Raw genomic sequence first — 288,358 nt, 5'->3', positions numbered from 1 at the left:
CCCAATTTCTCGGCATTGTGCTTTTAATTTGCAAGCAGAAAATGTTTCCCCATCTACTACTATGCCCTATCGCTTACAAACCTTTCTCCTATACATAGTACACCGTGTAAAAAACAAGGCATTTCCATAAACCTAAAATTGTTAGCAATTTTGAAGGACTTTCAAGTACCATATTGCAAATACCATGCAAAGTCTGCACAGAGTGAAGTGAAATGCACACATGCACTGGGATGAATTATGAAAGTAGAATGTTGTGACAAAAGAAGCACAATTAATGTGTGCAGTATCATCACTGTTGTGAACACACAAAGTAATTGATATTTTTTTTTGCACCGCAGTGAAGACTACTCTCCTGAGAATCAACAGCATCTACACTACAGACGACATATCCGAAGAAACCAGGTTATTTTGCAAAAAAAGTAAGTATAGTACTACCTTTATATTGTAACTACTCCTCAAAGAGGCTGTGTGGGTTATTTGGTTATTTTGGGCGCCAAAGCAAACATTGATTTCTAAACCATTCTACCTACAAATATCCATTCATTGAACAAAGAATAACAGGCAGAATGGCTCACAAATCCCTGTGTGTTTGGAACTCAAATAACATACGTAATCCTTAGAAGGTTAGATTTAGAAAAGAAGTTGCTGTTGCAAGTTTATGTCATTTCGTTTATTAATAATGGTTCTCGTCACAAGTAGGCCACTTTGTACTCTCATCTGAAGCACATTGTAGTAGTATACAAACAATAAAGTAGCCTTACCAAATCATTGGAAGAGTCCAATGCACATTGACACACCATGTCAAAGAGCTTCCCCATCAGACTCATGCACACATGCACACAGCACACAGACATTGGACAACAGACCAAAGTATATCTTTTTTTTCAACAGACGCCAAAGAATGCCTACCAAAAAGCAACTATGTAGAAAGGAACGCAAAAGTAGAGCAAATAAAAATAAAAGTGCCCAATGTAAGCATCCACCTGTTGTAGAGTTTGTAGAGCATGTTGGAACAAACCAGCTAATGCAGTTGGTTAGCAAAACAAAGGAAGTCTCGACTACCGAAACTTTACCTCCTCCATCAAAATGTGTCACAAAACACAAAAATGTTGTCAAAAAAATGACTACCAGTACAGCTTACAATGCTCCTAATAATCCTGATAGTGTAAAAAGAACGCATAGTAAAAAAAGTATTTTATCAAAAATGTTTCATCACAGAGTCCTTCAGAATCTACTAAGAAGAGGACCGAAATTATCCTCACCTCTTAAAACCTATCGTAGAAAGTTAATTCTACAAGCTCTCGTGGACAGTGGAATCCTTCTCAAAAGGAAGTTGTTTATATTAGTGTTAAATAGGATGAAAGCACTAACAAAACTAAGTACTAAACTACAAAAGAAACTCAGCAATAAACGGAATGTGAAAAAAAATAATGTATTACATGTTTGCGGTGATGAATGGAGTCACACAACAACCACAGAACCATATTTTAATGAAGAAGCATACAAACAAAATCAAACAACCACAATTGCCATCCATAGCAGTGGACGAGGGTATGAGAAAATCAATACTACCATAATGGAACAAGAAACACTGCTTACAAATGTATTCCCTGAAAACTCATAATTACCTCTCGATTCAGCAGAACCACACCGTCCAGTATACAAATGGCCGTGCACATCAATGTGTACCATTCTAAACAAAGCGTTCAAATCTTTACGTCAGTTCCTCAATCAATATGTAAAAGGTAAAGAGACAAGTAAAATGAAAATCCTGCAAAATATGGATATTTGTCCAGTGCGGAAATACACAGGACTAAAAGGACATTCATTAGCCTGCATTTCTGGGCCTATTTGCAAAAGCACCTTCCATGATATCAAAAGGATATCAATACATCATTCCAATGTAAGAAATCAAAAAAGTCCAGCTTCAGAATTAGGCAACTTAAATACCACTCTTCTGCATGGTACACCCAAATACTTACAAGAAGAAATTGACCGTATTCAGAGAAAGTATTTTGGAAATGCAACAGTTTTAGAACATAGTAGCAACCTTCTATTACACACATATAGAAAAGAAATAGTAAAATTTAAAAGGTCATCGGCTGAAGTACAACACCATGTGTGTGTGTGTTGCCGCAGAACGTTTTACAAAAGGAACTTAAAAAATGTGGACATAGCATACAAAATAGAAGACACTGAAGATTCTAAATGGTTTGAATTAGCTCTCTAGCAAAACAGAAAGGTGATGGCTGGAAGGTTTTGAATTAATCATAACCACGGGCAAAGCTCTGGGCAACCCTCCAGACCATCGTTTTTCAGCCTGCCAAGCCATTACAAAAGGGGAAAAACCATATGCAAATCAGGTTTGGTCCTACCCCAAAAGGGGCAGTCCGGCCCGAACTGCTAGGTCACATCCCTTCTGCACGAGACCACAAGCATCCCCAGACATGTTTCAGCCTTGTTGGGCGTCATCAGTGAGGAGTAGCTTGGGTCTCTAGGCCCGGCAGACTCGGGACCCACGTCTGGGTATACCCGTCCCACTCGGGGTGACTTTAGCAAAACAGAAAGGTGATGGCTGGAATGTTTTGAATTAATCATAACCACGGGCAAAGCTCTGGGCAACCCTCCAGACCATCGTTTTTCAGCCTGCCAAGCCATTACAAAAGGGGAAAAACCATATGCAAATCAGGTTTGGTCCTACCCCAAAAGGGGCAGTCCGGCCCGAACTGCTAGGTCACATCCCTTCTGCACGAGACCACAAGCATCCCCAGACATGTTTCAGCCTTGTTGGGCGTCATCAGTGAGGAGTAGCTTGGGTCTCTAGGCCCGGCAGACTCGGGACCCACGTCTGGGTATACCCGTCCCACTCGGGGTGACTTTAGCAAAACAGAAAGGTGATGGCTGGAAGGTTTTGAATTAATCATAACCACGGGCAAAGCTCTGGGCAACCCTCCAGACCATCGTTTTTCAGCCTGCCAAGCCATTACAAAAGGGGAAAAACCATATGCAAATCAGGTTTGGTCCTACCCCAAAAGGGGCAGTCCGGCCCGAACTGCTAGGTCACATCCCTTCTGCACGAGACCACAAGCATCCCCAGACATGTTTCAGCCTTGTTGGGCGTCATCAGTGAGGAGTAGCTTGGGTCTCTAGGCCCGGCAGACTCGGGACCCACGTCTGGGTATACCCGTCCCACTCGGGGTGACTTTAGCAAAACAGAAAGGTGATGGCTGGAAGGTTTTGAATTAATCATAACCACGGGCAAAGCTCTGGGCAACCCTCCAGACCATCGTTTTTCAGCCTGCCAAGCCATTACAAAAGGGGAAAAACCATATGCAAATCAGGTTTGGTCCTACCCCAAAAGGGGCAGTCCGGCCCGAACTGCTAGGTCACATCCCTTCTGCACGAGACCACAAGCATCCCCAGACATGTTTCAGCCTTGTTGGGTGTCATCAGTGAGGAGTAGCTTGGGTCTCTAGGCCCGGCAGACTCGGGACCCACGTCTGGGTATACCCGTCCCACTCGGGGTGACTTTAGCAAAACAGAAAGGTGATGGCTGGAAGGTTTTGAATTAATCATAACCACGGGCAAAGCTCTGGGCAACCCTCCAGACCATCGTTTTTCAGCCTGCCAAGCCATTACAAAAGGGGAAAAACCATATGCAAATCAGGTTTGGTCCTACCCCAAAAGGGGCAGTCCGGCCCGAACTGCTAGGTCACATCCCTTCTGCACGAGACCACAAGCATCCCCAGACATGTTTCAGCCTTGTTGGGCGTCATCAGTGAGGAGTAGCTTGGGTCTCTAGGCCCGGCAGACTCGGGACCCACGTCTGGGTATACCCGTCCCACTCGGGGTGACTTTAGCAAAACAGAAAGGTGATGGCTGGAAGGTTTTGAATTAATCATAACCACGGGCAAAGCTCTGGGCAACCCTCCAGACCATCGTTTTTCAGCCTGCCAAGCCATTACAAAAGGGGAAAAACCATATGCAAATCAGGTTTGGTCCTACCCCAAAAGGGGCAGTCCGGCCCGAACTGCTAGGTCACATCCCTTCTGCACGAGACCACAAGCATCCCCAGACATGTTTCAGCCTTGTTGGGCGTCATCAGTGAGGAGTAGCTTGGGTCTCTAGGCCCGGCAGACTCGGGACCCACGTCTGGGTATACCCGTCCCACTCGGGGTGACTTTAGCAAAACAGAAAGGTGATGGCTGGAAGGTTTTGAATTAATCATAACCACGGGCAAAGCTCTGGGCAACCCTCCAGACCATCGTTTTTCAGCCTGCCAAGCCATTACAAAAGGGAAAAAACCATATGCAAATCAGGTTTGGTCCTACCCCAAAAGGGGCAGTCCGGCCCGAACTGCTAGGTCACATCCCTTCTGCACGAGACCACAAGCATCCCCAGACATGTTTCAGCCTTGTTGGGCGTCATCAGTGAGGAGTAGCTTGGGTCTCTAGGCCCGGCAGACTCGGGACCCACGTCTGGGTATACCCGTCCCACTCGGGGTGACTTTAGCAAAACAGAAAGGTGATGGCTGGAAGGTTTTGAATTAATCATAACCACGGGCAAAGCTCTGGGCAACCCTCCAGACCATCGTTTTTCAGCCTGCCAAGCCATTACAAAAGGGGAAAAACCATATGCAAATCAGGTTTGGTCCTACCCCAAAAGGGGCAGTCCGGCCCGAACTGCTAGGTCACATCCCTTCTGCACGAGACCACAAGCATCCCCAGACATGTTTCAGCCTTGTTGGGCGTCATCAGTGAGGAGTAGCTTGGGTCTCTAGGCCCGGCAGACTCGGGACCCACGTCTGGGTATACCCGTCCCACTCGGGGTGACTTTAGCAAAACAGAAAGGTGATGGCTGGAAGGTTTTGAATTAATCATAACCACGGGCAAAGCTCTGGGCAACCCTCCAGACCATCGTTTTTCAGCCTGCCAAGCCATTACAAAAGGGGAAAAACCATATGCAAATCAGGTTTGGTCCTACCCCAAAAGGGGCAGTCCGGCCCGAACTGCTAGGTCACATCCCTTCTGCACGAGACCACAAGCATCCCCAGACATGTTTCAGCCTTGTTGGGCGTCATCAGTGAGGAGTAGCTTGGGTCTCTAGGCCCGGCAGACTCGGGACCCACGTCTGGGTATACCCGTCCCACTCGGGGTGACTTTAGCAAAACAGAAAGGTGATGGCTGGAAGGTTTTGAATTAATCATAACCACGGGCAAAGCTCTGGGCAACCCTCCAGACCATCGTTTTTCAGCCTGCCAAGCCATTACAAAAGGGGAAAAACCATATGCAAATCAGGTTTGGTCCTACCCCAAAAGGGGCAGTCCGGCCCGAACTGCTAGGTCACATCCCTTCTGCACGAGACCACAAGCATCCCCAGACATGTTTCAGCCTTGTTGGGCGTCATCAGTGAGGAGTAGCTTGGGTCTCTAGGCCCGGCAGACTCGGGACCCACGTCTGGGTATACCCGTCCCACTCGGGGTGACTTTAGCAAAACAGAAAGGTGATGGCTGGAAGGTTTTGAATTAATCATAACCACGGGCAAAGCTCTGGGCAACCCTCCAGACCATCGTTTTTCAGCCTGCCAAGCCATTACAAAAGGGGAAAAACCATATGCAAATCAGGTTTGGTCCTACCCCAAAAGGGGCAGTCCGGCCCGAACTGCTAGGTCACATCCCTTCTGCACGAGACCACAAGCATCCCCAGACATGTTTCAGCCTTGTTGGGCGTCATCAGTGAGGAGTAGCTTGGGTCTCTAGGCCCGGCAGACTCGGGACCCACGTCTGGGTATACCCGTCCCACTCGGGGTGACTTTAGCAAAACAGAAAGGTGATGGCTGGAAGGTTTTGAATTAATCATAACCACGGGCAAAGCTCTGGGCAACCCTCCAGACCATCGTTTTTCAGCCTGCCAAGCCATTACAAAAGGGGAAAAACCATATGCAAATCAGGTTTGGTCCTACCCCAAAAGGGGCAGTCCGGCCCGAACTGCTAGGTCACATCCCTTCTGCACGAGACCACAAGCATCCCCAGACATGTTTCAGCCTTGTTGGGCGTCATCAGTGAGGAGTAGCTTGGGTCTCTAGGCCCGGCAGACTCGGGACCCACGTCTGGGTATACCCGTCCCACTCGGGGTGACTTTAGCAAAACAGAAAGGTGATGGCTGGAAGGTTTTGAATTAATCATAACCACGGGCAAAGCTCTGGGCAACCCTCCAGACCATCGTTTTTCAGCCTGCCAAGCCATTACAAAAGGGGAAAAACCATATGCAAATCAGGTTTGGTCCTACCCCAAAAGGGGCAGTCCGGCCCGAACTGCTAGGTCACATCCCTTCTGCACGAGACCACAAGCATCCCCAGACATGTTTCAGCCTTGTTGGGCGTCATCAGTGAGGAGTAGCTTGGGTCTCTAGGCCCGGCAGACTCGGGACCCACGTCTGGGTATACCGTCCCACTCGGGGTGACTTTAGCAAAACAGAAAGGTGATGGCTGGAAGGTTTTGAATTAATCATAACCACGGGCAAAGCTCTGGGCAACCCTCCAGACCATCGTTTTTCAGCCTGCCAAGCCATTACAAAAGGGGAAAAACCATATGCAAATCAGGTTTGGTCCTACCCCAAAAGGGGCAGTCCGGCCCGAACTGCTAGGTCACATCCCTTCTGCACGAGACCACAAGCATCCCCAGACATGTTTCAGCCTTGTTGGGCGTCATCAGTGAGGAGTAGCTTGGGTCTCTAGGCCCGGCAGACTCGGGACCCACGTCTGGGTATACCCGTCCCACTCGGGGTGACTTTAGCAAAACAGAAAGGTGATGGCTGGAAGGTTTTGAATTAATCATAACCACGGGCAAAGCTCTGGGCAACCCTCCAGACCATCGTTTTTCAGCCTGCCAAGCCATTACAAAAGGGGAAAAACCATATGCAAATCAGGTTTGGTCCTACCCCAAAAGGGGCAGTCCGGCCCGAACTGCTAGGTCACATCCCTTCTGCACGAGACCACAAGCATCCCCAGACATGTTTCAGCCTTGTTGGGCGTCATCAGTGAGGAGTAGCTTGGGTCTCTAGGCCCGGCAGACTCGGGACCCACGTCTGGGTATACCCGTCCCACTCGGGGTGACTTTAGCAAAACAGAAAGGTGATGGCTGGAAGGTTTTGAATTAATCATAACCACGGGCAAAGCTCTGGGCAACCCTCCAGACCATCGTTTTTCAGCCTGCCAAGCCATTACAAAAGGGGAAAAACCATATGCAAATCAGGTTTGGTCCTACCCCAAAAGGGGCAGTCCGGCCCGAACTGCTAGGTCACATCCCTTCTGCACGAGACCACAAGCATCCCCAGACATGTTTCAGCCTTGTTGGGCGTCATCAGTGAGGAGTAGCTTGGGTCTCTAGGCCCGGCAGACTCGGGACCCACGTCTGGGTATACCCGTCCCACTCGGGGTGACTTTAGCAAAACAGAAAGGTGATGGCTGGAAGGTTTTGAATTAATCATAACCACGGGCAAAGCTCTGGGCAACCCTCCAGACCATCGTTTTTCAGCCTGCCAAGCCATTACAAAAGGGGAAAAACCATATGCAAATCAGATTTGGTCCTACCCCAAAAGGGGCAGTCCGGCCCGAACTGCTAGGTCACATCCCTTCTGCACGAGACCACAAGCATCCCCAGACATGTTTCAGCCTTGTTGGGCGTCATCAGTGAGGAGTAGCTTGGGTCTCTAGGCCCGGCAGACTCGGGACCCACGTCTGGGTATACCCGTCCCACTCGGGGTGACTTTAGCAAAACAGAAAGGTGATGGCTGGAAGGTTTTGAATTAATCATAACCACGGGCAAAGCTCTGGGCAACCCTCCAGACCATCGTTTTTCAGCCTGCCAAGCCATTACAAAAGGGGAAAAACCATATGCAAATCAGGTTTGGTCCTACCCCAAAAGGGGCAGTCCGGCCCGAACTGCTAGGTCACATCCCTTCTGCACGAGACCACAAGCATCCCCAGACATGTTTCAGCCTTGTTGGGCGTCATCAGTGAGGAGTAGCTTGAATTAGCTCTCTACCTTTTAGCAGAAAACAAATATGAACTAACTGAACACCTAATATGTTACTGTACTACAAAATTAGACAACAACCACACTCCTCCACGTGCTAATACAAATAATTTGGAATTGTTTCCATTACCAAAAATCCTGCAACAGCTCAATTTGTATGAGAGCATAATAATTCAAACAGTTCACCCATTTCAAGCAATTATAACCCTTCATCCAAAAACAGCAAAATTACCTTCCTCTGAATTGGTGAAAGGCATTCTTGGCAAAGTAGTTTATTTGCCATTAGATCTAACGGAAAATGTACACACTCTAGGAGTGGAATTTTCAATAGAGCATTCTTTAACAGTCTTGGTAAATGGAGTACCAACAAAGGACAAACAAATTTGGCAACAATTAGTGGACTTACACAAAGTTAGACAAGCATTGCAATATCTAAAAGACAATAATGAGTACTACAAGGAAATACATATTGATGAAAGCTTAAGGGAAACAACTGAAATAATTCAAGATCCATCAGAAACTGGACAATTCTATCTTCTGGTTCCTGCTACTGTATCCACTCTTTTGGACCATTACACAATTCATCCATTGCACTCCAATGAAATCAAAGATAATGCACTAGAAAATTACCAAATGCAACAAACCAAAAGGTCACCAATGAGTGTATGGGAAAAAAGTATAGAAGCACATGCTTTCCACTGCTATTTCCTACTGGCAAAGGTGGAAGAAACGGTGATAGACCCAATCAGATTGGGGCATCAGAATAGCGTTCATTACGAATGTATTCGCAAGATCCCAGATTTAGACAAAATGTGGAATACATATTCCACTTACTCTATGAAAGTGAATTAGCAACACTATGTTACGGATTTGCACACATTCTTAAATCTGGTACCCACTTTCAATATATGTCAGCTGCGCAGTTAATACAAACAGGACAGGAAAAATATGAGGTTTTACAATCAAGTATAACAAATTTGTTTGCAAACATGCATGATACAAAGGAATACTGGTTCCAATGGCACAGAGACATGCGTTGTATGATCAGAACCCTTGGACCACCGACTTGGTTTGTTACGCTAAGTTGTGCCGAATATGCATGGGAAGATTTACATGAGTTCCTACCCATAGCAAACAGCAACAAAAACAACATAGATTTATTAACACCTGGAGAACATTGCTCTCGAGATCCAGTTAATGTGTCAAGATATTTCCATCATCGTTTCATTGCCATGATACACTTTATTTGCAATAAAACTGTTCCTCCCCTTGGAGAAGTGTGACACTTCTTTTAGAGAAAGGAATATCAAGCGAGAATAGCACCACATATTCACATGCTGTTATGGATCAAAGGTGCACCAAAATTTGGTCACGACAGTGACAGCACTGTTTTGTAGTTTATCCAAAAATATGTCACTTTTGAAATCCCTTCTCAACAGACACATAGTGAGCTGCATGGGCAGATTTTACAATTTCAAAGACACAAATGTGGCAAATATTGTCGCCGCAAATACAAAAACAAAGGTAAATACTACACCAAATGCTGCTTTGGTTTCCCTAGACCAGTTACAGAAACAGGTGAAGTAAACAACTTCATGTCTTCAGTTCGACATAGTGTTAAAGGTAAATCACCTAAGATCACGTATTACATGAAAAGAAGGGAAGAATCAAAATATATCAATGATTACAATGCAATCATTGCCCTCTTATGGAATGCAAACATAGATGTTCAGTACATTGCAGTCAATTCAACTGTTGTTGCACGGTATGTTACAGCCTACTTAACAAAAGCAGAAAAAACAAAGCTTCAAGACCTCTGGGATGACCTAGCATCAGACAAAACATTATCACATAAATTGTACAGCCTAGGCATAAAAATGCTCTCTCATAGAGAATGTGGCACCTATGAAGCAGCAGATCGTTTAACCGGTACTGCTTTGTATGGAAAATCAGACAACATAGTATGGCTCAGTCTTGGTCCTGCAAAATCTAGAAAAAGAGTGCTAAAATCATTTGAGGACATAGAAACAATTGCCAGAAATGATCCCAACAGCCAAGACATTCTAAAAAAAAATTACTGGACACATACTATCCGAACAGGAGTAGCACTCTGGAAAGCATGTGTCTATACCACATAGCTCAAAACTTTGCATACAAAAATAATGTAAAACCTGATGAAAGAAAACGTAGATATAGAGTGACCGATTGTGAAGGGAGCTTAGTTAAAATTACCAAACAAAGCTTAATTAATCATGTACAATTGTCATTAAAAACTCCTCAACAGAAATAACTATATTACATGTCTCTGTTACAACTTTTCAAACCATGGAGAAAAGAGGAAGACATACTAGATAACTATGACTGCTATGAAGATGCTTTCAAAGCAAATGAAAGCGCTATCACCGATATGAATTTTACCCAGTACAAAACAATGTTACACAATGAGCAGCAACAGGAAGAAGAACTTCAGGCCCAACTAGATAAGGACTCTTCCGACAGTAGACAACCTTCTGTAACAGGAAGTCAAGAACCACTAGGACAACCACTAATAGCAAATGAGGCTGAAGTAGCTATGGCAGAAGTATAAAACACCATGTATCAGTATCAAGAAGATACAGAAGAGTTAACTGTACAACAAGCAAAACTTAACAACGATCAGCGCACCATTTTTGAAGATGTAACAAAACAAATTGTACATGGTGTACAACACGAAAATAAAGAATGTACCTGCCAAAATTACAAACCTATACTGCTGTACGTCAGTGGTGAAGCTGGATCAGGGAAAACATTCTTAATCAAAATCATCAGCAAGTTCCTTCAACAATTGACAAACAACAAACTGTGAGCTGTTGTAACGGCCCCCACAGGTTTAGCTGCCTACAAAATAGGCGGTGTCATTTTACCCCAATTACTACTGCTTCCAGTAGAGCATCAAAATAAATTAGACTACTACAAACTTTCTGCAGAAGTTGCAATGAAATTACGCAGAGTATTGAAACAAATGAAAATGATACTAATAGATGAAGAGAGCATGGTCTCCAACCTAATGTTGGCTTTGATTCATCTCAGATTGCAAGAAGTACTAAAAAGTAACAATGAAGAACTTTTTGCAGGGAAACACATTATCGTTTTCGGAGATCTTCTACAATTGACACCAGTGAAAGGTGAACCGATTTTTAAAACCTTAGGCCACAAACTCTGCCGGAAAACTGTTGGTAGCATAGGTAATGTTAAACTTTGGCAACATTTCCAATATAGAGAATTAACTGAGAATATGCGGCAATCTGCAGATCTCACTTATGCCAACATCTTAAAAAGTATTAGAGTTGGTGTATTATCGCAAGAAGCACACGTTGTATTGAAAAACCGGCACATACATGCACTTTATGGCGACAATGCATGTGCAACTGATGTTATGGAACAAATAGCACACAAAAATGTCAATTGTATGGCCTTAATGCCAACTCTTGCAAGGTGTTTCAAATTCAATGAAACAATGTTAAATAAAGAAATGCAACCAATACTGGAAATTAGCGCCACAGATAAACTAGACGTACATGTTATGACAGTACCCATGTGTGAGCAAGCCACAACAAGACTAACAGGGTAATTCATAGAAATTCGCACAAAAGTGGCGCACGCGACTGGCGCACAGCGTGCCCGTGCGAATGTCTGCGCCAGCCGCGAAGCGCTAAAATCGATTTCCGCGCACAGCGTATTCATGGATTTTCGCATCCAAAACCAGCCGTGGCGCAGCGTGGCGCAGCGACCCTGCAGCAGCGCCAGTTACGCCCCCAAGAACGCCCTCGCGCAAAGAAAAGCCTTCAAAATCCCCAAATAATCGCAAAGGGCTGCGCTAACCCTGGACCAGTTCACAGGGCTGGCAAACAGCAAACGCCAAGCGGGGAACGTGGATTTCAGTGGTTTGCGGGAAGTTCCACACGCGAATGTCCTGTGTACGTGTGCATCAGGGGTGCGCGGGAAGTATCACACGCAAAATCAGCAGGGTACGTGTATTTCAGGGGTGCGTGGGAAGTATCACACGCCATTCCAGCAGGGTACGTGTATTACAGGGGTGCACGGGAAGTCCCACACGCGATTTCAGCAGGGTACGTGTATTTCAGGGGTGCGCGGGAAGTTCCACACGCGATTGGCCCTGTGAAAGCAGGCTACGTGTATTTCAGGGGTGCGCGGGAAGTTCCACACGCGATTGACCCTGTGCGAGCAGGGTACGTGTATTCCAGGGGTGCGCGGGAAGTTCCACACGCGATTTCAGCAGGGTACGTGTATTTCAGGGGTGCGCGGGAAGTTCCACACACGATTGGCCGCGTGCGAGCAGGGTACATGTATTTCAGGGGTGCGCGGGAAGTTCCACACACGATTTCAGCAGGGTACGTGTATTTCAGGGGTGCGCGGGAAGTTCCACATGCGATTTCAGCAGGGTATGTGTATTTCAGGGGTACGCGGGAAGTTCCACACGCGATTCCATCAGGGTACGTGTATTTCAGGGGTGTGCGGGAAGTTCCACACGCGATTGGCCCCGTGCGAGCAGGGTACGTGTATTTCAGGGGTACGCGGGAAGTTCCACACGCGATTGGCCCCGTGCGAGCAGGGTACCTGTATTCCAGGGGTGCGCGGGAAGTTCCACACGCGATTTCAGCAGGGTACGTGTATTTCAGGGGTGCGCGGGAAGTTCCACAGACGATTGGCCCCGTGCGAGCAGGGTACGTGTATTTCAGGGGTGCGCGGGAAGTTCCACACGCAATTTCAGCAGGGTACGTGTATTTCAGGGGTGCGCAGGAAGTTCCACACGCGATTTCAGCAGGGTACGTGTATTTCAGGGGTGCGCGGGAATTTCCACACGCGATTGGCCCCGTGCGAGCAGGGTACGTGTATTTCAGGAGTGCGCGGGAGGTTCCACACGCGATTTCAGCAGGGTACGTGTATTTCAGGGGTGCGCGGGAAGTTCCACACGCAATTTCAGCAGGGTACGTGTATTTCAGGGGTGCGCGGGAAGTTCCACATGCGATTCCAGCAGGGTACGTGTATTTCAAGAGTGCGCGGCAAGTACCACACACGATTGGCCCCGTGCGAGCAGGGTACGTGTATTTCAGGTGTGCGCGGGAAGTTCCACACGCGATTGGCCCCGTGCGAGCAGGGTACGTGTATTCCAGGGGTGCGCGGGAAGTTCCACACGCGATTTCAGCAGGGTACGTGTATTTCAGGGGTGCGCGGGAAGTTCCACATGCGATTTCAGCAGGGTACGTGTATTTCAGGGGTGCGCGGGAAGTTCCACACGCGATTTCAGCAGGGTACGTGTATTTCAGGGGTTCTGGGGAGTACTACACGTGAATTGGCTGTGTGGGTCCTCCCAGGTGTTCGCTCTACAACCTCCACGGCCCCTGCAGGCAGCCCACACCACGGGCGACTACCCTGCACCCCTGCTCATGTCCCGCAGGCAGCCCATCCACCATGGCCATGCCCCCCAGCCAACCCACATGTCACCTTGCACTACTGATCAACAATGCATGTCTCCCAGCACCCCCAGCCCCCAGCAGTCAGGGGCACCCTCCACCAGGCCCCCACTCCTGTCTCCCTGCATCCCGACCCCCCAGCAGTCAGAGGCAGCCTCCACCAGGCCCCCACTCATGTCTCCCACCACCCCCACCCCCCAGCAGTGCAGGGGCAGCCTCCACCAGGCCCCCACCCATGTCTACCACCACCCCCCAGCAGTGCAGGGGCAGACTCCACCAGGCCCCTACCCATGTCTCCCTGCACCTCAACCCCCCAGCAGTCAGGGGCACCCTCCACCAGGCTCCCACTCCTGTCTCCCAGCACCCCCACCCCCCAGCCACCAGGGGCAGCCTCCACCAGGCCCCCACTCATGTCTCCCACCACCCCCACCCCCCAGCAGTGCAGGGGCAGCCTCCACCAGGCCCCCACCCATGTCTACCACCACCCCCCAGCAGTGCAGGGGCAGCCACCACCAGGCCCCTACTCATGTCCCCTATTTCCCCCACCCCCCAGCAGTGCAGGGGCAGCCTCCACCAGGCCCCCACTCATGTCTCCCACCACCCCCACCCCCAGCAGTGCAGGGGCAGCCTCCACCAGGCCCCCACTCATGTCTCCCACCACCCCCACCCCCCAGCAGTGCAGGGGCAGCCTCCACCAAGCCCCACCCATGTCTCCCATCACCCCACCCCCCAGCCACCAGGGGCAGCCTCCACCAGGCCCCCACTCATGTCTCCCACCACCCCCCAGCAGTGCAGGGGCAGCCTCCACCAGGCCCCCACTCATGTCTCCCACCACCCCCACCCCCCAGCAGTGCAGGGGCAGCCTCCACCAGGCCCCCATTCATGTTCAACTCATGTCTCCCACCACCCCCACCCCCCAGCCACCAGGGGCAGCCTCCACCAGGCCCCCACTCATGTCGCCCACCACCCCCACCCCCCAGCAGTGCAGGGGCAGCCTCCACCAGGCCCCCACTCATGTCTCCCACCACCCCCACCCCCAGCAGTGCAGGGGCAGCCTCCACCATGCCCCCACCCATGTCTCCCATCACCCCCAGCCACCAGGGGCAGCCTCCACCAGGCCCCCACTCATGTCTCCCACCACCCCCACCCCCCAGCCACCAGGGGCAGCCTCCACCAGGCCCCCACTCATGTCTCCCACCACCCCCACCCCCCAGCCACCAGGGGCAGCCTCCACCAGGCCCCCACTCATGTCTCCCACCACCCCCACCCCCCAGCAGTGCAGGGGCAGCCTCCACCAGGCCCCCACTCATGTCCCCTATTACCCCCACCCCCCAGCAGTGCAGGGGCAGCCTCCACCAGGCCCCCACTCATGTCTCCCACCACCCCCACCCCCCAGCAGTGCAGGGGCAGCCTCCACCAGGCCCCCACTCATGTCCAACTCATGTCTCCCACCACCCCCACCCCCCTGCCACCAGGGGCAGCCTCCACCAGGCCCCCACTCATGTCGCCCACCACCCCCAACCCCCAGCAGTGCAGGGGCAGCCTCCACCAGGCCCCCACCCATGTCTCCCATCACCCCACCCCCCAGCCACCAGGGGCAGCCTCCACCAGGCCCCCACTCATGTCTCCCACCACCCCCACCCCCCAGCCACCAGAGGCAGCCTCCACCAGGCCCCCACTCATGTCTCCCACCACCCCCACCCCCCAGCCACCAGGGACAGCCTCCACCAGGCCCCCACTCATGTCTCCCACCACCCCCACCCCCCAGCAGTGCAGGGGCAGCCTCCACCAGCCCCCCACTCATGTCCCCTATTACCGCCACCCCCCAGCAGTGCAGGGGCAGCCTCCACCAGGCCCCCACTCATGTCTCCCACCACCCCACCCCCCAGAAGTGCAGGGGCAGCCTCCACCAGGCCCCCCCTCATGTCCAACTCATGTCTTCCACCACCCCCACCCCCCAGCCACCAGGGGCAGCCTCCACCAGGCCCCCACTCATGTCTCCCACCACCCCCACCCCCCAGCAGTGCAGGGGCAGCCTCCACCAGGCCCCCACCCATGTCTCCCATCACCCCCACCCGCTAGCCACCAGGGGCAGCCTCCACCAGGCCCCCACTCATGTCTCCCACCACCCCCACCCCCCAGCCACCAGGGGCAGCCCCCACTCATGTCTCCCACCACCCCCACCCCCCAGCCACCAGGGGCAGCCTCCACCAGGCCCCCACTCATGTCTCCCACCACCCCCACCCTCCAGCAGTGCAGGGGCAGCCTCCACCAGGCCCCCACTCATGTCCCCTATTACCCCCACCCCCCAGCAGTGCAGGGGCAGCCTCCACAGGCCCCCACCCATGTCTCCCATCACCCCAACCCCCAAGCCACCAGGGGCAGCCTCCACCAGGCCCCCACTCATGTCTCCCACCACCCCCACCCCCCAGCCACCAGAGGCAGCCTCCACCAGGCCCCCACTCATGTCTCCCAACACCCCCACCCCCCAGCCACCAGGGACAGCCTCCACCAGGCCCCCACTCATGTCTCCCACCACCCCACCCCCCAGAAGTGCAGGGGCAGCCTCCACCAGGCCCCCACTCATGTCCAACTCATGTCTTCCACCACCCCCACCCCCCAGCCACCAGGGGCAGCCTCCACCAGGCCCCCACTCATGTCTCCCACCACCCCCACCCCCCAGCAGTGCAGGGGCAGCCTCCACCAGGCCCCCACCCATGTCTCCCATCACCCCCACCCCCCAGCCACCAGGGGCAGCCTCCACCAGGCCCCCACTCATGTCTCCCACCACCCCCACCCCCCAGCCACCAGGGGCAGCCTCCACCAGGCCCCCACTCATGTCTCCGACCACCCCCACCCCCCAGCCACCAGGGGCAGCCTCCACCAGGCCCCCACTCATGTCTCCCACCACCCCACCCTCCAGCAGTGCAGGGGCAGCCTCCACCAGGCCCCCACTCATGTCCCCTATTACCCCCACCCCCCAGCAGTGCAGGGGCAGCCTCCACAGGCCCCCACCCATGTCTCCCATCACCCCCACCCCCCAGCCACCAGGGGCAGCCTCCACCAGGCCCCCACTCATGTCTCCCACCACCCCCACCCCCAGCCACCAGGGGCAGCCTCCACCAGGCCCCCACCCATGTCTCCCATCACCCCCACCCCCAGCCACCAGGGGCACCCTCCATCAGGCCTCCACTCATGTCTCCCATCACCCCCACCACCCAGCAGTGCAGGGGCAGCCCCCACCAGGCCCCCACTCATGTCCAACTCATGTCTCCCACCACCCCCACCCCCCAGCCACCAGGGGCAGCCTCCACCAGGCCCCCACTCATGTCTCCCACCACCCTCACCCCCCAGCAGTGCAGGGGCAGCCTCCACCAGGCCCCCACTCTTGTCCCCTATTACCCCCACCCCCCAGCAGTGCAGGGGCAGCCTCCACCAGGCCCCCACTCATGTCCAACTCATGTCTCCCACCACCCCCACCCCCCAGCCACCAGGGGCAGCCTCCACCAGGCCCCCACTCATGTCTCCCACCACCCTCACCCCCCAGCAGTGCAGGGGCAGCCTCCACCAGGCCCCCACTCTTGTCCCCTATTACCCCCACCCCCCAGCAGTGCAGGGGCAGCCTCCACCAGGCCCCAACCCATGTCTACCACCACCCCCACCCCCCAGCAGTGCAGGGGCAGCCTCCACAAGGCCCCTACTCATGTCCCCTATTACCCCCACCCCCCAGCAGTGCAGGGGCAGCCTCCACCAGGCCCCCACCCATGCCTCCCACCACCCCCACCCCCCAGCAGTGCAGGGGCAGCCTCCACCAGGCCCCCACCCATGTCCCCTATTACCCCCACCCCCCAGCAGTGCAGGGGCAGCCTCCACCAGGCCCCCACTCATGTCTCCCACCATCCCCACCCCCCAGCAGTGCAGGGGCAGCCTCCACTAGGCCCCCACCCATGTCTCCCATCACCCCCACCCCCCAGCCACTAGGGAAAGCCTCCACCAGGCTCCCACTCATGTCCCCCACCACCCCCACACCCCAGCAGTGCAGGGGCAGCCTCCACCAGGCCCCCACTCATGTCTCCCACCACCCCCACCCCCAGCAGTGCAGGGGCAGCCTCCACCAGGCCCCCACTCATGTCCAACTCATGTCTCCCACCACCCCCACCCCCCAGCCACCAGGGGCAGCCTCCACCAGGCCCCCACTCATGTCGCCCACCACCCCCACCCCCCAGCAGTGCAGGGGCAGCCTCCACCAGGCCCCCACTCATGTCTCCCACCACCCCCACCCCCCAGCAGTGCAGGGGCAGCCTCCACCAGGCCCCCACCCATGTCTCCCACCACCCCACCCCCTAGCCACCAGGGGCAGCCTCCACCAGGGCCCCACTCATGTCTCCCACCACCCCCACCCCCAGCCACCAGGGGAAGCCTCCACCAGGCCCCCACTCATGTCTCCCACCACCCCCACCCCCCAGCAGTGCAGGGGCAGCCCCCACCAGGCCCCCACTCATGTCCAACTCATGTCTTCCACCACCCCCACCCCCAGCCACCAGGGGCAGCCTCCACCAGGCCCCCACTCATGTCTCCCACCACCCCCACCCCCCAGCCACCAGGGGCAGCCCCCACCAGGCCCCCACTCATGTCCCCTATTACCCCCACCCCCCAGCAGTGCAGGGGCAGCCTCCACCAGGCCCCCACTCATGTCCAACTCATGTCTCCGACCACCCCCACCCCCCAGCCACCAGGGGCAGCCTCCACCAGGCCCCCACTCATGTCTCCCACCACTCCCACCCCCCAGCAGTGCAGGGGCAGCCTCCACCAGGCCCCCACTCATGTCCGCTATTACCCCCACCCCCCAGCAGTGCAGGGGCAGCCTCCACCAGGCCCCCACTCATGTCTCCCATCACCCCCTCCCCCCAGCCACCAGGGGCAGCCTCCACCAGGCCCCCACTCATGTCCCCTATTACCCCCACCCCCCAGCAGTGCAGGGGCAGTCTCCACCAGGCCCCCACTCATGTCCAACTCATGTCTCCCACCACCCCCACCCCCCAGCCACCAGGGGCAGCCTCCACCAGGCCCCCACTCATGTCTCCCACCACCCCACCCCCATCAGTGCAGGGGCAGCCTCCACCAGGCCCCCACTCATGTCCCCTATTACCCCCACCCCCCAGCAGTGCAGGGGCAGCCTCCACCAGGCCCCCACTCATGTCTCCCATCACCCACACCCCCCAACCACAAGGGGCAGCCTCCAGCAGGCCCCCACTCATGTCCCCTATTGCCCCCACCCCCCAGCAGTGCAGGGGCAGCCTCCACCAGCCCCCCACTCATGTCCAACTCATGTTCCCCTGCACCCCCACCCCCCAGCACTGTGGGGCACCTGCCAGCAGGCCCCCACTCATGTCAAACACATGTTCCCCTGCACCCCCCAGCACTGTGGGGCACCTGCCAGCAGGCCCCCACTCATGTCCAACTCATGTTCCCCAGCCAACATGTCATCACAATCTAGATCCCTGTTCCCTATGGTCAGCCTCCAAATGCAAAACACCCACCTGAGTATTGCATCCACCCACTCAGAAATGGCAATAACATGATAGAACAGCAATTGCAAGTTTGGAAATGAATACATGTCCCTCACATACACCCAATGGGTGTCAGTGAATCTCAAAACCCATATCATGAAATGCATGAAACCAATGAGATGATACTACACATTGAAGGTTGATCAAAAAATATGTATTAAAGGAAACATGAATTGAATCAAAAAAAACTAACAGAAATGGGAATGTAAAAAAAGTAAAAAGAAGCATGTCCGTGAAAAAATGCAAAACCAAAAATCAGAATCCAAAGGAATGGTGTCCAAAGTCACAGTCCACAAAAGAAAATCCAATGGGAAATTATAATTGAAAGCCATTGCTCCATGGGTACATTGTAAAAACAAAAGAAAATCCAACAGTAAACTATGTACAGGTCAACAAGCCAGGGTCCATGATCCCAACAAAAGAAATGAAACCTATCTAACAACACTACCTAATAAAAAATAACTATATACAAAAATGTGGCCCATTGTCCAAAAGGTCCAAAGAAAATGCAAAAACAAAGGAAACCTAACACTAACTACTTAACTATTTACATGGGCAGCGGGCTAGTCCAACGGCTCACTGGATGTTGTCATGGGCCAGGGCATCATCAAACTTCTGTTCAATGGCTTGGAGGCGGGCATGTTCCCTGGCCCTGAGGTCTCAAAAGGGTTAAAACAGTGTCCAGCTCCAACTCCCTGCGAAGACCCTCGAGGCACTCAGCCCGCCTCAGCGCCCTCCGCATGGAGTTCTCCGCCCTGACCATTGTGAGCCGTTCCTCCTCTGCCCGCTGCCGCTCCGCACCTATCTGCTGGCCCAACCGCTCCCACACGGAAGCCACTCCCATTCCAGGGTTCTCCTGCTCTCCGGCCGATGCCTGCACCCCTGATGTTGATGGCCCCGAGCCATGATGCCTCCCACGTCGAGCCTGCCGCTGCCTCCGACGCAACTGCCTGTGCCAGCATGACGGCATCCAGGCTGATGGAATCCACCGACGCCGTCGTACACGTGCCCTGCCCGATGATGCCGTCACATCCTCCATCTGCTGGGGTCCAGTTGCTGGTGTGTCCACCCCTGCTGGACCTCCGACTCCCGACTGTGGCAGGGATGGGATCCCCACCAAGCCGGCTGCATTGGTCGGGGCAGGTCCACAGGGGGCCCTGGTGGCATCTGGGCCGGAAGACGGCATGGAGAACGACTGGTGCATAGTCTCCACAGAGGAGGAGAGGGTCGCCAGATTGGCCGACACATGTAGGAAACCCCCGACCATGGCCGATCCCAATTGGGCCACGTCGGCACTGTGCTCAACGTGATGACGTGCATGCTCCTCCCGGGAAGCACGCACCTCATCACGAATTGCACCTGTGCGCAACGCGACACCAAACAGGACCTTCTCCATACGGCCAGGGGTCCCCTCGTCCGCAGGTGGAGGGGAGTCAGATGACATGGACATCCCCCCTACCTGCGGACGGGCCTGGGATGGGGCATCCCTGCTGGTGCATGGTGGTGCAGTCACAGTGTCAGGGACAGTGACATGCACAGGCCCCTCCACGGCGACCTGTGCTGTGTCCTGCCCCTGCCCCTGGACTGCAACACTTGCACCAGCAGGGATGCCCCCACCAGGCCCCATGTGCGCCTCAGTAGCGGCCTCCTCCTCCTCTGTGGAAACCACCAACCTGGATGGCTCCACCCCGTCTTCCGCTGTTGCAAGCCCCTGTGGGGGCTCACCCACCCCTTCTGCTGCAGCCGTGGGGGCATCCCCGCCGCTTTGCTCCACAGAGCCGTCTCCGCCCTCTTCTTCACATGGCGCTGTGTAGAGGGAGACATAGAACACAAGCATCAGGGTACTGTACAATGGTCCCCTAGACAGGAAGCAATAGCAGATGAGTGGCACTGTCAAAGATCACTTCCATCATGTCCCTCCACAACACATGGCTCAGTGCAGGTAAAACACATGCGGTAACAGGCATGGCGCATGCTATGGACATTAGCATACATGTCCAAGTGATTCTTGAAACATACACTGTTGTTTTGGAACTCACATGCATCATGGGCCATGCCTATCACATGCACACACTTCACCCTAGTTTCATCCATCTGGCCTTGTACACCACAGACACAGTGGATACAAGGATGACTAGGCTGCATCAGTGAACCTGAACATTGCGACAGACATGTGTCATGCATCCCTGCCATTCACAAGTCACAGACACGCAGGTCAGACACACAGACATGGACATGGACAGCATACATGTACATGGCATCAGCACCCATCCCTCACCCCCACCCATGTCCAGGAACAGAGACTGGCATGCTTTCATGTGGCCATACCGCATAGGGAAACCCATGTTGCATTTGAACACATGCACCAACCGTGTGGTTCACACATTACTGGTCTCACATGCATGACGTCCCTGCACACACACATGCATACATGGCCTTTGTCACACATAAAGGCAAGTATCAGACAACCAGCACACTGCAACATGCCCTGTCTAACACAGCAATGCTTGGCCACTTACCGCTCAACTCCAGACGGGTCTGCCTCTCAAGGATCTGGGCGTGGAGCGCTGGGCCTACGCATTCCAGGACCCTCATCTGGATGGTACTCATGTGGCCCCGGCCCCCCTCCACGAGGCGCCGGGCCTTCAAGAGGGTCCTGGACCTGCAGTCATCCCAGCGCTACTTGACATGTTGGTAGTCGCGGACTGCCACCCCCTCCGCGTTGATGGCAATCACGATGTCCGTCCAGATCCGAGTCCGTCCTTCCTTGTTGGCGCGCTTACTTCCGAAGAGGAAGTGACGTGACGCGCACGGTTGTTTCCCTCATTACACGTGATGACAGAGCACACGTGGATTTCCAACAATCGCGTGTGAAACTTCCCGCGCACCCCGAAACACACGTACCCAGGCTAATCGCGTGTGGAACTTCCCGCGCACCCCGAAACACACGTACCCAGGCTAATCGCGTGTGGAACTTCCCGCGCACCCCAAAGTACACATACCCAGGCCAATCGCGGGTACGCTCACTTCCCTCCGATTACACGCGATGACACTCGGACGTGCAGTTTTACCACGTGTGCTCTGTCATCACGTGTTATGAGGGAAACACCCGCGGGCGTCACGTCACAGACGCGCTCACGCACTAAGGGCCTTTGGTCCAATGAAATCGCATATGCGTGCTGACGTGCATACGCGCTAAGGGCCTTTCCTCGATTTACACGCAGACGTGCAGGATTTTCACGTGCCAAATCACTCCGTATCAAGCTGGCCACGCGTAAGCACACGGAAGACCACGCTCCTGCCCACAAGGCCGAATTACTGCCCCCCAGAGCCCTGAGCACGCTCCCACCTGCCATCTGCTGCTGCCTGACTGCCTGCTGCCCACGTGCCCTGCCATTTGCTGCCTGCACATCAGCCAGAGGTGCTGTTGCTGTGACCACCCCTGCTGGAACTGAAGACTCCCGACTGCGATTCCATCGCTCCACAGCCCAGCCCCAGGACCCAGTTGCCCACCCACTCCTGCCTCTGGGGTTGTCATGTCGGGCACTGCAACATCTGGCACCACTGACAACCCCCGGCCAGAGAGGCAGAGGGGCACCAGCTTCAGTGCCAGGGAAGTTGGTGTCCTGGTGGAGCAAGTCCTGGGGCAGTATGATGCCCTCTACGGAAGGGTGCGCGCCGACAAGGAAGGACGGACTCGGATCTGGACCGACATCGTGACTGCCATCAACGCGGAGGGGGTGGCAGTCCGCGACTTCCAACATGTCAAGAAGCGCTGGGAGGACTTCAGGTCCAGGACCCTGAGCAAGGCCCGGCGCCTCTTGAAGGCAGCGGATGCTAAGGGGCGCCGGGGCCACTTGTCGGAAGATCAGATGAGGGTCCTGGAACGCATATCCCCAGCGCTCCACGTCCAGGTCCTTGAGAGGCAGACCCGTCTGGAGTCGAGCGGTAAGTGTACATGCATCATGATTGTAAGCTGTGCCAGTAGTGTGCCGGTTGCACATCTGTTTGTATGGGGCCGAGTATGGGTGGGGGTGTACAGGACCGTGAGGCTAATACATGCGAGTGCTGTCTTGTGTGAGACATGGATGGTGCTTGTGTGTGTCGGCTTGCATGTCAAATGCAGTTGCGTGGGCACACATGTTTGGATGAATGTGTATGTAAGTGGGCATGTTCGTGATGTCACGCAAGTATGTTGTTCTCTGCTGCATGTATCAGCACTGTGTACATGTGCATGTGTGTGTATTTGACAAGGGTGCAACAGTGATGCAACATGGATGCATGTGACAGCGGGATGTGGAAGCCTGATTGGCAGATGTGACATGGATGCCCATCGAAACACTGCGACAGTTGGCTGAGGTGTACACATGCATGCAAGTGTGGTGGTGTGCGTGCATGTGTAGTGCACTCCCTGTGTTGCATGTGATGTCTGGCTCACCTTTGCCTGCTCATGCTGTTGTATGTGTATGGATGGTGCTGGCAGTTGCAATGTGGCTGTGGTATGGCTCATGTGTGCAAGTTGAAATTACATGTGTGTTGCCCATTGTGATGCCATGTATGAGGTTTGCCAATGCCACTCATGTGCAACTGTCATGTGTGTATGTGTCCATTGTACAGTGCCCTGATGCCTGTGTTCTATTTCTCCCTGTCTGCAGCGTCAACTGATGAAGAGGGCGGAGAAGGTGCTGTGGAGCACAGCGGCGGGGATCGCACCACCAGCCGGAGACGCAAGGCCCGGCTCCCCTCCCAGGTTGTGATCTCGTTGGGGAGTGAGGAGTCCGGTGCCGCATCCCAGGCCGCAGCTGCCGGGGGGAGGTCCAAGAGGCGGAGGTCGGAGTTGGACTCCTCGGCAGCAGAAGGGGCAGCTGGGACCCCACAGGGTCCAACGGGGGAAGATGGCACAGAGTCATCCAGGTTGGTGGGGGGTTTGGTGGAGGAGGAGGCCGTGCAAGCAACAGAGACGGGGTCTGGAGGTGGGGATTCCACTGGTGCTAGTGGTGCAGTGCAGGACCAGGGACAGGAGGCAGCACAGGTCGCCGCAGAGGTGCCTGTGTGCAATCCTGTCCCTGATCCTGTCACTGCATCATCTTGCACCAGCAGGGATGCCTACGTCCAGACCCGTTTTCAGGCAGGGGATGAGCTCACGACAACTGGCCTTCCTCTGCCTGCGGATGTGGCTATCCGGGTCTGGGTTGAGCCTGTCCTGACTGGTGTGGCGTTGCGTCAACGGGCCATGCGAGGTGACCTGCAGTCTTTTCATGAGGAGACTGCACGTCATCTCAAATGGCTCGTTGACCGTGTCGGCTTACTGGGACAGGGCACCCAGGCCGGATTCCTCCGTTTGATGGGGCTTGCTACGACCCCCTCCTCAACTGAACCCCCTATGCGCCAGTCGTCCTGCGTGCCATCTTCCCACCCATCAGTCACCTAGGTGCCCTGTGTAGCTGCCTCTGACGGTGCGGCCAGGCTGGTGGAGGAGGCATCCCTGCCACAGTCGGGAGTCGGACGTCCAGCAGGGGTGGCCACATCAACGACTGCACCCCAGCCAGCGGAGGATGTGCAGGCAGCAGGAGGCAGTGCACATGCAGAGGCGCAGCAGCAGCAGCAGCAACGTGGTGGGAGCCATGATGGCTCGGGGCCTTCCACATCGGAGGGGCAGGCATTGGCCGGAGGGCAGGAGGACCCAGGACGGGAAGTGTCTTCCGTGTTGCAGCGGTTGGGCCACGCCATAGATGCAGAGCGGCAGCGGGCGGAAGAGGCATGGCTCACGATGGTCAGGGCGGAGAACTCCATGCAGAGGGCCCTGAGGCGTGCCGAGTGCCTCGAGGCAATCCGCAGGGAGTTTGGGGGGAACATGTGGACGGCCCTGCAGACCCTCGGGGCCATGGAGGAGGAGCACCTCCGGGACATTGAGCAGGAGTTCGATGATGCCCTGGCCCGGAAGATCCCGAAGTGAGCCGTCGGACTAGCCCGCTGCCCTTGTAAATAGTTATAATAATAATAATAATAATAATAATTAGGCTTTTATATAGCGCTACAAACCCTCAGGTATCCGAGCGCTGCTTATTATTACCCACGGTGTGTGGTGCTCATTTATCGACCTCGGAAGGATGAAAGGCTGAGTTTGGCCCTGCCGGGATTCGAACCTGCGTTAACAGGCTCTGCACGGGTGTCAAAGCGAGCGCTCTACTCGCTGTGCCACTTGACCGGCTATATAGTTAGTGTTAGGTTTCCTTTGGTTTAGCATTTTTTTTGGACCTTTTGGACAATGGGCCACATTTTTGTATATAGTTATTTTTTTTAGGTAGTGTTATTAGATAGGTTTCATTTATTCGGTTGGGATCATGGACCCTGGATTGTTTATCTGTACATAGTTGACTTTTGGATTTTCAATTATGATTTTGCCATGGAGCAATGGTTTTCGATTTTAATTTTCCATTTGATTTACTTTTGTGGACTGTGACTTTGGACACCTTTCCTTTGCATTATGATTTGTGGTTTAGCATTATTTCACGGACCTGCTGTTTCTTTTTTTTTAATTTCTATTATTGTTTGTTTATTTTTGATTCAATTTATGTTGTTTTTAATACATATTTTTTCTTCAAAGTTCAATGTGTATTATCATCTCATTGGTTTCATGCATATCATGATATGGGTTTTGACATTCAATGACACCCATTGGGTGTATGTGAGGGACATGTGTTCATTTCCAAACTTGCAATTGGGCTTCTATCATGTTTTTGCCATTTCTAAGTGGGTGGATGCAATACTCGGGTGGGTGTTTGCCATTTGGAGGCTGACCATAAGGGCCAGGGATCTACATTGTGGTGACATGTTGGCTGGGAAACATGGGTGGGGGCCTGGTGGAGGCTGCCGCTGCACTGCTGGGGGGTGGGGGTGGTGGTAGACATGGGTGGGGGGCTGGTGGAGGCTGCCCCTGGTGGCTGGGGGGTGGGGGTGATGGGAGACATGAGTGGGGGCCTGGTGGAGGCTGCCCTGGTGGCTAGGGGGTGGGGGCGGTGGGAGACATGAGTGGGGGCCTGGTGGAGGCTGCCCCTGCACTGCTGGGGGGTGGGGATGGTGGTAGACATGGGTGGGGGCCTGGTGGAGGCTGCCCCTGGTGGCTGGGGGGTGGGGGTGGTGGTAGACATGGGTGGGGGCCTGGTGGAGGCTGCCCCTGGTGGCTGGGGGGTGGTGGTGGTGGGAGACATGAGTTGGACATGGGTGGGGGCCTGGTGGAGGCTGCCCCTGCACTGCTGGGGGGTTGGGGAGGTGGGAGACATAAGTGGGGGCCTGGTGGAGGCTGCCCCTGCACTGCTGGGGGGTTTGGGTGGTGGGAGACATGAGTGGGGGCCTGGTGGAGGCTGCCCCTGCACTGCTGGGGGGTGGGGGTGGTGGTAGACATGGGTGGGGGCCTGGTGGAGGCTGCCCCTGGTGGCTGGGGGGTGGGGGTGATAGGGGACATGAGTGGGTGCCTGGTGGAGGCTGCCCCTGGTGGCTGGGGGGTGGGGGTGGTGGAAGACATGAGTGGGGGCCTGGTGGAGGCTGCCCCTGCACTGCTGGGGGGTGGGGGTGGTGGTAGACATGAGTGGGGGCCTGGTGGAGGCTGCCCCTGGTGGCTGGGGGGTGGGGGTAATAGGGGACATGAGTGGGTGCCTGGTGGAGGCTGCCCCTGGTGGCTGGGGGGTGTGGGTGATAGGGGACATGAGTGGGGGCCTGGTGGAGGCTGCCCCTGGTGGCTGGGGGGTGGGGGTGGTGGTAGACATGGGTGGGGGCCTGGTGGAGGCTGTCCCTGGTGGCTGGGGGTCTGGGTGGTGGTAGACATGGGTGGGGGCCTGGTGGAGGCTGCCCCTGGTGGCTGGGGGGTGGGGGTGGTGGGAGACATGAGTTGGACATGGGTGGGGGCCTGGTGGTGGCTGCCCCTGCACTGCTGGGGGGTGGGGGTGATAGGGGACATGAGAGGGGGCCTGGTGGAGGCTGCCTCTGGTGGCTGGGGGGTGGGGGTGATAGGGGACATGAGTGGGGGCCTGTTGGAGGCTGCCCCTGGTGGCTGGGGGGTGGGGGTGGTGGGAGACATGAGTTGGACATGGGTGGGGGCCTGGTGGAGGCTGCCCCTGCACTGCTGGGGGGTGGGGGTGATAGGGGACATGGGTGGGGGCCTGGTGGAGGCTGCCCCTGGTGGCTGGGGGGTGGGGGTGATAGGGGACATGAGTGGGGGCCTGGTGGAGGCTGCCCCTGGTGGCTGGGGGGTGGGGGTGGTGGTAGACATGGGTGGGGGCCTGGTGGAGGCTGCCCCTGGTGGCTGGGGGGTGGGGGTGGTGGGAGACATGAGTTGGACATGGGTGGGGGCCTGGTGGTGGCTGCCCCTGCACTGCTGGGGGGTTGGGGTGATAGGGGACATGAGGGGGCCTGGTGGAGGCTGCCCCTGGTGGCTGGGGGGTGGGGGTGATAGGGGACATGAGAGGGGTCCTGGTGGAGGCTGCCCCTGGTGGCTGGGGGGTGGGGGTGATAGGGGACATGAGTGGGGGCCTGGTGGAGGCTGCCCCTGGTGGCTGGGGGGTGGGGGTGGTGGTAGACATGAGTGGGGGCCTGGAGGAGGCTGCCCGTGCACTGCTGGGGGGTGGGGGTGGTGGTAGACATGAGTGGGGGCCTGGTGGAGGCTGCCCCTGGTGGCTGGGGGGTGGGGGTGGTGGTAGACATGGGTGGGGGCCTGGTGGAGGCTGCCCCTGCGCTGCTGGGGGGTGCTGGTGATAGGGGACATGGGTGGGGGCCTGGTGGAGGCTGCCCCTGGTGGCTGGGGGTGGGGGTGATAGGGGACATGAGTGGGGGCCTGGTGGAGGCTGCCCCTGGTGGCTGGGGTGTGGGGGTGGTGGTAGACATGAGTGGGGGCCTGGTGGAGGCTGCCCCTGGTGGCTGGGGGATGGGGGTGGTGGTAGACATGAGTGGGGGCCTGGTGGAGGCTGCCCCTGCACTGCTGGGGGGTGGGGGTGGTGGTAGACATGAGTGGGGGCCTGGTGGAGGCTGCCCCTGGTGGCTGGGCGGTGGGGGTGGTGGTAGACATGAGTGGAAGCCTGGTGGAGGCTGCCCCTGCACTGCTGGGGGGTGGGGGTGATAGGGGACATGAGTGGGGGCCTGGTGGAGGCTGCCCGTGGTGGCTGGGGGGTGGGGGTGATAGGGGACATGAGTGGGGGCCTGGTGGAGGCTGCCCCTGGTGGCTGGGGGGTGGTGGTGGTGGGAGACATGTGTGGGGGCCTGGTGGAGGCTGCCCTTTGTGGCTGGGGGGTGGGGGTGGTGGTAGACATGGGTAGGGGCCTGGTGGAGGCTGCCCCTGGTGGCTGGGGGGTGGGGTGATGGGAGACATGAGTGGGGGCCTGGTGGAGGCTGCCCCAGGTGGCTGGGGGGTGGGGGTGATAGGGGACATGCGTGGGGGCCTGGTGGAGGCTGCCCCTGGTGGCTGGGGGGTGGGGGTGGTGGGAGACATGAGTTGGACATGGGTGGGGGCCCGGTGGAGGCTGCCCCTGCACTGCTGGGGGGTGGGGGTGATAGGGGACATGGGTGGGGCCCTGGTGGAGGCTGCCCCTGGTGGCTGGGGGGTGGGGGTGATAGGGGACATGGGTGGGGGCCTGGTGGAGGCTGCCCCTGCACTGCTGGGGGGTGGAGGTGGTGGTAGACATGGGTGGGGGCCTGGTGGAGGCTGCCCCTGGTGGCTGGGGGTGGGGGTGATAGGGGACATGAGTGGGGGCCTGGTGGAGGCTGCCCCTGGTGGCTGGGGTGTGGGGGTGGTGGTAGACATGAGTGGGGGCCTGGTGGAGGCTGCCCCTGGTGGCTGGGGGATGGGGGTGGTGGTAGACATGAGTGGGGGCCTGGTGGAGGCTGCCCCTGCACTGCTGGGGGGTGGGGGTGGTGGTAGACATGAGTGGGCGCCTGGTGGAGGCTGCCCCTGGTGGCTGGGCAGTGGGGGTGGTGGTAGACATGAGTGGAAGCCTGGCGGAGGCTGCCCCTGCACTGCTGGGGGGTGGGGGTGATAGGGGACATGAGTGGGGGCCTGGTGGAGGCTGCCCGTGGTGGCTGGGGGGTGGGGGTGATAGGGGATATGAGTGGGGGCCTGGTGAAGGCTGCCCATGGTTGCTGGGGGGTGGTGGTGGTGGGAGACATGTGTGGGGGCCTGGTGGAGGCTGCCCCTGGTGGCTGGGGGGTGGGGGTGGTGGTAGACATGGGTGGGGGCCTGGTGGAGGCTGCCCCTGGTGGCTGGGGGTGGGGGTGATAGGGGACATGAGTGGGGGCCTGGTGAAGGCTGCCCCTGGTGGCTGGGGGGTGGGGGTGGTGGTAGACATGAGTGGAAGCCTGGCGGAGGCTGCCCCTGCACTGCTGGGGGGTGGGGGTGATAGGGGACATGAGTGGGGGCCTGGTGGAGGCTGCCCGTGGTGGCTGGGGGGTGGGGGTGATAGGGGATATGAGTGGGGGCCTGGTGAAGGCTGCCCATGGTTGCTGGGGGGTGGTGGTGGTGGGAGACATGTGTGGGGGCCTGGTGGAGGCTGCCCCTGGTGGCTGGGGGGTGGGGGTGGTGGTAGACATGGGTGGGGGCCTGGTGGAGGCTGCCCCTGGTGGCTGGGGGTGGGGGTGATAGGGGACATGAGTGGGGGCCTGGTGAAGGCTGCCCCTGGTGGCTGGGGGGTGGGGGTGATAGGGGACATGAGTGGGGGCCTGGTGGAGGCTGCCCCTGGTGGCTGGGGGGTGGGGGTGATAGGGGACATGAGTGGGGGCCTGGTGGAGGCTGCCCCTGGTGGCTGTGGGGTGGGGGTGATAGGGGACATGGGTGGGGGCCTGGTGGAGGCTGCCCCTGTACTGCTGGGGGGTGGGGGTGATAGGGGACATGAGTGGGGGCCTGGTGGAGGCTTCCCCTGGTGGCTGGGGGGTGGAGGTGATAGGGGACATGAGTGGGGGCCTGGTGGTGGCTGCCCCTGGTGGCTGAGGGGTGGGGGTGATAGGGGACATGAGTGGGGGCCTGGTGGAGCCTGCCCCTGGTGGCTGTGGGTGGGGGTGATAGGGGACATGGGTGGGGGCCTGGTGGAGGCTGCCCCTGGTGGCTGGGGGGTGGGGGTGATAGGGGACATGAGTGGGGGCCTGGTGGAGGCTGCCCCTGCACTGCTGGGGGGTGGGGGTGCAGGGGGACATGAGTGGGGGCCTGGTGGAGGCTGCCCCTGCACTGCTGGGGGGTGGGGGTGGTGGTAGACATGGGTGGGGGCCTGGTGGAGGGTGCCCCTGGTGGCTGGGGGCTGGGGGTGCAGGGAGACATGTGTTGGTGATCAGTAGTGCAAGGTGACATGTGGGTTGGCTGGGGGGCATGGCCATGGTGGATGGGTTGCCTGTGGGACATGAGCAGGGGTGCAGGGTAGTCCCCTGTGGTGTGGGCTGCCTGCAGGGGCCGTGGAGGGTGTAGAGGGAACACCTGGGAGGACCCACACGGCCAAGTCACATATAGCATTCCCCGGCACCACCTAAATACACGTACCCTGCTGAAATTGCGTGTGAATCTTCCCGTGCACCTCGGAATACACGTACCCAGGCCAATCGCGTGTGGAACTTCCCGCGCACCCCGAAACACACGTACCCAGGCTAATCGCGTGTGGAACTTCCCGCGCACCCCGTAGTACACGTACCCAGGCTAATCGCGTGAGGGACTTCCCGCGCACCCCGAAGTACACGTACCCAGGCCAATCGCATGTGGAACTTCCCGCGCACCCCGAAGTACACGTACCCAGGCTAATCACGTGTGGAACTTCCCGCGCACCCCGAATCACACGTACCCAGGCTAATCGCGTGTGGGACTTCCCGCGCACCCCGAAGTACACGTACCCAGGCCAATCGCTTGTGGAACTTCCTGTGCACCCCGAAGTACACGTACCCAGGCCAATCGCGTGTGGGAATTCCCGTGCACCCAGGTACACACGCGCACGCTATTTTTCACACAGCGGGTGTCCGTGTTTGTCGGTACCCCTTTGCACCTCATTTGTCCTAGAGGGCCACTGTATGGACCATTCATCATGGCTGTATATGGGTGCTTTTTGTTGTCGCACATTTTGGCGCACATTTTTTTCAGGCGCAGGGACGCTACCGCCTGCTTTCTTGTGGCGTACTTGTTTGGCCCTGTGCGCGTCTTTGACCGTGCGCTGGTTTGCCCTATTCGATTCCATGAATACGGGTTGTAGGCGAGCGTGTGGGTGTTCCGCGCAGTTGCCCCCTGTACTTACCCCGTGACGCCCATATTTTCACGCCTTGTTCCCCATTCCGAGTGTTACGCCCCGTGTTCCGCCTACTTTTGTGATGTGCGCCGCGCTACATGCGATTTCGCAGTGGCCGTGGCACACGCTGTTGGATGACCTGTGCGCCGGCGTGCGCGGCGCACATTTTCAGCGCACATCCAATGTTTTTCTCGCGCACGGACTTCCATGAATCGATGTGCGCTGGTTTCTCTGCGATTTTCGCACTTGCACTGCGATTTTCGCACTTGCACTGCGATTCGCACATTTTGGCACCTCTGCGCGGGAATTTTCGGCGCACATTAATTCCATGAATCGACCCCTAAATAGTTTAGAAAATTCAATCTCCAACCCAGCTGGGTTGGAAAAAATATTGAAATTATCCTTAAATTGTAGAGTAATGCTTAAACGTAAACTTGACGTAGAGCAAGGGCTAGTTAATGGAGCACTGGGCACAGTTGTTGGCTTTCAATCATACCCACGTGATAGTAACATTCAGTTTGTCAATATTCGCTTTGATAAAGTTTCAGAAGTGAAAAGGATAGGGCGCTCAATTGCTCAATTCCTTCTCTTCAAAGACATGTATGTACGTAGAGAGCAATTTTCTCTAACTCTTGCATACGCAGTTACCATTCATAAATCCCAAGGTCTTACCCTAGACAAAGCATTGATAGATATAGGAAACCCAGTCTTTAAGGAAGGCATGAGCTACGTAGCATTATCACGCTTACGTACACTTGACTGTCTATTGCTAATTAACTTTGATGCAAGTAAAGTCAAAGCTGATATTCCTTGCATTCTAGAATACAATTGATTGCGTTCACTGTACACCCCTCATCTGAAACAATACCCTGTTCCAGATAAAGTAAAACATGGTAAAAGAAAACTAAATGAAACAGACATGCAACAGAATCCAACAGCAAATGCCAGAAAGAAAAGAAAAGAAGGTAAAGTTTCATCAATTACCGCAAACATAGAAGAACCTATTAGGGAATGTAAACCAGGGACTTCGGCAAAGAAGCAACAGAAATTCTGAAAAATGCACTTAGATACAGAACTTACTGGACCATTCAAATTTGCAAATGAAAGTGGGGTAAATTGCTATGCAAATGTAGTAATGCATATTCTATTTCAATTGTCACCAATTGTTAACAATATTTACCTGCACAGTACAGACCAATTGTGTTTGCAAATGTTAGTGCTGCATAGAAATGCAACAAGCAATCCTACCAACACATACAGTGTTCATGGAGTAAGGCATCAATTGGACGACTGTGCTGGAATGGTGAGATTCACTATGAACTCACAAGAAGATCCACAAGAATTTACAATGCAATTAATATTAGTATTGGAAAACAAAAGCATACCTGTAAATGAAATCTTCCAGATTTCGTACATGTGGAAATATACATGCACTCTCTGTAGCAAAGTGATACAGGAAGAAATGCCAAATGAGCGATTTGTGAATGTTTCATACCAAATTGTGAGAGCATTCCATTTCAGCAACTTGTAAAAAATGCAAACCATGGCAGATTATGTACTATTTGCAATTCAGACAATCGCTCTACCTTACTGATACAATCACATAACGCCTACATAATACTTATGCTTCTACGTTATAATGCAGAATGCATCAAAAACAACTGCAAACTGACTGGATTCACACACGGTAAAGTGTCACTTGGAAAGAGAACCTTTACAACAGTAGATATAATCTACCATGCAGGAGCAACAACCAATGTAGGTCACTACACTGGATACATTAAAAAGAATTGTGGATGGTTCGAATGTAATGATACCACCATTACTCTAAAGCAGAGATTGCCAGCTAAACTTACAAATGCGTATTTAATGTTCTTAAAGCCAAAATTTACGAAATAATGTGTACTTCAAGATTTAGAAAAAAAATGATGTGAAAGACTACAAACAGTTAGAATACGCCAACAGGTATCAAACTACCCAAGAGGATGTAAGAATGACACAAATAAATGAATATCACAGATCGTTGGGAAGAAATGCACAGGTAGAATATGCCTACAGGTATCTAACTGTTGGCAAAAATTGTCAGGAAGGCAACAAACATAACATTCATCAGAAAGATGAAGGAACCACTCAAAGGAAACAAGGAAGTAGGTAGTACCATAGAAAATGAAGGTTTTTTTTAATCCAACAAGGATTTTTTTTTTCCCAGACCCAAGGATTAGAAAAGCAAACACAGAAACTGAGAGCAATGCACAGTTCACTGGTTTGTAAACTAAAGGGTAAAAAAAAGGTAACCTGTATATTAAGCAATGTAGTAAATTTTCAAAAAATGCAAAGACTAACATACCTGTTTCTTTTATCATAGAAATGGAAAAAGGGATACTTCCGCCAAGTACGATAACCATTTACAAATTGTATGTGGATTCTGAACAAAGTAAGGAGTAAGTATATTGGCAGTCATTTTCTACACATGCAAATCTACACCTCTAATCTATGGTACTAATATGCTGCAGTGCCTGTAGGCTTGCCCTTGCACCTCGGTGTGTAACCTACCATCTACGCCTTACAACCAAGGTACAAGGAGTATAGGTCATAGTCACACCCATCGCTGCATATCAAAACCATGGTCCTTGTAAATTAGCTAGTTATAAATTTACTTTTTGGACCATCGTCTGCAGCCATGCAGGCAAGACACTAGGGTGTCCACACAACTAGCGCATTAGACCACACCCATATTCACTTGTAACTCCACTGCTTAGGACTTCATTCTTGGGTGCATGGCCTTTGGGCATGCAGTCAAGAGTCTGGGTCCTGGCTAGAAACACCACAGCATATTGGAACCATTGTGCCTTGTCATTTTACTATGTACAAACTTGGTTTTGGAGCATTGCCTTTGGCCATGCTCCCAAAATGCTACGCCCTCCCCACAACCACCTTAATGATGTTGCATAGTGCAAGTGTACCAATAGCTGTCATATGGTGCAGTAGTTTGTAGCCACAGGCTACAGAGGTGAGTTTGAGGCCATAGCATTATGAATGTATGGGTATACAGTATTTAAAATGCATAGTTACTTACAACTGCAGTGCTTATTACTTTGTTCAAATACTCTGCATCCTGGCCACTACTACCACACCATATGACATCCATTGCGGCATATAAGTACACTAGGAACAAATGTACTTTTGGGGGCATGGCCTTTGGCCATGCACCCATGATTGCAGCCCCTCCCCACAGCCGCCAGAGTGATGCACTACCACACCATATCGTACCCATTGTGCCTTGTAAGTACACAACATATAACTGTGCTGTTGGGTGCATGGCCTACGGCCATGCACTCATGACTGCAGACTCTCCCCACAACCACCGCAGTGATGTGTGGTAGTGGGGGTTTTTCTATAGGTGTGGTATCCTTCAGTGCTTCTGGCCAGAGGCTTCACTCCTAGCTGTATGTCCATAGATCTTACATGGGATGGGTGTGCAGTGGCTTTCAGGTCTAGTACTTATAGCTTTGATCTTGGGTGCATGGCCTTTGGCCATGCACCCAAGACTGCACGCACTCCCCACAACTTGCCAATCGAAACGCAATTCTATGGGTGTATCCATGGGTGTGACATGCTGCCGACGGCCATGCATCCAAGACTGTAGGCCCTGGCCACAACCACTGTAGCATGTGACACCCATGGTGGCGTACTAAAGAATATAATAATAGCCATCGAGAAAAGTAATGTAATCACAGCATGTTGTCAATTTCAATGTTGGCTACCACTACGCGTGTGCTTTCAACAGTTAGAAGTTTCCTGTCCACTGCATGGACTGAAATTCTGCCCTTATTGGACCCTTCATTTTCTGTGTGTACAAGGTGGGCATAGGAAATACATCATGAAGAGATTATAACTGTGCTATTGGGTGCATGGCCTTTGGCCATGCACCCAAGAGTGCAGGGTCTCTCCACAACCACCTCAGTGATGTGTGCAGAGTCTCTCCACAACCACCTCAGTGATGTGTGGTAGTGGGGGGTTTTCTATAGGTGTGGTATCCTTCAGTGCTTCTGGCCAGAGGCTTCACTCCTACCTGTATGTCCATACATCTTACATGGGATGGGTGTGCAGTGGCTTTCACGTTTAGTACTTATAACTTTGTTCTTGGCTGCACTTTGGCCATGCACCCAAGACTGCACGCACTCAAAACGCAATACTACAGGTGTATCCATGGGTGTAACATGCAGCAGTGGTTGTGGCCAGGGCCTACAGTCTTGGAAGTAAGGCCTTCGGCCGACGTCCATGCATCCAAGACTCTAGGCCCTGGCCACAACTACTGTAGCATGTGACACCCATGGCAGCGTACTAATGAATATAGTAATAGCCATCGGGAAAAGTAATGCAATGTTGGCTACCACTACGCGTGTGCTTTCAACAGTTAGAAGTTTCCTGTCCACTGCATGGGCTAAAGTGCTATCGTTATTACACCCCTCATTTTCTGTGCGTACAAGCTGTCCATGGAAAGTACACCATGAAGACCGACCCCAAGAACGAATGCATTGATCACCCATGTCTTACTGTCTGAACCTTTCCTAACGGTCTGTGACACAGCAAAAAAAAGAGTTTTATAAATAGAGCATATGTACGCTGGCTGTTGCTCCGCTTTCGGTGGATCCAAGATGTCGGGCCCATCCAAACAATCTGACGCAGAATACGTCTCGCAGCAGCTAATGGGCACGGGCGCGGTCATGACGCCAACCCCTTAGCTGATCGGCATCTTGTCTGTGGACCGAACAGGAAAGTGTGCCCGCGAAGCACAGATATCACTAATTTTTTTAGACCTACTTTTTCATAATTTTAAAGAAAAGTACTGCACGGAAGGTCAACAAATTTACAAAAGCACGCTTTCTGGACCAAGCCCCTGTATCTGCCACATATTTTGTAAAAATCCATCCAGCGGTTTGAACTGTAGCCGTGCGCAAAGTTTTTCCCCATATCAGTCTATGGAAAAAAAGACGTTTTGGGACCCCCCTATAACTTTTACCCCCCTGGACCAAACATCTCCAAACTTTGCAAGACAAATCAGAGTGGCCCATATACTTTCTTTGCAAAGTTTAGTGAGGATTCGTCCAGGGGGAGCGAAGTTATAAGCCCCCCAAAAGGTGCTCTTCCTATGGAAACAGCAACTTAACCATAACTACACGGTCACTACCGCATATTAATATATATATTTAAAAAAAAAGATTTTATAGCTGCATGTACCAAAGATACATGCAGCAATGACTGGGGGAGTGGGTAAGCCGAGTGTGCGAAATGAGCCAGTAGAACGTCAACATTCTTCAACGCCGCAATGCATCTTTACTTCTAATACGCAAGCCAATGGTATCACGCGCTGCGGTTCCATGCTTACACGTTATACGCATCAACAAATGATCAAATCACAGATTGCGAAGTATTGACACAAGTACACCCATACCGTTTGACATAACCCGCTCCTACGATAATAGCCAATGGTACGTCAAACTCCTCTGTCCCACTGCAACTCTTCGCTCATAATGCATCAGCCAATCATAACATGTGCTGCGGCTCCACCCTTACATGTGACTTTTACACACATCCATGAGCTATCCAATCACACGTTGCAACGTATTGACGCAAGTAAACCCATGTCATTTGACATTACCTGCGCATGCAAAATAAGCTAATGGGATGTCGAACTCCTGTAACACAGCTATGCCTCTTCACACATGATGCATCCTTCCAACCATAACACAGCTGCGGCTCTGCGCCAAAACGTGACTTTTATACACATCTACGAACTATCCAATCACAAGTTGCGCTGTATCGATGCAGCTACGTCCACACCACATGACGACATCCGCACATACCAGACTGTCCAATCAGATGGCGCAGCAGTCTGTAGCCGTGAAAAATCACCACACCCAGAAAAAATAACTTTACATTAATCAATGCTTTCTGTACTTGCTAGTGAAACTATTTCCCAGTAACTGCAATCACTTAATCCCTAAACCCTTCATCCTTTCATCCTTTTCACCCAGTTTTCCAAAAATCTATTTTTCCTTTGTCTTTTGAATTGTTCAGTTCATTGGCCCTCATTACGACCCTGGCGGAAATCGAAAAACGATGGCGGAAATGCAATACCGCCATCGAATAGCGCTCGGTGCGATTATGACCCGTCACCGTAAAGTACGATGCCATTAGCGACACCGTAGTGAACGCCAACGCTAACTGCACCAAGTACGCGCACGCGCGCCATGCCAAACCGTAATTACCACCATGGCGCAACGGTACGCGAATTCCGACCCTAGCGGACATGTACCTAACGCCATCAAGCATGGCGGAAAGTACCATTCCGCCATGGTGAGAAGTACGGCATCGCGAATCAACCGTAAACGGCCCTACTGAGTGCCTGTACACCACTCCCTGGCCACATTGCACAACTCCTCGTAGGTGCAATGAAGTCACACAATGCAACCAGTGAAATGTACAAGTCACCCATGCATGCCAACTAACAAATGAATCCAGGGGCTCCAAGTGCCTTGTGAGTGGGCATCCATATCTGCCATGGCACCATTGCCGCACTGATGCAGCACAGGCATGTGAAGGTCCAAGTACAGCAACATGAGCAGAAAAATGAGACAAACAAAAACAGAATAGAAATTTACTGCACCACAAAACCACCAAGGGCCATACAGCCATTAGGTCATGACTCCAAAATACATTCCAGTATTGTGGGCTGCATCCGCAATAAATGACCAGCTTCTGCTTGTGTGACGCCCTGTTCCATCATGGTACACAGGGGCTACATTCACGTCCAAAAAGGCAACACGGAAGCGCCTAGAACCGCAGGGCCGTCCCATTAGGTAGGCACTAGTCCAGCAGAAAGGACGATATGTTGCTCCTAGCCACTAGCACTGCGTAAGGGCATGTGGCCCATTGGCGATCGTCCCATAAGATCGTAATGGTGCTCCACTGATTGACACGAAGCAGCAGGTGTCGGGAGTAAAAGCCATCTGCAGGAGTGGCGTACAGATGGCAGCGGCAAAAGGGGAGGAGATACCTGTCACCCAAATGAAATGAAAAAGAATAGTATGGCCATCAGAACTACATTTGTATAACTCACTTCAATGATCACACTAAATCTACAGCCATATGCATGCTAGCCCACTCAAAAGGATTATACCCACCCAAAAATCACTTGCGAATCACAACCATGAAAATCGAGGTGAAAACACCATTACAAACGAGTGTTTGTGTGCATGCGTCTGTGAAGACAGAATCCATTAGATGGGATTAGTAACGTGCATAGACACAAGTGCCTGAAGGGGCGTCGAGACAGGGAGGGTTCAACAAGGGCAGAAAGACGATGGTCCCACTATGGCAGCTCTGCATGACATAGCGCAGGGGAGGTGGATAGATTCCAAAAAGCCCTGTACATGGCAAACTCTCCATCAAATCATCTGTCCATGCATCCATGCATCCATACATCATTCCCTCATCCCGGTATGAAAACGCCTGATTATTTACTCACATCACATTTGAAACTTCCATGGAGTCTGTGCGTAATGCAGTCTGCAAAATCCACTGTTCTCCAGCCCGGAATTCTAGTGTTGTGAAGTAACATGTATTTGGGAACGTCCTGCCTTTTTGTCCACTACGCTATTGCGCATCCCATACTATTCATATCAATCATAGCATTCTCGCCATGGCCCCTGTCCCAAGGACATTAAACAATAGAACGTTATATTTGCAGTCAGACCTGTGGGCGTCTCCTCGCCGCTAGCTGAAAACCGAAAGCGCTGTCCTTCGAATTCCACATTTGCAACATCACGTCGAAAAGGCATCTGTGACCGCTTGAAATCACAAAATCATCCATGTAGTGCGGCAGTGTGTGAAAATGGCAACTGGCTTCACTCACAAATGGGACGCCCCGCCCGTCGGTGAACCTCGGTACGGTGCTCGCCCAAAGGGGATTGCAGCTGGCACAGGTGGAATGAATCACCACAGGTGGAGGCTATACAGCCTGAAAACACATAAATTGCACACCCAACCCCCTCCCACAACCACACCCACTCCAAAATGCTACCGGCAGGACTAGCGATGTTGGCCCTGGGGGACCTGATAGCACTGCAAGTACTCCAACTTCAAGAAGAAGACGAACACCAACTACTACAACAACCGGCCGCACAGAGGAGACGCAGGAGGAGGAGGAGGGCAAGGCAGGGCCAGCAAGGCCCGCCAGCACAGCCACTGCCACCACGCAGGCAGCCCGCAATCCCACGCCTCCGAGCACATCCGTTCAACCTCACGGATGAGCAGATCCACACCCTCTACCGTTTGGACCGGGACACCATAACCGCCATTGTGGACATGACACAGGCTGACCTTGTCAGCATGATAGATAGCCCAACCGCCATCCCACCCCTACTGAAGGTGGTGTCTGTACTCCACTTCCTGGCCACAGGCACCTACCAGCACACAGTCGGACAGTTGCATGGCATTTCACAGCCACTGTTCTCACGGACACTATTGCAAGTGCTCGATGCCCTCCTGAAGCACGCAGACGACTACATCTCTCTACCACGCTCGGAGCAGGAAATTACGAACACAAAAGTGGGATTCCATGCACTTGGCGGCATACCGGGTTGCATTGGTGCCATCGACTGCACCCATGTGGAATTGGTCGTCCCACATGCCATGGAGGCCCAGTACCGCAACCGAAAACAATTTCATTCTCTTAATGTACAAATGGTGTGTGACTCCAACAGGATCATTACACATTGTTGTGCCCGATTTCCTGGATCAACCCATGATTCTATGGTCTTGAGGAACTCTACAATACCACGCTACATGGAGCGACACGCAGGGAACAGATCCTGGCTACTCGGTGAGTCTCATTTCATGCATGATAATGTGGGGTATGTGATGCGGCAATGACCTGGCAGGAAGGGGGGGGGGGCGTACGTAGCAATGTCATTCCACAAACATCCTTTATTGTCCACATACAGGTGATGCCGGGTATCCACTGAAGAGATGGCTCCTTACACCACTCCGGAACCCACAGAACCAGCATGAGGAGGACTACAACCATGCCCACTCACGTACCCGTGTAGTCATAGAACAGGCATTCGGCCTACTGAAGACTCGTTTCCGCTGCCTCAGCAGGTCTGGCGGGGCACTCCTGTACCGCCATGAGAAGGTTGCAAAGATGGTCATGGCATGTGTCATGCTACACAACATGTGCGTACGTAGAAATGTGCCCATGCCCCCTGACGCAGAACTGCAAGCACCTGAAGATGGTCATGATGAGGGTGGGGATGTGGCAGCACCTCAAGGAGTCCGCGAGGCACAGGAGGGCCGTGACATTCGTCAGATTCTCATAGATTCATGCTTCTAGCACTCACGCCTGGTGGCTGATACATGGACACGGGACTTGTGGCACTGTGTGTGTCTGGAACATGCACAATATGGACTGTACGCCTATAAAGGCCTCGTACACAAAGATCAATGTCCACACATCTCATTGGATGATCGTGCATTGTTTATAGCATATGTGAAATTATGTTACACACCCCATCGACCCGCCACCCAAGTGAGCCCAACACACCCCCTCCACCCTCCTACCTCCCCCCCGAACACCAGTGTCCAAAGATGCTCATTGTCAGTGGGCAGACGCTATTGCAAGCCCCCTCTCCGGGTATCAGGGGCACCCCTGCCTGTGGAGCGCAGGTTCCTCCCAGATCTACGTTGGGGGCTGCCCTGGACGGAACTTGCAACGGATGATGTCTCTGCCTGCTCACGTCCATGCATGTCCCTAAGGGTTTGTGAGAGCTCAGTGAGCACACGGCGCACAGCGGCAAGTTCAGCACATACGTCTTTGGACGTCGCATGCAGTTCCCCCCTCAGGCTCTCGGTGCTTCTCTCCATTTGTACTCTCAGGCTCTCGGTGCTTCTCTCCATTTCTGCCCTAAGCGTCTCAGTTGCTGTTTCTATGGCTGCCTTAGTACCCCCACATTCATCAGCATGGTCCTTGAGGAGCGTGGCCAGTTGCTGCTGTTGCACGATCACCTGGTCAAGGGACTGTTGCCTCTGCTGTGCCATGGCCATTTGCGGTGGTGTCACAGAGGGGCTGGTCACCTCATGTTGCCTTGCCACAGGGCTTGTGGGGGATGGCCAGTCGTCGTCTTGTGGGTGCCCCTGCGTGGTATCCTCATGGTGTACGGGATGAAACAAACAGGGGGATTGAGACAGGTCATGGATGGATCTTACTTCGACATCCCCGTCTTCTGTGTCGGAGCATGCTGCCATTAATGGAGTGTCACCTATGGTGCTGCTGCCACCAGAGGCAGTGCCTTCTGTGGCATCCATTGGGGGGACCTGTGGTGGTGCTGTTGTGGGCATGCTGGCTGCTGGGGTGCCTGTTGATGTTCCCTCCTGTGTGCTGCCACTTGATTTGTGCTGCTGCCGTGTCTTGATCCGTGCAGCTGAGGTGGAGGGTCTTTGGCCGTTGGTCTTGGCCCTCTTTGCAGGTGTGCTGGTAGGGGTGTCCTGGAGCTCGTCGTTTGAATCAGACCCTGTGGTGGAGTAAAGGAGGGCGAGCGTTATTCATAGGTCTGTTGAAATTGGAATGGCAATGTATCACATGCATTGGGGTGGTACCTGAGGGTGATTTGGGTCGGGGCCTTGGAGGTGGTTTCATTTTTGTGTGGATTGAGGATGCAGTTGTTTTGCAGCCTGCAGTTAGGGTGTGCCTGCTGCACGTGTAGAGGGTGTTTTTAGGGTTTTTAATTATTTATGTATTTAATGTGAGTTTTAAAGTGCGCTGTCAGGCCAATGTATGTGGACGTTCTCCTGGACATGTGTTACTGTTGCACTATGTGGACACATGGTACTTCACATGATTGGACATTGTGGATTTGGCATTGTATTAGTTGGCCCACCTACCGGATTCTTCGGATGTCTGCACTCCTTTCTCCATCCCTCCGACTCCCTCTATACTCTCCATTCCAATGGTGGAGGCACAGATTTCTTCCCAGGGGGTCAACTTGATGGGTGATTCCGATCCTCCCCCGGTAGCTGTGGCAATGTTGCGATTGGCGGATAGTATGCTCCGTACGCGTATCCGCAGGTCGTCCCATCGCTTTCTGCATTGCTGTGGGTTGCGGGGTGCGGTCCCCACCGCACTTACCCGCTGTGCCACCAGGGCCCATATGGCCTTCTTGTTCGCAAGTGCCGTCCTGGTCATTTGCGTGGAGAAGACGACGGCAGCATTCTCCTGGAGGGTCTGTTCCCAGGCTTTGAAATGGAACATCTGAAGGCCCACGGCGTAGAGTTTTATTGCAGAAGGTGCACAGTAGCAACTCTGTCTCTTTTCTGGAGCAGTGCTCCTTCACTTTAAAGAAGCACCAATTGTCTACAGTTTCTTTAATTCCTGTGTGCTTCTTCCTTGGTGGGGAAGGACTGTCGACCCAAATGATGATGTCATACTCACTGCTTCTACTGTCATGGTCGAACATGTTGGAATGTCCAACCGGGGAGGAAAATATAAAAGAATAAAAATGACAACACGAAAAAGACAATGGCTCTCATTACGACCCTGGCGGAAAGTGACTGACCTGACCGCCATAGCGTAAATAGCGTTTCATCCACCAGTGCATCAACAACTCCAATTGCAAATGAAGCCTCTACACAAGCAGTGGTATCCAGTACACAAATTCCTCTCTTACCGATACCAATCTAACCATCATGAAAGTCATGTGTACAAAATGCTGCGACTGGGTAGTTAAGGAATATGCCACATTTAGTGAATGGCAGAATTGAATTGTACAACACCAGATTATCTGCCATGTTTCGTTTATTTTTTAAGTGGCAATTTATTTGTCGCCCCTTTTTTTAAAAACTTCAACAGTGGTATCATAACCAAGTTCGCATACAGCAGGTGCACAGCCTCATAATTTATTAAATATAAGAAAATAGAACTAGCAGGGCAGATCAGGGAAAAAAACTGTTTTATAATTTAATAATACAATCACATATATAAAACCAATATTAAATCAAATACATTCAGAATACAAATTTCCAATATAAAACCTATTTATAGGCTAGAACTCAATTTGGAGCATAGAAAGAAGGCAAAAAGAATGATACATCATATTTCACAATCATAAATCACTTTTACATTCGATGTCTCTATTTTCACTCTGTTCTTCCACAGAGATAGCTCATCTCGACATGTTTCAGTTCTAAATGTCTTTATACAGAACTTTCGTCAGGGAAAAATAGTGTGCATCCAATTCCTATTGTGCATCCAGTCTGAGTCAGATTAAAACCACAAACAATACACGGCCTGTCCAGATTTAAAAAGAAAAGAATGTCAGAGCACTTATAAGCTAACGTTGCTAGAATAAGTCTCAAAACATTCACCAGTGAACTCGAAACTCATCACCTAGAGTCACAAAATTACCACGGGGGTTCATGCGGGGGTGAACAATCCTAGAAGTGAATTGTAGTAGGGCACAATATTCTCCCCACTCAGTGGTTGCTACAAATTAAGCACAAAGTCTAAATTAACCACTCGCAAAATGAATAAAATGGCACGCTCACGGCATAAAATTAGGAAAGCCAGGTAAGGGGTGTAAAGACAAACCCACCTGTATCTCATATCAATAATTCTTGTAGTGTAGCAGAGTAGACAGTTTATTCTCCTGCTCCTTCACCGGGAAATGGTGTCACAATGCTTGGTTACCAAGGCAGTCAAACGACATGTGTCCTTGCCCACAAATAGTGCTGTCGTCTCTAAGGTAAAGTAGAAATGGTTCACATTACTCTATAATCAAAGAAACCCCAAACGGGGGACTTCAGAGAAAAGGCACAATGCCGTATTTGCTTCGACTGACTCAGAGTTATCAACAGAGCCCTGAACACTAAATGGCAGACTCGCTCTCTAGGATCCTAACAGAGGCGATGGTAATAAACAACTTTAACGTGTAATGATTAAATACACAGCCTGCCAGGGGTCAATTGCCAGGCAATAGTCAATATGCCGCTGTGGGTAACGCCAGTCCTCCTATGCAGCCCACCAGAGAGAGAGAGAGGAAGTGTCCCTAAGTAAATACACATAAATATTTCTCCACATATCACGCCAAACACTCTGGTAGCTAAATATACACTTATATATGCCATGCGATTACATCCCCAAGCAGGGTGAGGCAAACACCAAACAAATGATCCCCCGAGTACCTTAGTACAGTATACAGATTCTGCAAGTCACCATAGCCCGCCCTCGCTCTCAACTACGGGTCCACTACAAGGATGTAAACACCAAATTAGCAGATTACCTAGAAACGTATTCTCCTATGACCATACTCGGAATCCACTGCTTCGCTTCCGCGTCTCACGCTGGGTCTCAAAAATCACTCGCGTACTTCAAAAAGAAGACGGATTAACTTTAAAGGTAGACGCTGTACCTACAATGCGTCTAAGTTGCTATGGATACACGTCAACGGGTGTCTGCATCAACTACGATTCCAAGTTAGCATACGTACTCAGAAGTCCTCTGCGCCATATTGGAATGGAGCTTGGCACCCATAATATACGGGCATGATAGTCCTTTCACATGTGATACCTAGCATCCACGTCGGGGTCAGTAGGTGTGGAATGTTAAAACGCTAATGGCCCCAAACTGTCTCCAAAACGGAGGTGGAGACCGCCCGAGCAAGAACGTGGCAAAATTGAAGTAAACAATACTTTTAAGAGTCCGGTACCTCAATGGCAAAGTTGTACTGGGGTTAACCCCACTCAGTAGGGTACACACTAGGAATTAGTAGACTGTTCCATCCCGACAGATTCTAAGATCATTACAAACAACTGGCCCACACACAGTGTGTGGCAGCAAGTAGATGCATGGTGTGACAAACATGAAATATAGGCAATTAAGGCGGTTATCACATCTGTTGAGGGCAGAGCTTGTCCATGTTCCATTACTCGTCACCTGTCTCACTTCTTACAAGTTTGTTATATTACCCTCTACTTCCTATCCCCAAGGAAGGAAAAAAGGGGGGAGGAAAGGGGGAAAAAAGGAACGAAGAAAGGCGAGGGTAAGAAAACGATCATTTCTCCACCGTGTTTTCAGAGTGGGGACCAACAAAACACCCAATCTCTACACTCTAATCGGGGTCTGGTCAACTTTAAGTGTCCAAGGGTAGTACATTACCTACTTCTAAACATCAGTTTTTATGGAATCGTTCAGTCCTCTTTGGTCACTCCTCATTCTAAAAATCATCTCTTGTTCAAGTTAATAGTCCAAGTAAAATCTTCGTGCCCGTGTTTCATCTAGATGAAGTGTTGTACCATCGGTGCATTTTCTGTCTTGTTCTTTAAGCAACTTCTATGCTCCATTATTCTTGTTTTAATTTTTCTTGCTGTTTTCCCTACATAGGGCAACCCACATTTACATTGAATTAGATATATTACATGGTCCGTGTTACAATTTGTCATGGTTTTCTGTTGCCAAGGTTTACCAGTCCCAACGTACACCTCCGTAGTTTTGTTGGTCAGTTTACAAACACTGCATGAACCACACGGGTAGTGACCCACAATTGGATTGAGTCCCCATATGGTAGTAATGCTGGGCTGTTCACTCCTTACTGGTTTCAGTTTGCTATTGCTCACTCTATTTCCAATGGATGTACTTTTCTTGAAGGCGAACAACGGTAGTGGCATCGGTGTTTCTTTAGTTTCAAAAACTCTCCAGTTCTTCTGTATGATAGTTTCTATTTTCATACTGAGGTTGGAAAAAGTATTCACACAGACCATTCTGTCTTCTTGTGCTTTTTTAGGTTTTTCTTCCAGTAATGCTTCTCGGTTGTTATTATAGGCCCGCTTGGCTGCTTTTCTCACTAATTTCTTTGGATAGAACTTCCGCCTCTGTTTGGTATGTCTCTGTATTGGAGCTGTTCCTCTTCAGGTGCAAAAACTGCCCAAAAGAGAGATTATCCCGCAAATGTTTCACATGATGACTGGAATATTGTAGAAGGGAATTCCGATCTGTAGGTTTATGAAACGCTCTCACCTTAAGTACTCCTTGGTGATGAAAGATGGTGAGGTCCAGGAAATTGGTGGTGTATTGATCAGCTGTCATGGTAAATTGTAGATGTCTGTTGAGGCTATTCAGCCACCTAAAAAAGGATTGGACTGTTTCTAGACTCCCCATCCAGACAACCAGGATATCGTCTATATATCGAGTCCATTTTGTAATGTGTTGCAGATATGGATTGGTGGCATTGTAAATGTAGGATTTTTCAAATGCTTCCACATACAGATTAGCCACACTGGGTGCCATCGTTGCCCCCTTTGCGGTACCCTCTATTTGCTGAAAAAACTTTCCATTGAGCTCAAAATAGTTCTTGGTCAAGGCTAATTCAATACACCACATGAGGAATAACATTGGAACTGGATCGGTATCTTCTCGAGTGAGTAGGATCTCTTCAATAGTTTCCAGAGTGGCCTGCTGTGGGATGTTAGTGTACAGAGAAACAGTACAGTTTAGTAGGGTCTCTTTCCAGAGGAACATAATGTCTGGTGTTCGCCAGCTGTCTCTCACATTCATTAATATAGTCGCTCTTGTTGAGCATCACTATCGCTCTCCCTTTATCTGCCTTCTTCACCACTATTTGAGGATTAGAAGCCAACGATTGAATCGCCTCACGTTCCAGTTTACTCAGGTTCAGAAAACATTTAGTTTGTTGTTTTTCTAGAAGGCCAACCTCCGCTAGCACTTTTCTTTCAAAAACCTTTGATTCTGGAGAGTGGCTGCTGCTTGGTGGGAAAAAAGTAGAGGGGTTACACAGTCCCCTGGCATTGGGGATCTTGTCTGTAGCTCCGTATTCTACTGAATCAAAGAACTCTCTCAGATGGCTCTTTCTGAGAAATGTATTGAACTCTACACGAAATTCAAAAGGGTTGTGTTGTTTAGAAATTACAAAACCAAGACTTTTATTCAATACTTGTTCTTCTATCCTGGTGACTTGGTAGTCCGAAAGGTTAACTAGAAGTGATTCCCGCTCCTGAGAAGTTTGGATCTGTCGTCCCAGTTGCTCCGATTCTGGCCTTGGTATAAAAAAGGCAGAGAACTTGCTCTTCGTCCCCTGTTTCCTCTTCGTTTATTATATTGGCCTCTACCTCGTGCTGGTATTTATGGTGCTGCAACTGATGCCCCTTGTCCTGCGTCATGCGGGTCACAACTATCATTGCTCGTGCTGTATGATGTATTGCGGAAGCGTACTTGCCTGTTGTTCTTAGAGGGACCTTGTTGTTGTAATGATCTATTTTGATATTTTGCATCCACATACGGAAAAGCCCGTTCATGTGTGAACCGGGCTAGGTCTTTTTTCATCCTCTGAATTCGCTCTTGCGTATTGATAATTTTGAAGTCTTTAATCTCTTTCTCGATTTCCTCTATTCTCTTTTTATAATTATCCAAGGAGAGAAGTTGTTTCATATTATCTTCTATTTTTTTCAGATCTATTTCAATTTTATCAGAGGTTTCTTTTGCCGTATCTATTACTAAGATCAACCAATCACGCCCACACCGATTGACAATGTAGCTCCACTGTACTCGAAATTTATCATTATCCAGAAAAAGACGTGGTTCGTAACCAGCCTCATAACACTTCCCAGAGTCAGTGATAAAAATCCTGTGTTGACGATGCCTCGAATGGGTAGCCAAAGGAGATGCCACAGTTAAGGAACGGGAGAGATTCTACTGCATGTGAAGAATCATTATACATTCTAGAAAGGTCGCTAAGAAAGCTTTCCATACATCTCCTGCTTCCATCTACAGCAGTACCACTATCTTTTGAATATAGGTTTACCTTTCATAGGAGTTGACTGTACAACATCTAGTGCAAATCCACTGGGATGATGATAACAATGTAACTAAAATAAAATTAAAAAAGAGCACATTACAAATATGAACTTGCACAACACTAGCAATCGAACTACCTCCCAAAACACTACAAACACCTACAAGTACTGCATACATCAAAATACATTCAAAGTACAAGAACTACAATCAAATAACCTTCAACCTTAATAACAAATACAAAAGCTGCATGTCCACATGTTTTAAACTTAAAAAATACATTAAAAAATACTTGCCACTGAAATACAGCAAATGAAGAAAAAAATAATGAACACCATCTGATACCAATGGTCACTACAACTAACACATACAACACTGCAAATAAACCTTCACATTTGTAAATAAAGATTAACACTTACGTTCACACCAGCCACACTCCTGCCATGTGCACAGTCAGAGTTCAGGAATCAAAAGGATAAAACTGCAGAAAAAGGTGGCTTTTATACTTTCCAAAACAAACACCAAAAAAGAGGACTATGGGCCTCATTACACGGTAGGCGGTAGGGATTTAACGTTACCGGTAAAGGAATACCGGTAACGTTAAATCCCCATGCTAATTATGACCCGGCTCACGACTATTAGTGGCACCGCTAAGTACGGTGCCACTAATAGCGGGCAGTCCGCGTGCGCGCGACCCTCCATCCCGTAAATAACGCTATTCCACTAATAGCACAGCATCACAAGTCGAGCGGACATGCCAATAGCGGCATGGTAAAGCCCCCAAAACCCCTTACCGCCATGGCGCTAATACCGCCATCGCGAACCACCTGTTAGGAGAACTGAGCAGTGTTCCCAACTGCCACAGGTGGACACAATCAGCACAGGTGGAGGCAATGGAGACTGTGGCAGCCCAAAAGGAGCACACCACACCCCTCCCCACACCCCCTCCCACACCAAGATGGTTCCAATACTTGCAGCATTACATGGGCTGGAGGACATGATTGCAGCGCAGCAGCAACAACAACAGGCAGCACAGAGGAGACGCAGGAGGAGGAGGGGGAGGGCAAGACAGCCACAGCAAGCACCACCACGGCACCTAATCATACCACAGAGGCACCCACCAATCCCTAGGATCAGAGCCAGTCCATTCAATCTAGAGCAGATGCACACCCTGTACCGTCTGGACCGGGATACCATCACCAGCATCGTGGACATGATACACAACGACATTGTGAGCCTCATAGACATCAGAACTGCCATCCCCCCTCTACTCAAGGTGGTGACTGTGCTCCACTTCCTGGCCACAGGTACCTACCAGCATACAGTGGGCCAGATGCATGGCACCTCACAACCAGTATTCTCACGCACGCTGAACCAGGTACTCGATGCCCTCCTGAAGCATGCACCTGAACACATATTCATGCCACGGACTGCCCAGGAGATTGCAAACACCAAAGTTGGCTTCTATTCACTGGCAGACATCCCAAGTTGCATCGGGGCCATCGACTGTACCCATGTGGAATTGGTTGTACCACATCACAATGAAGTAGTCTACCGAAATAGGAAGCGATTCCACTCCATCAATGTCCAAATGGTATGTGATGCCAACAAGGTAATCACACATTGTTGTGCCCATTTCCCTGGATCAACCCATGATTCCATGGTCCTGCAGAACTCAACTATCCCACGCTACATGGAGTGACAAGCCGGACAACGTTTGTGGCTACTTGGTGAGTTGCAGGACAAGCACATGTCAGTGTGATGGGGGGGGGGGGGGATACATACTCCAACTGGGTGTCCAACTGGGTGTGATTGGGGTGAGAGAGATACATACTCGAAATGGGTGTAGCTTGTCGTCCGTCGGCCGAATGCACATACGGATGTACGCCAATGTCCATCTGGGAAGCCCGCAACGTACTTCAGTTGAACGGACATGAAAGTATGAGCTACACAACATAGATGACAATCCAGGTCTACAAACCTTATACATCCATCCACATCCACATTGCACAACATTCCAAGCCACCAAATACACAAATGTCATACATGCCGTCAAGATAGTCATACAGAATTAGTCCAGCACAACAACAATAATCCAATGTGCTCTTGAAAGCATGCAAAGGGATCACCCCTAGCCATAGCATAGCACCACACACCTACAGCACCACTAAAGTGATGCCTCTCAGAATGAGAACATCAATGTTGGAATGGCATCACACCAGCAGTGTGGTACCAAATCTGCCTGGGCCCAGGGACACCTGAGACCTGGCCTCACCCAGGACATGTCAATTACTGTTGGAGGCATTCATGGGGCATGTCTACTTGCATGGTAGAGCTCACCTTTGCACATTGCAGTCACACAGACCATCTGTATGTATGCTGTTAATTGTGTACTTCAATCACAATGCAAAGTCCATTTGTGTGATATGAACAGGCCGCTCTTGAGTTGAACAGTAACAGGACCCCATTCGTCCCCCCATACAGGTGATGCCGGCTATCCCCTGAAGAGGTGGCTCCTCACCCCTGTACGGAACTCACAGAACAGGCACGAAGAGAAATACAATCCTGCACATACCCGTACCCGCATTGTGATCGAGCAGACTTTTGGCCTTTTGAAGACACGGTTTAGGTGCATTAGCTTGTCTGGTGGCGCTCTGTTGTATGGCCATGAGAAGGTGGCCAAGATCACCATGGCATGTGTCATGCTGCACAATATGTGTATCAGATGGAATGTGCCATTGCCCCCTGACGTTGAAATAGAAGCACCTGATGAGGATGATGATGGTGATGAGGACGGAGGTGAAGGGTATGCAGGTCATGCAAGAGGGGATGGCCAGGAGGGACGTGCTGTGAGACAGCATCTGATCAACCAAATATTCTGAGTAACATGGTTTCGTACTGTCACATGGTGCACTGGTGTCTGTTTGGAAGCGCACAATGGACCATGGCGTCAATAAAGTACACATACACAATGAAGAAATACAAGTCTGTGTTTTGTTCAAACACCAGTGTATTAAGGAACGTAAAGTAGAAAATGCGCATGCCCCCAAACATCCCACCACCCTTCCGCTCCCCCCCACAACAGTCCCATAACACCCTTTCCCCCACCCCCCACAACAGTCCCATAACACCCTTCCCCCACCCTCCAAAACAGTTCCACATGTGTCTTGCACAATGTTTCCCTCCAGCCATGTACGCAGAGGCTTCACCATGCACTCCCTATTGGCCATTGCCAACACCAGCATTGGGAGGCTGACTAGAGGTGCGCCTGGTGGTGCGTGAGGAGTGGCGGAGGGGGCTTGTCTGCCTCGAACTGGCAGATGAGGATGTGGCAGACTGTCCTGGTGGTGGTGGTGGTGGGAATTGGTGGTCCAATGCGTCCGCTATCCGTGTGAGGACCTCCCTGACTCGGATTATCTCCCCACACAGCCTGTCTGTACATGCCTCCATCCCCTCCCTGGAGTGCCTTGCTGTCTCCGTGATGTCTGCCCTGAGACGGGCAGCCTCCTCAACATGCTGCCCAACCAGCACAGTTATTTCTTGTTGCTGCTGGCTGATGCTGGCCAGGTCGAGGGCAGTGTTGGGTCCTGGTGGTGTGGCTGCTGTGGCCTGTGATGGGACCAGGTCAACAGATGAAGCCATCGGGGGGCTACTAAAAGCTCCCATGTTCTCATCGCCAGTGACATTGGACCCAGGTGTGTGCTGAGGTGATGGCTCAAGGGTTCCTGGGGGGGTTGGGGTGTGCATCTCCATGTGGAAGTCGGTGGGGTCCTCCACATCTGATAGTGGGGCAGTGGCTGCCGCCTCTCCTGCTGAACTGGCTGGAGCTGAGGGTGGGCCCTCTGTGGCCGGGATCGGTGGTGGTGGGTTAACCTCCGGAGGTGGGGCAGTTGTTGGTGGTGTGGCAACTTGTGGCTTGGAAGTGGCGCTCCAACGATGTTTCGCACTCTGCTTCTGGACCCTTCTGCCTTTGCCACTTGAGGTTGTGGGGGTGTCCTCTGCGTCCAAAGCCCTTTGTTTCTTATGCGCAGGGGGTACTAGTGATGCATTGCCAGCATCCTCACTTTCTGTATGTGAGCCTGTCGGGGACAAGAAGGGGGATGTCATTGGTTACGGTTCAATGTACTTAATGCAGTATACATCAATGATGCAGTTGTGGGCATTTGGACTACATTGTAAAGGATGCAGGTGATGTGTCAGTGCAGTGGCTCATCCATGCATGGTTGTGTGTGGAACTTGTCTCTGGTGATGTGTGCCTGTGTGTGTGTGGTTGGGTCTGACACTGACATGGGCAGGGTGTGATGCATGTGTGGATGTTTGCCCATCCATGAGGTGATTTTGGGCTCACATGTGAGGGGACCAGTAGATTCACATTGCATGCTTTAATGTGTACACTCACCTCCATCTGAAGTGGTTGCCACGCCATGCTCCATCGTGCCGACTCCCTCTATGCATTCCACGGCAATGAGGTTGGCGCATGTCTCCTCCCATTCTTTAAGTTTTATGGGCGAGCCAGATCCACCTGCTGTGGCAATTTGGTGGGTTTCGGCAAGGATGCTTCTCACCCGGAGTCTCAGGTCATCCCACCTCTTTCGGCACTCACGCACATTGCGGGTGGTGGTGCCCACAGCACTGACTTTTAATGCAACCTCAGCCCAGATTGCCTTTTTATTTCATGAGAGTCTCCCGCCCCATGTCGCAGGCAAAGACCACGGCGGCATTGTCAGCTAGGGTCTGGGTCAGCATGATTAGCTCCTCTGAGGAGACTTTTTCTTTCCGCTGCCAGTCTGTGGTTTTTTTCAATGCCTTGGGCATGTTGAGGGTGTCCCTGATGATTTCCAACTGCAAGCTACTCCAAACAGGTCCAGGGGGCAGAGGATGGCAATGGATTGTGTTTTAAAAGATGGCCGCCGTGCTCTTTCCCGTTCCTGTGCGATGGCGCTATTTCCTGTTCTGCAATTTAACAGTCACCGCTAATAGCGGTGACCACTATTTGCATGCAGCGTGAGGGCGGAGGTGCTATCTGCACTTTCGTCGAAGGCGGTAAGAGACTTTTTGGGGTCTTTAGCGGCATGGCGGTAGGGTCATTACCGGCATAGCGCTATGCGAGTCCGCATACTCGTAATGGTACGCTATTAGCGCCCTCTTGCGAGGGCGGACACGTTAAGAGCGCCATGCCGGTAATTTGAGATTTTTAGCGCACAACGTGTAATGAGGCCATATATACCACACAAATGCAAAAGTAACAACAACCAATAACAAAGAATTAAACTGACACAAACTTATTTTACCCCACCTGGTATCTTTCATAGCCGCGGCTATTCAATGAGGCTTCAGATCTTGATTTGTACCCACAGCTACATGCACATTTTTCTGCAAGCCCAAAATCAAACTAAATTGGCCTGGAGGGGGGCGCTGTTGCGCACGGAACGAAATGGCGGCGTCTGTGTAAGCTCCGGCGGTGTCCTGGGACATAAAGCCTGCTTACAACATTTATACACTCCGGTTCGGCACAAATTTTAAGGAAAATATGCTTCACTGAATCAAGACTACCCATACAAAATTTGGGAAAGAAAGGAACAGCGGTTCGCAAGATCGGGACTCTGTGGCTGAACGGGGCACGACGTGGCGCACTCGCCCGAGATTGAGAGGAGGAGCCTGGCGCTGGGGCTGCTGGAGCGGAGGCGGTGACCCATGCATGGAGATCTCCCAGCGCGGTGGGGAGTGTCGTGGGTGCTTCGCTCCTCGTAGAGCGCCCCGCTGACCCCCCGCCGCCCACAACAAAGTGGCATCCCCTCGCAAGAAGAGAATATCTGAGCGCTGCCCGGCCCACAGCAGAGAAGGTAGGCCGCACGGCCATTGCCGCGTATCCCCACAACTGCCGCTGGGTTCGCGGGTGGAGCCGCGGAGCAGCTGACGAGCGAGGAGGGCGGGCGGGTGACTGTCGATCTGCTGGCGCTCGTCTTAAGAGACTGATGATTGAGAGCCGGAGCGGAGCCGGCTGGAGGTCGCTCCCCCGCATTTAAAGTGTGAATATAAGCAATAACACAGCGGCGCAGGCCGGCACCATACGATACCCTCCAGCTTGTAAACACAGAGACAGCAGAGGGTCCCATTCAAAGCGAATGCACAGGCACCCACACGGAGATAAACGTTGACACGGAGGCACAAATAACAGAGACAGCAGAAAATCTCGCTGAAGCGGGTGCACACGCAACCACACGGGAGGAAAACATCCAATAAGAGGCACAAATAACATTGCCTGCCCTACCACAGAGGCGACACTGTACTATACAGAACCCAACAGGAAAGCCATGGACAACACGGAGTGAAGCCATTGCAACCCACTGTGGGGGGTGGGAAAGGACACCCACACCGAACTGTGCTCAAACAAATCCCCCGGTTGGCCGGTAATACCCGGACCCTAACAGAAAACTGCACAAGTAATATCGAGACACCAACCAAACCCATACTAAGTGAACATAATAACACGGTATATAGAGGAGACATACCCTGGGCTCATTACATCAGTGATCCTCCAGCAGAGGGCACCAACATAATTCTCAGACCAGGGACAATGCCCAAAAGCTTTGGCCCGAAAAGGAACAAAGGTACAATTGAGAAATACACAACCACAATGCCAAAAGGCTGTGAGCCCGAGGGAGAGGAGGCAATGCTAACACAGGTTGAACAGACCCCTACCGCCTCCATGATGGACCCACAAGCGGTGTTCCAGGCTATGCAACAGGGATTTGCGACGCTAACAGACAAGCTGGACGGAATCACGGCAAGTGTTGCAAGCATCAAAACACAACTTGACAAAACAACGGCTCGTTAAGGGTTTAACGGCGCGCCTGATTACCATTTTAACACCTGCTTTTAGTAGGTGTTAAAATGCAAGGTGCTAACCCGCCTTGGTGCTAATTACGGCACTGTAATTTACGGTGCCGTAATTAGCGCCTTCCCCACTCCCATTATGCCCTATGGGGCAAAAATGGGAATGGGGAAAGGTAAATGGGGAATGGGGATTTACCGCCCCACTCACCTTGGAATGGGGCGGTAAATCCGCCATCAACCATGGTGTAAACGGAGTTTACACCATGGTGGTAAAGTAGGGAACTTACCGCCTGGGTTGTCATGAGGCACAATGTATATAAGATGCCACCCTACCCAAAATGTCGGATAGCCGCAGCTACCACACGCCCACAAACACACAATGCAGCACTTGCTCGAATATATCCGTGACTGCAACAGGGGGTGGGGTGAGGATCTACCTGCAAATAGCAATGCTGCATGTTGGGCGGCTGTTGGATAGCTGAGAATAATAACAACAGCACCATAGACGAATTAGAATGTGAAACACACACACATCATACATACGCTGCTCATACAAACTGCTAGAAATTCAAACTAGGAATAATTTTCTTGGAAACAGACAAATACTGCAGATGGTTTGAAAACTGTGTGGCTGATTGGAGACAGTTGGCTGTTTTAGTTGCTGACTTTCTGTGAGAAACGAAATATCAACGTGGACTTAGGTTTGAGAGATTTTACAATTAAATGGTTTGGATTGCGGAAGTCTGAGAAGTACAGGGTACCCAGGCATCATACTAATTAATTGTGGAGGAAATAATTTGGCGAATGTACAAGGGGTGTCCCTTATTTTTATGATAAAACAAGACATGGGAAAATGAATAAAACTATTTCCTCACACCATCTTTATATTGTCCAATATCAGTCAGAGGCAAAAATGGAGATGGACTACCAGATTAAATGGTAAAATTTCGAAATCACAGAGAAATGTTAATAAAGCAGTTTTAGCAATCACAACAGACCACAACCAATTATGGATTGCGAAAAACATCATACAGTTCTACATGACCAATTTCTATAGACATGATGGAGTACCCCTAACCAATGAAGGAAATGCAGTGTTCTTTCATAAGAACAAAACAGTAGTTCTAATGTGCTAAAGTTCTACACTCAGTATACTCCCAAACAGTCCTTTTAAGGACTACCTACCATATAAAGTTACACAAATACAATAAATAATAATAATGTTTTTTAATAACCACGCTTCAGTTCATTGACTTTATCATAACCGCAGTTACAAAAAGTCAGTTAAACAGGGACTGACTTCAAGTTTTAAACTACAATCTGACCTAAATGATCAATACAGAACAACACTACTCATGAACTTATATAAAATAACTGAGAAATAAGAAACCATATAACAAAACATAACAGTAAACTAGACAGGCAAACATTGCACACCACACAATATATAATATCATAAGTGAGAATAAACCTAAAATCGATTGTATGGCGCCTCTAAAACTAGACTACAATTACTCCTTGTTATATTAATTTTGTTAAACTAGTTTCTTCTATTCTTTCTCCAAAATCTCACATGCTCAAAAGTCTGAAAACACACATACAAAATAAAAAAGACTCTCTAATAGCTACCAGGCCACAGTGATTTTTCACCCCCAACGTCACTATACCTAAACAAAGTACCCTCCAAAAAATATAACTACGGCTATCTGTAGTCCTTTGTAGCCTTGGATTTAGTCGTGAATATCGACAAAATGGCTGAAAAATGTAAATTCTTTCCTACCCCCCTGCACCTCACCAAGTGCCCCTCATCTGTGACAGCTCCCCCCACGCCTCAGATGGCCTCCTCACCTCCCCTGCCCTCTCCCTTTCCCCCATATCACACGCTGATTCTGTGATGCAGGTTGCTATGAGATGTTGGCTATTCGCGGATATAGCCGAGGCTACGGGAAGGTTTGTGTTGCACACTCGGTCCCAGTACCCTCTCCAACTCCCACATTTCATTCAGTGCCCTCTAGCCATCCCCCACCTCTACCCTGACATCATTTGCATGTTTTTCGACCTGAAAGTAGCTTTTAACTGCGTTTTATTTTCCCATAACCTCTGCTATAGACACGAATATCTCTCATCTCGAGAGAAAAACAAGATAGCGGTCGTTTCATTCCTGAAAACCCTGATCCTGCAATGTACCATGGGAGATATAACTATAACTTTTGGGGAAGGGGGCACCCCCTTCTCTGTCAAAATGTAAAATACCGTTGGCACGGAATAACGCCAAACCACACATGGATCGTGAGTCAACGCGTTTTGCCAAAGTTGTTTCATACGTGGTCCAAATCCGTCCAGCAGTTTGGGCTGTGTACTTTGGCAAAAATTTACCTTTTTTGTCTATGGGAAAATGAATGGGAAGTAGGCCGCACTTGTGGAGAAGAAAAAATATCTCACGTTTAATAACTTTTTTATTTTTTAACAAATCTTTACGAAACTTTGCAATCTCAGGGTGGAGGGGTGCAGACTTTGAATCACTTTCAAAATTGCAGCCAAATCCATTACTCGAATCAAATTTATTAACTATAGAAATTTGTGGGGTTCCTATGTGTCTCCGTCTCACCTTAACTCACCTTAACTATACGGCGGCAACCGCCACCCTATAATTTTTATTTTTTTAAAACGTATCCATATTTTTACTATTATGGAGTTGAAATTAAAGACACTTAACTGCAAGATACAATTTGTATAAATTAAGATGATTTATCTGTGGTTATATTTTCATTTTGTCCTGGTATTATCACCTTCGTATATCTAACCAGATCACACAGTGGACCTGAAACAAAAAAGCATAGTATATTTACAGGAGGCTTGGCCTATGATTGAACCCTGTTTTGGACATGGCATGATCTATTATAAACGTGAAATTAAATCAGGATATGAGAACTCTAATGGGGTGTTATTTACCATAGTCACAAAAGATGTTGCTGGTTTCCATTCATTCTGCTCGTAATTTCATCTTAATCATTAGAATGGCAAAGGTAAATATATTTATGAGACCATTATATTCATCAATGTCTATATTCTTCCTGGTATCAGTATTTTGAAAGACAACATTTTGTGATGAATCTTAAGAAGTCAGCTGCTATGAGTTTTCATTATAAATGGATGCTGGAATAGGAGAAGATGAATGCAGTGAATAAATATATTATTTATGACTTTGTGTTGATAATAAATTAAGGTGTAGTACACATAAGAGAATGGTAAAATCAGGATTTATTTAAGATGTTCATTACATCTCACAAATGTCAAGCACAAAATACCATTCATTTTAGAAACCATACTATAATTAAATTAATCATAAATTAAGGCATTAATGGCCTATTTAATAAAATAAATATTTTGGAGTGATGATTTGAATTGGAGAGCATTAACGATTAACAAAGAAAATAACTACAGAAGTGTATGACTGGAAATGTGAATTGGTAGATGAGACAAAATGAAAGATCTGAAATGCTGAAACAGATTTGGTATCAAAACTACACTGAAGATGAATAATTGGCATCTAAGTGAATAAATAAATAGAGTGATAAAAAAAAACAATGTCAATGGAAACATACCAGTAGAATTGCTATGCAATGATTTCCATGTAAATGCTTAGTTTAAACATGATATTAGGATTCAGATATTAAAACCTGGTTTTGGCCAGAATATTACATAACATACATTTATAACAGCATATAATAGTGCTGTATTTGAGGGCTATGAAATGGGGGGGGGTTCATCCAGTGTCATATCTGTGAACTACCAGAGAAAAGGATAACATTATTTTTTTTAAATGTATGTTGGATTGGATTTCTTCCACTGTTGATATGAAGGAGCCTGGCAAGTGATTTCCCATCTTTTCGTACATTTAGATTCAGTAAAGAATATATAGGGCCTCATTCCAAGTGTGCCGGTCCAGAAGCAAGTGTGCCGTAAACTCACTGGCACTGTTGTTTCCGGACTGCCACAAAATGAGTCTGCCTGCAGGGGCCGTAGCACCCGGCAGATTTGATCCTGCTGGGCACATCGGCCCTGCTAGACAAAGTCATCAGGGAAGCACTGGCACCATTAGCAACAGTGTCGGTGCTTCTGTCTCCCCACTCCAATGGAGTCCATTGGGACTCCACAGGAATGAGGAGTTACCGAATCGGCCGCCTGACTTCCCGGTGCCTCCAGGACATTACAAGTCCCGGCAGAGTGGGAAGTCAGGCGGCCGATTAAGTGTTTCCGGGTTGGCGGCAACCCGCCGGTAGCACCAGCAGGTTACCACCGACCTCAGAATAAGGCCGATATAATCAAAAATCCATATTTTCGTAGAGTTACAAATATGAGGTTGAATAGTGCAGACTCTCAAATGAAGGGATATGAGAATATGGATTGCTGAGAGTATTTTATAAAGGAAAGTCAAGGAAATGTTAAACAAGTTGAGCTTTTATGCTACACATATTTGTTTAATATATGGTTTTGTATATACTTTGTAATTGCATGGCTTCATCAAATCCGATAACATTTTAATAAACAAACAAACAGCCATTCTTTCTCGCTCCAGGTTTTAATGTGCCATTTTTCATAGCCTTGTGGGTTTGTTTACTTGTATGGTATGGTAAAATATAAATAGGCATGAACTATGCAGTAATCAGGGTTCGAAAAGAAAAAAAAAATTGAGGCACATATTCAAAATGAAATAGTCTGTTTCTTTGTTTTTTGCACTGTGCCAAATAACAACCGTATTAGTGTCAAAGTGCTGATCCGTGTCCATGACAAATTGTGCCCCAACCTGCAGGAATAAGACCTTACTCTGCTGTGAACGAGATCAAGAGCAAGAAAGAAGTAAGGGGCGGAGGACGATGGAAGGAGGCTTCAGATGCAGGGAGGGTTTCAGAAAAGAGAACATGATTTGTATTAGTGAGGATGCATGTCAGTGCTCTATGTATGGACTGATTCCCCCAAAATACCAGTCTAGACATGGAATAACTATTAACATGCTTGCTTAGTCAAAGATTCCCAGTAAAGAAAAAGTCCTACCACAGTAAGAAAATGCTAGACTGGCTACCACAAAATGCAAGTCTAGCCAGGTGATAACCTTCAGCATGCTTGCTTTATCAAAGATGCCCAGAAGAAAATGTCATGCCACAACAGGAAATGGCAAGACTGGCTGCCGCAAAATGTCATTCTAGATTCGTAATAACACTTAACATGCTTACTTTATAATAAATGCTCTGTAAAATACATGTCATGCCACAGTAATGGCAAGACACGCTGCCCCATAATGCCAGTCATACCACGTCATAGAACATACCAATCTACGATAGATGACTGGTAAGCAGTGACTTTGTTGTTGTGCCCCTGCACCTGCCAAAGAAATTCACTCACTCATGAGCACACATTACTTAATCATAATTATTGAAAGAAAAACCTTACATGCATGCAGCCCCGATCTAGGCTCTGCTCCACTCCAATGCCTCCATGAAAGCCCTCCGGCTCTGGTGAAGCATAAACAGGATCCAGGAATCCAAGCGTGCTTCCTAGTTCCTGCACATGCGCACAGGAGCCAGAGCACTTCTGACGCACAGCCCTCACACAGAAAAGCATTCAGTTCCCCAGCCTACATCCCCAATGGGCCAGACAATGCTGGGCAATGAAACTGCCATAGATAAACAAAATTTCCCTTTGACAGTTTAAGCCAATTCAGGAGTGTTCCGTCGGCTGCAATAAGCAAAAGTTAAGAGAGCGCCCACTGGGCCAGTGCGGCTCCTCTATGATGGGCTATTAAGGAAGGCGCAGGTTCTCAAACCCTTTGTTTGGCGCTAGTGGTGAGATGTTCTCGCACATATCATCACTTGTGCCAAAAATAACTTTTGACCTGCTCTAATTTGCACACATGTTTCTATGCACTTCAAAGTGCATCCCCAATCAAAAAATCTAATTTTCCTTGAAATGCACAGTCACTTTTCCCTGAGCCTATCTGGAAAAAGTGTTAGGGAATGTGAAATGCATGACAGGGTCATTGCCAGTGTTGTCAAGCATTGTCTTTTAAATTGAAGGGCAGATGTAGGAACTGCTGCGGTCCCACTTGCATTTCTATTCCTCAAACAAGGATAGGCATGCTTTTGTGTAACATTACACATTGTCGGACTGTGAATGAGCCCCCAGCACCCATGTGGGTGCAGGAAGCCTATCACATGTTAGTGTAAGTTTGACAATAAAGTATGCAGAGTGGCTAGACATACAACATGTGTTACTCATGATGGCCATTGTAGCAAAAAGGTTTGGGTGGTTTGTAAATAGTTAAAGATATGTAACACTTACATCAGTAATACGATTATTGTGTAGGGAGGGAGAGGTGCGTTATGTGTAACTGTCTCTCCCTTCTGTCCTCAAGGGTTCCATCCGGACTGTTCCACTTTGGTGAGCTTGGGAGCTGGGAATTCCAACTCTCCCATAGAGATTGTAAGTTAGAAAAGACGCTGTTAAACTCGGAGCATCGCCTTTTACATGACGGTCTTCTGAATCTGTTAACTGTTGAACTATACCTAGCTTATACTGTTACATGTTCCTGTTGATCCCCTGTGACTCTCTGCAGGAGTCCTTCATTGCGTTTCTATTGCATCACAGATTCCAAGGAAGTTTAGGCTAGAGATAGAGTAGTGCTGTTTGCATGACTGGGTCGAAAATGTTCTTGGGCAATCATGGCAGATGTGTAGGTTTAACATACCCTCAGTTAAGTTCCTGAATAGTAATACTGTAACTTTCAAGCCGACTCCAGAAGGTGGCTAGTACAAGATTGGGACATGTAAGATGTTGAACATTGTTGATAACAGAAAGCAGGGTTTTTAATGTATATATTGATATATTTATATATGTATGTATTTATTTAATATATTTATATAGCACCAAATCCTTCGGGCATCAAGATGCACACAAACACAAAGACCTCATGAGACAGGACAACACAATTCATAAAAGAAGGCAAGGTAACGGTGTCAAGAAAATATTCAAACAAGAACTTTTTTTAATAGTTTCCGAAAAAGAAGGTAACATTCTTCCAGTCGCAACTTGGTGGGGAGAGCATTCCATGCTTAGGCTGCAAGAAATGGAAAAGAACTTGCATAGCCTCATGTTCTTTTATATTTTGGAACATGCAAGAACACACAAGAACTGGAACAAAGTGATCTTGAAGGGGCGTACAATCTTGTACATTCTTTCAGATAAATGGGCACAATCCCATTGATACATTTGTTTGGCAAAGAAAGAGCTTTGAATCTTACTCTAGCTGATACTGCTAACCAGTGAAGCTTCCTTCCTGTGGCCGAGACATACTCTGTTTTAGGGAGTTCACAGATAATGTGAACTGCCTTGTTCTGTCGCACTTGGAGTCTATCGAGGCAGCCTTTATTCACTCCACTCAGCAGAGCCTTACAATAGTCTAGGCACAGGATTATGATATCCTTAACCAACGTCTCTCGATTTTTCAATGACACAATATGTTGGTGTCTCAGTACTCTTAAATGGTGGTGTAAGTTGCCAATGACCCCGTCCAACTGTGCCTCTGAGCCCATGGATGCCTCCAATTGAATCCCTAAGGTCTTGACCTTATCCATAACTCCTATGCGATTCCCTTTGATGTTCATGTATTTGTATTCTGAACTTATTTAGCTCTAGCTTGTGGAGACCCAAAGATCATCAACTCGGTCTTATTACTATTTAAACACATTCAACTATTTGGCATCCAATGTTTTATGCTATCATAGATGTGATTGAGTCTGGCAGAGTCGGTACTGTAACAGTCACTCAACTACATCAGGGGTTGAGTATGAGGGCGTGGCCTGCGCGCATGCTGTGAAGACAGGCTCCTGCAGAGCTCCGTCTGTGATCCTTCCATATGACAAAAATACCGCGGTAACGGGTCGGTTCTCCAGGACCAGACCGGACAGAACGGAAGGGGAACTGCTTCCCGACACTCTCCCTGACTCCCGGCCCGAATCGGAGAAGCAAAGCCAGAAAACGGGAAGCCAAAACTCGAGCCCCCGGGGACCCGCAAGATGGCGGCGCCCGTTCCGCGCCAAGACTAGAGCTGCGACCAAGTGTGACATACTCAAGGGCGAGACGCACGCTGATACCGAGGCCACCGGGGCTAACTGATCTCGCTCCGGCTCCGCCTCTACCCTGGGGACTGCAGATAAGTCTGGGATTCCACCCCCCGGGCCTACGGAGCGATCGAGGAGGAAGCGGAGAACGCCGTCCGAACCGGGAAGAGTGCAGCAGGTGAGGGATAGGGAGCGGACCCTGCCTGATAGACCCGTGGTTCCTTCATCGAAGCTCCTAGAAAAGGAGCGGACATTCAGCCCCTGACAACGGAGGGCCAGGAAACACCGAACCCCGCAGGCAACCCAGCGACGACATAGATGGTGGACTCCTCCCGCCCCTCCAAATCCCAAACAAGCTTCTGAGAGAACGCCATCTTGGATTTGAAATTCACACGCCGACAGCCTGCAGACGGGCCCTAAGGAGGCTCCTACCTAGACGCAGTGACAAAGGCGGGCCGAGACCCAGAAACCGGAGGGCACCAACGGCCCGAACAGCAACAGCACCCCACCCAAACTGCTCTTGATCCGAGAGAGGAGTGTTCGCGAAACATCAGCCGAAAAGAAGGGGCTACTAGGACGATCTACACAGTGCACGGAAACGAACGCGCAGCCCCCCCAAAAATGTCTCCCCCCAAGGGCAAGCTGAAACTGGTCACCATGGACTCCTTCACGACAGCTAGACCCCAAAGACAGTCGCAACAAGACCCAGAACCTGTCGAGGAACTGCCCCAACAAGGAGAGGATTTCAAACATGCGCAAGCCCTCCTAGCAATAGCGGCCCTCCGCACATCACTCGAAGGGAGACTGGAAGAGGTGAAATCGGACATTCAGCTTATGCGTCAAGACGCCCGCAACCTAACGGAAAGGGTCACAGTGGCAGAGACCACCCTCCAGGAAAACGTAGAGGACACCCGAGTCCTGAAGAGGACGGTCCAGGACCTGGAACAGAAAGTGATCAGGCTGGAGGCCCGCTCCTAGGAGGCCGAAGGGCGGGCCCACCGAAACAATATCCGGATACTTGGGGTCCCTGAGGACTCGGAGGGCGCAGACCCGACAGACTTCATCGAAACGCTGTTGCTACAGGAAATTGGACCGGGTAATCTCTCCCAAGGGTTCTCTGTGGAAAGGGCCCACAGATCCCTCCAGAAACGTCCTCCACCCGGATCCCATCCATGCCCAATTATAGCTAAGATCTTAAATTTCCGAGATCGAGAAACCATATTGAGATACTCCAGAGAAGGAGGGGAGATAAAGAGGAATGATGCAACAATAGTTATATACCCCGACTATACCCCGGCAGTGCAACGAGCAAGAAACTCCTTTATCCCGATAAAAGCCCGCCTAAGGAAGCTTAACTTAAAGTACATGCTGCTCTATCCATCACGCCTCAAGGTTCTCTATAATGGAAAAGCGATATTTCTAGATACTCCGACCACGGCCAATATGTGGCTTGAACATAACAACCTGGCAGATGATGGAACAGGACCTTCAAAGTCAGACCGGGGCTGATGGGGAATCTGCCAGAAAGAGGAGGAAACGGGTACTCCCCACATAACAACCGACCCCAACCAAGCACCATTCAATGCAAGCCTTCAGTAAAGTAAGCTATACAAGTAAGCTATATCGGACGAGAGCTCAATGGACCAAACGAGTGAAGTTAGGCAACACACCCCACTGAAAATTGTGTGAGCAGCTTGCCCACACACAACCCGATCCGGAAGGCCAGGAGTGGCCTAGAAGGCTCGGGACCCCCTGAGCGTTGCAGTTGGGAGCAACTGCTAGGGACTGTTCATCTTGTTTCGTTTGTTTTTCCCCATTCAAGGCGATGGGAGTTACTCAAGTTACTGAATCTCCTACGAGTGAAATGAGCGTTGCTGGAGGAGGTGGTCGGGAAGGAAGACGGCATGGACCAGGGGACGCCGTGGAAGTCGCTGGTAGGTGCCGGACTGCTTTATTGACAACTCGATTGATTCGACATGGCATCTAATACTAAAATAAAGATATTGACTTGGAATGTGAGGGGCCTGGGAACCTACTTACGCCGGAACAGAATCAAGTCTTACTTGAACAGGAAAAGAGTGCAGATAGCGCTGTTGCAGGAGATGCACTGCACGGCGGGCTCCCTGGCCAGACTGGGGGAACACTGGGGGGGACTGGGCGTGGGCACTACCTACTCTAAATTCGCAAGAGGTGTATACACTTGGATCCATCCCCAACTCCCTTTCCACCTAACCAGGTCTGAGACAGACCCCGAGGGCAGGTTTGTAATTCTCTGGGCCGCTTGGAACAGGAGGAAATATGCATAGTGAACTCTTACCTCCCCAATACTAACATCCCAGCATACTTGAACTCCATGTATGCTAAAATCGCACCTTACAGACAGGGTATTTTCTTATGGGGGGGACTTTAATTGTGTCCATGATGCGAGCCTCGACAGGTCCCAGCCCCACCCGAAAGGGCCCTCAGCGGCAACCACAGCCTTGTCCTTATTGACAGATAGGTTGAGCCTGGCTGACGTCTGGAGAGAGCGCCATCCTGATTCTCTGGGGTACTCATACTTCTCCTCCCCTCACGATCTTCACACGAGGTTAGACTACATCTTCGTAGACAAAGAACACCTTTCACAAATAGAAGAGGCGCAATATTTGGGAAGGACCATATCATACCACTCACCGCTCTTAATAGATTGGAATCAAACCGGCCCCAGACCCCCCATCCCCATGTGGAGAATGCCGATAGACGCCTTAAGTGACCCGGTGTTCAGGGAAGAACTCCATGAATTTATAGATAGTTTTATTGAGAGGAATACGGGAACCGTTGCCCGCCTGAGCACGATGTGGGATGCTCTCAAAGTAGTGGCAAGGGGGGAAATCATCGCGAAAGCAGGGGGCATCAGGAAACAACTGAGGGGTGAATTAGATCAGTCGGAGCGACAGATTGAGCAGCTCGAATCCACCCCGGTGAATACTCACCAAAGAGAAGAGAACCTTAAGGAACTTAGAGTTAAATGTGCCCAGGCTTGGGAAAGGCTAGCCAAGTTTGATTATGCCACCAAAACAAACAGAACGCACAGGGAAGCCGATAGACCTAGCAGAATGCTGGCCTGGTTGTGTAGGAAAGAACACCCCAAGCATATGATTACCATGATACAGACTGAAGCAGGTAAGGTAGTACAGACACAGCAAGACATAAACGAAACCTTTAAGGGCTTCTACGAACACCTTTACTCTCACAGAGATCAGGTTCCCCGAGACCAAATCATAGACACCCTGGAGGAAATAGGGTTCCACAAATTGACCCCTGAACAGGCTGAAGCCCTTGACGCAGATATCACAGCGGAGGATATAGCAGAGGCAATCAAGTCACTGACCAATGCTAAGACCCCCGGGAGTGACGGACCGCCCACTGAATTGTATAAGGCATATGAGACCTCCCTAACACCCTTGTTACATGAGGTCTTCCAGGAGGCACATGAGAGAGGGATACTTCCTGACAGCATGAGGGAAACCTTGTTAATTCCAATCCTTAAGCCAAATAAGCCCGCCGACAAATGTGACTCCTACCACCCAATAGCCATGCTTAACTGCGATGTGAAAATTTTGACCACGGTATTAGCAGACAGACTGGCTAAAATTATAGGGGACGTGGTACATGGGGATCAGTGTGGCTTCATACCGAGCCGGAACACGACCATGAATCTACGTAGAGTGCAACAGGTTATTGCCCAGACAGAGGTCAATACGGAGACATATGCGCTGCTGTCCCTGGATGCCATTAAGGCATTCGATTCTATATTTTGGGAGTGGCTAGTGGAGGTTCTTCTGAGTTTCGGCTTTGGCCCAGGGTTCATTAGATGGATCAAGATACTTTATAACAGACCTACGGCCAGAGTAAAAACAGGGAAACACATATCTGAAGCCTGGGACATACGTAGGGGCACTAGGCAGGGGTGCCTGCTCTCCCCCATGATTTACGTACTGGGACTGGAGCCCATTGCCATATACTTCCGAAAACAATTCTTTGATGCCGGGATACGGCTGGGGGGTATTGACCATATTATTTCTCTTTACGCAGACGACGTGCTATTGTACGTCAGAGACCCACAAAATAACGTGCCCACGATGTTAGACGTCCTAGAAAACTTTGCAAGGTTCTCTGGCATACAATTTAGTAGGGCAAAGTCCTGCCTCTTCCCTCTGGCAGGCCTCAAGGGGAAAGACACAGCAGAACTTCCAGCGGTAGGAATACACTGGGAGCTGACCTCATTTAAGTATTTAGGTATACACATAATGCATACCCCCACATTAATGCATGAACACAACACGATGACTGCGATCCCAGCCCTGAGAAAATCCATGCAATTTTGGGCGAAACTCCCCCTATCCATGATGGGAAGAGCTGCCATAATTAAAAAGATTGTCCTTCCCAGATTCTTGTACGGGTTCCAGAACATACACTTTTACATTAATGCGCCTTTTTTCCGCCTCCTAGAAAGCATAACCCGGGACTTCTTGAGGGGATCAGGGAGACGCAAGATAGCATTATCCACCCTGATGCTACCGTACACCCAAGGAGGAATCCAACTCCCGAACTTCGAAAAGTACTACCTTGCTGCACAGCTTAGTTTTGTCACTAAATGGCTAGCAGATGAACCCACATCCGAGACCCCCCTCCTGCAGACCCTAGTATCCCCGTTGCATATGAAAGAACTCATCTGGGCCCCCTCCCACCTGATGCGAAAAGTCCCTTCCATGGCTATCCTGGGGCAAAAAGTATGGCGCAGGGCAGTAATCCTTGCCTGCTCTAAGCCCTACTACTCCCCGGACATACCGCTACTCTCGGACCTATGTGGCTCCGTCTCAGATTTGCACCACCTCAGACACTGGGAAAGAAGCGGGATATACTCGTGGGGGGACCTGTTTGCGGATGGGGCCTTTAAAGACTTTGAAACACTTCAGGAAGTAGATGGAGTCCATACGGGCCAATTCCTGTGGTATCAGAAGATGAGAACCACAGCAAGAACCAAATGGTCGTCATGGCCGGAAGAACCGGAGCCAAACCCCCTGATCACACTACTTTATGCTCTGGGCGAGGGCTGGAAGCCGGTGTCCCAGATATATGCCCACCTGAGCGACGTCCCCAATCCACGGGGCCCCGCTTTGAGAGACAAATGGGAAGCAGACATGGGCCGGGAACTGTCAGATGGAGAATGGGAAAGGGCCTTGACATTTCCCAAGTCTGTCTCCAGGAACCACAGATTCAGACAAATACAACTCAACCTGCTACACCGAACATATCTAACTCCGTCCAGGCTGGCAAAAATCAAGAATACGTTGCCCTCTAACTGCACATGGTGTGGACAGAGCAATGCAGACTTGATCCACGTATTCTGGAAGTGCATTAGGACACAATCCCTGTGGACCTCCGTACAACAGACAAGCGACAATCTGGGAGTGACTAGATACAAATGGACCCCGGAGGAGTGCCTGCTCGGAACATACACCAGACCGGCCAAACTCAAGCACCTCACCAGATTAATGGACATTATGTGTATACTGGCAAAGAGGACCATGGCAATGTCTTGAAAGAAAACGGCTGGGCCCCAATAGAAAAGCTGGCACTCTGAACTGAAACTCTGGGTATGAGCAGAAACAACGGCTTGGGAGGACAGTGTGGCCAGATCCACAGATGACTCCAGTATGACCCTTGAGGCCTGGAAAGAACTCACAGACTCCCTGTTTTACCCCTCTGATGATAAGCCCCCATGAACTGGCACAAACCCACTGAAACAGAACCACGATCTGAATTGACAAGACCTGTGGCCACTACGCTATCACCCCACGGGGCTTTCACGGACATGGGCCCCTCCTTTTCCCTCCCTCCAGACCATCAGGATCCCCCCCCCCTCCTCCACCAAGCAACTTCACCTTAACAGTAAACACTGGGAGATAGTTGAATGTTATAATGTTAATATGTTAAATGTTTAAAGTATTATTCCGAAATGCTCATTATCCTGGAAATGCGGACACGCCTAGTGTCCTGTAAATGTACTAAATAACAAATGCCAATAAACAAATTTGAAAATAAATCAGGGGTTGAGTATCATCTGCATAGTTGGTGAAGTGGATTCCCATAGATGTTAGAAGGCCACACAGGGGTCTGATATACAGATTAAACAATGTCGGGGACAAGCAAGCTCCCTGCGGGACTACACAATATATTAAATCATCTGCCGAGCTGGCGTCACCCCCAACATATAAATAAACTATCATATCATAGCTACCTTGCCATCAGGTATTCACGCGGGTGGGGTTTCTTGGTATGTATATAACCAACTGAGAATTCTTGTTGTTAACCATTTCTATGATTTCTTGCAGCATTGGTTTGGCAGTGCGCGTGTTTCCCGCTCTTTTGTGCGATCAACTCCTTTGTCCACAGAGGTGTATCGTAAAGAAGAGTCCCTCTTAGAGGAAGCCTGACTCTTTGTATTCAGGAGTACTGGAGTACTGGAGATTGGTTGCTGTTTCATTTACTACACTTCCTTGCTGGGTCGCTAACTCATCGCCCGAGCTGTCAAGTGTGGTGAGTAACAGAGTATCAGCAAACCTGACCCGCTTCTCTCCAGAACCTCCAACATATGTGTCAGTTCCATGATGTACTCTGAAACCGGATTGCTTTGGATGGAAAATACCTGTGCCTTCCAAGTGCTGCTGAAGCTCGACAGTAGCTACTTTATCTACGATCTTCAAAAGGAATCAAGTGTCTGTAATGGGGCGTAGGTTACTTGGGTCTCTTGGATTCAACCTAGGCTTTTCTATCAAAGGAGTCACAACCACTTGCTTAATGGACTCAGGTGCAGAGCTGGAAATAAAGGATGCGTTCACAAAGTAAACTTAAAAAAGGGTAAATATTTCAGCATTACTCAAGATAAATTTAGATGGAATAATGTCAACCGAACAGGAGGTAGGGCACATGTTCTTAAGAAGGCTCTTCATCTCTTCCTTAGCTATATGTGTAAAAGAGAAACCTGGGTTCTCTCTCACTTTCAGTGATTCAGTTTCTAGTGGGGTCTTATTTTTCATACTGCTACCAATTTTAGCATGTGCTCTATTCATTTTATTTGAGAATGTCTTCTGCAGATGGAACAAACGGCAGCGATTGTCAAGAGGGATTCTCAAGCATTTTGTAAATCTCAAATAACTTTTTTGTTTGGTTTCCTGCCTTTTCGATCTGATTATTATAAAAATCTGTTTTGCTTCATACATTTGATGTTTGTCAACTTTGAGCAGAGTTTTCCATGCTGCATTATTCTTGTTTGTTTTGTTTCTTTGCCGAGTTCGTTCAGCCTGCCGTTTATTTGTTTTAGACCAGTGAGAGTGCAGTTAAACCACAGAGACTGGCATTTATTATCATTCACAGTCTTGAGTTTCAATGGGGCTACATTATAAAGTTGACATTTTAACTGGGAGCTGTAAACTTCCACCAGTACTTCAATGGTGTCTTGATTTGAAGTGTTATTCATAATAGAATCTAGACGTTGCTCTAGCGTTTTAGGTTTTATCTTATGCAGATTCCTGTTATTATCTATTTAGGCAGACTGTGTACTTTCTGAGGTTTTTCAGGATAAGTGATATAGCATTCCACAAAAGAATGCTTGTGATCTTTAGTGCAAGTGCATGAATTGTAACAGTTGAGACCAAACTAGGCAGGGTGGGACGAGAAACAGTGGTGGGGCATGGGGGTGCGGGGACAGGACAGACAACTAACTGGTCCTAGTACATTTAGGTAATGCATACATATGCATACATACAGATGGAGGTGCGGGGACTGGGGTTTGGGGAGAACAAAATGAGTCCGGTCTAGAAGAGCCCCGGGTTAAGTGCAGAGAGGTTGCCCCCTCATGGAACATAAACTGAACGTGCAGTAATGCTGGACAAAGTGCAGCGGCCGGAGGCAAGTACAAAAGACTGGCGGGGGAGCTTGGGAACTGTAGGCTCTGGAGGTGAACCAGGCAACCAGTCAGCAAAAACTGAACAGAGATGGGGGAGAGAAGGCGGGTCAAGAGAAAAGAAAGGAGGTTAGCAAGGGATAGGCCAGAGAAGGAGGAAGAGAAAACGAAGGCTTTGAGGAGTTTCCAGACCTTAAGATGGACCAGATCAAGAAAGAGAGAGGCAGGGAGGCTGTTTCAGTGGGAGGCACCTGCAGAGGATAAAGATCTACCCCCAAATCTCTGTTAGCTATTAGCTATTAGCTATTTATTCCATGTTTATCGTTACTGAAAACTTTGTTAAGGTACCATTCATTATTTTACTATCCACAATTACCAGATTAACAATGTTCTACTTCTATAGTGTATTCTGCCACCATTGCCTATGTGTAATGATTAGGTTCCTATATTACCAACACCACTCAAATATTATGTTTTGTTGAGATGAGTACATTATTTAAAACATTAGGTAGTTCATGATAGATCTCTTGATCACCCCTGACATCGTGTTACTAAATTATAAACACAACCCCTTTCAGAGACTTTTTATCACAATTTGGGGGTAATTCATGGAATCAAGCGCAGTAGTAGCGCACGCAGCTGGCGCACATAGTGCGCGTGCGGCAGCTTGCGCCAGCCACCTGCGCCAAAACCCATTTTGACGCGCAGCGTATTCATGGATTTTTACATCCATAACCAGCCGAGGCTCAGAGTGGCACAGCGACCCTGCAGCAGCTCCAGTTACGCCCCCAACCCCGCGCGCCAAAAACATCGCACAAATCCGCTACATGGCGCAAACCAGTATACAGCCCCCCAACCACAAAAACACACAAAAAACACTACACAGCCCTCTCGTGCCAGCGAAATCACATGTAAAACTCCCGGCGCACCCCTCGGAATACGTGTACCCCTCTTGAGCCAGCAAAATCGCATGTAAAACTCCCCGCGCACCCCTCGGAATACACGTACCCCGCTCGCACCAGCGAAATCGCATGTAAAACTCACTGTGCACCCCGGAATAGGCGTACCCCGCTTGCGCCAGGCCAATCGCATGTAAAACTCCCCGCGCACCCCTCCGAATACATGTACCCGCTCGCGCCAGGTAAATTCCCCCCTGTGGTGTGGGCTGCCTGTGGGGCATGGGGAGGGTGGATAGGCTGCCTGCGGGGCATGGACTGGGGTGATGGGCTGCCTGCGGGGCATGCCCAGGGGTGATGGGCTGTCTGCGGGGCATGGACTGGGGTGATGGGCTGCCTGCAGGGCATGCCCAGGGTTGATGGGCTGTCTGCGGGGCATGCCGAGGGGTGATAGGCTGCCTGCGCGGCATGGACTGGGTGATGGGCTACCTGCGTGTATTACGGGGGTGCGCGGGGAGTTTTATATGCGATTGGCCGGCGCGAGCGGGGTACGTGTATTCCGGGGGTGCGTGGGGAGTTTTACACGCGATTGGCCTGGCGCGAGTGGGGTACGTGTATTCCGGGGGTGCGCAGGGAGTTTTACACGTGATTGACCTGGCGCGAGCGTGGTATATGTATTCCGGAGGTGCGCATGGAGTTTTACACGCGATTGGCCTGGCGCGAGCGGGGTACGCGTATTCCGGGGGTGCATGGGGAGTGTTACACGCGATAGGCCTGGCGCGAGTGGGGTACGTGTATTCCGGGGGTGCGCATGGAGTTTTACATGCGATTGGCCTACACGCGATTGGCCTGGTGTGAGGGGGGTATGCGTATTCTGGGGGTGTGTGGGGAGTTTTACACGCGATTGGCCTGGTGTGAGCTGGGTACATGTATTCCGGGGGTGCGCGTGGAGTTTTATATGTGATTGGCCTGGCACAAGCGGGATACGCCTATTACGGGGGTGCACAGGGATTTTTACACGCGATTGGCCTGGCACGAGCAGGGTACGCGCATTCCGGGGGTGTACAGGGAGTTTTACACGTATTTTGGCAGTGTGGGCCCTGCCGGGTGTGCCCCTCCCCCCTCCTCATCCCCCACAGGCATCCCACACCACAGGGGACCACCCTACAACCCAGACCATGCCCCGCAGGCAGCCCATCACCCCAGACCATGACCCGCAGGCAGCCCATGACCCCAGATCATGACCCGCAGGCAGCCCATCACCCCAGACCATGCCCACAGGCAGCCCATCACCCCTGGGCATGCCCCGCAGGCAGCCCATCACCCCAGACCATGACCCACAGACAGCCCATCACCCCAGACCATAACCCACAGGCAGCCCATCACCCCAGACCATGACCCACAGGCAGCCCATCACCCCAGACCATGACCCGCAGGCAGCCCATCACCCCAGATCATGACCCGCAGGCAGCCCAAAACCTCAGACCGTGACACACAGGCAGCCCATCCACCTTCCCCATGCCCCCAAGACAGCCCATGACCCCTGGGCATGCCCCGCAGGCAGCCCATCCACCCCCCATGCCCCTCAGGCAGCCCATGACCCATGGGTATGCCCCGCAGGCAGCCCATCCACCCTCCCCATGCCCCGCAGGCAGCCCATGACCCCTGGGCATGCCCCGCAGGCAGCCCATGACCCCAGACCATGACCTGCAGTCAGCCCATCATCCCCAACACATGTCCCCCCCCACCACCAGTGAGGACACCTGCCAGCAGGCCCGACTCATGTCCCCCACCCCACCCCATTGAGGGCACCTGCCAGCAGGCCTCGACTCATGTCCCCCACCCAACACGTCATCACAATCCAGACCTATGGGCCTTATGGCCACCCAAATACCACCCCACGCCACCCCAGTCCAAACACCCAACCAAGCATTCCATCCACTCCACATTGAAATCCCCATGTCATTGGAACAGACTTCCAATGCCTAAGCTACATTCTGAAAATGTGTTGCAATAACCTATGTAGGGATGTACTACTTGACAAACCATGTATCGTTGTACTACCTACCTATGTCTATTTCTATGCCATATTTATTGTTTGATATATTATCACTGTATGCAACTTATGTAACCATTTCCTTAAGAAATGCGCCCGGTAGCCTCCGGGCCTGGTCTGCGCTATACAAATAAAATAAATACAAATACAAATACAAATTCATGATAGATCCCAAATAACCAGCATGCCATGAATACACGTCCATCAGACCCACACAATGGCGACACATGGCTGAGAAAACCCACATTGTGACATGCACGAAACCAATGAGAGAAGACCACACAAATGGATTAAAAAATAAAAATGTATCATATACAAAACTGAATGAATGAAACAAAATCACACAAGAAAATAAATAATAAATAAGTCTGGATGTCCAAAATAAAGGGAAAAAAAATGAATGCTGAAATCAATAAAATCCAAAGAAAAATGTCTCCAAAGCGTCCGTCCATTGAACAAAATCCAAAGTAAAAAAACATTCCTCCATGGTAAAAATAAAATAGTAAAAGCAGGTCCATAACTGTATACAAATTAAAAATCAAGGGTCCATGAGCCCAACAATCCAAAGGAAACCTAAAAAAAAACCTAGCTAATGAATAACTATTTACAAAAAGGCGGGGCATAGCCCATGCGTCCCAAAGGAAAAAAAAAGAAAGGAAACCTACAACTACATAACTTTTTACAAAGGCGGCGGGCTAGTCCGACGGCTCACTCATTGATTTCCTGGGTCAGGCCATCCTCGAACTCCACTTCAACGTCCCGGAGGCGGGCCTGTTCCCTGGTCTTGAGGTCTCGCAGGGATGCAGCAATGCCCTCCTCCAACTCCCTGCAAGTTGCCTCGAGGCACTCAGCCCGCCTCAACGCCCAGCGCATGGAGTTCTCCGCCCTGATCACTGTGAGCGTGCCTCCTCCGTCCGCCACCACTCCGCATCTATTTGCTGGCCCAACCACTGCCACATGAAAGACACTCCCAATCCTGAGTCCTCCTGCCCTCCGGCCGATGCCTGCCCCTGTGATGTTGATGCCCGAGCCATGATCGCTCCTACTCTGAGCCTGCTGCTGCCGTACATGTGCCCTGCCTGTTGATGCCTGCACGTTCTCCTCTTGCTGGGGTTCAGTTGGTGGGGTGGCCACCCCTGCTGGACCTCCGACTCCCGACTGTGGCAGGGATGTGTCCTCCAACAGCCTGGCCACTGGCTCAAGGGCAGCTCCACAGGGGGCCCAGGTGATACTTGGGTGGGAAGATAGCCCGGAGGATGACTGGCGCATAGGGAGTTCAGTTGAGGAGGGGGTCACAAGAAGATCTACGACACGGATGAACCCAGCGCCGGCGACCTATACTAGTAGGGTGACGCGGTCAATGAGGTATTCAAAATGACGTGCATTGTCCTCACGAGAACCCTGCATGTCATCCCGAATACCACGTTGGCGCAACACCATCCCAACTAGGACAGGCTCAACACAGTCACCGATTGCAACGTCCGCGGGGAGAGGAAGGCCAGTTGTTGTATGCACATCCCCTCACTGAAAATGGGTCTGGACGAAGGCATCCCTGCTGGTGGGGGATGATGCAGCCACAGGATCGGGGACATGATTACACACAGGCACCTCCGCGGCCCTGTGCTGCCTCCTGTCCCTTCCCCTGGACTGCACCACTAGCACCAGTAGAATCCCCCCTCCAGGCCCTGTGCATGGGCCTTCCATGGCCTCCTCATCAACCGAACCCCCCACCAACCTGGATGACTCCGTGCCATCTTCCTCCATAGGCCCCTGTGGGGGCTCAGCTGCCCCTACTGCTGCCGAGGAGTCCACCTCCAACCTCCGCCTCTTGGACCTTCCCTCGGCAGCTGCGGCCATGGACACGGCACCAGAATCCTCACTCCCGGAAGAGATGTCTATGTGGGAGGAGAGCTGGGCCTTGCGTCTCCGGCTGGCAGTGGGATCCCTGCCTCTGTGCTCCACAGCACCATCTCCGCCCTCTTCATCAGTCGATGCTGCAGACAGGGAGAGACAGAACACAGGCATCAGGGCACTGTACAATGGTCGGATACACACATGACAGTTGCACATGAGTGGCAATGTCAAACTTCACAGATGGCATCACACTCCCCAACACTCATATCATTTGAACCCACACCCATGCACAAATTAACAGGAATCGTGCAGCAAGCAGCAGCATCCATACACACACAACAGCATGAACATCCGAAGGTTGGCATGACGTCACAAGCAACATGGGGAGTGCCGAACACATGCACACACGCCAACAGACAGACATGCATCTGTACATCTCCACTACCTGTCACAGTGCAATCATCAGCAACTATGTCACATCTGCCAAACGGATTCCTACATGTCTGTGTCCCATGCATCTATGGTGTATCACAGTCGCACACATCTCAAACACACACATGCACATGTATGCCGTGCACGTACATGAAGGTTGAACCAGCATCCATGTGTCACATCCCAAGCATGCCATAGTACATACACAGAAATGCTAACATGTGTGCATCTCCACATGCAGTTGTGTATCATGCTTTGGAACACATACACCATTGATGTGCATCACACATGACAGGACTCACATGCAGCATGGTTTTGTCCCTGCACATACACATCCGTGCATGGCCCTTTTCAGACATATGTCCAAGCTGCACACTCCTGGCACACCTCAACATGCACTGCGTCCAATAAGTATGCATGGACACTTACCGCTCGACTCCGGACGGGTCTGCCGCTCGAGGACCTGGAGGTGAAGTGCTGGGTTAATGCGTTCCAGGACCCTCATGTCGTCGGTGGTAAGGTGGACCCGGCGCCTCACTGCATCCGCTGCTTCCAAAAGGTGCCCGGCCTTCCAGAGGGTCCTGGACGTGAAGTCCTCCCAGCGCTTATGGACGTGTGGGAGGTCGTGGGTTGCCACCCCCTCCACGTTGATGGCAACCATGATGTCCATCCAGATCCTCTCCCGTCCGTCCTTGTCTTCCGAAGAGGGCATCATAATGCACCAGGACTTGCTCCAATAGGATGCCAACTTCTCCTGCAGTGAAGCAGGCAGCCCTCTGCCTCTCTGGCTGGGGGTTGCCAGTGGTCTCCGATGGTGTTTGCCCCAACATGGCAACCCCGAGGCAGGTGTGGGTGGGCAACTGGGTTCTGGTGCTTAGCTGTGGAGCGATGGAACTGCAGTCGGGAGTCTTCTGTTCCAGCAGGGGTGGTCACGGCAACTGGACCCCTGCAGATGGCTGATGTGCAGGCACCAAATAGCAGGACATGTGGCCACCAGGCAGGCAGGCAGCAGCAGATGGCTGGTGGGAGTAGGGTCGGGGCACTGGGGGGCAGGAAAATGGTATTCTGGGCAGGAGCGTGGTCTTTCGTGTGTTGTCGCGTGGCCAGCTTGATACGGAGTGATTTGGCATGTGAAAAAACAGCACGTCAGCGTGTAATTCGAGGAAAGGCCCTTAGTGCGTAAGCGCGTATGTGACGTAACACGCGCAGGCATTTCCTTCGCCGGGTGCATAGTGATTCAGCATGTGAAAAAACAGCACGTCCGCATGTTAATGCATGTAATTCGGGGCAATGGTCTAAGCGCGTAAGTGACGTGACACGCGCGGGCGTTTCCCTCAGCATGGGTTAAAGGTGAGCAGGTCCCGGCAGTTCGCTGTACGTGCCTTTCGTGGAGACCGGTGCGTGTGTTGCTACTTCTTGTTGTTTCACGCGCCATCACTACTTCACAGCGGATCAAGGACGTAACTCTTCTTTTGGCAGGGGTCTTGCCTATGCGTGTTTTTCATTTCCACACTAGACAGACGGTGAGTCTTGCACGCTATTTTTCCCAATGCGGGTCCCGATGTGTATCGCGTACCCATTTTTGAGGTCGCAGTAGCCTGCGTGTCCCACGTGTATGTGTTTTTCGTGTCCCTGGGTGCCACCGCGTAATGCAGGAGGTTAATTACACATACGTGGGCTACTGGGGTAACGTGCACAGTTTTACTGCAGTTTTGGGGTGCCTGAGCATTGCGTGACCCGTCACTTCATCACCGGGGTCACATACAGCCTTGCAGGCACACAGGGGTGCTATTAACATCTAGTATCCCACCCCCTTCACCATAATTGCCCAGGACAATTGTCGTGTACACCTCCCATTGGCACTACTACATCTGTGCCGGTACTACTACATCTGTGCCATGGTTGGGAGGCCACGAAAGGTGAGAGGCGCCTCAGCTGGGCATCTTCCTTGTGGCGGGTATGGTCAGGGATGTGGCTGGGGTGACCAGGGAGTAGGGGGACTCCAGGGTGTCCAGGGTGGCTGCAGAGAGGGAAGAGGATGTTCCGCCACGTGCTGGTGCAGTCATGCCACCATCCCCTGTGGTTCCGGCAGTCCGTGTCATCGACTGCCATGAGCCCAAGGGTAGTTGTAGCTGCAGGTGTAGCTGTGGCCACCACCCAGGATCAGGGTCTGCCAGTGCATGCTGCGTTGGCACCTCAAGCGTCCCAGGATGATTTCCAGGAGGCCAGGAGGCCAGGAGGCACACAGTAAGTGCACGCAGGGCTGCCCTGACCGAGGCACATTTCCTTGGGGCAGAATTGTCATCTGATGCACCGAGCAGCTGGGTGTTGCCAACTGCATGGGCAGATGCAGCTAATACAACCCTAATCACAGGCTGTGAGTCTGCCATCCAGGACAGTCTCGGTCAATGACCTTGGCACAGCGGATGTTGCTGCACATGGTCCAGTCAAAGGCACCCAGCAGCCATTGACACAATTCAGGGCTTCCGTCCTTGTTCCACCTGCCACTCCCTCTGTTCAATCCACCAGCACCACTGCCCCTAATGATCAGGGCAGCATTTGCCAGTCAGTGTCGGGATCACTGCCCAAGAGGAGGAAGGTTGCACCTGCAACAGAGGCTGGGACCCCAGATGTGGCTCCGGCACGTCGAGGAAAAATCCTTTCTGCAAGCAGGAACTGGACTTCCTTGTGGACTATGTGTGGGGACACGACCGTGATATGCTAGTGGGCCCAAATTGTCACACTATGGCTGCCCAGCGTCTTTACCACTGGAAGCATGTTGCAGAGTGTGTCAGTGCATTCGGACATAGAGTGCGCACAGCTCAGGAGTGCAAAAAGTATTGGGATGACCTCTAACGCTGTGCTAAGCTAAAGCGTGCCTCCAATTATTCCATGACTCGGGTGACTGGCAGTGGGCCCCCACCTGAGGAGGAAGATCTCACTTTCCATGAGTTAATCGCTGCGGAGGTCATACCGGCAGAATTATACAAAGGAGTGGGAGAGATGCTGCACTTTGATGCCCCGTCCAGTGAGTGTTGTCGCGTGTTTGTCCAGCCCATGAGTGGTTTGCTTGTGTGATGTGTTTTGCTTGACTGCCACTACATACTATGTGTACATGGTTCTCATGTGCGAGTCATGCAATGCTTCACTGGTGTGTGCCTGCTGTGCAGCATGCTGGACATTTAGAGCAGACGGGGACTGTCCTTATCACCACACTTGCACCCTACTCATATGTTAGTCACCCGGCTGCCCCTCCGGTCCATGTTCCAGCTCACTGGCCCTTCTGCATGTAGCCTGGTGTGTCTTGCCCTTACTTGCCCTTACACTGCCTTCATGTTTATTGATTGACATCATAATGTACTTGTTGATGTAGATAGTCGGTAACGTACACATGTTCTGCACTGCACCAACCCACTTCTGAGCCATGTTACACTGTTCTACATGCCTACTCACTGCTGCAATGTCAAAGTGACCTGGCATGTATGGTCAGATTGTCATCCCTTCACTTTCATGAAAGGCACAGGTACAGGTGCATCCTGTGACACATGTACTCAGTATTGGAACACCCTAGTGGGTGTTTAGCAAAGTTGATTGGTCAATCCGTGGCCTATACTAATTGGTATAGGCCGCAGATTGATTATAGCCTGCCTATCGGGTTGTAATGACTGTGGAGCTGATTTCACGTGTGTATGTGTACACTTTCACATACATGGAAGCAAGCAGCATTGTAGCTGCTTGCTTAGCTGTATAGGTTGCTGTTAATAATCACCATACGGGTGTATATGGACACTGGTGTTCTTAAACACTTTCACATGTACATATGCAAGCAGCTTCAACGTTGTGTAGTGCAACATTGCAGCTACTCACTCACGTGTGTGTGAAGGTGTTCATTTACCATGGGTTCTCTCCAGCTTTTTTGTTGAATGACTAAAATGTAGTTGATTAACGTTAATGCTGCTGCAATTTCAGCATTGCGCCCGTTATGTTCAACTGGCACAATCCTGAAGGTGCACTGTGGTGCAGTATGTGTATGCCCAGGCCCACTTAGCTAATCTGGTGGTGCCTGGCCGTGATGATTTGACACACTGAATAATGTTTTAGGGGACAGTCAATGCACAATGTGCTGAATCATACCCTGAGGGGTGTTCTGGAGGCTTCATGGCCAGCAGCTCGGACCGTACTGGGCGTTATGGTCCCTCATGCCTGGTTTCAGGCCCTCGCTTTGCTCGGGACATTCACTATGTCTACATGGCCCATGACGCCCGGTACGGGCCGAGCTGCAGATGGATGAAGATATATTGGTGATGATGGTTTAGTGATGCATGTGTACATGCATATTATGTGTGTCATGGTGTGTTTAGAATCACTTGCAGCTGTGTCCATTTTGCAGTTCAGACATGCTTATGATATGTGCCATCTCTTTGTTGCCATCTGTAATTTCTGCCTGTGACATGTGCCTGACAGAGGTGGTGTGTGATGGAGGTCATATACTACATTCTGTACATGTGTAGGCTTTGCTATTTACACACATCCATTTCTGCTTTTGGGATGTGTTTGCATATCAATGCCACTGGATTCATGCTGGAATTTCATTTGTGTGTGACATGTCTGCTTCATGTGTTGGCTGTCGATGTGATGTCTTTGTGTGTGTGTGTTATATGCAATGGAGCCAGAGGATGGTGATGTCAGTCCAGACACGGGGTTGCTATTAGATCAGCAACCCGGCATAAGTGGGGGTCGTGGGGTGGTAGGCCACAAAAACTCACTTGTGCTTCAGGCCATCGTGTCCAGGGCTGGCAATGAGTCTTGCCCGGATGATCACTCTGACAACAATGTTGAGTTGGATGCGCATCATGTCCATTCATCGACGGTGAGTGATTCTGATGTGGATAATCTTCTGTCCGCAACACCTGCACTGAGGAGCCACATGGTGTTGGAACCTCCGCCTGTGGTGGATCGCGACGCACGGTCACATTCTACACACGTTGATGATGTGCCTGGGGCATCACGTCAACGGAGGGATGTAGTCCTGCAGCCGCGGGCGGTGCCAACCCAGCGAGGACCATGGCTCTTTGGGCCCTAGGGGTGTCAAGCCCGGCAACAAGGTGGCCATGCGCCACCGGGGTATACTGAGTGGGAGCAATCCATGTGTGCCAATTCAGAACGACAGGGGGCAGCAATTGATAAGATCGCTCAGAGCATGGAACGTGTGGCCCAATTTGTGCTTCCCGCCTGCTAGGTAGGTGGAGCTCCAGCAGCGGGCAGCACAGTCCACGGCCCGCTCACTCAGGCTGGTCATGGCAGCCTCAGACAGGGCACGCCGGGCTGAAATGGTGTCTCTGCGTCAAGCACTTGCTGCTCACGCAGAGGCACACAGGGAGGCCCTGAGGGATGACCATCAATCTCTCAGATCTACTCTGGGTATGCTCAACATGACCCAGCGGCAGCGGACAGAGGAGAGGTTGGAGCAGCTTGAGAATACCATCTCGGCTGAGCTACGTGCATGCCGGGAGGTGCTCCAGATGTCATGCCAGGCCATGCAGGAAGAACTCAGTGTTACACGTTCTAACTTGCAAGCATAAGCACGCTTATCACTTGAGGTGCTGCATGCTGACCTACGTGTCATCGCCACACAGGACCAGGCTTTCCAGTCCCGCAGACTTGCTGCTGCCATTGAGGGGCAAGCTGCACATAGGCGTGGTCAGGGTACTGTGCCACGTCCCCCTTTTGAGTCAAAGGGTGAGCAGGACGACGACTTATCTCCCACACAGGTCGGGCCGTGTAGGCATTGAACCCATGGAGGTTTTTTTTTTATCTCACCATCATCGCATGTGGATACCCCCCCGGATCGAAAGTGGCCAATTTTCATTTTATTAGTTTAATTAGTTAAATTAGTTTAATATTTTTTGTCTATTGTGCATTCATGTGACAGTGTAGTGCTTTGTGGCTTTTGAAAGCATCCACTGCCTGTTCCAGCTGGGCCAAAGCATGTCTGCAATCAATTTTGTTGAGTACATAATTGAACTGTCCATTTGTTGATGTTGATTGTGATGTATGTTCATTTCTTGCCTGTATACGTGCTTGATGCACTTCATGCTGTAGACGGTAGCCTGCACCCTTTAGCTGTCAAAGTCACACTGATGGTGGGAGGGGGCCGGGTGGTGACAATGTCAAGTTGGTACGTGTTGAGTTCAGCCCCTGGGGATTGTGGCAGAGGAGGATGCATTAGGAATGTGACCCAAGAGGCACAACTCACAGTACAGTCCTCAACTGAGATGTCCGCCTATACTACTACTATGCTCCGTTCCGTTTGGACGGCACGTTGTGTCTGTCTTCCCTCTTGGACTTTGATGCTGCCTGACGGTGCAGTTTTCCTACTGGACTATAGCTCTTTTACTTGTTTTTCACACTCTGGTGCCTTTAGTCCCTGTTCTTCTTCCCGCTACTGTCCTTGTTGCAGATCTGTCCGCCCGTCTCTCGGGCAATTATTTCCACCTACTCTTACACTGCCTCAGTTTGCCTCAGTACACTTTTGTTCAACAGCATCTCTCTGTCGCTCCTGTCTTTCATCTATTACATCAATGCCTTTATGTTGGCTGTTGGCTTTTACCAATGCTATTCAACTGTTGTGGCTCTTAACTTGCTGTCAGCTGTTACCGGCTATCTCGCATTCTCTGTGCCTTTCCAGACTTGTGCTGTCTCTGCCTTTCTTTGGTCACGCTATCAAGGATTGATTGGGTTTCAGCTCAACCATCCAGTTGTGCCAGCCTCCTTGGTTATTATCTACTCAAGTTCCACCTCTACCTGTAAGGGTACAGAACCTGGGGTTGTGTGGGAGGAGGTTAGATGTAAGTCTCAGACATGGCCCAGTAACAAGCAGCATGAAGACACACACACAGAAAACTGTCCAGCCTTATTAAAGGCTTTAATGCCCTTTCTACAGGAAAAGGAGCCTCCAGACTACCTTTCCCAGCAGACACCGGGCCAAGAAGTACAAAACCCTGGCCAGGTTGGGATCCAGGAGCTCCGAGTAAGGTGAGCAGCACGAGGGGCCACGCCCCAGCTGACCTTCCTCCAGGCCCCTCGCACATGCAACCTAAGTAGCGCCAGTGCTGGGGAGCTTAGCCAGGCGTTGGGGAAGATGCGCACAGTACAGCTAAGCCGCGTTGAGGAGCAAAGGCCAAGAAGCTTTCCAAGTTGTCAGGAGCACGTGCAGGGGGCGTCGCCCATATCCTTGAGTCCCCCCTGCTCCATAGAAGCTAAGTTATTAGCGCAGTAGCGTTCCTAGCCACAAACTAATACAGCGCAAGGGGGGCACCCAGCGATGCACAAACTCGAGTGCAGTGCATATCATTTGCATATCATTTGCATATGCAATTTGCCACGTGCGCTACCTATAGTAATCCGCGGCTGGCTGAAGGCCCATTCTATCATGTGTGATTCTTAACATATGATCTTAACACATGGTCTTCCGTTTACCGCTGTGCCACGGGCGGCTGCCTTACCGCATTAACAGTGTATGAACCATCACGGGGACAAGCAAAAGTATACGAATGAAGCAGCAGGCAAGAGTGCTTGTTTGGGGAGGAGTCACTAAGTTAGAGGCATGAATGGTGTTATGTGTGTGTGGGGAAAACACACACAGAATAGTAACTCACACTCTCTTTGCAGCATTGAACTGCTCCCGTTACCGGACCTGAGAGTGCACAGGCAGGAGGCCAGCACTCACCCCAGAGATAAGTGTCTCTTTGGCTCACCTTTGTGCCATTTTGTGCAATGTGCATGAAGAATATGGTTTCTCTGATTGAGTATGTGTAATTGTCAATTGTTGTATTTTGACTTTTGCCTACTTTCCCTTGCCCATCCACCACCCCTCTCCTGACCCTCTTTCCGGTTATCCTAAATAACGATGCCCATCTAACCAACGGATCCGTAACCCTCTTTCCCCGCCGGGTTCTCGGAGGCCTGTGTAAGTTTTATCTTGCAGGTGCCCAGACCACAGCGCGGGTGGTTGGTTCATGCCACTCCTGCGCCTGGAGACCGGAGCTGTAACACTACCCATCAGTTGTGGCATCCTCATTGATTTTTGTGTACTGAAATTGCTACCCATCTGGTTGAACCATTGTTCCAGTGTGCTACCTTGGTGGTTATTCTATCATTGTGCTTGGCCATGTGCTTGGTCATAGTCAGCAACTTCAAGTCATCTACTGGAGACTCTTCAAGGGTTTTTTGGTATCTACAGGCTTTTTCCCTGGTTTGAGGGTTTGGCTCCTTGGAGTTCTCTGCGATTTGGTATTTTTGCCAGTCAAGGTGGCTTCTGAGGGGACTGGACCCTATTTACACGAAAGGAAGAACAAGGAAACCAAGGGGAGGGGGGATCCTGAAGCCAGGCAGACAATAAGGAAGTATCCAACGGACCCGAGACACAGTTCTTCTGAGGCTCATGGTGATGAGTAAATGAGGGAGGGGCTTTTGTTGTCGGACAGTACGCTTGGGCTACAGTGTTTGGGCACTCTCTGACATTGTCATTGTGGGGTACTATGTACATGATGTGTTCTGTTGGTTAATGGATGTTCCTATGTTGGGTTTACTTTTCAGGTGTCAGGGGATTGTTGTGGTTTGACATACTGGGGTGTACACATGGGCAATGTTCACATATGATGTGTACAGGACACTGAGGGTCATTGATTTCACATGCATGTATTGAGTGCATGTCCCTACTGACATACACACTTACACAATGCTCCACCACACATACCAACACCCTTCCTTGCCCACACATGCACACAGATTGCCTTCTCTGGCATGCTGTGTCCCTGCAGCGCATGATCACTTACCATTTGGGGATTGTGTACATGCGTCACTGGGTTATTTTTGGTGATTGGCCTTTTTATATGATGCTCAAGGTGTATCCCCAACACAATGGCTGCTCACTGTGCTGTGTGCTGAGCGGTGTTTTGCAGGAGACACACAAAGCACACAGGTTTGGGATTTGCATATTTGGATTGGCCAATGTGCATGCCAACAGGCATTCTGTCTTTTGTTGATGGTACCGCTGGTGGCATGCATTTGTGTATGACTTAGTATGTGTGGGAGGTTGTTGGTCAGTCATTTCATCAGATTCCATGTCAGGTGTGATTGTCTCAGGCCTCTTTCCATTTATCATGTGTCACTTCGTATCTAATTGGTCATGTGTTGTGCTTTTGGTTTGCTCTTTTGATGTTGCATGCCATGTCATGGTGTGACCGACAAGGGTGATGGGGTTTGGGGGGGCTTGGATGACATACCAGTGATTGTCATGGCCTGTTTATGCACCTTGCATGTGTTCCTTTTGGTCACACAGGATTGGTTATGTTTAAGTAGCTAGGGAGGCACACAATGTAGCAGTTCCGTGGCAACATTCTCAGGGTGGTAAGGTTGTGATAGTTGAGTGTCTCTTTGTCATCATCGATTGTCACCTGGTATGTGTCAGGCCTGTGTGCACTCCGGAGTTTAGGTGAAAAATGTGGCCACAAGCTGGATCCGGGCTGCCTCGCCACGTGCCCTTTCCCCTGCCATGTGCAGCACCTGTGCCTGTGGTTGGGGGTGTGGGGGCACCACCATGTCCGCCAGTACACCCTGACGTGTTGCAACATTGTGCAGGACACATGCTGCCACAATGATCCTGCACACTAGTGGGGGTGCATATAGTAGCTGCCCGCCAGAGCAGTCAAGGGAGCGGAAGGATGACTTGAGCACTCCAAATGTGCGCTCCACTATGCCCCTGGTTGCAGTATGGGCAGCGTTGTATCGTTCCTGGGGTGGTGTGGTGGGGTTCTGTATTGACGTCATCATGTGGTTGCTCAGAGGGTAGGCACTGTCCCCTGGGGAGGTGATGATGTTTGTAATTAGTTGGGTTTGTGTATTTGTCTGTGTGTGACATGCATGCATGCGCACAGACAGTTGTACTCACCAATGAGCCATGTGTCGCCATGCTTCCCAGCTCCCAGGTCTCCGCTCAGGGTGGACAGTCTGTATATGATACTATCATGGTTAGACCCAGGATGGTTTACATAGACAGCAGTGATGATTCCATGGGCATCGCATACAACCTGTACGTTGATTGAATGCTAGTGCTTGCGGTTGCAGTAGATGTGCTCAGTGGCCCTAGGTGGACGTAGGGCCACATGGGTGCAATCTATGGCACCAAGCACTTTGGGGAAGTGTGCCACCTTGTAAAAGTCCTGGACCACGTCCTGCCTTTCTGCGGGTGTTCTGGGCATGTATATGTGCCTGCGGACTGAGGGGCGTGTAGTCATGATTGTCAACACGTGGTGTAGGCAGCGTGACTGTGTGGGCTGTGAGACACCCCCAACTATGGCAGCTATCCGCTGAAATGACCCAGTGGCCAAAAAATGCAGGACATTGAACACCTTTTATAAGAGGCTCAGTGCTTGGGAGCACAAGGTGGGTGATGTGAGGTCATCCTCCTGCTCAGTGACCAGGTCTAGGATGATACGAGGTGGAAACCTATACCTGCCATAGACCTCATCATCAAGCATCCCAAAAAGTCTGGTCCTGGGCAATAAAATGCAGTGCTCGGCTACTCTCCTCCTCCTGCGGTGTCCCACGATCAGTGCTGCGAGAAATGGGACATTCATCGTAGCTGTATATGCGTGCTTGTTGTTTGCACGCACTTTTATACTGCGCGGGGACGCTTCTGCCTGCCTTCGTCGTATGGCGGACGTGTTTATGCCTGTGTGTGTCTTTTGGCGTGCACTGGTTTCCCATATTCGATTCCATGAATACGTGTTGTTCGCATGTTTGTGGCTGTTCCGTGTATTTCCCAGTTACGCCCTCATTTTCACGCGTTGTTCCCCATTCCACGTGTTCCACCCCCTTTTTGGTGTGTGCGCTACACATGGTGCGCTTTCGCTTTGTGCATCGCACATAGCGTTCGGGATGTCCCTGTGACTTGAGCGCCCATGTGTGCATCGTGCAATTTTGGCGCACATCTTGGGAAAAACACATGCAGGGCCTTCCATGAACCGCACGCATGCACATGCGCTAGTTTTTCACGCTTGCGCCAGCGTGTGCCACAAATTTCTGTGCATATTTATTCCATGAATCGGAACCTAAATGTCATATGTGATGTCATCGTAATGTCATCAATTACATTTGTGATGTCATCTTTGATGTCCTGGGTGTTAGTCTTAGCAGTGCACGGAGGTGGCGTGAGTTGTGGTTGCTCAGCATACCATAACTGGGATTTCAAGTTTTTTTTCACTTTAGCTTTTAACTATAATGTCCCCTTAACAATGTTTTTTCACTGAATTTCATGGGTTTTTGTTAGTGCAACTTAACCATAACGTCCCTTTAACAAGGTTTTTTCAGTGAATTTCATAGGTTTTTACTAGTGCTCCTTTAATCTGCTACAAGTTCCATATATTATACGCCCCTACCCAATAAGTCAGATATGCAGTTACGGGCAGACTGTTCGCGGACGTCAAGCGGCATTTACAAGGCTGAGAATCATTGGGGAGACCCAAAAAAGATGTACCCATCTACCAACAAACAGATGTACATAAAATCACAACTAACGTTTACAACATGCAAATATGCCTTTTTGTACAAACACCCACATTAGAAAATACTATTTTTTTTATTTAGCAAACATTACAATGGAATGCACCTATCACAAACCATAACTGTATCTCCTCACTACAACTCTGCATAAAGATTGACAAACACCAGGTGCTTATTGGAGAACATATTCTCACTAAATAGTAAGTGCATTGTATTTATTTCTCTATTCTATTATTAGCTTTCATTACATAAAACGTGTTATAAGACATAAGCACTTTTATTCTCTCACAGAAATGGCAAGCACACTAGAATGGTGAGAAGAGAACATCCCAAAAGAAGAAATGTGCGACGATAACATTTCCAATGGTATACAATAGATATTTTGCTGTAAACAAATAATGGATTTTGTACACACCTGACTAAAATAATAAGTTTTATTTTTCTTACAGTACATAGTTTTCATGAAGATACTACGCCCCAGTTTAATTATACCCAATCCCCAGAATCACAAACAGAATCAAATCATGAACTTGTCCAACAAATTAGATGAACTTAGTAATGATTTCAAAGAACGTTTACAGTATGTGAAAAATCATGTGACTAAAAATGTTCCTTATCACTGTCCTTCTTGCTCCTGTTCCCTTTATCCCCAGCAATCATGCCCAGCAAATTCTGAATATTTTAATGAAAGACACTTTGATGAATTCCCATTCCTATACCACATCCCTTTCTTGAATAAATATATTTTTGTACTATAAATGTTTTGTTTATTGTTGTGTGATATTTCCTATTTTTCTTAAACTCCCATTATGAGTCCGCGGACACTATGACTGTCTGGGATGTCTACACTAAAAATCGAGGTGCCCCCGGACAGGCGCGATGTCCGGACATGTCCGTTTTGTGTGACACACTTTTAATTAATCCGCGCACACCTGGTCTGTTCTACGGACACCCAGTGCATGCGCCCTGTGATTCGCGTCCGAAGGGTATCCGCAGATGGCCGTCAGGACCGCAGATGGCCGCGGCCATCATCATGTGACCGCACCCGCGCGGCGTGATGGTGTTGTCCACGAACGGTGTCCGTGGCCGTGGACAGTTTAAAAGTGCATCTCCCACCAATCAAGGGTGTTTCAAGTTGAAACTTTACCCTTAAACAGCTCCCATACCCATTCTTGATTTATCTGGCAACAGTAGGACTGTCCACGAATGGTTCCTCTAAAGGGACCCACCCATTACTTTTCCTCATTCTCAATCTGACAATCCAGGGGAGAGCATCTTGCAGCACCTGTTTTGCAGAACTTTCTTTGGGGACAGAAGATGCTGTTCTATCTATTTTATCTATGTCCTGCCACGCAGTTGTTCTAATATGCAATTTTTTGATAAGGTAAATCCTATCATATCTTTTAGAAGGAGCCAACTAATAGGGTGCCTATACTTCAGAAATCAAAATGGAGTTATTATGTTTTCGTTGCAGATACACCAATTAATTAGGGAATCTGTGTGCCCTAAAAACAGATAGAACAGCATCTGCTGCATGGAACAGGGAAAGCTACTGAGAGTCCCAAGTAAGTTTGTGAACTCTGATAGTCTGATTTTAAGAAATATATGCTGAACAAATATAATTTCTTGGTGTGACTGATTTTGTGACTGAAGGTAGATTGTTTTACTTGTTCCTTTACCTGCAGCTGTAGATACTTGAGAAGATAACGGTCCACCCCTGCCATATATACCTTTCCGTTTCATCATGGGGAGTCAATTGATGTCCGTCCTGATGAAGGCCTAGTCAAATTGACGGGTGGTTATGATAGAACCTTCCCCACAAGAGTCCGAAACACACGTCTGTCGACACTGTTTTGTTAATACGCAGTACATTAAAGAAAAGATATGCAGGTCTGAGACGGAACACATGACCTTTCAAAGTTTTTTTAGATTGTCATGTGCCTGCCACTGTCACTTGGCCAGAAGAAAATATTGTAGTAGAATATGAATATTGTTATTCGCCTGTGGAATGGCATTTAGGTCAGTCCAGACTAGTGTCTATGTAATAAGTGAAGTTAGTTTGTTTTTAAGTGTAATATTTCTGTTTTAAGCTGTTTCTGAGTCACTTTTACTAACCCCATCACCCATTTCTGTAAACAGTAGCCAACCAAGAGTGCACTTGAAACTGTCTTTTGGTTCTATTGAGTGTTTTAATATTTCTTATATAATAACAACATGTATTTTTGTACTGTAAGCCATTGAGCACAGTACTGTTTATGCAGGTAGAACTTTTCTGAATGGAGTGTGACTGAGTGAGAAGGATGATAGATGTCTGATCAGAGTCACGTAAAAAAGATCTGTGTCTCACACAGGTGTCCTTTTTTCAAGATACTTTCACCATTGCTTCATTGCCATGCTGCATTTTATCTGCAATAAAACTACCCCTCCGCTCAGAGAAGTGCATCAATTCTGTTGGAAAAAAGAATATCAATTCAGAGGAGCATCACACATCCACATTCTTTTGTGGATAAAAGATGCACCGAAATCTGGTCATGATATTGATGGCACTGTTTTACAGTTAATTGAAAAATACATTACCTGCAACACCCATTCAGAAACCACAGACAATGTTATGAAAAAACATAAGAGTGGGAAATACTGTCAACGTAGATATAAAAAAAGGCAAATATTATACCAAATGTCGCTTTTTCTTCCTTAGACCAGTTTGCAAAAAAGGACAAGTAAATAGCTTGATGTCTTCTGTTAACACAGTGTAAAAAGGAAATCCCCTAAACACATATACAACAGTAAAAGGGAGGAAGCATCCAAGTACATCAATGATTACAGTGCAATCATTGCCCTCTTGTGAACTGCAAACATAGACACCCAACACATTGCCAACAATTCCACAGCAGTTGAAAGATATGTCACAGCCTATCTCACCAAAGCTGAGAAAACAGAGCTAAAAGACCTCTCGGAGGACATATCATCTGACAAAAGAGTGTCACAAAAATTGTACAACTTCGGTATAAAAATGTTCTCCCATAGACAATGTGGGTGCTACGAAGCTGCAGACCGTTTAAGCGGTACAACCTTATATGGCAAATCTGAACACATTGTTTTGCTAAACCTTGGTCCAGCTTCATCCTGAAAAAGAGTACTAAAATCCTACCAAGAGATAGAAACAATATCCGAAAATGATCCCAACAGCCAGGACATTTAAAAAAAAAACTATTTAATTGAGACATACTACCCAAACAGAAGTAGTGCTTTGGAAAACATGTGCTTGTACGACATTGCCCAAAACTACACCTACAATGACACACCAGATGAGACTACTGGCAAATAGTCAGTCTCAACTTGTCAAGAAAGCCTAGTAAAACCTACCAAACCCAGCCTAATTAATCATATGAAGTTATTATTAAATCTCCACAACATAGAGAACAGTATTATATGGCCCTACTACAACTTTTTAAACCTTGGAAAAAAGAAGAGACATTATCAGCTGACTATGACTCATTTGAAACTGCATGCAAAGCAAAAGAAAGCAGTATAAAAATGTCAATGTCAAACAATACAAAGGAATGTTGGACAATGAATGCAAACAAGAGGATGAAATTGAAGCTCAATTAGATAAAGACATTCCTGAGGGTAGTTAACCTTCCCTTACAGGAAACCAAGAACCACTTGGAGAACCATTCATTCTAAATGAAGTAGAAATACCCATGACTGAGGTAGAAAATACAGTGTGCCAATATAAACAATCTGAAGAAGACTTCTCATTGCTCAAATCACAGCTAAATGATGAACAACTCACCATTTATCCAGAAGTCACTAAACAAATTGATCATGGTTTTAAATATGAAACTAAAACATGTAGCTGTACAAAACATAAACCTCTGTTGCTGTATGTAAGTGGTAAAGGTGGTTCTGATAAACCATTCTTAATTAAAATAATCAGCAATTTCTACAAGCCTTAATAAACAACAACCTTTGGACTGTTGTAACATCCCCCAGAGGTTTAGCTGCCTACAACATAGGAGGTGTAACATTACACTGACTACACCTCCTTCCAGTAGAACATGAACATAAATTATAATACTACCAATTATCAGCAGAGGCTGCTACTGAAGTACGCAGAATTCTGAAATAAAGGAAAGTGTTCCTAATAGATGAGGTAAGCATTGTTTCCAACTTCATGTTGGCTTTAACTCACCTCAGAAAGCAGGAAAGCAGGAAATCCTAAAAACCTACTAGGAATAACTGGTTGGAGGAAGACATGTTATGGGATGGGATATGTGATTTCATCTTTGATTTCCTGGGTGTTAGCCATAGCAGTGCATGGTGGTGGTGCAAGTTATGGTTGCTGAGCTTACCATAACTCTCAAATTTCTGAGGTTTTTTCGGTTTTACTTTTGTCATTGAATTTCATAGGTTTTTATCAGTGCAACTTAACCATAACGTCCCTTTAACAAAAAATGTTCACTGAATATATATATATATATTCAAGGATACCAGTTGTGGTGTACTCAGTGTTCTCATACAACATGTAATTAGTGATGTCATCAATGATGTCATCTATGATATCATCTGTGATGTCATCATTGTGGTCATAGGCTGCACAACAGGTGGTGCGAAGTTAAGGTGTATTCAGCTGAATTTCAGGGGTTTTGTTGTGTTAAGTACTCTCTTTATGTCCCTGCAACTAAAGTGTTTTCATTGAATGTCAACTTTTTTTTTTACAATGTATTACTCACCTTATCGTCCCTCCAACCAACATTTGTTCCTTTAATTTCAAGGGTTATGTTATTCCATTGATATTCTCTGCACATGGCCAGCGGCCACAGCCTATGGCCATGTCCACTTTATATTTTTAAACACTACTAGACCACTAGCCAAGGGATTTGGCCATGGCCAAACACTACCAGACCACTAGCCATGCCTTCGGTCATGCTCACTATTCATTTCATTTTAAAAACAAGTGCTTGTGTTCTTGTGAGTTAGCATCTGCACTGGGAACATGACAACCTGAGCACAATCCTGTTGGCCAAATACTGGAGCAAGCTTGCCAACCTCAAAAAAACCCCAAGGCAGTGCATCCGCCAGCTGAAAAATTGTACGCTGTCTACCAACATGTGTCCTTTACTTGTGTCCTCAAAAGTAGCCACAATCAGGGGGAAATTACTGCACAAGTGTCCAGGATTGCAAACTCTCTTGCCACATCATGTACAAATGCTCATGACTTACTTGCCATCTCATAATTTCCCCGCCTCACCCCCATGTCTGGCTTACAACAGTACTCTGCTTTATAAAGATAGCTTGAAAAGTACACATACCATCATATCACTGAAATATGTACATCCTTGAACAACTATGTTAGGCATTGCATGTACAATTGTGGCATTATTTCCCCATATTGACTGGGAGACTACAAATACCAGAATGCATTCAGCAAAAGACAAACAATTTTCTCTGAGTGTAAAACTTTCAAGGACTGACAGTCCTTGCTTTTAGGCAGTGTGCAGTGAGATTACATTATTTGCTGAGGAACACACAATTTGCTTAAGTATCATTGCACAAGCCCCTTGTTTTATGGAAGGTATTTTGGTATCTGTTGTGATACATTGTACAACCTCAACACACCACATTGAAGCAGCACAGAAAAGGAAAAAAATGACCAGCTGCAAGAATAACATATGTCCAGGTACTTTTGCCCCTACAGCGAAATTCAAAAGCTATCACCCATGAATATACACACAGTAATTGAACATGTATCTTAAAGTTAAATATACAAATGTAGTTCAATAGACCTTCTCCTTAGAAGAAAGTGTGCAAGACCAAATAGCATTGGACTGAGAGAGGGAATTTTCCAATAAATATGCTGGCAAAGTACAAAAGGTGCTCACATTTTAAACCCAGACATCTGTTGTGAAATATTCCCTTGAAAACAAAATCCCAATAATAAACAAGTGATGGGAAGATGACCACCTGAGTAACATCCTGGTTGCCAAATACCTGAACAAGCTTTCCAACCCCAAACAAAAGCAAGGGTATGCGTACACCCTCTGAAAAAATGTTACACAGTCTTTATAATGAACATTTTATAACAAATAATTATACTATATAATGAAACTTATATAATGACAAAAAACAATGAAAACATATGTGGGGGTGGGGTAATGGGTTAAATCTTGTGGGGAAACAGTTGAGGTGGGGTTTTAGCTGTGGCAAACAAGGGTTTTTGGGGGGCACCTAAAAAAAGAAAAATGTGTTATATTTTTTCATTCTATATTTTTTGTTTGTAGTCATTTGTTATTAAATGATTTGTAATAAAGACATGTAACGTCCACCCACATGTGTCCTTTAACTGTGCCCTGAAAAGCAACCAGAATCTGAGTAAAATAATTGCACCAGTGTCCAGGATTGTCAAATCTCTTGCCACACAGTGGTCAAATACTCATGACTTACTTGCCCTCTCCTCATTTCTCCTCCTCACCACATGTCTAGCTGTCAACAATACTCTGCTTTATAAAGATTACTTGAAATGTACACATACCATAGTGTCACTCAAACATATAAATCCTTAAAGAACTATGTTAGGCACAAAGTGTACAATTGTGGCATTATTCCCCCCATCTTGACTGGGAGACTACAAATACCAGAATGCATTCAGCAAAAGACAAACAATTGTCACTGAGTGTAAAACTTTCAAGGACTGACAGTAGCACGGTTTATAAGAGTAATGTGGATGCAGTGTGTTATGAGATATTTAAAACAAGGAAAACACACAGCATTTGGGGCTGTGGACAGTCTCCCATCCATGCAGTAACCCAAACTGACTCTGCTTAGCTTCAAATCATGGAAGGATCAGTCACCCTTACGCCACGCTGCTCTAAGTGGTCTTGTAATATCAGCTCATTTGTTAGGAAACATAGAATGAGGGAGATGGCCCCTTGCTTGCATTGAAGCTGGCAGTGTCGGTCCCAGATACTGCTTGGATGGTAAACCCACTTTAGCTGAAAAATATTGTGTTTTTTTATTATGTATAAAGGATTGCAGGCTTTGAGAACTCACAATGTTTTTAGTCAATGTGCAGAGGGATTACATTATTTGACGAAGATCACATACTTTGGTTAAGCAGTGTGCTACAAGCTCCTTGTTTTATGGGTTGTCTCTTGGAGACTTTTGTGATAAATCGCACAACCCCAACTGACCTCATGTAGGCAGCACGGAAAAGGGAAGAAAAAGACCAGCTGAAGAATAACTTAGGCCCAGGCACTTTTTCCCCCAAAGCGAAAATCAAAAGCTAGCACCCATGAATATAAGCTTTGTAAGTGAACATATATTTTAAAGTGAAATATACAAATACAGTTCAATTGACCCTCTCCTTAGAAGAAAGTGCACCAGACAAAATAGCATTGGACCTTTGAAAAAAGTAATGAACACCACAAAAATAATGTGAGAGTGGAAGTCTTCCAATAAATATGCTGGCAGAGTTTGAAGGGTGCTCACCTTTTAAACCCAGCAATCAGTCATGATATATTCCCTGGAAAACAAATCCCAATATGAAAAACGTTCTTGTGGTCTTGCGAGTAACTGTCTGCATTGGGAACATGCTGACAAGAGAATCACTATACCCTGTGTTAGGGAGAATTCTCACTTATGGCTAATTTCCCTTACCTATAGAGTCACCCAGCGGCTTTGCTGGATCTGAAGGGTTTATTTCTTTTTTACCTGCTAAGAGTGAGACTCTTTTTCCCACTCTTAGGCATCTTTGCTATGTGTGTTCTAGGCTATTTTTGTGTTTAATGCCTATGGGATCTTTTCTCTCACCCATAGGAACCATCTTTATGCACATGTGTTACAAAGCACCCTCAGTGCAGTGACATAGGGGTGTCGTAGCGACCCCCAAACATAGACTCCATACCCTGGGACTGACTACTGTCTCCCAGGGCATGTAAAGTCCCCATTGACGTTACTAGTCAATCTCTATGAACTAAACCAGTACAAGGCATATTAATATGGAAGTACTGGAAGGGGTTAATAGTTTTTCCCCTATGTTCATTTTTCAGAGGGTACCTTAAAGTCCCCCTCTACAAAGTTTCTGGCTGGTGGCAGTGGTTACTTTTATATTCGACCGCAAATATTTCCCTATGGGATTTTCCCATTGTTCGAGGCTACCACTTTTACTGACAGCCTCTAACATACCGCCGGTTTATTTTATTATTTACTTTACTCCGGTAGGTTTTATTTACCAGAACTTTGATATAAATTATTTCTCGTGTCTTACTCTAAACTCCTAACCCAGGTCGGGGATCCTTTGTTCGCTCTTTTGGCGGGCTTCTGCTAAGAAGCCCTCCTTTCGGCACCTCTGAGTCTGGGGTGGGTCTGTTGTTTGGGAGGGGGAGTAGAACCCCTGGACAGAGTTGCCGCAGCAACTCAGGTCGCACTCTAACCTGATAGGCTGGAGGGTCTCCCGCCAAGAAGACCACTCCACTGTGTGAGTGACAGCTAGGCTGTATGAGTGGGTCTCTTTCTGCATAAAAGCAGGGTCCTGAGGACTGGAAGAGCAAGATGTCGCCACTGGAACTATGGAACCGAAGGGGGGAGAACCAACAGACATCTTCAGCATCTACACCACTGGTGAAGCCCCGCCGGATCATCTCACCACTTTTCTTCCACACGACGAGAGGAGATCTTGAGCGAAAGAGCTTCCTTCCCTTGAGCTGGTGGGATCAACCAGTTCACCTATCGCTTCCTCGGACCTGCCTTGGATGAAACGACAGTGCCCAGCACTTGGAGACCGGATAGCAGGTCGTCTACATTATAACATGCCTGTGTGGACTCCTCTACGTAGGCAAAACTATGAGACCAGTCAAAACCAGAATTTGCGAGCATCGCTCATGTATCAAAAACAAGGTACCAGACAAGCCCCTCGTGGAACACTACACCAAGAAGAACCACACACACATGGACTTGAACTGGCTTGTCATACAAAAAGTGACCAGCAACAAAAGGGGCGGAGACATTGACAGCACCCTGACCAATCTAGAACAGAAGTGGGTCCATAAACTGTGGACCGTCAAAGAAGGGCTGAACATCACCCTTGAGTGGATGCACTTCATTTGAATATCATACTGTATAATGTAACTTTTACTGTGAACCTCACAGACTGGGTATAGTGCCCTAGCCCACGGATAAAAATGTACGTGCCACTCATGTACTTGAGTACTATCATGTTGTGCACCGCATCACACTAAGAATATGATGAGCACTTACAACATTGCACCGCTCATATGAATGTCCAATTACCACTGTATCACTCTTGTTAATGTCCGATTCCAATGACATCCATGCTCTAAACACCATGGACTAATTTTGTTCATTGCCTTGCCAGGAGAATGTCACAACCCACGTATATATATGTTACATGCCACTCAAGTACTTTCATGTTGTGTATCGCATCACACTATGCTCATGATGAGCACTCGGAACATTGTACCGCTCATGTGAATGTTTGATTTCAACTGTATCACCCATGTGAATGTCCATTTTCAAGTGCATGTATACCTTCAAGACCATGGACTCACTTTGTTCATAGCCTTGCCGTGTTATGTCCAGGTGCCACCTGTGGAGTATCTACACAACTATGATGTTGTCCACTTTTTTCATTTGTGCTTGGCACACACCGGTCCCCTACAGACAAGGTGGCCTTCCCACTTGCCTGTCTCCCTACACAACACTGTGTGTGGAGAGCACTGGGGCGGCACATGCATGCTACCCACTCACAGAGCTCCCCCGATCTCTAGGATGTCTTGTTCCCATACTCACTACATGCCATCAGGCACCAGTATGGGTCTGCCCATCCTCAAAGCTCCTAAAATGGCCGCACATATAAATACACCTGTTACCATGACAACGGCCTTTTCCTGCCAACGCATAGACTTTCACCGAGTGCCGGACGCTCCCGCTGGGTAGCACACATCTGCAAAACCAGACAGCGGTAAGCTGCGCACAAACACCTCGCAGGCTACCACACGGCACGTATTTTCACTCACGAGCATTTGCATTCCATTTCTCCGCCTCTGCAGAATGTAATGTTTTCACTCATGTATTTCAGAGGCTACCATATGGCACGGTTTTTCACTCGCGAGCACTTGCATTCCATCTCTCCGCCTCTGCAAAACGTAATGATTTCACTCATGTATTTCACTACCCAGCTCCCATTCAGTCACGCTGCCACGCAGAGGTCACCGACGGGCCATGCCACTACTCTGCATTTCTCCTCGCTCACTAGTGCGAGCCAGACACAAGGTTCTCTCCCTCGTGTCTCTTCAAGCATTATCGTACCTCAGACCTATGCCACCCACGAGGCCTTATCACCCAGCCTGAATTCACTTCACGTTGACACGTTTAATCCACCACTTCATTCAGGACTGTTGACTCCATAATTATAGGGTTGTTGTGCTGTGAGGCACATTTGTTAAGTATCGGCAGGATGAGAGGGAGTAATTTGTCCCTAGTGATGTCCTTTTTGTTTCTTGTGGGAATATTGGTGCCAAGTTAGGTTTGGGTCGAGGGTTGTTAGCTGGTATGTTAAAGATGATGATATGGTGGTCGGACCAAGCGCAGGCAGAATTGGAGCTTATTGACGTGTTGCAGCTTAAGTCAGCAATCCAATCAAGCGTTCTGCCCTTGTTATGAGTGGGTTCGAGAATGTGATGTGAAAAACCTAAGTTAGAGATGTTACTAGCAACCTCATCGCCCTTGGGGTCAGATTGGCCAAGGTTAAGGTCGCCCAGTAGTAAGACTTGGGAGTTAAGTTTGGTGTTGTCAGTAAGGATGGATATAATATCATCCGACAAGGAGGTGAGAGGTCGTGGAGTTCTGTAGATGAGGTGTAGTGATGCAGTGTTAGTAGGTGATAGGGAGAGTTTGACTGATAGAGATTCGGCAGAGCTGAGTTGAGTGTTGGGAATGAGTCTCATGTTAATGTTGTCTCTGTGTATAAACACAACGCCAACACCTTTGGAGAGGATGGAATGACGGTCATTTCTGATGATGGAGTATCCGTCTGGGATAGCTAGGGCCAAAAGCGGGCCTGAAGCAGCATGTAACCAAGTTTCCGTGATGGCAATGAAGTCAAGGTTTTGGGAAGTGATGAGGTCTGCGATATCAAGAGCGTGGGCCAGAAGAGATCTAGCATTGATGAGGGCTCACTTTGCGACTTTGTTAGGAAGGGCCACAGGGTGGTCAGGTTGAACCTGTGTAGATGAGCGGGTTGGTAGTGTGGTGTTGGTGTGTGTTACGATGGGTGTTAGGGAGAATTCTCTGTTTAGGCTGAATTTCCTAACCTAGTGAGTCCCCCAGCAGCTTTGCTGGATTTCTGGAGTTTGTTTTTTTCCATCCTGCCAAGAGTGAGACTCTTTTTCTCCCACTCTTGTACATGAATGTGTGTAATTCCTGTGAATGCCAATGTGTTCTATGGGCTATGGGGTCTTTTACCCCATAGGGTCTCATATGTTTTTCCATGTGTGTTACACCGCACCCTCCGTGCCGTAGCACTGGGGCGTCCTAGCGGACCTCCATCATAGACTCCGTACCCGGGGACTGACTACTGTCTCCCCGGGCATGTAAAGTCACCATTGGCTTTACTAGACCTAAATTTACTAACAGAACTAGTACAAACCATCCTATTGTGGACGTACTAGTAGGGGTAATTCGATTACTCCTGGGTCTGTTATTCGAGGGGGCACTGTCCCGTCCACCCTCGTCGAGTTTTGGCTGGTGGCAGTGGAAACTACTTGTTATATTCGACCCCGAATATAACTCTATGGGATTCTTCTCATTGTTGGAGGGTAATACTTTTTCTCGTTAATCTCTAACATACCACCGGTTTATTTATCTTAAATAAATCTATCGGTTGGTATTTTCTGCCAGAACTCGGTTTTTAAAATGGCGTCTGTGTCCGTCTCTGTGACTCCTAAACCAAAGGTTGAGCCCTTTGTTCCACTTTTGGCGGTCCTCCACACAGAGGCCCTCCGAAGTGGTGCCATTCTGTCTGGGTACCACAGGGGGTGTAGGAGGAGGATTAGGCACCCTGGACTGAGTTGCCTTGCCAACTCAAGTCGCACTCTGGTGTGATTGGCCCAAGTGGTGAGCCACCCTGCTCACCACTTAGCGTGTTTTGAGTGACAGCTAGGCTGAATGAATGGGTTTTTTTTGCATAAAAGCATGGCTTTTGGGACTGGATCTTCAGAAGTCGCCACAGGACCTAAGAATCCGACGAGGGTGAAGCTGAGCCGACCTGCATGACGACACCTCTGGTGGAGCCCTGCTGAATCGACTCATCACCGCCCGACGACAGAGGAGATCTCCCCGCCGGAGAGTCTCTTCCCCTGACTGGTGGGAACAAACAGTCCCCTTTGCTTTTTCTTCGTTCCAGGACATAGTGGTCGAATTGCCCGTGCAGAGCACCCCGGCAACCGGATAGACACTACCCCTGCACCGCGACCAAAAGGTGGTGCCTTGTGACGGAGCACTCCGCGGCTGGTCTCTTCCCTGGTGGTGCAACGATCTTCCACTTTCCTTCAATGACGAGATCATCTCTTCTCTTGGCAAAGATCCGACGTGCATCCACCACCAGGAACAACTGCCCCCGTCGGAGCTGTCTCTCCACAAACAAGGTACCGTGTCCGCCTGGCTTCCCTTGTGTCGGTTAGTGTGAGGTGTCTGAATCCTCGCCTCTCCATTGGGTCGCCTCCAAGCTTTCTCATCTTTCTGTTCTGAACTAGTCCAACCTTTTCGATAACAATTTGCAACAAAGACTGGAAGTGCATTTCCACTGTGATACTTTTTGGGACATATCGCCTTGCTTCTCTCGGAGTGGGCCTGGCCTCTGAACTTTGGGATCTACAGTAGACCCTGCCTTACTTGCCTTGCATTTGTTCATAAAAGTGTTGGTACCGAGTGATTTCATACCCTGCCTTTTCTCTCCCGTCCTAACGAATACCAGAGTGACATCTAGGTTAAAGCATTCACCTCTGTCTGCAAATAAGTGGTGCCGTTGAACCTAGACTTGTCGAACTATTGTTAGGGGGATTGATTTTTTTCTTATAGTAATTGTGCTTGAAGTGTTTACCGTATTAGTGCCCGAGTGTTTTTCATAGATGTGTTTTTATAAATAAATAACTATTTATATTTACACCGAAGCCTTGTTCCGTGTTTGCTTGTTCTACTGTGTGAATTACCCTATTTTGTATACTCCACATACTGCCTAACTCTTCTTTAGGGAAGTCTGACTGCTGAGCCACAGCTACCAAGTGAATCTGTGTGGTACAGACTGATACCAAGTGGATTTACTGCCAAACACCTGTAGTCCTAAATCTTTTGCAGTGGTCCCAGAGGGAACTGCACAGGTTTCCGCCTAACACTGGTGTACAGCGGTGGGATTTGTATCGAGTATACAGTTTAGAGCGCTTTTCAACACTTAAGGATAACTAACCACAAAGCTTAGCACTAAAAAGCAACTTTCAAAAATATGTCTACTATGGAAGTTTACAGTCAAGAATCCTTGTCAGGTGAAAATACTGAGAGTTTACGATCCCTCTGTAGACAAGAGAGTCTTTCTGTAAAAGGCAAGAAAGTGGAACTGATAGTGAGATTGCTGGAAAACCAAAGTCTGGGTACTGGTTCAGAGGAGCCAACTTCTCCAGCGAATGTAGAAAAAAGTAATGGTATTGATCTGAATCAAAGTCTTGATAATGAGTCAGAAGAGGAAAGTGAACCTAATGAAGTTAGCCACTCTGAGCCTCTGTCTGCCTTACCTACTGTACCTACGGGGCCCATACCAAATCCCACATGTAAGCCTGCTTATTTTTAACTTGAAAAAATGAAGCTCAAATTAGAATACAAACGGTTCTTGGCTCAGTGTGAAAGAAACCAAGAGCTTGAGTTCAGACGGATGAATGCCCAAGCAGAGCAGAAGCAAGCTGAGTTAAGACTCAGAGAAATAGAACTTAATCACGAGTTAGAGATGAAAAAGTTGTCTGTGGAAAATGCTTCTCTCTCCTCTGGTTCCTCTAGAAGCTCCAGTCCCAAAAGACCCCGGATGCCGAAGGAATTAGTGGGTATGTATGAACCGAGATTGGATGTTTTGGATTGGTTAAAACTGTTTGAGTACAATCATGGGCTCCAGGACCTCACCCGGAATGATCTACTTCCCTGGTTGTTCTCTAGGCTCCCCCCTGTTGCGACTGATGTGGTAATGGAGTTGGGGGAGGCGGATAAGAAGGATTACGAAAGTGTGAAACTAGCTTTGATAGCTAGACCCCTTCCCAGTATCTTAAGAGGTTTAGAACCCTCAAAAAGCATGATGGTACCCCTTGGGCTACCTGGGTGAGTGAAGGGTTGAAAACCTTAGAGGGATGGATTAAGGGTTACAAAGTGAACACTTATGAGGGTATGAAGAATCTTTTTATGTTGGAGTCTATTTATGATGCCTGTTCTCCTGAGCTCAGACAGCACTTGGCTGATTCGAAGGAATTGGATTCCAGGAAGCTAGCTAAGGCTGCTGACTTGTGGGTTGCCAACAGGGCTACTCATAAGGATTCTGGGGCAACTCAGAAAAAGGATGAGGGAAAACAGCCTAAGAAAGACTCAAAAGAGAATTTGAATAACTCAAATTCCAAAGAGGGCCCCAAACAAAACCAGAAGGGTAAGCCACAACGAAAACCGCAGCAGAATAGTGTGTCTTCTGGTGCCAAACCGGAAGGGGGCCAGAACAAGCCACCATTCCAGAAAGCATTCGGTAAAAGCTTCGTTTGTGGCTCGACTGACCATGTGAAAGGAGATCCCAGATGTAAGGGTAAACCTTCAGGGGTCCAGCTTGTCTCCTTAGCCTTCGCTCCAGAGGAGGAAGTCCAAATGGCAAGTGGAAACTTTCTATTGCTAGCTGATGAACCCATTGGAGTCTCAACCAGCGTTTCTTTAGTGTCTCTGGGGTTGTGGGAACAACAGAATTTAAACGTCTATAATTCTATCCCCGGTAATACTAAAGAGTATTATAAGGACAGTGTCCAGATGAATGGTCAGGAGACTCCTGCCATTAGGGACACTGGGGCCAGCATAACTGTGGAGGATAAATCGTTTTTTCAGACTGAGGATGTTGCTAAGGCACCCAAACGCCTCACCAAGTTAGTTGGAGGACCTGTGCAGATGCTTCCCCAATTACCAGTTCTCATCCAGTGTAACGACATGACTGTGAAGATCCCTGTCAGATCCCTGTCAGCATACAGAGTGAGGTACCAGGACGCGTTCTGTTGGGTAACGATTTAAAAACTCTCAGAGTTGTATCGCATACAGCCAGACCTCCTAGTAAAGGGTTACAGGAGCTAATCAGACCTGCAAGAGAGAGGACCATGCGCGGTACTCTCCAGGAGATGATGAAGAAAGAAATCACTCCTGCTCCACTGGAATTGTCGGCCGCTGTCTCGAAGAAATCAGAAGCAAAAGGGAGACCTAAGACTTCTATCCCAAAACCAGCCGCCCGCATTCCAGTGCAGCCAACAAGGACTTCCCCGCGGTTGTCCAAAGTTACACCCGTAACTCCACCTCCAGTTGAGGCTGAGAGGGAGGTACAACCCTGTGTGGTAGAATTAGACTCTGACGAAGAGCTAATGGAAGGCCAGGAACTCATTGGAGATCTGGTTCCTGTTGACCATCCTGAGCTGCAGTCTTTACTGGCAGAAGGTGGACCCAGCAGGGCAGACTTCAGTAAGGGACAGAGAGAATGTCCAACTCTGGAAGGTCTTCGCCACCAGGCAGAAGCTCAGGCTGAAGGGCAAGAGCCTGGGAAATACAGGTTGCACTGGGAAGATGGCCTCTTCTACAGTGAACCGACCGAGTCTGCACCTGGACACTACAAACGACTTGTAGTACCCCAAGAGAACAGACCACAGTTCTTGCAGTTAGCCCACGAGATTCCTTTGGCTGGTCACTTGAATTTCAAGAAGACTAAGGAAAGGCTCTCACTCTACTTTTATTGGCCGAAGATGGGGGCCAAAGTAGAAAAACACTGCAGGAGCTGCCACACCTGCCAGATCTCTGGTAAGGTTGGCTCCAAGAATGTGGCACCTTTAGTGCCTCTCCCAGTCGTGGGAGTCCCATTTGAGAGAGTAGGGATTGACATTGTTGGTCCCTTTGATCCTCAAACCTCCTCAGGCAACAGGTTTATACTTGTTGTAGTAGACCATGCTACTAGGTATCCTGAGGCCATTCCTATGAGGACTGTTACAGCTCCGGCTGTGGCTAAGGCCCTCCTTGGTATTTTTACTAGGGTCGGGTTTCCTAAGGAAGTAATCCCTGACAGGGGTCAAACTTTATGTCCCACTACATGAAAGCCATGTGGAAAACCTGTGGAGTTACTTACAAGTTCTCAACAGCTTACCACCCACAAACCAATGGGTTGGTAGAACGGTTCAACCGAACCATGAAGAGCATGATAGGTGCTTTAGAGGAACCCCTTAAACGTAAGTGGGCTCTCTACTGCCATGCCTTCTATTTGCTTATAGAGAAGTCCCTCAGGAGGGAGTAGGTTACTCTCCCTTCGAACTTCTCTATGGTCATCCTGTCAGAGGTCCATTGGCCCTGATTAAGGAGGGGTTAGAGAGTGCTCCTTCCCCCAAGCCAGTCAGAGTGACTGACTACGTGATAGGTCTCCGGAGGAGAATGTCGCACATGATGACAGAAGCAAGCGATAACTTGAAAGCTGGACAAGCATTGGTCAAGCACTGGCACGATCAAAAGGCTAACATGGTTGAGTTCGCTCAAGACCAGCTCATTCTCGTTATGATCCCAACAAGGCAGAGGGCCTTGTAAGACAAATGGATGGGACCCTTCAGAGTTGTGGGTAAACTCGGAGAGGTCAACTATCTGGTGGACTTGGGCAATCCCAAGGAGGCTCCGACAGTCTTCCACACCAACCGACTCAAAGCGTATTTCTCAAGACCTGATGTAGGAGCGTTGCTTCTAGCATCATCCGAGGAAGAAGAAGAGAGTGAAGCTCTTGCGGATCTCCTCAGAGGCTTACCTTTAGAGGAAAAAATTGAAGGAGTAAATCTCTCTTCAAATCTGACACCCGAGCAACAAGAACAGTGCAAATCTATGTTGAATCATTTTTCCTCCCTGTTCTCGCTTTCGCCAGGCTTGACCCCTTGGGGCCAGCATGACATACTCACTGGTGACTTTCTGCCAGTCAAAAGCAGAGGATACCGAATGTCAGAAAATATACGAACCCACATCAAAGGTGAGGTCAGCAAGATGCTCGATCTCGGGGTAATAGAACCCTCTACTAGTCCATGGTCTAGCCCAGTTGTGTAAGTACCAAAGGCCGGCTCTAAAGAACTTAGATTCTGCGTGGATTATAGAGCTCTTAATGCAGTCACCAAGACTGATGCCCACCCTTTGCCAAGAACAGATGAGTTGGTGGAAAAACTTGGCGCAGCCAAATTCCTCAGCACATTTGACTTGACGTCAGGCTATTGGCAAATAGCCTTGAAACACCATGCCAAGGAGAAAACTACATTTTCTACCCCCGTTGGCTTATACCAGTTTAAGGTAATGCCTTTTGGATTGAAGAATGCACCTGCTACATTTCAAAGGATGGTAAACCAGGTTATGAATGGGATGGAGGACTTCCGCATGGCATACTTGGATGACATAGCAGTGTTCAGAAATTCCTGGGAAGAGCATGTAACCCACCTGAGAGATGTTTTGCAGGCTCTTGGACTAGCCAATCTGACCATAAAGGCGAGTAAATGCCAAATTGGACAGAGTAAGGTAGTTTATCTTTGACATGAGGTAGGAGGTGGAGAAATAAGGCCTTTGCTCAGTAAGATTGAAGCTGTGCAAAATCGGACAACACCTACTACTCAGACCCAGGTGAGAGCCTTCCTAGGCCTCACTGGGTATTACAGGAATTTCATCGAGAACTATGGGACCATAGCTTCTCCACTGAATGTCATCTCCTCGCCCAAATTTCCTAAAAAGGTTAGATGGAACGTGGAGTGCAATCAGGCTTTTGAAAACCTTTGCCAAGTCCCAGTACTCAGAGCTCCTGATTAATGCCAAACTTTCATTGTGCAGACAGGTGCTTCAAATGTAGGAATAGGTGCCGTACTCAGTCAACTGGATGGGAAAGGTAGGGAGCACCCCGTTTGCTTCATCAGCCGCAAGCTGAAGGATCCTGAAACAGGGTGGGCAACAATCGAAAGAGAGTGCTTTGCTATCGTGTGGGCTCTGAAGAAGTTTAGGCCATACTTGTATGGTTCTACTTTTGTCATTCAGACTGACCACCAATCCTTGAGATGGTTAATGCAAATGAAAGGGGAAAACCCAAAACTACTGAGATGGTCGATCTGCCTGCAAGGGTTTGATTTCACCATTGAGCACAGGTCAGGGTGTCACCACCAAAATGCTGATGGTCTCTCTAGGATGTATGTCATCGACTAGAGGTATGAGATTCATCCAGGAGTGGATTAAATCCTCCTGTCCCTTAGTCTTGGGGGGGGGGAGTGTTAGGGAGAATTCTCTGTTTAGGCTGAATTTCCTAACCTAGTGAGTCCCCCAGCAGCTTTGCTGGATTTCTGGAGTTTGTTTTTTTCCATCCTGCCAAGAGTGACACTCTTTTTCTCCCACTCTTGGACATGAATGTGTGTAATTCCTGTGAATGTCAATGTGTTCTATGGGCTATGGGGTCTTTTACCCCATAGGGTCTCATATGTTTTTCTATGTGTGTTACACCGCACCCTCCGTGCCGTAGCACTGGGGCGTCCTAGCGGACCTCCATCATAGACTCCGTACCGGGGGACTGACTACTGTCTCCCCGGGCATGTAAAGTCACCATTGGCTTTACTATACCTAAATTTACTAACAGAACTAGTACAAACCATCCTATTGTGGATGTACTAGTAGGGGTAATTCGATTACTCCTGGGTCTGTTATTCGAGGGGACACTGTCCCGTCCCCCCTCGTCGAGTTTTGGCTGGTGGCAGTGGAAACTACTTGTTATATTCGACCCCGAATATAACTCTATGGGATTCTTCCCATTGTTGGAGGTTAATACTTTTTCTCGTTAATCTCTAACATACCACCGGTTTATTTATCTTAAATAAATCTATCAGTTGGTATTTTCTGCCAGAACTCGGTTTTTAAAATGGCGTCTGTGTCCGTCTCTGTGACTCCTAAACCAAAGGTTGAGCCCTTTGTTCCACTTTTGGCGGTCCTCTACACAGAGGCCCTCCAAAGTGTGCCATTCTGTCTGGGTACCACAGAGGGTGTGGGAGGGGGTTTAGGCACCCTGGACTGAGTTGCCTTGCCAACTCAAGTCGCGCTCTGGTGTGATTGGCCCAAGTGGTGAGCCACCCCGCTCACCACTTAGCGTGTTTGAGTGATAGCTAGGCTGAATGAATGGGTTTTTTTTTGCATAAAAGCAGGGCTTTTGGGACTGGATCTTCAGAAGTCGCCACAGGACCTAAGAATCCGACGAGGGTAAAGCTGAGCCGACCTGCACGACGACACCTCCGGTGGAGCCCTGCTGAATCGACTCACCACCGCCCGACGACAGATGAGATCTCCCCGCCGGAGAGTCTCTTCCCCTGACTGGTGGGAACAACCAGTCCTCTTTGCTTTTTCTTCGTTCCAGGACGTAGTGGTCGAATTGCCCATGCAGAGCACCCCGGCAACCGGATAGCCACTACCTCTGTACCGCGACCAAAACGTGGTGCCTTGTGACGGAGCACTCCGCGGCTGGTCTCTTCTCTGGTGGTGCAACGATCTTCCACTTTCCTTCGACGATGAGATCATCTCTTCTCTTGGCAAAGACCCGACGTGCATCCACCACCAGGAACAACTGCCCCCGCCGGAGCTGTCTCTCCACAAACAAGGTACCGTGTCCGCCTGGCTTTCCTTGTGTCGGTTAGTGTGAGGTGTCTGAATCCTCGCCTCTCCATTGGGTCGCCTCCAAGCTTTCTCATCTTTCTGTTCTGAACTAGTCCAACCTTTTCGATAACAATTTGCAACAAAGACTGGAAGTGCATTTCCACTGTGATACTTTTTGGGACATATCGCCTTGCCTCTCTCGGAGTGGCCCTGGCCTCTGTACTTTGCGATCTACAGTAGACCCTGCCTTACTTGCCTTGCATTTGTTCGTAAAAGTGTTGGTACCGAGTGATTTCATACCCTGCCTTTTCTCTCCCGTCCTAACGAATACCAGAGTGACATCTAGGTTAAAGCATTCACCTCTGTCTGCAAATAAGTTGTGCCGTTGAACCTAGACTTGTCGAACTATTGTTAGGGGGATTGTTTTTTTTCTTATAGTAATTGTGCTTGAAGTGTTTACCGTATTAGTGCCCGAGTGTTTTTCGTAGATGTGTTTTTATAAATAAATAACTATATATCTTTACACCGAAGCCTTGTTCCGTGTTTGCTTGTTCTACTGTGTGAATTGCCCTATTTTGTATACTCCACATACTGCCTAACTCTACTTGAGGGAAGTCTGACTGCTCAGCCACAGCTACCAAGTGAATCTGTGTGGTACAGACTTCTACCAAGTGGGTTTACTGCCAAACACCTGTAGTCCTAAATCTTTTGCAGTGGTCCAAGAGGGAACTGCACAGGTTTCCGCCTAACAATGGGCGCACGGTGTGCGAGGCAATCTAGATCTAAGTCTAAGATTCCTAAGTTGGAGTGAGCAAGGTTGATTAGGTGTGGGTTTGGTGGCAAAGTGTTGAAGCCACAAGGCGGGTGCATTTAGTGGAGTGATCGATGTGAGAGTTAGTCATGTTTTTATGAATGGGCATGATGGATGTGGTAGGGTGGTGAACCAGTGGTGTGGTGCCATGGACCATTATAGAGGATGGTGTGCAGAGGTGGGGAGAGAGGGTCTCGAGTGTGGAGATGTGTGGTAGACTGTGTGAGCCGGCTAGCAGTGTGAAAGTGACAGGGTGTGCAAGAAGGAGGCAGGCAAGGAGACGCAGTGGCATATCAAGACACAGGAGCACTGTAATTAGGTTCGACAATATGTAGACTGATAAAGGTGCGAATAGGAGCGTGGTCATGGGCAGTGTTGCTATGGGGGTTATACAGGTAGAGGAAAGTGGTCCTCGAACATGCATAAATGTAACTCACCAATAGCTGAACAGGAACGGGCATTGCTCGACCTCGAATCCGCAGATAAGAGGCAGCTGCTCCAGATAATAGTTCAGCTCAAGCTGTGTGTTTCCAATCAAGGATACACTCAGAACCGAGCCTCCTCAACTTGAGGATCTCTTTTAGGCAATATAACCCTCTGCTGAAGTAACAGACAGAGTGATGTATTGCTCAAAAGAGCGGAGATACCCACACCGCTATGACAAGGCTGTAAGGAAAGAAAGGAACAAGTTAAATGAACCAACAAAATGAAACTTAACAACCCTGTTCTAGATGTTATCTACATGTAATGCCCAGGGATGGAAGATTAAAGGAATGTTTCTCAGAATAACCACCAGCTAAGGGAAAGTACACACAAAAGAATATGGTTACCCAGGCCTCCCTAAGGTAAATGCAGAGGAAATTGGACACCTAAATGGCAGGAATGGTACCAGAAGAAGAGGAAGCAACAATAGGAGAAAATAACAAACAGGATGGTTAGTACAGGGAAGTACCCCGGATGGTGAAGGCATGCGTCCCCAACCAGCACGATCCTCCCCGCAATGAGAGACAATAAAGGACTCTCCCAAATCGGGAATAAAGCCAGGACAGAGTGCGGGTGAGCTTAAATGGGAGTTTATCGATTAGAATAGGGCATGCAAAGAACTCTGCAAAACTCCGAGAGCGCTCTGTCTGACAATAGCAAAGACAGGCGTATATATTTACAAAAAAAACGTCATAAGAACCTACACACTATAGGGGGCACAAGTTCAATGGGATTGGGTGGCGACGACTAACTATAGGTGCTGCTGCGATGTGGTTGGCTTTGGCTGGAAGACGTCACTGGTCAGCCTCGCGGGTTGGGCTGGGCCTGGCAGGTTGGCTGGGTTCATCCGGGCGGTGTTGTTGTGCTATCGTGGCCAGTGTCAGAGATGAATGTCCTTTCCTGACTTATTTGCCCTAGGCCATGCACACCGCAGTCATTCAGTCATTGCAATATTATCTTCTTTAGTAAATCTTCCAATAGGTTATTCTACAGGTTAATGCAACACAGGAGGAATGTACCTTGTGAGGGGTCTGGAGGTAATACATCAGGACATGGTTACCAATGTCCTGTTGACCGGGGCTATAGGTCGAGGGGCTAAGCTTCAGGGCCTGGGACGGGCGGTACAGGTCTTTCTGCCTTGTTAGAAGTTGTTATGGATGTTCCGCTGTGTGTTGTCAAATTGTTGGGTGTCCTGATCGCACAGGGCCATAAGTCTAAGATGATCTGGTGGGCTATGGGGTTTACGAGGGGGCGCCGTTAGAAGTGTGTGTTCAGGCAGAGGTTTACTGCTGTGCTGGAAATAGTGCAGGTGGCGGGCCGTGGCCTTGGGTGCTGCAGAGGGGGCTACAAATCTTTGAAGCGGCTCCAGTCTGGTTGGGGGAGGCGGAGTAGCGCAGCACGGGCCTCTGCTCTCATGTCTTGGCAGCCTTCGCAGGGTGGGAGGGGGAACGATCTTGCATGCATTTCACAAAGGTATCTCCCTCGTGTGTTGCCGATTTTGGGTAAAAACATCACAAACATTTGAACACTCTATAATACTTATTCAAATCATTTTGAAACATGCATTTAAACTTTGCTGGATGTATTTCGACTATACCCAGTCTGAGCACCTTATTCATACACTATGTTTTAACAACTACAGTATTTAGTTATATGCATATACATTTGCAGTAAGTGAGGTAGTATTAGGGTTGGTGGGGTACATAGAAAGTAACTCACCACTGTACGTGGCAGAGGTGGCATGTGAGGGGCTTAGACATACACGTGTGACGAGTGCATTCTCGCACACTCTTCACATGTGTCCTTGGTATGGTTACATTCGTTTTCTTGTGTACTCTAGCAGCATCAGTTCAGTTGTGGTGCGGGACCGCGGGGCGTGGGGCTTTCAGTGATACTTATGGAGAATAATCCCCTGGAAATGCTTTTAACATTTGCACACCTCTGCAGGGGTGTGGGTCCTTCACGGCTGGTGTCATGTACGATAATTACACAATTTCACAGATTTCTTTAGTAAGAGTGGTTGTATGGAGAGGATACATGTATTAACAGTGGTTTCTTACATTCATATTTGGGTACCTGTCTGCTTTCAGCAGATGACCATTCTACAGATCTTCCCATCGCCCAGGCCTTGCTGACCGGGTCATTGTGGGAGCAGCGATACACTGCGGAAGGTGAACTGTTACAATGTAAATGTATTACGCGAGATCATGCCCGTCTTGTTGGTGGGAACGGGCTTGCAGCGGATCTACGATGGTGCTGCGGAGACAGGGAGGACTGAAACTATCTGAAGGTGGGGGCCGCGCTGCAGCGCGCTGAGCTCACACCATCTTTAGCAGACAGAAAATGGTTTCTGAGGCCTAGCTAAATTTAATACGTGCGGGCAATGTCTTCAGCAGGTGAGCCATCCACCACCTGGGCCCTGGTGGTAGGAGGGAACGCCCGATGAGCCATGGCCCTCACCCGGGGTGGAGATGTAGGCAAGGGGGGGGTCTTTTGGACCACTCCTCCCCTACATTTCCCCCCTTTCATTACTTAAGTAACGAATACTTTAACTCCTCCAACCTTCTACACTCCTCTTCGTCCATCACTGCCTCGTCCCATGCAGGTGTGCCTTTTATGGGCATCCATGCTCTGCACACCCCCCGTAAGCTTTCCCCTCTTCTGGCATATTCATCTGGGGTGCAAGTCAGGTAGATACATCCGCCATCTCCCGCCAAGTCTACCCACACCTCCTGGTACCATTCTAATACACGGGGCTCTCTAATGGTGGTGTGCCATGCTTTATCTATGATATCTTTGTCGTGATAGATAGGCACTAGCTGATATCTTGGTGTGTCATCTGTTCCTGTTTGGACCTGTACTTCCTGCATGTTTTGTATTGTCCCACGGGTGTTGCCCATTGTCACCATCATCATTGCACCATTTGGTACTGCGTTAGCACAAACTCGAAGACCCACCTGGCACAGGCAAAAAATTAAAAGGAGGAACACCACAGCTGGCATCAAAAACTTCACAGTTGTTCCAAGCCATGAGGGGACCCAGGAGAAGATGTTATCGAACCATGTACTGTCTTCTGCTCCGCCTTCCATTCTCATTTTTTCTCCTAGGTTGTGGACTGCTTCGATCACATGGGACAGGGAGCCATTTTCTGCGTCTTCGGAAGGTACGAAAGTGCAGCAGGCACTTCCGATTTTTCGGCAAACACCTCCATCCATCGCCGTCAACAGGTCCAGGACATACCTGTTTTGCATGGTCATCAGTCGTAAAGCCCTTAGTTCCACTTTGATTACGTTAAACCCTTCTTCAGTGTCGTTCGCCAGCTGAATCAGTTCCCAGCGTGTTATCTGGAGCCATTTTGCATTTGCTCTTGCTTGGACACTTGAGACCAGTGAGGCAAAGAATGTTTCTGCTGAGCTGAATAATCGATATTTATCTGGGATCTGGGCCAATAGTTCTGATGATTCCTTTGATATGTAGTTTGATGCACGTCTGTTACGGGTGAGCACTTCTCCCTTGCTTCCGGAAGATAGGACGTACATTTGCGACTCCGCAGTTGGCTGGGCTCCACTCTGTTGCGGGCGTTCCTGTGTCTTTTTGCTCCCGTCGATGTGGCTCTCCGGTATTACCATTAGGGCTGAGTGTAGAGTGGCCATTGAGCAGCTGCCACTCCATGACGGGGGGAGGTGTAGGTATGCCTGGTTGCCGCATACCCAGTATGTGTCCAGAAGGGCCGCTGTCCCTTTTCTCAGATCTGGGATGGTGAGGGTCTTGTTACAGTTCTTGTTTGTTCCCATGGAGGTCTTCCCCTCCCCTTTAAAACACAGTTCATAGTCTATTTCGCTCTGTAGTTTGAACGGTTTTTCGATGGCGGTTACCCAAGTTAGTTTTGAAATGTGTTCTTTCCATACTGGTGTGCATGTTTCTTCTATCCACTGCAATTTCTCTGGTGCCACACCTCTCAGTGCTTCCGCTTTGCACATTACTTCTTCATCCTTCCACTTGTTATCAGAAAAAAGTGTCCCTTGTATTACAAAAAATGGTTCTTTCAAGCATACTACCCCTGCCGTTTTCGGATAGCATGTTTTCTCGTTCTGCAGCATTTGAAAAGTAACTTTGTGTGCCTGGAAGGTGTTCTTAATCCTGCATAACGTGAGATGAAGGAGACATTGGGCATCTATAATTGGCAACTCTTTGGGTAACAATACTTTGGGTGTACCTGAAGCGTGAGGGATGAGGGAGCAGACATAACAGCTCTCGTTTGTTGTTTGTTTAGCTGTGGCACTCATATCTGCATACCACTTATTTGTTTGGTGGGGGTGTCGTGGGTCTTCCATCTTATCTAGACCTAACCCATAGTACTCATCATATTTCCTCCTCCCTGCTTCCCTCTTTCGTCTGTTGTTCTTGTTCCTCATGTACTTCCCAACTTCCTGGGCGAAGGATAAAATAGACCCCCCTTTCTCATTCCCGCCCCCCGTGGCCCATTCATCGTATAAAATCTCGTGTGCTGCTATCATCTTTTCCTTTTCGTCCCTGAGTTTATTTTGCAGGTTGTTTTTTAAGACGGGGGCAGGTTGACTGGTGGGGGTATCATACAACCACGATATTGCAGACGGATTTCGGTCATTTAAGCTGCGAGCATTATACCTATACATCACTGGTGGGGACACTGTGTTGTTTTGCATTCCACCCTGTGGCTCTTTCTTTTCTGATATGGCAGCATTGGATGGTGTGGTGTGGTAACCCCATACAAGTTTAGTTCCATCCCATACCAGAAAATCACCTTCTCTCGTATTGACACTTGTAGTTACATTGGTCCCAGTGGTGCTGTTGATCCCAGTGCTGTTAATCCCTCCCCCCTCGTTCATCTCGATAGAGATGAACGCGACAAACCAATATGTAACCAGGCCAAACATTAGCATAAAAAACATCGTAATGCACACAGATAATCCGCACTCATACGAATATCTACATCTCTCATTTAATAATTCTCTCATTCTGCTAATTCTATCCATTGCAGGTTGCCTGTTAGATGCCATGGTAGTTCCTGTTTGAGATATAAAAGTGCATTAAGTGCATGCATGTAAACATTTTGTTGGCACCATTAGGGCCGTTATATGTTGACGGGAAATGGAAGCGGGTAGGGTTGTAGGGAGGGGAATTCACAGACAAGGGTGTTAAAAAGTTATAATTTGATTATTTCATCAATCACATATTAGGATAAGACACAACAAAAAAAAAACAAATAAACAAGAGAATGCCACAATACTTCATCAGTCACTTTCCCATTCGTGTTCATTGCTGACACACACACACACAAGTCGATGTTCAGACATTTTGTTCAGTTAAATTGGTTGCTGTTGTCTGTGCCTCCTCATCTGCCTCCTCTTGCACATTATTATAAGCTCTTCGCACATCTGTCAAGTGTATCCAGTACCGCAAGCCCTTCACTTTTACAGCTGTGGGCGTGCAGAACACTACCTTGTATGGGCCGTGGAACCGTGGTGCATTCGTTCGACGCACAAAACTCCTGACATAGATTAGTTCACCTGGCATTAGCTGTAGCTGCTGCTCAGGATCTGTGACAGACCCTGTTATGTTTCCTCCTCTCAAGTGAAGGGTGGGGAGAGCTGCCGTGATATTACGCGTGCTGCCCTCGTAAGTTTCTTCAAATAGTCCGTGAATTCTTCTCCTAATATCGCGGCGCTTCTGTGTGCATCTGAGTGTTCGCGCAGCGGGGAGTGTGCTGTGTGCATTCGTCTCCCAGTCACGATTTCGTGCGGGGACAAATGGTGATCTTTACTTGGCTGATTTCTCAATTCAAATAGCGCAAGGGGCAGACAGTAGATCCAGTTCTTTTTCAATGAAAAGCAGAGTTTAGATAGTCTGCCCTTTAGCAGTCCGTTCATCTTTTCCACTACGCCATTACTTTGAGGATGATAAATCGAACACAATTTGTGTTTTATTCCCAATAATGCAGTTACTTCCTTGAAAAGTTCATTTACAAAATGAGTGCCATTGTCTGAGCGAATCACGTCACAAATTCCCCAGCGCGGGAATATTTCCCTCACTAGGAACTTGGCGGCGCTTTTGGCATCAGGCCGTGCACATGGTCCAGCTTCCACCCACCTTGAGAATGGGCACACAACCACGATCATGTACCGTGCGCCATTACACCTTTCCCCCATGTCTGCGTAATCTATATGCAGTTCTCTGAATGGGCCAATGGGTTTAGGAATTGTTCCCCGGAGCGTGCGTAATGTCATTCCTGAATTGTATATTTGGCATGTTGTACATTCCATTGCTAATCGAGACATGTGCTCCTGGAGACAGGGCACGAACCATTCTTCCTGTATTTCTGCTGCGATGTGCTGTTTGGTATTATGTGCAGGGAAGTGTAGCTGGTGAAATGCAATTTCAAGTAACTGTATTGGCATTACCACTTTCCCTGAGTTATTTTGCCGCCACAGCAGGTCTGTTCCCGACTTGCTGCACCCCCATTTTGTCCACATCAATTTTTCCTCTGCACTAGCTCCTTCCTGTAGTTCTAGTATTTGTGATATGGGCATCATGTTGTACCCTTCTGGGGGCTCTTCGTTTCTCTTATGCTGAAGCATGTACTCACCTGCATCATATTTCTGAAAATAGGAAGCCTCCTTGGCGGCAGCGTCCGCTGCCGCGTTCCCCAAAGACACAACGTCTGTGTTGAATGTATGTGCTTGGCACTTTACTATTGCTACTGCAGTAGGATTTTGTAGGGCCTCAATTAACTCTTTCAACAATTCCGCATGCTGTACTGGTGTTCCGTCTGCCCGTCGAAATCCCCTCCGCCCCCATCTCGCTAGACCTCCATGTACTGTCGTCGTCATGTAAGCTGAGTCTGTATATATTGTCACTGCACAACCCTTTGCAGCATGTAGTGCTTCTATGAGCGCAATCAGTTCTGCTGCTTGTGCGGAGTAATGTGATGGGAGGCGGTATTGTACTAGTGTTTCATACTCACCGTCTTCTAACCTCACTACTGCCATGCCAACGTGTTTTTCTCCCGTGTCCACGTCAATTGATGCAGACCCGTCCACAAAGTACACCTCCCCTTCGCTTACAGCGTTCTCACACACCACTGTGTCCTCCCCTCTTTCTCCTGTGTAGGTTGCGCAATCGTGGTCCTGCATGTCCTCTAGTGTGCACGCTTCTGTAATGAATGTGGCGGGGTTCACTGTCTTGCATCTCACCACATGGATATTGGCGCTAGACAATATAATCTCGTAGGCTGTCGCCCGCTGTGTTGTCAGTGTGCTCTTTGACCTCTCAAGTATTGCAAATAATGAATGTTCCACAAACAATGTCACAGGGCAACCCATTACTATTGTGGCACTTTTCTCAATCGCGAACGCGGCTGCAGCGAGTGATTGCTCGCACGCGAAATGGCCTTGCATCACGGCATCCAAAGTACCACTATAGTAAGCCAATGGCTTGTGTCCTAGGGACGTCTTTTGTGTCAGTACAGCTGTCATGAGTGTTCCCTTGCAGTGTGAAAATAGGTAAAATTTGCGTCCATAATCAGGGTTTGCTAGCACTGTAGCGCTTGAAATTAGATCTAGCCATATTAAGTGCTATTTGTCCACACATGTCTTTTATCCTCGAGAGCTCATCTTTTGCTATTGAGAGTCTTGACTGTAAATCATCTGTGAGTTTCTCTATGTCCACCCTTTGTGAACTCGTCTGGCCTCGCTCTCTCGTACTTTCATATGGTGGGGGTGCCGTGGGCCGGTGCGGTGTAGTAGTTGTCGGGGAGGCACATATAAGGGGGGTCACTGTATCCTTCTGCGGGCACAGGCTTGTTTATTATCGGGTACAAACTTATTACCTCTACTGGTGGCGCTACACTTGACAATTCTTTGACATCTTTCTGTATCATTAGTGGTTTGTCTGTGGTGGACGGGAGATCAGGATTTAATGCTGGTGTTTTAGGCGGTGGTATCTCTTCAAATAACCTCCAAAGATCTAATACTTCCCTCCTATTTTGCAACTGCTTCCCCTTGTACTTCACACAAATGCATGTGGCCACCATATCCAGAACACTTTTATCAAATGACCCTCCCTCGGGCCATATCTGGGGTAACCCCTCTCCCTTCAACTCGGTTATCCATTGGTCGTGATATTTCTTAATCCGCTCCGCGTACCCTGGGAGATTCTTACAAATATGTGATAGGGGTGTTTCAGCCCCCATCTCTGCGCCCTCCTAGTGCTTGTGTGTCTCTGTGTATCTGCAACTACACTGTAAATGTATTATCAATATTATTTTTCGTTTTCTAGTTCACATTCAATATTGGGCTCCTTTGGGCTCTCCCCCCCTGCCTGCACAATACAAAACTGGCTGTACACAGTTTCTACTCTATTCTCTTTGGGGGGCACATACAAGAGCAACCCATCATTTGTTTTGACAATATCAACCCGGAAATCAAAAAGGTACCCACTCACTTCACTGTATCAACGTTGTCTTCAAAAAGTTCTATCCGGTCACACTTACCATGACCATTTAACTACTATACATGTATAACCGTTTTACACATTCACAACATCAAATTGTCTTCTGACACATACGAGGTGCACACACCTCTTGGTACCACTCAATTCACCATTCGAGCTGCCCTCCCTTTCCTCCCTAGCCGGCTGTCCCTGTCCGTCTTATTTGGATATATGGATGCGTATATATATGTATATATATTAGCCTGCTCTCCCCCCTTCTAGTAGGACTCTTTTTCTCTTACTTTCTCCCTAAGTTTGTGCTAATCTCACCTTTTATTCTCCTTCTACCCCTAAAGAAAAGAAAAGAAAGAAGTAATAGCGGTCACTAATATATTCTCAGTGCCCCCTTTTGCTGAACACTGTTATCTTATATTCCACTTCCTCATATATTCCCAGTACTAGTCAATATAGCACTATGCGGCGCAGCCTTCCACCCCCTTTCGGAGCTAGGTTCCCGTCACTTTTATCTCTTATTCACCTCGTAATCCTAATGGCCATATGCAAAGAAAAAGCAAGGAAATTTTAAGATGATCCTTAGTAGATCTATGTACCCCCTCTTCGTTACCTGTCCTACACTTCTTTCCCCGCTCCCTTTACAATCGCTCGCACTCAATACTCACGTGCCCGTCTTGAACCGATAGTCTCCGAAACTGGGTCCGTCCAGGCAGTGTCGCCGTCAGCTCAACAGTCAGCCCCGGCTCCGGCGAGCGGTACTCAAAGGGGATTTTTCAACTGGGATCCCGTACCCTCTCTCTATTGAGTGCGCACTTCTTAGTGTACCGGTCGCCGTTGGCGGGCAGCCTCCCGGAGCCGGCTCACCGTGCGTATCCCTTTTCGACCGGAGATTCTCGTGCCAAAAGGGGACGGTAATGTTAGGTCGGGGAAAAAGTAATAATAATAATGATCACGCTTTCGGGGTCACCACTGAAGGCATGCGTCCCCAACCAGCACGATCCTCCCCGCAATGAGAGACAATAAAGGACTCTCCCAAATCGGGAATAAAGCCAGGACAGAGTGCGGGTGAGCTTAAATGGGAGTTTATCGATTAGAATAGGGCATGCAAAGAACTCTGCAAAACTCCGAGAGCGCTCTGTCTGACAATAGCAAAGACAGGCGTATATATTTACAAAAAAAACGTCATAAGAACCTACACACTATAGGGGGCACAAGTTCAATGGGATTGGGTGGCGACGACTAACTATAGGTGCTGCTGCGATGTGGTTGGCTTTGGCTGGAAGACGTCACTGGTCAGCCTCGCGGGTTGGGCTGGGCCTGGCAGGTTGGCTGGGTTCATCCGGGCGGTGTTGTTGTGCCATCGTGGCCAGTGTCAGAGATGAATGTCCTTTCCTGACTTATTTGTCCTAGGCCATGCACACCGCAGCCATTGCAATATTATCTTCTTTAGTAAATCTTCCAATAGGTTATTCTACAGGTTAGTGCAACACAGGAGGAATGTACCTTGTGAGGGGTCTGGAGGTAATACGTCAGGACATGGTTACCAATGTCCTGTTGACCGGGGCTATAGGTCGAGGGGCTAAGCTTCAGGGCCTGGGACGGGCGGTACAGGTCTTTCTGCCTTGTTAGAAGTTGTTATGGATGTTCCGCTGTGTGTTGTCAAAGTGTTGGGTGTCCTGATCGCACAGGGCCATAAGTCTAAGATGATCTGGTGGGCTATGGGGTTTACGAGGGGGCGCCGTTAGAAGTGTGTGTTCAGGCAGAGGTTTACTGCTGTGCTGTAAATAGTGCAGGTGGCGGGCCGTGGCCTTGGGTGCTGCAGAGGGGGCTACAAATCTTTGAAGCGGCTCCAGTCTGGTTGGGGGAGGCGGAGTAGCGCAGCGCGGGCCTCTGCTCTCATGTCTTGGCAGCCTTCGCAAGGTGGGAAGGGGAACGGCCTTGCATGCATTTCACAAAGGTATCTCCCTCGTGTGTTGCCGATTTTGGGTAAAAACATCACAAACATTTGAACACTCTATAATACTTATTCAAATCATTTTGAAACATGCATTTAAACTTTGCTGGATGTATTTCGACTATACCCAGTCTGAGCACCTTATTCATACACTATGTTTTAACAACTACAGTATTTAGGTATATGCATATACATTTGCAGTAAGTGAGGTAGTATTAGGGTTGGTGGGGTACATCGAAAGTAACTCACCACTGTACGTGGCGGAGGTGGCATGTGAGGGGCTTAGACATACACGTGTGACGAGTGCATTCTCGCACACTCTTCACATGTGTCCTTGGTATGGTTACATTCGTTTTCTTGTGTACTCTAGCAGCATCAGTTCAGTTGTGGTGCGGGACCGCGGGGCGTGGGGCTTTCAGTGATACTTATGGAGAATAATCCCCTGGAAATGCTTTTAACATTTGCACACCTCTGCAGGGGTGTGGGTCCTTCACGGCTGGTGTCATGTACGATAATTACACAATTTCACAGATTTCTTTACTAAGAGTGGTTGTATGGAGAGGATACATGTATTAACAGTGGTTTCTTACATTCATATTTGGGTACCTGTCTGCTTTCAGCAGATGACCATTCTACAGATCTTCCCATCGCCCAGGCCTTGCTGACCGGGTCATTGTGGGAGCAGCGATACACTGCGGAAGGTGAACTGTTACAATGTAAATGTATTACGCGAGATCATGCCCGTCTTGTTGGTGGGAACGGGCTTGCAGCGGATCTACCATGGTGCTGCGGAGACAGGGAGGACTGAAACTATCTGAAGGTGGGGGCCGCGCTCCAGCGCGCTGAGCTCACACCATCTTTAGCAGACAGAAAATGGTTTCTGAGGCCTAGCTAAATTTAATACGTGCAGGCAATGTCTTCAGCAGGTGAGCCATCCACCACCTGGGCCCTGGTGGTAGGAGGGAACGCCCGATGAGCCATGGCCCTCACCCGGGGTGGAGATGTAAGCAAGGGGGGGGGTCTTTTGGACCACTCCTCCCCTACATTTCCCCCCTTTCATTACTTAAGTAACGAATACTTTAACTCCTCCAACCTTCTACACTCCACTTCGTCCATCACTGCCTCGTCACATGCAGGTGTCAGGTTTCGTGGTATTTGGATGAATGAGGTGAAATGAGGATATGATTAACATAAAGTATGGTTTGGGCCTTAACTTTCTGTGCAGAGTGTGGAGAGCTTCCCAAGTCAAAATGGAGAATTCCAAAAGGATCAGTGATTGGCCAGAAGTAAAAGAAAGGCATTGTTGGAACATTCTAAACCGCCTTTCATTGTCAGAAGCCCAGCTGGAAGGTCTTATGTTTGAAGCTCTTAAGTTTTCAGAAAACTTTAGTTAGGCCCTTGTGCCTAATATTAGTTATTTGGACCAGGAAAGTGTTGGAGATTTTAAAAAGAAACTTAGAAAACGTTCCGGTGAAAGAAAGAAGCAAGCTAAGTGATTTCATTATCTTTTATGGAATTTTATGATTATCAAGCAGGAGTTAAATATCAAAACTATTAATTAACTTGTTCCTGTTTTTCTTAGTTTTTGTTTATATAGAAGTTCTTTTTGTTCTTTCAAGAATTTATTTTTGAACTTCTAGAACTGTATTTAAATTAATTGAACTGCGTCACATTTTTTTTGCACCTGGCAAATTGGAGTGTGGAGGTCTGTTATTCACTTTAGCGTCGTGTGTTTTTTCGGCCGTATAGAAGTTTATTGAGTACTGTACCTTTTGTCGGTAACAGTGCTTTTCTTAGCGTCGGACTAGCGTTAGAAATCTTACACTGTCTGCGCAAGTGACAGTGTGGTAGCCACGCGACTCCGAGGCGTTATGTTTAATTTACTAACATTCTAACCTGGCGCGTGATCTTCACGGGGCTGCCTCTTCAAGGATTAGTCTCCGGAACTGAGGAATTTCTCCTTTCCTGTTTGAGCAATTCATATTAAGAAGAGTGGAAGACTATTCCTTTACGCATGCGCCCAAGCCAGTTTCATTTTTGAACTCAATTCCTTGTTCATGTGCGCTTCCATTTTAGAAGGAGTAAACAATATCTTCACGCATGCGCATATTCTGGTAAAAGGAACGCTTCTTTTACGAGCGATCTTCTTTGCAAGCAAAAGATCCAATTAATGAACACTTTTACACATTCAGAAAACAAACAATTTTAAATTGAATAGTTAGAGTGTCATTCTTGGAATTTGTGTTGAAGCTAGACACCAATACAAACTACATGTATAATATTTCCAGCGGGTTGTTTGGGCAAAAGACAGTTGAACTGCTTGAAGACAAGCTCCTTAAACTGAGAGAGATTAGCAGTTTTTTGCAAAACCGAATTGAAGAAATCAGTAAGAGCATCTAAGACTCTATTTTTATGTTTTCTTCAGTAGAATTCATACACGTCCTCTACGTTATTCACAGAGGATAATCAGGTATGGTGGCGTGTTTATTTTACTTAAATTTATAAAGAGAAGTCAGAGCCAAGGAATTCAAAGGTTAGTGACTAAAGTGAATTGTTGTTATTTTCACCAACAGGTTGGCAGATAAAGAAGCTGAGCAAAACCTGAAGTTTATTATTTTGTCCCATTTTCCCCCTTTCCCTTGGGGGTGCTCTCAACTGAACTGTTTGATACCAGTTAAGAGGTTAGCATCCAAAGGGGACTGCGGGGGTTCAGCAGCTTCCGGGGACAACATCAGATTTGAGAAAGCCTGACAGTATGAAAGGCCAGAAAAAATAGTCCTCCTAAGCTGTCATGAACCCCGAGTTCTCAATGGAAGCGTTAAGTGTTTTAGTGAGGGAATTACAGGAGGAATTAAAGGTGGCATATCAAGAGAATAAAAAATTAGGACAACGAGTAGATGAGTTAAGTGAAAAGGTGGCACAGACGCAGGGAATTGGGAGAGAAGAATTTCCCCCTGAATTGGTAAGGGCTGGTGAGGAGAGAGGTGTGGGTAGAGGTGATGGGGCAGAGGGAGGTTTTAGGGCATTAGTTATGCCAGTACCTTTGGCAGCTCCAGAGCGTTACTATGGAGATTCAAGTAAATATCAGACATTTGTAACCCAATGTGAGTTGCACTTTCTTAGTAGGCCCGAACTATTTCCTTCTGATGCTTCCAGAGTTACTTTTATGATGTCTTATTTATCTGGAGAGGCTTCTACTTGGGCAGGTTTATTGGTCAGGCAAAAGAGTTCATCTTTAAAAAATGTTTCTCTTTTTATGGAAGAATTTAAGAAAATGTTTGATAAAAGACAAATGTCCTTAGAAGTTGATGGGGAATTATTAGATTTGCGTCAAGGAAACAGAGACTTGGTCACATATATCACACAGTTTAGGTCTCTGGTTTTAGAATCCCAGTGGCCAGCAGAGAAGAGGTCTTCTCTTTTTTATAGAGGTCTCAAGGAGGAATTGAAGGATGCCTTGTCCAGTGTAGCCCAACGCCCTTCTTCTTGTGAGGAATTGATTGATTTAGTAGTTCAATTGGACTATCGTATAAGTGAAAGAAAAGCAGAAAGGCGTCGTTGTACTCAGGGGGAGGTGAGGTCAGTCACTAGAGGAGATCGTTCAAGGCTTGAGGTGGGTAGTAAAGAAGTGAAACCAAGGTTAAATGATCAACAAAGTAGAATAAAAGGTCCTTTATCAAAGGAGGAAAAGACTAGGAGGCGCGAGAATAATTTGTGTTTATATTGTGGTAGGGGCGGTCATTTTTTAGGAAATTGTCCCTTTACACCCAAAAAATTTTCATCAGCCGGAGGAAAAGGACAGCAAGTTGCAAATACAGTTCAGTCAGCGGTTCCACACATAACTGTAAATGTATCCTTGTATTTGAAGGAGGAAAGGAAAGGGTATGGACCGGTAGTGATTGATTCAGGAGCCACCGGGAACTTTATGGATTGGGGAGTAGCTAAGGCATTGGGAATACCACTTGTGAGGAAGGAAGTTGTGGAACAGGTTCGGGCTGTAGATGGAACTTCTCTTTCATCAGGTCCTATAACTCATGAAACTGGTGTTTTGGTTATGGAATTACTTGGAGGTCATAGAGAAGAAATTTCATTTGATTTAATTGATACACCAATTTTGAAAATAATTTTAGGCATGCCATGGCTAACCTTGCATAATCCTCAAATTGATTGGAGTAGGCGAGTGGTAGAATTACAGTCTAGTTTCTGTTTAGAAAATTGCCTTTTGAAAGGTAATCCTGGGAGGGAAGAAACACAAGGTTTGGTTTCCTTTTTTCTTACTGATGCAGGTATTACATGACATAATATAGGAGCGGTGTTAGGACATCTTCCGGAGTGTTATCAAGGGTACAAGGAGGTTTTTGATGAAAAGGAGGCAGGAGAATTACCTCCACATAGGAGTTTTGACTGTAAAATTGATTTGGAGCCCGGGGCGGTTTTACCAAGTAGTCGAGTGTATGCATTAACTGAAAAGGAGAATGATTATCTTAAAGAGTACCTTGCAGAAAATTTGGCTAAGGGTTTTATTCGTCATTCTCAATCTCCAGCCGCATCTCCATTATTTTTTGTACCAAAACCAGATGGGTCTCTCAGAACATGCATTGATTATAGAGCTGTGAATAGGATTACGATCAAAAACAAGTATCCTCTCCCTCTAATTTCGGAAATCTTGAATCAGGTCCAGGGAGCCACAATTTTTTCCAAACTAGATTTACGTGGTGCCTATCATCTGGTGAGAGTCCAGGAGGGTGATGAGTGGAAAACGGCATTCAAAACCCGATTTGGGCTTTATGAGTACTTGGTAATGCCTTTCGGTTTATGTAATGCACCAGCTGCCTTTCAATTCTTTATGGATGAAATTTTAAGAGATTTTTTAGACATATTCGTAGTAGTATATATTGATGATATTTTGATTTATTCTCAGGATTTAGAGTCTCATAAAATTCATGTGGGAAAGGTTCTACAAAGACTCAGAGAGAATCATTTGTTTGCTAAATTAGAAAAATCCCAGTTTCATACTAATTCTGTGGAATTTTTAGGATACATTGTTTCTCCCAAGGGATTGGAGATGAATCCAAACAAAGTTCAAGCCATCACGGATTGGCCAGCACCAACGAAAGTAAAAGAAATTCAAAGCTTTTTAGGTTTTGCAAATTTTTACAGAAGATTTATTGAAGGATTTTCTCGGTTGATTACTCCCATAACAAAACTCTTAAAGAAAGGTGCCAAATTTGTGTGGTCGACAGAGGCAGAGGAGGCATTTCAAGAATGAAAGAAAAGGTTCAGTTCGGCCCCTATTTTAATTCATCCAGATCCATCTCAGCCTTTTTATGTAGAAGCGGATGCATCGAATCTTGCCATGGGGGCTGTTCTTTCTCAGAGACATCGAGAGACAGGACAACTTCATCCAGTGGCTTACTATTCTAAAAAAATTTCTATGGCAGAACAAAATTATACCATCTCAGATCGAGAATTATTGGCAATCAAGTTCGCTTTTGAAGAGTGGAGGCATTTTTTAAAGGGAGCAAGATAAAGAATAATTCTTCCAAAAGAACATGAGTAATACTGTGACTGTGTTAACAGACCATAGAAATCTGCTTTTTTTGAAATCAGCTAAGACTCTCACACCAAGGCAGTTAAGATGGTCATTGTTCTTTGCTGATTATGATTTTGTAGTGACATTTAAGCCAGGTAGGCTTAATGGAAAGGCTGATGCTTTATCACGTCAATTTCCTGGAAGTGAGATGGAATCAGAAAAGGAGATGATATCCATTATCGATCCATGCTGTTTTATTTCTGCCGAAATACAGAAAATTGAGGATGTTAAGGAAGAAGTTCGAAAGTCCATGTCAATTGCACAAATGGAGGAATGGGTTCGAAAGGATCCGGTTCGAAAAATTGAAAAAGGATTGCCGTTTTTTGAAAATAAACTTTACTTACCTATTTTGGAATTGCGAGAGAGAGTAATAAGAGACTGTCATGAATCTATGCTGTCCGGACACCCAGGTTTTAGAAAGACGCTGGAATTGGTCAGGAGAAGCTTCTGGTGGGAAAAAATGCGTCAGGACATCTTAAATTTTGTAAAAACCTGTGCTATTTGCGCTCAAATGAAGAATCAAACCGGAAAACCAGTCGGGTTGTTGGAGCCGTTGCCTATTCCACCTCGTCCTTGGCATACAATCTCCCTGGACTTCATTACAGATCTTCCTTGTGACAAGGGTTGTACATCTATTCTAGTTGTGGTGGACCTCTTGTCAAAAGAGGCTCACTTTGTTCCAATGGAGGGAGAGGTTACTGCAGACGTTTTGGCCAAAGTCTTTTTGCGAGAAATAGTTAGACTGCATGGTCTTCCTAATCAAATTATCTCAGATAGAGGTCCTCAATTCATTTCTAGATTTTGGAGGGTTTTTTGTAAGGATTTGGGTGTGGAAGTCAGTTTATCATCAGGTTATCATCCCGAGACCAATGGACAAGTAGAAAGGGTAAATCAAGAACTGGAGAAATATCTGAGGTGTTATCTACAGGCAGGGGAAGAATGGGTGGATTTGATTTGGCTTGCCGAATTTGCTTATAATAATTGTGCTAAAGATTCAACTAACATGTCTCCGTTTTACCTTGGAAGAGGTTTTCACCCACGGTTTTTAAGTTTTGAAATTACTGAAGAGTCAGAGAATCATGGAGTTGAGGTTCGATTAAAAACTATGAGAAAGAATTTGGAAAGAGCAAAAAGGGTACTTTTCGATAGTAAACAGAAGTACAAAAGATTTGCAGATCAAAAAAGGAGGTTGGGTCCTAAATATGAGGTTGGTGACTTGGTTTGGCTTTCGACTAGACATTTGAGAATTAAGGGCAAAAACAAATTTACTCCACGTTTTGTAGGTCCATTTAAAGTAGAAAAGGTGATCAATCCAGTGTCAGTACGGTTAAAATTACCTACTTCCTTGAAAATTCATCCCACCTTTCACATTAGTGTAATAAAACCTGTTATTCAGGGGACTAGAGTTGTACATCCACCTTCACCAGTTCAGTTAGAGAATTCATCTGAAGAGTTTGTAGTGAAAAGAATTGTAGATTCCAGGAGGTTAAGAGGGAAATTACAATATTTAATAGACTGGGAAGGTTTCGGACCTGAGGAACGTACATGGGAGGATGAGGTGAATGTGCATGCACCACAATTAGTCGCAAAATTTCATAGAAAGTATCCTTCTAAAGTTGGCCCTGGGACAGGGCATTAAGGGGGGGGTACTGTCAGGTTTCGTGGGATTTGGATGAATGAGGTGAAATGAGGATATGATTAACATAAAGTATGGTTTGGGCCTTAAATTTCTGTGCAGAGTGTGGAGAGCTTCCCAAGTCAAAATGGAGAATTCCAAAAGGATCAGTGATTGGCCAGAAGTAAAAGAAAGGCATTGTTGGAACATTCTAAACCGCCTTTCATTGTCAGAAGCCCAGCTGGAAGGTCTTATGTTTGAAGCTCTTAAGTTTTAGAAAACTTTAGTTAGGCCCTTGTGCCTAATATTAGTTATTTGGACCAGGAAAGTGTTGGAGATTTTAAAAAGAAACTTAGAAAACGTTCCGGTGAAAGAAAGAAGCAAGCTAAGTGATTTCATTATCTTTTATGGAATTTTATGATTATCAAGCAGGAGTTAAATATCAAAACTATTAATTAACTTGTTCCTGTTTTTCTTAGTTTTTGTTTATATAGTAGTTCTTTTTGTTCTTTCAAGAATTTATTTTTGAACTTCTAGAACTGTATTTAAATTAATTGAACTGCGTCACATTTTTTTTGCACCTGGCAAATTGGAGTGTGGAGGTCTGTTATTCACTTTAGCGTCGTGTGTTTTTTCGGCCGTATAGAAGTTTATTGAGTACTGTACCTTTTGTCGGTAACAGTGCTTTTCTTAGCGTCGGACTAGCGTTAGAAATCTTACACTGTCTGCGCAAGTGACAGTGTGGTAGCCACGCGACTCCGAGGCGTTATGTTTAATTTACTAACATTCTAACCTGGCGCGTGATCTTCACGGGGCTGCCTCTTCAAGGATTAGTCTCCGGAACTGAGGAATTTCTCCTTTCCTGTTTGAGCAATTCATATTAAAAAGAGTGGAAGACTATTCCTTTACGCATGCGCCCAAGCCAGTTTCATTTTTGAACTCAATTCCTTGTTCATGTGCGCTTCCATTTTAGAAGGAGTAAACAATATCTTCACGCATGCGCATATTCTGGTAAAAGGAACGCTTCTTTTACGAGCGATCTTCTTTGCAAGCAAAAGATCCAATTAATGAACACTTTTACACATTCAGAAAACAAACAATTTTAAATTGAATAGTTAGAGTGTCATTCTTGGAATTTGTGTTGAAGCTAGACACCAATACAAACTACATGTATAATATTTCCAGCGGGTTGTTTGGGCAAAAGACAGTTGAACTGCTTGAAGACAAGCTCCTTAAACTGAGAGAGATTAGCAGTTTTTTGCAAAACCGAATTGAAGAAATCAGTAAGAGCATCTAAGACTCTATTTTTATGTTTTCTTCAGTAGAATTCATACACGTCCTCTACGTTATTCACAGAGGATAATCAGGTATGGTGGCGTGTTTATTTTACTTAAATTTATAAAGAGAAGTCAGAGCCAAGGAATTCAAAGGTTAGTGACTAAAGTGAATTGTTGTTATTTTCACCAACAGGTTGGCAGATAAAGAAGCTGAGCAAAACCTGAAGTTTATTATTTTGTCCCATTTTCCCCCTTTCCCTTGGGGGTGCTCTCAACTGAACTGTTTGATACCAGTTAAGAGGTTAGCATCCAAAGGGGACTGCGGGGGTTCAGCAGCTTCCGGGGACAACATCAGATTTGAGAAAGCCTGACAGTAGGTGTGCCTTTTATGGGCATCCATGCTCTGCACACCCCCCGTAAGCTTTCCCCTCTTCTGGCATATTCATCTGGGGTGCAAGTCAGGTAGATACATCCGCCATCTCCCGCCAAGTCTACCCACACCTCCTGGTACCATTCTAATACACGGGGCTCTCTAATGGTGGTGTGCCATGCTTTATCTATGATATCTTTGTCGTGATAGATAGGCACTAGCTGATATCTTGGTGTGTCATCTGTTCCTGTTTGGACCTGTACTTCCTGCATGTTTTGTACTGTCCCACGGTTGTTGCCCATTGTCACCATCATCATTGCACCATTTGGTACTGCGTTAGCACAAACTCGAAGACCCACCTGGCAGAGGCAAAAAATTAAAAGGAGGAACACCACAGCTGGCATCAAAAACTTCACAGTTGTTCCAAGCCATGAGGGGACCCAGGAGAAGATGTTATCGAACCATGTACTGTCTTCTGCTCCGCCTTCCATTCTCATTTTTTCTCATAGGTTGTGGACTGCTTCGATCACATGGGACAGGGAGCCATTTTCTGCGTCTTCGGAAGGTACGAAAGTGCAGCAGGCACTTCCGATTTTTCGGCAAACACCTCCATCCATCGCCGTCAACAGGTCCAGGACATACCTGTTTTGCATGGTCATCAGTCGTAAAGCCCTTAGTTCCACTTTGATTACGTTAAACCCTTCTTCAGTGTCGTTCGCCAGCTGAATCAGTTCCCAGCGTGTTATCTGGAGCCATTTTGCATTTGCTCTTGCTTGGACACTTGAGACCAGTGAGGCAAAGAATGTTTCTGCTGAGCTGAATAATCGATATTTATCTGGGATCTGGGCCAATAGTTCTGATGATTCCTTTGATATGTAGTTTGATGCACGTCTGTTACGGGTGAGCACTTCTCCCTTGCTTCCGGAAGATAGGACGTACATTTGCGACTCCGCAGTTGGCTGGGCTGCACTCTGTTGCGGGCGTTCCTGTGTCTTTTTGCTCCCGTCGATGTGGCTCTCCAGTATTACCATTAGGGCTGAGTGTAGAGTGGCCATTGAGCAGCTGCCACTCCATGACGGGGGGAGGTGTAGGTATGCCTGGTTGCCGCATACCCAGTACGTGTCCATAAGGGCCGCTGTCCCTTTTCTCAGATCTGGGATGGTGAGGGTCTTGTTACAGTTCTTGTTTGTTCCCATGGAGGTCTTCCCCTCCCCTTTAAAACACAGTTCATAGTCTATTTCGCTCTGTAGTTTGAACGGTTTTTCGATGGCGGTTACCCAAGTTAGTTTTGAAATGTGTTCTTTCCATACTGGTGTGCATGTTTCTTCTATCCACTGCAATTTCTCTGGTGCCACACCTCTCAGTGCTTCCGCTTTGCACATTACTTCTTCATCCTTCCACTTGTTATCAGAAAAAAGTGTCCCTTGTATTACAAAAAATGGTTCTTTCAAGCATACTACCCCTGCCGTTTTCGGATAGCATGTTTTCTCGTTCTGCAGCATTTGAAAAGTAACTTTGTGTGCCTGGAAGGTGTTCTTAATCCTGCATAACGTGAGATGAAGGAGACATTGGGCATCTATAATTGGCAACTCTTTGGGTAACAATACTTTGGGTGTACCTGAAGCGTGAGGGATGAGGGAGCAGACATAACAGCTCTCGTTTGTTGTTTGTTTAGCTGTGGCACTCATATCTGCATACCACTTATTTGTTTGGTGGGGGTGTCGTGGGTCTTCCATCTTATCTAGACCTAACCCATAGTACTCATCATATTTCCTCCTCCCTGCTTCCCTCTTTCGTCTGTTGTTCTTGTTCCTCATGTACTTCCCAACTTCCTGGGCGAAGGATAAAATAGACCCCCCTTTCTCATTCCCGCCCCCCGTGGCCCATTCATCGTATAAAATCTCGTGTGCTGCTATCATCTTTTCCTTTTCGTCCCTGAGTTTATTTTGCAGGTTGTTTTTTAAGACGGGGGCAGGTTGACTGATGGGGGTATCATACAACCACGATATTGCAGACGGATTTCGGTCATTTAAGCTGCGAGCATTATACCTATACATCACTGGTGGGGACACTGTGTTGTTTTGCATTCCACCCTGTGGCTCTTTCTTTTCTGATATGGCAGCATTGGATGGTGTGGTGTGGTAACCCCATACAAGTTTAGTTCCATCCCATACCAGAAAATCACCTTCTCTCGTATTGACACTTGTAGTTACATTGGTCCCAGTGGTGCTGTTGATCCCAGTGCTGTTAATCCCTCCCCCCTCGTTCATCTCGATAGAGATGAACGCGACAAACCAATATGTAACCAGGCCAAACATTAGCATAAAAAACATCGTAATGCACACAGATAATCCGCACTCATACGAATATCTACATCTCTCATTTAATAATTCTCTCATTCTGCTAATTCTATCCGTTGCAGGCTGCCTGTTAGATGCCATGGTAGTTCCTGTTTGAGATATAAAAGTGCATTAAGTGCATGCATGTAAACATTTTGTTGGCACCATTAGGGCCGTTATATGTTGACGGGAAATGGAAGCGGGTAGGGTTGTAGGGAGGGGAATTCACAGACAAGGGTGTTAACAAGTTATGATTTGATTATTTCATCAATCACATAATAGGATAAGACACAACAAAAAAAAAACAAATAAACAAGAGAATGACACAATACTTCATCAGTCACTTTCCCATTCGTGTTCATTGCTGACACACACACACACAAGTCGATGTTCAGACATTTTGTTCAGTTAAATTGGTTGCTGTTGTCTGTGCCTCCTCATCTGCCTCCTCTTGCACATTATTATAAGCTCTTCGCACATCTGTCAAGTGTATCCAGTACCGCAAGCCCTTCACTTTTACAGCTGTGGGCGTGCAGAACACTACCTTGTATGGGCCGTGGAACCGTGGTGCATTCCATCGACGCACAAAACTCCTGACATAGATAAGTTCGCCTGGCATTAGCTGTAGCTGCTGCTCAGGATCTGTGACAGACCCTGTTATGTTTCCCTCCTCTCTAGTGAAGGGTGGGGAGAGCTGCCGTGATATTACGCGTGCTGCCCTCGTAAGTTTCTTCAAATAGTCCGTGAATTCTTCTCCTAATATCGCGGCGCTTCTGTGTGCATCTGAGTGTTCGCGCAGCGGGGAGTGTGCTGTGTGCATTCGTCTCCCAGTCACGATTTCGTGCGGGGACAAATGGTGATCTTTACTTGGCTGATTTCTCAATTCAAATAGCGCAAGGGGCAGACAGTAGATCCAGTTCTTTTTCAATGAAAAGCAGAGTTTAGATAGTCTGCCCTTTAGCAGTCCGTTCATCTTTTCCACTACGCCATTACTTTGAGGATGATAAATCGAACACAATTTGTGTTTTATTCCCAATAATGCAGTTACTTCCTTGAAAAGTTCATTTACAAAATAAGTGCCATTGTCTGAGCGAATCACGTCACAAATTCCCCAGCGCGGGAATATTTCCCTCACTAGGAACTTGGCGGCGCTTTTGGCATCAGGCCGTGCACATGGTCCAGCTTCCACCCACCTTGAGAATGGGCACACAACCACGATCATGTACCGTGCTCCATTACACCTTTCCCCCATGTATGCGTAATCTATATGCAGTTCTCTGAATGGGCCAATGGGTTTAGGAATTGTTCCCCGGAGCGTGCGTAATGTCATTCCTGAATTGTATATTTGGCATGTTGTACATTCCATTGCTAATCGAGACACATGCTCCTGGAGACAGGGCACGAACCATTCTTCCTGTATTTCTGCTGCGATGTGCTGTTTGGTATTATGTGCAGGGAAGTGTAGCTGGTGAAATGCAATTTCAAGTAACTGTATTGGCATTACCACTTTCCCTGAGTTATTTTGCCGCCACAGCAGGTCTGTTCCCGACTTGCTGCACCCCCGTTTTGTCCACATCAATTTTTCCTCTGCACTAGCTCCTTCCTGTAGTTCTAGTATTTGTGATATGGGCATCATGTTGTACCCTTCTGGGGGCTCTTCGTTTCTCTTATGCTGAAGCATGTACTCACCTGCATCATATTTCTGAAAATAGGAAGCCTCCTTGGCGGCAGCGTCCGCTGCCGCGTTCCCCAAAGACACAACTTCTGTGTTGGATGTATGTGCTTGGCACTTTACTATTGCTACTGCAGTAGGATTTTGTAGGTCCTCAATTAACTCTTTCAACAATTCCGCATGCTGTACTGGTGTTCCGTCTGCCCGTCGAAATCCCCTCCGCCCCCATCTCGCTAGACCTCCATGTACTGTCGTCGTCATGTAAGCTGAGTCTGTATATATTGTCACTGCACAACCCTTTGCAGCATGTAGTGCTTCTATGAGCGCAATCAGTTCTGCTGCTTGTGCGGAGTAATGTGATGGGAGGCGGTATTGTACTAGTGTTTCATACTCACCGTCTTCTAACCTCACTACTGCCATGCCAACGTGTTTTTCTCCCGTGTCCACGTCAATTGATGCAGACCCGTCCACAAAGTACACCTCCCCTTCGCTTAGAGCGTTCTCACACACCACTGTGTCCTCCCCTCTTTCTCCTGTGTAGGTTGCGCAATCGTGGTCCTGCATGTCCTCTAGTGTGCACGCTTCTGTAATGAATGTGGCGGGGTTCACTGTCTTGCATCTCACCACATGGATATTGGCGCTAGACAATATAATCTCGTAGGCTGTCGCCCGCTGTGCTGTCAGTGTGCTCTTTGACCTCTCAAGTATTGCAAATAATGAATGTTCCACAAACAATGTCACAGGGCAACCCATTACTATTGTGGCACTTTTCTCAATCGCGAACGCGGCTGCAGCGAGTGATTGCTCGCACGCGAAATGGCCTTGCATCACGGCATCCAAAGTACCACTATAGTAAGCCAATGGCTTGTGTCCTAGGGACGTCTTTTGTGTCAGTACAGCTGTCATGAGTGTTCCCTTGCAGTGTGAAAATAGGTAAAATTTGCGTCCATAATCAGGGTTTGCTAGCACTGGAGCGCTTGAAATTAGATCTAGCCGTATTAAGTGCTATTTGTCCACACATGTCTTTTATCCTCAAGAGCTCATCTTTTGCTATTGAGAGTCTTGACTGTAAATCATCTGTGAGTTTCTCTATGTCCACCCTTTGTGAACTCGTCTGGCCTCGCTCTCTCGTACTTTCATATGGTGGGGGTGCCGTGGGCCGGTGCGGTGTAGTAGTTGTCGGGGGAGGCACATATAAGGGGGGTCACTGTATCCTTCTGTGGGCACAGGCTTGTTTATTATCGGGTACAAACTTATTACCTCTACTGGTGGCGCTACACTTGACAATTCTTTGACATCTTTCTGTATCATTAGTGGATTGTCTGTGGTGGACGGGAGATCAGGATTTAATGCTGGTGTTTTAGGCGGTGGTATCTCTTCAAATAACCTCCAAAGATCTAATACTTCCCTCCTATTTTGCAACTGCTTCCCCTTGTACTTCAAACAAATGCATGTGGCCACCATATCCAGAACACTTTTATCAAATGACCCTCCCTCGGGCCATATCTGGGGTAACCCCTCTCCCTTCAACTCGGTTATCCATTGGTCGTGATATTTCTTAATCCGCTCCGCGTACCCTGGGAGATTCTTACAAATATGTGATAGGGGTGTTTCAGCCCCCATCTCTGCGCCCTCCTAGTGCTTGTGTGTCTCTGTGTATCTGCAACTACACTGTAAATGTATTATCAATATTATTTTTCGTTTTCTAGTTCACATTCAATATTGGGCTCCTTTGGGCTCTCCCCCCCTGCCTGCACAATACAAAACTGGCTGTACACAGTTTCTACTCTATTCTCTTTGGGGGGCACATACAAGAGCAACCCATCATTTGTTTGACAATATCAACCCGGAAATCAAAAAGGTACCCACTCACTTCACTGTATCAACGTTGTCTTCAAAAAGTTCTATCCGGTCACACTTACCATGACCATTTAACTACTATACATGTATAACCGTTTTACACATTCACAACATCAAATTGTCTTCTGACACATACGAGGTGCACACACCTCTTGGTACCACTCAATTCACCATTCGAGCTGCCCTCCCTTTCCTCCCTAGCCGGCTGTCCCTGTCCGTCTTATTTGGATATATGGATGCGTATATATATGTATATATATTAGCCTGCTCTCCCCCCTTCTAGTAGGACTCTTTTTCTCTTACTTTCTCCCTAAGTTTGTGCTAATCTCACCTTTTATTCTCCTTCTACCCCTAAAGAAAAGAAAAGAAAGAAGTAATAGCGGTCACTAATATATTCTCAGTGCCCCCTTTTGCTGAACACTGTTATCTTCTATTCCACTTCCTCATATATTCCCAGTACTAGTCAATATAGCACTATGCGGCGCAGCCTTCCACCCCCTTTCGGAGCTAGGTTCCCGTCACTTTTATCTCTTATTCACCTCGTAATCCTAATGGCCATATGCAAAGAAAAAGCAAGGAAATTTTAAGATGATCCTTAGTAGATCTATGTACCCCCTCTTCGTTACCTGTCCTACACTTCTTTCCCCGCTCCCTTTACAATCGCTCGCACTCAATACTCACGTGCCCGTCTTGAACCGATAGTCTCCGAAACTGGGTCCGTCCAGGCAGTGTCGCCGTCAGCTCAACAGTCAGCCCCGGCTCCGGCGAGCGGTACTCAAAGGGGATTTTTCAACCGGGATCCCGTACCCTTTCTCTATTGAGTGCGCACTTCTTAGTGTACCGGTCGCCGTTGGCGGGCAGCCTCCCGGAGCCGGCTCACCGTGCGTATCCCTTTTCGACCGGAGATTCTCGTGCCAAAAGGGGACGGTAATGTTAGGTCGGGGAAAAATAATAATAATAATGATCACGCTTTCGGGGTCACCACTGCAGGCATGTGTCCCCAACCAGTACGATCCTCCCCGCAATGAGAGACAATAAAGGACTCTCCCAAATCGGGAATAAAGCCAGGACAGAGTGCGGGTGAGCTTAAATGGGAGTTTATCGATTAGAATAGGGCATGCAAAGAACTCTGCAAAACTCCGAGAGCGCTCTGTCTGACAATAGCAAAGACAGGCGTATATATTTACAAAAAAAACGTCATAAGAACCTACACACTATAGGGGGCACAAGTTCAATGGGATTGGGTGGCGATGACTAACTATAGGTGCTGCTGCGATGTGGTTGGCTTTGGCTAGAAGACGTCACTGGTCAGCCTCGCGGGTTAGGCTGGGCCTGGCAGGTTGGCTGGGTTCATCCGGGCGGTATTGTTGTGCCATCGTGGCCAGTGTCAGAGATGAATGTCCTTTCCTGACTTATTTGCCCTAGGCCATGCACACCGCAGTCATTCAGTCATTGCAATATTATCTTCTTTAGTAAATCTTCCAATAGGTTATTCTACAGGTTAATGCAACACAGGAGGAATGTACCTTGTGAGGGGTCTGGAGGTAATACGTCAGGACATGGTTACCAATGTCCTGTTGACCGGGGCTATAGGTCGAGGGGCTAAGCTTCAGGGCCTGGGACGGGCGGTACAGGTCTTTCTGCCTTGTTAGAAGTTGTTATGGATGTTCCGCTGTGTGTTGTCAAAGTGTTGGGTGTCCTGATCGCACAGGGCCATAAGTCTAAGATGATCTGGTGGGCTATGGGGTTTACGAGGGGGCGCCGTTAGAAGTGTGTGTTCAGGCAGAGGTTTACTGCTGTGCTGTAAATAGTGCAGGTGGCGGGCCGTGGCCTTGGGTGCTGCAGAGGGGGCTACAAATCTTTGAAGCGGCTCCAGTCTGGTTGGGGGAGGCGGAGTAGCGCAGCGCGGGCCTCTGCTCTCATGTCTTGGCAGCCTTCGCAGGGTGGGAGGGGGAACGGCCTTGCATGCATTTCACAAAGGTATCTCCCTCGTGTGTTGCCGATTTTGGGTAAAAACATCACAAACATTTGAACACTCTATAATACTTATTCAAATCATTTTGAAACATGCATTTAAACTTAGCTGAATGTATTTCGACTATACCCAGTCTGAGCACCTTATTCATACACTGGGCCTCATTACGACCCAGGCGGATTTCGCGGTGCTAAATGCACCGCGAAGCACGGCGGAAAGCCGTCGATAGCGCCATGGGGGTTGGCGGATTTACCGCCCCATTCCGACCTTGGCGGAGCGGTAAATCCCCAATCCCCATTCTGCCCTTCCCCATTCCCATTCTTGCCCCATAGGGTATAATGGGAGTGGGGAAGGAGTTAATTACGCCACCGTAGAATACGGTGGCGTAATTAACGACAAGGTCCCTTACCGCCATGGATTTTTCCGCCTGCAAAAAGCAGGCGGAAAAATCTCCATGGCGGTAAGGAATCTCGTAATCTGGCGGAGAGGTACGCCATGCATTACGCTGGCGTAATACCCTCTCCGCCAGGGTCGTAATGAGGCCCACTATGTTTTAACAACTACAGTATTTAGTTATATGCATATACATTTGCAGTAAGTGAGGTAGTATTAGGGTTGGTGGGGTACATAGAAAGTAACTCACCACTGTACGTGGCGGAGGTGGCATGTGAGGGGCTTAGACATACACGTGTGACGAGTGCATTCTCGCACACTCTTCACATGTGTCCTTAGTATGGTTACATTCGTTTTCTTGTGTACTCTAGCAGCATCAGTTCAGTTGTGGTGCGGGACCGCGGGGCGTGGGGCTTTCAGTGATACTTATGTAGAATAATCCCCTGGAAATGCTTTTAACATTTGCACACCTCTGCAGGGGTGTGGGTCCTTCACGGCTGGTGTCATGTACGATAATTACACAATTTCACAGATTTCTTTAGTAAGAGTGGTTGTATGGAGAGGATACATGTATTAACAGTGGTTTCTTACATTCATATTTGGGTACCTGTCTGCTTTCAGCAGATGACCATTCTACAGATCTTCCCATCGCCCAGGCCTTGCTGACCGGGTCATTGTGGGAGCAGCGATACACTGCGGAAGGTGAACTGTTACAATGTAAATGTATTACGCGAGATCATGCCCGTCTTGTTGGTGGGAACGGGCTTGCAGCGGATCTACCATGGTGCTGCGGAGACAGGGAGGACTGAAACTATCTGAAGGTGGGGGCCGCGCTGCAGCGCGCTGAGCTCACACCATCTTTAGCAGACAGAAAATGGTTTCTGAGGCCTAGCTAAATTTAATACGTGCGGGCAATGTCTTCAGCAGATGAGCCATCCACCACCTGGGCCCTGGTGGTAGGAGGGAACGCCCGATGAGCCATGGCCCTCACCCGGGGTGGAGATGTAGGCAAGGGGGGGGTCTTTTGGACCACTCCTCCCCTACAATGGCAACGGCACGCAACTAGAGCCGGGGTGGTGCACCAAGCAGGATAGCGTCCAATGTGCACTAGGTTTCCAGAGAGGTGAACACACAAGCAGTTCCACAATTGAAATGGTCCCTATGAATATCAAAATCCTCTTGAGCAAAGGTGGGAGATCCAGGAGGTGATTAACACAATTAACACTGTCCTAGTTTCCTTTAGATATGAGACAAGAAAAATAGGGCAAGAGAAACAGGAGTGGACAAGGCTCACCTGGGTTTTAGACAGTGTTCAGCAGCAGGGAGCGGGCTATCCCCGTCTGTTAGGACTCCAGCTAGCACGATTGGTATTGAGGTATTCTGTTACTTGGACACACCATGGGAGACTGCAGCGGATGGATCCCCAGAAAAGGGGAGATGGGATCCGAGGGTTGCTGCAGGAGTAAGAGAAAATCCGGTAAGGAGACCGGTTCCGGTTCACCAAATTCGAGGAAAAGACGAGTAGAATTGTCCAAAGGAATTCCAAGGTTCGATACACAAAAAACCATTAATCCGATAAAGTAGGTAAGAAAATGCCAATTAGAAGCAGCGTCTTCACACGCGAGGAACGTTATAACTGTTTTGCCGTTGGGCGGACCCTGACCTACCGCGATCACCTGTTTTGACACGTGACATGGTACGGAGCCACGCGAAGCGACCCCCGCGTCTCCACCGCAACCTCCAGCGCTGAAGAAACAAAAGTGTGCTCTGCCTGCCGAAATCAGAACAAGCATTGCGGGAGTGGGATCGAGATGTTCCAGTAAAAGTGCTACGGCAAAATGTTCTTGACAAGCAATATCACGGCAGTACAACAATTGTAAGCAACAGAAAATTAGCGGTGAAATTCACACTATAGGTGTAATACAATACGTGGTTCAAAGTTTTGGTGTTTGAGAGCTAACAACAGATGAAGACAGAGGTACAGTAGTGTAACAGTGAGGTGGTAGGCATGCACCTTAGGACACGGCAATAAGTGAGATACGTTTGCGATGCAACCGTTACAAACAATAGATATCATTGGTGACTGGTGGGGGGACGGAGATAGATACATTACGGGCCTAGTATGCTCCGAGGCTTAATTATGCAGAGAGCGCTCAATTACTTGGAGGGAGCCACATTAAAATACTAGTCAATATTCGATGCTCATTCAGACTCTTGCCAGACTAATGGAAGAAAACGAAATGTTCAGCCAGAATGTTACTTGGTAGTGGGCGTTTGTAGTCCCGACAGCAAGTGCACGTCTAGGGAGTTTGTAAGGAGTGGATTCAGCAGGGGGAGTGATGGTTGTTGCTGGAGTTCCGCGGAGCAGCGTCCGGCGCCATGGCACAGGTGCGGACAAGGGCAGACAGGAAGTGGCCTTCAATGGAGTGGGCCTTCGATGGAGTGGGCCTTCGATGGAGTAGGCCTTCGATGGAGTGGGATTTAGGGGAGGTGGGCCGGCTTCCGCCTCCGGCTTGCCTCTCTCCCTATGGCTGTGCGGCTGAAGTTGTTGCTAGGCAACCCGTGTAAACAAATGTCGCTTGTGAGTGGCGTCGCCCATTTTATGAGCAGCTGTGTTGCTGCTTCGGCGGCTCCTCATGGCGCTGGGTGAAATCAATGGGTGACGTTGGAGATAGGGTGCAGGGGGCGCTTGCAGGTCTGCTGCCGTGTTGCAATATGTTGCCAATTGCATTCACGAGTCATCAGGCAGGTGACTCACTTAGTCTATCTGCTCCTGCAGCACTGCGGCTTCGCTGGTAAGTCGGAGGAGGGCTCAGCTGCTGCTGTAGCAGGGCTCCAGCCCAGGATGAGAGTGAAAGCCCAGGAAATAGCCCAAGAAATAGCTATCTATTTTTGGGAAGGGGCCACCCCCTATTACATCAAATATTTAAATAACTACTGCACGGAATAACCCCAAACCACAAAAAGCACTCCTTTGAACTCTTTGTGCCCAAGTCCTTTCAGACAAGGTCCAAATCCATCCAGTGGTTTGGGCTGTGCGCTTTTGCAGAAATGTATCTTGTTTTTGTCTATGGAAAAAAGAATGGGAACTAGGGAGCAAGATTGGAAAAAAACATTTTGTTGTCTTCTTAAGAGTTTCAATTTTTTTAACCAATTTTATAAAATTTTGCAGTCGGGGGATGGCGGGGGGGCTGGGCGGAGATAGTGGTTAGCCCTAATCACGTTTCAAATTTTGGGCAAGTCCTTTACCCGAATCAAACGTTATTAACAATAGAATTTTAAGAGAATACTATGCGAGTCCGACTCTCCTTTACTATAGTGCGGCTATTGCTGCCCTATAACATTTATATATATATATATATATATATGATTTTTATAAAGTTTTGAAACTTTTACGCAATTAAAATGCAAACGGTTCAGATTCTTTAATTTGTTTATATTTTTTTATTCCTGTATTTTTTTGACATAGTTATAAACGTTCTAAATTGCATTCAAATATAGTATTATAATTTTAATTGTTATGCAACTTTTGATAGTTGCATATGGTTCTGCACTTTAATTTCAAGCCCCAAAGGCCTTTCCCATCTTGCAGAAAACTGAACTTCCAAAATGACTGAGTAAACAAAATGGCTTTCAATTCCAACAGCTCGAGCTAATTCACTCTCTACCCCTTACTTCTGATGCGTCACCTTGGGCTGTATTGACCGCCTGATATTGCCCCTATCCCTATGAAACTTCTGTTGTGCTTTGTTGGTGCTTTGTTGTTTAGTGAACTGTGCACTCACATACAAATAACTGCAAATGTAAGATGACATTAAAAAATAAATGAAATATACATCTCTCTGACATTTCTCTCAACCTACACCATCCAACCATTTTAAAAAGTTGTAGAGGTTTGGTAAAAGTCTCGTCATAGTGCATATCAGCCTTGGCCCTCGCTTTTGTTTCTTGTACTATTTTCATGTCAGTGAAAACACTTCAGTTAAGACGGTATAAGTCAGTCAATTAGTTCACTTTATTTCGACAATCTTCATAAAAGTACATAAAAACATATATCACAATAATGATGTTGTATTTATAAAATACAAAAAGAATTAAAAAACACAATATAATTGCATTCAATCATAATAACAAATATTGGTTAAAAACAGACGTGACTTCAACAATCCATAAATACTGTAAAATAAAGGAAAGCCGAAGAAGGGCTACAATATAAAAAAAATGTTCAGCTATATACAGCAAGTGCTTCGCTTGCAGGAGCATATCATTACCTATATTTGATTAAATTAGATTTTCTCGTCCAGGTTCAAACGAGTTATCTAGAAACTGCAAAGATGGAATCCGTGGAAGGAAGTGCCTTGCAACTGTGCAAAGCTAATGGAACAGTGTTGATATGTTTGTTCTTTAACAATGGTTTCAAGTATCCTCGTCTTATATCGGTATACCCAGAAGAGTGGAATAAAAAGTGTTTGATTCATGGAACTCTGCAAAGTGTATAATTGCAGTGCAAAGTCAGTGCAAAGACATTTTTTCAGTACAAAAAATTCCATAATCAGGCCCCAAATAGTCACACCTAAGATGGTCCTTGGTAGAGTGGCAGAGCAGTCAGGCCTATTTTGAGAGGAAGATGTGAACTGTAGGTAAGTATACCGAATCTTAGCTAGATAGGCACAACAAAGAAGCACTTACACATATAGTTATATAAACAGTATATATTCAGGGCTGGACTGGCCCACCGGGACACCGGGACATCCCCCGGTAGGCCTCAGGGCATAGGGCCTCTTTAGGTCTTAGCGGAACTGCGGAAGGATACATAAATAAACAAAAGAACATCCAGCCTGAACCGGCCTGGGTGGCTTGCATGAAATTGGCTACGCATTTCTTTTCTTCCTAGGGTTGAGGATGGGCCGGCTTGCGCCTGCGCATTTGAGGACAGAGCACCGCGCATGTCGGGTCTGCGGCCCTGGTTTGTGTTCACTCGAATTCATGTTGCATCACATGGTGTGCTGCACACATTGCGCAGGGGCAGGGCTGCGCACAGATGGCAGGCGGGAGACCTCATGTCTCAGTGCACTGCTCTGACTGAGATTGCTCTCTGAATCTGACAATAGCGACTGGCATGGCGAGTGGAGCAGGGCAGTATTGTACTCAGGTCAGTGCATTATTAAATAGATAAATTGCTTGGGTGCCGGTGGGCGGCAGTGTTGGAGCTCGAGCCTCGGAATGGCTGCACACGGTGGAGAGGAGTGGGATTGTGATTGTAATATATTTATTATATTCACACCAGAATCTCTTTAAATACGTAAGACGTGTACACTAGAACACTTAGAATCACTTAGCAATACACTTCAAAGGGCACTTTCACGTTTGTGTTTGTTCGTGGTTACATTTGTAGCAACGTTAGAAAGGGAAAAGACAATGGGCCTCATTACACGGTAGGCGGTAAGGTAAATCCTTACCGCCTTACTACGAGGTCCCTTTGCGGGTTGGGGAATTTAACACCTGCTTTTTGCAATTTGCGGTACCGTAATTAGCGCCTTCCCCATTCCCATAGAGCCCTATGGGGCAAAAATGGGAATGGGGAAGGGCAATGGTGGAAGGGGGAATTACCACCCCGCCAACCTTGGAATGGGGCGGTAATTCCCCTTTCCACCAAGGCGGTGCCGGTATTTTACCGGCATGAACCATGCCGCTAATAGCGCCATGGTTCACCGCCTTCCGTCTAATGAGGCCCATTGTTATCGTATTATCGGTTATTGCGCACTCATGCAATTTTAAACGGTTTAGAGGGTAATATATTTACTCTGCAAACACATATAGTAAAGTCACTTAAAGTGAGGAAAATAGTTAGTGTGACATAAGCTTAGTTCAAGGTTCTAGAGATGGTTTCTTCGCCTAGCAGTTCTTTTAAGTCCGGAAAAAAACCCTAGCTAGAGGCACTACGGAGAGGTTTTGAAGTCTTGACAATGAACGAATTACAAAGAGTTCCTTTCTTCCAGTGTCTAGAGTTATTGAAGCAGCAAGTTAACAATTAACAAAAGAGACCTTAAATCGGACTCGATAATGGGACACAGGCCACGCCTTGGGTCAGAGGTAAGAGGGGGTTGCCCTAGACACCTCTATGTGCAATTCAACGCTCTGGAGTGACTTCTTGGAATCAAGTAAGCAATACCCTTTTCCCCACAGTACCTTAAGTTTGAAAAAAATGTTTGTGCTGCATGCTCCACGATGTTGCAGCTCTGGACCTGACTACAGATTATTTGGTCTGGTGACTGAAGGCAGGACAATGGACGGATCTCTCAGCAACAGTCTTGAGGGAGGACCTTTGGCACAACATTCAGCAATGTCTTGGTTCACTCTGTGGTTTTGGCACCTTTTCTGCAGCACCACCAAAGGACACAGATCACCTGGTCAATCTTATTTGCTTCCTGCAGTCCCACACTCTGGTGAGGGGGTCTGGGCAAGTTGGTTCGGATCTCTGGAGTGTCTTTATGGGTTCAGCAAAGATTTGGACGGATTCAGCTTTTCCACGATGATGCACTGGAAATGGAGAGCAGGTCTCCTAGTATTGGAGTTCTGCAGCTCTGGAAGCTCCTGGACCTCGGTAGATGGCTTGTTTAAAGGGACGTCTTGGGATTGGTTGTTTCCACCAGCCAAAGGGAAGGAGCCATCCTATTCAGAGCTCCTCTGTCACATAGAAAATGGGATCAGTACAGCAGTGGTCGCTTCACAGTGTTGCAAAGGGTCTGCAAGCATCTCTGGTTGTCTTCTTCTTTAGTTACTTCTGTTTCCAGTGCTCGACTTGCTTTTCACTCCAGAAGCCCCACCTTTTATACAGTTCCAGCACACACTCCTCTGCAATCTGCGGTACAGAAAATACACAATTGTTGGTAGAACACGCCCACTGCTTCCAGCTATAACTAGGTGATTGGCTATGTGACTAGAAAATCACAGGAGCAGAGAGAAGGTGGATACTAGGTATACATGTGGCACTCCACTGAAGGTGGTGTGTGCCAATCTCTGAGACTATAGAGTTTTGGGAGAGATACTAAGTATCTCTCTATCGTTAAGAACTGTAGTTACTTAAGGATACAGATAAATAATCTTAAAGGAGGACCCTAAGAGTCCCCAGCACCACTGCCGGTATGGAGCTGTGTGCTGCCGTAGTAAAAGCACAGATGCCTTTAAGAACTATAGAGCAGACAGAGCCCATAGCACAGGTAGAATACAAAGAACAGAGTTCCAAAAGACAAAACCCACAAGAATGAATGAGAGGAAAAAAGCTCCACTCATTCAGCATTGAAAGAAAAAGGTCCAGAAGTTCAGCAAAAAGTACTGGGGGTCTTACTAGGAGAGGGCATGAGGCATAACAATTATAAATCTCCATCACAGGGATGGCATAGGTGTTGAGGAGGAGAGAATCCTTGAAGAGATGGGTCTTGAGTTCTTTTCTGAGTTGTAGGAGCGTGGGGGCAAGTGTGATGCTGACGGGAAGGTGGTTCCATATTCTTGGGGCGTAAGCAGGGAAGGCTTATTTTCTGATCCTTTCTTTTTGCAGCGGCAGATTTCAAATGTGCATGTGTCCTGGCTTCTGGTGGCGTGCTGTCCAGCGGAGATGCTGAGATTCTCCACAAGGTAGCTGGGTGACTTGAGGGCGACTGCCTTATAGATTTATAGATGTTGCAGCAAGACTTGAAGGTGATTTGTGCATGCAGTGAGAGCCAGTGAAGGTCGATGAGGGCCGGGGTGATGTGGTCTTATCTGCGTAGACCCTTGATGAATTGTGCGCTGGCATGTAGGACACTTTTCAGGGGCACAAGGGAGGAAGACGGGAGGCCTTCGAGTAGGGCATTGCCCCCACCCAGGTGGGATAGAAACAGTGCTTGAACAGTGAATCTAAAGCTGTCTGGAGGGAGGAAGGGGTTGACTTTCCACAGGAGGGAGAGCTGATACCAAGCTGTCTGAGTTTTCTTAGCTATGTGTGTCTTTAAGAAGATGCTTTTGTCAATGTGGAACCCAATGGCTTGGTGCAGGAGGTGAGTTTGGGTGTGAAGCCCTCATGGTTCATGATTGATAGCCAGGTCTGTATGTCTGGGTATTCAGTGTTGTTGGTGAGGAGTAGGAATTTGGTCTTGGAGGGGTTAAGCTTCAAGTATGCACTGGACATCCAAGATTGGATCAGCGAGAGGCATGTTTTGTCCCTGTGGATGTCACTGATGGAGTCAATCTTGAGGTATAGCTGTGTGTCATCGGTGTATTGGTGGATGTGGATGTTGTGTGTGGCTTGAATGGCCTCCAGTGGCTGCATGTATAGATTGAAGATCACTGGGGAGAGGATGGAACCCTATGGGACTCCATAGGTGGTGGTTAGCATTGGCATTCTAGAGGAGTCCATCTGAACAAACTGCGGGTGGTTTGCGAGATAGGACTTGAACCAGCCTAGGACACCATATCTCTTTGGAACTCACTCCCAGTTTGGCTGCTTGAGGTTACGGACCACTTTGGTTTCCGTAAGGCTATGAAATCCTACTTATTTTAAATTCCAGCATTCTTCCTTGTCAGCGCCTTAAACTGGTACCTCGCACATAGAGCCTAGATGCCTGCAGGCCTCAGTTTGCAATCTATGAATGCAAATACAATACAAGGTTGCCGATCCCCTTGCACTAATGTCGGTTGTCCGTGAGCGCCTAGTGGTCTACTGTGTCGAAAGCAGCTTACAGGGTGAGCAGAACGAGGATGGAGGGGTGGCCATCATCAAGGATGTTGAGGATGTCATCGACAACTTGTATGGTTGCCATCTCCGTGTAAAAACAAAGAGGTGATGGCTGGAAGGTTTAGAATTAATTTTAACCACTGGCATTGCTCTGGGCAACCCTCCAGACCATCGTTCTTCACCTGCCAAGCCATTACAGAAGGGGAAAGACCATATGCAAATCAGACTTGGTCCCACCCCAAAAGGGGCAATCCAGCCCGAACTGCTTGGTCACATCCCTTCTGCACGAGACCACAAGCATCCCCAAACATGTTTCAGCCTTGTTGGGCCTCATCAGAGAGGAGTAGCTTGGTCTCTAGGCCCAGCAGGCACGGGACCCACGTCTGGGCATACCCGTCCCACTTGGGGTGACATAGCAAAAACAAAGAGGTGATGGCTGGAAGGTTTAGAATTAATCTTAACCACTGGCATTGCTCTGGGCAACCCTCCAGACCATCGTTCTTCACCTGCCAAGCCATTACAGAAGGGGAAAGACCATATGCAAATCAGACTTGGTCCCACCCCAAAAGGGGCAGTCCAGCCCGAACTGCTTGGTCACATCCCTTCTGCACGAGACCACAAGCATCCCCAAACATGTTTCGGCCTTGTTGGGCCGCATCAGTGAGGAGTAGCTTGGGTCTCTAGGCCAAGCAGGCACGGGACCCACGTCTGGGCATACCTGTCTCACTCGGGGTGACATAGCAAAAACAAAAAGGTGATGGCTGGAAGGTTTAGAATTAATCTTAACCACTGGCATTGCTCTGGGCAACCCTCCAGACCATTGTTCTTCACCTGCCAAGCCATTACAGAAGGGGAAAGACCATATGCAAATCAGACTTGGTCCCACCCCAAAAGGGGCAGTCCAGCCCGAACTGCTTGGTCACATCCCTTCTGCACGAGACCACAAGCATCCCCAAACATGTTTCGGCCTTGTTGGGCCTCATCAGTGAGGAGTAGCTTGGGTCTCTAGGCCCAGAAGGCACGGGACCCACGTCTGGGCATACCCGTCCCGTGTCTCCCGTCTCCGTGTTGCATCTGGGTCTGTACCCGGTTTGGTAGGTTTGGAGGAGATTGTTGGTGTCGATTTGTTACTGCAGTTGCGCAGCTACCGCTTTCTCAATGATCTTACCTAGAAAGGGAAGATGGGTGATGGGGTGATAGTTACCTAAGTTGTCAGGATCCAGTGTGTTTTTTTTTGTAGAGGGAAGATTTGTACTGTCTTTAGGGCCGATGGAAATGTGCTTTGAGCTAGGGAGCTGTGGATGATCTGCAGGAAGGGAAGCAGAGCTTCTGCGAGGAAGGGTCTTGAGGCTGGTTGCTGGGATGATGTCTGTATACGATGTGGCTTTGGCGGTGGCCAGGGTTTCTACCAGGTGCTCTGTAGAGAGTCTCTTGAATGTTGTCTAGGGGGTTTTCCTGAGGACAGACGTCAGGTGGGTCTGTGGATGCAGAGCTGGTGTCTATGTGCTGGCGAATCTTGCTGATTTTGTCGATGAAGGTGTTGATGGCGTTGCATTTTTCGATGGAGTGTGGTATGGCAGGGTTGAGTAACGGGTTGACACAGTGCTTGAATCCTTTCAAGAGGGATCTGCTTTTGTTGTCTGCTTCTGCTATAATGATCTGATAGTAGGAGGCCTTGGCTGTGTTGATTAGTTGTCAGCAGGTTGCTCGGAGTTCCATGAAGAGCCTCCATACTGTGGCACATGTAGAATTGTATAAATGGAGTTGGGGTGGTCAGGAAGGGTCCCCATGATTACGAGGGGTTCATGATGCACATGCTGCATTGATGACTGGGGGTGGCGGCAAATTAGGTGCAATGTTACAATGTCATATGTATCAAGCATAGTTAATTATGGATGGGATTGGTTACTTTTAGTGTTACTGTTTGTCTAGAATTGATACATATTAGAGTTGCACATGATTAGAAAGATACAATGTTAAAGTAAACATGTAACATACACACGCTTTAAACACAGGGTGCTCTGAGGTGCATGGAAACTTAGAGACAGGGAGGGTTTCTGTCATGCCCCCGGGGAGGTGGCGAGTATGGAATAGATGGAGACATAGCCTCCATTGATTGTCCCTCTATGTTCCTTTTCCTCATTTCACTTATCGGTTTAGTTGTTTGCAACATGGCCGCCGCCAAGTGTTTTTCTTTCACTTCGTTCCCGGCGGCGGACGCGTTGCAATGTATCTGGATTTCTCCTTTGTTGCCATCACTCTGTGGTTATTTCACTTAGCGGTGCTCCGCTCTTGTTCCCCCCTCTCTCTTCTGCTTTGCATTCTCTTTTCGCTCCTTTCCTGCTCTCCCCGCTGCTCTCTCTCTCAGCCTGGACTTATCTTGTATTCTGTTTCCCATTTCTTACTCTCCCTGCTTACCTGCTCTTCCTCCGCGATCCTTCAGACTCGCTCCTCGGCCCTGGGACCCCTGGGTAGTATAGTTCTATCGCATGTCTCAATGCTGGAAACACTGTCCAAGATCCAAAAGCCCAGATATTGTGTTTCAGTAAACTAAATCAGAAGTCCCTAGTGAGAGTGTTTTTTCTGTCTGCCGGAGTGAGTTCAAAATGGCAAAGTGTCAGCTAACCACAGTCATTAATAGGATGTGGGATTTGATGGTTGCAGCTCCTTCCCATTAGCAGAGGCGTTGCTAGGGGTGACTGAGGGGTCTATAGCCCCGGTTCTTTTGGTTGTAGCCCCGGATAACAACTCAGGGGCTACAACCAAGAGGCTGGCTAGCCCTGAGTCCCAACAGTCCGACATTAGCTTAGCCCCTGATCATTTCCAGACCTAGCAATCGCCCTGCCCATTTGCGAGAGTATATTCAGGAAGAGTGACTCCCACTCAGCGTTGTGTCTGTGAAATATGGTTTGGTGGTGATTGATCGCAGCAAACTGTCCGAAGAAAAACTGCCCACATGCGATCAATTATCAGAGGATCTAACCGCAAACCAAATGCCCCCAACCCTCCCTCTCCTACTTACATGTTTGCTCACTGCCAGGTCCCCTTCACCCCTGCAGCACCAGATCCATCCCTCTAAAGTAGGTCAGATCCGCTCCATATGTTCAGTATGTGTTGTTCATTTTCAATCGATCGAATGGTACTGGCCGAATCTGGTCAAATGTACCAAATTCGATCTATTAAAAATGTACAAGTATGGAATTGTTCGTTTTTAACTGAAATATAAGAGGCATACAAGTTTGGTTGACTTATCGACAGGTAGTGACATTTTTTAGGCATTCTTTAGGGCCGAAACTGTCTACTCAAATCAGTAGATTGCTGGATGTTAGCATGCACCCACTGAACTCACTGGATTTAGAGGGCTAGTTGACTTCACCTGAATTAGATGAAACTACTGGATTATATAAATCTTGCACCTCGTTGAGTGCACATCAAGTTACCTACAACATAATCAAACCTAGAAAGGCTGTCAGTATTGTTGCGGGTGTCAAATCATATTCAAAATCATTACCTTTGAATATTTCTGGTAAAAAAGGAGATGAAGAAAATGCATGTTATTCTATTTGTGTGAAATTGGAATGGTTGCAGTTTAAGGTACCTTGAAGAAAAAAGTGCCATATGGTGAGCAACCAAGTAGATTGTATCGGATTAGGCGGAATATCAGATGTTTGAATTTGAAATGAGATACACACTGAGCAAAGTTATCTATTGCCCAGAATCATTTCTTTAGTTATGAAGCGGTGAGTGCAAATGAAGTAATGTTAATGGTACACTTGATGAATAATTCCACAGAACGATTAATTTATGTTTGTAATAATGGTGTGGGAAGTAATTCAGACAGGTTTAGCGTAATATCAGAAAGTTAAGAATGTCCACCATTCCCCATTGCAATGCAATGGGGAACAACAGGTTTTCTGCCCACCTTCTGAGGGTTGAAAACTGGTGGAAAGCCTGTATCATGAAAACTTGAAATAACTACTTTTGCATTTTAAATCAGACCAATTATGTGCCCATGAATAATAACGGATTATGATAAATGTTCTTATAAGGTAAGCACTTTGTATTAGTTGTACCTTTCCATTGGTTTATGAATTGATGTACTGATATTTTTTTTATTTAATTTCTATTTATTTAACGGTGTAGGCTTTTTTTGGCCAACTAACAGTGGACATTAACAAGCAGTGCCAAAGCCAATAGTTTTGCAATTAATTACTGTTCTTTGCAGTTTGCATTTATAGGCACCATGGTGCAAAGGAGTATGCAATAAGGGGCGTGGGTGTGCAGGAGACTGAGTAGGAAGGAGAACAGAGCAAGGGAGGAAGTGCTGTAGAGAGGGTACCATCGACTTTGAGCAAGAGTAAATATGAGCAAAAAAGGTTGAAAGTGAGAGGGTAAGAAATAAAGCAAGGGTGTGAAAGGAAGGATGACACAGGGTTAGGTGGGTGGGATGTAGAGAGAGTTTGGTGGATGGGGCTCTAGAGAGTGGGGTTAGGATTGGTGGTTGGGGAAATATAGAGCATGTGTAGGGTGGGTGGATGGGGTCGAGAGTGTTGTAGGGTAGGTGAGGTAGAGGTAGTGGAGCTAGGGTAGGTAGCTTGAGTTGGAGCAAGTGAGGGTAGTGTGGTGGGGTAAAGAGAGTGGTGGTAGTGTGGGTGGGGGTAGAGAGAGTGGTGGTAGTGTTGGTGGATGTAGAGAGTGTGGATGCAGGGTGGGTGGGGGTAGAGAGAGTGGAGGTTGGCAGAGAGAGTGGAGGTAGGTTGGGTGGGAAGCAGATAGAGTGGAGGTAGGGTGGGTGGGAGGTAGAGAGAGTGGAGGTAGGGTGGGTGGGGTAGAGAGAGTGGCAGTCAGTAGAGATAATGGAAGTAGGTTGGGTGGATGGGGCAGAAAACATGGAAGCAGGGTGGTTGAGTGGAGGTAGAGAGAGTGCAGGTATGATGGGTGGTGGTAGAGAGTGCAGGAAGGGTAGATGGGTTAAAGATTGTGGAGGTAGGGTTGGTGGGTGTTGGTAGAGAGAGTGGAGGGAGAGTTGGTGGGGGTAGCATGAGTGGAGGTGAGTGGGTGTGGGTAGTGAAGGTTGGGTAGGGTGTATGAATGGGGTAAAGAGGATGTGGGTAGCATGAGTGGTTGGGGTAGAGAGGGAGAGAGTTGGGTGAGAGCGTGGAGGTAGGGATGGGTGAGTGTGTGGGTGATGGTAGTTGGTTGGGGCAAAAAACATGAAGAACAAAGTAACCTTGGGATGACTCGCCAAAAGTTACCCAAAATAGCCCAAACAAAACCCAACCAGCATATGTAATGGAGATGGGGTGGGTAGGTGTTGAAAGGCAGCCTCCAGAAGACATAAAAACAGATCTAGCATCAAAGGTAAAGCAACAATAGCCCAATAGTCCATGACAAATAGCTTAAAATAGCCCAATATGAAATCACTGAGCAGCTGGAAAATGGAAAGCCCAGCACCCAACGTGCTTCCTACAAAGATGGTGATTGGAGCAAATAGTGTTAGGGATCTTCTCATTGGGTAGTACGGAAGAGGGGTTTGGAAAAAGAGATGGAGTGATTTGGCAGTTTCATGACATGGCATTTCCCGTTGATGTTGGGCCTCATTACAAGTCTGGTGCCAGACTACGACCTTGCCGGTAGCACCGGACCCTGCAGGGATGGTTTTCACAGAAGCACCAGAACCGTTAGCAATAGTGCTGGTGCTTCTGTGTGCCCATACCAATAGAGCCCTATGGGACCCAACCGGAATGGGAGCTTACAGTTCCTGTTGCCTGACATCCTGGGCCACTGGGACTTGTATTATCCCGTGGCATCAGGATATCGGGCTGCAGAAACAGTGTTATGAGATCGGCAGCAACCCGCCGGTAGAACGTGCGGGTTACCACTGACCTCGTAGTGGGGCCCATTCTCAGTTCAGAACCCCCATTCCCTCTCTCTTCTAGAACAATGGTTTGCAAAAGCCACAGAGATTCGCCAAAAACAATGCATGGACCACTGTGTAGTTTGGTGGACTGCTTCCTCTGCTCTGCTTTTTTTCAAATTAACCAAATGCATTGCAAAACGTGTCATTTTTCGTTTTTTTTATGTAATCAAAAACTTCAATTGTATTTCACAAGCCGGCAGTGTTGTTACTTCTTGTAGTCTGTGCATGATGGTTGCATACGGGCGAACCCCCATGTTCCAAATGGACACATATTTAGCCTAATGTGCTCAGGCAATGCATAGAAATGGCTTCCTGTGCACTGCCTGCAAGGGACAATATTGACCATACATCACAGTTAGATGAGCCCGAGGCTCTAAGCACTTGATGGAGTGAGCATCAACGCGTGGAAATCACTTTCAAAGTCGTCACGCTCCCGTGAAGGACATCCTGGAAAGACAGCAAGGAAGGAAGGAAGGAGAGAAATAACCGTACAGTATTGTTACCTTGAGCATCCTATAAAATACACCCTGCCTTGGATGTGGCAGGCAAAGCAAAGCTGTGTCCTGAAATGTGTTGCGCGAGGCAAGGCAGATTCCTTTCTATCGAGGAAAGGCAATCTACGACACAAATATCCCCTAATCAGTTCCGTTTGGTGAATTCCTCATCCTAAATGACAGTTAATAGCTCTGCAATAGGCTGTTAATAAATAAAGGCCCTGGGCTGAACATTAGCTGCAAGCCAGGGTCATCCCAGACAGGAAGCGTGATAAATACATCGCGCCTAACCTCATTGCGCTAAAACTAAGGCATTTTATAATGATCAAGCACACAGCGGCACCCGTGTTTGCAAGGCCTCCCAGGCTGTCGTTTGAATTTCAGACAGGTGGGGCTATTTTTCTTCATTTTACCTGGGGACAGGTGTTAATGGAAGGCCTCGCGGAAGATCCACAAATGTCTTTTTGCACTTATGGCCGACGGGGCGTTACCTATTTTTCTCCATCAAGGAAAAAGTTTGCAAGCAGATGCGTCTCACATCATTAGTTATAGTTTATATTTCGGGAAAAGTTAGCATGCCGTTGAATGCAATGCTTCTCTACAATCTGCAAAAGAGCTAGCAGTTGGGTGTTAAATGGAAGAGCTTTATTAAGGATTATTGACCACTGGGCGATTACTCATTGGTGAATTTTAATGAAAGAAAGTATGACATTGAAAAGAACTCATTATGTCAAGCTCCATTTTGCACACTGAGAGGACAAGTGAACATACCAACAGAGAAAACGAGCCTCAAGTGATGGCACTGAATCACCATGGAGACAGGAAACGCTCTGATCTCTGCCTTGGATGTTTGGTTTTTACTGTCCGTTTGACCTTGTGTGGTGAAATAGAGGAAGGTGGGGTGTCTTTAAGCATCCATCTGCTCCCCTGACGAACTTTTTACTCTGTTAAAGTGGAAAAACTGAGGGATTGACTGATATGATATGGCATTTATAATGCGCCTGTACACAAGTGTTTCTAAGCGCGATAAGACAGGAGGGGGAAACAAAGGGATGAAAAAACACCGATCTTACTAGGCCTTGTGTTTTTCAGATCGTGCAAGTGCGTTGAAGACGGACGGGGAGAAGTGCTTGGGGGGAGCGGAAGGGGGAAGTGCAGGTAAATCAATAAGTGCAGCCAGCAGGTGGTTCATGAGTGCAGAGAGAAGGGACTGCAGGTTTTCAGGAACAGACCCTTAGGTGCTGGGGGAGCCTAAAGGCAGTGCGAGGGCAACTGGACATGCAGAAGTCTGGGCCCGAGTTCAGTGGGTATCCAGGTGACCAGTGCACGGAGCAGTCAGGTGCATCATCAGGGGAGAGGAAGAGAGAACGCAGAAGCAAAAGGAAAGGGCTTGAGTTGCTTCCGGAAGTGATTCTGCTCAAGTTTGAGAGAGGCAGGAAGGCTGTTCCAGAGGGAGGCCACAGCCAAGGAGAGAGATCTGCCCCCAACTCTCTGCTTGCAGAAGCTTCTGACCCTCTGAGAGTTGGAGGTGGATGAGCAGAGAGGCTGAGAAGGAAGATATTTTGGAAGAGAAAGTTGGAGGGAGAGCTGTCCCAGGCCCCAGAAAGCCTTGTGAACGATGCAGAGGGTCTTGAACGTGATCCTTGCAGCCACTGGGAGATTTCAGTGCTGGAAAGATATGATCCCTGGGCTTGAGGCCAACAACAAGTCTTGCAGTCCTGTTATGGATAAGTTGTAAAGGTTGTGGTGTGGAGGCAGGCAGATTTAGAGAGTGGCTGTTGCAGTAGTTCAGCCTAGAGATTACCAAAGCTCTGGAGACGGTGAGCTTCTGGGGTAAAGTGAGAAAAGGAAGAATATCTCATTGAGGAGGTGCAGCTGGTAGTTAGACTTCTTAGAGACATCAGCAATGTGAGGAGAGAAGGAGAGGGTGGAGTTGAAGATGACACCAAGGTTCTAATCCCAACAGGAAGGAGCAGGAAGAGTGGGTGGCCAGAGAGAGGGAGCAGGTGTCCCAATGAGGAGGATCTCAGTCTTACTGGCATTAAGGCACAGATCGTTGGCAGCACACCATTCCTGAATTGCAGCTAAACATTCTGGTATGAGAGAAGGAGCAGAGGTGGCTAAGGGGAGCGTGAAAGAGAGCTGAATGTTGGAGCAGAAAGTAGTGATGCGGTGGGCGAGAGGTGCAGGTATTGGTTGAACAGCCAGGGAGAGAGGTGAGACCCCTGGGGAACACCACATGTAGAGAGAGCGATAGAAGAGATGAAAGACCCCAGTTGGACCTGAGATGGTCGGTCCGTGAGAAATGAGGTCAACCAGGCCAGCGTGGGATCGATAATACCCAGGTTATCACAGAGGTTTTTGAGCAGAATGGCATGGTTGACCATGTCAAAAGCAGAGGATAGGTCATGGAGAATGAGGACAGAAAGGAGATTAGAGTAAAGATTGGAGAGCAGGTCTTCATGGGTATTCACCTCAGCAATTTCCGTGCTTCTGGCAGCTATGAATCCAGACTAGCGGTCGTGGAGGCAACCAACAGATTCAGTATGCAGATTAAGCTGGGAGATGGCCAGCTTTTCCAAGAGTTTGCCCAAAAAAGGAGTGATGAAGATAGGGCAATAGTTAGCCAGGGAGGAATGATCGGCTGAAGGCTTCTTCAGAAGGGGATGCACAAGGGAGTGCTTAAGAGGGAGGGGAAAGTTGCAGTGGCAAAGGAGCGATTGTTGAAATTGGTCAAGGCCGGAACATAGGTGTCGATGTGGTCCTTGATGGTTCTGGATCAGCAGGGGAGAACTTGCTTTGACAAGACTTTCATAGATCAGACTTATCTTGAAACATTGTCAGGGGTGAACAGGGGAAAGGAGGAGAAAGGAGGAGGATAGACAGGATCAGACAGGCCAAGAGTGATAGAGGAGGAGGAAGAAGAGGTAGAGAAAGAGAGGGTGGACAGGATGTCCTGAGTTTTAGTGATTAAATGAGAAGCCAGGGCCGTGCAGAGGGACTGGGAGGGAACAGGAGAGGTAGAGACTTCAGCAGGACTGGCCAGCTATTTGCAAATTGCGAAAAGTTTGTCCGAGTTGTTAGATGCCGCAGAGATGTGTGCTTGGATGTAGGCTCTCTTCTTAGAGAGGACAGAGAGTCTGTATTGCCTTTGGAGCAGGCGGCAGGCCAGTTTGGTGGGAGGGTGAGCCCGATGCCCTCCACTTTCAGTCTGCCGCACTACACTTGCATTTATGGGCCGCGATGTCAGAGTCATGGCAAGAGTTGCACTTGAATTTGGGCTTCAAGCAATCCTCATGACAGTATCAAGGAGATCCAGAGTGTTAAAGATAGAGATATGAAAGTTAGAGAGGTCTGTGTGAAGGTGTAAGTCATCCAAAGGCGCAGGAGGAAGAGAGAAAGTAGCAGCGAAAGCTTCAACTGACACACGCTTCTTGGGTCAGATGACCGAGAAGGTAGGTGGCAGTACTGTAGTCAACTTGGCCTGAGCTTTGTAGAGAAAGATAGAGAAGTGGGAAGAAAGGAGAGAGTGATCGCTCCAAGAGAGAGGAGTGATGAGAGGGTTAGAGAGGGGGATGTCTAAGGAGATCAGAACATCCAGAGTGTGCCCTGCAGAGTGAGTCAGGCCAGAGGGTAGAATAGAGAGAGAGAGAGAGTCTCAGATGATGTGAAAGAGTCCCAAAGAAGGGCTGGTAGCATCCAGGTGGATGTTCAGGTCTTTGAGGAGAGGTTGAGAGCAAGAGGCAAGGAGGGAGGAGGAAAGGTAAGTCCACTCAGAGAGGAACAGGGCGACCTGGCCAGGTGGCCTGTAGATAGAGTCCTACATTGAGATGATAGATGCAGGGATCCACTCAGGGAAAATCAAGGCTACACCCGCACTGGGACAGTTGTTTCTGGGTTCAGAGAGGATCTTGTAGCCATCGGAAAGGACAGTGTCAAAACCCGTGACTGAGCTGGCAGTGAACCAAGTCTCGGTGAGACCGAGTACATCCAAATCAAGCTCTTCCAGGAGACAGCAGATGTCAGAGGAATGTTTGACAGCGGAATGTGAGTTGAGAGTAGCAATGTGGAGCAGGTTGCCCAAGGATTGCCAGAGGAGGAAGGAAGAGAAGGCAGGGTAGTTAGAGAGGAAGAAGAAAGTGCCAGAGGGGTGGCAGAGGAGGGCGTTAACAGGGTAGTCAGAGAAGCAGCAGGAAGTGCCTGTGAGGTGGCTGAGGAAGGAGCGGCAGAGGTGCCTGAGAGGGATAACGAGGGATAGCAGGAGAGGAAAGTATGTTGATAAGGCATCTATCAAAAAGGAGGAGTTTGGCCTGAGGGCCCTGGACCAAGACGGTGCCATTTAAGTATACATTAATGATTGTCGTGAACCCGGACAACAGGTCCTTAAAGATGAGGAAACAGTATCTGAGATGGATAGGGATGCAGATCTGACTCAAAAATAAATAATCAGACCGACTCAAGAAGTTGGCATAAGGTAAAACTGTTTTAATAACAAGTCTTTAATACAGGGAGTACAACAGACATCGACGGACACTGCACAGACTTATCTCAACATAATTCATAAAAAACATTGCCTTTATACTAAGTATTCTTCATGTGTGATGTCAGGATATGTGGCAAAATAAGAAAACCTACTAGGGGTTGTGGTTGGTCAATGGGGAACATCTACATATACTTTCTATGGGCTACAGGGATGTGATTGGATCGCTAAGGTCAGGGAGCAACGAAGCCCATCCCCAATGCAAGTGATCCATGTCATGAAAATATACACCATACTATTAGATTATCAAACTATAGGGCTCCTTAATACGTGGCCCTCTACAATTGGTTGGCACACGTGTACCCTTCTGGAAGATTTCACACGCTAGAAGGACGCAACTGGGACTCCAAGTGCTCTGGGGTTTGGCCTGGTCATGCCTCCCCACCCAATTAGCCCAACATCCATCTTCACCCCTGTGGTCTGCCATTCAATTAAACGCTTTGAACTTGGCTTTGCAGAGGCTCACTGCACCTGGGATTAAAAGGGAGTGAAGCATGGTCTTATCTTCTGGTCTCGGTGTAACTTGGCCCAAAGTCTATTCTCATCCGATCATGTGACTGGAGATCACGATTTTGAGCTCTTTGTTGTATTTTAATACCATTAAATGAAGAAATCTTGCCACCCTCAATGGTTTTCATTACACCTCAAATGGAAGCGGAGCTTGCTTCTTACGATTTTGTATCTTCTCGAATACACGGCTAGGCTCTCGGTGACCCCAACTCTTGACTCTGGGCCAGATAAGCCTTTCTCGTCTCTTCCTTCGCCGTCAGCTATTATTCTGCTGTGCCACACTTCCAATTCTTTCATTCACGGGGTCCAAGTTTGCTACAGTGCGCATGTGGAAAATCCAGATTCTATATATATCTATGTATATACATTGGTGCATGCCCGCAATCTATTCCCTACGTAGCCAGCCTTATGATTACTTTGTCTACTTGTGTTACTGCATCTGTACAATTGTATAATGGTTTTGCATTCTCTTTGGTGCCTCTCCACACATACGATCTTCCTTTGAGGGGCGAAATGTTACACACTTCTTTACTCTGCCATCATGTTCTATAAGGTCTACATCCTTACTTCATTCATATCTCTTCTGTGTGCCTCACCTCAACTTCAATTATTATTATTATTATTATTATTATTATTATTATTATTATTATTATTATTAATAATAAATTAAACTATTATTCATGTGACCTCACCAGTTCTTTTTTTCATTCATTTTCACACTTCTTCCGGAACTTCTTTTGGAAGATCATCATTTCTTCGTGGATACATATAGGGTTTTCTCAAAGAAAACCTTGTTTCAAAGACTTTTCGTGGTATTGGCACTATTACTGGTTTTGCACTTGTCGCAATCTCTGGCTGCCAACATATAGGTGAAATAGGGGCAGAACTTGTGGTAGAGGTGCTTGGCTCCTCCTCTACAATCTTAAAGGAGTGGAAGGGGGCCAGGAGGGCCTCCCACTGGGTTCCACCCTTATTGCGTGAAGAGGAAAAAGGAGAGAGAAAAGAGATCAGATCGGGGGTCCAAAGGCCTGCAGAGGGGATGAAAAAGAGCATGTTGGTAAGAGTCTGTCTGGAGGAAGCACTGGTGTAGGTGTCAGCGATAGGGAGGACTGGTTGGAGGCCAGGATGTACGTTTATAGCTTCTTCCTGCCAGGCTTAGTGAGATGGATAGGATAGTTAATAGAAAAGCAGTTAGAGAAGATAGGTGAGACAGAGAGCACCACAGGGGATGCAGGGAGGAAAGTGGGGGGAGGGAGACGGTAGCCCAAGCACGGAGGAGGGGGACAGCTTCGCGCACCGTGCCGACATTGAATCTTTAAACAAAATGTCGGGCATGTCGTGGCGCGAAAACAAGGCTGAGCTTCATGAGCGTTGCTAAGCAATGCTGTCTATTTACCTTCCCATATCCGCCAGCAGGCCGAAGTGCCGGCTATGCTGAAGGCCAGCTAAAGGCCCTGTTTGCCCCTGTATGCCATTGGGCAACAGGGCAACCCCCAGCCACTGGACCCTCTGAACTATTCACACTGTGTTTTCCAGCCAACAATCAGTACCTGTTGGACACGTGAGTACGCAGGTGTCTACACCATAATTGACTTTACTTATCTATAAATGCTAATCACACGCCATATTAGTTAGCCATTGTAATTACTGTTATTGTATTCCCACTTTGCTCTCTGCCGCCATATAGCCACAGCTCCCTGGCCATTAACCCACAGCAACACTGCTATAGTGTATCTTGATGGTTAGAAAGGCTTACCTGCAACGACCACCACTGCTGCTACCAAACCTTTAGGGCACCACGCAACTTAGTACTATGCCCCAGACCCCCTTCCTAATTTGATCCGACCTATGTCTCACTCAGCCTACCCCACGATCCACAATAGCCCTTGCCTAGTTCAATCACTTGTGCCTGCCATCGCTAATTAGTATACCAGCCTATCTGCCTAACTGACCATTTGCCTAACTCTCAAAACTAGCCTACTTGCCCAAATGTCGGACTAGCCTATTTGCTTAACTGTTGAACTAGCATATTTGCCCAAATGTCGGACTAGCCTATTCGCTTAACTGTTGAACTAGCATATTTGCCCAAATGTCGGACTAGCCTATTCGCTTAACTGTTGAACTAGCCTATTTGCCCAAATGTTGGGCTGGCCTATTTGCTTAACTGTTGAACTAGCCTATTTGCCCAAATGTCGGACTAGCCTATTCGCTTAACTGTTGAATTAGCCTATTTGCCCAAATGTCAGACTAGCCTATTCGCTTAACTGTTGAACTGGCCTATTTGCCCAAATGTCGGACTAGCCTATTCGCTTAACTGTTGAACTAGCCTATTTGCCCAAATGTCGGACTACCCTATTCGCTTAACTGTTGAACTAGCCTATTTGCCCAAATGTCGGACTAGCCTATTCGCTTAACTGTTGGACTAGCCTATTTGCCCAAATGTTGGACTAGCGTATTTGCTTAACTGCTGAACCAAATGTCAAGACTCTCCCAGGGCCACCCACCCAAGAACAAGTCAATGGGCTGTGTTCGTGCTGGTAGAGAGTTTCCCAGACCCCCCTCTTTTTTGCATAATTGTTGAACTAGCCTATTTACCCAACTGCTAGACTGGCCTATGTGCCCTCTTTTAGTGCAGGGTCAGATAAGTCCATCTCCCACTTTCACCATAGCCTCGCCTAACCATGTCAGACTGGCTAACTATCATCATGTTCCCATTCTTTCTTATCCCAAATTGTATACTCTGTTCAGGGAACCACTTTATTACTTATAAAAAGGACTTTGCCAAATCAGCCTGCCCAAAACACCACCCGATCCTATGCCGCACACCTTTTCTGCTGTCACTGCCACCTTTCCCGCTTGCTACCAACTACACACTCACCACAAAACCCAATGCCAGCATTCATGCTACCATCCAGGATGCTAATCACCCCACCCCCTCACTCTCTCTGGAGCCTACCCAGAAGCAGAACAACTTGGAAAAATACCTTGCGCTACCTATCATAGGCATGGCAAGACACTCTTGCCTAAGATCACAAACCCAATGCAGGGTTAACCGTGCCACCATCAAGGACACTAATCACCTCACCACATCACTCTCTCCGGAGCCTACCCAGAAGCACAACAACTTGGAAAAATACCTTGCTCTACCTATCATAGGCAAGGCAAGACACTCTCGCCTAAGATCACGAACACAGTGCAGGGTTAACCACCACATTTCTAATGGCACAGCACCTCCAACGGACTACCTTACCATGGCTACAACCAGTACCAAACAAAGTCCAACATCCAGACCCATGACTTCCAGGATAGCAGAAACCCCCTTGCTGAAACCACCCACCATCCTTTAAGGCGCCCTCATAAATGCCCGCTCCCTAGGAGCTCATGCCATTGAGATCCACAACCTCATCACAGAATCACAGCTTGACATACTAGAAATCATTGAATCATGGCTTCACCAAGCGTCTGGCCCTCTTCTTACCATTGCTATCCCACCAGAATATAAGATCCTTAGAACAGACAGGGCCCACTCGCATGGAGGTGGTGTTGCCATCATCGCTAAAACTAAACTCCAACTAAGATCATGCCCTATTGAAAACATAGCAGGCTATGAAATACTGCTTGCCAAACTTCCCATAAATGGAAAAACAACCATCAACATAATAGTGATCTACAGATCTCCTATCTCCAATAGTCAATCTGAAACAGATATTCCAATATTACTAGCCCTCTTCATGAAGCCTAACACCAAATGTATCATCTTGGGAGACTTGAACTTAGGATTTAACTATAGCCTTGACCATAAAGCAGAAGCACTACACGCATCCCTGAAGGATATGAGGTTTATCAACAAGTGAATGGCCCCACCCATATCAAAGGAAGAACCCTTCATTGGATCCTCTCGCTCAATACAGACATCTCCATTGATTCTATTTATACTCTAGACTGGACAGACCGCCATAACATTATGTTCAATATCAATGCCATCAAACCCCCTGCAACTAACCCTAAAATGTCCAACTTTTATGAAAACAGAAATCTTCACAAACTCACACCTGAAAACTTAGAGCCCTTGCTTTCCAAAGCATTAGACACACAGTCTATCTCCAATAACAACCCCTGCCTACTAGCAGATGCCTACCACAATTGCCTCATGTCCACCATCAATGCCGTAGCTCCCCTCACCACGAAAACTTAACGCACCGAAACAATCATGTTTCTAGTTCAATGATGATCTTGTCACACTCAGGAGAAGCAAACGTGCCCTTGAACACTCCTTCAGAAAACACCCTTCAATGGAGACTGAAATAGCCTACCAAGAGGCAAATAGAACCTATAAAACAGCCATTATCATCCATAAAGCTAATGCTCACAACACTCGGATCAGTAACGCTGCATCTGACTCAAAAGAATTATTCGGAATTTTAAAAGAATTGGAAAATCCAGCCCAAGCTACCAACTCCACTAATAGCAGTAAAGAGTGGTGTACCACCATCCAAGACAGTGTGCAGTGATAAAATCGCGGCAAAAATGTCGCCTATACAAAAAACTGCTGCAAAAATGCTGTGGTTTGACCCGGTAAATGTGTGCCCCATTATATCATTTAAGGGTAGCAGAGGTTGCGGGGGTGTCCCCCACATCCTTTACATGGATTGCGGTGGAAAAACCACAGTATTTTTGCCACAATATCTCGTAACCCTCAAGACCCTTTAGCAGCCAAGATTGACCTACTCCAAAACAAAATTACAACCAAAAAACAACTCCTAGCGGTCAAATCTGCCACGATTGATCACCCACCCACTCTCAATGAGTACACCAACCCCACATTCTACTTCACTCCTGTCTCTCAAGAACTAGGGCTCAATCCTATTTCTAAGCTTAAAGCATCTAACTGCAAAGGAGATACCGTCCCAGCAAAAATAGTCAAATCCTGCACCCACACTCTGACACCCATCATAACTAATTTCATGAACGCATCCTTTAACACCAATCTGGTTCCAGCCAGCATCAAGGAAGCCTGGGTCAAACCTCTCTTAAAAAAAAAAACAGCCTCGACCCTGCTGTGCCCACAAACTATAGACCTATAACAACAGTCCCTTTTCTTCTCAAAATTCTTGACAAAATAGCCTACAACCAAGTCCGAGTACACCTGGAACAGAACCAACTCCTTGGCACTAGACAATCTGGTTTCCGTCCTAACCACAGTATGGAAACAGCCCTCTTGAATCTTAAAATCCAAATGGAAGCCATCAGAGACTCAGGTAAACTCTGCATCCTCCTCTTCTTGGATCTATCCGCTGCATTCGATCTCGTGGATCACAATAAACTCTGCTCCACCCTAGCTAGAGACTTCAACTTCTCCACAGATGCTACCAAGTGGATTGAATCCTTCCTTGCGGAAAGAACATTGAGAGTCTCCATAGCCAAACAATTTGAAGACCCTATAGCAGTCCCTACAGGCGTCCGTCAAGGCTCATGCCTCTCGCCCACACTCTATAACGCATACACAAAGAATCTATTCTCAGCATTGGACGACATGGGTGTCATCTACACCAACTTTGCAGATGAAACTCAGATCCTTATCCTACTCCCAGGGAACTACATCCAAGATACCCTGATTATTAACAAAATCTACGCCATAATCCAAAATTGGATGGCATTAAATAGCCTATGCCCCAACAATGAGAAGACAGAGATTCTCATCGTGGGCCCCCAATTCAAAATAAGCGCTCTTCATCCAGACTACTCTGCCATCACAATAGATGGTACTACAATACTGGTACTGAAACACATAAAAACTCTAGAAATCTAATTGGATGCTAACCTCTCAATGTCTAAACACATCAACGCCCTTTCATCATCCACCTCCTAGACCTCGAAACTTATCGCACTCAGTCGCCAATTCCTGACCCCCATCAATTGCATCACACTAGCCAGGGCCTTGATATTATCAAGCCTTAATGACTGCAATGTATTACTACTCGGCACCTCCAACGCAAACCTGAATAAATTACAACTTATACAGAACAAAGCCCTTCGAGCCGCCCTCGAAATAAGAAAATCCGACCACATTTCCAAAACCAGAAGAGAGCACCATTGGCTTCCCATCAAAGCCAGAGTCATCTTCAAAACTTTGTGTACCACGTTTAAATGCTCCACAAAAAAGCGCCCATCTACTTAAACCGGTTCCATGTGATAATATCGCCGCAAAAATATCACCGTACAAAAATGTTGCCATATTTTTCTGCCGATATTACACCATGGAACCTGCGGGGGACACCCCAGCAACCCCCATACATTTTAAAAGGGAGCGGGGGACACCCCCCCAAACCCCCCCATCCATTTACCCCTTAAATTATCCACACCAAAAACATTGCCTATGGCTGTTCCCAACGACCATATATACAGCGATATTTTTGGTGGCGATAATATTACCTGATACCCTTAAACCATACCTTTGCCAGGAAAGAATTCTCCAGATCGCTAAGATCTAACAACCATTCACTCTTAGCAATACCTCCCTACAAAAACAGTAAGCAGGGGGCAGCAGCTTCCAATACCTAGCCCCCAAACATTGGAATTCACTACCGCTCACCATCAAAAATGAGGAAACACTCACAGGCTTTAAAAAACTGTTAAAAACCTGCATATTCAACTTATATCAATAACAACTGCCATCACAGTATATGTAAATAGCTCTCTACTTGTATATACTGCTCTGCATTGCATATTGCTGTGTTGTCATTATTTTACTCTGCTAATTGTCTTGGATTTGTTATTGTAACCACGCCCCATAATGGCGCACTGAATGTATGGCTTATAAGCTGTCTGTAACCTCGCCGTGATACCTAAGGGTCTGGGCATGTAATCAAATGTAATAAATAAATAAATATACCTGTTCCTGTTCCAGCATTTCCTGTTTCCGGTCAAAGCCATTTCTTCACCTGGTTGTGTAACTTCTGTGCATTTTTCACTGATTGGCTTTTGTTCTACAACTGAAACCTAAGCAGTAGAAGTTATAAAATACAAAGAAAATCTTGCATGTAATTGATGGACCGAACTATGGGAAAATCCTAATTCTACAAATAAGACCATTCTGTTGTTGTTGAAAGAGAAAAACCTTTAATATTATCAGCAGGAAACTCTTCTTCATTATTCAAACAGCAAGCTCGTCTCTAGTTATTTATCCATCAAAACCTCACCTAATATTGAGCAGTATCTAGATCTTGTATCAGATTTTAATAGTATACTTATTTAAATTACATTTGTGAATACTTCCAGTGAGGGTACGATGTTCATTCATGGCTGTTTTTTTTTCTGCAGAGTTTTTTGCTGAAAAATGTCAGCTGAAAAAAACACAACGAAAAATATGGGGGGGTCTGGGTAAGAGCATTTATGGGGTGGGGGGTGGAAGGATGGAGAATAAATAAAAGTAAAGGGATGTTTGCATGGATAACCCCCCCAAATAAAAAAATAAAAATTGTTAGGAGTTTTTTCAGCCAAAATGTTTTGGCAAAAAACTGTGAACAAAACTGTGATGAATGAACTATCGAACCCCAGTGGGAACTGTCTTGAACCCATGAAACTAGTTGCATTCAGACATATACCCATGATGTGAGCAAAATATGAATGGAAATGGAACAACCTTCCTGCCTCCCTGAAACTCGAGGAGAACCATCTTCGGTTCCGTAAGCACCTTAAAACATTCCTCTTTAATCTGCTTTCTCTCCCTCTCTCCCCTGCTGAATTCCTGGCTGAATCTGCACTGGTCAAAACTACCTGCCCACCCTGTCTGATCTGGGCACAGGCACCACCAGTTGCACACCTGCACTCCCTTCCCTGGCAACCCTGTACCAAGGGACTGTTTCTGTCTCCCTACAGTCCCACTAACAGCACTTATGTCTGCACTTACCTTGCACTTGCCACCATCTGGCTGTTTTTATTATCTTATTTATTCTACTACCCCTTGTACTGCAATTTCCCCTCTCCTTTCGCCCCTCAAACTTTTCCCCTTTCCCCCGTCCCATGCACTTGCACGATCTGAATGCTACCGGGCCTAATAGGATCATTGTCTGTCGTCCCTTTGCCCCCCCTTGCCCCATCGTGCCTTGAAACACTTGTGTATAGGTGCGTTATAAATGCCATATCATATCATATCCCTCCAGCATTGATTGTTTTTATGTCCTGCTTTTAATTATTTGCCTAAAAGATACCCAAAACGAGGCATGGTTGGGAAACAAGGGAAATGTACATTTCTCATCTGCATGAATGTAGGCTTCTGACTTCAAAAGACTCATTACATGTTTGCTGGTGTGGGAAAAATGCAGGTAAAATTGCTTGTAATTATGGCACTGGTCCTTTTCCTGCACTGGTAACCTACAGCTTGCCAGTGGGGGTCACTGATTTACCTCCAGCCATGAGCTGCAGGGAAATCAGGGTCCCACTGGCAAATAAATACCACAATTACCTCGATGGAGTACTATGGAATTCCATGCAATGGGGAGTTACTGCCCTTTCTGCAGCTTGCAATATTCTGGTAATACCGGGATATCAGGTGGTGGAAACGTTAGGGCAGCTTCCCAATATCCCTCCGGAATTACCGGCGGGATACCGGGAAGCTTGTAATGAGGGTGAATATTTTCTATGTTCCAATGCAACTTGTATTTATAAATGTTTTAAATAGGATATGTAATATTATTTTTAGGGATATTGCTGTTTAATTAAGTTTCCTATTTTAAATTCATGAATAAATAATCTGTATATAATGCTCAAGATTTTTCAAACAATGTTTTATATCTTCATGTATACTTTCATGATGCCAGTCAAAAATCAAGTTAAAACAAAACAAAACGATTATTTGGCCAAATAGCAGCTCCAAAGGTCAAAATCTAACCTCCTATTGAGGAACCTCCCTATAGGCAAATAGAAAGCATGCTAGAACGTGATTCCACTTTCTTCTTAAGGGCTCGTCCAGAACACCCATCATGTACCTCAGCATTCTGCTAAACCATTCAGCAACCAAACCATTGGTTTCAGGATGGTAATTTTAGGTCATTTTAGAGGGGTCACTCCTAGTTGCGTCTACAAGTCTACAACTTCAAAAGATTTAATCTGAGAAAGAGTAATATTGACAACAAAGACAATTGTTGAGGAAGAAACTAAGCCAAACCAAGTGAGCAGTATCTTCCTATCTGACCACCAAGAGTTCATCTGCAAGAATCCCCATCTGGCCATAAAATGTGTCCAAATTCTGCCCATCGCTTTCTGTGTGTCCTATGTCAATTTTTTTATTTAAACACGGTATGAATAATCGGTCACCCACATTCAATTTCAATGTTTGGACAAAACGTTTTGAAGTCGCCTACAATGACCATGGGTTGATGAGAGGTATTACAATTCTCTGTCCACTTGATGAGGTTGTCCTCAATTTTGCACAGCACAGTATCAAATTTGGCTTTCAAAGGATTAAAATATAAACTAATCAGTAACATTTCACTGACTAAATCCTTGAAAGTTTCTTTTATCTTTCCAGCGATGATGGAGTCAGATTTTGAAGGTAATTTGATTGATTAGCGATTTTGGGCAATTCTGATCGCAGTCATCACCCATCCAAAAGGTCTGCCCTGTAGGCCTTTTTTTGCTTAGGTTTCAAATATGTTACATCCTTTTAAAACTATATATTTCCGCAGCCAGGTCTCTGGGAGGCAAATACAATCAACCGTGTCACTAGGCTCTTGCACATTATCATCCATAAAACTTCTGCAATCACTTGTGTTCCAGGAAATTGAATGAGACCAACCTGTTGCAACTATGGCGAGTTTCCTTATATTCTATTTGCGCTTATATTGGATACCTTTGTATGCAGCACCGTGTCCCCTAATCACTGCGACTGATCAGTGTTTAGATTAATGCAAATGAAAATAACACAAAAGAGACTCTTGGTGCGCTCCAGTTTAGTTATTTCTTGTTTGACATCAGTTGGTAATTAAACAAATATATATTTTTTTCAGTTGATTATAACACATATGTCTATACAGTTTTTGATTGCACGCCATTCTGTAATTTGTATTCATACAGTTACTGGTTTCACTTGACTCTGTATTATTTTCATACATTGCACTGTTATACTTCACAATGTTAGTTGTGAGCAATCTTGGGTTTCCTTTGGATTATGATCATACAGAGTATTTTCTGCTATTCAACATCTGTCAATATAGCTTTGCCAACTTCTGCCAGTATATAAAGTAATTCCCTCTCACTTTATTCCCTCAACACGTGTTTCTCCGTCTTGTCCGGCGGTTCTTCAGGAGGGTTTTTTTCTTTTTTTATATTGTTGTCCTGCGTGGTCTGTTCATGTACTTTTAGGGAACAAGAAAAAGAATACCAAATGATTTGTATTTTTCTGAGCCCTTTATATATCTGATTGTCATTTCATTCTGTTTATAAAATTGAAAAGACCAATTTCAGATCTAATATACTTACTTATAATATGTTTGGCTTTCCATCAGAGAGTTGAAATTTGGTTACATTCTAATTTCTGTTTTTGATTTGGCCCGTTGCTTAGTTTTGCTGCTACTTGTATTTGTTTTGTCTTTCTAGCCGTTGGGCATGCAAGTATAGGTTTATTTTCTAAAGTAGAAGGAAAGACAAGGAGAAAACCCAAATGAGAGGAGGCTCAGGTAATGGGTCCTATTGTATTGTGATCTCCTATTTCTAACCAATTGTACAAAAGGAGGGATTCTGTTTGCCTACCGCTTTAGTTTTGCCTTTCTTGGAAGTCCGATCGTGGTTGCCGATACGGATTGTCCGAGATGGCCGCTTATTTATATGTGTAATTATGTCATGACGTAATGACACCATTACATGCTGCTTTGTTTACACAGATATTGCGCAATAATGTCACAATGTCTATTGCACGTATAATTGACAGTAGGGCTTATGTAAATTACGTACTGGGCCCAGTTTGTATTTATCAACTTAAGAATGAACGGAGAGTGTTCCTCATTATTCAATAAACAAAACTTAAGTCTATATGGGCTGTTCTCGTATCTATCCTTTGGCTTTTATGTGAAACTGATTAATATAATTAGTATAATGCAAAGTAACATATGTGCTGCTTGTCTCTGACGTAGCATTTATTTTTAATATCTTGTCATTTTACTACTACTAGTACAAGGGGACATGTGTAATGCTATGTGCTTTAATAATATCATTTTACCAATTGCTTATTTTTGGGAATAAATATATTATATGCTCTTTTTCAGTTGACCGATAAGCACAGTCGTATGTGTTTCTTATGTCTAATGCTTTGGATAGACAGTACCTGTAACCTGTTTCTTGTTTGTGATACAGCTAAGTGTCACAGAAATGGAGTTTTGCCTCTGTGTGGATGATAAAGATTCTTAAAACATTTTTCATGCAACATATGTTACAAATATAGCATTTAGCAACATTTTAAAGATGAGTGATCTTGAGGTTCCTTTGCAGGGCATTTTTCATAAAAAGTGTCCCATTTCTGTGTCGGAGTTCAAACCGATGTTACAGCAGTCTAGGTTCCAGATCCAGATTGCTTCTCTCTGACGTAGCATTTTTTCTCTACTGCCTCCCCTGGGTGGAGGTCGAACAATTTCAAGTCCAAAGTATCTAATCTTGTCTGTGTTTGCGCCAGCATGTTCCATTTCGAAATGTTTACCTAGAGGGTATCTTGTATCAAGATTTTTTATAGTTCTAAGATGTTCTGAAATTCTTGTTTTGAGAGCTCTAATAGTGCTGCCCACATAGAGTTTTTTACAGATGCATTCAATTGCGTAGATCACATGGTTGGAATTGCAATTGATAAAGTCTCGAATCACATGTGTTCTTCCATCAGGTAGTGTTATCGTTTTTTTTGCCATTTTCTGAGTATTTGCAGTAGTTGCACATGCCGCATTTGTAGTTACCTTTGGTTTTTTCTGTTGACCATGGTTTGTGTTTGCCTGTTTTTACTGAATCTCGTACAAAATGAGAAGGACATAGCATCTGTTTCAAATTTGTTTCCCTCTTGTATGTAATGATTGGTTGGTCTTCTATGTACTTGGTTAGATCATTGTCCAATTTCAATAGATGCCAATGTTTTTTCAATATTTTTTTGTGAAGCATGTAGCCTGTGCTGTAAAATGTTATGAAACGTATTGTGTTTTTGGATTGCTTCTTTGTGTCTTTAGTTCTGTTTTGTAGAAGTTCACTTCTCGGAAATGCTTTTACTTTCCTCGTTGCTTTGGATAATTGCGATCTATCATATCCTCTTGCTAGGAATTTACCAAAAGCTGCTTCCACATGTTTTATCATTTCCTTTTCCTCAGTACAGTTGCATTTGATCTCCATATGGTATATTGTGGATGATGTGATGTGGATGGTTCTCTTCCCATGTAATATACTGTTTCCAGATGAGGATTTGGTGTAGAGTGTGGATTGTATTTTTTGATTCTGTACATACAGCTCCAAGACTAGAAAGTGAATTTTGTCTCTGTTTTCTTCCATTGTGAGTTTATGGTTGTAGTCATTGGCATTAAGAAATGTGTGATATTCTTTCAAAAAATTTTGGTCACCTTTCCATATTGCCAGAATATCATCTATGTAACGTCCCAGAATATAATGTTGTTTCCTTCCGTGAATGCGTAATGGGTCCAGGTGTGGTTGAGTTCAAAATCCCCCCCATATATAAGTTTGCATATGGGGGGCAAATTTTGCCCCCATGGCTGTGCCTTGACATTGTTTGTATATGATGTTGTTGAAGAGGAAAACATTATTGTTTAGTACAAAGTTTAACATTTCAAGGATCATGTTGTTCTTCTCCAAAAAAGGGATTGATCTGGCTTTGAGAAAGTAGATCACTGTTTCCATTCCTTTTAGGTGAAGAATGCTCGTATATAATGCGGTGACATCAAAGGTGACCAAACTGTAGTCTTTTTCCCAATTGATATGTTCAAGTTGCTGTATGATATACTAGGTGTACATATGATGCCAAGCTGGCTGCTAATGGTTGTAGATGTTTGTCTATTTATGCAGATATAGGTTCACCTATTGAGCCTATTCCATTGATGATTGGTCTGCTTGAAGGTATTGTGCAGTATTTTTTATGTATTTTTGGGAGAAAGTATATTGTTGCAAGTATTGGAGATCTGGTTCTTACAAAGTCATACTCATCATCCGTCAGAAGATTGTTCTCGTACCAATGTGAACTCATGATGTTCCATTCTTCTTGTATTTGGGGCAAGGGGTTCTCATTTAATAATTCGTAACAAGTTGTATCGTTTAGATGTATTTCTGCCATACGTATGTAGTCAGTGGTTTTGAGGAGGACTATTTTTCCTCCTTTATCCGCCTCTTTTATTGTTATTTCATCATTGTTTCTTAGGTCACGGATTGCTTTGCTCTTTTTTGCGTTCAAGTTGAGTTTGTTCCAGTCTAATACTTTTTTAGGTACATCATTTGTCTCAAATCCTTCTGCACAGCTAGAACAAATATATCAATTGCATTTTCTATTGCCATTTTCTATTGCCATTCTATTGCCATTTGTAGTGTAAATTTAGATCTGCTTTTTAACTTAGATGGTTCAATTAGTCCAGTGTCATTGTTTAGATCTGATGCAACTGACTCCATTGTGTGGATGGCTTCTAATTATCTGATGTTAAGGAGACTAGCTGTTTGTTCTGTGTCAAATACCGTTAGTTCTGATGGTTGTGGTTTTTCTGTTTTTATCTTCTGAAAAAGACGCAAAGATTTTTTTTAGTTTAAGCAATCTGCTAAATTTAAAGAGATCTAAGTTCATCTGAAAATAGTTTCCTTGATTGCTAGAACTGAAGGATGATCCTTTGTTAAGTGCTGTGACCATTTCTTGTGGTAGTTCTAGATCTGTTAGCTTTAGAACTAGGTTCTCTTCCGTTGTGGGTTTTGTGATCTTGTTTGCATCCCCGTGTTTGTGTTTTCTCCGGGTTTGTTCCCTTCTTCCCCCTTCTGCCCCTCTTGGTTGGCCACCATTTGTGTTTCCATATTGTTGCTGGTGGTTTCTTAATTGTTGAGTGTTTTGATAAAGCGGGTAGGATCTTGCCTGTCTGTGTTGTCACATTATCTGATTCTTTTGCGCTTTCTTGTTGTGGTTCAGTTTGATCTTCATTTTTGCTTTCTGAGGAGCCTGATGTGGTTTCCGAAGGTGCTTGCTGCTCATCTGTCGCTTTCTTTGGGTTTTTTTGGGGGATTGTTCCTCTTGATTTGAATTTGTTTTGGAATGTATAGACTCTTTTGAATTTATAGTCCAATTTATCACTTTGGAATGTTTGTTGTTTTTTAATTTTTAGTTCCATCTCAAATTTCTGTAAATATTCATCCAATATTTGTTAATTTTTAAAGGTTGCTTCAGGTAGATTCATTTTTTCTATGATTTCTTTGGTTGTGTCTATTTCCTGTAATAGTTTGTAATGGGCTTTCTTTGTGTTCATTATAATCCTGTGAATCATTTCTTTCGATGTTGTGTTAAGAAGCTCTTCCCACTCTTTTAAGTACTCCACATCTTCCTCTTCAAATGCCGGAAATATACATATACGAAGTCCTCGAGGGATTCTACCCACTTTCAAATATTTATCTAAGGTGGCCATCTCCCACCATCAAGAGAGTTCTTTTTTTGATAAACACTTATGTTCCAGGATAATATCTTAAACTCATGGTAGTCATCTTGCTGTTTATTTTGATCCAGATTTTCTAAAGAGGGAAGACAGGAGTACCCAAGTATCTGGGTCAAATGCCATTGTGACATGCCTCCCACACTTTCCGTGCATTGTATGACTAAGTTGTCCATAAACTCACCCGCAAGTCCATTATTGGTCATTGTGTCATTATTTAGCGTACTCTTTTCGTAATAATCAAAACCCCTTTTTATCAACTCAACATGATTTTTTAAGACCATATCGCTTACGAACTGAGAGAAGAGTACCTTGCACATTCCAAGTGAGTTTTGTTCGAAGAGGTGTACAAATATTAGATCTTTTCTTGTAATGCTTGGTAAGTCCGTTAGGATTGCAAGTATTGAAATATTTTTTTACCTATTCAGCAGAATTGGATTTTCGTTCAGAATGAGTGATTCAAAAATTAAATTGCAACCACTGCTCGGTGTCCCCTTATTGTCCTTAGAATCCCCAACTATGCTGCCCCTCACTTTTTTCTGGATCGATTTCCTTGTACTGGTCTCAGTTCTTTTTGGAAGTTTCTCAACTTCTAAAGGTCTTGCTGTGGTTATATCTTTGCTACATGTGCCCACTACAAGATCAATCACAGGGATTGTGCGGTTATCTTCCTCTAGAACATGGAGTGACTCTTCAATACTCTGATCTTTACCCTTGTCACTGGTCTCACAGTCCTCTGCCCTTCAGCATTATTTGTATTTGAATGCAGGCTCTCAATAGATGTTTCCATCACAGTCTCGACATCAAGACATGATTTTGAGTGTAACCACCATCGTAAATTCAGTTGGTTGAATTGCTTACGCCTTAATTTGCTCCTAGAGCCACATTTGAGGAAATCAGCATTGCTGATTTCAGAGCAAGGATTGAAGGTATTTGTCGTGCCATTAAGCTTTTGAAATTGCTCATTGATAATGTCTTCCTCCTGATGTTATTAGCAAATGTAATGTCTTCTTGGGACCACTTACACATTGCTGGATGTTGTTGATACTTATGTTTTCACCGTCCATTCTTGCACAGTTATAAAATGGATCCTTCTGTTTAGAGGTTTCCTCAATGATAATGATGTCTTTGGTAATGTGCGTGTCATGTTCGGCGGACTGGTGGTCGAGAATGGAGGATTTCAAAATTCTTCGAAAGAACTTTCTTGATCCTCTGTTCTTGATTTGGAATTCACTCATGTTTTAGTTTTCTACGTGTTAATACACCCTGTTCGGGTATCGTCAGACTCCCTCCACTGTGTATATCTAAATTCACCTGTACTGAACGAGTTGAACATCATTCTGTTGCAATGTTGTCATTTTTTCCATTGATGATTTCAGACATTAATAGTGATTTGAGGTCATTCAAGCACCTGTAATTGGAGTGTACTTCCTGAACCACTGTATTATAAAATCGTATGAAAGATTGTAAGACTAAATTTAAAGCGATCAGCGCCCTATCCATTCTGTTGTTGATGTTGTTATACTCCCCATGATCACTAATTGCTGTAGGCTCGTTGGTTCGAATACATGACTTTGGGTGTGATGGAATTAAGATGGATTTCGTAAGACGTCTGACATCCGAAATCCTGGAATAGTCATTGATATTTGTATGACACGCTTCTGTCTGATCATGGTTGGTCTCCACAGATGACTGTATTGATGTGTACAGATCTTTCATAGTTAAAATCATGCCGTCTGTTGGATTAATTCCTTCTTCAACCATTATGTCCTGAAAAGACTCAAATAGTCTGGGTGATGCACTCAGCCTAAAAGGCCAGATTTTTTAGCCCCTGATTTCTTCTTCTAAACTTATGGCTACTTCCATTGTAGTCATACTTACCCTTCGTTCAACTTCACTTAGCACAAGGTAGGACATCTCTGAGGTCACAATCATATCTACCCTGACATTCCTCATAACTGAGTCTGTCATTGAATGATTGGTTGCCAATATTTGGCTGTATTTTTCTATTTCTATCTGGGTAAAAGGTAATTATCATTCCCGGCCCTTGACTTTCTGGACCAGCTCTTTCCCTTTTTATACTTAAGATAGTTTCCTTATGTAGCGGAGTGTTTTTATTGCTTCTTAGATTGTACTTCTTATTCCCCCTGATTTTCCCTGTCATATACTAAATTGTGTTTCTTACATCACCTTGTAGGTACTGAAATCCGACTGTAAAATGTTGATATTGATAATTTATTTGTATTGCGCTCGTACACAAGTGTTTCAGAGCGTGACGAGGCAAGGGAGGGGAACAACGGAGAACAAAACAACAATCTTACTAGGCCCAGTGACATTGAGAATGCGCAAGTGCATGGGAAGAGGATAGGGGGAAGGGGAAAAGTGCATGGACGGTGGAGAAGTGGAAAGTGTTGAGCAAGGGGAATATATTGATAAGTAACTTAAAAACAACCAACAGTGGTAGTGCAGCCAGTAAGTGGCAAGTGCTATGTTTAGGGCAACAGACAGGGAGTGTCTGGTAAGTGCATAAGTGGGGGAGGGGGACTGTATGGTTACAGATACAGACCCCAGTGCAAGTGATAGCCAAGAGGTAGTGCGGGTGGATGGCCGGGTGAGCAGGTACCTGGGCCCGGAAGTTAGAGGGTAGACCAGGTGCACAGTGCTGAGAGAGAGAAGATCAGCAGGGGAGAGTAGGTGCGAAGGCAGAAGCAAAGAGGAAGGTCTTGAGGTGCTTCTGGAACCAGAGATGGATCTCCTCAAGTTTCTGAGAGGCAGGGAGGCTGTTCCAGAGGGAGGCCCCAGCCGAAGACAGAGATCTACCCCCAGCTTGTTTCTTTGAAAGACAACTTACCCTGAGGGAGCTAGAGGTAGAGGAGCAAAGAGCTCGGGAGGGAAGGTATTTACGAAGGGACAGTTGAAGGTATTTTGAATCCAGGCCCGGAAAAGCCTTGTGGACAATGCAAAGAATTTTGAATGTAATCCTTGCAGCCACTGAAAGCCAGTGGAGAGATTTCTGCGCTGGAGAGATACGATCCCAGGGCTTGAGGTCAAGGACAAGTCTTGCAGTCCTGTTCTGGATAAGTTGCAGAGGGAGGAGAGTAGAAGCAGGTAGAATTAGAAAGAGGCAGTTATAGTAGTCCAACCTAGAGAGAACCAGGACTCGAAAGACAGTGATCTTTTGGGGGAAGGAGAGGAAAGGCAGAATACCTCTGAGGAGGTTAAGTAGGAAGTTTGATTTTTTAGAGACGTTAGAGATGTGGGCAGAAAAGGAAAGCATGGAGTGACTTTGAGGGTCTTAGCCTCACAGGTGGGGGCAGGAGGAGGGCCAAGGCAGGCCGGCCAGAGAGTGAGAGGAAAGGAGGGTGAAGGTGTGCCGACGAGGAGCAACTCTGTCTTGCTGGCGTTCAGGCAGATATCGTAGGCAGCAAACGAATCCTGAATTGGAGATAGGCAATCAGAGATGAGAGAAAGAGAGGAGATGGCCGGGGGGAGCCTGAAAATGAGTTGATTGTTGTCAGCATAGCACTGAAAGTTGGAGCACAAGATGGCAATGCGGTGGACGAGCGTTGCCAGGTATTGGTTGAAGAGCCAGAGTGAGAGTTTAGACCGCTGGGGAACACTGCAGGTCGAAAGGGAAATAGATGAAAGGAAGGACACAAGCTGGACCTGGGAGGGTCGATCAGAGAGGAAAGAGGTCAGCTAGGCCAGGGCCTGATTAGTGATGCCCAGGTTGTCGAGGAGATGGTTGAGCAGGATGGAATGGTTGACCGTGTCAAAGGCAGAAGGGGGATCGAGTAGGATGAGGACAGAGAGGATGTTAGAGTCGATGTTGGAGAGCTGATCTTCACGGATGTTCAGGAGAGCAGTTTCTGTGCTTCTGCCAGCTCTAAAGCCTTATTGATGGTCATGGAGGCCAACAGAATCAGAGTGAAGGTTAAGCTGCGAAATGGACAGCTTTTCCAGAAGTTTTCCCAGAAAAGGTGTGATGGAGATTGGGCGATAGGCAGCTGGGCATGAAGGGTCGGCTGTAGATTTCTTGAGAAGGGGGTGTACAAGAGAGTGCTTCATAGAGGAGGGGAAGGAAGGCTCCTGAGGTAAAGTAGTGGTTGTAGAAATTATCCAGGGCAGGAGTGAGCATGTCAATGTGGTCCTTGCTGGTTTTGGAAGAACAGGGAGGAACCTGTTTTGACAAGACTTTCATAGATCAGACTTGTCCAGAGACCTTGTCAGGGGAGAAAAGAGGAAAGGACGAGAAAGAGGGTGGACGGGTGGCTAAAGGAGGGCCAGAATCCATAGAAGGAGGAGGGATGAGAGGGGGGATGGACAAGAGGGTGGACAGGATAACCTTGGGTTTTGGAGATAAAGTGAGAGGCAAGGGCTGTGCAAAGGGCCTGGGAAGCGATAGAAAAGATACAGGATCTGCATCAGGGTTGGCCAGCTCCTTGCTGATTTTAAAGAGTTTGGCTGAGTTATTAGATGCCGCAGAGACATGGGCTTGGATGTGGGCTCTCCTCTTAGTGTGGACAGAGAGTTGGTATTGTCTTTGGAAAAGGCAACAGGCCAGTTTGTCAGTGAATGAACAAGAAGCCCTCCATTTCCTCTCAGCCACCCTACACCTACATTTAAGTGTAGCTAGGTCAGAGTCATACCAAGAATTGCGCTTGACTTTGGGCTTCAAATGGATCCTCATGACAGGGGCAAGGGCATCAAGAGTGTCAGAAATAGAGGAGCAGAGCATAGACAGGGCTGTGTCAAGATGTGAATCAGCCAGAGGTGGAGGGGGGGAGAGTAAGGTGGCGTTGAAAGTCTCAACTGACACACGCTTCATGGGCCGGATGTCTGAGAAGGTAGGTGGCAGTGTTGGGGTAGCCTTGGACTGGGACGAAGATAGGAGGAGATGAGAGGAGAAGAGAGGAGAGGAGAGGAGATGAGAGGAGAGGAGAGGAGAGGAGGAGAGGAGAGGAGAGGAAGGAGTGATAGCTCCAGGAGAGAGGATAAGTCAGAGGGATAGATAGGGGGAGGTCAGAGGGAGGAGATCAGGACATCAAGTGTATGCCCTGCAGAATGAGTCGGGCCAGAGGGAAAGATAGAAAGGGAGATGGAGTCACAGAGGTCACGGAAGAGTACTGAGGCGGGACAAGGAGAGTCGAGATGGATATTGAGATCACCAAGAAGGAAGAGTTGAGTGGTTGAGGCCAGGAGGGAGGAGGAGAGGTCCACCCACTCAGAGAGACATTAGGTGATCTAACCAGGAGGCCAGTAGATAGTAGCCACGGTAAGAGAGTGGCTAGGAGAGAGAGAAAGCCTGCAGCCAAGGCATTCGAAAGAGGAGTATGTCTGCGTGGGAATGATAGAGGTAGATATCCACTCGGGAAAGATCTGGGCTACACCCCTTCCGGCCCGGGTGGATCTGGGTGCAGAGAGGATTTTGTAACCATCAGGGAGGAGAGTGTCAAAGCTCATGACAGAGCTGGCCGTGAACCATGTCTCGGTAAGTCCAAGGACATCTAGGTAAAGTTCTTCCAGGAGGTGTCAGAGGAGTGTTTGACAACAGAGTGAGAGTGGAGAGTGGCAAGATGGAGAAGGTTGTAGAGAAAAAGGACTTCGGCTAATTAGCCATCGGTGTGGGCTGCACACCTGTAATTCCCACAAATGGTTAAATATTTGCGAAAATTGCTTGATCAAAAAATATACAATCATAAATAAAAACAGTTAACATGATGTATAAATTATATTTTCTAATCCACAAAATTGTGAATTAATGAATGTTTGTCATTGGTTAAACAGCACCTATTTGTAGCCTGCTTTTTAATAGGCAAATTAACAACCCTAGGCTAATGCATTTCGGAAATCATGGTTTCCTTTTTCAGAGCTGGGTAAAACTACGCAAGATTGTATAAATTATTCTTCAATAAACACCAACTCCGCAGTAGCAAAAAATTTAAATGAAAAAAAGCACAATATCTCACAACTTAGATTTCAAGAACTAGAATTAATTGACAATACTTGCAGAGATGCCAAAAGGAAAAGACACCAGAGAGAAGCATATTGGATCGATCGGCTCGAAGCACTATCATCGCGAGGAATTAACGATGAATTTGACCTTATTTGCTTTCTCTGATAATGCTATACGTGACTATGTACATTCCACTGTAATCTGAATTGTGATTGTAATTAACCAAGTCTCTATAAGTATGTTACTATATGTTCACATTTGTAGAGCATTTTTTTCTCATCAAGTTGATCAAGCAATTTATGCAAATATTTAACCATTCATGGGAATTACAGGTGTGCGGCCTGCACCGATGGCTAATTAGCCTAGGTCCTTTTTCTCTACAGTCTATTATTGGAGCCCAGCACGGAGGCACTATTCAGTGGGTTGCACCCTACTAAGCAACTCTAAACCAATTAAGAACATCATTTTAAGAAATTCTTCAAAATCAAAGAGAACAGAGCTGTGCACCCTCTCCCTCGCTCCATTTTTTCAGGAATCTCCCTTCCGTGCAATTAACTGAGGAGTAGCACGCTGTTATGTCATATGAAGATATCGAGAAACTAACTGAACTAAAAGCCACCACATTAGGCTTTTCAGCTGAAAAGGCAAATGAAATCCTAGGTCTCATAAAGGAGACTAACATCACTACTCAAGAAACAGATCCAAACAAGAAAATCAAACAGTTGGAGTACATCATCAGGAAAACTATCAACCGTAAATTACATGCAATAACTTTAGGTTGGTATTACAAGGCTCAAAGAATACCACAGGGATTAAGAATTGGGTTAAAACCTACCCTATGCAAGAAAAACAAATAATTTGTCCAAAAGTGGGAACAAATACTGAACAAGTGCTCTCTTGATTTAATTTTATTGACCATCAAAGAACTTTCAGCGAACCTACTTGGTTTGGAACAAAAAATTAAAGATCTCACTACAGAGATAACAGAATTAACAAGTGCAGAAACATTCAAGGATATACTAACAGGCATCAATAATAAACTTGAGGGGTACAAAACAGACTTGGAAGCGAGAAAAATAAGAAAGTTCAGACGTGATACACTGGATTATCTAAGAGACAAAGTCTACATGTGGGCGGATAAATATCAAAACCAACCGCAAAGACCGAGGAATCCCAACCCTAACTCAGATAAAAGCAGTTCGGATACAGACTCCAGCAGAGACGGACACAACACACAGCAATCACAAACAGCAACAGAATCAGAGAGTGGAGCAGCAGGAACTGAAAGATCAAGTACAAACAGCAGAGTACCACATCTGGCTTCTTCTTTTTTAGACAGACACCCAAGCGCAAGCGAGCGAGGAAGGGGGAAGAGGAAAAGGGCCAGGAGTACAGACCTGTTTCCAAGCCCGAACAACCTAGTGGTAAACATCTTAAATAGAATATTGAGCCAACGAGAGGAGCAAGTACTAGAGAGGGGTTTGAAATTCCTACCGACATTTGGCACCAATCTGTTCAATACAAAAGTGGAACTCCACAAATTAACAAGAAAATTGAAATTAAAAGTTTTCTTCGCAGAAATGGGGCATGAGTCTTCCAACAAAGAAACAACAGAACTAGTTGAGTTCAAACCAAAAAGTACCTTTACACCACCCATTACTGTACCTGCCATCGACATCTTCGAACGTAGGGTAATCTCTGACTTAAAGAAAATTAAGTATGGAACTCCGAAAAACAAAAACATAAGTAGAAGCAAAATGGCCATAATACGCAATCTTTATTCTGATGATAAAATTACCATTAGACCAGCAGATAAAGATGGTGCTCTAGTGATCCAAGATACTCACGACTATTAACAGGAATGTAGGAGACAATTAGATGATCATACAGTTTATGCAAAGATTGAACAAGATCCTATCAATGGCATTCGAGACAACTTAGGGATTCTATTAACCAAAGCGGAAGAAGAGGGTATGATCACTAACAAGACTAAAGCATTTCTACTGACACAGAAACCAATCACTCCACATTTTTATCTTTTGCCAAAAATCCATGAAGGGCTAATAAACCCACCGGGAAGACCAATCGTCGCTGTCACAGGAGGTATATTACAACCACTTGGAACCTACATTGATCATTTTTTTAACCCTATCATACAGAAAACTGAAACTTATGTGAAAGACAGTACACATATTCTCAACATACTCGAGAACATTAAACTGACAGAGAATGACACACTTTCCACAATCGACGTGACAAGCCTTTATACCAGCATCCCACATGATTTGGGGCAAGAAGCGGTCGAATGGCTCCTTTTGCGTGAAGACAATATAGGAGCAGTCAAAGAATTTACAATGTCTTTGTTAATGTTCATCTCAACCAACTCGTACTTCAAATACAAGAATGAGTACTATATACAAACATCTGGCACAGCTATGGGGGCAATGATGGCACCGGCTTATGCAAATTCATTCATGTATCAGTTTGAAATGTCACATATCTTACAAAATTTGCAGTGGAAAGACAAAATCAAATTGTGGATCCGATACATAGATGACATTTTCTGTATATGGCAAAATACTAGAGAATCTTTGGATGAATTTCTTAAATATATCAACAGTATAGACCATCGAATACAATTTACTTCTGAGATAGGGAACCCTGGGATTCATTACTTGGACATTCAAGTCAACCTACATAATCAACAGATAACCACATAATTATTCACCAAACCAACAGACAGAAACAATTTACTACATCGGATGAGTTTCCATCCTCAAAACACACTACGCAACTTACCTTACGGACAAATGCTCTGTCTGAAAAGGATAATCAGTGATCAAGGTGAATTTGAACAAGAATTAATCAGATTGAACAAGAAACTTGAGGATCGAGGATACCATGACGAAGATGTACTAAAGCAACAGAGAAAGTAATGACAAAAACAAGGGCTAGACCCCTGACACCAAAAGATAAACCAGCATCACCACCATTGATATATGTGTCCAAATTTTCTACACAAAGCATGCAAATTAAGAGATGCATAAATAAACATTGGCAAATATTAACGAAGGATGAAAGAACCAAAGATCTTTTTGCTGTTCCCCCAACATTCGCGTACCAAAGATCACACAACTTAAGAGATTTACTTGTTAACACACGAGAAGACAAACCCAGAATAAACACCTTGACTAAGAGAACTGGCACTTACCCGTGCCTAAATTGCAGGAATTGCAACAGTATAATTAAAGGAGAAACAGTGGTACACCCTTATACAGGTGAAAAGATCAAATTAAAATGCCATGAACTTGCAACACAGAGAACTGCATTTACTGTATACGGTGCCCCTGCGGTACATACTATGTTGGCGAAACAGGACGGAAAATACCTATGCGCATTAATGAACATAAATCACGTATACGCAACAAAAACACCAACTCGGCAGTAGCAAAACATTTCAATGAAAAAAAGCACAATATCTCACAATTTAGATTTCAAGTACTAGAATTAATTGACAATACTTGCAGAGATGCCAAAAGGAAAAGACAGCAGAGAGAAGCATATTGGATCGATCGGCTCGAAGCACTATCACCGCGAGGAATTAACGATGAATTTGACCTTAATTGCTTTCTCAGATAATGCTATACGTGACTATGTACATTCCACTGTAATCTGAATTGTGATTGTAATTAACCAAGACTCTATAAGTATTTTACTATATGTTCACATTTGTAGAGCATTTTTTCTCACCAAGTTAATCACGAGCTAAATTAGCGCTCCATAAGTAAGAATCAAACAGAGTAGTAAGCATCAAACAGAGCATGACGCATTCACATTTCTATAGGTGACAGAAATAGAGTTGCTCTACCACTCATTACTTTCTTGGTCTGCACTATGCATTTAGTTGACAGGAAGAATATCTGTGAACATCCACTACATACCTACCAGAATGCAGATGGACATTGCCCACTCATTTTTTTAACATCACAACTTTATTGTACACTTAACAACAACACACGATCCACACAGGTACCTCTTCATCTTTGACATCGAGTGTTCTCGCATATACATTCTATAATTACGTTATGCTTTGGGACAACAAACGGGCATTAGTTAACTAATATCAGCAGTTTGAGTTAGCATTTTACAGTTATTCACATCAGGCAGATTCTATTAGCCCACACCAAGATGGCAGGTATACTTGGTTGCGTTCGGCCATTTTAGATATACACGTTGCCTTGACAATGATTTACTTTTCAGCCACATTCGAGATAGTCAGCAGCTCAGGAGAACGCCCAAGACAGGACTATACAAACGGATTGTAAAGGAAAGCTTTATAGGTAAGCATGAGTAATGATGAAGTGGCAACCCCATAAGTGCAGTATTGCGCTTTATCATGAAGAGCACGCTAATGTTTGTGTTCGTTTTATTTCAGTAGTTACAGCGTTACTCGAACACACTTTACAACGTTGACCAGCCTAGGCAGCGCCTGGAAAATAGATGCACTTTGAAGGTTAGTGCTCGTAGGTGTAAAGCAAGAATAGATTGCAACACCTATTGGCGAAAGCTTATAACACACAGAGTAACTATTATTACATTTTGGTACAGTTGCTTCTATGGAAATATGAGCAACCATTTTTGAGAACATGTAGAATAAGATGTTTATTGCATTTTAGGTTGTCGTAATACGAGCATTACGTTATGCCATTTAATGATGAGAGCACATTGATCAATTGAAACGTGGATCTTGCAATAACCATTAAGGACTTTATCCCGAGCAACTAATTATGACATATGTGTTTTTTTTTCTCTCTTCTTTATGTGTTATTTGTGAATTGTCTTTGTTTATTGTGGGTACCGTGTCTTGTCAAATGCCTTCCCAACATGTTTATTGCACACTAATTGCACGATGTTGATTTTCTTGATTATTGAAGAATAATTTATACAATCTTGCGTAGTTTTACCCGGCTCTGAAGAAGGAAACCATGATTTCCGAAATGCATTAGCCATAGGGTTGATCATTTGCCTATTAAAAAGCAGGCTACAAATTGGTGCTGTTTAACCAGTGACAAACATTCATTAATTCACAATTTTGTGGATTAAAAAATATCATTTATACATCATGTGAACTGTTTTTATTTATGATGATATATTTTTTGATCAAGCAATTTACACAAATATTTAACCATTCGTGGGAATTACAGGTGTGCGGCCCGCACCGATGGCTAATTAGCCTAGGTCCTTTTTCTCTACAGTCTATTATTAGAGCCCAGCACGGAGGCACTATTCAGTGGGCTGCACCCTACTAAGCAACTCAAAACCAATTAAGAACATTATATTAAGAAATTCTTCAAAATCAAAGAGAACAGAGCTGTGCACCCTCTCCCTCGCTCCATTTTTTCAAGATGGAGAAGGTTGCCAGCCTTAAAGGTCTTCCGTGGAGGGGTACAAATTAGAGATACACCCTGCAGAGGTGATGAAGGAACCCGAGGTGGGGCAGAAGAGGAGGGAAGAGAGGGCAAGATAGCCAGGGGGGAGGGGCAGGAGGGGACAGCAGGAGATGAAAGGAAGTTGATGAGGCAACGGAAGAGCCTATCAAGGAGGAGGAGTTTGGCCTGAGTGCCTTGGACCATGACGGTGCCATTAAGGTAGACATTAATGATGACTTTAGAGGAGTCGAAGGGAGCCATGAGAGCTTCCCAGCGGGTACCACCATTAATGGGACAGTAGGAGACAGGACAGAGCACAGAGATCATATAAAGAGTCAATAGATCTGGTGATGGAACGACAAAGAGGATGTCAGTGACGGTCTGTCTGAAGGAAGCGCTGGAATAGGTGTCAGAGATAAGGAGACCAGGGTTGGAGGCCAAGATATCCTTTCAGTCTTCCTACCAGACTTAGTGAGAAGGGAGGGATAGTCAATGGAGAAGCAGTTGGAGAAGATAGGAGAAACAGAAAGTGCCATGAGTGTGGTAGCATGAAAAAGAAAAGGGGGGAGAAGCAGTGTAAGCAGGTAGGACTGGAGCAAAGAGAACAGAGAAGTCACTGGGCCAACAAGTTACAGAGAGGCACAATACAAGTGAAGTTAGCAAAAATCACAGCAAGATTTGACTCTTAACCCAAAAGCAAAACACAACAAGATTTGACTCTTAACCCAAATGCAAAACACAGCAAGATGTGACTCTTAACCCAAAAGCAAAACACAGTAGATTTGACTCTGAACCCAAAAGCAAAACATAGCAGATTTGAAATTTACAATTTGGGTTCAGATACTGGCAAAGGGTCCAGAAACAAATGAAATGCAGTGCTAATCAGAATGTGAACAAGGAAGGGGCAAGCAGCGAAGGACAGTAGAAGTCAAAAGAGGGTAGGAGTGAAGTCCAGAAAGGTGGGGAGTAACCCATAGTTACAGAGGAGTGAATGTCCTGGTAATCCGTATTTCTTTGAAGTAACATGGAGGTTCAAGTCCTTGGGTGCAGAAAAGGCCCATAGTAGAGCACAGGGAGCAGGCAGGGGCCTTTGTCGTGGGCCAAGTAGATTGTGCCGGCTCCCACCTCCCGGTTGCTTTGATTAGGCTATCAAGCCCAGGGAACCAATGGGGGTGGGAGTCAGGCCAGACAGGGAACCTTAGCTACAGAAAAAAGATGCGGCCCTCTTCGAAGGGTCGGTGAGCAGTGTGGCTCAATAGCTGAGGTTAAGATGAACAGCAAAAAACCATTTTAAAAATGTTTTTAAAAGATGATTTCATTAACACACGCTAAGCTAATTAACACTAACGTACTTGTTCAGAGAGCCTTTGCCCGCCCCTCAATCATCAATACAATGGACAATATGTATCTTTCTCAAAGGGTAATGTAAAGACTTGTAAAATCGAGGCCCAACAGTTCGACAAAACAGAGACAGAATAAATCCTAAACTGAACAAATAGAGACAATTACTCAATAGTCGTCACCCATCAGTCTCCACAGCACAAAAAACCAGACAGCCTTTCACAGTTGAGTAAACGTTGTGGCTTCGAGAGTTTTGCCTCATAGACACCACGATTTGCAAGCACTTAACACCCTGAACAATAAAGTTATTCTATGGCTCAAAAGGGTTGTCACCACGCAGTCATCACAGCACAACACTTAGAAACCTTTTACGATTTCAATCACATTGTGGCTCAAGTGGCCTTAGGCCCACAGTCATCACAACGCAAGATCACCGAAATTGAATTAAATAGAGAGTTGCTCTGTGGCTCAAAGGGTCATAGACCGCAGTCACCACAGCACGAAACCTAGATGCCATTTACAATTTCCATCACGTTGTGGCTCAAAGGGCCTTTGCCCCGCAGTCACCACAATGCAAGAGCACTGGAATTGAATTAAAAAGAGAGTTGTTCTGTGGTTCAAATGGTCATTACCCTGAAGTCACCACAACACAGCACCACAACGTTGATGTCTTCAGTGATTAAATAACATTGTGGCTCCTACGGTCTTAAGCCCTGAGGTTGCCATGACCAAAGAAGGTAAGGTCCTTTGACTAAATCAAGTGTGTGGCTTTGCGGTCACTAATTCTGTACTACAACCATGTTGCATGGATAAATGCTGGAGCTTAACTAGACAACAACTTGTGGGGAAATCTGTCCATTCAATGTGATTTCTAAGATAAATCCAATAGTAGTTAACCAGATCTCTGTTGCGACTGCCATGAGCCGACCTCTGCACTTGCTGGCAGTGATGTAAGGGTTCCAAATGTAGCACATGGTAGTTGATTTCCCAGGAGGACTCCTCGGTGATGTGCATTTACTCGGACTGCAGAGGTAAGCCCGGTATGATGACAATGTTCATTCTCCACCTTCACCAGGTGCCACGAAACACAGAACCCTCAGCAATGACAATAGTAGATGGACTCAAGGCTCAATATGAATGCAAAGCCAGCCTCCTCATTAACACAGAACATTCTACTTCAATTCACACCACTTTACTTTGTGCAGGAGTCTTTGAAGCAGGCAGCCCCTCCTCGAGCAGCAATGACTATAGTAGACATACTCGAGACTCGATACGAACGCACAGCAAGCCTCCTCAGTAACAAAGGACACGCAGCTTCACTCCGCACTGCTCTGCTTGGTGCAGCAGTCTTTGAAGCAGCAAGCCCCCCCTCTAGCAGTAATGACAATATTGGACAGACTCGAGACTCGATGCGAATGCACAGCCCGCCTCCACAGTAGCAAAGAACACTCTGCTTCACTATTCCAAGTACAAAGTGTTATTATTTATATGTATATATTTATGGGTAGCAAACCTTATTTTATATAAAGAAGCTGTGTTATCAACTGACATAGTGTGTAGACATTCCTTTGTAGGGGCTTTGGGGAAAACACTGTACTATAGAACCAGCCTGCATCACCCCGTGAAAGCTTAAGCCTGGTTGCGCATCCATTGCTATCAAATTGAGTGCCCGAGCTGACGTGTTCTGTGATTTTATTTCCCACCACATGGAGGGCAGAAATACAGATACCCCCCTTCAGTCTTTACAATGGCACTTAAACTGCCCCTTTTTCAGCCTGCACCTTTTCCAAGAGGTCCATGCCATCACTTTGTTCATTGTTTCTCTGTGGCTCCCCTTTACTCCGTAAGTCAGGAGTCCAACAGGGTGTGGGGGTGTTCTCAGGTCTCCCCTATTGTTGAGCCATCTCTTACTAGTTTGTGCTTTCCTGCAGTTGTCCCATTGTTCCCTTGTAGGCAGGCTTTTTTTGTGGGGTTGGGGTTGGATCTCCCATTCAGCTCCTGAATGGGGAAACCCAGTCTATTTGGATTTGAGCAACCAGTTTGTCCCCCCCTATTCCATGGGGGGGTGCCTCTTGTTTGTTGGGTCAGGTGAATTGTGTTGCCCATCGCTTTTCAACAAACAATGCTGTGTCCCATTCACCCCAGCTGTATGGGGAGTCTGGTGCTTTCTGGTCACTGTAGTCTCTCCAGAACCTCCTGTAGCAGAAGAGAAAGAGACATGTCCAGGACAGAGTCTTATAGGCATCAGGTCAGAGAAAGAGCCTCGATGTGCATACATGGCTCATAGAATACTGGGGAAGCTAGGAACAGGAGTCTACTAGAATAGCCCCAAACCACCTCTGGAGTAGGTTCTTGCTCTGTCATTGCCCTGCCTACACCAGGTTGTGGGAGTATTTTCCCCTCTTGACAGGGTCACAATGCTTAATGTCCACTACAAAAATTATAAACCTGATATAGCTGGAGGGTCAAGGGGACACATGATACACATCCCGACCCAATGAAATGGTATTCCAACTGCAGGGAGACACATTACGTGTGCCGTGATCTTGCAACCACTCTTTCCAGACAACTGACAACTTAAGCAGCTCCTCCAGTGGCCTTCCACTTGTACCATCACCTTAGGCTAGCTGAAGTATAATATGAGCCAATGTTGATGCCAAGGTGACCTGGGAGAGTGACCTAATTGGCCAACTGTAATTGGAAGGTCCCCTTTTCATCGGGAACCACAACCTCCTATGGCCCACAGGAGTGGCCTCTATGGGTTCACTCTACATTAACTCATCTTCCCAGTATATTTGATACATCCCAGGGGCTTCCCACTCAGTATAGGAAGTATACAATCCTTGTGTCCCCTATTAATGTCTGCTCTAGAGTGTCCACCCTTTCAAAGTAAAGACTGCAGGTCAAGATGATCTTTAGTTTTCAGATCTTCTAAGCTAGGGAGAACCCCCTCCACCTCTCTGTCAGGAATAAGGGTGGTGGGTGGAGATTCTGTCACCTCATGTTTCCCTGTTGGTGGCACCTTATAGGATTTCTAATTGCTTGGAGCTTAGGACACCTCTTCTCCTTTGTGGCTTTAGGCTTCCCCTTTGCCCTGGCCATTGGCTTACCCCGAGCTAGATCTAGACCCTTGTTGATCTGAGATCTGGATCTTGATCCAGGTGGATCTGCAGTCTGAGAGAAGACTTAACTCATTCAGGTAATTGCTTAGAAGACCTGTTCTAGGAACCTCTGGTTGTATGATGGATAGTGACAGTGATGCATTTACAGAAAGATTCACCAATAATATGGAGAGCATTTGGATCTAACTACCTGCAAGCTTTAGTTCCAGAGGAGCCTTAGCAACTTCTGGATTGAAAAGAGTTTCTTGCAGTATTGAGATGCTATGCCCAGTGTCTCTAACGCCAGTGGTCTCGTAGATATTAATAAAAACTGAGGGCCATTACAGCTTTGCTGGTGCAGTAAAAATGCTGTTAACATTTCTGGCAATTCTGGCACTTTTATCACACCGGAAAAACACAAGTTTGGCAGTGGAGGAACAGATTTACCTCCGGGACTGAGCTGCCAGTAAATCTGAATCTAAATCAAGAAAGAAATGCTGCAATTACCGGCACCGGTACTACCAGTGCTTGTAATTGCAGCAATTACCTCCATTGAGTCCTATGGGACTCGATGGAATGAGAATTTCCCACAGTTGCACCACTTAGAATATCCTGGTTATACCAGGATATTAGGCATGGGTAACGGTAGGGCAGTTTTGCTGTTATCCCGCCAGAATTACTGGCAGGATATAGACAAAACTGTAATGTGGCCCACTGTGCTTTGAATGGTACTTTGGTTTTATCTCAGAATTAATTAAAGTCATCCTGGCATTGTTGTTCCTAGTATTCAAAATTCACTAAGGTAACTTTAGCCTGAACGCCACTCGGTTCGCTGAACACTTTACAAATATAATAAACAAAAGGCACCAGACAGGCACGTACATAAATACTTCAGATTATTATACTATCCCCATGGGTCAGCCCTGTGAGCCCATGCTCATTTGTAGAAGGATTATGTGTACTGTCCCAGACTGGCTGGACCTTGCCACACCCGGCAGGGCTGTAGCCTTTTGGGATGTATTGATGTATTTATTGTCATTTATTAGGCACTTATACAATTAGAAAAACTGTTTCAAAGCACTCACAGGGAAACAGGGTGGGGACTAATGAATTAACAACTATAAATAATTGAATAAATAGTACAAACAAATAATGAGAATAACAGGGTGGGGAGATGAACCTATTATGCCTTGTGAGTGTTCAGAACGTGCAATTGCAGAGCGGAGGGGGTAAAGGGGAGGTGCTCCTGGAGAAGTGCTAAGAAGAAAAGAACGTAAGTGCAAGCTCCCGTGGGGAGGGTGAACCTACGTAAGTGCAGTAAATAGACAGCAGCTTTGTCCCTTTGTAGGGTAGGTAACACCCTTCCCCGAAGACAGCCACACCCTATGGAACAGGAATCAAAGGGCACAACCAATCACAAAACGATCATACAAGGGTGCTGCATTTCAAAGGGCCTTTGATCCTATTGAGAAGAGAAGGGCCAGGATTAGTGTAGACAAGGGGAGCTTTGTACATATGAAGGAAGATTACTACATCTTGTTTCCCTCTGCCTCTATTTCTCCTTCCTGACCCCTCAACTTCCTTTAGCAGCAGAAAGCACTTAGGGTGTGATGTCAAAAGGGAAAGGTCAACTTCTTTTAAGAGGAGGAATTGAATGCCTAAAACAGGCTAGCTTTAGTTGAATCAGCTGTGGATGTTTAATTTTAAGAGAAGGGGTCTCAAACCACTGCTTTGATTCACTCAGGAGCAATACCTGAAAAGGATTAATTGTACATCTTTTGTGAGATTTTTACTTTCCAAAGCCCTCAACCACTGAGATGAAGTAGGAGAGCTCTGCCCCCTCCCTACCTGCAGTGCACATGAGGGGTGAACTTTGCTGTGGGCCAGGATCTTCCCCTCTGCACCAGAAGCTCTCAAAGCTGTGAAGGTAGACTCTGAAAGGACTCAACCTGTCCTTAAGCTCCTGAACTGGGTCTCACTGTATCTACAGGACCAGATAAGCTAAGGCTCCCGATTCTGGTTGAACTGGCATTAAAGCCGAGCTCAACACCATTGACTCAGAGGAATCCTGCTGGTACAGCTTCCTGGCAATCCTCTGAACAATTACCTGCATCATGAGCCCGTTCAACACTGCATCATTGCTTGCTGAGCTCATCACCTGCTAGGCTCAAATGATTTAGTTGACACTGGACCCAACTCGAATGACTGGAGACTCACTTGTCGACTGAGACCAGGGGCTGTGCCATGACTCATCCAATTTCGCCGTTGAGCTGCTGCTGCATTGAAGCACACATCGGAATAATAGGATCCCTTTTTTGACAACTGCTGCCCTCTGGCTCAAACCGCAAGAATGTCACTCATTGTCGCCCCCAGCAGTTACAACCTGACCTCAAAAAGATCCTCTTGAGAGTTCCGACCTGCTTCGCCAAACCCACCTTTGACCTGCAAAGAGCTACTGCATTCAACCCTACTCGACTCATGCTGGCTGCTTGGGCCCACACGATCCACCGTACCTGAACTAAGCTTGATCCGCTTGCAGCACTGCCTGAAGCGAGGTTCGACACTATCGAACCACCAAGAACTGCACTACAGCCCTGTACTAAGGTACTATTGAGTCTTAACTGCACCCATTGGTCCAGCTTTGGACCATAGAGACTGGTCCAATTACTAAATCCCTTTTGCATGCAAGACACATATCCTTTTTTAAGTACAGTGTGGATTTTACTGGCATCCATGATTCATTTTCCAGAGTGCTACATTGTGCCATATTTGCTTATTCTCTGCTTTTCCCTTGGGATGGTTTCATGTAGTGTTTTTCTATTTCGTTTTTTTGCAGATGGTGGGCCTCATTACAAGAAGGGCAGATTACGATTAACGGCACCGGTAACGGTGCCGGTGCCGTTAATCCCATTCCGCCCTATTACGAGTTTCCCTCGCGGGACCCGCTCTGGACGTTTGGTTTTACGGGCCTGTTGTTAGCTCCCTCCCCATTCCCATTGAGCCCTATGGAGGCTCGAATGGGAATGGGGAAGGACCGGGTTTGGGTTTCCTGAAGGAGGAAATACCGGCCCTCCAAAGTCAGAAAAGCCTGGTATTTCCCCATTCAGGGAACCCGGACACGATTCTGGAGGCAGCCATGACCTTGTTAAGGGCATGGCTGCCTCCAAAGTCGTAATGAAGCCCGTTGTGTTTTATTGAATGATATCTATTTTATAGAACCTTGAATGGATATTCCCTTTATTTTGGACTGTTATGATTTGTGTGTGAGTCACTACTGAATCACATTCACACCCTTCTTAAGAGCATAGCCTGCCCTGGGCCCAGGTTTCCACAAAAGGCGAAGGAGGTATATCTCTTAACTGTGCCTGTTTTACCTGTATGATTGTGTTGGCTCTTGGTTTGTAGCAGTGTAAGGGCTGAGTGGGCAGTTTACCCTTTACTCAACCGTGTACTTCAACAGGGAAGAATCTAATTCACCAAATGGGATGGCTGATAGGGCACCACTGAAATGGCACTGATCAACTCATACAACATTCCCCTCAACCAGAGTACACATATGCATGTATCATATTGCTGCTAGATTTTCACACATTCGAATTTCCAAAACAGATGCTACCCCGGGAAGGGGAAGATGAGCCAGTGCTACGGGCGGAGACCCAGGGTGATTTGCAGAGCAATGCACCAACAGACGGCTTTACACTGCCACCAGAGGAAGAGGACACTGCTACCCCATCTGATGCACCAAATATTCAGCCACAGCAAGTGTCAACATCCAGACACCGAACGAGGGGTGCATGCACCAAAAGGCCATTCACCAGCTGGGAGGAGGAAATGTGGCAATACCAGGTAACCGTGTGCACCCATCTCACTTTCATTAGGAGCACTTTGGGTGAGGGCCTACAGGGAGTCTCAATAGATATTGCTGGTTACAGGCAGACCATGAAGATGGGGAATCCTGGCAACCCAAGGGTAGCACAGGGGGCGGCAGGAAGAGCAGACTGCAATCCGGAAGAACTGAGAGCCAGCCCGGGATGGAATTGCAGGAATACGAAGCAGCATGCAAGCCCATTGCATGGAGGCAGATAGGCCTGCAGAAGCACCAACAAAATAGCTGCAGCTATTCTTGGATATGTAGCTGCGATGGTCACAGGGTCAAATCGGAACTCAACTCCAAGTGTGGCTTTAGATGATCAGCATACAGCCAATGATCCTTCACTCTCCTACGTGCCACCCGCTCACTCGGCAAGAGGAGAAGCACTAAAAAGGCCTTCTGCATCACGGAGAAGTAAACGCCATAAACAAAACTAAATGTTAGTGGCTAGCAGTATGCATACTGCTTTATTTCGTGTCTATATTGTTGTAGTAAGGGGCATTTTCTTTCGGTATCTGTTTCTGTTTAATATTTTTATGCCAATTTCTGTGGTGAAGAAAAATATATTGTATTTTGAGCATCAATGTTGTCCGTCTCTTCCATGATGTGTTACGGCATGCCAATGAATGTGTCATTACCCCTTCATGTGACAGGGGTGGCCATCCCACCTTTATACAGTGAGTTTACAGCTAAGTCCATCAGTTAGTGCAATTGTACAGGATAGGGATAGGCAATGAAATGCTGTATGAGTGACATGGCTGTGGCCAACTTGCATGTCAGTAAGGATCCCTGTCCTATGGCCAGGTAATTCAATCATAATCCATGCCCAGGTATCACAGTTCATGGCCCTGTCTGTCACACAATGCACCTCAGTTGAAGTATTCTACAACCATGTCTTCCTGTGTGGCAGCTGCCATATCCCTCTGTTCAATGACTACATCATGTGGGGAAGGTGGTTGTCGCCTCAGATCTGGACGTCCGTCTATTTGCAGGCAGAGTCTGAGGGCAATGTTATGCAGGACGTCACAGGCAACTGTGATGTTGTATACAGTCAGCGGGTTGTACAAAATCACACTCCAAAGTGGTCCAGGCACCTGAATGGTGACTTCAAAATCCCAATGATACACTCAATGGGTTTCTGGGTGGATGTGTGTGCAGCATTGTATAACTTCTGGGCTCTTTTTGGAGGGTTTCTGTCGGGATTCAGAAAGTGTCTTCTCAGAGCATAGCCACTGTCACCTGTGGATAGAAAAGCCATATTGTCATGTAATGATGCATGTTGTCAATGGATGTGTATCATGTGTGGTGTGTGCCAACTTACCAAGCAACCAGGTCTCTCCATATTGTCCTGCCGCAAATTGATGTGCAATGGAGGAGTGCTGGTAGATGTAGCTATCATGTGTAGCCCCAGGATCGTTGGTATTTACATTGATGATGATGTTTGCATCATGACATTCCATCGGTAGATTGATTGAATGCCAGCATCAGAGATTCCTGTATAGATGTTCCGTATCTGCCAGGGATTATTTTGGCTACGTACGTGCAATCAATAGCTCCTCACAGCCCTGGGAGACCTGCTATGTCATAGAATGCCCTCACAAATGCAGCCCCTGTGCGTACTTCATGTGATGTGGCATTGAGATATGCTTTCTGGATAATGTGAGGATAACTGGTGGGAACTGGTGTATTACCCTTGACTGTGAAGACTTGGAGATCCCATAGGTGATGCCACTGGTCCTCTGGAAAGATCCTGTGGTGAAGAAATGCAAGGCTGGCAGCACCTTTATATGTGGAGATATGGCATGGCATCAGATTGTGGTTGTGGTAAGGGTTCTTCCCACTGACTCCCGATCATCATTATTAGCTGAGGTGGGAAGTCTTATCTCTGGGCGACCTCCTCATCAGCCATTTAGAATAGACATATCCTCCTCCTGTAGACCTGTTCCCATCTCATTCTCCTCATCCTCATCAGGTGGTGCTACAACATGACAGCTACTGGATTGGCAATGTCTGGGAAAGTGTGCTTGTTTCTCTGTGTTAGGCCTTTACACTGTGTTGTTGGTTGTGATTGGTGTGATCTTTGTGCTTCTTAGGTTGGATAGGTCAGTTGCACACTTTTCTGGGTCATTGGCTCCACCTCTGAATGGGGCAAATGTGGATGTGCATTTCTGGAGCAAATTTTGTAGTCTGGTTTTATGAATCGGGATTTCAGTGCATCATTATTCACTTTCTGCGGCCAAACCCCTTTTCATCTCTGAGATGCTTACTTCTGTGAATGTGGAGCATCTTTTTGGGGTGAATTTCTGCTGCATTTGTGGTGCATCTTGATTTTGCACACTTTTTTTTATTTTTTTAGAGTCTGGCCCAAAGACTTTCAGCCTGACATAATATAGCAATGTTGATGCTTCATGACATAAAGTCGGGATATGATTAAGACATGGAGGAAAGGAGTATCCTACCACTGGTAGTCTGGTATTCCAAACCCACCCTGACACTTTGCACACTGTGCTTTCAATGTTGAGTGGTGGTGGTCTGGGGAACTGAGGGTTGCATGTTCCAAATCTGCTGTGGCATGCGCCATGGAACAATCTGAGCCAATCAAGAAAAGGGGCAAATTCTGGGGAACAGTTAGCCTTTCAAGGTGGAAGATGGAGGTGAGGCTAACTAGAGAGTATGGAAGATGGTATTGGATCTATTGGGCATGTAGATCAGTGTTTGTATGTACCAAAATAGTTTGCAAAATTTGCTTCGGTGTGAAACAAAGTAAAGAGACAACATTTTCCTTGCCTCCTTCCCTTAGTAAAATCCTGACTTTATTTTGTCAACTACCAAAATTACTATTTCTGTTTTCGAGATAAAACATAATTTTGCAAGCCTAAATGACTCCTTTGACAATGTGAATGACTTTTTACTCCCTAAAGGTTATTCATTTATTTATTTATTGTGCTACAGTTTATTACAAACATTTCACAAATCCAATCGCCGAATACAGTCTAAAACAAAGCAAAGCAAAAATAGATCCATATGTGATAAAATGCAACATCAAACATGTTGTAACATTAAGTCAAAATACCCTAAAAACCCTAAAATATAAACTGGGGTGTCCAATCCAAATCAGGCAAACCAAGACCAGCTCAAGGTAAAATATAAAAAATGGTATAGATCTTTCTCCAGATTAGGGTAAGGTAAATATTACATGCTTCGTGTTCCCCACTGATGAACAGAGCCCAAATACATTCAATTGTGAAACTCCTATATAAACCCGCAGCCTGAAGCACCTGTCGCCTTAAGGTCAGAGGGGACACACATTAAACCAGAAGGTGTTTCACTGTTTCCAACGTGCGCTTGCCATTCAGACGACACTGCCTGTGGGTAAAGACTGGAGGGGCGTGTCTTTACTCATGCTCTCTATATGGTAGAAGAGAGGCACAGAGGACCCCAGCCAGGATTCTCTATTTGGTAAACGTGGGCAAGCAATCAAGGCCTAGCTGCTCAGGAGGTGATGCAGGCTGGTTCTTAAGTACAGTGTAGTCCCCAAGCCCCCACAGAGTAGTCCCCAAGCCCCCACAGAGGAATGTCCACATACTGTATTAGTGAAAACACAGTCTTTATATAATTAGGGTTCAAGGTTATATACACAATCACAATAACTCACTTTGTGCTGAGTTGATCTACAATAGCAAATATATACAGTTCTAAGGGGTACCACAATTATTATCAGATTTCATTAAAGTGCATTAACTCTACTGTGGTCAAATGTCACACAAATCAGTAATAAAGGTAACCAACAATAGACATAGGAGGAAAAGCAGTTGGTCAGAACAATTGGCAGAATACTGGGCCCCTACCACTAGGCACAATTCTGTATGAGGATCCCCCCACCTGGCAACCTGTAAAATAAGAGATATACAGCCCATATACTGTTCAATTAGTCTTATTTCCTTCTCAAATGTTTCTACCACCCCAATGTACCTGAAGAGGCGTTGATGTATCCTTTTTGAGTGACTCCCTTTAAGGCAGGAGCCACGGATCCTCTAGGGGCCTCGAAGAAGGTGACCTTGGAGTCTATGATCCTCAATGGAAAGTTTGATGGCGCGAGGCAGCGTCTTCAGTCCTGGCGGTGCTCGTTGACAATGAGTCGCAGACGTCCTGCAAGGATGAGGTGTGCGGGGCACCTAGATGTCGATAGTTCGGGACCGCAAAGAGTCTATGAAGAACTTTGGCACAGAAAGGGCATCGAGACGTCCGGTGTCTCTGCGGTCTTCGGGTGGCGGTAAACCCACCGGCGGATTCTCTTCGGTGTGTCGGCGGCCTTCACTTTCTCCAGCGGGACAAAGCAGTCGACAGTGCTGGAGAGAGATTCCTTCGATTCAAATGTCTTTATCAATGGAGCGTTGCGGCTCCGGTCGTCAGCGGCAAGGCGTCAAGCGGTCCCCGCTTGTGTGCAGCACGGCTTCGACGGGCCTCCATCGGTTTTAGCAAACCTGCAAACCCTGGTCCACGACGGTGGACTGGTGCTTCTCTTCGTTCTCCTTTGCGGTCCCCGTCTCCGGTCGGCAGCCTATCAAGTGTCTGACTTCCAGGTAGCTTTGGCGAAGGTTAGCAGTGCTCGATGGTCCCTCGAATCTCAGGAAGAGGACGCCTAACCAGGTCCTCTCTCGGATCAGTCCTCGATGGACTCGCCAGCTTTCGGATCCTGTCGAAGCAAATGCAGCAGCAGATCTTCTTCTTCCAGCTTGGCTTCAAGGATACGCTTCAAGTATCAACTTCAGCTTTTAAATGAATTCTAGCAGTGAAAGGCCCCCAGATATACTGTTCTGTTTCTCATTCATTCTGCTGGGTCACACACAGGCTACTAATCACTCAGAAGGGCATTCAGGTAGTCAGGCAGCCAATCTGGCATACAGTACATTCAGGCCATTCTCCTCCCTCTCAGACACTCACAACAAGGAATGTGTATTGGGACAAGTACCCAGCCATTCAGCACTACACACTGCATTCATACCAGTTTTGGGCAGGGCTGTCTCAGTCATGGTGTTTCATACCAGAAACCCGAAATCCACAAAAAGAAGTGCATATTGGTCACACACTACATTCACCCAGGTCCCACCCACAGGGTGTACCCATAACATACAGTCACTGGGAAGGCTCCAGCCAGTCTGGCCTAGACTTGCCCACAATACCTTATATGGAACTTCCATCCAACAGCCAGTCAGGGGTAAGGGACAGAGTCAGGACTTCCGAGGACTTTAGGAAAACAAGGTACCAGGCAATAGAAAGCAAGAGGCCACAGGAGCCATCTTGTTTCCTATCAGGAATCAACTTACGCCAATGGCAGGGCCTGGATATCCCCAAAATGGAGGATACTCAGAGCACCTGTCAATTTCAGCATGGAGCTGCCACCAGCACATACCGTGTTCTGTGGGCCACATACAGGTGCCCAAAAACATACACTAGGGACACACTGTTGTATCCCCACCCATGGGTGTCATAAGTGTATCCCAAGGGTCTGTACACAAAACCAAAATGAGGAAGAGCTGCACTGCCAGGAGTCCCACATGGACTCCTGGGCAGAAAACAATACAGAAAACATATGAACAAGGACTACAGGACAAGGACAAGGAGGCCCTGTACCTCCAATGCATTTCCAGCATCACACTGTGTTCTCTTGATGTCTGAGTCCAGGCCCCCTCAAGTGTCTGACTTCCAGGTAGCTTTGGCGAAGGTTAGCAGTGCTCGATGGTCCCTCAAAGCTCGGGAAGAGGACGCCTAACCAGGACCTCTCTCGGATCAGTCCTCGATGAACTCGCCAGCTTTCGGATCCTGTCGAAGCAAATGCAGCAGCAGATCTTCTTCTTCCAGCTTGGCTTCAAGGATAAGCTTCAAGTATCAACTTCAGCTTTTAAATGAATTCTAGCAGTGAGAGGCCCCCAGATATACTGTTCTGTCTCTCATTCATTCTGCTGGGTCACACTCAGGCAACTAATCACTCAGAAGGGAATTCAGGTAGTCAGGCAGCCAACTGGCATACAGTACATTCAGGCCATTCTCCTCCCTCTCAGACACTCACAACAAGGAATTTGTATTGGGACAAGTACCCAGCCATTCAGCACTACACACTGCATTCATACCAGTTTTGGGCAGGGCTGTTTCAGTCATGGTGTTTCATACCAGAAACCCGACATCCACAAAAAGAAGTGCATATTGGTCACACACTACATTCACCCAGGTCCCGCCCACAGGGTGTACCCATAACATACAGTCACTGGGAAGGCTCCAGCCAGTCTGGCCTAGACTTCCCCACAATACCTTATATGGAACTTCCATCCAACAGCCAGTCAGGGCTAAGGGACAGAGCCAGGACTTCCGAGGACTTTGGGAAAACAAGGTAACAGGCAATAGAAAGCAAGAGGCCACAGGAGCCATCTTGTTTCCTATCAGGAATCAACTGATGCCAATGGCAGGGCCTGGATATCCCCAAAATGGAGGATACTCAGAGCACCTGTCAATTTCAGCATGGAGCTGCCACCAGCCCATACCCTGTTCTGTGGGCCACACACAGGTGCCCAAAAACATACACTAGGGGCACACGGTTGAATCCCCACCCATGGGTGTCATAAGTGTATCCCAAGGGTCTGTACACCAAACCAAAAAGAGGAAGAGCTGCACTGCCAGGAGTCCCACATGGACTCCTGGGCAGAAAACAATACAGAAAACATATGAACAAGGACTACAGGACAAGGACAAGAAGGCCCTGTCCCTCCAATGCATTTCCAGCATCATGCTGTGTTCTCTTGATGTCTGAGTCCAGGCCCCCTCAATTTCCTTGGTTCTAAATTTTAGTTTCAGGTAGTCCCAAATCAATGAATTCCCAATGAAACACTTAACGTATGTTGCCACATTCTCTCTTTCCTGGATGTAATGCACGTATTCCAGAGTGTGAGAGTGAGTGGCCATGTTAAGAATCGCTTGTTCCCATGCAAATCAACCACAATGTATTCATATGAGATTTTTAAAGGCTGTATGTGACACCCATGATACCACCTGGGCACTTTTGTACCCATTTGTCTGTGATAGCCGCTATCTTAACAATGTGGTTGCCAGGCATCAACGAAGATCTAGATTGCAGCACATCATATATCTAACTCTGTAGAGTAGTAATAGGAGCTTTAGCCTATTTCCATAGTGTTGTTATGCAGCTCAATTGGATCTTTTGGATGGTGGGCATGATGTTGAATTCCAAACATACCATTTCAATTGAGGTACAAGATGGGAGTCTCAACAATTTTTAAGATGGAACACTCTAATTTGCCCAACTCTTCCAAATTGGCCAGTGCCCAGAAAAAAGCCTCATACATTATAATGGAGTTGATCTTTGTCTGATACAATTGATGGAGCGTTGCAAGAGAGAACCCCCTCCCTTTTTAGCAAATGCACGATGTGTCCCATTGTTAGAGATATAATTGCTCTCACCTGATCTAAGTAAGCATTAACTTTGAGCCTACAGTCTAGGTGTATCCACAAATATTTGTAGACAGAGACCTCTTCAATAAGCATCCCCTCTAAATTCCAACGCACCTGTTGTGGCTGTTTCTTAGCTGGATTGAAGACCATAATCTTTGTTTTGCTGATGTTAATTACCAAAGAATTAAGATCAGCATACCTCTTCAAGTTGTTCAGAGAGGATTGAAGACCACCAGGAGTGAGATTGAGAATGACATGGTCATCCGTGTAACCTAAACACTGTAAAACAGGAGCCAAGTTTGTGGGAAATTGTTGATACATCATTAAGAGCACATCCCAGATCGGAAAGATATAGGTTAAAAAGCGCTGGGGCTAGAATGCACCTTTGTGTTAGACCCCTACAAGTTAAGATCCAGGTATATGTATGGCCATGCTGGTCCAACCTAACCTTAAGATAATTGTTTTCTGAACTTTAAAATTATGGGTTAAAATACTCTACCCTCAAAACCTTATTTGGACTACCGACTGAATGACAAGCACCTGACCACTCAGTGATGATTGCATATAGGTCCTGCTTGCATGTCTGTGTGGGGAAAGGTCTACCAGTCTAAGAAGAATCCTCTTTAATAAATATGAATCAATTTGATATGCATTTATGGATTGTTATCCAGAACTGTTCTAGGGCTGGCTGTATGTCAATGCAATTTTTTTTTCTTCATCTGGGGCATCTCACGTGATCTTTTGCATCAGTTTAGTATAGGGTGTGACATCCTTTTTTTAATTCTTTTATTTCAGGTTTTCACAGAATAGAACCAACAAACATTTAACTGATACAAAGGTAAGAACACCGTTAGTGTCTTCTCAACTTCGATGTACAAGGTTGTTCATTACAACTTTCAATTGTCATCAGTAGAGCAGTGAAAAACAATAAACAGGTCTTCATTTTTCCCTGGCTGCTTCCCGTGCCATTTCTTGGTTCATGGCCATAGCCCAGCTCATAGGGTGTAACCCAGGGGGAGGCACCTCCCTGTTGATCATGCAAGTAGAGCTTGACCCAAAAAAAAACACAAAAAATCCCAACCCACTTGAACTCATTTCCTACCATTCTTTCAGGTATTTAGTCATGAATTCACCCCACATGGACTCATGGGTTGCTGCTCTCCCATGCAGTGCCGCAGAAATTCTTTCCATAGAACAAATATTCATAGTCACATTGATCCACTCCCTCTTTCTAGGAGTCTGGGTATTTTTCCATTTCATAACCAGGCAAGCCCATGCCGCAAGCAGCAGGGGCGATGCCAGTCCAATAACTTTGCACAGTTCCCCTTCGTGCTCCTCCATACTAAACAATATCAGAAGGGGGACTCTGGCCTGCGAAACCCCATTGAGTTCCTTAATCCACCCCAGCACTTCCTCCCAAAAGACCTTTCCCACCAAATATGCCAGTAATATCTCTTTTCCCCACATAATCGCCAGCACTCCCGATTCATTGTCTGAAACATCTTTAAGAGCCTTATGGGATCGTATTGAAGTGGGAGAATGGAAGACCAGGCTCCCGTCCTTCACCTCTCGCGCTTGGCCTAGAGGGTCACGGCCCAGACACCCGCCGCGAGAAGAGTTTGTCCATTTACCAGACGACCAGGTACCCTGGTACAGGAACATACGGATGTGTCCACCTGCCTGCCCAGCAGCCCGCACTGGCCATGCCGACACCTGCGGCTCGGATCAGCTAGACTAAAAACCACACGTCGTTAGAGATGCCATGACGACCTAGACAACGGGAAGCACATCTGTACAAATATACACACTTAACATTTCCACACCAATCTACACGAAGAACATACTCAGTGCTCTGACGTAGGCGACAGGCATATTCACGGACGTGCATCTTTATTATTTTTACATAGGCTTTCAGAATGCAGAAACGCAAGACGCATCATGAACTCATCTATAACGCTTGCTCACGCTTCTCTTGAAACCCGTTACCACCATGAGAGGTATAATGGAAACACGATACTGGTCATGGAAATATATGCTACTATAATCTAAAGCACCTATGCACCAAACAGACTACTTAAGCACCAGGCCCGAGTAGGCCTCAAACAAGAGCTCCCGTGGACATTAACAAAGCAAGAGTCAGGTTGCTGATCCTGCAGAAAGAACCCGGTGGAGCAACCAGCCAAGGTCGCAATGTTGCAAACCCACATCCAAGAACAAATCATCAAAGGCACGATGTTGCAACCTCGCACTTCGCGCCTCAACGATAAAGGCACGCCGACAAATTAAACCAGACGCGCAGTAGAAAAAACAATATTAATTGTGCAGAATTCTGCCTCTTTCACGGTCCCTCCCCACGTGACCAAGCCGAACCTGACGAGATGCCAAAACCCAGGAGAGAAAAGGCGTCTGGGTCCCTCACTACGAGACACAGGCCGATACACTTGAAAGGCTCAATGGACATCTGCTACAGTGGGAGCGGTCAGCCTTCCACCTATGAATAAATCCTCATATTGTCTGCACGTACCCATATTGAAACATTGTTGCAAACACAGGTACACCGAGAGCTGGGAACAACGGTGGTCCCAGGCTGGGGAGCTCACGGATGCACCAATCAGAACATGGGGCTCTTATCTCAGACGTCAGTAATACTAGCCAATCCTCAGGAGTCTTCATGTAACAATTCTTATGTATCTAATTGTAGGGACAACCCAGATATACCACCTGACTACACCTTGTCCACTAATATCATTCTCTATATGTGTACTATACTAACCCTACCACTCGAGCAACCAATTAAGAGTGGCGATAGGTTTTTTATTAACTTTCTGAAGTGACGCAAGTAGCGCGTCATAATGCAGTAAAAAGGGCCTGCGAGCCCCACGATTGTGTGTGTGTCAGGACGAACGCGTACGCTCCTTGACCCATCCCTGCCGTTTTGTCTAAATAAACAGCAGAGTCACCTTGCTCCTTGTGTGTGTCTCATACTCTATCTCGCCTGGGATATACGGGAGGAGTTGGGGCCTCCCTGCCCGGAGGTCTGCGGACGGCCCGGCCGACCCCGGCAGAATTTCCCCCCGACAGTATTGCCAACTATGGAGGTGTTTGATGACACGGAGTTTATATTGGCATGAAATCGAGGTCTGAGAAGCCCCTCTACACAGTCTCAGCCATATTGCTGGGTCAATGTCCCTCTCCAAGCCATTTTCCCACGTCCTTCTGAACTTTTCTGTGGATCGCTTCCCTACAATCACCAGTTCTCTGTACATGACTGTGATCAGGCCCTTTATTTATGTACCTCTCCAAAATCTTTTCAGAGGGAGTGAGGTCCCTCTGTAGCATATCTTTCCATTTCCCACTTGTAAGTACTCCTTTCAGCCCAGATATGAGAAAGCTGACAGGGTACACAATCCCAGCTCTTCCTCCAGATCTGTTACAGTGATAAAAGTACCCCCCCCTCCACAACTGACCAACCCATTCCAGGCCCGCTACAAACCACGTCTGTAATCTCTCAGAGTTCAGGATTGCATCCTATATTTACAGAGCCCACAAATGGCTCAATGGAGAGGGCCATGTCGTCACGCCCTGCATTTCGCAGCCCTGTCTCCACAACTCCCATGTAGGTCTCAGGATAGGGTGGTCTTGGATTCTGCGTGGAAGCCTATCCCTTGGGACCCACAGCCACTCTCCAGCTGTGGTGGGGGAGAGGTGGAGGTTGTCCAGACCTACCCACTGGTATTACCTCTGCATTCTGAGGTGTGGGATAAGGACCCGCGACTGGGAGGCTATGTAGTTTAATTTCACATTTGGGAGCTCCATACCACCTGTCATAGGGGTCAGAAACAACGTCCCATGAGACTCTCTGCATTTTCCCGTGCCAAAGGAACTTCACCATGGACCCCTTTATGTCCTGGAAGAATGCTTCGGGAGCCAAATAGGAAGCATTTGAAATGCGTAAAGAAAATTTCCAGGGCATTGAGGCATCCAAGCCAGGAAATTGTTAACTTTCCCCATTTCTCAAGGTCTGTCTGAAACCCTGTTAGCAGTCTGGGGAAGTTGGCCTGAAATAGGTCTCCCAGGTCTCTCGTAAGGTTGACCCCCAAGTATCGCAGTGTGCCCTGCTTTACCAGGAGTCCCAAGGGGGAGAACCTATGTACTTCTCCATCACCCTTCCTGTTCAGTGGGAGGAGAACTGACTTTGACCTGTTGATCTTAAATCCGGAAAGAATTCCATGTTGCTCAATCAACCCATTGCCCTGAGTATGGAGGTTAGGGGTTCTTAACATATAGGAGCATGTTGTCAGCGTATAATGCCACATTATATTCAACTCCCTCCACCTTAAATCCCTCTACTCCTGGGGTCTCCCGGATCTTCTGCGCTAATGGGTCTAGAGACAGGGCAAATAGAGTAGGTTAGAGAGGACACCCCTGTCTCAAACCCCTACTCAAAGCGAACCACTGGGAAAAACCTCTGTTGACTGCAAAACAGGCCTGGGGGGATCCATAAATTGCCATAATAGCCTGTCTTAACCTGGGTTCCAGTCCCACCTTACCCAATACTTCCCTCATAAAGCCCCACTTCACTCTGTAAAAGGCTTTTTCTGCATCCACTGAGAGGAGAACAGGGCCCCCCCCACATATTTCTGTCCTCATGTATCAGATACAGAGTTTTCCTACATGTGTCCATGCTCCAGCAACACCTACTGAATCGCACCTGGTCGGAGTGGATCAGTTGGGGCATATATGACTACAGTCTTGCTGCGAGTACATTTTTGCATCAATATTAAGGAGCGAGATGGGATGGTAAGGGCCACATTTCTGTGGATCTCTGCCCTCTTTTTGTATGACCGTTATCATTGACAGAGAGAAGGACTATGGGGCCTCCTCTGGCTCCAAAATATCATTGAATAGTTCTACCAGAAATGGGACGAGGGGAGTCAGAAAGGGCTTGCAAAATCCTGCCGAAAAGCCTTCCTCCACTGGGGCCTTTCCTGTTGGAATCCTCCCCACTGCCTTCTGTATTTCTTCTGCCGTTATTGTGGCTTCCAATATCTCCGACACCTCCATTGTCAGCTTCAGTTCTACGTCTATAGAGATCCTCGTAGAAGGATGCAAAGGCTTCCCGAATCCCCTCCCTCCCTTGGTCTAGTGCTGTGTTTACGCCCTCTATGGCTGACACCCATCTTTTGGCCCGCTGCCCCCTCGATCTTGATGCAAGCATAGCGTCTGCTTTATCCCCTTTTTCATAAAACTTTTGTTTCAGGAATTGCAACTTCCTGATTATTTGACCTTCCTCCAGGAGGCCCAATTCTTCCTGCTTCCCTCTCGCATCAACCGGTGTACTCCACTTTGAGAAGACCCGGTTTTCCCCCTTATTCTTGCTACCCTCCTCTCCCCCCTTTTTACCCACATCGGTGTCTGATACCCCCCAGTTGACTTCACCGGAGTATGATCGGACCACCATTTAGAACCAGCTCCCTGTCGGTCCTTGTAGTATAACACCTCATAAACTTTAAGCCCCACCTTTCCCTCAATTCCACAAAATTCAAACCTCTTCCCCAACATTCCCCCTACAACACCTCCCTACCTCAAGACCCAGACATCAGGTTCTAGATACTTGGGTGCATCACATCTAGCTTTGAGATAACTTGGGCTGACCATCACAGTGATCTCAGGTCCCTTGTTAATGACAAACTGTTAACTGGCTAGATGAAGTGTTGGCCATTGGCGATGTAGTCAGTGTTCTGTATTTCCTTGATCCCGGCATCTGTCATCTCCTGGGATCTTTGATCAACCAACGTCTGTCCCCTGCCGCTTGGTCTCCTTGTTTCTGTGGCGCATCAGAGTCTCCTAGTAGCTCTCTTCTGACCCTCATGTTGTCCTCTTCTGTCGCCTACCTGTACTTGTGGCTTGCCAGCTCAAATGAGATGTATAACTGGAACCCCCACCTGTACCTCACTCCTTTCTCATTCAACAATTTGAATAGGCGAGAGCACGTTTTCTGTTTGCTTAAGGTCAGGTAGGACAGGTCCTGAAAGATCGACACTCTGGATGTGCCGTATGTAACTGCTCCTTTCTGCCTTGCTTTCTCAATTATTTTCACTTTATCTACTTAGTTGTGAAACTTGGCGAGAACAGTGCTCGGCCCCCCTTCTGCCCCACCAGCCCAGTGGATTCTATCAATCTTAAGCTTGTCTATAGTGTCGTCCGCAAAAACTAATTACGTGACCTCGTGCAGTGCTCTCCTCAGGTTGAGTTTCCCCATCTCTGTCCGGTATCCCAAATATTCTGAGGTTGTTCCGCCTCTCTCGGTTTTCCAAATTGTACATCTTTAGTCTAATCTCTTCCTCTCGTCGTACCATTTCGTTAAACTGCATTTCCACTTGTGCCACCATAGTGTCCAACGAGGATTGGTTGTGTTCAACTTCTTCTAGCCTCTCCTCCATTTTGGCCATCCGTTGTGTGATCCTGTCCACCCTACTCCCAAAGTATGCCCTCATGTTTCTTATTTCCTCCATTAACACAGCAACATCCTTTTTGGTCACTGCAGAGTCCCCTGGGGTGGTAGCCGTGCTGGACTGCAGTGTTTCTGTGGTTCCTGGGGCTTTCAGGTTTTTCTGGTTGTCCCTATATGCCGCCAGCTTTAATCCTGCCCCCATGCACCTCTTTCAGATGTTCCAAGTAGGTCTTGTGTGGGTCATCCACCTTCGGCACTGTCAGGGACGGTCCCACCAAGTCCAGGTTTAGTGAGTTTCTTGGGGGAGGCGGACACATGCCCCTAGGATAGGGGACCACAACTCCCTTTGATTGAGGGGTAGTAACTGAGGTCCTTCTCACCACTGTCCTTGTTTCCTGTTCTCGGGGTCCAAGGTAGGCAGCAGACCCAGTACACCCAGATCTAGATGCTTCTGTATCTCTGTGTCTCTGTTTGGGGTGGGGACTGGCACTCCTGTTATCTGGGGTGCAGCTGCAGCGAGCCCAGTGGGACTGTTGGCCTCCTGGCCCCTTATATCTGGGTGCCGGAGCCCAGGGGTGCACAGGAGGGACCGCTGCAAACTTGTGCTATCTCATGTGTTACGGCCCAAGTCGTTGTGGGAGCTTTGCACACTTTGGGGTTGTCCCTCACCGACCCTCTGGCCCGCCCCTAATTGTTCAGGTGAGTTCACCGGACTACCGGTGGTCCTGGTTGCGGGATTCTCAGAGGGTGCGATACCAGTTTTTGGGTATGACACTCCAAGTCTACCCACTGCTCTTTGTTTCTTTGCCCATTAGGGGTCCACCCTTGTGTCCTCCCTTTGTGGTCCAGAGGGTTTATTGTGGTACACCAGGCTTTGCCTTCCCCCAATTAACACCACCTGATGTGTCTTATTCTGAGACTGCTGCCGGGTGGCTTCACTTGTAGCCTGTGGGGCCAAGCACTCATGTGGGACGTCTATTATACTCTGGAGTCTCCTGCTGTGTGGGCAAGGTCTTAGAGCATTTCCTCGAAGGTGCAGGCCCTTCCCCCTCCTCCCCGTGTGTCCCTCTCACCTTCCTCTGCAGGCACGAGGGGGTCAAAGCTCTACTTCAGAGCCCTGGGGTCAAGGGCCCCCAATCAATGGAGGGGGGTGCTCCCCGGGCAGTCCCCCCTCAGGCAGCAGGGCAGGAGTTGCCAAGGTCTGTGCTGCAGTGTGGGCCGGCAAATCAAAGAACTCGGATGGGTGGTCGGGGAATGTGCATTGAGGTAGGTGATCTCTGCGTAGCTCCGTATCACTTTGCCCTTTTCTTTTGGGTCAGGGAATCGCCACCTGTATATCCTGGCCCCCCATGGTTTCTTCGTAGTGCAGAGTTGCTGCCTGGGTGACCCAGCAGTGTCCCACGGTGGTGCCAAACTCCCCTCTCCTGCTGATGTGCCAGAAGGGCCTCAGAGGGCTCTCACTGTCCTCTCCCACTTCAGGAGCTAACAGAGCCCTGGGGGGTATGTGCAGGCCTTGCCTGCAGGGAGGCCCTGGGGGTGTATGCTGGCTGTGTCTGCAAAATTGTCCAAGTGGCGTGTGTGAGCCGTGTTAGTCTAGCTGTCTCATTTCCAGAGTGGAGAATGGCACCAGCCCCGCTCCGGCCCGTCCTGGCTCCCCGGGTCTCCTCTGAAGGTTACAGTGGGTTCCTGCCCCCACTCGGTGCACCGAAAACAGAAGCGCGGGATGTGAGAGGGGCGGTCCCTCTTACCCAGGGGAACCCCACTAACACCCTCTGCCACCACTGCCTCGCTCTACCTCCGCTGGCAGGGCGGGAGCTGATGACGTTCCCCGCCGGCTCTGGAGTCCACGCCACACACATCACCTTGGCGAGGGCGCTTCTCAGGATTCCTGTGGTGAATCAAGGTCAGACTTGGACCGGGGGGTGCTCCAGGAATTCAACCACAGTCTGAGGGGCTCTATTGCCTTATTCTGGGATTACTGGAGGGGCATCTTCAATATTTGGGCCCGGCAAGATGGAGCTGCGTTCAGGAGCAGTGCATTACTGCACCCCCTGGCGGCCAGTCGGTGTGAAATCTTTTGCTCTCCATATGTTTTAGACTACAACTTCCATCAACCCTAACCAGCATAGCCACTGGTGAGAGATCATGGGAGTGGTAATTCCGAACATCCGGAGACCCATATGCTGCAGACCCCTGGTTTTGTACAATTAGTGGGTTAGTTAAACATTGGTGGCATGTAAGAGGTATTGAACTTTGTGAGATGTGGGGTTTAATGACAGCCCGAGAATGATATGAACAGAAAGGTCAGGTTAGACCTCTAATGTGAAATATATTCTTCTGTGTGAAAGGCACACTGGAAGAATGACAAGCCAGCCTTAAAACCCAAACACAGCCAAAGTACCAGGTGAATTCAAATACATGTACTTCTGCAGTTGAAACAATGAGTATGCTGAAAAGTAAAATCAGATTTCAGAGGGGAAAGGCACATTAAATTGTTGGTTGAGAGACAATAAGAGGAATTGTTCATTGAAACTGACATACATCAAAATTCTGTGCACCCTGAACATTAAGAGTACAAACTTGGCTGTGCATGCGAAATTCAAAGCTATGTTAGTATCTTTTATTTCTTGGATTAAGGCCCACTTTTCAACACAGAAACTGATATCAGGTTAAATGGAAAGGCATGTGAATTATGCAATGAGGAAAAATGTTGCTTAGAATAAACCTATCATGATGACAACATTAACAGTGATGTGCAAACATGTTAAAAGTAGTTGTAACGCCTTATATTCAAAGAAAGAGATTGCAACATGCGAAGTACAGAATTGTGGTCAATGGAGCTGTTTTCAACAATGGGATTCAAAGCTATCTTCCCCAAGACATGCTCTACTCTCCCTCTAAAAGACCATTGATTTGAATCTCGAGCAGAAGCTTTACAGAAATGTATTGGTGCTGGATAAACAGAGGCTGCTATTAAGAAAGTTGAACTTTGTAACATACCCCAAATTTGAGAAATTGTGTGAACTATTCCTGGCCTGACTGGGGGAGGGTATGTCATTAAGAGTGTCACAGGACATCAGAGACCCATCATGTCAGAAGGATAACATCTCTTAGTCCCATTAGTCCTAATAGAACTAAGACCAATGAATTTACCCAAGCCTTAACTCCATATTGAGTGGCAGAGACTGGAGCAGATGCCTATAGCTGGTGGTCTAAGGGGAAATGTCAGAACATGCTGCCTGTGAATTTTACTGCTGGCTTACTTTTTCTCCAAGCGTGGTGCTGCTGACACACCTACAATCATACCTTCTGCCTACAAATCTAGCTGACAAGTGCTATGCGCACGCTTGTCTGAAGCGTTGGGGAAGTGTCTCGTTACTTTGTCACTTTGGCAGCTTTGCCTATTCTGTACCCTGATACAGAAGATGAGGACCATTCTCAGGATCAACTGACCCAACTTCTTCTGAACACCAACTAATAACGCAGCGCTTTGAACCACATTCGAATTCTGTGAACACTTCCCCCAACGCCAAATGACGATGACTACATTAATAAAACTATATGACTCATTAAACAGGAAAATAAATGACCAATCAGCCATATTAACAGATTTGTCTAACAAAAAAATCACACTTTTTGAGGGATATACCACAGTTGCCAAATCGCAACAGGAAACTCGCAAAGAGGATTTTGAAAGCGAGTTCAACCAAATTGTAAAACATGCCTTGGAAACAGTTGCTCCCGCTAGACCGAGACAAACTCTGCAATCAGCGGCAAATGTAGACAGTCCATGGTCTGAGTTTCAATAACGAGAAAATCCTTATTCTATTTATAGACACTTGCGGAAGGGAAGCAAGATGATTTTGGAAGACTTAAGGTTGACCGAATACGATCCAGGAGATATAACCAGTGTTGAAGAAATACCAATGAATGAGCCTTTGGCATTTATAATACATAACAATACTGGCAAAAGATCCAATGCTTCGAACATTTACCCCTTATTTCAAAAACAGAAATGGGGTAAAGCAAAACAGAACCAAAGGAAAGCTTTGCAATTTTCAAAAAAGTCAAAAAATGAGAAAGCTCCCAGTAGGCCTTAAAAAAAGGCTCTAGAAAATGTGTTCAGTCCCTAATTACACCGGAACGTATGAATAGGCTGAAAAAGGACACGAGGAGCAAGGCACAAAGCCCAAGAAAATAAAGCAATTGATACAGTCTATATTAACGCAAAACATAATTAGCACTCACTCTGAATATAAGGAAGACTGTATAGAGTCAGATTTAATCAATTTATCGACTTATTCGAACTATGACCAGCCGGATGATGAATTGCCACAAGGAACATCGAGTATTATATGATGAGCTGATTATGTTCGAATTACCGCAACCACCTAAGGTTCATCAGAGTCAGGAGGTGAAAATGACAACACAGGCTAAAGGGAAGGAAGTGGGAATATTTGAGTGACCTTTCTATACCTTAAAACAGCAGAGACAACATTTGAATTGATCAATAGAAAATTATGTGTTGTACTCTCGCCTTAAAAAGAATCTCTCAGATTGTCCAAAAATAACCTTGTTTGTTATTAGAATGTTTACCCCATTTCAATATTTCAATGATCCTGTTCTATTGAAAAGATCTTATATGCTGAGATTGATTGATTTAATTGCCACATTACGGCTGATATAAGCAAGAGATATCATGCAGGTAGAATTTGCGGATAATAATAATTTGAATAAAGTTCTTCTACATAGTCCTTCAAATATGATCAAGAACATTATCTTAGAAATGTCAGGAATATTACACACAATCGGTTTTAACGTCTATGAGGTAGAAAAGTATTCTTATGTAAATAGTGTAAACAAACACAATCCACAAAAGGGCCACCTTCCCAACACCATGGTCTATCCGCCTTTAAGAGTTACTCACTGCCCCGGAGAACTTGCTAGCCGTATCATTTTGACCAAAAAACATTCAGAGGTGAAGACATGCATCAAACAAAGTTGGTGTTGGTTGCCTTATGCTTTGATAAAAAGAGATTTGGGGAATTAACTAAATAATACGCGAGCGGTAAGCTCTTCGAAATAGGGGTCTTCGAATACGCAGGGACACACCCAGCTGTTTGAATTAAAAAACATGACTTTCTCCAGATGTGATTTAATACCATTGCAAGATTCTTGGCTTTTGGACACTCCTGTCTTGGATGGTTTTACTATCCTATCAATCCCCGCACTGAAAGGGAAGGCAGGCTGATGGCAGGCCTGCTCTTTGTGGCCTGGTATAACCCAAGCTGTTAAAGTGCATTGGAATAGTGATATTTTTCCTGGTCTTGGCTTGTTTACTATTCTTAATCTCTACTGGAACCCGACTGGAATGGCTCCAGCAGCCTTTGTAGATGAGGTGGCCGAACTTTTGGATGAGAGCTGAGCCGGTCCCACACTAACGGCCATAATCATTTGTGGAGATGTATATATAATCAGTGGAAACCTTGACATACAATTCCCCCCCACCCAGCTAACTGCTCGGGGTAAACCCAGGTTTCAGGGTAGAATATGAAATTACTTAATGCACTCAAGCAGATTAAGTATGCTCAATGGTGCCACTGAAGGGGACATCCCAGCAAGACCGACATGGTGCAGGTTGGAACAGAAGTCAATTCTGGATTATTTTCATGACTCGGAATGTATGGTTGCGAATATATTAAAATTTGACATAATATCTAACGACAACTGTGATTATGACATTTTAAGATGCAATCCAAACTTCAAAGTCACAGGAGGAAGAAATAACATCAGGTGGACTGAAGCCCTTACAATGAAGTTCAATCTGGAAGTATTGGAGAGATTTAAAGATCAAGAAATTGATCCGGCTGACTCGGTGGAAGCATATGCACACATATCAAATACTTTTGTAAAAAAGAGAGGCTATTAACCAAACCCATCCTACACCCATAACCATCAGTTTGACCCTATTGTACAGGCAAACAAAAGAGAGCTAAGGGTGACTTTGCTTAGTTTGAAAAAAGGTCTACACAGATACATGCTAAATAAAGGATCAGATTAAGGTTGAGGTTTAGCAATTGGATGAGGTCATGTTGAGACTATCTTTATCAGCAGGATTCCGAGATCATCCTGAAAACTTTGGCCTCTAAAGATACAGGCCAACTTTGGAAGTTACTTAAAGATCAGGATACACCACAGCTGGCATTACAGGCAAATATAACAGGAGAGGGTAAATGGGTGGCTCATTTCAGCGCTATATATAAAACATTAAAATGGTTGATCAGTTTGAAGATTTAACTGAGGAGGTAGAGTGATATTTCCCTATACCCAAAGAAGACATTCCGGCTCTGATTTCAAAAAGTAGTGGGTCCAGAGCTCTGGGAATGGATGGGCTTTCTAATGCTCCTCTAAGGAAATTCCTGGATATTTGGACCAACATATTAACATCAATATTCAGATCAATTGTAAAAGCCAGAACGATTCCCTCCTTTTGGAGGACAGCAATTATCATCCTTATTTTAAAAAAAAAGGGATAAGCACCTTACCTAAAAACTATCACTCTATAGCATTGTTGGGCACTCCGGGTTAGCTTTTTGCCTCTCTATTACCTTAGAGTTAAATACCTGGATACAACCGTTTAGGCAGTTTCATAAGAAATAGTCAGGATTTGTAAAAGGCGTCGGAGCGCCCCTGAATGGGTTCTTGCTGAACTATCCAAAAAAGTAACATAATTCTGCTAAAAACAATTGATGTCTGCACATAAATATTGATTAGCCAGGATACTAATTGAGGTGTCTAAGTCAGGGGGTCGGGCCAGTAAAAATACTAAGAAAAAACAAGCAGCACTGAATAAGCCATAAGGAGTGAACAGATGTAACATCCAATTCACACCTGAAGTCCTCAACTGGGACATACCTGGGCACTCTTAATACAGATCCTAAAAGTGTGCCCTCAAAGCTTTCCAAATAAGTTATCATAGAGTATTGGCGAGCCATAAAGTGGCACAATGCTCCTGCAATAGATCATGATAAAACCCTCAATATTATCGCCACCCTTTTTGCCACTAAATCTCTCTCGAGCAGCCATTTCTTTAAAACCTTCGGCATAACATAGTCACCATAAAAGTCATGTGGAGGTAAGAAGCTGTTCGGATCGCATAGATAGATATATCTTTTAACATTTTCAAGGGGTATGCCATTATACGACCAGCGAAATGGAGGTTTGTTATGTTTGTGGCCAATTATCAGGATTTTAGTTTTAGATACGTTGACAATAAAATAATAATTTTCAGCATAAGTAGCCAACGCATCCAATGAATGTGGCAGACTGATCGGGGTACAATTTAACAAGATGGTACTGTCAGCGTAAATTAACCAGGATACAACAGTGTTTCCAATACGGGGAGAGAAATTATGGGCTAAACCAATATCAATGCCCATATCAGCAACATATAAACTAAATAAAAGGGCCCAAAACAAAACCCTGCTTCAGTGGAAGATTAGTGGGCATTTGTTGTGTAATCACCCCTAATTGGTTTATGCATTTGACAACCATTGTGTCTGAATATAGGGCCAGGATGAAATCCCCCAAATTCTTAACTTTCTCCAGAGCCGAGGGCAAGATACAGAATCAAATGCTTCACAAAGTCCACAAGGCAGAGATAAAGATTTCTCTTTGCACAACCTTGGCTACCAGCCATGATGTAATGAAGCATACTAATGTTGTGTGAAGTACTGTGCCCTTTGTGAAACCCTGTCTGCAGCAGGGATAATAAGTCTTTAACGGTAGCCCACTGTGTGAGTTTATTTAACAAGATGACCGGGAAGATCTTTTGACTAATGTCTAACATTGCCAAAGCCTATAATTAGAAGGGTTTAAACAACAACCCTTCTTAATCACTGGGACCAATATTGATTCTCGCTCACTCACCGGGATGAGGCCACTTATTAGAATTTTCTGGAATAGCTGCTCCAGGAAAAGGCCCAAAAATTGGGATTTCCCTTGAAGACTATATTTGCCAAGGAGTCAGGTCCTGGGACTCGAACGCCCTTGAGAGACTTAATGAGCAAGAGGATATCTACTCTTTCAAATCCCTTGGCCACACCCACGGGAGGAGAATAATCAACCACCTCCCAAGGAGGACAATTGGGATCAAAATAAAGTTCCAAGATGGCCTCAGTTCATGTGAGTTCACTTATTGGATTAAGTTGCTGCATGGACAATCCAGTTATATGGCACCTAGCGGGGGCCCAAAATGTCCTATTGTCATTACTTTTGAAGAAGGCCAAACAGAAACTTCCAGTCGGCATTAGTAATTTGGTGCTTGTGATTTCTAAGCCAATTTTAATAATTGGTGGGGGCCTGTGCAATCATTCTTTTTTCTCACCTGCTGTTAATAACAGACTATTTTTGAGAACAGAACGCCTTGTCCGATAATTCCTCTTTGATTGATGTACTGCAATATCAAATATACCAGGCCTAATCACATACCCAGCCAAGTTACTATGATCCAGATTCAAGTGCTTCCCCATAATTAACATCAGACTATGCAAATCCCAATCATGCTTTGCCAAGCATCACAGAAGGAAAAGCTGATTTAAACACACAAAATCATTAATTTGCAATACATTTTTTTCCCAATCCAAATTATGCAACTACCCTGTACATTTATGGTGACATGATGATTAGTATAATTAATTCTCTGAGGGCAAGGAATCTTATTGCACCCAGATAGTAAAGCATGGTCACTTAGCAAAGTAAATAGCACAGTTTAAGAGCTGTATCGTTCACAAAATGTTCTATCCAGAAAGACATAATCAATAATGCAAGATTTCTCATTTAAGCATGTAGCATGAAACTCTTCACTATTGCAGCCCTTGTTATTTAAACATAGCAGATCATGTAGATTTCCAAGCTTGGTTCAACCCAAGCCCCCAAGTTGTGGTGAGTTAGGTTCCCATAAAGCGTCATCAGTCGAAAGAGACCATGACAAGGCTATAGAGGACATCAATTGGGGTGCATTCAGATCATCAGCAATTACAATACTAACACCAGGGAAGAGATCAGTCCATTTGTACTGATTGTAATTATTTCTACTTGATAATAATGTCTTTGAGATGGAGATCCCCTGGAGGGTTATACATGTTGATAATCAACATTTGTGGGGGGAATGGGATCCATCATTAAAGAAAGTTGGCAGAACATAAGGTGAAACAATATCAACTATAAAAGGCTTAAGGCAAATTGGGTTTGGCACTGATGGCTAAACCACCCACCAGGCGACCTTTAGCTCCTTGAATAGCAGGGTGGTGCAAAATATTATAGCCATCCAAGTTAAATAATTTTGTTGTCCAAGTTTCTTGTAATAATAATACACCAGAGGATGTGATATGTTTTATACCAAATGGCTGGTTTAAAAAAGAGCGATATCCTTGGGTATTCCAACAAATCCACTTATTGGTATCCAATTTAGTAGTTTGCCAATAATTAGGCAGTTCTGATTTGTCCAGGACCAAACAAGTAAACTCCTTAATATTCCTATGGCTAGCTCATGCTTGGGCAAACAATACCTGAAAATTAGTTCTTTAAAAAAATGGTTTGGTGTTTAAATTAGTTAAGGAACAAAGATCAAAACTGACAGTTGGCCTAGCATTACGACAAGCAAGAGATTAAGACCCACATTTTGCAATGTGCCAGAACAGGCTTTCAAAAGGGACACAACCGCAGAAGAGATGAATTCAATTAAAACCCAATTAGTTGGGCTATCGAATTTGGATAGCTCAATTCGCAGCAAATCATCACTACTTATAGATGACAGAAGAGGAATATTATTCTACATTGCAAGCAAACAAGAACCGTTAAGAAATAGGCTTTCAGATTTAGGCCACATTTCTTCTAGCTTGACCAGCTTTCCCAGTGTTTGGGCATTGCTAGGCTCATAAGAAGGGTTGAGTCAACTACCAAATTGGGCAAAAGGTGTTGTTACAGATGTAACCAGTAATACATTTCCCTTAGGCAGCAAACCTTGTGATCGAAGCAATTTGTGATGGGGGCCTATAAACTTCTTCTGGATTATGAGCCAACGCTTCTTGATTATTAATAGTCTGGGTCAATAAAGAGGCAGTTTTAGAAGGAGGCAGGTCACCAGGTCGTAGCCATTCATCCTGTCTGGTTAAGTCATTAGTAACAATGGTTTGGCCAGAGGAAATGAAAGACTTCTTGCAAGGTACACATTTCAACATGACCTCAGCAGTTGTGGTTTTGTATAGCTCCTCATGCTGAATTTGGGGGTCATTACCAATTCAGGTAATGCCCTGGGGCCTTCGTTATTTAACTATGGGCCCCATGGCATTACCTGAAGTGGTAATGTCACCCCTATTCGGGGCCTATTGCTTAATTAAGATGATGCGCAAGGCAGTCTGATGGCAAACTTTTGAATCTCCCTGTAAGCAATGAACATCTCCGGAAGGTTTAATTGACAGGGGGAAGTGATCAGAATAATTATTCAGGGCTTCAGCGAGCACTGTATTTAAATCAACATTGTAGCCAAGGATAACATAAACTACCTGGGCAAGGATGCCCCTAAACTCTCGTTGTTCTTCAGCCATACTCGTGCATAAGGTATTTTCACTGAAAAAAAACGTTGTTAAAGGGACGTTATAGTTATGTTGGACTAATAAAAACCTATGAAATTCAAAGAAAAAACGTAGTTAAAGGGCGTTATGGTTTCAAGTAAAATCGAAAAACCCCAGAAATTCACCAGTTATGGTAAACTAAACAACCATAACTCGCGCCACCACCGTGCACTGCTAAGACTAACACCTAGGTCATCAAAGATGACATCACAAGGGGGCGTGGCCTGCGTGCAAACGATGTGGACATGAGCTCCGTGAGCTCCTCTAAGCGCCAAAGAAATCCTGTCAAACATCCTGATTTCGTGGGTTTACCAGCCCCAAAACACACCGACTGAACCCGGGGGGGGGAGGGTGCCGAGCGGAGACCGACCAATTCTTAAGCACACAACTGGTCGGATCGCAGAGAAATTCGATGAGCCACGGAGGACCGCGGCCCTGGAGGGCACGAATCCAAAATGGCGGACGCTACCTAAGAACGACCCGACACCCAGGGGGCTCCAGAGGTAGCGGCACGGGCGGCCTCCAACGTCCTCCTGCAATGCCACATAGAGACCCGTGCACACTGACCTTCACGGAACCCGCTGCGGAGGTGACACGCAACATGACACGCGTCCTGCCTGGCAGCGCATAGTACGAAACAATACGGAACTGGGCAGCGCCTGGGCCCCACCAACGAGGCATTCGGAGCTGCACAGTGCACATCTGCCCAACACTCACCGAGTGATCAGCAGCTGGGGCGGCTCCTACAGATACCTGTGGATGCCTGCCTGCAGCCCCCCTGCGGCGACGTGCGGACTACCTGTTCGCTCTGTGCAACTGCCCGGTGCGGAGGAAACAACCAGATCGGGGGAAGAGAGCTGCTCGAGGCAGAGGCTGCCCTGCCGTAAATCCGGATGGTGGAGGAGAGCGGAGCTGCATCCACGGCCCGGGGCGCAAAACAAGTAAGTCCCCCCCTCCACCCCGGCAACCTGCCTTATAAACACTGGATGGGTGAAGCCCTATATACCTAGACGGACCTGCCTCAGAGAAGGGGAGGAAGTGGACCCAAACCCCTGACAACCTCGATCTGCCACTACCCTGGGCCACAGATTCCACCAAATACTCGCCCCCTGCCAAGGGCGACCCCTCACTCGCAACAACGGTACACAGACAGGCCTGTGTCACGGTGGCGCGAGACCAGCCCTCAAATCATCGGCTTCCAGAAATCAGAACCACGACACAGGCACGTTACCAAACAACAACTAAATCTCACCCACAATAGTGCTCCACAGGGCCCCGACACGAAGCAACATGACCGAAAGACAGCAAGGCCTGTGCCTCCGCAAAGCACCCAACAAGCTACGCTGGTGGGGGCAAGGAAGCTCCGCGCTCACGGGCGAGAGCCGAACCTAGAGTCCTGCCGCTGCTGCGGGGGTGGTGTAGCACGGCCATGCAGACTGGTGTGACTCTAATCTGGCCTAGCTAGACAACAATCAGAAAGAATCCAGGCACCCAAGTCAACAACACGATGGGCAAGGACAGGCAACAACAGAAGACAGTTACACAGAGCAGCATGGACCAATTCGCTGTCGCCAACACCCCGGCATCAGCAAGTCACACGCCACGCTCAAACTCTCCAGGGGGTGAAGAAAACCTGTCATTGCGAGATGTAATGGCCGCAATAGCCAGCTCGCGCTCCTCCATGGAGATCAAGATGGACAGCATTGCTGCAGACGTTTCCTTCCTACGCCATGATCTCCAGAAGCTCACCGCCCGTACAGGGGAGGCAGAACATTGCATCTCTGGAACAGAGGACAACATCAGAGGCATCAGCCGGCAACTATCGCAGGCTCTAAATCGCCTCAAAACACTACAAAGCCGGGTGGATGAAGGTGAGGGCAGATCACGCCGCAACAACGTACGCATTCTCGGACTGCCGGAGGGAGAGGAAGGGCAAAGTATGGAATTTTTTCTGGAACAGTGGCCAGTGGACATCTTTGCACCCCACTCCTTCTCAAACTTTTTCTCAGTGGAAAGGGCACACAGAATGCCATCGGGCAAACCACCTCCGGGACAGAGATGCACTACTCCAAATGTCCCGCACAAAAGGATTGATCACGCATAATGGATCCCAGATTACATTCTTTCCCGACTGCACCAGGGTACAGCTAGCAAGACAGTCATTTGAGCCACTCAAGAGACAACTGGCCCTCAGTAAAAATGAAATACGGGCCACTGTTCCCGGCCCAACTCAAAGTTTACTATAAAGGATCTACGATCCACTTCAAGGATTCACAAGAGACGTGGAAATGGGCGGAAACAAACACCGAAGGCGACTGGCCTGCGAGACCACAAAGACGCGAAAGGACGCCCCGACCCGGGCCGGACCGCACCTCCCCCCCTCGAGAGAAACCCAGAAGCCCCTGGTGTGGACGCCCCGGACCCGGCGGCTAACCAGATGGAGCATTGATGGCCACCCTGCGACCCCCTCCACCGGGTCAACGGATACCTGAAACACAGAATGATGCAAGGCCAATTGGCCCGGAACCTCGTTGGGTTATCACATTAAGCAACCCAACACGAAAAACTCCAAACAAATGGCGCTGGAGAAAGAGCCCTAGAGGAAGGCTCCTCCAAAGAACCCCCCCAGAAGACTTTTCAGCGAAGACCGGAAAGCAAAGATCGAGAATAAGCAGAGGGAGGGAAGTTGGGTAACAGTTACTAACTAATGAGTTGACTGTCTATTTTTGGCAGTGTGTTTAGTTTGTTATATTGGGCAACAGATACTTCAAGTTGGGTGGAGTATGGGGTGGTGGGATCCAAGTCATAATTTTAAGAATCACACCGTCTCTCACACACACTATGTAATGCTCTCATTGCTAGTAAACTATGTAACACAAATGAACAAGCATGTCTCGACAAGAAACCACCCTACACACAGGCACGGCAAACCATTAACTATGGTGCGAATTTACACAGCACCAACAAATGTCCGACGCATACTGACACAATTTATATACAACTGAAAGGACAGGGGTTACCAATGCAAATAAAAATAGAACCATCCGAGTGATGACATGGAATGTAAATGGGCTTGGCAACAGTATCAAAAGACGACTGGTACTGCAAGCACTGAACCGACACACCCCAGATGTGGCGTTCCTTACTGAGACACACCTAGCTGGTACAAATTGCACACTATTTACTACAAGCTAGCACTACATGCCGGATTCACCATGGGATCGCGAGGGGTACTAATCCTGATACACAAAAGACTCCCCTTTGCACCCGTGACCATCACACACGACACAGGAGGGAGATTTGTACACACGACGGGGACCCTCTGCGAACGCATTGTAACTATGATTGCTGTATATGCACCACCTAATCTACTAACCCCTCTGACCAATGACATCACGCCCCTACTCGCCAACAACCCTGCAGACCTCACACTAATTGGAGGAGAATTCAATGAAGTAATGAATGTAGACCTCGACAGAACACATGTACGATCCAGGAACCCAGACGTACACACCAAGCTCTCCACATTCACAAATGCATTGGGTCTACAAGACGTGTGGAGGACGCTACACCCCGACACAAGGGAATACTCATTCCACTCCGGAGCACATGTCTCACTGTCCAGGCTAGACTATTTTTTCCTACCATTAAGTAACATACATGAAGCATGTGAAGCACAACTACTCCCCAGAGGTATATCGGATCACTCCCCACTCACAATAACAATTAAAACCAACAGATCGATCCCCCCACCCAGCTGGCGACTAAACGGCTACTACCTAGGATTCCCAGAACTAGTAGAACACATCCAAAAGACTACTGAAACATACTTTGAGATAAATACCGACTCTGTAGACAGCCCGGTAACGCTATGGGAGGCGCTAAAGACAGTGCTCAGAGGCGAAATCATAGTCTGGACCACAGCCCATAAGAAAAAACACCTTAAAGCAATACGCAGAGCCGAAGCAAAGGTACAAAAAGCAGAGGCTGATCACCTAACCCATGACCAACCTGAAACACACCGCGTTACTACAATTAGCACAGAAACAACTGCAACACATAGCTTTAGATAATGCAAACCAGGCACACACAGCGATGCGGGCAAAGGTATATGAAACAGGGGACAAAGCCGGGAAAATACTGGCATGGCTAGAACGTAGAGATCTGGGCCTCAACCAAATTAGGAAACTAACAACAGAAGAACCAAAACCACTAGTAACAGACATAGACTTAGCGGAAGGCTTCGCAAAGTACTACGCTGAGCTATACAAAGCACCATCCGCACCACTCGCGGCAGACATCCTGGAGGAAATTACCCTCCCTACCCTAAACGCACAACAGTCTAACCTATTAGAACAAGAAATCACTGAGGAAGAAGTAACCAAAGCCATGTCGGAACTCCAAGGGGGAAAACCCCAGGCCCGAACGGCTTCCCCATCGAAATATGGAAGAAAATAGGCATGAACATAATCTCCCCACACTTGTTACGCCTATTATAACACTCACGGTTGTCTCCCCCCAGACCTAAGGAAAGCCACGATAATAGTTCTGCCGAAAGCAGATAAACAACCCGACAAGTGCAATTCCTTTAGACCCATCTCTCTTATAAATTGTGAAGCCAAAATACTTGCAAAGGTATTTGCCAACCGGCTGCAGCAAGTTATACACACTCTGGTACATCTGGACCAGTGTGAATTCATGCCACAGAGATCCACTAGGCAGAACATATACAGACTGCATACAGCGCTAGAAAAAATCACCCGAGCTACAGGACCCCCTGGCCCTACTAGCCATAGATTTAGAAAAAGCCTTCGACTCGGACTACTGGGAAGCAATCTGTGCAATTATGCAACACATGGGCATAGGACCGTACTTTATGAGCTGGGTTAAACTGCTATATAACCTCCCAGAAGCGGTAACAAATGTGAATGGACATGTTTCAAACCCTTTCCACCTAGGCAAAGGCACGAGACAAGGTTGCCCCCTATCAGCTTTGATCTTCGTGCTAGCAATTGAACCTTTAGCAATCCTATTAAGATCTACACAAACATGGAGTGGCTTCAGGTGGTCGAGCGACTGGGAGGACAAGGTGTCCTTATACGCAGACAACCTGCTAATATACCTAAAGGATCCACGCGAATCCTGCCCCATAGTGACGCAATTATTAAATAGATATGGCATGTTCTGCGGTCTTCGTGCCAACTGGTCTAAGTCCATATTATTCCCACTGAAGCAAACGGATAAAGCAGTGCCATACGAATGCCCCTACTGTGTGGAGAAGGAGCAATTCAGGTACCTAGGCATACAAATTATGAACAACCTAACAGACTATGTGCCCAGAACCTACACCCAATAACGGCTAGATTCAAGGAAGAAGTCCGCCACTGAATATCCTTACCATTAACACTACTAGGTAGAGCTGCACTTTTTAAGATGATGGCTCTCCCCCGCTTTCTGAATATATTACAAAACGCTCCGCTACCCATAGCGCCCAGTGAATTCCATAAAATAGACCAGACACTTAGGAAATTGCTGTGGAACAGGGGTCACCCTCGTTTGGCACTCACCACCCTAGAAAGATCCATATGGGAAGGTGGAATTGGACTCCTCCGTCTACAAACCTACTACTGGGCCAGCCTAATGGCAACAGTGAACAATAAACTCCACGGGGACAACACATTACCACACAACAGAATGCAAGACCCCAACCAGCGAGAAAGACCCATTATGAAACACCTCTATCGTAAAAAGGACCAGTCTGCTACCCCATCCATGATGTCACACATAACTCTAGTATGGAGAGATACACATAAATACTTAGGCTGGGACAAAAACTAACTCCAGTACAACCATTGTGGAACAATAAACACCTCCCGGGAAGTGAATAATCTAGCAAAATGGCACTCTTGGTCCCAATTAGGCATTAACAGAATTGGGGAGGTAGTGAGAGAAAACAAAATAATACCATTCGCAGACTTAACCACCACCTTCGCACTCCCACCCAATGAGCAGTATCACTACATGCAACTTAAACACGCACTGCAGACCCATCTCCCTGAAATGGTTGACATGCCTGACTATACCCCGCTAGAACGGAATCTCTTCCCAGAAACGATTAAACACAAAGTCACATCCACCATATACAGCGCCATAACCTCCTTTGCTACCGGGAACTGTCGGGTCTGAAAACCAAATCGGAGAGGGATGTGGGTGCCATACCTCCAGAGGAATGGGTGGCTGCTTTGATGTTCCCCAGAGAATCAGCTATTTCTTCGAGGCTCAGATTAATCCAACTGAAGATATTGCACAGAATCACCCAAGGGTGGCATTATTCAACTGGGGCAAGACCGCTAACTCATCCTGCTTGAGATGCATAGGGGAAGAAGGCTCTTATTACCACATACTATGGGAATGTACCTTGATTCAACAATACTGGCAGCAGTGCTGCGATGAACTGTCAAGGGTGATGGGCAAAACGATCCACAGAAACCCAAATGAGCTACTGCTGGGGATAGAGGAGGAGATTGAGCTATCACGCTACGAAAAACTGTTTTCATCCACCACCACTGCATTAATCAAGAGAAACATAGCGCAACTCTGGGGTTCTGAGACGATACCAAGCTACATGCAATGGACCACGGACATGGACATTCGTATTGCAATGGAAAAAAGAGTTTACACGGCTAGGGGATGCCCTGAGAAAGCCCAGAAAATATGGCAAAAGTGGGAAGATGCACACTGAGAGTTAATCTGCACTGACAGACCGAGCCAGTACCCAAAGACATGCAAAGGAAACTAGAATTATGAGACAATAGCGCAACAAACGCAACTAGATGTGTTAAGAGACTCCATTGTACTTTTTGAATTTTGTTGGTGGGAAAAGGGAATAACCGTTACCTTACTGTGCAAGGCTGTATGTTTTCATGTTACTAAAAACAATAAAATGTTTTATTAAAAAAAAAAGAGAGATGACATCACAAATGTAATTGATGACACCACTGATGACATCACATGTGAAATACATTTTGATGAAAAGTCCCTACAAGGAGTTGTGTTTATATTGTTGGTAACAAGATGTCAGGGTTGATCGGGAGACCTAGCTTACTTAATCTATTAAAGAATGTACTCATCTAATATCATTGTATTGGAGTGTTGCCATTAATACAGAAACTTAATTATATATAAACATAGGCAATGACTGCAGCATGAACCATAGAAGTACACTATTTATAATCTTGTAATTTTGAATAGTACAATAATGAATGCTGCCGTATCAGAGTTTTGAGTAATGTTAAACATGTAATAACTAGCTAACAATTCAAGACTTACAGCACTTGTGCTGGTACAAACAATACATATGAAGAACCACAATGCATACAAATCAGAGACACATACAGGGAAACTAAAGTAAGGAAGAAAGAAACTGCATCATCAGAAAATGTTAAGGACATTAAAGTTTACCTTCATGTATACAAATGAATTGTGTGTTTGAGGCCTGCTCATTTCCCCTTGTATGTGCACCATGTGCTGAGACCAAACCCTAAGGAAAGTACTTAAAGAACATATGACAAGGTTAATGTCTAGATATATAGCACCTTTTTCAATTTTATTATTCTGACTGCCAGTGCACAAAACCATCTGGCCTATATATGTCAATAAACAAAAACAAGCGGCTCAGATATGTGATGTCATCAGTGATGTCATCAATGACATTTGTGATGTCATCTTTGATGTCCTGGGTGCACGGTGGTGGCGCGAGTTATGGTTATTTAGCTTACCATAACTGGCGAATTTCTGGGGTTTTTCAACTGTACTTGAAACCATAACGTCCCTTTAACAAAGTTTTTTCTTTGAATTTCATAGGTTTTTATTAGTCCAACATAACCATAACGTCCCTTTAACAAAGTTTTTTCAGTGAATTTCAAAGATTTTTATTAGTGCAACTTAACCATAACGTACCCTTAACAAAGTTTTTTCATTGAATTTCATAGGTTTTTATTAATCCAACATAACTATAACGTCCCTTTAACAAAGTTTTTTCAGTGAATTTCATAAGTTTTTATTAGTGCAACTTAACCATAACGTCCCTTTAACAACATTTTTTCATTGAATTTCATAGGTTCTTATTAGTCCAACTTAACCATAACGCCCCTGTAACAAAGCTTTTCAGTGAATGTCATGGGTTTTTTCCAGTGCATGTTATTTTACTATAACTTAATAATATCACACTTACCCAATATAGCAATGTTTGTGTCAAATTTACAAAGTGTCACCTTCTGGAATCATTTTTAACACTTCTATACACTTTTTGGAACTAATTCAACTAGCTATGGACCCGTACACGTCTACAAACATCTGACTTCATAGTGGATCTTCCGGACAGTGCCACATGACCAAAGCGCGAACCCGGAGTGCTAAAAAAGAGGATTTTTCTTCCTACACCGGGACGCCTTTTCCAAGATGGCCACATGGAAAGGGAAGGCAAGGGTTCCATACAGGGCCCTCTTCGCTTTCCATGGCAGCCTGCAGAAAGCAAAAATAGAACCCTATGACCATATTACCAAGAGCACATTTTTCTTCCCTTTCAGATCTATCCTAATTTTGAATAACTTTACCACAAAGCCAGTCCCAGATGGACATGGCCACATTAATCCTATGTCAAATGTATGCACATACAATTGTCCTATAACCTAGCCCCCACTTGACAAAATCCATTCAGACTTTACAAAAACATATATATCTAGATCTATAATCTTTTAGCAAACCTTTGTGTAGATTTGGCAAATGACACCACATTTATAAGCCTTTACAATATTTTGGGACCCCCCTCTAATTTTGCCCCCTTATGACAGAATCCCACCAACCTTTGCGAACTCACTCAGAATCAGGTCAGGAATATACATGCAACATTTCATGCAGTTCAATTAAGTGGTGCCAAAGTTATAAGACATCCAAGAACTGAATTTCACCAACCCTATAATGCTGAGTTGTTCACAAACTTCACAGGACTGTTCGCGAACATTGTTTAAAAATTGGTGACAAGGCAGGCGCTCTGTTGCCAGTCAAGTTGTCCTGCATTAGCTTCTCCTCCAAACGCACGTTTTCATGACTCCATCAATCTTCAGAGAGGCTGTGTTTCTTTGCTTTTTCCGGCGTGTCCTAATTTCCTTTTCAGGTGTGGCAAGTTAATTGTTTCTAAGGATTCTGGTACTTGTATTTTTCGCACTTAATTTTTCTTGCAGGTGGCTGGAAACAACTCCCTCCATAGCACAAATCTTCCCCTTGATGGGGGGCGGGGGAAAGCCATGGTTGTGGCTCTCCATTGTAAGGCATGATGGCCCTGCTGCTGCTGCCTTTTGAGCCTGGGACTCCTGGAACAATGTTTAAAAATTGATGACAAGGCAGGTGCTCTGTTGCCAGTCAAGTTTTCCTGCATTAGCTTCTCCTCCAAATGCACGTTTTCATGACTCCATCAATCTTCCGGGTGGCTGTGTTTCTTTGCTTTTTCAGGCGTATCTTCATTTCCTTTTCAGGTGTGGCAAGTTAATTGACTCTAAGGATTCTGCTACTTGTATTTTTCGCACTTAATTTTTCTTGCAGGTGGCTGGAAACAACTCCCTCCATAGCACAAATATTCCCCTTGATGGGGGAGGGGGAAAGCCATGGTTTTGGCTCTCCATTGTAAGGCATGATGGCCCTGCTGCTGCTGCCTTTTGAGCCCGGGACTCCTGGAACAATGTTTAAAAATAGGTGACAAGGCAGGCGCTCTGTTGCCAGTCAAGTTTTCCTGCATTAGCTTCTCCTCCAAACGCACATTTTCATGACTCCATTAATCTTCAGGGAGGCTGTGTTTCTTTGCTTTTTCAGGCGTGTCTTCATTTCCTTTTCAGGTGTGGCAAGTTAATTGACTCTAAGGATTCTGCTACTTGTATTTTTCGCACTTAATTTTTCATGCAGGTGGCTGGAAACAACTCCCTCCATAGCACAAATCTTCCCCTTGATGGGGTGATGGGGAAAGCCATGGTTATGGCTCTCCATTGTAAGGCATGATGGCCCTGCTGCTGCTGCCTTTTGAGCCCAGGACTCCTGGAACAAAGTATAAAAATTGGTGACAAGGCAGGCGCTCTGTTGCCAGTCAAGTTTTCCTGCATTAGCTTCTCCTCCAAACGCACATTTTCATGACTCCATCAATCTTCAGGGAGGCTGTGTTTATTTGCTTTTTCAGGCATGTCTTCATTTCCTTTTCAGGTGTGAAAAGTTAATTGACTCTAAGGATTCTGGTACTTGTATTTTTCACACTTAATTTTTCTTGCAGGTGGCTGGAAACAACTCCCTCCACAGCACAAATCTTCCCCTTGATGGGGGCAGGGGGAAAGCCATGGTTGTGGCTCTCCATTGTAAGGCATGATGGCCCTGCTGCTGCTGCCTTTTGAGCCCGGGACTCTTCCTACACCGGGGCGCCTTTTCCAAGATGGCCACCATGGAAAGGAAAGGCGAGGGTTCCATACAGGGCCCCTCTTCGCTTTCCATGGCAGCCTGCAGAAGGCAAAAATAGAATACTATGACCATATGAGCACATTTTTCTTCCCTTTCAGATCTATCCTAATTTCGAATAACTTTACCACAAAGCCTGTCCCAGGTGGACATGGCCACTTTAATCCTATGTCAAATGTATGCACATACAATCGTCATATAACCTAGCCCCAACTTGACAAAATCCATTCAGACTTTACGAAAACATATATATCTAGATCTATAATCTTTTTGCAAACCTTTGTGTAGATTTGGCAAATGGCACCACATTTATAAGCCTTTACAATATTTTGGAACATGCCCTCTAATTTTGCTCCCTCTTGACAGAATCCCGCCAAACTTTGCAAAAACATGTATATCTTGATCTATTATCAGTTTGCCAAAGGAAGTGTAGATTCGTCAAATGGCACCTCATTTATAAGCCTTTACATTATTTTGTGACCCCCCCTCTAATTTTGCCCCCTCTTGACAAAATCCCACCAAACTTCGCAAAATCATGTATATCTAAATGTATTATCAGTTTCCCACATTAAGTGTAGATTCGTCAAATGGCACCTCATTTATAAGCCTTTACATTATTTTGGGACCCCCTCTAATTTTTCCCCCTTATGACAGAATCCCACAAACCTTTGCAAACTCACTCAGAATCAGGTCAGGAATATACATGCAAAATTTCATGCAGTTCCATTAAGTGGTGCCAAAGTTATAAGACATCCAAGAACTGAATTTCACCAACCCTGTAATGCTGAGGTGTTCGCGAACTTCACAGGACTGTTCGCGAACATCCAAACTGTTTGCAGACTTTCACGGCAAAAACACCTGTTTTTTTTTGCTTCTTCCAGCCATATCCCATCCCATCCTCATCACCCCTCCCCTCCCCAGAGATTATTTGATAAATTTGACAAGTGCAATGTTGTCTTTTTTAATATGTTTTTACCGCGATGTCCGCGGACACCGGCCGCTGTCTGTGAATCCAAGATGGCGGGTGTTTCCAAAAAATCTGACGCACTTCACGCTCTTCACCATCCAATCAGCGAACATGTTGCATGTCTGCAGACATGACGCAAGCCGATTAACCAATCGGTGTCCTGTCCGCGCAGCGAACAGGGAAGTGTGTCAGCGGAGCGGACATAGATATCACAAATTTTTTGTGACCTACTTTTTGGTTGTTTAAAAAAAAACTACTGGGCGGATTTTCACCATATTTACCAAAGCACGCTTTTGGGACCAAGCCGCTGCTCCTGCCGCAAATTTGGTAAAACATTCATCCAGCGGTTTGGGGTTTAGGCGTGAGCAAAGTTTTTTCCCCATTCAGTCTATGGGAAAGAAATCAATTTTGGGACCCCCCCTATAACTTTGCCCCCTCTTGACAAAATCCCACCAAACTTCGCAAAATCATGTATATCTAAATGTATTATCAGTTTCCCAAATGAAGTGTAGATTCATCAAATGGCACCTCATTTATAAGCCTTTACATTATTTTGGGACCCCCTCTAATTTTGCCCCCTTATGACAGAATCCCACGAACCTTTGCAAACTCACTCAGAATCAGGTCAGGAATATACATGCAAAATTTCATGCAGTTCCATTAAGTGGTGCCAAAGATATAAGACCTCCAAGAACTGAATTTCACCAACCCTGTAATGCGGAGGTGTTCGCGAACTTCACAGGACTGTTCGCGAACATCCAAACTGTTTGCAGACTTTCACGGCAAAAACACCCATTTTTTTTTGCTTCTTGCAGCCATATCCCATCCCATCCTCATCACCCCTCCCCTCCCCAGAGATTATTTGATAAATTTGACAAGTGCAATGTTGTCTTTTTTAATATGTTTTTACCGCGATGTCCGCGGACACCGGCCACTGTCTGTGAATCCAAGATGGCGGGTGTTTCCAAAAATCCGACGCACTTCACACTCTTCATCATCCAATCAGCGAACATGTTGCATGTCCGCAGACATGACGCAAGCCGATTAACCAATCGGTGCCCTGTCCGCGCAGCGAACAGGGAAGTGTGTCAGCGGAGCGGACATAGATATCACACATTTTTTGTGACCTACTTTTTGGTTGTTTAAAAAAAAAACTACTGGGTGGATTTTCACCAAATTTACAAAAGCACGCTTTTGGGACCAAGCCGCTGCTCCTGCCGCAAATTTGGTAAAACATTCGTCCAGCGGTTTGTGGTTTAGACGTGAGCAAAGTTTTTTCCCCATTCAGTCTATGGGAAATAAATAAATGTTGGGAACCCCCTATAACTTTGCCCCACTGGACTGAACCTCAGCAAACCTTGCAAAAAAAATCAGAATGGGCCTTATACTTTTTTTTGCAAAGTTTGGTGTGGATTCGTCCAGGGGGAGCGAAGTTACAAGCCGCCCAAAAAGTGCTCTTCCTATGAGATGAGCAACTTAACCATAACTACATGGGCGCTACCGCAGGCCATGTAATAAGGTATCTATCTTAGAAGTAATGCCATTAAATGAAGAGTAAAAAAATCACAATTTTGTTATTTCGCCCGAAGGATATATCGAGACCAGGAGACAAACCCTCTTCCTCACAAGCACTGCCACTACTAAAGATTTCAGAGGAGGAGACCAATTTCTGGAAATTAGGGCTTGCGGACAGATTAGTCCCAATGATGTTATTGTAGTTTACCAGGGAGGTCCCAGAGAGTGTCTGTGTATTCCTAGGCAGAGATTCAGAAGTGAACCGTTATTGTCAATGGTAGGGGATCCATGATAGGAATTTTCAGCCAAAATACAAGGAGCATCAGCAGCAGAGGAATTTGGTTGCATGTTGTTAACTATATCTTCAATAGGCACTTCAAAAGGATTAAAAAAAAACGTAATTCTAGGTTTATTAGCAACTGCCAAGTCAAGTGTTTCTTTTTTTGGCCAGGGAGCATCATTTGTATCCCCAGTATGTTTCGATGGACTGCGAGCATGTTTCCGTGTACGAGGCAACTCACTTCGTAGACCATATCAGTGTTTTATTGGGTTTCATAGGCACAGGACAACATTGCTGTGATGGTAACGGTACCAGAAAAATGTTTTTACCAGCACTGAAGAAGAGAAATATGCAGAGGTGGCGTCCGAAGTCGAGAAGCAGGAAAGGGGAGGGGGCAGGAGGGATGTGGCACCACTGATAGCAGCAGGTTCTCAAAAGCAAACTCTGCTGGGAAGATGAGGCACCTCACCTTCCTCACACCCAAACACAAAAACACTCCATGCGTGCCGCACGGAATATAGGATATGTAAAGAAAGTCCGCCTCCACAATCAACCAGTAAATGGAGATGGAAAACAGACTCGAATCCAGTCGGTTTCACTATGATAGAGTTATAGTCAGCTCCAAACCCAAAACACTCCACGAGCCAGCCGATTAAGGGGAAACACAAATGCAGCCAAGAAGAAATGCTAAGCCCCGCAGCCCTACAATATTCAAGAGTTCAAAAGAGGGGTTTAAAGGGTACTAAGCCGAACAGTCACCACTCTGTATTAGAACGAATCTAACCTACAGGCAGTTCCTTATACACTGCGATTCGGAGGAAAGCAAGTAAGTGCGATTTTCTCACCTAACTCCTAACACCTTGGCCCAATCGTAATACAAACAAGTGAGAGGGTGAAACGAGGTCCACAAAAGTAGGTGTTCACAAATGTCCACGAATCACAGCAAGTAAGAGCAGGTGGCCACGGCAGAAAGATCACACAGGAAGCCAGCTGTCACACTCGGCGCAACACAGCGTGCAAGCTATGACATGCAGAGGCTCCATTCATTTTCAAGATCATATCATAATAGGGTTAATTAGGAAAACCTTTGTTACAGCGCGCAGCACAATAGTCAAACAGGCCAAACCAGTGACTGCAAGCAGCAGGGAACAGACACTGCCTGGCGTTCTGCGACCCCCGACTTAGTTTACGATCCTTGTCTCTGCAACCTGTGCTGCCACCTCTAAATCTCCTCTTTGAGCACTACATCAAGGGCTTCTGTTCCCAGCAACACAGCAGCACTGCAGCGGGGGCCTGGAGAACCTCTACATGACTTTAGCAGTCCACTTTAGACCAGCTGGTCCCTCCCGCACAACAACGATTAGAGGAATGAAGGAAAGAACCCAAAGTAATTGGGTACATCTATTTTCCTGCCAACCCCAGACTTCTCTAAAGAAAAGCGCTGTCCTTGCCCAAAAACGAAATTCCTGTCACCCCTCTCAGACCTTGCATTTAAACAGAGAGGTGCTGCAGGCCCATAACAAGGGTTTTGAAGGGGGGACAAACTGACCCAGGCCTCGCTTTCCTGCAGGGTCACCGCAGCGGGCCTATTCTGAATTGAATATGGGCGCACACCACTGGATGCAGGTTCACCGTCCTCAACATCCATGGATATTTTAGCTGGATAATGCAAAGGCAGCTCCTGTGACCACTTCAGAGCTATTCAAACGTGCTGCCTACACGCATCTCATGACTCCCGCGGTCCTCTTTACAGTCCTGCCACGCTGTGTTGATTTGTCTTCTGTCCCATTGATGTCTGTGGCCTGCACAGCCTATTCTCACCCCCTTTCTTACACGTTTTCTTCTCTCTCTTCTCTCGTGAACGTGCAGAAAAGGAATCATGGGTATGTCAGCAGAACCGGAAAACTAATAGAGGTTTGTGCCCTTATCCACGTTCCTAACCCGTGGTCAGCATCTTGCACAGGGGTAGGACCCCCTACTCAAGATTTGGTCAGAAATTGAATAACAGTCACAGCACGCTCACGTATAATGACATTAGGTTAAGTCATGACAATATTCTGACCCTGTCTTTGGACTGATAGATGCTAAAACATTTAAATATTCCAATGCTTACAAAGTGCTTTCGCAAAAAAATGAAACACTCATAAAACACTTGTTACAATTTACTAGGCAACCAAAATTAATAATCATTTGTTGGCTTCAGAAGGATAAAAGGTTGAGTAGATTTTGCTCTGAATCAAGCCTGTTACTTGCATATCCCTCACTGCGTTCTTCCCCCCAGAATTTCAAAGCTTCTCGAAGCTAGGTCAACACTCAATAAATACCCTAATAATAATAACAATACATAGATTCTAATGTGAGCACATAACCCGCATAGCTATCTTACCAGATAATTCTCTTTCAAAGTGCATGACAAAAAGAATGTGTTTGTGAATGCATTGGCTCTGTGGTTACATTTCATATTAATATAACACTTATAACAGTGCTTAGAAGCAGGAGAAATATGCCATGACCAATAGTAAACATGATAATTGCAATGTTACATATGTGTTATTTATTTAAAAGGTCTGCAAGGGACAGATAGTGGGTAGGTATCCTAATACATGTTTCATTTTAACTACACTCTTGATTAAACAACATGCTTGTGTCCCAATTGGATAGTTCAGCAAGTTAAAAGAGCAGCTCTGACATGCACCAGCCTGCACTTTCTAAGTTCCTTATTCAGGAGAGCTGCATCAGACCTTCATCCTTTTGATGTTGGTAAATTAAGTACTATTATATTTGGTGGTAATAATACCTATTTTTACAGTGCTTAGAAGTAGAAGGAATCAGATACAAAGTTCTATACATAAAAATATAACATAATAACTATTATACTTGGATACAGGAACATCTAGGCCACAGTAACTGTTAGGCAGAAACCTGTGCAGTTCCCTTTGGGAACACTGCAAAAGATTTAGGACTACAGGTGTTAGCAGTAAACCCACTTGGTAGCAGTCTGTACCACCCAGATTTACTTGGTAGCTGTGGCTGAGCAGTCAGACTTCCCTCAAGAAGAGTTAGGCAGCATTCAAAGTATACACAATAGGCACTCAGACACAATAATACAAGCAAACACTGACCAGAGCTTTGGCATCAAAGTATATACTTATTTATTTAAAAACACACTGTTTGAAACACTCCAGCACTCTTATTGTAAAACACTCTAAACACAGTTACTATTATAATATATACAACCCTTATGCCTTATCAGATAAGTCTTAGTTAACACCACTTATTTTCATACAGAGGTGAGCGCTTAACTATAGATGGCACTCCAATAAGTTCATGAAGAAGGGAGGGAAAAAGACAGAATATGGAGAGATACACCACTCTAAGATTTAGGAACACTATTAGCAAGGCAGAAGAGCAAAAGCAACTTTTGAGTCAAAGTACATAGGCTGGGCCCACACTTAGAGAGAGCTGAGCACAAATGCGCCCAAGATCACACAGTTACACTAGGCTTAGAAAGTCTTGCAGAGAGTTCGAAAAGAGTTTAGAGAGGCTGAGAAAAAGTTTAGCCAGGATGTCCCAGGCTAACCCAGGTTCGAAAGCCGGGGGCTAAATCTAGCCCGTACAGTCGGTGGCAAGGGAAGCCAGGCGGGACACGGTACCTTAAGTGGGAAGGATCCTCCAGCGGTGGCAGTTGTTCCTGGCAGTGGGTGCAAGTCTCGTCTTCGTCCGGGGGAAGAGAGGATCTCGACTTGGAGGAAAGATGAAGGTCGTTGCACTGCCAGGGAAGAAACCAGCCGCTGAGTTTTCCGGTTAAAGGTATTACCCTTTATTTCGCGGTCGTGGTAAAACGTGGTATTCCGGTTGCCGGGGTGGTTGGCAGAGGCAAGGCAGCCACGAGATGCATCGGGAAGGCGAAAAGACGGTGAAACTGGTGATCCCAACCAGTCAAAGGAAGAAGACTCTCTCGGCGGGAGATCTCCTCTGTCGTTGGTGAGACGGTCCAGCAGGGCTCCACCGGTGGTGTCGTCGTGGCAGGTCGGCTCAGCTTCTCCCTCGTCAGATTCTTAGGTCCTGTGGCGACTTCTGAAGTTCCAGTCCCCAAAGTCCTGCTTTTATGCAGAAAACCCCCATTCACTCAGCCTAGCTGTCACTCAAACATGCTAAGTGGTGAGCCGGCCGGCTCACCACTTGGGCCAATCAGGACGGAGTGCGACTTGAGTTGCCTAGACAACTCAGTCCAGGGTGCCTAAATCCCCCTCCACCCCTCCTAAGTACCCCAGACAGAGTGGCACCACTTGTCAATGGTGACTTTACATGCCCGGGGAGACAGTAGTCAGTCCCAGGGTATGGAGTCTATAATGGGGGGTCACTTTGACACCCCTGTGTTACCGCACTGAGGGTGCTGTGTAACACACATCACAAAAACACGTGAAGCCCTATGGAGTAAAATACCCCATAGTCCATTAAACACATCTAGAGTCAAAGAAACACACTCAAATCATGCCCAAGAGTGAGGGTAAAAGAGTCTCACTCTTGGCAGGAGAAAAAAATAAACCCCAAAAATCCAGCAAAGCTGCTGGGGGACTCACTAGGTTAGGAAATTCAGCCTAAACAGAGAATTCTCCCTAACACTCGCCCTCCCTAGACTAAGGGACAGGAGGATTTAATCCACTCCTGAATGAACCTCATACCTCTAGTCGATGACATACATTCTAGAGAGTCCATCAGCATTTTGATGGTGGCACCCTGACCTGTGCTCAATGGTGCAATCAAACCTTTGCAGGCAGATTGACCATCTCAATAGTTTTGGATTTTCTCCCTTCATTTGCATTAACAATCTCAAGGGTTGGTGGTCAGTCTGAATGACAAAAGTAGAACCATACAAGTATGGCCTAAACTTCTTCAGTGCCCACACAATAGCAAAGCATTCTCTTTCGATTGTTGCCCACCTTGTCTCAGGATCCTTCAGCTTAAAGCTGATGAAGCAAATGGGGTGCTGCCTACCCTTCTCATCCAGTTGGCTTAGAACTGCACCTATACCTACATTGGAAGAATCAGTTTGTACAATGAAAGTTTGGTGGTAGTCAGGAGCTCTCGGTACTGGAGCTTGGCAAAGAGCTTCCTTCAGTTTTTCAAAGGCCTGATTGCGCTCCTCATTCCATTTGACCTTTTTAGGGAATTTTGGAGAGGAGATTACATTCAGTGGAGAAGCTATGGTCCCATAGTTCCCAATGAAATTCCTGTAATACCCAGTGAGGCCTAGGAAGGCTCTCACCTGGGTTTGAGTAGTAGGTGTTGTCCAATTTTGCACAGCTTCAATTTTGCTGAGCAAAGGCCTTATTTCTCCACCTCCTACCTCATGCCTAAGGTAGACCACTTTACTTTGACCTATCTGGCATTTACTTGCCTTGATAGTCAATTCGGCCTGCTCAAGAGCCTGCAAAACATGTCCTAGGTGGTTCACATGTTCCTCCCAGGAGTGGCTGAAGACTGCAATGTCATCCAAGTATGCCATGCAGAAGTCCTCCATCCCAGCTAGAACTTGATTCACCATCCTTTGGAATGTGGCAGGTGCATTTTTTAATCCAAAAGGCATGACCTTAAACTGATACAAGCCAACTGGGGTGGAAAATGCAGTTTTCTCCTTGGCATGGTCTGTCAAGGCTATTTGCCAATAGCCTGACGTAAGGTCAAATGTGCTGAGGTACTTGGCGGCACCAAGTTTATCCACCAACTCATCTGTCCTTGGAAAAGGGTGGGCATCAGTCTTAGTGGCTGCATTAAGAGCTCTATAGTCCACACAGATTCTCAAGTCTTTGGATCCTGCCTTTGGTACTAACACAACTGGGCTAGACCATGGACTAGTAGAGGGCTCTATTACCCCGAGATCAAGCATCTTCTTGACCTCCCCTTTGATATGGGTTCTCACATTTTCTGACATTCTGTATCCTCTGCTTTTGACTGGCAGACAGTCACCAGTGAGTATCTCATGCTGTCCCCAAGGGGTCAAGCCTGGTGAGAGTGAGAACAGGGAGGCAAACTGATTTAACATAGATTTGCACTCCTCTTGTTGGTCAGGTGTCAGATCTGAAGAGAGATTGACTCCTTCAATTTTCTTATCTAAAGGTACACCTCTGAGGAGATCAGGGAGAGATTCACTCTCTTCTTCCTCTGCTGCTAAAGCTAGAAGCAAGGCTCCTACTTCAGGTCTGGAGACGTACGCTTTCAGTCGGTTGGTGTGGAAGACTCTAGGAGCTTCCCTGGGTCTGCCCAGATCCACCAGATAGTTGACCTCCCCAAGTTTTCCCACAGCTTTGAAGGGTCCCATCCATTTGTCTTGCAAGGCCCTCTGCCTTGTTGGGAGCATAACGAGAACTAGCTGGTCTTAAGTGAACTCAACTATGTTAGCCTTTTGATCATGCCAATGCTTGACCAAAGCTTGTCCAGCTTTCAGGTTATCACTAGCTTCTGCCATCATGTGTGACATTCTCCTCCGGAGACCTATCACATAGTCAGTCACTCTGACTGGCTTGAGGGGATGAGCACCTTCCAATCCCTCCTTAATCAGGGCCAACGGACCTTTGACTGGATGGCCATAGAGAAGTTAAAAGGGAGAATAACCTATTCCCTCCTGAGGGACTTCTCTATAAACAAAGAGAAGGCAAGGCAGTAGAAGGGCCCACCTTCTTTTCAGGGGTTCCTCTAAAGCACCTATCATGCTCTTCATGGTTCTGTTAAACCTTTCTACCAACCCATTTGTCTGGGGGTGCTATGTGGTTGAGAACTTGTAAGTAACTCCACAGGTTTTCCATATGGCTTTCATGTAGTGGGACATAAAGTTTGACCCCCTGTCGGATATTACTTCCTTAGGAAACCCAACTATGGTAAAAATACCAAGGAGGCCCTTAGCCACAGCCGGAGCTATAACAGTCCTCATATGAATTGCCTCAGGGTACCTATTAGCATGGTCTACTACAACAAGGATAAACCTGTTGCCTGAGGAGGTTGGGGGATCAAGGGGACCAACAATGTCAATCCCTACCCTCTCAAATGGGACTCCCACAACTGGGAGAGGCACTAAAGGTGCCACATTCTTGGAGCCAACCTTACCAGAAGTTTGGCAGGTATGGCAGCTCTTGCAAAACTTATCTACTTCCGCCCCCATTTTTGGCCAATAGAAGTAGAGTGAGAGCCTTTCCTTGATCTTCTTGAAACTCAAGTGACCAGCCAAAGGAATCTCGTGGGCTAAGTGCAAGAACTGTTGTCTGTTTTCTTGAGGTACTACAAGGCGTTTGTAGTCTCCAGGTTCAGACTCAGTTGGTTCACTGTAGAAGAGGCCATCTTCCCAGTGCAACCTATACTTCCCAGGCTCTTACCCATCAGCCTGAGCAGCTGCCTGGTGGCGGAGACCCTCCAGAGTTGGACATTCTCTTTGTCCCTTACGAAAAGCTGCCCTGCCGGGCCCACCTTCTGCCAGTAAAGACTGCAGCTCAGGATGGTCCTCAGGGTCCACATCTCCAATAAATTCTTGGCCTCCCACTAGCTCTTCTTCAGAGTCTAGTTCAACCACACAGGGTTGTACCTCCCTCTCAGCCTCAGCTGGAGGTGGAGTTACAGGTGTAACTGTGGACAACCGAGGGGAAGTCCTTGTTGGAAGCACTGGAGTGCTTGCTGCTGGCTTTTTCCTAGGAGTCTTGGGTTGCCCCTTTGCTCCTGATCTGGTAGTTACTGCAGTGAGTTGCTCCAGTGGTAAAGGAGTGATCTCTGTCATCATCTCCTGAGATAACCCTCGCAGGGTTTTCTCTCTTGCAGGTTTTGTGAGCTCCTGTAACCTTTTACTAGGAGGTCTGGGGGTATGGGACACAACCCCAAGAGCTTTCAGGTCATTACCCAACAGAACCCTACCTGGTACTTCACATTGTATACTGACAGGTATCTTTACAGCCATATCATTACACTGGATGAGAACTGGTAACTGGGGACACATCTGCACAGGCCCTCCAGCTAACTTGGTGAGGCATTTGGGTGCCTTAGCAACATCCTCTGCCTTGAAAAATGATTCATCCACCACAGTTGTGCAGACCCCAGTGTCTCTAATGGCAGGAGTCTCCTGACCATTCACCAGGACACTGTCTTTATAATACTCTTTAGTATTATCTGGGATAGAATTATACACATCTAAATTCTGTTGTTCCCACAACCCCAGAGAGACTAAAGAAACACTGGCTGAGACACCAATGGGTTCACCAGCCAGCAGTAGAAAGTTTCCACTTGCCATTGGGACTTCCTCTTCTGGAGCAAAGGCTAAGGAGGCAAGTTGGATCCCTGAAGGTTTACCCTTGCATCTGGGATCTCCTTTCACATGGTCAGTAGAGCCACAAACAAAGCATTTACCGAATGCCTTCTGGAATGGTGGCTTGTTCTGGCCTCCCTCTGGTTTGGCACCAGAGGGTACACTATTCTGCTGTGGTTTCCCTTGTGGCTTACCCTATGGTTTTGTTTGGGGCCCTCTTTGGAATTTGCAGTATTAGAATTCTCTTTGGAGTCCTTTTTAGGCTGTTTCCCCTCATCCTTTTTCTGAGTTACCCCAGAATCCTTGTGAGTGGCCCTGTTGGCAACCCACAAGTCAGCAGCCTTAGCTAGCTTTCGGGAATCTAATTCCTTTGAATCAGCCAAGTGCTGTCTGAGCTCAGGAGAGCAGGCATCATAAATTGACTCCAACATAAAAAGATTCTTCATACCTTCATAAGTGTTCACTTTGTAACCCTTAATCCATCCCTCTAAGTTTTTCAACCCTTCACTCACCCCGGTAGCCCAAGGGGTACCATCATGCTTTTTGAGGGTTCTAAACCTCTTAAGATACTGGAAAGGGTTCTTCCCATATCTAGCTATCAGAGATAGTTTCACACATTCATACTCGTTCCTATCCTCCTCCCCCAACTCCATTAGCACATCAGTTGCAACTGGGGGAAGCCTAGAGAACAACCAGGTGAGTAAGTCATTTCCTGTGATGTTCTGGAGCCCATGATTATATTCAAACAGAGACAACCAATCCAACACATCCAACTTAGGCTCATACATACCAACCAATTCTTTAGGCATCTGGGGTCTTTTAGGACTGGAACTTCTAGAGGAGCCAGAGAGAGAAGCATTTTCAACAGACAATTTCTTCATTTCTAGCTCATGCTTGAGCTCCATTTACCTTAGCCTTAGTTCTTGATTCAGTTCCTGGTGTCTTTGTTCAGCCTGAGTATTCAGTCTCTTGAACTCTAGTTCAAGTTTCATTTTCTCTAGCTCAAGATATTGAGGACTAAGTGTGGGACCTGGCAAAGGTCCAGTAGGTACAGCTGGCAGAGCAGACAGAGGCCTAGGGGGGCAGTCACAGCAGCCTCACACTCCTCTTCTGACTCTTCCTCAAGATTATCAACATTTTGATCAACATCAATCCCTATACTGTTATCTACAGTTTCTGGCATGGTAGGTTCCTCTGAAACCTTTCTATCAATTCCATGTTCTTGCCTTTAGTCAGGAGATTCTTATGCTTACAGAGAACTCTTAAACAATCAGCAGTTTTTGTAGCAGGGGACTCTTGACTATAGTTTTCCATAGTTGACATGTTAGAAAGATTACTTTTTCAGTGCTAAGTTTTGTGGTTAGTTGCACTAAGGTATCCTAAAGCACTCTAAAATGTATACTGAATACAAATCCCACCGCTGTACACTAGTGTTAGGCAGAAACCTGTGCAGTTCCCTTTGGGAACACTGCAAAAGATTTAGGACTACAGGTGTTAGCAGTAAACCACTTGGTAGCAGTCTGTACCACCCAGATTTACCTGGTAGCTGTGGCTGAGCAGTCAGACTTCCCTCAAGAAGAGTTAGGCAGTATGCAAAGTATACACAATAGGCACTCAGACACAATAATACAAGCAAACACTGACCAGACCTTTGGTATCAAAGTATATAATTATTTATTTAAAAACACACTGTTTGAAACACTCCAGCACTCTTATTGTAAAACACTCTAAACACAGTTACTATTATAATATATACAACCCTTATTCCTTATCAGATAAGTCTTAGTTAACACCACTTATTTTCATACAGAGGTGAGCGCTTAACTATGATGGCACTCCAATAAGTTCATGAAGAAGGGAGGGAAAAGACAGAATATGGAGAGATACACCACTCTAAGATTTAGGAACACTATTAGCAAGGCAGAAGAGCAAAAGTCACTTGTGAGCCAAAGTACATAGGCTGGGCCCACTCTTAGAGAGAGCAGAGCACAAATGCGCCCAAGATCACACAGTTACACTAGGCTTAGAAAGTCTTGCAGAGGGTTCGAAAAGAGTTTAGAGAAGCTCAGAAAAGTTTAGCCAGGGTGTCCCAGGCTAACCCAGGTTTGGACACGGTACCTTAAGTGGGAAGGATCCTCCAGCGGTGGCAGTTGTTCCTGGCAGCGGGTGCAAGTCTCGTCGTCGTCCAGGGGAAGAGAGGATCTCGACTTGGAGGAAAGATGAAGGTCGTTGCACTGCCAGGGAAGAAACCAGCCGCAGAGTTTTCCGGTTAAAGGTATTACCCTTTATTTCTCGGTCGTGGTAAAACATGGTATTCCGGTTTCCAGGGTGCTTGGCACAAGCAAGGCTGCCACGAGATGCGTCGGGACGGCGAAAAGAGGGTGAAACTGGTTATCCCCACCAGTTAAAGGAAGAAGACTCTCCGGCGGGAGATCTCCTCTGTCGTTGGGAAAAGTGGTGAGACGGTCCAGCAGGGCTCCACCGGTGGTGTCGTCGTGGCAGGTCGGCTCAGCTTCTCCCTCGTCGGATTCTTAGGTCCTGTGGCGACTTCTGAAGTTCCAGTCCCCAAAGCCCTGCTTTTATGCAGAAAACCCCCACTCACTCAGCCTAGCTGTCACTCAAACATGCTAAGTGGTGAGCCGGCCGGCTCACCACTTGGGCCAATCAGGACGGAGTGTGACTTGAGTTGCCTAGGCAACTCAGTCCAGGGTGCTTAAATCCCCCTCCACCCCTCCTAAGTACCCCAGACAGAGTGGGACCACTTTGGAGGGCTTCTGTGGAGAAGCCCGCCAAAAAAGTGGAACAAAGGGCTCGACTTGGGTTGGATTCACAGAAGAGAACACAAACGCCATTTTAGAACCGAGTTTTGGCAAAAAATACCAACCGGAGAATTAATAATAATTAAATAAACCAGCGGTATATTCGAGGCTATCGTAATTAAATAAATAAAGATAGTAGCCTCGAACAATGGGAAAATCCCATAGAGAAATATTTGCGGTTGAATATAAAAAGTAGTATCCACTGCCACCAGCCAAAACTCGATCAGGGGGGACTGAGACGTGACCCCTCGACTAACAGACCCCGGGGCAATCGAATTGATCCAGCCAGTACGTCCACAATATGATGGTTTGTACTGGTTCTGTTCAGAATTCAAGACTAGTAAAGTCAATGGTGACTTTACATGCCCGGGGAGACAGTAGTCAGTCCCAGGGTATGGAGTCTATACTGGGGGGTCACTATGACACCCCTGTGTTACTGCACTGAGGGTGCTGTGTAACACACATCACAAAAACACATGAAGCCCTATGGAGTAAAAGACCCCATAGCCCATTTAACAAATCTAGAGTCAAAGAAACACACTCAAATCATGCCCAAGAGTGAGGGTAAAATAGTCTCACTCTTGGCAGGGGAAAAAATAAACCCCAGAAATCTAGCAAAGCTGCTGGGGGACTCACTAGGTTCGGAAATTCAGCCTAAACAGAGAATTCTCCCTAACACTAACATCACAACGTGAAGTATTTAGGCACACAATAATAGGCCTCAGATACATATAAAAATCAAGTTGACTCTAAATAAGAGTTTGGCATCCAGTTTATCAGGCCTATGTAGATAAACAATAATCTCCAGTTGTACTTTTGTGAATATAGCACGTTAGAGAAATATGGAAGGCTTCTGGCAGAAGTTATTGTGATGGAGATGTCATACTACAGCTTAAATTAGCATCAATATGCACAGCGTTAATCTGATTAGCGTGGACAAGGTAGGGTCATGGTTCATGACCCTGGATATTGATGGACGGTGACACATGGTGATTTTTTTTTGTTTTCAGGCTCCATATTTACCCTACACATCGTTTTGATGGTAGGTGCAATGTACTAACATCAACATGTGTTCTTAGCCCAGCTGCATCCATAATCCTCATCAACATTTATATGCCCTCCACATATAAAATTTGAAGGGAGAAATGTTGCAACTACTATTGGCAGTGCCGCTGGTGCAATGCAAATAATAGCAAGGGGCCTCACAGTAATTATTGCACCGGCCCTCACCAAAACCTGTGACAGACCTGGGCTGCTAAATATAACTGATACCTGGGTTTTTGGTGCTGTGTATAAAAGTGTTTGGTTAAATGAAACCAAGTGTACTTCTCCACTGAAAAATGCACACTCTTTCCTGAGATTGAAAAAGTGAGATAGAAGAAATACATCATATTGCTATGGAGTGAAGAAGGAACAAGGGCTCTTTTTTTTCTTTTTTTTTGACTGAATAATTCAACCTTTCAAATTATCATTCAATTTATTAGAATTAACAGACAATTTACATGGAGAATTACAATCCTTACAAAAAAATCCTTTGCACATTATCATACATTTACACTTTTAAAAATTAAATTAATAAAAAGGATATGATTCGTAGATATTAATACAAACTACATGTGTCACATAAACAATACTACAGGATTACATAATCATAACACTGATATAACAATATTTACTCTTAAGAAACTTCTAATCTCAAATTACCTCTCTAAGTAAAATAGCATTCGCATATAGGACCAGTGCTATTTGTACTGGTGTTTGTGAGTTACTAAATAATAAAGACCATATTTAATCTTTAGATAGATGACAGTGAATCTGAAACAATTTGTTAAAATATCTTTCTTGTATTGGTTTTTATGCCAGACACTCTACAACCAGATGTGACAAGGTTTCTACCTGTGTTTGCTTCCTACAATAGCGACAAGGTTTTCGATTTGTTGAAATGAGTACTCTTCTTGCAAGTATTTCATTGGTTGGACATAGATACATGCGTATTCTTAGCAGTTGCATTCTTATATAATGTGATGGACATTTTACTATATAGCTCTCCATAACTTGATACCTTTTATGGCCAAATAGATTGATGTTAAAATCCACATATCTTTGGCAATTTTATTGGGTACATATCCAATCAGACCGATGAAGAAATGTTTTTGCTTTGGCAGGATTCGTTATTAACAGTTCAATTGTGATATTCGAGTCAAGTGAGGCATCTAGTACACATTTAGTCCATATCCTAGGGAATTTGTGTATGGAGGTTAATATATATGTTGCCACCATGCCTAGGATATTCGGTGCCGATACTCCCATTATACATTTACTCAATAAACAACATATTTTCCATATCACTTGGCTATGTATAGAGATGGCACCTAGTTCATATCGCAATAATGGCAGAGGTACACAGTCAGGAAGTTTTAATACTGATCTCCAAAACGTTGCTTCATATTGATCACAGTGTTTCCTCTGTCTACGTAACATAGTTTCAGACCCATACATCACTATTGGGACTACTTTCTGCAAATAAAAATGTCAGTAAATGAGATGATGTGTATTTACCACATTTGTACATTAAGAATTCTGACAGTGATATCAACGTTCTGATTTTTGCATCCAATGATGATTCATATGTTACATTGTTAGTAGATCCAGAAAATGGTAGACACAAATATGTATAATGTGGAACTACCAGCATTGTGATATTCTGTAAAGGCCATGAATAATTGGACATTTTGATGAGCTTCTTTCTCTGACACACTACAATTTGTGCCTTGTCAGAATTGATGGTTAAACTATTTTCACTCACATACTCAGCTAATATATTCTGCAGATTCTGTAGTCCTTTAGGTGTTTGAGAAAGAAGGACCAATTTGTCTGCATAAAGAAGCCAAGTTATTTTCTGATCTCCTAATTTGGGAGCATCTGCAATAGTTGCCTCAAACTTTTCTCCCATATCTAATATATATAGGTTAAATAAAGTTGAGGTCAAGATGCACCCTTGCTTCAATCCCCATTCAGTCTTAATTTTGGCAGACAAAATCCCATCTAGCATGAGCCTAACTTGCATGGTTCTAGCAGTATCCTTATTAGATCCATCCTTATTAGAATTAGAAGTGAGGACGGACATTCATAAAGTTTCAATTTAGTGAATAATCGTTGATGGTCTATCGAATCAAAGGCAATGCGGAAATCCACAAATGCCATATATAGAGTTTGATTCTGTTCTAAATATTTAGATTTCAACATATTAAGAGTAATCATGTTCCCCGAGGTACCCATTCCTCTTACAAAGCCCGTCTGGAAAGGGTCCCTCTTATTTTTACTCATTGTTCACATGTTTAATTCTTGTAATCTGATGCGAGTATAGATCTTACCAGGCGCATCCAATAATGCATTGGGTCTATAGCTTTCTGGGTTTTGATGATTTCCCTTTTTATAAATCTGAATGATTATAGAGTGTTTCCAAGAGAATGGTACCTGTTGTGAATAATTTATCTGTTGAAATTTATGATATAAAATGTCAGTCCAAATTTCTGGATGTTGCTTCAAGATTTTATTTGAAAGGCCATCAGGGCCTGGAGCTCTTGATTGACTTATTGTGTTGATGTAGTATGCAATATCTGATCCTTCGATGTTAAGATGAAAATGCTCCGGTATAGTAATTTCACAATCTATAATTAACGAGAATGGATTTGCATATATTTGCTATGTCCTATCCAGGCATTCTCTGGAACACCAATGACTTTGAGGGGTTGAAGTAGCCTGATTTAATGTTTGCCAAATCTGGGCTGTGTTTTTATCTCGTAATAACATCAGCATTCTTTCCCCATATCTCTGACAAAGGTGAGCCTTATACGAGCGTATCCAGTTTTTATGAGCTGTTTTTACATTAGCCAGAACTATGAATCTCATCTTGAGGGGGAGTTTGAGGGCCTCTCGTTTCTGTAATCGAAAGTGTGATTTCCTTTGTCTAACTTCAACATCAAAGTCATGATTTCTTCGGGGTTGCCTCCTCTGATCAAATTTACTTTTGGTGTAAATTTGCATAAGATCATAATATGCTATATCACAGAAACAACCTCTTGTCGAAGAATTAGCAGATGCAATGGACAAGGATTCTCCAAATTGTATCAGAGACTTCTCAGTCCAGTGCACACGGTTAAGTTTGTTGTTAACAGTTATTGTCCCTGTCATAGTTAGACCCGGTTGTTCAGAATGCTGAGTGTTCATAGACCATTTGACAGTCAACATTTGATGATCACTATAATATACCAGTTCAATTTGGAAAGAGATTATTTTGGAGAGTAACCCGCTGTTCACATAGATATAATGGATAATTTGTTTTGAGGAGCCCCAAACGCACATATACTGAGGGGGAATGTCTTCAGGGCTGTAAATCACGAGACTTTATTAGTTGTTCCCATTGTATCCTTCTAGATCTCTCCTGTGTGTAATCCTGTTCAAAGTAGTGTAGATTAAGATCACCAGCCACAATGGTATAAGCGATCTCAGGTACCAAGGCAATGTAATCCAACATAATTGATACATCATGGAGAAACCTTTCATCGTCAATATCCTTGGGGTTCAAATATAGATTAACCAGTGTAAACAATGTGGTACCATCAGAGACAAATGATAGCTGTGAAAAGACATTAGGAGCTATGGAAAAAGTTATACGCAATTTTGCACTGATTTTTGTGCAAGTAAGGAGACCAGACATGGGGCAATCTTTCTCGCCTTTTATAGCCGGGCCGAATACATTTTATGATCGTCCCAAAGAGGACCTCAGTGAGCCTAGTCTCCTGCAACAGCATCAAATCGAATTGCCCCAATTCACAACCCTTGTTATTTATTAAATGTTGGTATCCATATGCATTCCACGATACAAGTGTGATGGTCCTACCCACAGTAGGTTGCACTAGTTAACTTCTGGAACCACCACATTTACAAACACATTTCACACCAGTTTCACACTAGCATTGGTTGGCAAAAGCTTTGTTGACATCGAGGATGTCGAATCAGCCTGAGACTCATCCATTGGAGTACAGGCGGACAACTCCAATGGGCCCACTATTAAAATGAACCCCATAGTGAATAGTTGGTCTTTAGCTTGCCAAAAAGTGTTACACACAACTCGAGATGTTATCCATAATCGAACAGTACTCACTATTGTGTCATTAGTGAATTCAGAAAGAGTGGAAAACACACTAAGCACACCCTGTTGTGGATAATCTTATTGCGTATTGGTCATATACATTTTATCAAAAGATTGTAGCAAATGTTGGGTTGAGTAAAGGTGCAGGGGAGAGGTGCTCAGCCTTGGTACCTAGGCTGGAGATAAAGGACAAAAAGGGAATGTTTTCCTAATAGGAAAGCTTTGTCCCCTGCACACTGTCTGGAAGGCCAAAGCCTAATGATAATTAGAGAGTTAGGTGGCATACGAGTCAGGTTACCACCCTTAATTAACATATATATAAAACCTTTTTAGGCATCTTAAATATATTCGGAATTTCACCAAATGAGTTCAATTAGACAATTTCAAAGATATATTCAAAAAACAATATCATTTATTATTCATACGAAATAGTTGTCCCAACGCGTTTCGAGTTGCAAAAGACTCTTCATCAGGGGCATGTTTTCTTTATCTATAACATTTCTATAAGAAAAAAAGACATTTTTAATGTAAACAATATATTGGAAAAAACATTTTTCGAAAAAACAAGCGATCTTCATCAGACAACACAATTTTAAAGGCAACTCAATTTTGAAGACGTCTCAGAATTATAAAATGTCAGCCAATTCCTAAGCTGGAAACTGTGCAATTTATAGACTTCATGATGTAGAATTTCTCATATACAAGGGTACCCTACCTTTGGATATATTTGTTAGTGCAAAGTTTGGCTTACTAATCTATAACAGTCAGGTTAAAATCACAGTGTCCTAATTATTTATCTCGCTGGTGCTTAGAGATCACCACTCAAGACTGATGAATTTGAATGACCTAAGCCTTATTAATTCAACACCAAGGTTTGGTAGAATACGTGATTACAAGGGATCAAGTTCCATTGTCACAAAGGGATCTCCTTATGTATGAAATAAGTTGTTAACAAATCTTACCAGTTAGAAGATAGCCAAAGAAAATGGGATGTCTTGATTGGCCATAAATGGTGTTATAACTTGTGGTCGCTTCACAAAGCTGTTCACTTATTCCTGACCAGGAGGGTGTCTTAATCTAGAAAGCTAAGGCCAGAAAGAAGGATAGCTATCTAAGTACATAACAAAATTATTGCTGATGTCCAAGCTTTAGTACAAGTGGGGAATACTTACAAATCAAAGGTATTGTAGTGGTCAAAAAGCAGGAGTGACAAATCAAATGTCGCTAGATATCCTTTCTGTAAAGCTCATAAGAGAGGATTGTTCATAACCAGTCAGCATCTAAGGAAGATACCCTGTGGATCAAGGTGGAGGAGGATAAGTATTAAGTGATTAGTGCTTTGTTAGCAAAAGAAGTTTTTAAATTAATGGCCATAATTCAAATTTAGCTGAGTATCCAGAAGAGAATCGGTGAGTATTCTATTATATTTATTTCCAAAAGAAGGATGCAAGTTGTAAGTAGATAGTACCAAGTGGACTTACTTTTTGTTTCTCTAAAGTGGATCCCAATCTAGGAGCGGCTTCCAGTCGAGCTGAAGCTGTAGAGGCGTCTGCCATTTTGTGGCAACAACTGTCCTTATATACAATGTTATCGTCTGACGTCACTCGCGCATGCGCGAGTGACATCACCATCATTTATTTGGGGATGTGACGTCACTTGCGCAACCGCAAGCGACGTTATAGTTTTATTGTATGCACCCGCAGCTCACAGTTAAGGATGGTGTCATTCCTCTCTGTGGGCTGCACAGTTCCCAAATTACTGAGGACTAATGCGGTTAGGTACAGAGCATGCTTGCCGCATTTGCAAATGATTCTTAACTTGGTGACGTCACTCGCGCATGCGTGAGTAACGTCATTGGGGGTTCTCTTGCATGTGTGCATCACTCGTGGAGGAGTGAGAGGCACTATTGTCAGTAGATAAATGATGGTTTGATGTCCATTTGCCTACCAGTATCTAACCAGGCTCTTCTGTTGAATATTTGACATGAAGGAAACATGGTGGTCTGTGAACAATTGTCTGCCTGATATATATAGGCCAAAATGCCTGCAAGAATATGGGTGCTAACTAAACCAACAGAAAGGCCAAAGAAAGATGGACGGATCATAAGTCTTCCATCTCCCAAAAGAGCACCTCGCCTACTCATGCTAAAGGTCGCATCCTAGACTGGATTATAGACCACAACTGTAACACAACCATCACATTCAATACGAGCCTCCCATGGACAGACCACAACCTTCTCCTATTTGACATCCCTGTACTAAGCCCCAAAGTACCTACTAAAGCACCAGCGACCTTAGCCAGAAGCGCAAAAAAACTCACTGCAGACAACATCAGCGCACTTCTCAATCTACCTTGCCTAGCGCCTCCGTCACCATCACTATGGCTGTCAACTCTGTTGCCCCATTGGAAAACCAAAAAGAAAAAAAATCCTTCCACTCCAATTCATGGTTCACAGAGGAACTCCAGACACTGCGCAAAGACAAACGCATAGCCCTAAAAAACTGGCAGCATAACCCATGCGACACTACGAAAGCTAACTTTAAATCTATAGCAAAAAAATACAAAGACGCAATCTTCCTTGCCAAATCTGAAGCCTACAACCACCGTATCTCTATTGCCAACTCCCACTCTAAAGAACTTTTCAAAATATTCAAAGAGCTAACCGTACCACCTACATGCCCTGATGAGATCGTCAAAGACGAGGCATGGTGTGAAGGCATTCAATCAGCCATGCTTACAAAAATAACCCTCCTCCAAAAAAAAATATCCCACCACTTCAACACCTTACCAAAGCAAAGTGCAAATGCACAGATAAAACCTAATGTAAAAACAAGAAAAGTGCCCAAATTTGCATTTACCGAAATCTCCGAAACTGAGGTCACTGACATTCTCAGACGTCTCAAACCCTCACAATGCAAGGGTGTTATATGCCCCCCTAAAGTCATCAAAGACTGCGCAGAACCACTCGCCCCTCTTCTCACAGCCTTCATCAATGCATCCTTCAAAACGGGCATAGTCCCGGACAGCCTCAAAGAGGCCTGGGTACTCCCCCTCCTAAAAAAACCCACGCTAGACCCTGCTAACCCCAATAACTACCGACCCATAACCACAGTCCCGTTCCTCCTGAAACTACTCGACAAGGCCGCCCACAAACAGATTCAATTTTACCTTGAATCGAACGCAATCCTAGGTAAACGACAATCTGGGTTCCGCAAGGGACACGGAACTGAAACCGGCCTTTTAGACTTAAAAAACAAAATTACCAACATCCTAGACAAAGGCAAGCCCGCCCTCCTCCTTCTCCTTGACCTTTCAGCTGCATTTGACCTGGTAGACCACACTACCCTTACCAGTCACCTGACACACGCCGCACACTTCTCAAAGGACGCAGCATCCTGGGTAACATCATTCTTAGAGGGAAGAGCGATGAAAGTGTTCTCCAACATAGCACATGCAGCAACCTCCATCATCCACTGTGGTGTGCCACAAGGTTCATGTACCACCCCCACGCTCTACAATCTTTTCACAAAGCCACTATTTGATAAACTAGATTCGCTGGGAATCACCTACACAAACTACGCCGACGACACGCAGGTTCTCCTCCCCCTTACAGGGAATTATCACCAAGACGCCTCTACCCTTCAGCAAATCTACTCTACCATACAAGCATGGATGGCTTCTAACGGCCTCTGCTTGAACGGGGACAAGACCGAAATCCTCATTCTAGGACAGAAATCTACCCTCTCCAACCTCAACCCACTGTACACCAACTTCAATATAGATAATTGTATCATCCCAGTCCTATCCTCAGTCAAAACACTGGGGGTTCACATAGACGCAACACTATCCATGGACAAACAAGTCAGCGCCATAGTCTCGGCCGCAGCACTGAGTACTAAACTCATGAATGCAATAAAACCTTTCTTAACCAAGGAGGGCTGCCCCTCCATCGCCCGAGCAACTATAGGAGCTAAACTAGACTATTGTAATGCGCTCCTAGCCGGCACCTCCCAGAAAAACCTATCTAGGCTCCAAACAACCCAAAACAACGCCCTCAGAGCAGCCCTTAGCATACCAAAAAGAGAACACATCACACAAGCCAGAAAGGCAGCTCACTGGCTCCCAGTCAAAGACCGGATCTCCTTCAAAATTCTCACAACCACCCATAAATGCATCAACCTCACAGCTCCCTCTTACCTATCTGACACGATAGGTAAATATCAATCCACAAGACCAAGAAGAGCTCAATACACAAACCAACTAGCAATACCTCGCATCAACAGAACCAAAGCAGGAGGCATAGGCTTCTCCTTCCTGGCACCTAAACTCTGGAATTCCCTACCTACGGACCTCAAAGCTGATGCTTCTCTCTTCTCCTTCCGAAAAAAGCTCAAAACTACCCTTTTCAACTAACCCCATTCTCACGTGTCTTTATGCTGATCTTGTATGTCTGTAAAAAAAAGTATATCTCGTCCAATGTAACCGCACGGACATGAATTGTATGTAACCAAGTATAAGCAACACTGTAACTAGCGCCACAATGCCTTCGGTCTGATGTGCGCTTAACAAATGCAAATAAATAAATAAATAAATAAATTAGAACGAAGAACATTAAATCCCCTGTATTCAGACATTTGAGGAACCACAATCATAACATCTCACAAATTAAAATGATTATATTGGAAGTACTACACCCACTCTCAAGAGGTGGTGATCTAGAAAAACTACTCTCACAAAGATAACTTTTTTGGATCCAACAACTTGATGCCATGACCCCCCTAGATATGAACGAAGACTATTACCTTGGACCATTCCTCTAAAACTCTAAACAAAACCCACCCCTTCTATTGGTTGAACGAGTTAGGTCTTTTCTGCTCTTTTGTTTTTAATTCTCCCATCAAATAACTTCATTACCCATATTTCTCACTAGGCTAACACAGGTTAGAATAGAAACCTTAGTTACATCTATCCATTTGGGTCACTGGTCACATTGTCCACTGTCCAATTTTTTTGTTATTTATCTTTATGAGAATGCCTTTTTTATGCTTATTACCAAGATTGTACACCCATATAGTTGGGACAGCAATCACACAATGCCCTAGGATTGTTAAATAGGCTCAGATTATGAGTCATTTGGGTGTAGATCATGAGAAAAAATGCAAAATTGTTTTAAACGAGAAATTCATGTACTGAGTTATGACCCTAACTGTTACTAGATATGATGCTTAAAACCGACTATTGGACAAACACCCACATTTCTGCAGACATTTCTGCCTATTTTTTACAAACAGACAATTGCAAACACTCGCACAAACAAGCATGGACTTAGTGATGATTTGTTACTTTGTATGATATCTAACTCACGGTTGGGCTAGCACCCATATTCTTGCAGGCATTTTGCCCTATATATATCAGGCAGACAATTGTTCACAGACCACCATGTTTCCTTCATGTCAAATATTCAACAGAAGAGTCCGGTTAAATACTGGCAGGCAAATGGACATCAAACCATCATTTATCTACTGACAATAGTGCCTCTCACTCCTCCACGAGTGATGCACACATGCAAGAGAACCCCGATGATGTTACTCGCGCATGCAAATGAATAATTTGCAAATGCGGCACGCATTCTCTGTACCTAACCGCATTAGTCCTCAGTAATTTGGGAACTGTGCAGCCCACAGAGAGGAATGACACCATCCTTCTCTGTGAGCCGCGGTTGCTTACAATAAAACTATAACGTCGCTCGCACTTGCGCGAGCGACGTCACATCCCCAAATAAATGATGGTGATGTCACGCGCATGCGCGAGTGACGTCAGACGATAACATTGTATATAAGGACAGTTGTTGCCACAAAATGGCAGACGCCTCTACAGCTTCAGCTCGACTGGAAGCCACTCCTATATTGGGATCCACTTTAGAGAAACAAAAAGTAAGTCCACTTGGTACTACCTACTTACAACTTGCATCCTTCTTTTGGAAATAAATATAATAGAATACTCACCGATTCTCTTCTGGATACTCAGCTAAATTTGAATTATGGCCATTAATTTAAAAACTTCTTTTGCTAACAAAGCTCTAATCACTTAATACTTATCCTCCTCCACCTTGATCCACAGGGTATCTTCCTTAGATGCTGACTGGTTATGAACAATCCTCTCTTATGAGCTTTACAGAAAGGATATCTAGCGACATTTGATTTGTCACTCCTGCTTTTTGACCACTACAATACCTTTGATTTGTAAGTATTCCCCACTTGTACTAAAGCTTGGACATCAGCAATAATTTTGTTATGTACTTAGATAGCTATCCTTCTTTCTGGCCTTAGCTTTCTAGATTAAGACACCCTCCTGGTCAGGAATAAGTGAACAGCTTTGTGAAGCGACCACAAGTTATACACCATTTATGGCCAATCAAGACATCCCATCTTCTTTGGCTATCTTCTAAGTGGTAAGATGTTTTAACAACTTATTTCATACATAAGCAGATCCCTTTGTGACAATGGAACTTGATCCCTTGTAATCACGTATTCTACCAAACCTTGGTGTTGAATTAATAAGGCTTAGGTCATTCAAATTCATCAGCCTTGAGTGGTGATCTCTAAGCACCAGCAGAATAAATAATTAGGACACTGTGACTTTAACCTGACTGTTATAGATTAGTAAGCCAAACTTTGCACTAACAAATACATCCAAAGGTAGGGTACCCTTGTATATGAGAAATTCTACATCATGAAGTCTATAAATTGCACAGTTTCCAGCTTAGGAATTTGGTGACATTCTATAATTCTGAGACATCTTCAAAATTGAGTTGCCTTCAAAATTGTGTTGTCTGATGAAGATCGCATGTTTTTTCGAATTTTTTTTTTCTCCAATATATTGTTTACATTAAAAATTTCTTTTTTTTCTTATAAAAAATGTTATAGATAAAGAAAACATGCCCCTGATGAAGAGTCTTTTGCAACTCGAAACGCGTTGGGCCAACTATTTTGTATGAATAATAAATTATATTGTTTTTTGAATATATCTTTGAAATTGTCTAATTGAACTCATTTGGTGAAATTCCGAATATATTTAAGATGCCTAAAAAGGTTTTATATATCTGTTAATTAAGGGTGGTAACCTGACTCGTATGCCACCTAACTCTCTAATTACCATTAGGCTTTGGCCTTCCAGACAGTGTGCAGGGGACGAAGCTTTCCTATTAGGAAAACATTCCCTTTTTGTCATTAGTGAATTCAACCTGGTCCAAATCCAAGCTAGCTATATCCTCTAGCATAGGAATATCGGAAAACAATTCCATCATATATGTCGATTTAAATTGTATTCTGGGATTGCAAGTGGATGACATCCCCGTACTAAAGAGCTGGAGTACATATCATGAGAGACTAGTCTGGCTTGATGTTTTGGAATTTGTTTGCCTTTGAGTAAATGAGTAGGTTTAGAGGTGATTTTCATAACTGGCAGGTGTTTTTGGGTAGAAGGGATTGTAATAGACATACTACCTCACAATGGGACGCCTGATTTGAAAGAGTTCGATATGCCAGCCATATAGGCATCTACCTCCTTCCTAATTTCTTGGCACCGCCGCTCTTTCTTTGATTCCTCATCTTGCACTTTGCAAGGTAAGCACATTAAAGGAGGTACAATTTTGATAGGTTCAATATTTGGAGACAGACTTACTTTGATAGTTTTGGGCAGCTTCAATTAAATCATCCAGAGGAGCATATGGAGTTATATTTTCTTCAGGTTTATCAGCAGTCCCCAATTTTAGTTTGAACGCTTGATTTCATAGGGTGTATTGTTTTGTGAGAGCTAATGAAGACATTTGTGAGCTTTTAGGCGGTATTTTCAAAACTTTAATAACATGCTTAGTGTCCCCCGTTGTCGGAATAAAAAGTATATCGTGCCTCCTATTGTAATAAATATATTAATATTGGCCTTCGCCAAGCTGCTCGAAAGTCATTTGCGAGATCTGTGTTACAAGGTCCTGACCTTTAATCTATGTAGGCCGACATTTTAGGTCAAACCGCCATTTTAGGATTTATGTGGAAAAGTCACCCTGTGAGCTAAAATGGTGGACGATGTCATTGCAAAATACAACATGGCCGTCTTGACCTCTGTACATCGCTAATGTGTAATCTGCCTGCAGGCTACTTGTTGAGGTCATGATCCGAGACCTCGTCCTACGTTGACCTATGTGTAAAAGGATTACTCGCGCAATGAAACCAATCCACGAGTATATATTATGATAATGTATTTACACATTGGACAAAGAACATCTGTTTTACTATATTGTATTAATGTTTAAGAAGACCTGCAATACGAAGCTTAGAATACACAGTTAATGCATACGCTTATTGTTACATGCAATAAAGAACAAACCAGTTAGATGCGGTTATTTGAGACTCGGCAACAGACCCTAGAATTGGTGATATATAAAGTAGAATATTAACCCGAAGCCATAGCGCTCACAAAATGTATAAAAAGTGAATGCATTCTAATGTACTGTCTCTCACTGAACACACCGAACCACGCTGGAGTTCGCTGTGTTGTACTGAGGGCCGATAGCTATCTGACTTTGCACTGTTTTGTAATTGTATTCGATAGAGAATAAAGTACTTTTTATTTTCCTTTGAAACCTGTGTTTGGTGTATTTCCTTTTGGGGTACTCAGCCTCGATATTTTTTTTCTCTTTTTACAGTTGGCACCCGAATAGGGACCCTCAAGATTGATGCCGGATTGTTGAAGGTTGACACTTGCTATCGGACCGGGATCGGATGGTGTACAAAAGTAAGGGGCCCCTGGATGAGACGCGACACCTCAGCAGCGCTGCACGATCCGATCCCTGGATGACTAGCCTGTGGTCTGAGACGGCATCTTGACGAGGGTCCACTTATCGAGGCGGGCAGATTTGCCGAAATCACCATACACGAGGTAAGATTAGTTAGGTAAGATTCTTAGAAGTACCGATCGGTCCTCCTTAGGCTTGGCCAGGTGAGTCGTGACCCGATTCTTAATTTAACCCTGGCAATTTGAATTTTGGCGCATTGTATCTGCAGACACAATTATTAAAGGTAACACCAAGAATTTGAGATATGCCTGGGAAATTGTCTACCTGCTTAAGGGCATTATTCCGCAGTGATAGACAATCTTTGGAATTTAGCCGTCCGGCACCACAGGAGGGGTCGCCGGCATGTACTATGTACTGTAAGCATGGCATTGGAAGTATAGTATTTAATGATATTTGGCACAGACAAACCAGACATACCTCTGAACTTCAGTGGCCAATCAATGGTAGTTTCGAGATCCCTCGCATTGAATATTTGGAGTCAGTATTGTTAAAGAAAAAGGCTAGACCTGCAGCATATGATGTTTTACAGAATTGGAAAAAAGAAGCGTTACAACAGCTTAAGAGTAGAGAAAAACATACGCGCAGTCATAAGACGGTTGCCGAAAAAGCATTATTATATGACCAGGATAAACATGCTGAGTCGGCTAAAAATATGGAAAGGGCGTTTTCACTTGGTATTCAGAAAATCTATCCTTGCAAAGATCGCCATGATTCTGATGGGTTTTTTGAGAAAATATTAAATGAACGAAGGCCTGGTGCCTCTGCTCCACCTCCGTATGTTCCTCTTCCTGCTGCGGTACCTTTTCCTGCTGTTATTCCTACTCTTCCTGCTCAACCTGTTGTTCCTATTCCTTTGACTGTTGTTCCTCCACCTGCTCCTCCGCCTCTTCCTGTCGCACCAGTTATAGCTCCTCCATCGAAATTGCCTATACCCTCTCTTCCAAGTGGTCTTGGGCCGCTTGTAATCGATCATGGTGCAGGTTCAAAGGTTGTCACTCGCAGTGCTGTACCACCGGAGAAGAAACGTGAGTTAATTGCATGGGCTAAACATTGTATGGAGATGGATGATCAGGCTAGTGTTTTTTCCACACTTTCTAATACGGAAAATTTTCCGGAGAAAAATGTTTTTATTAAAGGTTTGGGGATTCAGTTATGTATAATGTGGGGAAGATTAAATAATACGGATGTTCCGCAAGGGTTAAGGGATCTAAATACTTTAGCACTTTCCAGAGATACTGTGGAAAAGGTAAATGAGCATGTCGAAAGGTTATTTGAATATAGAAAGGAGTTAGAAAGGATACGGAATGAGGATGATGAAGAGGAAAGTATGTATGCACAGAAACGGTACCTTCCGTGTCGTAAACCGATGTCGGAGGAAATGCGACTTTGTAAGAAAGATGCGATTAGATGGATTTCTGACATATCGATAACTCCAGTTGAGGTATATGACACATATAGTCAATATACGTTGGAAATGCAGAGAAAAGTGATACAGGTAATGGTAGAGTACCTGCAAGATGAATGTGTAAAGAGGAAGATTAGTTGTCCCACAGAGTTATTGAATATTTATAAGAGAACTTTTTCGTTTGACACTTCTTCGACTGCTTTAGCGCTCGATTTGGCTCTGTTGCTTAGTAAGCGTTCGGAGTTGCCTACATCTCAGTTGCCTATGAGAGAGGTTCCTCTGACATTTGTCCCGAAGGTTGAGGTTGCGGCCGATGCTGCACGAGGTATAGTCGCTGTGGACATTCCCGCACATTATGTATCACAGTTTGTTCACGTCCCGTTTTCACAACAGGAAGTGAACACCATTAGACAGTCTATTCCTGATATTAGGAAAAATCCGACAGGGTTCTATAAAGAGATGGAATCCGTTTTGCAATCCTCAGTGTTCACCTTGGGTGACATTGATTTGTTGTTTCCAGTACTCCTGCCCGTAGATTTATGGAAACAAGTTAGAACTATTGATGATGTACCCGGGTTGGGAGATACATGGGCAAATTTAACTAGATTCGATGGGGAAAGGCCAGCTGGTGAAAGACCACAGCAGGTGATATTAACCTAGCCTGATAGAATCATTGCTAAATTAAAAGCCATAATTCCCAACAAAATAATTATATGGGACAAGCTTACGGCCTGTGTCCAAGGAAAGTCTGAGGGTGCTACTGAGTTCTTTAATCGGTTCGAACAGGTATTTTCGGATTTCAGTGGACAAGACTTAGGCACAGAGTCTGGGAAAAGGTTATTTGTGGACAAATTTGTACGTGGATTGCTGCCTGACATCCAGTCACAGATTATGTCCTCTGAGAGCGCTTGGCAGGCGAAATCGCAATCAGAAGTACTGCATATGGCTCAGTATTATGGAATCGTGTCAACAATGAAAAAGATAGGATTGAAAAACAGAAAGGTGATTTAAAAACAAATGTGCTATTGCAGCAAATTGTTAGAGGCCCCAGAGGGGGTAACTCTCAGGTTAGAGGACAGTATGTCCAACAGGGGAATGTGACCTTGGGTCCTGTGAACATTAATCAATGTGCTTATTGTCGACGAGAGGGTCATTGGCGAGCACAATGCCCCGTCCTTCAACAGAGGTCGAATAATAATATGGGTAGGCCATCTAGAGGTCGCCCGGGTGTAGGGGGCCCTGGTAGAGGTCAGTTCACACAGGACCCTCAACAACCTTTTTCGCAGGACAATCAGACTCCGAGTGTGGATACTAGGAAAATATTCAATCATTCTTCCGCTGCATAATTGTGTTAAGTTGTGCGTCACGTAACTTAGACGTACCTCTGCTTCCGGACGATGTCCGTGTTGGGAAAGCCAGTCTGCAATTCAGGGAAACCAGTAGAGATTATGACACAAGGAAGTGGCCTCAATCCAGTCCTGAGGGCACAGGAATGGACGGGGACCACCCCCCGATGCCACAGACCTTCTTACTTTAGTAGATCGAGGTTCAAAGTAGCAAACACAGGCAAGGCTGGCAACAAGATGGTTTTGAAGAAGTCCAGAGAGATGAGAGCTCTGGTGTGGACCCCAGGAGGAGAGCTCAGGAAGTCGCAGTAACAAACTAGGCACCCTCTCAGTTCAATGGGATTCCAAGGGACTGTCACAATTGCAGGCTGAGGAATGCTGGAAAGCTGAGGAGACAGAGAGTCCAGGCCCAGGCGAGACCAAATGAAGCAGGCTCAGTAGGGGCAAGCAAGAAGACTGGTACCCCAGCAAGGCAGCTAGACTGGGAATCCAAGTAGGCGAACACAAGGACCCTCAGGGAACCCCAGAGAAGAGGATCCAGGGAGGAGAGAACCAAGTGATAAGCAGGGAGGCCAGGCAGTAAGCAGGGGAACCAGGCAGGGAAGCAGGAAGACCAGGCAGGAAAACAGGGAGACTTGGCAGGGAAAACAGGCAGAGAAGCTCCCCACCAGAGACTGGAACCGGATAGGGGAATCAGGAACCCATACCAGCATCAAAGGTGGCAAGCAGGGAAACAGGATCCAACTGGAGCCAGGCAGGATGGCGAAACAACGGTGGGTCAGGAACGAACCGCGTTAAGACGCGATTCGTTCCCGCACCCAACCGCTATTTACAGCCGTGGCATGAAGCGAGTGCGGACGGTTCCACGCATGCGCCGCGGTCCTGCCGGGGCGAGAACGAGGCTTGGAACACAAGCCATCAGTCGCCTTGGTCCGCGGTACATGCATGCGCCCGTAGCCGGAACCAGGCAGCAGGCTCGGATGTCGGGGAATCTCTCTCCCGGCGATCCAATACCTGGAATAGAGCTGCCAAGGGAAATGGCGACCCGCAGCCTTCCAGGTACGTGTCCTAACACCATGACCCCCTCCAGAAAGGCCAGGAGCACCAGGTTTCCAGGGATGTAGGCGATAGAACTCCCTCACCAAACGAGGTGCATGGACATTACCCACAGGTTCCCAAGTGCGATCACAGAGAGGGTAACCCTTCCAGTCAACCAAAAATTGCAACCTCCCCCTAAGGTAACGGGAATCACATATTTCCTGGACCTCAAATTCGGGCGTACCCTCAACCTCAATGGCCGCAGGACGTGAAGGGGAATGACCATAAGGGCCGGGCGATAGGCTTTCAACAAGGAAACATGAAACACTGGATGAACACGCCAGAACGCAGGTAGGGCTAACCTAAAGGCCACCAGGGAAACCTGTCTGATTATACGGAAGGAACCAAGAAATCTGGGAGCCAATTTCAACGGTAGATTACGGGCTGGCAAGTTCTTAGAAGAGAGCCATACCCAATCTCCCACTTGAAACAGAGGAGCAGGTCTCCGATGTTTATCAGCAGTCTTTCTCATGCGTTCCTGTGCCTGAGCCAGGGTACCAGCTGCCCGAAGATGAAGGGACTGGATCTCGGTAATCAACTGATCCACAGAAGGAACTGGTCTGGGTTGAGCAGGAGAAAGAGGCAGCAGCTTGGGATGAAGCCCAGACGAACAGTAGAAGGGGCTGAATCCGTTCGCAGAATGGACTGAATTGTTATAGGCCACTTCGGCCAAAGCAAGATGTGACGTCCAATTAGACTGAGATGCGTTTGTGAAACATCGTAGGTACTGTTCCAAAGTCTGATTTGTCCTCTCAGTCTGCCCATTAGTTTGAGGATGGTGACCAGAACTAAGGGTTCGATGAATTCCCAAATGTCGACATAGTTGACTCCAAAAAGCTGAGATGAACTGAGAGCCTCGGTCTGAAATAATCTTTTCTGGTAACCCATGCAGATGAAAAATGTTTTGTAGAAAGGATTGAGCCATCTGAGTTGCCGTTGGTATCTTCTCAAAGGGAATGAAATGACCCGTCTTGGTGAAACGGTCTACCACCACCATGATACAGGTGTTGCCTTCGGAGCTTGGTAAATCCACAATAAAATCTGTGGCAAGTGTATGCCACGGATAAGGTGGTCTTTCAGTAGGATGCAATAAGCCCGAAGGTTTCCTGCGGGGAGTCTTGACTTGGGCACAGATTGGACAGGATTCTACATAATGCTTGACCTGATTAGCCCAACCAGGCCACCAGAATTGGCGCGCAATCACTTCCTGTGTAGATCGGATTCCTCTGTGTCCTCCAATCTTGGAATCATGTAAACCATGCAGTATGGCTTTACGTAGAGCTTCGGTGGGTAAGTATAATCTATTTCGAAAGAGCAGCAAGCCATCTCTCTCACGCACTTGCGGATGTGTCAGTAAAGCAGACCGCCTAGAATCCACTGATGTCTCCTGGGCAACTTTCTGTAAGAATGGTACCAAAGCCAGAAGGAAATGTTTCGGGGCCAGCACTGGTTGATCTCTGCCTTCATGTTTGATGTCATCCTCAAGAGATCGAGACAGTGCATCTGCTTTCACATTCCGGGGGTTCGGTACATAGGTGATGTTGAAATCAAAATGTGAAAAGAAGAATGCCCACCGAGCCTGCCGAGAAGTCCTACATTGAATAGATCGTAAAAACTGTAGATTGCGGTGGTCAGTGCGTACCTCCACCGGAAACCAGCCCCCCAGGAGGTGGTGACGCCACTCTTCAAAGGCGGTCTTGATGGCCAGAAGTTCCTTTTCTATAACCGGATAATTATGTTCACTGGCCGTGAGTTTCCTGGAATAATATGCCAGTGGAAATTCCATGTCCAACTTGGGGTCATATTCTAGCAGAACAGACCCAATCGCAAAGTCGGAAGCATCAGCTTCCACTATGAACGGTCTATCCTCCCGAGGATGACAAAGTATCGGGGAAGTGCTGAAAGCCTCCTTCAACTGTTGAAATGAAGCCGAGGCCTCTGGTCCCCACTCAAAATTCTTCTTGATGCTGGTCAAGCTGGACAGAGGGGCGGTCACCTTGGAAAAAGCTGGTATAAAACGACGATAGAAATTGGCGAAACCAAGGAAGCGTTGGAGAGACCGTTGGTCATTGGGAGTATTCCATTCCATGATGGCACGGACCTTTGCAGGGTCCATATGTATTCCGGAGGCACTGATCACGTATCCAAGGAATTCAATATGATCCTGATGAAACAGACACTTCTCCGGTTTAGCGTATAGATGATTCTGTTGTAATCGCTTAAGGACCTCCTTCACCTGAGTGGTGTGTTCCTTCAGGTCTTCTGAGAATACCAGGATATCATCCAAGTACACCCATACAGAGATTCTGATTAGATCAGCAAATACGTGATCCATCAGACGCTGAAAGACAGAAGGGGCATTGCACAGGCCAAAAGGCATTACCCGATATTCATAATGTCCCAATGGTGTCTTGAATGCGGTTTTCCATTTGTCTCCAGGCTTTATGCGCACCAAATGGTAAGCCCCTCGTAGGTCGAGCTTAGTAAACACTCTGGCTTTATGTAGGGATTCCATAATAGTTCGAATCAAAGGAAGCGGGTATCTATCCTTTCTGGTGATGTCATTCAGTTGTCTATAGTCGTCATTCAGTTGTCTATAGTCGACGCAAGGCTGTAGGGTACCCTCCTTCTTCTTGACAAAGAATAATGGAAACCCAGCTGGAGAATTTGAAGGTGCGATATAACCTTTCTGAAGGCATTCCTGCAGATATTCTCGTAGTACCTCCTTCTCTTGGGACGTCAAGGAATACACCTTACCATGCGGTATTACTGAATCTGGTGACAGGTCTATGGTGCAGTCAAACGATCTGTGTGGAGGTAATGGAATATCCCTTGGCTCAGAGAAAACTTCTTGAAATTCGGTGTACTCAGGTGGAATTGAGACGACTGAATAAAGGCAGGTTCTGTTCTCCCCATCGGTCTGTGTTGAAGTGGAGGCAGTTGTTAGAGAGGGACCACTAACACAACATTCCTTGGTGCAACGATCAGAACAGAATACCAATGTTCGAGTCTCCCAGTTGATGTTTGGATTGTGATGCAACAACCATGGTAATCCCAAAATAATGGGGTACGTGGGTGTTTTTAATCACGTCCAAGGAGATCTGTTCATTATGCCCTTCGATCTGTAGTTGCAAGGTTTCAGTATGTTGGTGAACTGGGCCTGAAGAAAGAGGAGCCCCAATCGATTACCTCCACCATTGAGACATGCTTCTTTTCGAGCAAGGTGATTCCATTTCTGGCCACAAAATCGACATCAATATAATAGCCAGAAGCTCCGCAATCCAACAAGCCTAACACCTCAACAGGTTTGTTACTCAACCAAGAGACCTTAATAGGCAGAGCCATGAGGACCACAGGCTGCATGGGCTGTTTCTCCTGTCTTTTATCCAGAAGGGCTGGAAAAGAAGAGGGGCCTGTCGTAGCCTTCCCTACATACGACAGGCCATTGAGCTTTCCGACTTCCGGAGTGTCGTAGCGGACAGGTACTGAGGTAATGTCCTGAGGCCCCACAATACAGACACAACCTGAGGTCTCTTCTTCTCTTCTTCTCGGCATCCGATAAGGGACCTCTGACGGCTCCCAGTTGCATCGATTCAGGCGCTGATTCAGTGGAACCTGACGCTTTGGATGGAAAATTCTGGAATCGTGGAAGTGTTTTCTCCAAACGCCGTCTCTCACTCCTTCTCTCGGCCAACCTGTGGTCGATTCGTAAGACCTGTTCTTGGAGGGACTGTAAGGTATCCGGTTCAGGAATATGTAATAGCACGTCCTTATATTCCTCTCTTAAACCCCTTCAAAACAGTGTCTTCTGGGTAACCTCCGGCCATTGAGAATCGGTGGCCAATTGCCGGAAACGACTGATGTAGGAAATAATGTCGGTTGACCCCTGTTTTAGATCCATAAGTTGATTTTGAGCAGTGGCCGCGAGGTTAGGGGACTGAAAAACTTCCAAAAATGCTTTCTGAAAAGCAACAAAGTCCTCGAGAATGGGGCTCTTTGAAAGTGCCTGTAAGGAGGGCACCGTGCTACTGCTTATTCATCTAGCTAAGCATGATCACAAAGCTTCGCTTAAGAAAATTCAATGTTGTTGCCAGGAGGTTGCCTATTTAGGCTATCTCCTGTCAAAGGAGGGAAGAAGATTGACACCTGAAAGAATAAAACACATTTCTGGTATGTCTGTCCCAAATACGCAGAAGGAAGTTAGGGCCTTGATAGGCATGGCTTCTTACTGTAGGTTGTGGATCCCACATTTTTCACTAGTGATAAAACCGATGTTGGCCTTGACGAAGAAGGGCATTTCTTCGCCTTTGCCATGGACTTCGGAACACCAGCAATCGTTTGACTTGCTTAAGACTGCATTATGCTCTGCACCAGTTTTGGGCACACCAAACTATGAAAAGGCCTGCGTATTGTTTGTGCATGAACGTGATGGATGTGCATTGGCTGTATTAAAGCAGGAGCATTGAGGGAAGAATAGGCCATGCGGTTACTATTCCTCCGCCCTTGATCCTGTAGCATGCGCTTTGCCAAGATGTTTGCGTGCTGTCACTGCTGCTGCTGCGTCTGCAAAGCAGAGTGAGGGAATGGTTCTAGGCCATGATTTGACCCTGATGGTGCCTCACTCTGTAGATGTTCTATTGAACCGAACTCAAATGCAACACCTCACTTCCGCACGGTTGACGAGATACGAATTGATCTTGTTTGCCCCTCACATTCAAATTAGGAGGTGTTGTGTTCTTAATCCTGCTGAGCTCCTACCTTTCCCGCAAGATATTACTTGCGGCGGTGAAGACTCACATGATTGTTTGTATACGACCGAGCAAGAAACAAAGGGCAGGATTGATTTGAAAGATACCCCTTTGGATAATCCGCAAGGAGATCTGTTTTGTGACGGCTCCTGCTTTAAACTTCCGGATGGTACATCCACAGCCGCTTCTGCAATCACTACCTTGAGCAAGGTTGTGGAACCTAAGAGAATTACACATAATTCTGCGCAGGCCACCTAGATTATAGCCTTAACCCAAGCTCGTGAACTTTCCGAAGGGCTTACAGTGAATATATATACTGATAGTCAGTATGCCTTTGGGGTGGTTCACAACTTTTGGAGACTTTAGTTGGAAAGAGGATTCCTAACCTTGCATGGCACCAAGATCCAACATGGCACCCTAATAGTGCAACTTCTCTCAGCACTTGCGCTCCCTACCCAGTTAGCAGTTGTGAAATGTGCAGCACATCGCAAGATTGTAGATAACATTGGAAAAGGGAATGCTTTCGCTGATCAAATAGCTAGACAAACTGCCACTGATCTGCTTACGGAGATATATGTTTCTAGGAAAACTGAAAATGCTAATGTGATGGATGAGGATGTGGGGTCTGTACGGGATATCCAAGCCGATGCCTCAGTAGAAGAAACCAAGAGGTGGGCTGAGGGCTTGGGAAAACTTGATGACGGTGGGTGCTGGGTGGACACGGTGGATGGGAAATAGTTACTCCCCGATGCGTATGTGCTTATGATGGTTGTAATGGCACACGGTCCTACGCATGTGTGTGCTCAACAGATGACGAAAATTTTAGAAAGAGTGTGGGTAAACGACAAAATTTCAAAAATTGCTCAGCACTATGTCCAGAATTGTATGATTTGCCTACAACATAATGTGGGAAAGGGGACAGCAACCCCGAGGGGAAGTTTTGGGCCACCCTCTGTCCCATTTGAAGTAATTCACTTTGATTTCATTGAAATGGAGCAATGCAATAATTTAAAATATGTATTGGTAGTCATTTGTGCCTTTAGTAAGTGGGTTGAGGCTTTCTCTGTTAAAGATGCCACAGCTATGACCACTGCGAAAACTATGTTAAAGGAGTATTTTCCCCGGTTCGGTTTGCCGAGAGTTATCTGGTCGGACAATGGTCCACACTTTGTCGCCGCTGTAATCCGACAGATATATACAGCGTTACAAATTGACAAATGGTTCCATTCGGCTAGACATCCTCAGAGCGTCAGACTAGTAGAAAGACACAACGGTATCATCAAGAACAAACTCGCTAAGACGTGTGCCGGCACCAAACTAAAATGGCCAGACACCTTACCGATCGTGTTACTAGCCATGCGTACAACCCCTCAAACTAAGACTGGGCTCTCTCCATTTGAGGTGGTAATGGGGAGACCTGCCAATATCTGGAATTTGCCAAAATGTCGAAAGTTAAGAGATATTGAAAATGTATTACTTTCAGATTATTGAAGCCAATTGACTAAAAACCTGTATTTGATTTACCACCAGGTACGAGAGACCTTACCTGGGTGGTACGAAGGCCCGGGCCATGGCATACGACCTGGAACCTGGGTGCTCACTAAGTCATTTGAGCGTACCTCTTGCCTCGTGCCTCACAGGCGTGGGCCGTTCCAGGTCTTGTTGGTCACCCAAACAGCGGTGTGGGTAGCTGGCCGAAAGAATTGGATCCACGCATCACACATCAAGAAACTTCCTCACCCTGTGCCACACATTACAGAAGAAGCAGAACCCCTTGCTGATCCTAAAGCAGTAAACAGCACCGAGAGTTTGTCAGAAAATATCTCTAAGCCCGAGAGGCTTGGGGAAGCTGCCATTTTGTTTCCACACTATCCGCCGATTTTTCACCCGGGAGTGGCTGTTTCAAACGCAGCCCCTTCGTTTGTCCCGGATACGTTGCTTCCAACGGGAAGTGACGACACATTGCTCCCGGATCAATCAGTACCAAGAAAAACCAGATACCACTTGCGTCCAAGAAAATAGACATACGGCACGGTTCGACTGTGCATTCAAGGAAGGAAAAGAATCATCGAGGGCTTACTTTTGCCCAAATTTGAGAAAGGGGATTCTGTTGGCTAGGGTTTTGGAAGGACACAGAAATCGCGCGACCGGGGGGTCGCCAGCAACGAACATTGGGGTTTCCGTTTTTGAAGACTGCAATGCCTGCTACCACCACCGCTCATATTGAACTTGTAAATAAGGGGGTGACCAACCGGGACAATGGACAAAATGCCTGGGCCCCGAAAACGTACTGCTGTATTTTTGTAATAATATTTGGTTTTATAATAGGCACTGTTGTAGGCCTTTGGTATTTAGAAGAAGCTTATCCTTTAGAGTTTTCGCTACGACTGTAAATGTACCCAGTGTTCATACACCTTTTGTGCATTCGCATACTTTGTCCCCTAGAGATTCCCAGCACAGACAAAAATATCATAATAATACTTTGTTACTTATAATGAACGCTACACATGCCATTTTTAATAGATCCAATTGCTGGGTCTGTTCACATTTACCGCAAAACGGGGATAAGGGGCTAGGTTGGTATATTCATCCTTTACCGTTGACAACTGCTTGCTATGCTTCTCTTAGAGCACTGTTCTTTGGCCGATGGAATGATAGCGTCTCAGGGAACTTTGATGGAACCAATTTGAATAGTTTTGAGAAAGGTGCTTTGACTCCCCTGGGATGCTCTCTTTTTTTCTAATAGGAGTAGACCGAATGTTGCTTCTATTAGGCCTTCTGATAGACTGTCTCGTCCCTTTCAATCTTTGATTTCCTTTAAAATGACTCCGATAGGCAATAAGGATGCCATGCCTCCTTCTTACACTGTTAACCATAGCCCCGATTCAGTTTCTTTCTGCATACAGAGGAATGGCACTCGGCCAATGGGAGATTTTAAAGGTTGTGCCAACGTTGCAAATTTGACTGGGGAAGACAGACCTTTGTATGTAGGCGAGCCTGTCTATTTTGTTTGCGGTAATATAGCGTTTCCATGGTTGCCCAGGGATTGGCAAGGAACCTGTTATTTAGGGATCCTGTTACCTGGGGTGTTTATAGCGAGTACTAAAGAAGTTTCGAAGGCTCGTCCATGACGGGATGAGAATGGTGATACCCCGGCACAAGTATTGGGAGATATAGCAAAATCATTTGTGCCATTTTGGGGGCAGATAGCGAATTCAGAAGATATCAGAAAACTAGCGAGAGTACTGGAGAGAACCATCAACCGGACCACAGATATACTCTACAATATGACATTAGAGCAGAAAGCAATAAGATTAGTAGCACTCCAAAATCGAATGGCATTAGATGTCATTCTAGCTGAGCGTGGCGGAGTATGCAAATTAGTGGGGTCCGCTTTCTGTGTTTTCGTACCAGATTCCTCCCCAACTATCTTTAAGGCAATACAAAATCTGCACGTCCTTGATTCCGAAGTGCATGTTCCCGAGGGAAACTGGGATCTAAGCGCTTGGTTCTGGGACTTCTTGCAATCTTGGGGTTGGAAGGTACTTTCGGTTTTATTAACTATTTTAGGAGTTCTGTTGTTCCTTGGTTGCTGTATTCAGTGTCTGCCTGGTATGTGTTCGATGCTAGGGGGATGTTGTGCACAAGTAATACATTCGATAGAACATGAGGTGTATGCCTCAAATAAAACTTCCAAAGAATATGTGTTAAAAGATATATTAGTAAAAGACCTAATGGCAATAGATGTTTCAGATAGTGATTTAGGGTACATGGATACTGATGTATGGACTTATTCATAAGGAGACCCAAAATGGTTTTTAGCACTTGGCATAGGCCAAAAGGAGGGTTTGTCGGAATAAAAAGTATATCATGCCTCCTATTGTAATAAATATATTAATATTGGCCTACGCCAAGCTGCTCGAAAGTCATTTGCGAGATCTGTGTTACAAGGCCCTGACCTTTAATTTATGTAGGCCGCCATTTTAGGTCAAACCGCCATTTTAGGATTTATGTGGAAAAGTCACCCTGTGAGCTAAAATGGTGGACGATGTCATTGCAAAATATAACATGGCCATCTTGATCTCTGTACATCGCTAATGTGTAATCTGCCTGCAAGCTACTTGTTGAGGTCATGAACCGACACCTCGTCCTACGTTGACCTATGTGTAAACGGATTACTCGCGCAATGAAACCAATCCACGAGTATATATTATGATAATGTATTTACACATTGGACAAAGAACATCTGTTTTACTATATCGTATTAATGTTTAAGAAGACCTGCAATACGAAACTTAGAATACACAGTTAATGCATACGCTTATTGTTACATGTAATAAAGAACAAACCAGTTAGATGCGGTTATTTGAGACTCTGCAACGAACCCTAGAATTGGTGATGTATAAAGTAGAATATTAACCCGAAGAAGGGTTGGCCATAGCGCTCACAAAATGTATAAAAAGCGAATGCATTCTAATATACAGGGTCTCACTGAACACACTGAACCATGCTGGAGTTTGTTGTGTTGTACTGAGGGCCGACAGCTATCTGACTTTGCACTGTAGGGTATTTTGTGGAGATTTGGGGCCTGACGGTATTTTATTACCGCCGAAAAATAACTTAGCAATAATCACTCTTTGTATTCAGATTTGGCCATGTGCAACAATAATACAATGGACATGCATTATTTCAGCACCCAGACCTGCATATTTGGTATACGTGGTTGGTGGTGTTTTGGTGAGCATAATTCCCTTGTTTTATTTGTGGCCCCAATGTCCAGAATCCCTTATCTTTGCTTATATTTTTCGTGTGATCACTAGAGAGACCTCAGACCTGCATTCTAGGAATACCACATTTCCAGTGATAGTGTTGGTGCGCCACCATGGGCGAACTCACTGACTTATTTACGACAGAGAGCTATATGTGGTAGTCTTGTGGTAATTTCCACTACCTTATATACGGTAGGGAGCTATGTTCAGAGAGTCTCTCTTCCCGTTGGCTCATGTACCTCCAACAAGTTATGCTACAGTTACTCACAATTATTCATACTGATTCTGACATGCACACATCTGTCTTAAAATGACCATTGCACTGTTTAAAATCTCCCCACATCATTGGCATTGTAATGGTAAATAGAAAATAAACCACCCGTCTGTTTTCAAATATTTTCTGTATTATAAAAGTTGCATTTAGACATGATCTCATTCTTTACAGAAATAAATAAAATGGTACAGTAAAAGCATTTTCTATGTCACACTGCAAAGAGCGTGGCGGAGAACAGAACTCAAATTGCAACATTGGTATTTGATTAAGACACGCACAGGAATCCTACACTGACTGCATATTTTCGTGCACACACCCGGCTCCCACGCTTAGGTAATTACCTTATCTGAGTGTTCTTCAGTTGTTCTCTTTGTGAATGTGGCTCTCTTGGATTAACTCCAGCAAAAAGGAACGCTTGCCTTCTCAAGCCGGGGTCATTGCCTGGAATTCTCAGCTTTTTCAGATAGGAATGCCTCAGCCAGTGGAAAGGTTTTTCTTTCAGCTCTCCCCAGTCTCGACTGCAGCAGGACACCGGAATTTGCATTCAGTCAGGACCCCACAGCCAGGTCTTCTCCCCAGTAGTGCAGAAAGATGTCTCCTTGTCTTACTTCCTCCTTCCTGCAGTTACTGTGCACAACAACACGGAGAATCAGGCAGAGAAGAGAAGAGAAAAATCTGCACACTCATTTAAATGGTTTTCAGCATTTTTAAATGAACACGTGTGCTTTTAACTGTAAAAATAGATTTGCATCTTATATGTTAAAATCGTTTTTTACTGAATAGTCTGTCTTTCCTTGTTAATCTGCTAACCCATATAGCAATGCACCGCACCCTTGTGGTGGTGGTGCTGCAAAAAAATTGTGCTACTTGTGCAGTATTGCTGTACTGTGTACTGTAACACGCCAAATATCCTTACATATACCCTCCTTTTGTTTTTAGAACTTGGCTATAATCCAAGCCAATTCCTAAAAACAACCTGTTCTATTTTTTTTTACAATATAGCAATCCAACAAAATGAATATTCATGTGCATCAATGAAAATTTGCAATCAACATTTCATCTGAGTCCATCAGTTCATAAAATGTTCCACATTTGCCTTCTCAGTGGAAGTGGCATTACTTTAAGTTTAAATTTTCCAAGTCAATTAAAAACAATGAAATAAAACAACTAACTAAAACAAATAAGTAATATAACAAGTTAAAATAAATAATTAAAATAATAAATACGTGGAACTTCATATGCCGGAACTTTTGCTTTGTCTCTTTTGGTATGTCCCGACCAGCGATGTTATTCGGTTCATTCGAGTACTCTTTCATCTTGGCAATCTTGAATCCACAGTAGTCATCTCTTTTGGCATCCCGGTTATTTTGTCTTCACCTCCACCTGGAGGCAGGCATCTTTTGGTCTTCATCCAGGGGACTCCAGGACTCCATCGTCTCCCGTGGCCTCTGATCCCGGAACCTCCGACCAAATAATGTTAATTGTCTAAATCAAAATAGAAAATAAACAGATTAAGTACATAGCACAATACTAACTTCATCCTTTTGCCAAAAATAAAACATGCTTGGTAAAAATATTTCGTTTTTTTTTCTTTCTTCTGAAATTAAACACAAGTTAAAAGAAAACAAACACATATAAAACAGCATTCAATATTTAATACACTTTCTCTCTGCACACCAACCACGAGCTTCTGTTATATGTGCATTTATTTATTTATTTATTTATATATTTATATTATATATTTTTACATATATTACAGTGTTTATGTGCCATCATAACAATCAACTTTTTTTTAACTTCTTTGTCACTGCCTCCTGATTACACCCATTTATTTTCTCAAGGGACTCTATCCGTTTCCACATGCTCAAGCTGCCTGATCTCATGTCTGGGATGGCATGGTTTGATTTGATTTACATGGACAAACTGCTCTATTGCTGTTTCACCTTCATTTTTCAAAATTTTATACACTACAGGAGAGACTTTATCTATAATTCGAAATGGCCCCTGCCAGGCTGCCAGAAATTTAGAATTTTTCTGTTTACTTTTTCCAAAATGAAACTTGTACACCTGATCCCCTACATTGTATTCCTTTACTGATGTCTTTTTGTCATAATATGACTTAGCACTTTCAGCGGCTCTTTCCAGATTTCTCTGCACAAAAGCAAATGCATGTTGCAAATGCCTCCTCAGTTCATCAATATATTCATGAACTGTGGATGCACTCACTAGAGTTTGCTCATGTGTTCTGTATAGTAGGTGTTGTGGTAACACCATTTTCCTACCTGTTAAGACCTCATGGGGGCTAACACCTGTTGCTTTGGCAGGAGTCGACCTGATTGCCATCAAAACCAATGGTAAACGCAAATCCCAGCTGGAACCTGCTTCTGCCACAAATTTCTTTAAAATATCCACAACAGACCTATTGCTTCTTTCAACTGTACCTGAAGACGCCGCCCGATATGCGATATGTAGTTTCCTTTTCACACCTAGTATTTGCCATACCTTACTCATTAGAGTACTTGTGAAATGACTTCCTCTGTCTGACTCAATTCTTTGTGGCAACCCAAACCTTGAGAACACATGGTTCACCAGCAATGTGGCTGCTGTTTGCGCACTACAATCTGGTGCGGGAATGCACTCAATCCACTTTGACATCAAACATACCACACTCAAAATATAACGGTGTCCCCTGCTCGACCTTTTTAAAGGACCTACATAGTCTATTTGCAAATCTGACCATGGGAGAGTTAGGCCTCTTTTCATCAATGGTGCTCTGTGCATTGGTGAAGCAGGTTTAAATTGGGCGCATACTAGACATCCTCTAGTATATAATTCCACATCTTGGGACATATGAGGCCAGTAAGCATAATCTTTTAGTATTTCTAATGTTTTTTGTGAACCTCTATGGCCTGCAGTTATGGCATCGTGTGCATGGTGTAGCATTAGTCCTCTGAATGAAAGGGGTACTACCCACTGTATTTGCCCTGTTATGGACTCTCTAATCATGAGTCCATCCTGTAATCTAATTCGTGTTTTGTTCTTTAATAACACCCTCAACTCTTCTTTTCCCATACAATCATTTTCTGTTAAAGGATTTTGTTCAGGATCTATCAAATGATTATAATAGATTCCCAAAATTTGATCATTCTTTTGTGCCTCAATCAAATCTTGGTCTGGCGTGTCATGACTCCACTGCACCACCGGTTGATCTACCTCCTTTGGTGCTTTAGAACGTGTGACTGCATCAATTTGTATTTCACCCATTAAATAATCAATAGGTAGCAATTCTCCCATCACAGCCCCAATCTTAGCCAGATGGTCTGCCTTATCATTTCCCTCCTTATCCTCTCCTGGTGTTTTTAAATGCCCACGAATTTTTCTCCAGTATATTGTTAAATTATTTTCTGACACCAATTTGTCTATGGCTTTTATCATTTTTCCATGTTTAAGTGGCTTTTTGTTGTATGTAACCATGCCTCTTGCTTTCCAACCAGGCAAATACTCCACAAAGCTATTCCGTGCATAGTCAGAATCAGTCACCAGGACAATTTCACTGAACTTTTTATCAACTGCAGTAGCAATTGCTTTATAGATGGCTGCCAATTCCGCCACCTGACTGCTCCTATCTCCAATCCTCATCCCTATACTAGGAACGCCTTCACATTTCAACCAGACATTTCCTATTCCTGCCACTAATTGTTTATTACTGTCATTTTCAATGTGAAAAGCACAACCATCCACATATACAGTTGGCAAATCCTTGCATGTTTTTTCATCAAAAGCTTTGTGTGGTGATTGTTCAAATCCCTGTAAACTAGCTTCCACATCCATTTCATTTGTTATTTGTTCAGCTGCACAGTCATGTAAGTCAGCTAACCCTTGAGCAATTGGGCTCTTTTTATTTTGTCCATATCTTACTTCTACGGGAAAACCTTGTAATGCCAGCGTCCATGAAGTGATTCTGGATTGCGCTAGATTGCCTGACCTAATTCTTTTACTCTCTAAAAATTGCAAAGGTTGATGATTTGTTTCAATAATCACCTTTTCTCCCTGAACAATGGGGCGAAAATGTTGTAGCGCCCACACAGTGGTTAATAGGGCCTTCTCACATTCATTAAATTTCATTTCAACTTGGGAAAATGCCTTACTTGCATATGCAATGGTTTTGTGATTCAAATCGTGTTTTTGTGATAACACTGCTGACATACAATGTTCAGAAAAGCCTATTTCTATAAAGAAATCCCTGTCCTTTATGGGGTATGCTAAACATGGTGCCTTTACAAGACATTCCTTCAATCTAGCCACTGCATCAGACTGCTCTCTTTCCCATCTCCAGGGAGTATTTAGTTTAAGCAGTTTAGTTAATGGTTGAGTGATTTCTGCATAATTCTCAATGAACTTTCTGTTATAGCCTGTCATCCCTAATAAACTTTTTACTCCTTTCACATTTTTAGGATCTTTTAATCTTTGAATGGCCTCTATTTTCTTCCTTTGTGGATTTAGCCCATGTTCAGTCACTTCATGCCCTAGAAAGTTCACTTTTTTCTTGCACCATTGTGCTTTTTGCAAAGATACTTTGGCGCCTGCTTTCTGCAATTGGCCAAGTATATGTCTTATTTCATCAAAATGGCTTTTAAGGCTTTCATTTTTTATCAGGACATCATCCACATAAACTATTGTTCCTCTTTCCGCTGCATCCGGCATGGCCTTTCTCAAAAATATGCCAAATTCACTCCCACTATTGATGTACCCGAACGGAGCTCTAAGCCAGGCATATTGAGTCCTGTCAAATGTAAAGGAAAATAGGTGTTGTATCTCCTCTGCCAATGGCACACACCAATATCCAGATGTGAGATCTAACGTGGTAAATACATTTGAACCATGTATCTGAGCTAGGCCCTGATCAATGAATGGTAGTGGCCACCTAGATACTGGTACTCTTTTATTTAACTCTCTTAAGTCTGCACACAGCCGCCATTGACCATTTGGCTTTAACACACCTAAAATAGGCGTATTGGATGTGCTATGAATGGGCCTAATTATTCCCCGTGATTCCAAATTTTTAATAATCTCTGCCAATGATTCTAAACATGCCAGCGGTAGTCTATACTGGCGTACAAACACTGGATTTCTGCTACAACCTTCTGGTAGTGTGGCCACATGTAAATCAGTTAAACCACAATCATAAGCATCTTTTGCAAATACATCCTTAAACTCCATAAATATTTCCCTCAGGTCGTCTCGATCCTCATCGCTGTCACATGCATCCGCTAAGGAGATCTGCTCTTCTACCATTCTGGAAAATTCTGGAAACTCTTCTGGTAAAGGAATCTCAGCGCTTTCCTCTAACTGTGTGGCTGTGTCTTTTTGTAGAGCTGCCACTTTTAAATATTTTGGCATATCAGCTTCCACTTCAATGGGCTGATTTCCTGTTTCATTTTCATTTAAATTAAATATTATGCAATCCTCTTGATGGCAGCACACTGTCTCATTTGAATCATAAGGATACACAGAATGAATTTTAAATATTCCTTTGGGCTGAGAGTCCAGGTGTTCTGGCAACTCGCCCTTGGCATCTACATATTTTTCAGGAATATTCCCAATCACCATGTTTTTTAAATCTGCCGTATAATGTGATTTTTGTATGGCCATTCCTAATGGGGAGTTTTCCTCTAAATGAATATCCTGACAACCTTTATTATTTACCATGATTTTTACAGATCCCTCACCAATGTCTACCAATGGAATGTATTCATAATCCAGGCCTTGCTGTTTTATGGATTCATTCAGGCATACAAATGCATCAGAGCCTTTCATCTGCTGTCCATTTTTGCATTTCAGTGTTATTGCAAACTGTTTTGTAAATGCAGGAACAATAGTATTTTTCCTCATTTGTAATTCGACTGCATAAGGAACTAGTTGTGCACAATGATAAGCCCTTCTTTTGTCTTCAAATTCAGGTGCCGGCCCACCTAGGCGTGACCATATTTTTTGATTAAGGAAATCTAACACCATACACATTCTGTGCATGATGTCATTGCCCATGTAAAATTCATTTTGTGCTCCATTCACTATCCATACATTATGGTAAATTGTTTTCTGCCCAATGCTAATTTTAAGCATGCATCTGCCTGTAATTCGGTTTTCAAAGTCTGGACTGTCCAACCCAGAAACATATTGGTTTTTAATCCTAAATTTCGGGATTTCTTCCCTCTCCATAATTTTTTGCAACAATTTCTCATTAATGAAACTCCTTTCATGTTCAAGCGCTAAAGTGGCTTTTATTGTTTTAAGATAATCATTTATACCAACGTGAACCCATGGTTGCTCATCTTCCATGTGTATCTCTGCCAGAGTGGTAATGTGTTTTTCTGAATCTGTTTTAGGAACAATATTCTGTTTGCATGTATTCTCTTTTAAGTAAAAACGTAATGTGTGCTCATCTATAGCAGTCTGCCAATCTTTCCTTGGGTCCAAGTATATTTGTACAGGTAGTTTTTCATTGTCGCTCTGATCTTTGTCTTGACACATTAATATAACAGTGACACTAGGTATGCAGCTATTCTGGAGATATACCTCCACAGCATCATTTGTTTTGGCAACGGTGTGACATTCTTTTATATTGCTGTTTTGTGATTTTAGTTTCTTAGGCCTCAATGGTTTTTTGGTTAAGGACCACAGCACTCCATTCACCCCATCTATGAGAGGAGACAATCTTTTCAGGCAATCTGTCCCCATCAGAAATGGAATTTCACAAATAGATGTGATCAATACCTCTTGTTTCATTCTGTGCTTTCCTATTTTTATGTCAACCTCAGTTACACCTATGATGGGCACCTCCTCCCCATTAAAGTTATGCACTGGGCCTTGATTTGCCTTCACTGTGATCTGACTCTGTGGAGGCCTCCCTTCATTGATACTCTTTACCAGCTCCTTGGACATAATTGTGGCCTGTGCGCCAGTGTCAATCATAGCGAAGGTGTGGCATTTTTCTTCTACAGTGATGGGTGCATAATATCTGTCCTCAACTTCCTCTAATACACATAAGAAATGTGAATTCTTACTGATTTCAGGGCTCACCTTTCTCAGGTCTTTTTCACTTTTGGCTAAGCACATTGGTAAATGAAAAGACATTTTTCCCTCCTTTTTACCCATTTCTGTGCGAGATATTTTATTCATTTCTCCATGTTCAGAGGTTTTTTGGAGTGTGGCCACCGTTCGCCCATCCATCTGGATAACATCAGAGACCACATTACAACCTCCCAACTGAACATGTGTAACAACATCATTCAGCAATTTGTCATTTTTTAATTCTGTGCATTTGTGATCATTTAGTGTAATACCAGCCCTTTCAGCCTCTTCAAAAATATGTGGCTCAAAGAATTTTTCAGGTGATTGACTTGTACCCTCCTTGTGAGTATTTCCTTTTTCTGTCTGTGTTTGGTCATTGTTTTGCTTGCCCAGGGAAGGAGCTATGGCATCCCCACTTACTCCCTGTTCACTGGTATTCCCCATGCATGAGTCATTTTTCTTAAATCTGTCCCTTTGTTCTTTTGGAATTCCTAATGTTTCTTTTTCATTTGTGCAAATCTTTACTGTTTTATTTAGCTCTAAGTTAAACCGTATCTCTTTTTTAGAAGTATTTGCACTTTCTATCACAATTTCATTTACTGGTACTTTCATTTTTAATCCATTAGTCACCTCAGAGTTGTCATGCAAAATTATATCAGAGCAATCTGTCATTTTGGCACTGCGATTATCATGAGTACTTAGTCACTTTTCGGAAGCCCCCCGGTCATTGCTATGGCCATCAGCCCCCTCTTTGGAAGGTTGTTTTTGCGCTGTATAGAGCTTTCCTATTTGCTCAGCTAACATTTTCACTTGGGCCTCAAGGCACTGGAACCTTTCCATCTCTCTAGGATCCTCTTTCTGTGGCCTAGGTCGATATTGGTTGTTTTCCCCCTGATTGGATCTATTCTGATACCTCTCAGGTGATTGATACCGGTTGGGATGGTTTCTGAACTCTTGATTCATTTGTGGAGGGGAGCGGGTTGCACCCATCCTTTGATTATAGTCCCCTGGTGGGGAATCATTGTACTGGCGTGGACTGTAGTTCACGTTTTGCCTCATGTCCTGTCTCTCAGATTGTGGGTACTGGCCCCTATGTTGATTTCCATTATCAGTAAATCGATCCACATATCGGGGCCTATCCTGATTACCATATATCATGGTGTTGGGATCAAACCTACTCTGTGTCCCCAATGACTGGTAGGGACCATCATTTCTTTGATCTTGATTTTGTCTCTGGTTATTGTTCATACCTGCCATATCAGACCGGTATCTTACCCGGGGTCTATCTCCTAAATATCTAGGGCTGATGTAGCTCTCTCTATTACTAGGATCATGTGTTTGGAACATTGGTACAGGAAATGGCGATCTTTGTTGATTACCCCTTTGTTCAGGTGTCACATTATTTTTACCTTGGCTTTGAGCAGACTCAAGGGACATTTTGGCTGACCTGATTTCCATTACTGTGGCTGAGGGTTCTTTAGATTTAGGCCTAGTATCTTTCATTTTATCACTTTCTCTACCCTGACAATAGAGTACCTCATATAGCTTTGTGCTTTGATGTACAATCCATTCAAGGGACTTGTCACGGTCAAATTCACGGACCAATTGGGATATGATGTCTTTCTGTAGCCCATAGAAGTATGCGGTTTTAAACTCATTGGAATTTGAGTCAAAAGATACATCAAAGCGAGAGAATGCTCTTTTTAAGTCTTGTAAAAATTGGCGAGGTGATGTATTAGGTCCAGCAGTAATAGTGTACGCGACTTTCTTTGCCTCCTGCAATGACTGAAAAGGAGAAAAATGACGCCTAATTTCTTTTTCAAACTCCAGCCATGTCATATTCTGCTGTTCATTTAATCCCCTTATGATGCTGGCCGTCGGGGCATCTAAAGTTAAATGAAAATATTGTCTGTACTGTTCCTTAGGTATCTGGAGTGCTTTAAAAATGTCATGCACCGCTTCTAAGTGATCCTCAATGCAGCATTCACCTCCCTTTTTAAATGGTTTGATCAGGGCTTTAATGGATTTCATTATTTTTATGGGGCTACTTGTTGCAATGCATGGAATTGCACTATTTTGTGATTCAATCCTGTTTTCAGGTGTATGAGATTGGTGGCTGCCCCCAATGGGAGTATCAAATCCCCCAAGGGCGCTGCAACCAAGTTCAGTCACCGGCCCAGTCACTGGGGCACTAGCTCTTTGGGCAGAGCTAGAATTCACCTCCACTCCATTGAATGTGGTACCCTGCCGCCTCTCTTGGGACCTGGGAATGCACATTTGCTGTTCTAAGTCCTTACACTTTTTAAGGAGTCTAGTTGCTTCATTCTGCAAATAATTATTTTCATCGCTCATTTTATTAATCGCCTCCTGCATGTCGCACATTTGCATTTGGCATTCATTGAACTCTTTATTTCTTTTGTCTCTTTCTTGAATCATTTTAATCATTTCTTGTTCTGCACTCTGGAGATCACCTTCTTTTTCACAATGTTCTTTTTGTAAAATCTGCATTTCTGAAATAACCTCATCTTTATCCTGCCTAATGTGATCCACTAATGCTTTTAAGTGTGTCAATTCTTGCTCACTATCTTCAAATTGTTTCTTGCTTTTGGATAACTGAGTATCAAAGTCTCTGCATTTTAATTGCATGTCTTTTTGGCATACATCCAATTCTGCTCTCAACATTTCCTGATTTTTACTTGTCCCATCTAATTCAGTCTTTAACCTGTTAATTAGCTGAGTATCATTCTCTTGCATTCGCAGGGACTTGTTTAAAATAAACCATATTTTGCCGCATAGCCGTATTAAACAGTCTTTCTCTGCACTTTTATCGGCTGCATTCAATAATCTTGTAAGGCAGACCTGAATTATGCTGCCTTCTGCAAAAATATTGTCTAGTTTTTCTTTCTGCACCTCACCTTGAATGCGGTTACTCCATTCTAACGTGGTATTCGAAGACCAATTCCCATGTGCAAATAACTTTGCCTCTAAATATTGCACTAGATCTGAGAATGTGGTTTCCCTTTGTGACATTCTGAAATTCGTTTTTAGTGGCACACTGCTATTATAAAATGGGTTCCCTTTAATGTGCAAATGGCAGTGTGAGACACGCTTGCCACGCCCAGTAGGTACTCTGTGATCACTTTCCCGGCCTGCAACGCACCATAAATATGTAGGGTATTTTGTGGAGATTTGGGGCCTGACGGTATTTTATTACCGCCGAAAAATAACTTAGCAATAATCACTCTTTGTATTCAGATTTGGCCATGTGCAACAATAATACAATGGACATGCATTATTTCAGCACCCAGACCTGCATATTTGGTATACGTGGTTGGTGGTGTTTTGGTGAGCATAATTCCCTTGTTTTATTTGTGGCCCCAATGTCCAGAATCCCTTATCTTTGCTTATATTTTTCGTGTGATCACTAGAGAGACCTCAGACCTGCATTCTAGGAATACCACATTTCCAGTGATAGTGTTGGTGCGCCACCATGGGCGAACTCACTGACTTATTTACGACAGAGAGCTATATGTGGTAGTCTTGTGGTAATTTCCACTACCTTATATACGGTAGGGAGCTATGTTCAGAGAGTCTCTCTTCCCGTTGGCTCATGTACCTCCAACAAGTTATGCTACAGTTACTCACAATTATTCATACTGATTCTGACATGCACACATCTGTCTTAAAATGACCATTGCACTGTTTAAAATCTCCCCACATCATTGGCATTGTAATGGTAAATAGAAAATAAACCACCCGTCTGTTTTCAAATATTTTCTGTATTATAAAAGTTGCATTTAGACATGATCTCATTCTTTACAGAAATAAATAAAATGGTACAGTAAAAGCATTTTCTATGTCACACTGCAAAGAGCGTGGCGGAGAACAGAACTCAAATTGCAACATTGGTATTTGATTAAGACACGCACAGGAATCCTACACTGACTGCATATTTTCGTGCACACACCCGGCTCCCACGCTTAGGTAATTACCTTATCTGAGTGTTCTTCAGTTGTTCTCTTTGTGAATGTGGCTCTCTTGGATTAACTCCAGCAAAAAGGAACGCTTGCCTTCTCAAGCCGGGGTCATTGCCTGGAATTCTCAGCTTTTTCAGATAGGAATGCCTCAGCCAGTGGAAAGGTTTTTCTTTCAGCTCTCCCCAGTCTCGACTGCAGCAGGACACCGGAATTTGCATTCAGTCAGGACCCCACAGCCAGACTCTGCAACGAACCCTAGAATTGGTGATGTATAAAGTAGAATATTAACCCGAAGAAGGGTTGGCCATAGCGCTCACAAAATGTATAAAAAGCGAATGCATTCTAATATACAGGGTCTCACTGAACACACTGAACCATGCTGGAGTTTGTTGTGTTGTACTGAGGGCCGACAGCTATCTGACTTTGCACTGTTTTGTAATTGTATTCTATAGAGAATAAAGTACTCTGTATTTTCCTTTGAAACCTGTGTTTGGTGTATTTCCTTTTGGGGTACTCAGCCTCGATATTTTGTTCCTCTTTTCACACCGTGGTAGAAAGTTTGGTAGATTTTACATTTTTTTTCCCTTTAGAATTCACTGATTTCTTATCCATGGCCCCTGATTTAGTGAATATAGTGTAGGCTTTTTGATCCAATGTTGCAAGCTGCATGCTGTCCGACAAAGCAGCATGCTTGTCTTTAAAAAGGGGTTTGTCAGTGAAAATCTTACCAATAAAAGGGACAGAAGGTATCACTTCAGTAATGATCAAAGCAGGCTTTGATACATTTGGAATTAACGTGGTGGGACTCGCAGGTGATCTTGATTTGTTCACATACAGCGGTCGCAAGGATTCAGAGTTTTTATCTGCCGGTAGAACAACTCTCCGGTCAAAATGGCATTCGTATTTTGTCTGCCAAGCTATGATGGATGCTATTGGAGAACTTTGGATATTCATCTTATCATTAAGAGTTTCAAACAAGTTAATTATTGGATTCATGCTCATATTCATAGCATCTAGAGTAATGCATATTAACTTATTTGAACCTTCACTAACTTGTTGAGCTTCAGTCAAATTGCATTTTCACAGTGTTGGAGCTTCACTAACTAGTTGGGCTTCAGCCAGATTGCATTTTCCCGGTGTTGGGGCTATAAAGGAAGATACCACGTTAGGATTAATATAGCTAATATCGGCAAACATATCCGGTGAAAGTGAAAGTTTTTCAGACAGCTCTTGAATCGAGAAATCCCTTCTATTAGATTCCAGATCGATAATTGCCATGTCGTTTATCAGATCCTGGCAATTACCAGTTTCATCCACTCCTAAGGGTGCCATTGAATCACCTTTCAACACAGTGCTATCCGATAAAGATACGTTACATCAATTTGCATTAATCACATTGTCTACTACATTAGGCAGGGGAAAAGCATTTATATTCTCAATATTGCTCTGATGACTTACAGATGATTGTTTTGCAATTTCAGCATCTGAGACAGATTGAGTTAGTGTTATACTATGTTATTCAGTAGTACTTTGCGGTATACTTGGAGATTGTTGCAGATGCTTTGTAAAAGTAAAAGCCTTAGTGGCTGAGCCAAAGCAGAAAGGTCAGTTTGTTTGGCTTGGATTGCCGCAAGGCTCTTTCTGTTACTCCGTAAATTCAGAGTAGAGCAGGTTTGATGTTCATGTAGACAAGATGAAATGTCTGTTTGCTTTCTTTTAATTCCATATCCAACCGCCTGATCATTAAATGGCGGTGGCATATTGGTTCGCAATGTGTATAGGTTTCGGTTCATTCTCTTCATGGCACAATATGCACGAAGGAACACCAGCTAGCAAATCGAGGACAATTGACTCAAACAGAAATACTCTCTAACAGATTTTTATATAATTGAAAGACACCCGCACCGCTGTGCCGCGACGCCGCGACGAAGCAGCAAAGCAGTGCTTCCCAGGTGCTTCGCGGGTCCCTTTTTATCAACAAATGTAAAAAGGGGGCAGAACTTCACTTTAAATGTGTCAGCTGTGTCCTAAAGCAAAGGAAATATACCAATCAGTATACAGGGCACTTTTACAAATGTCCTCAGTGAATACAGTTAGTAGAGTGGTAATATAATACCAGGTGTAGCAAGGTTTCAATCCAACGTCGTAAGAATAAGAAGACAGCCTGGAGGGAGTCCGGTGCAAAACCGTGCTTCCCAGGTGCTTCCGCTTGGTGCGCGGAATCAATCAAAAGTATTCTCATAACTTTGGGTGATTCCAAAACTGCTTGCATTTTCATGTGTGCAGGGAAATGACACATGCCAAGTGCTGCATGGAAATTGCTTTGAAAACCAAAACTGTGCATTTATTTCAAATCTATCCCTTATCAAGAAATGTTTGTATGCATGTTCTAGTAATGTGCCATCGTATTATTTAATTTTGGCATCAAAGGGGTTCATGGGACAAGAGTTTTGACCTGTCTATTGGACTGTGTTCCCAGTACCTGAGACAACAAGAAAAAAGAGTGTTTTTAATTGAAGCGTTGTTTTGCGTCACAGATAAGGTGGCGTGTGTAACTATTTGGTATGAATATTCATTGAACCTAGAATTTAAATATATACATATTTTTTCTATACCCCAGCCTGGTTCTTTGCTCATGGGGAGGGATCTATGTGGCTCTATATGAGTCATAGACAGGGCTAGTTGAACAAAAATAATCGATGGGCTGTGGGTCAAGGTGATGGGGAGACTCCCCATGTTAAGCGTGGTCTCTCAATATATCTTTACAGGGAACTGAGTTTAACCTGAGGACACTTGGAATGCCTGTGAGATGAATAAGGGCCTGATTCATGGAATTATTTGCGTGGAAAATAGGGTACTTGAGCGCCAAACTGCGTGCAAATCTGCATTCATCGATTCATGGAATAGAATTCACAGTACTTTTCAGGGACTTACATGGAGTTTGCACAACTCGGCATGTCTCTGTGAGCCATCGAGCGCCTTGCGCCAGAGATAAAGCAGACTGTGGGAGGGGCATGCGCAGACGGCGGAGTAGGGGGCTGAACACGGACAATGGGGAAGAACATGCGAAAAAGTGGGCATCACGGGGAACGGCCCACAGGCAGTCCATCACACGCCCACAATTCCGCGGCATGAGATCTATTCATGTATTCGAGCGTGCAACCTCTCTGCAGGGAATTGGCCAAACAAGTCCTTCATAATATGCGCCACCCAAAGGCAGGCGTACAGCCACTTACGCATGGAATCACTGCGCAATGGTGAGATCGCAAGTCAGATTATGGGGTGCATGCACGCAGTCGGGGTTTCTGAGCAGACTTAGGGGGGCGCATAGGCAGTTAGTGGGGTGCAGCAACAGCTTACGGGGGTTCACTCGCAGAATTCCTGACTAATTACTGAGTTTTAATTTTTCATACGCATGTTGTTGTGGTGCCGGCAACAGTTATGGGGGACCCTGCTCAGGGTCCCCAAGGTGCAGGCCTGCTTACAGGGGACCCGACACACTGTTTGACTGGTGCGTGTAATAGCACCTAGTGGGGAAGCACGCAAAGGTGGCTTTTACGGTTACTTTGCGCATTGAAATTCATGAATACGTGGGGCACGCATTTTTTATTCTGTGCGCAGGCTTGCACAGTGCCCTTCTCGGCGCGCAGCCCTTGTGGGATTTCTCTCCACATTTCCATGAATCGTGCACTATATGTTGTATTTATTTGCACTGTAATTGAGATGTATTTTCAAGCATCTCCTCAATAAAAAATGTTATTAAAAATATGGTATGCCCTAAAGAAATAGATATATCTGTAACAAATATAAATCCAGAAGGATCAACACAATTCGCGATTGTATCAGGCAAGTGCTGTAGAGTGGATGAATGGGGGGAAAGCTGAGCTCTGCCATTTAAAATGCCTCAAAAATACAACAATTCATGTGTTTAAAACAGCACTCATGATCAAGTCTCCGGACTCAAAAACGGATGATTGTGTGGTGTATACGCACTAAAAACCATAACCTCCTTTTTCATTGCACTTAGTATCAGCGTCTCAGGAGGAGCGTGGTTCTGGGGAACAGCCCACCCACCACCTGATGAGCCACGTCTGCCTAATTGGAGTATGCTTCCCCTTGCTGGGAAATATGATCGCGGCAGCTGCCTAGACGGAACAGCAGTTTGAAAAGTCGTTCAAACAAGAAACCCAAAGCGAAAAGTAGCAGCCGCAGAGGTGTTACATCTAATGAAGGGAAAATAAGCCAAGGTCACGCTCCAGACTCGCTGACCCCCAGGGAAGAGCATGTTAACACGGCCGCTGTCCTTGGGCGCGAGACGCGGACTAAGACAAAGCTGTTCGCGAAGCATAACCCTAATGAATCCCCAGGGAGAGCAGAGCCGAAGAGAAATCCGCCCCGCAGCCTTTTCACCGGCCAGGCGGCAATCTGTCATCCTTGCAACGTGAACTCTTCAGCCACGAGCCCCTGGACTGAGGTTTGGCTTTCTCTCAAACTATCAAATTAAACTTAAAACGGAACGGTGACAGTGCCCTGCAGGGGGCTCTCCTGATTGGATCCGCAGAGATGCACACACCGACCCCGCTTCCACGATCAAGAGGCAACTCTAAACAGATGAAGAAAATAACTGGCATAATAAGCTTGCAACGTTTCCTCCCTAAAGCGAACCAAACGCAGCACATACGTATGTGAATATCTGTGTGTTGGCGCCCTTGCAATACAATTAACTTGACACTAACTCCGGCATACAATATCATCTCATTTTGTGTCGTAGAAGCAGATTAGAATGGATTCGACATTTGAATGTCCCGTAACTTACATACAGGCACAAAAGCGCAAGTAACCACTTTGTAGACTGGGCACAAGACATAAGCTGTGCATAAGGTGACATACATCATCTCATTTTGTGTCGTAGAGGCAGATTAGAATGTATTCGACATTTGAATGTCCCGTAACTTACATTCAGGCACAAAAGCGCAAGTAACCACTTTGTAGACTGGGCACAAGACATAAGCTGTGCATAAGGTGACATACATCATCTCATTTTGTGTCGTAGAGGCAGATTAGAATGTATTCGACATTTGAATGTCCCGTAACTTACATTCAGGCACAAAAGCGCAAGTAACCACTTTGTAGACTGGGCACAAGACATAAGCTGTGCAATCTGATTTTCCCTGTATCACTTGTTGTCACCTGTCCACTCAAGACACCAAAAGGACGCCGCCTAAGCACTTAATTTTTTTTTTTTTTTATAGTAATAATTCAAAGCTTTTGGCAGCATTTAGGTATGAGACCACAATTAGCATTTTAAAATATACAACAAAGGTGATATGTTCATGAGGGATATATTGGTCATAGCAGTGTCAGTCCCCGTTGGCCCCCCACCTCTCTGTTGTGGGGGAGGTCACATACCCTGGAACCTAACCTACTAATACAGACAGACATTGGTTTTACATTTTGGAAACAACAGGGCACAGAGACCGGGCTCCAGTCCCTCCCTGCCTTATATGCGGTCCCCAGGGCACGCCGGAAGCTCCCGCCCTGGGGACTGACTCCCCCTCCTCCTGCAGGAGGGGTGGAGAGACCCTGTAGAGGGGTGGGGCAGCCAGAGGGGCGTCACGCTATGTGGGATGTACATCCCCTAATATGCGCCTTGGACAGCCCTTAATACTAGGCTTTTATTCTTTCACTAAAAAGAAAAAAAATCCTTGAATATTGAAATACATGACATGATGAAGAACTGTTAGTAGATTTTTCTCTATCTAATGCCACCTTTAGACAAACATATTCTTATGAACCCGGTCCATGGTCTTATACTTATTAAATTAATGGCAGCTGATGATAGCCGATTGGATAGTTAGTGGGGATATCCCAGGAGAAGATGCTAGAAAATATCAGGGAGAAAAATCGACTCTGAATTATATATTTGGTTCTGCTTTGTAAGTCCACATATTGAAAAAGCTAAAGGGGTCTTTTAATAATGATAGCGATCACCCCTCCTTTAGTCTCCTGCTTTGCACAACCTGGCCGATAACATTTCTGCTTGTAAAGGCTGGTGATGTTGGATGTGAATCCTGCTGGGAAGAGGATCAAGTGGTTTGACAAAAATGCAGCTAAGATTAATTACATTTTAGTGTTCATTATTTGATCGAGGCTTGAAAATAAATAATCCTGATATTGGTATAGCCTAAATTCTGTATGTTTTCTCTAATTTCTCTAAGAGGGTAACAGTAAATATGGACTGGCAAAAGTTGTTAAAAGTCCTAAATAAAGGGATACTGTTCTCTACTTACCTAAGGAATCAGTTGAGGCCTTTGATAGCGAAAAAATAACTAATTTGAATGGTGTCTGCACTATTGGAAAGCCTTGAAGCCGTCCAGAGCACTGGATCCTGGTGGACTGGCAAAAGATAAGGTTGTTCTTAGGAAGTCTCTGTGCAATTATGTGAAGTTTTTCCAATGTATCGTTTCCTGCATGGTCATAGGATTAGATAAACTACATTGGCCAAATCACAGTTCGTGTACTGACATTGTTTCCAATTCGTTTGCATCCCAATGCCCACTTCTGACGATTTTTGTATGTGGTTGCAAACATTGCATTTCCCACTTGGAAAATGTAACTGGAGGAGCGAAGATACCACATCTCAGTGATTCTGGGTTGCTTGACAGGACTGGTACTTATGTCATTTCGCATTACTAGGTCCCTTATGTTACTACTCCTTTTAAATGCAAAAATTGGTTTGTCCAACTTGTTGGTATCTCCACTGAATGCTCCCCAGTTTTTCAATATAATCTTGATTTTATGCGAGAGGTTTCTAAAAGTTTGAAAACAGACGAGTTTGTTAGAATCGTTCCTCTTCTCGTGTGGTTCCAGCAAGACTTCTCTGTTATTGGTGAAGGTTCTCTTAGAGGCTCTTCAAACAATTTTCTTTGGGTATCCCCTTTTGCGTAACGTGCATGTCAGAGTTTCAGCTTCTGCTCTAAATATGTCAGTAGTAGTGCTACTTTGTTTCAGCCTCACGAATTGGCCAAATGGCAAGCTCTCACACAGAGGGCTAGGGTGGTGACTGGGGAAAGGTAGCAAGGCATTCTTATCAGTGCTTTTGTGGTACGGCCCGATCTTAGGTTTTTCATTATCATGAAAGATGGTGATGTCCAAAAAGTTGATTTAATTCTCATTTAGGTTGAAAGTAAATAAATAAAACATTTAAATAAAAAAAAAGAAAGTGAATTTTAGATGTTTGCTGCTTTCATTAATCCAATTAATGACTGCCACAGCTGAATCCTTGGTGCCCTTCTATACAATCAGGATATTTTCTATGAACCTTCTCCAGATGGAGATGTTTTCAGGTAACCAATTGTCTATGTCGTAAATGTAATTTTCTTAAAAGGCTTCCACAAAAAGATTTTCCAAATTTGGTGCCATTGTGGCCACCATGGCAGTGCCTTCTGTTTGTTTATAGAACTTATCCTGAAAGTGGAAATAATTCTCCATCATAGCTACCTCTGCACACCAGATGATAAAATAGTTCGGAACCGTATCTTGAGTTTGCCAGTTCCATAGGAACTCTTCTATAATTTCCAAGCTTACCATCTGAGGGATCTTGGAATAGAGGGAGATAATATTGAGGCCCACTAGGAGGTGTTTGTGAGGATTGAATTCAAGAACTTCAGTCTCTGTCTAATAACAGCCATAATGTCCCCGATGTGTGTTCTCATCTCAGTGACAAATGGTCTCAAATTGTGGGCTACACAAATAGACAAAGTTTCCATGACAGAATTTATTCCTGCGATGATGGGTCGTCCCAGGAGGTCCAGGAGGGTCTTGTGGAATTTGGAATTATTTAAAAGGATGGAATTTTGGGGGTTTTATTAACCAGAAACTCCCCTTCCTGCCAACTAATCCACCCTCTCTCGATAGCCTTGGAAGCTTCGATGCTGTTGTCATTCAGCAGACTTTCAGTCTGGTCTGAATCCAGTCATGAATAAATCGATGTTTTGGAAAGCTGTCTATCACATTCGTTGATATATGTATCTCTCTGCAGGACACTTTTTCACCTGTTGTCTGCTTTCCTTATGACAATTTCTTCATTTTTTTTCAACTTTTTCAGAACTGCAATTTCTTTATTAGACAGGTTCTGTGATTGGTTGCTATAGGTGCATTCCAATCTTTTTTATATCTTCCATGGTCTTCCTTTCAGAAAACAATAGATTCAGGTGTGAATATGCTGGATGGAGGCATTATAGTATCAGGGTCACAGCAACCAGTACCATTTTGAACTGGATCAAAACTGTGTTTATCAAAGTATTCCTTTAGTCTTATTTTTCATACCAACGTTTGAAATGCAAGACGAATTTCAAACGGGTCGTATTTCTTAGTGACTGCGACCGTTGATCCCTTCCTCAAAACCTTCTTTTCTGTGTTTGTTAGGTCATAACTTGATAGATTTATAACAAGGGATGAATGCTTCTTGTTGTCCTCCTGGTGTCTTCCCAGGCATTCCTGTCTGTGCCAGTCTCTAAAAAAGAAGAGGATGAACGCCTATGGGGGTAATTCCTAGAAATTCGCGCACAAGTGGTGCACGCGGCTGGCGCACAGTGTGCGCGTGCAAATCTTTGCGCCAGCCGCGTGCGCTAAAATCAATTTCCGCGCACCACGTATTCATGGATTTTAGCTACCAAAACCAGCCGTGGCGCACAGTGGCGCAGCAACCCTGCAGCAGCACCAGTTACGCCCCCAAGAACGCCCCTCACGCAGGGAAAAGCCATCAAAATCCCCAATCCAGCGCAAAGGGCTGCGCTAACCCTGTACCAGCACGGCAAGCGGGGAACGTGTATTACTTGGGTTTGCGGGAAGTTTCACACGCGATAGGCCCTGTGCAAGTGGGGTATGTGCATTACTGGGGTTCGCGGGACGTTTCGCACACAATTGGAGCAGGGTACGTGTATTTCGGGGGTGCGCGGGAAGTTTCACATGCGATTGGCCCTGTGCGAGTTGGGTACGTGTATTACTGGGGTTCGCAGGAAGTTTCACACGCGATTGGAGCAGGGTACGTGTATTTCAGGGGTGCACGGGAAGTTTCACACGCGATTGGCCCTGTGCGAGTGGGTTACGTGTATTACTGGGGTTCGCGGGAAGTTTCACACGTGAAAGGGCCTGTGCGAGTGGGGTACGTGTATTACTGGGGTTCGCGGGAAGTCTCACATGCGATTGGAGCAGGGTACGTGTATTTCGGGGGTGCGCAGGAAGTTTCACACGCGGTTGGCCCTGTGCGAGCGGGGTACGTGTATAACTGGGGTTCACGGGAAGTTTCACACGCGATTGGAGCAGGGTACGTGTATTTTGGGGGTGCGCAGGAAGTTTCACACGCGATTGGCCCTGTGCGAGTGGGGTACGTGTATAATGGGTTTGCGGGAAGATTCACACGCGATTGGAGCAGGGTACGTGTATTCCAGGGGTGCGCGGGAAGTTTCACACGCAATTGGTCTTGTGTGAGTGGGGTACGTGTATTACTGGGGTTCGCGGGAAGTTTCACACGCGATTGGAGTAGGGTATGTATATTTCAGGGGTGCGCGGGAAGTTTCACCCGTG

This window comes from Ambystoma mexicanum, chromosome 4q, assembly GCF_040938575.1.
Source record: "Ambystoma mexicanum isolate Mex_15411 chromosome 4q, UKY_AmexF1_1, whole genome shotgun sequence".
In the NCBI taxonomy this organism is placed as follows: domain Eukaryota; kingdom Metazoa; phylum Chordata; class Amphibia; order Caudata; family Ambystomatidae; genus Ambystoma; species Ambystoma mexicanum.
Note: the sequence above shows the minus strand (reverse complement) of the source record.